The sequence below is a fragment of the Giraffa tippelskirchi genome, chromosome 1 (genome assembly GCF_054371585.1).
Source record: "Giraffa tippelskirchi isolate mGirTip1 chromosome 1, T2T-mGirTip1v1.2.pri, whole genome shotgun sequence".
Taxonomy (NCBI): domain Eukaryota; kingdom Metazoa; phylum Chordata; class Mammalia; order Artiodactyla; family Giraffidae; genus Giraffa; species Giraffa tippelskirchi.
In genome coordinates this window covers 191,977,649-192,217,576 of record NC_137275.1, presented here as the reverse complement: position 1 = coordinate 192,217,576, position 239,928 = coordinate 191,977,649, and the positions used below count along the sequence as shown (strand labels likewise).

The window sequence follows — 239,928 nt, the reverse complement described above, 5'->3', positions numbered from 1 at the left end:
GACTAGGCAAACCTTTTTTGGTAAAGGAATGTCTCTGCTTTTTATTTTTTATTTATTTATTTATTTTTTTGTCTCTGCTTTTTAATATGCTGTCTAGGTTGGCCATAACTTTTCTTCCAAGGAGCAAGCATCTTTCAATTTCATGGCTGCAGTCACCATCTGCAGTGCTTTTGGAGCCCAAGAAAATAAAGCCTGTCACTGTTTCCATTGTTTCCCCATCTATATGCCATGAAGTGATGGGACTGGATGCCATGATCTTAGTTTTTTGAATGTTGAATTTTAAGCCAGCTTTTTCACTCTCCTCTTTCACTTTCACCAGGAGGCTCTTTAGTTCTTCCTTGCTTTCTGCCATAAGGGTGGTGTCATCTGCATATCTGAGGTTATTGATATTTCTCCTGGCAATCTTGATTCCAGTTTATGCTTCATCCAGCCTGGCATTTTGCATGCTGTACTCTGAATATAAGTTAAATAAGCAGCTATAGACAGTACATAAATGGATAAGCATGGCTGAGCTCCATCAGAACTTAATGAACACTGAAATTTGAATTTAAGTTTTGTGTGTTGTGAAATATTTCTAATCCATTAAAAAATGTAAGAACAATTCTTAGCTTGTAAATTGTAGAAAGCAGGAGGTGGGCTGGACTTGGCACACAAGCTATAGTTTGCTGACCCTTGTTCTGAAATCCAGGCCTTCTTGGATTCCTCTAGAACTCATGCCTTTACCACTGACTAGAGCTATATAGGTAGTGGTGTAACCAAAGTTCTTCCTGATGATAATAGTGCCTTACAATTTTTATGGTCCAATTATTTTGGGGACTTTCATAGGCAGTATCTTATATGAACCCGACAATGCCTTATAAAGTTAGCAGAATTTAGCTGCTTTATACAGATGAAAGAATAAGTTTAGAAAGGACAAGTTATCAATTAGTAGGGTTAGGAAGGAACTGGACTTTTAGAGAAATGAGACACAACAGTGTTACCACGGAGTTGTTTTTTTTTTTCCAAATAAATCATTTTATTTATTTATTTACGGCTGTGCTGGGTCTTCATTGCTGTACATCAACTTTTCTCTAGTTGCAGTGAGTGGAGACTACTCTCTAGTTGTGGTGTGTGGGCTTCTCATTGCAGTGGCTTCTCTTGTGGAGCACAGTCTACAGCTTGTGGGGTTCGGTAGCTGCTGTTACCAGGCTCTAGAACAAGGCTCAGTAGTTGGCACATGGGCTTAGTTACTTCGTGACATGTGGGATATTCCTGGACCAGGGATAGAACCCCTATCTCCTGCACTGGCAGGTGGAAACTTTACCACTGAGCCTCCAAGGAACCCCCACCAAGGAGTCTTTTTGGCTATTCCACACAGGTCTCACACAGACTCATTCACACATTAACTGTTTGTTTACTATTTTCAAAGGTCAGTGTGCCCACAGCTGGCTCTGGGCATAAAAATACTTCAGAAACTGATGGTATACTCTAAATTGTCATTGTCACTGTACTAATTTTCAGCCAAAAAAACAACATATGGTCCTCCAGTTAATAACACATTCACACCTCTGGAGGAAAAATCACGAGAAGCCAAATTTTAATTCAAGCTTGTTGGTGATTTGGGAATTTCGGGGTATCTTTATGAATAGTAAGGCACGGAGCACTCATCTCTATCTGCCAAATGCAGATCTGCCAAAGGGACCAGAATGTCCCACATATGGGTCCAGTCACCGTCTTCCCTGCATGATGTATATTTTTGCTTAAGATTCTTCTTAAGATTCTATACAGACCATTCTTTCTGAGTTATCACATTCTTCATGCAGGGTATAATGCATTTGATTATGATCATTTATTTTACTGTAAGTGAATAATTAGATTTGAAGTGTGATTAGATTTTAGCTTTATCTAGATTGTGAAAATCCTTTATGAGCCTATATTTTACCATAAATGAGTAGATTAGATTTGAAAAGTGATTAATTTTATCTAGATTATGAAAATCCTTTGAAATTTATACACATTGATTTGACCTTCCTAAATGTGAGCTACCTGTTACTGATTTTTTTCTGAGATGGGCCTCATTTCAGAATGACTAATTTCACTCAACTACCTTACCTTAGGTACAGACTTAAAAACCCAGGCTTCTGAGAATTTCTCCAGTGTATTTTCTATCACATTAAAATGCTCTCACTTCAGACCAGCCAAGAGCACTTGAACAAAAGCTAGTGAAAGGGATGGTGATGTGAAATTAGTTTCAATTTCTCAGTCAGGCTGGGTAGAAAAAGGTGGTGGTGATATCCCTCAGGAGAGATTATTTTCAGAGGATAGTTCTATTTTATCCAGGTGGTAGGAACTAGAATCAGAGCAGATTTAGGACTTTGATGCCCTTATTTTCCCCCTTTATTCTAAGTTTTATGTAGGACTTCTTCCTTGATAAATGATAATTTAGCAAAAGCACCCAGTGCAGTATGCCTGGAATAGAAAAACAGGCGTTTTAAAATAATAGCAAGAGAAAATTGAGGCTTGGAGAGGTAACATAGCTTGTACAAGCTAACACATGGCCTCTGGTTTCTCTTTTCTTAAAAGTTAATCTTCAATTAAAACCAGTACTTTCTCCATGTAGAAAATGAAAACATTACAGATTAGATTATAGTCTCTTTTGACTAGCACTCTCAATCACAAACCTCTTCCCACTTCTCAGAGACAGCTGTTATCAGGTTTGTCCACATCCTTTTGGAAGAGCTTTCTTGGGCTCTTTCCATTGTCTTTGCCTCTCCAGGGTGGTTTTTGTCTTTGACTCTCCCACACATTTCTATACAGCAGAAATACAAAAAGGAGGAAGACTGAATTGCCCAGACACAACCCTAGCTCATTGTCAAAAGAGAGATAAGACACATCTACACATGAATGGTCATGATAATAAGTTCTGTTTGTTAAAGGCACAGCCTGAGCATTCTTTGATCAATTCAGATGAATAACAAAGGCTTCCCTGGAACTGAATGGGACAAGGTTTCAAGTGTTTTTCAAGTAATTTAATCTACAACTAAGAAAGGCAATGTCAAAAAATGCTAACTACCATACAATTGCACTCATCTCATACGCTAGCAAAGTCATGTTCAAAATTCTCCAAGCCAGGCTTCAACAGTAAGTGAACAGTGAACTTCCAGATGTTCAAGCTGGATTTAAAAAAGGCAAAGGAATCAGATATCAAATTGCCAACATCTGCTGGATCATCGAAAAAGCAAGAGTTCCAGAAAAACATCTGCTTTATTGTCCATGCCAAAGTCTTTGACTGTGTGGATCACAACAAACTGCGGAAAATTTTTCAAGAGATCGGAATACAGACCACCTTACCTGCCTCCTGAGAAATCTGTATGCACGTCAAGAAGCAACAGTTAGAACTGGACAGGGAACAACAGACTGGTTCCAAATCGGGAAAGGAGTACGTCAAAGCTGTATATTGTCACCCTGCTTATTTAACTTATATACAGAGTATATCATGAGAAATGCTGGACTGGATGTAGCATAAGCTGGAATCAAGAATGCCAGGAGAAATATCAATAACCTCAGATATGCAGATGATACCACCCTTATGGCAGAAAGCAAGGAAGAACTAAAGAGCCTCTTGATGAAAGTGAAAGAGGAGAGTGAAAAAGCTTGCTTAAAACTCAACATTCAAAAAACTAAAATCATGGTCCCATCACTTCATGGCAAATAGATGGGGAAACAATGAAAACAATGACAGATTTTATTTTCTTGGGCTCCAAAAGCACTGCAGATGGTGACTGCAGCCATGAAATTAAAAGACACTTGCTCCTTGGGAAAAAAGTTATAACCAACCTAGAGAGCATATTAAAAAGCAGAGGTATTACTTTGTCAACAAAGGTTGGTCTAGTCAAAGCTATGGTTTTTCCAGTAGTCATGTATGGATGTGAGAGTTGGACTGTAAAGAAAGCTGAGCGCCAAAGAATTGATGCTTTTGAACTGTGGTTTGGTGTTGGAGAAGACTCCAGAGCCCCTTGGACTGCAAGGAGATCCAACCAGTCCATCCTGAAGGAAATCAATCCTGAATATTCATTGGAAGGATTGATGCTGAAGCTCAAACTCCAATACTTTGGCCACCTGATGCAAAGAACTGACTCACTGGAAAATACCCTGATGCTGGGCAAGATTGAAGGCGGGAGAAGCAGAGAACAGAGGATGAGATGGTTGGATGGCATCACCAACTCAAGGGACATCAGTTTGAGTAAGCTCTGGGAGTTGGTGATGGACAGGGAAGCCTGGCATGCTGCAGTCCATGGGGTTGCAAAGAGTCGAACACGAATAAGCAACTGAACTGAACTGAGTCTATTAGTAACTAGCAAGTTAGTAGTCAGCATAGTATCCTATGCAAATATCACTTTATGCTTAACTCCCTTTTCACCCTTATTAAACCTGTTGTGTCCAAAGGGTATATACAAGGTGTGAAGATGATTACTGATATTTATTGAGGGATTTCGTGCAGGCTAAATCGCTTCAGGCCTGTCCGACTCTTACTATTCTGTGCCGAAGGGGTGCTTCACGTAATCTCATTTAATTTTACAAGCAGGTGAAATGTCACAAAGTAATGCTCGAGTTGAGGTGAGGCCTGCTGGGCTCCAAACTCCGTGTGTCTAAACAGTTTCGGATATGCCTGTGAGGATCCAATAGGCCAGTAAAAGAGAAAAGACTAAAAAACACTGTGCCATAATTATGACCCACCATCTGAAAAGACCCTGATGCTGGGAAAGCTTGAGGGCAGGAGGAGAAGGGGACAGAGGATGAGATGGTTGGATGGCATCATCGACTCGATGTACATGGGTTTGGGTGGACTCCGGGAGTTGGCCTCCGGACAGGGAGGCCTGGCATGCTGCGGTTCATGGGGTCGCAAAGAGTCGGACACGACTGAGCAACTGAACTGATACTGATCTTCTTTACGCTTAATTCTTGGAGTTAAAACAGGTGAGGTCATTTTGAGAGGCGGGTTATCCATTGTGTAGAGATAGAAAACTTGGGTTTGGGTCAGTTCATCTGGGAAACTTAATTCTTTCTCTACGCTTAAAACCGGGACAATTTCTGCCAGGGTTGATTCTATGACTTAATAAAGGAATGACGACTGACAAGGAGTAGGCTTTTCAACAAATGCTAGTCTTTTCAGGCAGAAGACGCTTGAGAATGCAGAATTCAAGCCCGCATTTAACAGGACAGAAGCTCTGAGGTCCGCCCACCCCGTAGAGGTGCTTCCTAAACCCCGCCGGGCGCAGCGGCTACCTTTGAGAGCCGTTGGCGTTTTCCCGCGCAGGGGGCGGGGCGGAGCGCGAGCCCGGGAACGTGGTCGCAGAACCCAACGCCTCGCCGGAACTACATCTCCCAGGAGGAGGGACGCTCAGCCACCTGGCAGGCGGGGCCCACTGTTATTAATCTCAGGTGGTAGGCCTGTCCGCTTTCCGCCTCGGCCTTCCCTCGGGCCGAAGTCACAGGCGCACCATCTAACGAACCCAGGAGGGAAAAGATGTGGTGGTGGGTGCCTTTGCTGTACAGCAGTTTGGGAGTCGTAGTCCCCTCGCACAAGGTTTGGGAGGCTGGGTTTGTCTCGAGTGGTCGGACCACATCACGTGATGACGGAAAGGCGACCGTAGGCAGGGGAGCGACCTGTGGTGCCTTGTGAGGTCATCACACAGCGACGACGAGCTGTTCTTGGACGCGGTGGGTAGTACGTTTCTGAGAACTCTGAGTTTGAGAAACTCCATAAAATCTCCCTTGTTGACTCCATCTGCGTGCCTTCCCCTGACCCGCAGCTGTTGGCCTCTCGGGGCGGTAGTGGGGGGTGGCTACAGGAAACAACGCGCTCTGTGGGCGGTCTGATGAGCCGCGCGGCGAGCTACGTGTGTTGGCTCCTCCTTCACCCGTGACGCGGATCACGTGACGGGCCGGGCCGCCTCTGCCGCCGCCGCCGCTTTGTAAGAGGCACATTGGCAGGTAACGAGCGGCGGCGGCGGCGGCGGGTCCCGAGTCCAGCGAGAGCAGCAGCGGTAATTGGCACCTTCTCTCTCTTCTTCCCGGTTCCAGCTCCTTGAGCGCTACAGCTTGCGCTTAGTAGACCTGGGTTCGGCTCTTCTTTCCTCCAGAGCCCTTCCTACTGCCCCGGCGTCCACCCTGAGGTCGGGCCGAGCTTCCCTCGCCGGCTTCGTGCGTTCTGTTTGCCCAGGCCTGGGTGATGTCCTTCCTTTCCACCGCTGGTTGTCCTGCGCTCCTTTCTGCCTACCCCTTCCTCGTCAGCCCAGCCGCACCCAGCCCCAGGGGGCGCCTACCCCTCCCCCCTTCGGGTTTCTGTCCTGGAGGGTGTGGTTTTCTCTCCCACCGTTGTCCCTGCCTGCCTGTCCGCTCGAGCTCCCGCGCCACTTTGCCGCTGACCACCTTTCCGCGTTCACGCCTGTCGCTAGTCCTGGAACTGGACATCTCAGAGCCCAACTTCTGCACTTTCTAGGCTTTCTCGGCAACCCGGAGGCATAGTTCAGTTCTACTTCTCATTCTGGAAAGCTTTGGTGCCAGACTCTTGGAATTCAGTTTTCCTCCTCGGTCCTAGTTCCTGTAGGCTGGCTGTGTCACGGTTGTTCTTTAGTGTAGGTTTGAGAGGGGTTTTGTAAACTAAAGCGCTCTCCTTTATTTTATTCCGAATGTTTTTCTTTTCATTGGTGCATTGCATCTCAGTTTTCTTTGCCGCTGAATCACTTTTCCCACTCGGCATTCCCACCTTTTCCCCTGGGTTTTCAATCTAATTAGTTGTCCGGGTATCTCAGGTACCATCACTGTTCTCACCACTCTTGTCTCTTCCTTGTTATCTCTAGGAGTTAGTTGATTCCATCATCATTCCTGTTACTTCCTGTTTGACCTAATCCTGTAGTTTGCTTCCACCTGTGTTGGATATTGTTTCTGCGTGTGTTCAAGGTGTCTCCGCCAGTATTTAGGCTTACTGTGTTCTGCCCTTGTGTGCCGTAACAATTGAGAACTTTTAAAGGTCTCCACAGGGTACCTAAAGATCATCTTTTATTTGAAGGGCATATAATTCACTTTTTGAGTGAACCCAGTTGCTTTATATTTTCTCTTTGATTATGATAGTACTTTTAAAATCAAAGGTGTGTCAGTAGTTAGTGTGTTCCTCACTTTTCCGCTATTCATAATTTTTAGTTGTAGTTTAGTTTGTCTAATAAAAGTGGAAGGAAGATGAATGTAATCCTAAGGATTGCGTGACTCTTGGGATGGGATCTGTCTGTCTCAGGAAAGGGAGATTCACTCGCTGGAGATGAAGGGTCTTCCCGTACCCCAGCATCTCTTACTTGCAGATCCCTTGGTTAGGACTGCCCTCTCATTGCGGTGGCGCCGTCACTTATCGAGGCAAAAGTGATTAGTTTCTCCTACACTACTTTTCTGCTTGCTTCCAGTGTGTTCCTCCTGAGTTTGTCTCCTTAAGGCTAGTTCACATGTGTGGTGAGATTTTTTCCTCCACTCCTGTCCTCGTTTCCCACAGCTGTGATTTCCTCCGTCTGCTTCCTTGTTTCTGACCTTCAGTAATTAAGAAAACGATTGAAAGAAGGGAGGTTTTTGTTATGATTGAAATATGACTGGAAGTGGTGGCATGGGAATGAGGCCATGGGAAAGGCTTGTGGTAATTGCTCCTCCTGCCTGTTTCCTGCTGCTCTGGTTTCCTCTGGCCTCTCTCTCTATATGTGGGCTGGACCAGCAGTAGTCAGAGAGAGCTGCCTTTAAAACTGGGCTAAAACAACGGTAACACCTCTACTTCCCTTTCCTGGTAACTGGTCAGCCTGTGCAGTGCTCACCAGTGGTGTCTTTTGGTAATAGCCTGAGTGACTTTTATTGTTTGGTGAGAAATGATAGGAGAACCAGGAGAAGAATGGGTTTATTTCAGTATTTGTGTTTCGACAGAAACTGATTGCTATCTCGGCTCCCTTGAGTATAAACTGCATATAGAGAGTATAAACCAGTCTTGAAGGTTTGAACTGGTCTGAAGTGAAGCCTTTACTTTTGAAGTGTTAATTCCCCAGTCCTCTTTAAAAATGAAAACTTACTGTTAAGATTTTGTTGTTGTCATAAGACATTTCGGGGTGTGTGTTGTAAGTGCATTATAAAGGATTAATGCCTGCTGAGAAGAAGTGGTCTGCATGAATTCACAGGTTGTGAAGTTCCTTTGCTTTTATTACTTTTAAAAATTTATTTTGTTTATTTGGTTTTGATGGGTCTTTGTTGCTGTGTGAGAGCTTTCTCTAGTTGGGGTGAGTGGTGGCTTCTCTTGTTGTGGAGCACAGGCTCTAGGGTGCACAGGCTTTGATAGTACTGGGACCCAGGCTTAGTTGCCTTGTGGCATGCAGGATCAAACCTGATCTAGGGATCACACTTGTGTCCCCTACAATGACAGTCAGATTCTTAACCACTGACCAATAGGGAGTTCCTCCTTTGATTTTAAACAAACCTATCTTTTATTTTATTTCTTCTTGTGAGGCAGCTATAAGTCAGCAATGTATCAGTTAGCTCTTAGTTGTTAACTTGAGTATATGGAGTGTCCTTTAAAGGCTAAGTAGTATGGCACTGGTGGTGTTGCCTAGTGAGACGGTGGATCTCTGATAGAGCTTGGAAACCATTGTTTGCTCTTTTTTCTTTTCCCCAAAAGGAGAGTGGGAATATAACTTGAAGTAAGGTGAAGAGAAGGAATATCACCTTATAAGCCTGTGGTAGGTTTTGAAATATTTTTGACCCAATTATTGAGAGTCTCTTGGGCTGCAGGGAGATCCAGCCCGTCAATTTTAAAGGAAATCAGCCCTGAATATTCATTGGAAGGACTGATGCTGCAGCTCAAGCTCCAATACTTCGGCCGCCTGATGCGAAGAACTGACTCACTGGAAAAGACCCTGATGCTGGGAAAGATTGAAGGCGGGAGGAGAAAGGGACGACAGAGGATGAAATGGTTGGATGGCATCACTGACTCAATGGACATGAGTCTGAGCAAGCTCTGGGAGTTGGTGATGGACAGGAAAGCCTGGTGTGCTGAAGTCTGTGGGGTTGCAAAGAGTTGGACATGACTGGGGGACTAAACTGAACTGACCAAGTAGAATCCTTTTTTTTCTTTAAGTCCAAGAATCATATTAGTTGGTTTTGTTTTGACAATTATAATGTCAACTATGTATGCTGAAATTTCCTACCTTAAAAAAATTTTTATTTTTTTGGCCATGTTGAGTGGCGTGTGAAATCTTAAGTTTCTCTACCAGGGATTGAACCCATGCCCGCTGCAGTGGAAGTGCCGAGTCTTAATCATTGGACTGTCAGGGAAGCCCCATCCTACTCTCTGTTTGTTTTCTTGACACTGTTTCTCTCAAAGATGCTTGTTCTGTACTTTTTAAAGAAAGTAAGTTATTTTAGTTTTGAAATTTCTTGGCCTAGGTTTTGAAGAACAGGCTTGTGAAATTCTAGCTGACATAGCATGTGTATTATAGTATGTTTCAGTTTTCAGAAAACTCATTTTCATATTGGAGTTGAGCTCATAGCTCAATTAAATTGAAACCTAGTTCACTGTTTGGAATTAATTTATGAAAGAAGGCTTGGACCAAGGAGTAGGTGTTTCATTTAAGACTAGGCAATGCTCTACTTTTAAAGGGTGTTAGCAATGCGTTGCTTGTTTTTCTTCATTTGGAACTCTAAAAATAATAGAACGTGTATTTGATTAGATTAAACTTTGATTATTTCAAGGATTTGTAGAGGAGAGAGTTTTATTTGGATTTAGACTTGTTGCTATACCTTCATTTCTTTTGTTATTAACTTTTTACCTAAGTTGTCATATAGGAGCTTACTCATTTAAAGTTATGCTATACATACATAATCCACTAAGACTTTATTTATTTGTCCACGTCATGATATCTGGGGTGTTAGTTCCCTGACCACGGACCAAACCCATGCCTTCTGCAGTGGAATTGTGGAGTCCTAACCGCTCGACTGCCAGGGAGTTCCCCCAATACTTTAATGCTTTGCTCTTTACTCAAAAATTTTTACATGTCGCAAAAGAAAGAAAGAGAAGTTGCCCAGTTGCGTCCGACTCTGCGAACCCATGGACTGTAGCTGACCAGGCTCCTCTGTTCATGGGATTTTCCAGGCAAGAATATTGGAGTGGGTTGCCATGTCTCAATCTTCTCATCAAATCAGTTCTAGGTATACCCATGGAGTCTTTTAGAAGCTCAGTGTTCCTTCTTGCTATTAATGTCTTTCTCCCTCTTTGCCTTCTTGAATTCTTTCCACTCCTGTCCTTCTGTTTTCCTCTTCTTTCTCTCTTTCTCTTGTTTTCTTTCTCTTTCTTTTTTGCCTTCTGTTCCTTCAGCCACATACAAAAATACTCAACATGCAAGTCTCAACTGAGGAGGTTGTATTCCTTCTGACTTTTGCCACCATAACATTGCTGCTTCCTAAGCAAGCAGGTGAAAACCTGAAATATCTTTGCAGTCTCATGGGCTTTGGGAGGGTATATAGTGCTGTCTGTATTGTACGTGTCTACTCAGCTGGAATGTGTGCTCTTTGGAAGGTGGGATTTTTCATTTGATAATAATGTTTGTTGTCAGACTATAAACAAGAGAATAAGTGGGCTTAAAAAATACAAATTTAACTGAAATAGGTCTAGGGAAAAAGTAACTGTCTTTAGGATTTATTGACAAGCCTAACTTGTTTCCTAGACCAAACCAGTTCTTCCCCCTCTCTTTTTTCAAGTTAATTTACAAATTTCCATTTTAAGGTTGGTTTTTGGGTCAGGCTGGCTGGGACTGTTTTATGTAAGAAAATGCATTTTAGAAAATTTGAAAGAAATAAAAGTGACGTATCATGGTTTAACATTTTAGTATAAATCTTTTTTTTTCCCTAGATAAAGTGTACACTTTAAAAAGAATGAGATCATACCTTGCATACTTTTTTTTAATTGAAAAATACAAACTACATGCCAAAGGAAGTATATGAAGTAGAAAAAAACGTGGAGTTTTCAAAACCAAAAATAAAATGACCAACCAAGAAATGGAACATTAATGCCACCTTAAACTCCCTTGTGTATTCCATCTCCTAAGTTACTTTTCCCCTGGGGGGTTACCATTGCCCTATGTTTTGGTCTTACTATTTTTTAGAATAATTTTTACTTGATATGTGTCCATAAATAATACATAGTTTATTATTGCCCATTTTCAATCATGATCTAAATGGGATTGTGTGATTCTCCGGATACTTGACATGTTTTATATTGATCCATATAGATTCTTCTCCATCATTTTCAGTAGTATGTTACTCCATTGTAAGGATATGGTGCATCTTATTTTATTGTGATGAATGTTTGTCTCATTTCCAATTTTTTTTTTTTTTCCTGATTACAGATTACTCATTCTCCTTGTGAACATTTGCACCCCACCTCAAAACAAGTAAACTAGTTTGCTGAGATTGTATGACTGAGAGTGGAATTTTGGGGTTGTGTGTAGGGTATGTGTAACTTTACCAGGTAATCCCAAATTATTAGTGTTGCTTTGGTTGCTAAGTTGTGTCTGACCCTTTTCGACCCCATGGACTGTGGCCCCACAGGCTCCTCTGTCCTTGGGATTTCCCAGGCAGGAATACTGGAGTGAGTTGCCATTTCCTTCCTTATCCATGAGTCTTTCCAACCCAGGGATCGAATCTCCTACATTGCAGGTGGATTTTTTTTTTTAAGGGGAAATTAAAAAATTTTTTTTTATTTATTCATTTTTGACTGTGCTTGGTCTTTGTTGCTATGCATGAGCTTTCTCTAGTTGTGGTGCGTGGGCTTTTCATTGCAGTGGCTTCTCTTGTGGAACATGGGCTCTAGGGCTTTCGGGTTTTAGTAGTTGTGGCACTTGGGCTAAGTAGTTGCAGTTACTGGGCTCTAGAACACAGGCTCAGTAGTTGTGGCACTTGGGCCTAGTTGCTCCACAGCATGTGGGGTCTTCCTGGATCAGGGATCGAACCTGTGTCTCCTGCATCTCTTTACCACTGAGCCATCTGGGAAGCCTGTAGTGTTATACAGTCATTCTTAAATAGGCTCCTCATTTGAACCACTGTGTGCTGTGCTCAGTCACTCAGTCCAGCTCTTTGTGACTCCATGGACTGTAGCCCACCAGACACCTCTGTCCAGGGGATTCTCCAGACAGGAATACTGGAGTGGGTTGCCATACCCTCCTCCAGGGGATCTTCCCAACCCAGGGATCAAACCCAGGTCTCCTCCTGCATTGCAGGCAGATTCTTTACCATCTGAGCCACCATTTGAACCACAGAACATAGAAAGTGACTTATTTTCTCAGTTCTCTTGAGAATGTTACATAGCTAGTCTCATTCCAGATACCTATAGGAAAATTTAATTCGTACATGCAAGGGATATGTTTGACATTGGAACTTAATTCTTACAGACTGAATTGGTGAGAGCTCCACATTCTTGGCTAACATTTGGTATTGCTTTAATTTTTTGTTTTAGTCAATTCTGGTGGGATGTTTTAGATAGATCTTTTATGAACAACACACAGCTGGATTTTGCTTTGTTATTACAACCTGCCAACTTCTTTTTTAAAAACTGGAGCGTGGAGACCATTCATGTTTATGGTAATTATGGATGTTTCAGGTATGTTTCTGCCATATGGTCCTATACTTGTCTTTATTGTTCTTCTGTCCTTTTTGCAGTTTTAATTCTTTTTTTTTTTTTCCTGTTTGGCTTCCTCTAATTTAAAGGCATTTTTCAAATCTATAAAAGCTGAAAGAGTATAATGTATACCTTTGAACTAGAGTTTACTACTTAATATTCACATTGACTTTTTTTCCTGTATATACTCCATGCATTATCTTTTGAGTCTAAATGATTTAAAAGTAAAATGCAAATATCTTGACATTTATGCCTTAATATTTCCTTAGCAAGTGTTTCTTCACAATAAAAACTTCTCATAAATAGCCACAATAACAGCTTTACACCTAGGAAAGGGAATGCTTATTTAAAATATAATGTATAATGTCAATAAAATTTGACATCCATATTCAGATTTCCCCAGCTGTTCACAAAATATCTTTTATAATCTCTCTATTCAATCAGGGTTTCTGTTTCTTTTTACCCTATTTAGTTATTGTCACTGAAGTACCCTACTGAATAATAATCCATTTCTTAAATGATTATTTTCTCAGTTATTTATCAGATGTAACTGCCAGTCAGAAAATCATCTGATAAGCAAAAGTTAACTATTGCTGTTACTTGTTCAGTTGCTAAGTCCTTTCTGACTCTTTGTGACCCTATGGACTGCAGCACACCAGGATTCTCTGTACTTCACTATGTCCTTGAGTTTGCTCAATCTCGTGTCCATTGAATCAGTGATACCTTAATCCAACCATCTTATCCTCTGGTGCCCCCTTCTCCTTTTGCTGTCAGTTTTTCCCAGCATCAGGGTCTTTTCCAGTGAGTCAGCTCTTTGAATCAGGTGGCTAAAGTATTGGGGCTTCAGCATCAGTCCTTCCAAGAATATTCATTCAGGGTTGATTTCCTTTAGGACTGACTGGTTTGATCTTGCAGCGCAAGGGACTCTCAAGTCTTCTCTAGCACCACATTTCGAAAGCATTGATTCTTCAGTGCTCAGCCTGCTTTATGGTTCAACTCTCACATCCATACATGACTACTGGAAAAACCATAGCTTTGACGCTGTTACTTAGTTAAGATAATTCTTGTAAATGTTAAGTAAGTTTTACTTTATTGTAGGGTAAGTGTAACTTTCTTGGACTCTTGGAAGGCTCAAAGTGTATCCTGTTAGTCCTTTGCCCACCCCAAGTTTTGAAACACTGATTAAAGTTCCCTTTTTAATGTGTGAGAATGAAGCCAAACTATTACATTTATAAAAACTTTTATATAGTATATTCTCAGGACAGTTCTCTGGAATGCTCAGAATGTAGATCCAGATTAGGCCTGAGTAACAGTTTTTTGCTGTTACTGGTATATGCTACTATACGGGTGTTCACTTAAACAAACGTTTACTGCTGCTACTTGTTGGCAGTTGTTAGATGCTAGGATATAGGTGAATAATGCACTGTCCTGCTCTCTTGGTGCTTAATTCCAGTGGGAAGACAGACAGTGCAGTTAGCAATCAGGATGCTGTTGGGAGTGACAGAGGAACACTCTGTCAGTTGATTCCAGATATTGGCCAAGGCTTCCTTGAAGTATTAGGAGGCTGAGCCTTACTTCTCCTGGGTTCTTCCCAAATTCCTAAAGTTACAATTGTTTCTTTTGTTAAAACATTTTGAATTTCATCATAATGAAGTTTTATTGGAATTTGGTATTATTTGGGTTACCATATTATATCTTTTGTTTGGCCTTGACTTGGTAGTTTATTTGTAGTCACTAATAAAAGAGAAACAAAGTTATTCTTAATGTAAGTTAGTAGCTTTCAACATTTTTTGAGGTAAGTGTTTTATTGGAACTTACTGGATGTTTCAACATTTCTTCTCCAATCAAGATCTCATTTTATTTTGATGAGAAATTTCCTGTAATATCAGTTACTTGGTGAAATGCTTCTTTGAATTGTTGAAGATCAGATGACCTCTTAAAAAAATTCTTAGCTTAGGTACTTCACCTTATGTAGTACCTTTTTAATTCCTTATGATTGGGAGTGCTAAGGTAATGGTGGAAAAAATACCCTTGTACAGAACATTCCAGGTAGTGGTAACAGGAATAAAATTCTTGTTAGCTAAAGTAGGCCATTTACTATTTTAACCGAAGAACTTTCAACTTTCATTTTTTTAAAGGCAGTTTGAGCTGTTTAATTGTTCTAATGCTTATCGCACTTTACCGAAAGATCCCAGCTGTAATGGGATGTAGCTGGCATACCCTGAACCAGTTTATATACTCTGGTCTAGACATCTGTGGGACAAAGAAATGACCAGGGTCACAAAGGGTTTTGTTGCAGTGACATTTGGCCTGTAGTGATAGTTGTACAGCTTCATAAATACTAAAAATCACTGAATTGTACACTTAAGAAGGGTGGACTATACAATACTCATTATACTTCAGTAAAGTTATTTAAATTGTTTGAATAAATCCACAATATTTTGAAACAGAATTAACAAAAATGTGGTCAGTGTACTTTAGTCCTATAGTTGCTACCAGTTATGATCTAGTTTTAACCATTTGAGGTACATTATCTTCTGTGGTGTTCCTTACAGACTTGAGAAAGAGTAAAATGCTCAAGGTTACTTAATCTAGTAATTTGTGTGACTTCCAAGCCTGTACTTCTAATCATAATACTATACTACTTTATCTATCTGAAATACTTCTGTCAGGAATACAGCCAAGTGCTAGCTGATAAGTCAAACAATGTCCACATTTGTGGTTCGTAAGGCTGGGGTTTTGTAATGGACGGGGAATGAGGAATGGATATATACAGGTGGGGCCCTTGAAATCCTGTGGCTAGTTCCTCTAGACCCATTTCACTTTATCTGCTTTATGTGTTAGGATTTAGTCACTCGTTTGGTTGGACTTGGTTTCTGTGGTTTAAAGACAAAGCACCACACTTGCCTTTGCTTTAGTTTTTCATTCTGATTTTACTGGCTGTTCTCATCAGCGTGATGAGCTGGTCTGTAAGCTCTGCCAGTCTAGGTGCATCCTTCGAGGAAGGTGAGGCACACAGCACTGAGAAGCGGCAGTTGATAGCACACTAGCACATCCTAAGAAGAATGACAGGAAGGCTATAAAAATTACACTTAAGAACTCAAGCTGCTATTAAGTAGGGCTGTTTAGTATACTGTTAAGTAACACTAAAATAATCATAGTTATTATGGAAATCTAGTAAAGACTAATCGCTGTTTACATTGAACGACAGAAAATGAGAAAATGGAGATATGTTCAGTATGCTGTTGAGAAAATATGTCTTATGAAGGGTTGATGCAAAAAGCAAAATAGGAACTTACGTGGTGGTCTAGTGGCTAAGACTTTATGCTCCCAATTCAGGGGGCCTGGGTTCAATCCTGGTCAGGGAACTAGATCCCACATGCTGCAACTAAGATCCGGTGCAGCCAAAACAAAACCAGGTGCAGTTTGGAAGAATGACAAGGCCGATTTGATCAAAGTGTAGGGATCAGAATGGAATAAAGAATGGAATGAAGGGAAGTCGCTCAGTCGTGTCCGACTCTTTGCGACCCTGTGGACTGTAGCCTACCAGGCTCCTCCGTCCATGGGATTCTCCAGGCAAGAATACTGGAGTGGTTTGCCATTTCCTTCTCCAGGGGATCTTCCCGACCCAGGGATCGAACCCAGGTCTTCCGCATTGGAGGCAGACGCTTTAACCTCTGAGCCACCAGGGAAGTCCAAAAGAATGGAATAAAGACCTTGTATTTGTGATGATTGATGGTCTGTGAACAGAAGTTAATGAAGTTTGTTGTTGTCGTTTAGTTGCTCAGTTGTGTCCTGCTCTTTGTGACCCCATGGACTGTAGCTGGCCATGCTCCTCTGTCCATGGGATTTCCCTGGCAAGAATAGTGGAGTGCTTTGCCATTTCCTTCTCTAGGGGTTCTTCCTATGGGCAGGTGGATTCTTTACTGCTGAGCCACCAGGGAAACCCAAGTGATATTGTTGTTTGATAGAGTTTAGCGGTATTCTGAAAGATGAAACATTTTGATCCACTTTGGCATTAGTTTCATAATTAAGATAGTTCAGACAGGTAAATAGGGGCATGTCATTTCAGTGAAGTAGAGAAGAGGCAATTACTGATATTCTAGTTGGTAAAGATGCCTTAGAACTGCTTAGAACCTTAGAGACTTTAAATATAAACAATAACCCTTAATCAGGTGCCTGTTGTAAGTTGATGGCAGAGAATGTAAAGGAAGGCATGGATTTAAGGGCTTAAATCCTTAAATAGGTACAGGAAGGAATGGTTCATTAAAATAATGGCTTAAAGGTTTTGAGCTCTGGAACACTTGGAAAATGCTGTTGGCTACTTGGAAAATTTCGGAAAACTTCAAGGTCGTTTTAGATGAACACCGTTATAGGTGTAACATTCTAATAGGCAGTTACTTACAGGCTGAATCTCTGGAGAGACATAGTCTTTAGCTTTTGCTTTGAAGTTGAAGGTAATAATTGATGCCAGTAGGGCATAACATTTCTGTGGGAAGGGAGAACGTGCTTAAGAATTGAACAATATTCTTTCAGAGGTGGGAGAAAGATGTGATGCTGCTGAAGATTTGAGAACAAGAGAGAACTAAGATGGTGTAGTATCTGAGAAACCAGGAGAAAAAGTTACACAGTGTGTCACATGACAGAGATAGGTGAAAGAATGATGAGAACAAGAGAGGTTTGACAATCACTAGGAGTCAGTGATGACTTGGGGGAATAGTATCTTTCCTTTTGTTGGAGTGTTAAAGGTGGTGGAAACCAGACTGAAAGTTAAAGAGATGTTTGGTGAGGAAATGGAGGCAGTGAGTGTATTCTTTTTGAGAAAAACAGCTTATGTAGCCACTGCTTGCAAGATAGAACATGCAGTTTCTAAGAGGACTGAGAAGGTAATTTTTTAAGCCATTGTTTTTGAAAATCTGGATGTAGAGAATAGTTGAACAGGTTTTTGTGCACATTCTTGTGAGAACTAAAAGAATGGAATATTTTCTCAGTGTAGCTGTTGGAGATTTCCTCACTAAGGGATTTTCTATTGGATTTGAATGAAAACTGAGCCTGGTACGTAAGTGACAGGTGTGTTAACATTTACATGGATTGCGTGACTCTGTTTTGGTAGGTACATTCTTCAGGTAACTGACATTTTTTAAAAAGTTGCTTTTGGCATGAGCGAAACAGTAATAAAGATGCCGTTAGAATAAAACAAATATGCTTTAAAGAAAGGAAAAAAAGTCAAGCAATTCAGGGTTGTGTATCCTGAGGTATATGAGGAAAGCTGAAAAACTGTAAGGAAAAGTTGTGGGTATGAAGTACTTAAAAAGTTAGTGTTTATATTTTTGGCTTATGATAGAGCTGTTTTCGAATAGCTTAGCAATGAATATACTGAACCTTTTAAATCAATTGTGAAATGTTTATGTATTTGTAAACAATTGAGTGCCAAATGTTTAAATGATTTGTGAAAAATGAGAGTAACTTGAAATATTTTGTTATCTGTTTTCAGGAAGAATTGAAGATTTGTAATGTAATATAGATTTGTAATGTAATATTGTAAATCAACTAAAATTCAATTAAAAAATAAAAAGAACTGAAGATTTGTAAAGTTTTGTCTGTTGAGGAAGTATAGTTGGGATTTAATCACTTTCAGCAGTAATACACAATTTACTGTAAGAGTGGTTAGCAGAGATGCCTCTGCCCAAAAACCAAAAGAATAAATTAATGTGAGATGATGGGTTAAAACTTTTTAAGTGATTATGGGTTAAACTGGGTAATATTTTGAGTGCTGTTGAATAGGGATATTTCCTGAAGTTCTTTTCACATCTTGAGGAGTTTGGAGATTTTCCTGTTGGGTATTGTTATGGCTTTTCTGTTCTTGAAAATAAGAGGTAAGAATTAAACTGGCGATACAGTTTAAGGTAATGTTTTGGCTTAGTGTTACCTTTGTAACTGGTTCTGGTCAATATGACTTGACTAAAACAAAGATTTGGCGTATCGAACTTGTATCCCCAAGAATGGTGAGATAGGTTAGTCTACCCTTTCTCAGTGGGTCTCAGGAAGAGAAAATAACCCAAAGGAAGAAGGTGACTTTTCCTTGCTTATCCTCTTCACTATAAAGGCCTTGGGAATGAGCAACTAGTGAGAATTTCATCTTTCTCCAGTGGAGGGTGGTGGCAAAATGGGAGTGAGGGTGTGAAGGCAAAAAATTTACAAAAATATGTCTCAGTCTTCATCACAGACTAAGACTACTGTTGGCATTATGTCTGTTGTGTTCCAATGGCTCTGAGACTTCACTAGATTCTCTTGAGAGGGTAAGTGGGGATAAATGCAGCTGAATGTGGTTGGGGAAGAGCCAAGTCAAACTAGGATGTGGATAGGAGAATTTGAGATGGGAACATCCAGCTGGCAATTTATTACGACTTTTTAATACCCAGGAAATAGGTCTTATTTTTTCTTTTTCTGTGGGGTTTTTTTTTTTTTTTTGGTGCCTGATGTAATGTACATTGACATCAGTGGCTCAGTGGATGCTTACAGGTAGGTAAAGTTGTCTCTTAATCTTTCAGGCTACCATAGAACAACCTGCAGAAAGTGAGGAAACATTTGAAGGCTTCTCACAAGAATGTTTAAGGTGGAAAGTGGTGGTCTCGCCTCCTCTCCCCCTCAAGACAGTGAAACAATCCAGATAATTTTAAAACAAACAAGGAAACAGCCTGAAAGATCCTGTTGTTCTTGGATTCAGAAATATTTTTGGAACGTGGCCATACTGTGCTGCCCAGAAGTCACGCAGATGTGTAAATGCTGCCACTTTGAGAAAGAGGCCAAGACAGGAAAGATAATGATAATGATGAATTTATTTAGGAAAGCAAGTTCCTGGGCATGCCCCGGATTTAGAATAGATTCAAACTAATTCCTCACATTTACCCATCACATGGTTAAAATAACTGATGTAGAATCAGAAAAAGTTAAATCATGTTTATTGTACTGTATTTGCCAAGGAAGAGAAATACTGCATTTTAGAAAGCAATTATATCAAAAAGGCTTGGAGCCAAAAACATTTTGGCACCTAAAGAATTTTCTTTCATATTCTTGTAATATACCCAATTTCTCAACTGACTAGGGTAATCGAGGTGCTGTAATTATATTGCCACCTTGCTTTTACATAATAGTTTATACGTTAATGTTCTGTGATAAAAGCATGATATAGTCATTTCTCATGGATTAGAATGATGTAAAACAAATGAAAACAGTGGAAGGCTATTCACTAAACTGTTAACAGTAGTTATTTTGGGGTGGTAGAAGTGTAGGTAGTGTTTTTATTTTTTTCCACTCTTCAGTGTTTTTTTTTTTTTTGGAACGTTGTATGACTGAATGACTATTATGGGTAAAATGATAAAGTGAAATTATGTTTTTTGTAGTTTCTCACCTTTCAATTGGAACCAACAGGATCAACGTTTTCATCTAAGGTTCTTTGAGGGCAGCAATTCTCAAATTTTATTGTGCATCAAGTCTTGTTTAAACATTTCTGATTCACCAGATCTGGGGTGACCTTTGGAATGTGCATTTGTGATAAGTTCTTAGGTAGTGCTGATGCTGCCGGTCTGGATACCACACTTTGGAGAACCACTGCTCCAAAGTAAGTTGGTGTGACGTCCTGGCTGCACGTTAGAAATCAGCAGAGCTTGTTTTTTTAAAAAGTTGATATATGATTTATGTATCAAAATTCATCATTTTAAGGTATGCAGTTCAGTATTTTTAGTATATTCATGAGGTTGTGTGAGTATCAGTATTTCTAGAACATTTTCATCACCCCAAAAAGGCCCCCCCCCCCATTCTCATGAGCAGTTTGCCCGTTCTTTCCTGATCCCATCTGCTAATGTACTTTCTGTGTATGGATTTGCCTTTTCTGGACATTACATGTAAATGGAGTAATATAGTGTACATATCCGGTCTTTTGTGACTGGCTTCTTTCACTTAACGGTTTCAGTGTTCATCCATGTAGTTTTTATCAGAAATTTGTTCCTTTTAATACTTGACTAATCATTGTATGGTTATATCACATTTTGTTTATCCATTCATCATTGGATTGTTTCCACTTTTTGGCTATTATGGCTGATGCTCTTTGTGGACATTCTACGTGTGAATTTCTGAGTAAATACGTGTTTTCAGTTCTCCTGAGTATGTACCTAGGATTGGAATTGCTTGATCATATGGTAACTCTTTGTTTTAATTTTTTAAGAACTGCTTGGAGAACTTTTAAAAAACAGTATTGCTGTCTGGGTCTTAACTATTTTGAGCCTGATGTAATAGGACCTGGTTTCATTTTTTAGAAATTGCTCAAGTGATTATACTACGCAACTAGGGGTGGTGATGGATGGTGATCCACTCACTATTCCAGAGTCTTAAACTTTGTTTATTTGATGATGGGAAATTCCTGATGCTTCTGAAGGTATCACCACTTGAGTGGACATTTAGACATGGTTGGAAAGCCACATTTAGGTCATGAGTAAGCTGACAAACCTGGGTTGACTTTCTAGCATTTTTGCAGAGTAGAGTTTTTCTGGGCTCCTGCTTTACTTGTTTCACCATTCTGTTGGTTCCATAGGCCCATTGTGCAACCGCAGGATCAGAACACAGAAGGAGATAATGGCATAGTTATCTAGTAATTGTTTTTAAATTTTGAAGTATAGTAGCTTTACAATGTTGTGTTAATTTTAGCATAGTGATTCAGTATCTTTTCAGATTATATTTCATTATAGGTCATTAGAAGATAATGGGTATATAGTAATTCCTTGTAGCTACAGCCTGTGAGGTAGTTAGAAGGTTTAGAATGGAGGTTGAAAGCAGACTCTAGATGTGTCACTGTTTATGTGGGTGGGTACTAATTCTGGGAGAGCAAGACCAGAGTATATAACAGGAAGATGAACAGAATCTGCTATAAGTAGAGCAAGAAAAAAAATGTGAGTGTCTGTGTAGCAAGAATTATTATGGATTTATGAGAAAGCTGTGAATATTATATTCTGATAAGTGGATGATTTATAGAAATTCTATTTTAATCTAGTTCCAGTGTAAGTTTTTTGTTTTTTTTTTTAATTAAAAAAACTGAACTCTTCACTAGTCTTTGTCTATGGTGTAGTAACCCTCTACTGAAGGTAACATCCTGGTATTATTTGGGGAGTGCTTGTTTGAATGCAATGTAAATAAAAAGTACAGTACTATAACTTGTAGATCTTTTGAAATGCTGTATAGTATAGAGGCCCCTTCCAACATCCCCTCTTTTTTAAAAAGATTTTTAAGAATTTTTTTTTTCCATGCTGTGAGGTGTGTGGGATTTTAGTTCCCCAACCAGGGATGGAAATGCAGAGTCTCAACCAGTGGATCATCAGCAAAAGTCTGAAACCCTCTCCCCTCCCTTTTTTTTTTTTTTTTAAGAGAAAATACCTGAAAGGGTTAAGACTGCTCATGAATACCGAGGGGCTTTTCAAGGGATAGGACGGCAAAGCATCATGAAGTGGCTGCTGAACTAAGATCTTAGTTAAAAGCCAGGGTGTAGAGCCAAGAAGTTAGCTGTGGAAGAGTGGGACAGATGTGTGGAAGCAGCTTTTAGGCAATTAAATACTTTTTCTTGATCGACCTTAAGTAACTGCAAAGAGAAATATGACTATGCCAAATACTTTTTGATGTCCCATAATGTTCAGGGGTTCACCAGCACTCATCTTTTCTGTGGGCAGATTATGTGTACAGAATAGCAGATAACATTGTGTGCTGCGCCTGGGTGTAGGGCAGTTAACCTTGTCCACCAACTGCTCGAGGCCTGACCCTGCCCTCAGCAGCTGCGGAGAATAAAAAAGTACCAGCTTGGTCAGCTCCTGGCACGCATGGCGCAAGCAGTTTAGCTGTGTGGAATTGGGTCTCACCCTGGAGTTCCTTGGCACTGTGGCTGCCTTACTCTCCCCTGAGCTGGGGTTGTAGACTTCCCCTTGCTGGCTGCTTTGGGCCTTCCAAATTTGTTGAGGTCCTTAATATAAATCAGTGTTGTTCTCTGCAGGAATGAAAAGATGAATTTCCTCTGCAGAAAAAAGTTGAGAATAATGGGTATTTTCTCAACAGAAACGGAGAAGGCAATGGCACCCCACTCCAGTACTCTTGCCTGGAAAATCCCATGGACGGAGGAGCCTGGTAGGGTGCAGTCCATGGGGTCGCAAAGAGTCGGACACGGCTGAGCGACTTCACTTTCACTTTTCCCTTTCATCCACTGGAGAAGGAAATGGCAACCCACTCCAGTATTCTTGCCTGGAGAATCCCAGGGACGGCGGAGCCTGGTGGGCTGCCGTCTATGGAGTCGCACAGAGTCGGACACGACTGAAGTGACTTAGCATGTAGCATCTCAACAGAAAAAGCAACAACACATATTGGAAGTTAAGTAAAAGTAATAAAACAGATCTGATTAGCAAAATATTACAATAGAGAGCTAAGGGAGCCCCTCTGGGTATCTGAAAGGCTGGAAAGTTAGGTGAGATTCAGACCCAGAACCAGATCTTTTGCATCAGAGGTGAGTTGTTAAGGTGACACTAACAGTAGTAATGCTGTCTTCTAGATGAGGAAGCTGACTTGGAATGTGTTGTTTATCTATAATTGATACATATGCTTGCAGCATAGTATAGTGGGGAAGAGCACAGACTGTGGAGCCAGACGGCCTGGGTTTGAATCTTGGCTTTACCACTTGAATCTTTGTCTTTGTTTCTTTCTGTCTGTAAAATGGGAGTAGTGTTAGTATATATTTCAGAGTGTTGTTGGGAAGGGAATGACAGTTTTGTATGTATAAAGTACTTCAGCGGTGTCTGGCACGTGATAAACAGTTTGCATTTGCTGCTGTTATTATTGTCATAGCTTAATGGTTTCAGGATATTGGGAATGAGTGAATGAGTCTGATAACAGATGAAGGACCCCTGACTGACCCAGCCTTGCCAGTCTAAGATAGCTCTGACACTGCTGGCCTCAGGACTGAGGGAACAGCATCTCGGTGAGCATTCATTCTTTTTTTTTTTTGGCCTTAACGCATGGCCTGTGGGATCTTAGTTCCCTGACCAGGGATCAAACCTGCACTCCGTGCTGGCCACCCGCCCCCCTCCCCCCCGCCGCAGTGGAAGCACAGTCTTAACCACTGGACTGCCAGGGAAGTTCCTCTGTGAGCATTCTTAATGAAGGCTTGCTTCTGTTCTTAGTAGTTGAGCCCTTAGCTGATTACATAATTCATGTTGTGTGGGTGTATTATCCTCTGTTTGGGGAAAAAAAAAAGACATTCATTTTGCTGTTTCTGGAATATAATTTTTTCTTGATGCAGTCAGTAGATGAAATACTCTGTGAACCTCCTAGTTTCAGAGGTATCTTCCAGTGCTGACACTTTGTGATACTGTCTTCAAGCCCTTAGTGCTTTCACCAACATCTTCACAGTTCTCAGCATGTTATCAGCAAGTGTTCTGTAACTCCTCAGGATGACCAAATGTACCCTTGTTTTTCTTTTAGGGTTTATATGGTTTTTAGATAAATTTTTACCCAACTTTTTTTTTATGTCTTTTTTTATGTCTAACTTCAGTTATGGTGAATTTGTGATATTGCCATGTAAACTTTAATAGAAGTACAGGTGGCTGTTAACCATTTTGAGTTCATTCTTAAATTCTGGAACACTTGAAAATGCAGCTGAGATATCTTATCTACAAAAGGTCCTTGAAAAAAATAACAGTTAATAAACCACTTTCTTAAAATATCCCATTACAGAGAAAATCTTTGTACTTTAATCAAGTTGGTTTATTCTGCTGTTTTACTTTCATTATATTGCAAGTAATTTTATTCTGTTTATTTTTTTGCAGGTAATTTTAGACCATTCTTGAACTTTAGATAATCTAGGAGCTTTATGTGATGCTTTGCTGATTTTGTTTTTAAAGATTTTGTTTTATGTGGTATTTGCTGATTTTGTTTTTGTTTTACAGATGTAGCATTTCTTATCCCTGTTAAAATCTATCACATCTTTAATTTACTTTGAATGAGGTAAAGTAAATATGGTTTTTAAAATTTGGTTGTATGGATTGAAATAACTTGGTGCTTCCTGCCACTCGAGAACCTGAGATATGTGTGTTTGAGTTTCTGCTGCATTATTTTTAGAATCTCTAGCTCTTGTCTGCTTCTATTCTAAGATTTCTCTTGGAACCTGTTCCACGGTAGTAGTTCTTAGGGGTGGAGAGTGATAGAGGGGATGGAACACAAGTGTAAACTGAATTCCTGTGGTCTGGCAACTGGGTGCTTATTGGAGAAATACTGTCATTTACTACACAGAGCTCTTTTTCCAGAAAAGGAAACAGAATTTCCCCATGTGAGAGCATGCTGAAGGTGTTTATTTTTGCATCTAAGTTCCATGCCTTGCTCATTGTCACAATTCATTGGTGGTAATTTTTAAGGATGTTGGTAGTGTGATTTTGGTACTTAGGCTTTTTTACCTTGCTTTAAGAATTTACTGTCTCCAGAACCTTTTTGTAAAATATAAGAACATTTGTCTGTTGAATCATACATCCTGTTAACTCTTCATTTTCTGAGCTCTGTTTTGTTTTCCCAGAGGATTCCATTATATTTAAATATTGTTGTTTGGAAATAATCATTTTTCTCTTTTAATTAAGATTTACTGCTCCAGGTTATTCATAAACTATTGCTACGAAAGACCTTTGGGATAAATACTGCAAATGGTTATTTCCAAACAACAATATTTAAACATAAAGGAAGCGGTGTACTTTTCGTGTTTTACAAAGCAGTTATTTTGGTTTAGCTATGGAGCAGAAGCCTAATAACCTATTCATTGTTGAATGTGGATTAAGCATTGATGATTGGAATGGAGATAGAAGGTGGCGCTAGTGGTGAAGAACTCTTCTGCCTATGAAGAAGATATGAGAGACCGAGGATTCGATTCCTGGGTAGGAAAGATCCCCTGGAGGAGGGCATGGCAACCCACTCCAGTATTCTTACCTGGAGAATCCCCTGGACAGAGGAGCCAGCGAGCTACAGTCCATAAGGTCACAAAGAGTTGGACACGACTGAAGCAACTTAGCACACATACATGGGGATAGAAAGTCTTAATGTTTATATATTGAGACAGTGAATTAGTAAATATTTTATAGTTTGAAACATAAGGAGCTTATGGTTAATCTGATTGACAACTGAGAATTTGGATATATTACATCAAAATGGTTGTAACAGCAAGGCTGTTAAGACTAAAAGTCTTTTGTAAATCAAAAAAACTCAGTCTTAGCATCCATTCAGTTTAGCCTATTTCTATACCTGCAGATTTTCATCACCAGATGGCACTGCTGTAAGAAGAAAGTCTCATTTTGTTATTTTTAATGTACCTAGTTAATTTTCATAAATAGAGGCACTGAGGGATAAATAGTTAAAGATAAGTGAGAAAAGGATCACATTCAATTAAAAAAATAACTGTTCTGAAATCTGGATAAACAAAAGATTTTTTAAAAAGTTTTTACCCTCAGAGTACTCAGCCAGGCAGATTTTGGTTGGATGCTTAACTTGAGATATTTAGCATAGAATTATAGAGTGAAGAATTGCAGAGTATTAATGCTCAAAGTGATTTTAGAAATAAGTAATCTCTTTACTTCAGAAATACTAGTATGTTTCACATTTGTATGATGCCTCACAGTTAAAGTATTTGTATGTATGTTTTCATATCTGAGAACACTAAACTCAAAGCTCTTAAGATAGTAATAACATAACCTTGTTTATATAATACAACCAAAAGAATAAACCCAAACCAACAAAATCTTCAAATTGTTTAACTCAAAAAAGGATGCGAAGTGTGTTATTCGTACTGACAGTGAGAGATTCAAATAGAGGAAAGTTTTAAATCATAATAGACACACGAGATGTTCTCATTAATTGGTTATTTGCTATTATAGTGTATGCAAAAGAGTGCAGTAACATGCCTGTAGCCTTAAGCATTCCAGTTGACAGAGGACCTATTAAGAAAATCAATCAATAAATGGTGTTAGGACACCTAGTTCAGTACAAAGCTTGTGAAACCTTTTTTAGCTAAAATCGTTTTCAGGGACATAATTTTCCTTGTGATGCCTGAAATGGTATCCTGAGTTTATGATGTCTCCTCTCTTTAAATTTAAGATACACAGGTCCAAAAGATAACTAGAAATGCTTGTTTAATGTCATTTCATTAACCTGAGATGTGTAAGATTTGTAAATAGGGGTACATTGTTTCGCATCATGGGAGTGCATGCTTTGCGGTCTCCATAACTGATTGTTTTAGAAAACAATTCAATTTATGTATTGTTCTTTTTTGGAATCATTGACTCTGTTATGATTTGGTCTTTCTTAGGTTATTCTTAATTTTTACAGTCAATATATATGTGTACATATAGCTGACTCCCTTTGTTGTACAGCATAAATGAATACAACATTGTAAAGCAATTATACACCAATAAAAAAAGATACCAGCTTCTATCACATGTCATTTTGACACATTTGTCAAATGTTTCTTCTGTTGACACCTACAGAGTAGTAAAGGGAGCAAAACAAAATGAGTTTCTGGTCTTGTTTATGATTTAAATCTGGGAAGGCAAGTTAAATATAGAAGAAATAGAGAATCTATAAGCTGAAATATGAATTGCATGTATATGCTTTAGAATTCAGAGGAAACTCAGTAGATACAAGGCATTAGGAAATAAAATCCTAGAGATCTGTAGGCTGATTTGGAATATTTTAAATGGACTTTGATAGAAACTTAAGGGCGGTTTAGGTTATCTGCTGTAAACTTCTGGTCAACTCTTGCTGGTTTTCCTATTGGATAGTTTTCTATTGCTTCTTGTTTCGTAGTATTTATTTCTTTTTTCTTGACTGTACTGAGTGGTTTGTGGGATCTTAGTTCCCCTACCAGAGATTGAACCTAGGCCCTCAGCAGTGAAAGCTCAGAGTCATAACCATGGGACTGCTAGGGCATTTCTTATCGTATTTCTTCCTTCCCTCCTTTCTTTTTAATTGAAATATAGTTGATTTACAATGTTAGTTTCTGGTGTGCAGTAAAGTGATTCATTTTACTTATAAATATTTATTCTTAATGTTTTTTCCATTATGGTTTATTACAGGATATTGAATATAGTTCCCTGTGCTGTACAGTAGGACCTTGTTTATCCATCTTAGTATTTAATAAAATCCAAATACTACTTCTTGTCAGATGTATGTTGATAAAAAAACTTCCCAGTTTATGGCTTGTATTTTCATAGGGCCAGCTGTCTTTTTATGAACAGAAGTTTTTAATTTTAGTTATTAATATTTGGGATTTCCCTAGTGGTTCAGTGGTTAGGACTGCACGTTTCCACTGCACAGGGCATGGGTTTGATCCCTGGCTGGGGAACTAAGATCCTGTATGCCACATGGTGAGGCCAAAAAAAAAAAGTTATTAATTTTTTGCAAGTTTAGCACCTTTTGACTCTTAAGAAAATAATTACTGTCATGAGATAAAAATTCCTTTATATGGGGTTTAAAAAATTAGCCTTATTTTCTTCTGAAATCAGTAATTTTGCTTTTTGTGTATTCTGAGAGTACCTGTAAAGTAACTTTTATGTATGGTTTAGGAAAAGACATTTTTAAAACTATACTCAACCAGTTCTTTCAGCCTTTTTGAAAGTCCATCTTTTCCTGACCACATACATCTTGTTGGAAATCATATTCCAATCCATTGCATGGATTGTCTCTCCCTGTACCAATTGTGTACTGTAGTTAATACTGTAGCTTATAATCCTTGATACCTAGATGGTCAGTCTTGTGCCTTGTTGTTTTAAGAAGCATCTTAGCTGTTGACTGTTTGTTCCCCGTGTCATTTTAGAATCACCTTGTCAGATTTGAGAACAAAACCCTTGTTAGACTTTTGTTGGGAATTCAGTTGAATCTAGTTGAGGAAGAATGATCACTTTTACTGAGCAAACCTTTTAAAATAGAAGTTAAAGCAATTTTTTTCAAGGACCAGATGGTAAATATTTTCTGCTTTGCCTGTGTTATAACTTAACTATTCAGTACTGCCATTGTAGTGCAAAAGCAGCCATAGACAACTTATTTAGAATTTTTTTTTGTTAGCTGGTATTTAGGTGTAATTAATTTTTGTACGTTTATTTTTATTTTGTATCTAAAATTTTGCTGAACTTATTATAATAATGTATCTGAAGATTCTCTATATTTTTTATTAAAGTATAGTTGGTTTACAGTGTTTCAGGTGTTTACACTTTTCTTTGGGAACTGTGGGGTTTTTTTATTGTTTAAATTTATTTTTGGCTGTGCTGGGTCATCATTGCTGCACATGGGTTTTCTCTAGTTGTGGCAAGTGGGGCTACTTTCTAGTTGCTATGTACTGGTTTCCCTCTTGTTGTGGAACAAGGGCTCTAGGGTGAGTGTACTCAATAGTTGGGGCTCACAGGCTCCAGAGTGCCAGACTCAGTAGTTGTGGCACACAGGCTAGTTGCTGCATGGCACATGGGATGTAACTGGTTGAGTGAGTGAACTCATGTTCACTGTTGAATCTCCGGGGAAGTTCTTGACCAAAAGAATACTAAGGAAATTGTTTGCAACTGGATATTCTTGTTTTACTGTCACCTTTTTGTAGAAATGCTTTGTCACTAAAATGGACTTTTAAAAACTTTTAACATGTTCCCTAAACATGAAATAATATGACCATTCTACATTATTTTGCCATATGTATTGCTGCTCTCCATTTTCAGCTTTTTATTTAATTTGATAAAGCTTTTTATGTATAGTTATTGGAATTGGATTTGTTTTGCTGTTTTCTCTCTTTTTAATATTTATTTACTTATTTGGCTGGGTTGGGTCTTGTGGTACTTGGGATCTTTCGTTGTGGTGCACAGACTCTAATTGCAGTGCAAGGGCTTAGTTGCCCTGCAGCAAATGGAATCTTCCTGGACCAGCGATCGAACCTTGGCAGCAGAGCGAGAACTCTGGCTATTTAAAAAGAGGACCTTGAGAAGGCTGATAATGAGTTTCTAGGCTTCTCTGAGCGGACACATATGATTCAGTCTAAACGAGATAGGTTGGATCAGGAGATTGGTTGGATCAGTTAGGGCATTGTAATATTCTTTTGTTTGGACATCTCATTCATTGAATCATCTTTTAAATGGCAGACATTGTTAAATCTCAGTTTAAATTTTCAATCTAGTAGGCTCAACATTAAAAATTTAATATCAAGTACATTATTATTATTTTGTACTTCTCCAGGGAGTATTTTATTTTTATTTTTTAAAATTGAAGACTAGTTGATTTAAAATACTGTGTTTGTTTCAGGTGTACAGCAAAGTGATTCAGTTACATATAAATTTTTCCTGATGGTATTCCATTACAGGTTATTATAAGATATTGAATATAGTTCCCTGTGCTATACAGTAAATCCTTGTTGCTTAGCTGTTTTAATTACAGTGATGTGTATCTGTTAATTCCAGATTCCTAGCTTATCTTAACCCCAGCTTCCCATTTGGTAACTCTTTTAAGTTTCTGTGTCTATGTGTCTGTTTCTGTTTTGTAAAGTTCATTTTTTTTCCTTTTTTTTTTTTTTTTAAATTCTACATATAGGTGATGTTGTCTTTGTCTTTGGCTTACTTCACTCAGTATGATCTCCATGTTACTACAAGTGGCAATATTTCATTCTTTTTCATGGCTGAGTAATGTTCCACTGAAGTACATAATTTTCTGTGTGCTGCATTTAGGCCAGTTGATTCAAGTAGATATTTGTAGGCCATAGATGATTAGTCTGTTTCCAGTTCATGCTCCTTAAGTGTGGTTCAGAGGGGAAGATGCATGCGTTTTTCAGTTAATTATATTCACCTGAAACAGCAGACTTTTTTTTTTTAATTTTAATACAGAATCTTTATTTATTTTTGGCTGTGCTGGGTCTTCGTTGCTATGCTCGGGCTTTCTCTAGTTGTGGCAAGCAGGGTCTACTCTCCAGTTGCAGAGCATGGGCTTCTCGTTGCAGTGGCTTCTCTTGTAGATCATGAACTCCAGGAGTTCGAGCTTCAGTAGTTGAGGCTTGGCAGGCGCAATTGGTTGTGGCGCTTAGTTGCCTTAAAGCATGTGGGATCCTCCCAGACCAGAGATCCAACCAACCAGGACCATCAGGGAAAGTCCTACAGCAGACTATTTTAACACTACAATTAGTTGATTGGGTTTATACCATCTCAGCAGATCTTGAAAACAATAAGTTTCTTCAGAAAGAACATAGGCAGTATGTTGATTAAATACCGTGTGTAAGTTTATTGAGGGTCAGCATTTTCTCCTAATAGTTTCTTTGGGAACAAGCAGGTACTTTTTGTTCTTTTTTTTGTTGTTGTTGTTGTTTTTACTTTTTTTTTACTTTTTGTTCTTAAGGACGCATAGAGCCTGTTAAAACAGTGTGTGAATTATAGGATTTTGTTAAATGACCAAATTAGCAGGTATAGTCTTCATTTTGCCTGGAAAGGAATACCCTTAAGCTTTAAATACATTTTAGAGCTCTACTAAATTCTTAGAGCAGGGTTCCATCAGCATTGAGTAGGTGGAGTGGGTTGTTCCTGGATGGGTTTTGATGGGAGAGGGAGGGGAGATGAGATGTAATTCTCTTGAAATTTCAGGCAGAAATTTCTGTGGATGTGCCTTTTTCTGAGGGAAGGGGCTATAGTTTTTATCAGTTTGTCTTAAGTGCTTAATGGCCCAAAAGATTGAGTCACCATATTATATTAGAGTGAAACACATGTTTAATGACAGACGTGAAAGTGTTACTTTTACTTTTAATGAGGTGGTGAATCTGGCATCTGAGATTGTAATGAACTGGAGAGAGAACATTCCTTGCTGCTGCTGCTGCTGGTAAGTTGCTTCAGTCGTGTCCAACTCTGTGCAACCCCATGGACGGCAGCCCACCAGGCTCTGCCGTCCCTGGGATTCTCCAGGCAAGAACACCGGAGTGGGTTGCCATTTCCTTCTCCAATGCGTGAAAGTGAAAAGTGAAAGTGAAGTCGCTCAGTCCTGTCCGACTCTTCGCGACCCCATGGACTGCAGCCTACTAGGCTCCTCCGTCCATGGGATTTTCCAGGCAAGAGTACTGGAGTGGGGTGCCATTGCCTTCTCCGAACATTCCTTAGGAAGGGATATTTTCAAATATGTATTGAAGCTTAAAGTATATGAGAAAGGCACCAGAGTTAGCAGCCCTTCACCTAGTGACATCGCGTATGACTTAAGTGGACTCGTTCTTGTTTGAAATTCAAGTTCTTTTTATTTTGTGGGATGTTTCAGCAAAGGATCTATTCATCTTAACTCACTTCTACTTTAATTACTGAGTTGAATTGTGATCCTGAATTTTTGATGTTCTAGTTACTTTCATGGTAACATGTGGATTAGTACCATTGAACGTTTAAGATTTCTGCTTTCAGTAGAGATCATCAGTATCATTTTTTATTTCTTTTTTATTACTTCTTTCTGCTTCCTCTTGTATTCGACTTACTAGCGGTTAAAACCTTTGCCATTTTCTTATGTTCCTCCACCCCCCACTCATCTGGTATGCATTCTTTGCAAGTGTTTTATCTCTTTTACTAAAAAGGTAACGATTGATAAAACCGACTCTGTTGACTGTCTCTCCTAATCTTCGAAAAATTTAGCTGCTGTTGCACTCGCCCTTTTATTCATTCTCTTGGCCTGAGGAGAGGGCACTCTCTTCTTGTCCAAGGGAGTCTTTTTCCTTTATTGCTATTTCAGTTTAGTGCCTCTCAGTTTTCTCCTCTTTGGCTTATAGGTAGGCCTCTTTTATTCAGTAAATATGTATTTAAATAATTAAGCACACATCCCATGTTAAGCCCTGGAAGAACAAAAGTGACAGGATGGATGTAATCACTGTCCTCATGGTGCTTACAGTGTATTAGAATTGCTCAGTGTACCTCATCCTCACAAAATTCTACTTCGTTCTGTATCTCCTCTGGTTACTACTTCCTGCAAGTATGATTAGTTAGTTTACTGTCCCTCTCCCTCATTCATCTTGGCTTTTTCCACTCCAGGGTTTCTAAGCTCTATTGGCAGTGGTCACCAGTGACCTCCTAGTTGCAGAGTTCAAGTGGACCTTTGAGTCATGCAGTGATTTTTAAAATTCTTGAAAATATTAAAGGGTTTACTTAGTTATTTTATTTTATTTTTTTAAATATTTTTTTAAATTTATTTATTTTAGAAGTGAAGTGAAGTCACTCAGTTGTGTCCAACTCTTTGCGACCCCGTGGACTGTAGCCTACCAGGCTCCTCCATCCATGGGATTCTCCAGGCAAGAATACTGGAGTGGGTTGCCATTTCCTTCTCCATACTTAGTTATTTTAAATGTTCATGTTGTTTGCTATTTTTTAGCAAATAACTTTGATATTTTTCTGAGTGTATGTGACTGTCAGGAAAAGTTAGGGAGATGGTGCTAAGGTGGGCTGCAAATTTATGGTGTCTCTAGCCACAGGTCTTGTGTGTTGGAGACAGCAGTGTCTACAGGTGGGTGTTATGTAGCTTGTTTACATAAATAAGAGTTCTGTCTCCTCCATCCTTGATGTTGGGCTGTTGTTTTGCTATCCTATTGTATAGGATATGAAGGCAACAGTTACTCACTGGTTTGATTTGTAGTCTCTGTACCCTAGGAAATAAGCAATTGGGGCTCACTGTGTTGCATCTCATTGGTCTGTAGAACCTTTTCAAGTTTTATTTCTGATTCTTAAAATGGGGATTATGCCAAATTCTATAGTGTTGAGGATTACTGTGAGTAATTTAAATAAAACATTTAGCTTGTTGTTCAGCATGTAATAAATTTAAATAAAAAGTTGCTGTCACTGTATAAACATTACAGTTGAGCCATATTACCCTTTATGGGGAACAGTAATTGGTTTTTTCCCCCTCACTGTTGTTTATGTTTCTGTGTACCCACCACTGATTATACTTTATCATATATACAAATTAACTTTTTAAGATGGTCAAAAACATTTTTTTGGAGACATCTCTTTGGTATCCCTCTATTTTCCTGCTCTGATTAGATTTGATTGCTCTGTAGGACTCCTATAGTCAAGATGTCATCTTGATAATTTTTCACTGTCATCTGAGGGAGCCACCTCTCCTGTCTCCTGTGTTAGACCTCCTTATTATCCCCCAGTTCTTGGCCATCACTGATCTACTTTCTTTCTCTAATTTTGTCATTTCTAAAATGTCATAAAAATGGAATCATACAGTATGCAGCTTTTTAAATCTGGCTGCTTTCATTTAGTATAATGTATTTGAGATTCATTCATATTCAACAGTTGATTCCTTTTTACTGCTAGTTAATAGCTGTATGGATATGCTACATGTACTCACTCTTTGAAGCATATTTGGCATATTTCCAGTTTGGGGGGACTTTGAATTAAGGTGCTGTGACTTTTCAGATTATTATTATTATTTTTTTTTATAATTAGTTTATTTTCTATTTTTTAACTTTACAATATTGTTTTTGTTTTGCCATACATTGACATGAATCCACCATGGGTGTACATGTTTTCCCCTTCCAGAACCCCCCTTCCACCTCCCTCCCCATCCCATCCCTCCAGGTCATCCCGGTGCACCAGCCCTGAGCACCCTGTATCATGCATTGAACCTGGACTGGCGATTCGTTTCACATATGATTTACATGCTTCCATGCCATTCTCCCATATCATCCCACCCTTGCCCTCTCTCATAGAGTCCATAATACTGTTCTATTTATCTGTGTCTCTTTTGATGTCTCGCATACAGGATTATCTTTACTGATTGACTAAATACCATATATATGTGTTAGTATACTGTATTGGTGTTTTTCTTTCTGGCTTACTTCACTCTGTATAATAGGCTCCAGTTTCATCCACCTCATTAGAACTGATTCGAATGTATTCTTTTTAATGGCTGAGTAATATTCCATTGTGTATATGTACCACAGCTTCCTTATCCATTCATCTGCTGATGGGCTTTGCAGATTATTTTTGAGAAAACTGGCCTGTGGCCATCCCGAGCTACAAGGGAGGCTGAGAAATTGAATATTTAGCTTTTCACCCTCTTTGCAAGGGAACTGCAAGAGAAAAGATATGTTGTAAAGGGATTTGGTAGGTAATTCATAGTGTCAGTTGCAGATGGCCTTTTCTTGGTATGCTGTTTCAGAGGTTTTGTTTGTTCCAGGAGCTTCCTGAGTATGAGGTCCACAACCTGGTTCTGTCTTCATGTTGATTGGAATCTTTGCTGAATATATGATACTAGATTGGAAATTATGCTCTTAAGGCGTTGTTGCACTGTTTTTTAAATTGAGATAAAGTATACAGAATTTACCATTTTAACTGTTTTTCAAGTGTACTTTTTGTACACTTTATGTTACATTCACATGGTATTGTGGCCATCCATCTTCAGAACTTTTTACGGTTCTTCCTCAACGAAAATTCCATACCTATTAAACAATAACTCCCCATTTCCCCAAGCTCCCAACCTCTGGTAACTATTATTCAACTTTGCCTATAAATTGGGCTACTCTAAGAAACTCATGTAAGTAGAGTCATAGGATGTTTGTCCTTTTGTGGCTGGCCTATTTTGCTTAGCATAATATCCTCAAGGTTCATTCATGTTTATTGCATGTGTCAGAAATTCTTCCCTTTTTAAGGCTGAATAATAGTCCATTGTATATTTATACTCCTTATGTGCTTAACCTTTTATCTATAGATAGAAACCTGGGTTGCTTCCACTTCTGAGCTGTTGTTAGCTGTTTTTAGCTATGAACGTGGGTGTGCAAATATCTCTTTGAGACCCTGCTTTTAATTTCTTTGGTTTACACCCAGAAGTGGAATTATTGAACGGGATGGTAGTTTTACTTTATAGGAACATGATACTGTTTTCCATAGCGGCTGCACCATTTTATATTCTTGCCAGTGGTATTCAGGATTCCAGTTTCTCTGCATCTTCTCTAAAACTTACATTCTATTTAAATTTTTTTTTTGCCATAGTAGCCATGTTATTCAGTGTGAAGTGGTGTTTTGTTGTTGTAGTTGTGTTTTGATGGCATATTGAATTCTGTGCCTGGCACTTAGTTGCTATTGAGTAAATGTTGAGTAAATAAGGGAAAATTACAGTTGTTTTTGTCTTATTGGAAGATTTGTTATTTATAAGTGGTTTTTGCCTTAAGGTGTAGCTTGCTCCTAGACATCACATTTTGAATTAGATTATTGGCAGTAAAGTCTCCACTGGACATAATGTTGCCTTTGAGTTCATATACCAACTGCAAATGGAAAGAGGCAGCTAAAACTACATATATTAATAGTAGTAACTATATACACTTGTCCCTTGGCATCTTGCACAGGATTGGTTCTAGGACCTCCCTCAGATACCATAATTTTGTGGATGCTTATCTTCCTTATAAAAATGGCATAACTGGGGACTTCTCTGGTAGTCTAGTGGTTGACTCTGTGCTTTCACTGCAGAGGACATGGGTTTGATCCCTGGTCAGGGAACTAAGACCCCCTTCCCCCCCCCAAAAAAAAAAAATAATTCTTGAATATAACCTACACACATCCTGCTGTATACTTTAAGTCATCTCTGGATTACTTACAATACCTACTGCTAAGTCACCTCAGTCGTGTCCGACTCCGTGCGACCCCATTGATGGCAGCCCACCAGGCTTCGCCGTCCCTGGGATTCTCCAGGCAAGAACACTGGAGTGGGTTGCCGTTTCCTTCTCCAATGCGTGAAAGTGAAGTCGCTCAGTCGTGTCCGACTCTTTGCGACCCCATGGACTGCAGCCTACCAGGCTCCTCCATCCATGGGATTTCCCAGGCAAGAGGACTGGAGTCGGGTGCCATTGCCTTCTCTACTTATAATACCTTGCTTGCTAAGTCGCTTCAGTCGTGTCTGACTCTGTGCGACCCCGTGGACGGCATCTCACCAGGCTCCGCCGTCCCTAGGATTCTCCAGGCAAGAATACTGGAGTGGGTTGCCATTTCCTTCTCCAGTGCATGAAAGGGAAAAGTGAAAGTGAAGTTGCTCAGTCGTGTCCGAATCTTAGCGACCCCATGGACTGTAGCCTACCAGGCTCCTCCATCCATGGTATTTTCCAGGCAAGAGTACTGGAGTGGGGTGCCATTGCCTACCTAGTACAATGTAAATGCTATGTAAATAGTTGCCATAGTGTGGCAAACTTGAAGATTTTCTTTTTGGAACTTCCTGGAAAAAATGTTTTTCTAATATTTTCTATTTGTGGTTGGTTGAATATGTGGATGCAGAGGGCCAACTGTATAGTGGTAAACTAATGGCTGGTTAAAATTGAGATATTTTATATTTTTGTTTAGAATTGCTATAATCACCATTGAGAGTAGTGTTTGCTGTGGGTTTGTTGTATATGGCCTTTACTATGTTGAGGTATGTTTCTTCTGGGTCTACTTTCTAGGGAGTTTTTATCTTAAGTGTTGAATTTTGTAAAAAAGCTTTCTCTGAATCTATTGAGATGATCGTATAGCTTTTATCTTTCAATTTGTTAATATGGTGTATCACATTGATTTGTTATGTTGAAGAATCCTTGCATCCCTGGGATAAAGCCCACTTGATCATGATGTATGACCTTTTTAATGTGTTGTATTCTGTTTGCTAGAATTTTGTTGAGGATTTTTGCATCTGTGTTCATCAGTGATATTGGCCTGTAATTTTCTTTTTTGTGGCATCTTTGTCTGGGTTTTAGTATCAGTGATGGTGGCTTCATAGAATGAGTTTGGGAGTTTTCCTCCTCCTGCAATTTTCTGGAAGAATTTGAGCAGGATAGATTCTTTTCATAGAATTTGCCTGTGAAGCCATTGGCCCTGGGCTTTTGTTTGTTGGAAGATTTTTGATTACAGTTTTGATTTCCGTGCTTGTGATTGGTTTATTCATATTTTCTATTTCTTCCTGGTTCAGTTTTGAAAGATTATACTTTTCTAAGAATTTGTCTAATGGGATGAACCTGGAGCCTATTACATAGAGTGAAGTAAGTCAGAAAGAAAAGCATATATGTATATTAATGCATATATATGAAATCTAGAAAGGTGATACTGGTGATCCTATCTGCAGGGCAGCATGGAGATACAGACATAGAGAACAGACTTACGGATATGGGGGTGGGGGAGGGGAGGAGAGAAAGGAGAAGGTGGGATGAATGGAGAGAGTAGCATGGAGACATACACACTATCATATGTAAAATAGATAGCCAGTAGGAATTTGCTCTATGACTCAGGGAGCTCAAACCAGTGTTTTATAGCAACCTAGAGGGGTGAGATTGGATAGGAGGTGAGAGGGAGTTTCAAGAGGGAGGGCACATATGTATACCGATGGCTGATTCATGTTGATGTATGGCAGAAACCAACACAATACTGTAAATCAATTATCCCCAATTAAAAATAAATTGATTTTAAAAATTGCTGTAATTGTAAACCGTAGACATTTAGACTGCCATAGTGAAATTGGCTTAAAAGCTACCAGGGGAATCTAAAATCCTTAGTGGGTAGTTTCTTGAGAATTTCCTTTCTAGAGAATGTTTGTTTTATCTCATATTTCTTCCATATCCCTGAATTTTATCCTTGCTGTTTTTTTGTAATCTGGAAGTTTTGCTTACCATGTCTGATTTCTTGCAGATTTTCTATTTTGTGCATACGTTATTTTGTATATACTGTATATGATGACTTCGGTGAGCAGTGACCGGTCCAGAGGTGCTCGGGAAAAACCACAGATTTCAGCGACACAGGCAACACAACTACAGAAACAAGTGGTACAGGTAAGTTTTTGTGGAACTCTTGTTTTCTTTGTTAAAAATTATAGAAATTAAGGGGCATATATGCTTTAATGTTCTCCGTTGTAGGAAACCCAGGATTTTGTTTTTAAAAAGGTAGTTGAGGGATTTCCCTGGTGGTCCAGTGGTTAAGAATCCACTGCCAAAGCAGGGAATACAGGTTCAATCCCTGGTCTGGGAAGGTTCCATGTGCCATGGAGCAACTAACCCTGTAGGCCACAAATACTGAAGCCCGCCCACCTTAGAGGCTCCACAATAAGAGAAGTCACCACAATGAAAAGCCTGCCCACCACAACTAGACAGTAGCCTCCACTTGCCACAACTAGAGAAAACCTTCACACAACTACCAAGACTGAGCGCAGCCAAAATAATTTTTTTTTTTTTTTTTTTTAAGAAAAAGATAGCATTGAATTTTTTAAACAAGTAAATAGTCTATAATAGGAAAGAGGAAGGACTGATTCAGGTAAAGTTGTTCCTTAACTATTTAATCCTGAAGTTTTTCCTGCTACTTATTAGCACCTAGGCCATCTCCTTTTTGTTATTAATCTAGGTGTGTCCCTGGAATGTAATATGAAAATCTCAAGTATATGGAAAACAATACTCTGAAGTAGAGAGAAATCTGAATTACAAGAGATTTTTAAAATGCTGTCTTTTCTGGGACTTCCCGGATGGGTTAGGAGTTGGGACTCCATGCTTCCACTGCACAGGCATGAATATGATACCTGGTTGGGGAGCTGAGATCCGGCAAGACGTGCAGTGTGGCCAAAAAAAAAAAAAGTGAGTTGTTGGAAAAGGAAACTGTCTCCATCTCCCACCCAAATAAAATTTTTGGAAAGCCGCCCATTGAGCTTTGAGAAGGATTTCTAGACCCTTAGATTTCTGATTTCCAGAGAATCAAAGTCTACAGAATGGAGGAAGGAGGGCCGCCAAGTATTGTGTCTACTAGTTTTTCCATTGGTCCTTTAGGGGTGGCTCATTTTATAGAAGAAAAAAGCTGCCCACTGAACTTTGAAAAGGATTCCTAGACACTTAGATTTCTGACTTTCCTTGTAAAAAAAAGTTTGGTGAAAATTTCTCAAAACAGTATTAGTAAAATCATTAACCCTATTCCAGAAAGTGTTTCTTAAGGAAGCAACCTGAAATGGAGGGTGGAATGTGTGTCCCACATTCCAGAAGATACTTCCTGCCCAATCTAAATGTCTAATGGTAGAGGTGTACTGAGACACCCTATCGAGGCAGCAGGGTGTAAGAAGACCATGAGCTCTTTTGAATCTGAGTAAACCTGGGTTTGGGACCTAAGTTTGCCACTTTACCAATGAGATGTTATTATATACCTCAGTTTAAAAGAAAAATTGCTTGGAGAGTTAGAGAAACATTTTGAGAGTAGTACATATAATTTCTGAATTTCCTTCTTCTAGATTCCCCCCAGATTTTAACATTTTTGCCATGTTTGCTAATTTATCCTGTTCTCTCTCCTTCTACAAAGGAGAAGCGACACACAACTTTTCCCTCAAACCTTTTTTTTTTTTTTTTTAATAGTTTTTTCCCTCAAACCTTTTGAGAATAAATTGCAGATATGGTGCATCTCTATCCCTAAATATTGCAGTATGCATTTCTTTTTTTTTTTTTTTAAACATTTATTTGTTTATGGCTGCCCGGGGTCTTTGATGCTGTGTGCAGGCTTCCTTCAGTTCTAGGGCGCACCGGCTCAGTAGTTGTGGTGCACAGGCTGAGTTGCTCTGTGGCATGTGGAATCTTCCTGGACCAGGGATTGAATCTGTGTTCCTTGCATTAGCAGGCGGATTCTTAACCACTAGACCATCAGGGAAGTCCAGTATGCATTTCTTAAAAAAACAAGGATCTTATTTTATGTAGTCACAAAGCAATTATCAAAAATCAGAAAATCAGTTCATCTGATGTAACCTGTACATTGTATTCATATTTCCCCGATTGTCCCAATAATGTCCTTTTTAGCTAATTAAGTCCTTGATCATACATTGTATTCAGGCATCAGTTTTCTTTAGTCTTTCTTTTTTGAAATATCATTTATTTATTTGACTGCTGTGGGTCTTAGTTGTGGCACGTGGGATCTAGTTTCCTGACCAGGGCATAGACCCAGCCACCTACATTGGGAGCATGGAGTTTTAGCCACTGGACCACCAGGGAAGTCCCTCTTCAGTCTCTTTTAATGTAGGACTTCCTCTGTTTCATGACACTGATGTATTTGAAGAATATATGGCATTTATTTTATAGAATGTTTCCCAGTTTTAGTTTGTCTGATATTTCTTCATGATTAGAGGGAGTTTATGCATTTTTGGTAGAAGTACCACAGAAATGATGATCTGTACTTAATGCATCATATATGAGGTATAGAACATAAGTTTGTCTTGTAAACTGGTAATTTTGTCACTTGATTATCTAGTATCATGTGAGGAAATAGAAAAACACTCTAGTTTTAAAAAATGTAAAATGGAGTGTGATAATGTTAAACTTAAAAAGTTACGTTATGAGGAAAAATGGGCTTATTTGGGAATAGTAGAGAATTGCAATACAGAATAAGCAAGCCATCACAGAAACCATAGGCAAGTCTCAGAAACAGAGGAACCTTATTTTACAGAGAAAGATGAGGAAGTTGGGAGGGGTTGTTTTGAACAAAAGTCCATTAGAGAAAAGTGAGGTATAGGGTAATAAGGGTTTCTCATTAACTGAGTTGCTGAAATAGTTGATTTCTTGTAGGGATGCAATGTACATCTTTTCCCATTGGGGCCTACCTGCAATGTTAGTTTTTCCTGTAATTGACCTCTAGTAGTACTGCCTTAGAGTTTCCCCTTCTGGTCTCCTGATTCCATTTTAGTGAACCCTTTATTAATTTCACAATATTTACTTTACAGAATGCTTGAAAGGAATTAGAAATTATTTAAGTTCTATTCAGGAAGTGGTAGCTTTTACTCTTATTGTATATTTTGCATATGTTATGAAATGATTATAATAATATTTGAAATTTTAATGAAAAAGGCCTGGTTACTGAAAGGACCCAGTATTTTGCTTATAACCTAACTGTTAAAACATTTAAGCAAAAAGAATAGTTCTTAATTGTTGTTCAGTTGCTAAGTCATGCCCGACTCTTTACGACCCCATGGACTGCAGCACCCCCGGCCTCCTTGTCCCTCACTATCTCCCAGAGTTTGCTCAAGTTCATGTCCATTGAATCGGTGATGCCATCCAACCTTCTCATCCTCTGTTGCCCTCTTCTCCTTTTGCCTTCCGTCTTTCCCAGTATCAGGGTCTTTTCCAATGAATCAGCTGTTTGCATTAAGTGGCCAAAGTATTGGAGCTTCAGCATCTATCCTTCCAATGAATATTCAGGGTTGATTTCCTTTAGGATTGACTGGTTTGATCTTGCTGTCCAAGGGATTCTCAAGAGTCTTCACCAGCACCACAGTTTGAAAGCGTTAATTTGGTGCTCAGCCTTTATGGTCCAACTCTCACATCTGTACGTGACTGCTGGAAAGACCATAGCTTTGAATATACAGACCTTTGTTGGCAAAGTGATATCTTTGCTTTACACTGTCTAGGTTAGTCGTAGCTTTCCTTCCAAGAAGCAAACATCTTCTAAGTAATTAATTATAACTAACAATACTTATCTTTAGATGGTGAGCATAAGGGTGATTTGTAAAACAAAATCTGACTTCATTGTATTTTCCAAATCTACTAGGTGCCAGATCCAGCCCAAAACATTTGGCTCCACTAGAAAAGCTATGAACACATTGTTCATTGTGAAAGTAGCTTTAGCTCATTATAAGCCAAGTGAATGGAAGAGAGATCCAGAGGAAGAGAGGTAGTAATGCTGTTTTTCTTGGCAAGACTTTTCATTGTTCCACTCAACAGTTGTATGTCACTAATGTTTGTGATTGGGGGGGAGCGTGTGTAACCTTGTTAACTTACCCCTTGATTCTGCTTTTTTCCTCTGATTTCAGAAGCTGAACAGATCTCTTGACACATTCTAGAGCTCAGCCTGGCAACATTCCTATCATACTCTTAATTTGGTGCTTTGGTTATTGAATATTTAAAGTAATTTTCTCTTGACTAGGGTAGTCAGCAAAGGAAAAGAATATTTAAGGTTCTGATTTAAAATGCTTTATATTTCATCAATATGCTATGCTAGTGTTGCAATACTGTACTCCTATTAAGTGCATCAGCTGTGTTGTGTCTAGATGGTCTATAATCTCTTAGGAATAAAATGATGATATCACTGAAAAGAAATGCAAAGAGTATTTCATTCATAGTATTTAAGCGGAAAAAGCTGTCTGAATAAATTAGTGATTAGTATTTATCTTACATATGGTATTGAAGAATGATTTTATGGTTAGAAATGTGTGGGTGCAAAAGTATCCAAATGAAAATAAGGAAATGTATAGAAGCCCTAGACTGTTGCCTACAGCAAAATGCTGTTGGCAGTAACTTTTCTGCTTATAGTCTTTAGTGAAAGTTCGTCAACTTGAGTATTTTTCTTACTAATATTTTATAAGATATTTAATAGAGTTAGAGGAGTGTTCTTTGTTTCTGTAACTTGTGTATATTTAGGAAGCACAGACAATTCTCTAGCAATTTTTAAGTTTAAAAGTTGCTGCCTTTAGAGGTATTATTGTAGCTATTTCCCTCCCTGCCGTATTATTTTTAATTGATCCCACATCCCTTTTCAGAAAGATATTATAGCCAGAGTCCCTGTCTTTGGTGTATCATATACCCTGTAAAATTGTTGTATGCTGTATTTTCTCTGCGAGATGTCTTGAACTAGGCATATTCCGCTAATAAACATCATACAGTGAGTGAATTTATTCCGCTAATAAACATCATACAGTGAGTGAATTTCTCCAACTGGTCTGTGGTTCAGTTTCCTGGATATTTTCCCCCATTTATTGTGTGTGTGTGTGTGTGTGTGTGTGTGTGTATTTTTTTAATTGAAGTATAGTTGATTTACAACATTGTTAGTTTCAAGTGTACAGTGGAGTGACTCCATTATATGTATGTATTTCAGATTATTTACCATTATAGTTATTAAAAGATACTGAATACAGATCCCTGTGTTATGCAGTAATTCCTTGTGCCTTAACTATATTTTGTATAGTAGTTTGTATCCATTAATCCCATACTCCTCATCTGTCCCACCTCCACGTCCTTTCCCCTTTTTAACTGTCAGTTTTGTTTTCTATGTCTGTGAGTCTTGTTTCTGTTTTGTATATAGATTCATTAGTATTATTTATTAGATTTCATATATAAGTGACATCGAATAGTACTTGTCTTTCTCTGTCTGATTTCATTTATATTTTTTATTATAGCTCCTGTTCAACATCTGTTTTTCCCCCTTCTTTTCCTTGGTCCTTTATTTTTAACCTTCTTCCAGGCCTTCTTTTCTTGTCTGCTGAAATTCTCCCCCCCAATATTTTATTGTGAAAATGTTCAAATATAAAGAGAAGGTGAAAGACTTGTACAGCGAACACCCACAAGTTCACAATTACCTTTAAAAAATTGTTTATGTGTTTGTCTACCCTGGGTCTTCGTTGGTGTTCATAGGCTTTCTCTAGTTAGAGAGAGCTGGGAGCTACTCTCTAGTTGTGGTGTGCAGGCTTCTCATTGTGGTGGCTTCTCGTAGCAGAGCACAGGCTCTAGGGCACGCAGGCTCCATAGTTGTGGTGCATGGGTTTAGTTGCCTTGCGACACGTGGAATGTTCCCGGACCAGGAATCAAACCGGTGTTCCCTGCATTGGCAGGTGGATCCCTAACCACACACCACCAGGACAGCCCCCTCACAATTACTTCTTTGCTCTATTTGTTTTTATCACATGAGACTAGGTATCCATCATGCTATCTTATTTTTTTATGCATTTCAAATACATCAATATGATTTACCCTTGGACACTCTTGCTTATATGTCATTAATTAGAGCTTAATATTTGTCTAGGTTTCTCTTTTTTTTTTAGGTGAAATTAACATACAGGTGCATTTAAGTGTATCAGATCACTTAAATATATTTTTAAATATGTTTTTTGTATACATTTTGTGTAACCCAGTCTCCTATCAAGATAACAGAACATCACCTTCACCCCAGAAAGTTGTGCTCATTTTAATTTCTTGGTATAGACACCTGCTTTAGGGTTCTGGTGATCTTATGTACTATTGACTGCTTTCCACTTGCCCCCCATTCTCGTTTCCCTCATTCTGTGTGCCTCTTTTCATTGGATTCTCACAGGTTTCCTATGACGAAAGTAGGCAGAGTTCTCCCAGATCTTGCACTTGTGGTCACTTTTCTCAGTCTGCAAGTATAAAGTGATAGAAGAAACATCTCCTTTTACATCCCTTCCGTCTCGTGGCCACACTAGCCTGGACTCTCATGACTGCTTTCTTAGACTGTTCAAATAGCTTCTTCCCTAGTCGGGAGGCAGCATGGCTGTTAACACTGGATACGCCACACCTTTGGTAGTTAGGAGGCCTGTGCCAGTAACACCCAGCATAAAGCATGAGTAAATTACATAGGGGTGCAGTATGGAGTTGAACTGGATTACTACCTCTGAAATCTTCCTAGCCATAAAACAGAAGCTGTACTTTGTGATTTAATAATTTTTATAATAGGAACTTTTTGATCTTATAGAAAGATAATTCTTCATTGATGAACAGTTACATGATGGTTATTTACCAAATTACTGTTGGCCTTATCCTGTATAATACTTGTACTATGTTTTTCTCAAGTTTGGGCATTTTCCTGAGAGAGAGAGAGAGAGTGAGTATGTATGTGTGTGTTGGCATTTTAGCCATAAGAATTTAGTTCATGCATATATTCTACTTTCCTCACTTAATTGCTGAAAGACTTTGTCTGTTTAGACCCTCCAGTACAAATGGCTGGAAAAAACATCCTTATTTTGTTCTTGATGTTAGGAGGAAAGCTTTCAGTTGTCTTTTACCAGTAAGTAGATTGTTAAAGTTGTTGGTTTACGTTGAAGTTGTTATTAAGTTGAGGAGGTTCCCTTCTATTTCTGATTTGTTGGGAGTTTGTTTATCCTAAAGGGGTTCAGTTCAGTTCAGTCACTCAGTCGTGTCCGACTCTTTGCGACCCCATGAACCGCAGCACACCAGGCCTCCCTGTCCATCACCAACTCCCAGAGCCTACTCAAACTCATGTCCATTGAGTCGGTGATGCCATCCAACCATCTCATCCCCTCGTCCCCTTCTCCTCCTGCCCTCAGTCTTTCCTAGCATCAGGGTCTTTTCAGATGAGTCAGTTCTTCGCATCAGGTGGCCAAAGTATTGAAGTTTCAGCTTCAACATCAGTCCTTCCAATGAACACCCAGGACTGATCTCCTTTAGGATGGACTGGTTGGATCTCCTTGCAGTCCAAGGACTCTCAAGAGTCTTCTCCAACACCACAGTTCAAAAGCATCAATTTTTCTGCCCTTAGCTTTCTTTATAGTCCAACTCTCACATCCATACATGACTACTGGAAAAACCATAGCCTGGACTAGATGGACCTTTGTTGGCAAAGTAATGTCTCTGCTTTTTAATATGCTGTCTAGGTTGGTCATAACTTTCCTTCCAAGGAGTATAAACATCTTTTAATGTCATGGCTGCTGGTCAGTTTCAGTAGTTTATGATGGTACTACTCCAGCCTATTTCAACTTTTCTGCAATCCTGTCACTTAGTTTGCTATTGGAGTTGTCAAAACCCTATAGTACCAGGTACTGTTCACAAATTGGCCAACCTTACTTTCGCATAAATGCCACTTGGCTACATGGGGTTTCCTGTTCTTCGACTAGTCAGGCACCCCGGTGCTGGCCTCTGCCACAGTTAATTCCATGCAGATGTTGTAACTGTTGTTTTTTTTCTTGTCATGTTTGTATTTTGAGGTTTGTAAGAGATACCTTGCCACCTAGTGTTATGTTGTTGTTGTCCCTGGGATTTTATATTTATTTATTTATTTATTTATTTATTTATTTATTTGGCTGTACTGGGGTTTAGTTGAGACACAAGGGATCTTTTAGTTGTGGCATACAAATTATTAGTTGTAGCATTTGAGACCTAGTTCCCTGACCAGGGATCAAGCCTGGGCCCCCTGCATTGAGAGCACAGTGTCTTAGCCACTGGACCACCAGAGAAGTCCTGCCTCTGGGATTTTAGTTTTGCCGTAAAGTTAGAACAAAGATATTTCTTTGTGCAGACACAGTTCCACCATCAAATTTCATAAAATTTATCATTGCTGCATCTGCAGTGTTCTCTACAGGTAATATTCCAGTTTTGTCAATGTGGAACTTTCATTTATTCCAGTAAAGTCATTTACTCTAATAATGTCTTTTATATCATGTTTCTTTCCAGTACAAAATCATCATATCCTATTTGCTTGGCAGGCTGTTTTAGTCTTCATTAATTTGGAACCGTTCTCAGCCTTTCTTGGTCTTCTGAAATAATAGCAATTTTGAAGAAGGCCAGTTACTGTAAAAAATGTTCAGTTTGAATTTGTTTGATGTTTCCTTATGATTAGATTCAGGTTATAGATGTCTGTTTGGAATGCTGTTTAACTGACATGGAGTATTTCTGAGTCCCACGTGTAGCGTCACATGATGTCTCTGCCCTCACTGAGGATGTTAATTTTGATCACTCAGTCAAGGTTTTGCCCATTTCCCTTATTGTTATGATGTCTTGGCCAACAACTAAAAAATAATCTTTGTGGAGACACTTTGAGACCCTGTGTAAATAATCTCTTCCTCACCAAACTTTCCCCTTTAGAATGAGCATTCATTGATGATGCATATTTGAATTAATTTTTCTGTGGTGGTTGCAAAATGAAGATGTTTCAGCTCTCCTACACTCTGTTTCATAGTCTTTTTTTATCATCAGCATATTAGTAAGTTTATTTTTAAAAAGATTACTCTTACTAATGATCTACGAAGTAAAATCAAACCAAATAGAGATCTTTATTTTCAATTGGTTAAATTTGCATTTTTTAAAAACTGAATTTTGATAAAGCAGACCCTTTTACACTGTTGATTGTAAATTTTTTCAGCCTTTGTGAGGAGCATTTTTGAGCAGATGTATGAAACTTCTTTTAACTTTTTTCTAGGCACTTCTTTGACCCATCTTTGTATGTGTTCTAAGAACGCTATCCTGGATATATATAGAAGACTAAGTGTAATAATGACTCCTGTAGTGTTTAGATTGTAATGAAAGTTTATAGAGTAAGTAAAATGCAAGACCTATCTAGTAGATTTTTATGCAGCCAATAAACATAATACAGGTGTTTATAATCGATAATGTGACCCTACAAAGTACCAATGGTTAGTATTTTGCTTTTGATATCAGAAAAATATGTGAGTGCCAAGTAAGTAGTTTTTGGTATTAGGTAGTTACTTTAAGAGTCACTGTGATTTTCTTGTAGGCTGTGTGTAAGTTCTGTTATTTAAGGAAATTTAGGTTAAGAAGCGATGAGCATTCATATGCTTGGATTGGAGCAAGCCTGAGTGAATATGCTGCTGCTGCTGCTGCTAAGTCGCTTCAGTCATGTCCGACTCTGTGCGACCCCATAGACGGCAGCCCAACAGGCTCCTCCATCCCTGGGATTCTCCAGGCAAGAACACTGGAGTGGGTTGCCATTTCCTCCTCCAATGCATAAAAGTGAAAAGTGAAAGTGAAGTAGCTCAGTCGTGTCTGACTCTTAGCTACCCCATGGACTGTAGCCTACCGGCTCCTCCATCCATGGGATTTTCCAGGCAAGAGTACTGGAGTGAATATGAGTGAGGCACAATTTTTAGACTCGAAGTTCAGAGACTAGGAGGGATTGGTATTAGGGAAAATGGACAGAAATTAATCACGTAGGATTTTAGCACTAAGAGCCCCAATGGTTTATTTCATTTTTTAAAAATTTATTTTGAATTTTATTATTTATTTTTATAGAAGTATAGTTGATTTACAATGTGTTAATTACTGCTGTACAGCAAAATGATTCATATATATATATAGTATATATATTCTTGTTTTTATCCCAGTGGGTTTTTAAAAATTGTTTATTTTTATTTTTGACTGTGCTGGGTCTTTGTTGCTGTGCTCAGGCTTTTCTCTAGTTGTAGCAAGCTGGGGCTACTCTCTGGTTGTGGTGTGTGGGCTTCTTGTTGCAGAAGCTTCTCTTGTTGAGCATGGGCTCTAGCTACTCGTCACGTGGGCTCAGTAGTTGTGGCTTGACGGCTCTAGAATGGAGGCTCAGTTGTGGTGCATGGGCTTAGTTGCTCCGTGGCATGTGAAATCTTCCCATACCAAGGATTGAACCTGTGTCCCCTGCATTGTGAGGCAGATTCTTAACCATTGGACCACCAGGGAAGCCCTGTCCCAGTGGTTTACTTTGATTCATAAGTGGTTGCCACTACCCAAAACTCAGATATATAATGTGGAAGTGCCATCTTTCCAGAACTCATTTTCCCCTTTGGTTTTCTCTTTTACCTCATTCAGTTATTTCATACCTTGGTTCTTTAGACTGCAGCACTGGGACTTCTCATTTGAGGGTATATGTAAAGAAGGCCCTTATGTATACTGATGAGGATTGAGGTAAAATTTGCCATATATGTAGACAGTGTTTCTGTAATGTAAACTGCTTTCTGTAATGAAAGAGCACTTCAGCTGAGATCACAGCAGGCATAGGTTGGGATCAAAGGATTGGCCATCTGGTTGGAGGGAACTGGCCAAAGCTATCTGGGGCTTGAATAATCAGCCACACACATGAACTGGAAAGGCCTTAAGAAAAGTGTTTTTACATTGTAAAAAAATGTAACCACCCCCTCACCCCCGCCATCAAGATTATTATGAATCTATATTAAAAGCAGTGATGAAAAGCTATTTATTATTAGCATTTAGTGAATCCCCCACTCCAAGCTCATTCAGTAATTTAAATGATTTAACTTTAAAAATGTTTATGTTAGGAGTTAGTATAGATTTTAGCTAGCAGTAGTAACTTTACTTAAATAAAGTTACTCCAAAATAATTTATTATTTATTTTGTCTGTGCTGGGTCTTAGTTGCTGCATGGGCTTTTTCCTAGCTGTGGGGGCTACTCTCTAGTTAGGATAATGGGCTCTAGGGTCTGTGGACTCAGTAGTTGTGGCTCCCAGGCTCTAGAGCACAGGCTCAGTGGTTCTGGTTGCCCTGCTGCATGTGGAGTCTTCCTGGACCAGGGATCAAACCTGTGTTGTGTCTCCTGCACTGGCAGGCAGAGTCTTCACAACTGAGCCACCAAGGAAGCCCTGGAGTAATTTTAGATTTATTAGAATGTTGCCAAGAGACCAGAGATTTCCTGTATATCCCTCATCTGGTTTTGTTGTCACTATTATGGTACCTTTGTCAGAGCCAAGGAACCAAATTGGTATGTTGCTGTTAACTCACTGCACAAGTTACCTTTTCAGATTTTCTTTCAAGTTTTTAAAAAAATCTTTTTATTTATTTTTGTTGTATCATGCAGCTTGTGGGATCTTAGTTTCTTGACCAGGGATTGAACCCATGCCCTCGGTAGTGAAAGTGCAGAGTTTTAACTATTGGACCTCCAGGGAATTCCCAAGAATTACTTTTTTTTTTTTAATACCTTTCTAAATTTTTAATTGACAGAAATATTACAAATGTAAACCTCAAAAATTCAGTAACTTGGTCTTTTTTTTTAGAAAAATGGTTTTGAGAGAAAAAAGCAGCTGGAAAAGAATTTTCTCTGTAGCTGACTAATTTTAGTGTTTGAAAGTTGATTCTTTTCAAATTCTGTTAAATGAAAATTGTTAAAAAAAAAACTGGCTAAAAATAAAAATGTAACTTAAAAGTTTTCATTTAGGTAAGTACAGCCTTCTCTTCAGAACTGGTCTTTTTTGAGTTGATAGCAAAGCTCTTTTGTTTTTTGACAGCAAGGCTGGGTCTAGGCCTGTATTCTGGAAGTTTGCACTGCTTCCTGTTCTTCCACTTGCTGTTATGCTGTAACTTCATCTCCTCAAGGGAAAGAAAATTCAAAAAAGAAAATTTAAATGAGTCACATGGCTAATGAAAATGAACAGGACTTAATTTAGGTCATTTGGCCAAAGGAATGGGACCTTTACGCTATTTAATTTGGTACTTATTTACTTTATGGGAATACATTATATACACTTAAGAGGTCTAAATTCAGAGTCCCTTTGTTTTTTTAGTTAATCAGTATTTCTGTAACCATAGTGATTGAGAACTTTTATCTGTTTGCACCAGGTTTTGGCATTGAATCTTTAACAATTGTATTTGATTTTCCAGGCAACAGCTGAACAGATGCGTCTTGCTCAAGTGATCTTTGATAAAAATGATTCAGAGTTTGAAGCTAAAGTTAAACAGGTATGTTTCTGGCAAAGGATGCTGTTATTTTTGTAATCTATTTTACTGTGCTTTAAAAGGTAATTTCACTAGAGATTCTTATTTTAAATTATGTTTTTTGCTTAGTTGCAAATAATTGGATTTTGAACTGGTGATTAAATACCTGTATTGGTGGCTAGAATGAAGCGATTTTAGCAGTAGAACTTTTCTGAGTTATTAGTGTTACATGTGAACAGTGAGCATTTGTGAAAGCAGGCTGACATTGTATATACTTGTGCATAGAGAGTATATTTAGTATTTGACAAATTCTCAGAAAATTTTGTTTGATGTTAAGGAAGAGCTGAATTGCATTTTCACATATTGTGATGATTCCAAACATAGATTGGAAAAGTTATTAAATTTTAGGGTGATGTCTTCATTTAGAACTTGAGTGAGATAACATTACTTTCATGCTATTCTTTCTTGATAAGAGTTTCTTTCCATTCAAGATTCTAGAAACCAAGCTCTAACCCTTACCTTGGTAGACATCTACCAATAATTCCCTGTAATGAAAGTCCCTTGGTGAACCTTTTAGCGCTTTACTGTGGTAAACTCTGTTCTTACCTAAGTTGCTGTCATCAGACTTACAGTGATATTTTTGGAAAGCCGTCTGTAGAAAGGATTTCTTAAAGAGTCATAGACCTCATTCACTGGAGTGAGGTTTGTGAATTATTTGAGACATACTTCTACATATTTATCTGAAGAGCATGGCAGACACACAAACAAGAACACTGGTACAGGAGTTCAGAGCTTTAAGTTTTAACGATGGTTCTCTTACTAATCCAGCCACTGAGGGAATTTCGACAGTAGCTGTGCATCTTAATAACTGCATGTGATGGGTGTTGGGTCACTACAGATTCTTGATAAAAATCTAACCTCGTTAGTAGACATCCAAAGACTGAAGCACTGGAAAGCTATAGAGTGTATACAGCCTTGTTGGATAACACAGGAAGGAAATCAGATGGAATGGGGTGGTGTAAAGAGCTGTATTTACGAGATCAGGAGACCTGCCTTTTTGATAGACTAATTGTTTTATGACCACAGAGAAATCATTTCAGATGTTGGGGTCAAAGTATTTTGAAATGCAGCTGATATTGGTGCATTTTGAAATAGTTAAATGTAGTTAAACACAACAGATATTTAGATCATACATTTGCTCACTAATAATTGAGAAACCTATATTGTGCCTAATCTGTGGTTGTTCTTGTGTTGAACATATTAAATAGCTTAATATCTCTTGTTAAAGGGAGTCCACCAAGGAGATTTCTTTAATTTCAAACAATAGTACCCTGTTGAGGCTACTTGAGAAAATAGTATGTCTAAGAGTGAGTTTTGTGATAGCTGCCAAATTCTAATTGTGAGACCTTAGAGTGTTATAGGGCTTCTCTGGTGGCTCAGACAGTAAAGAATCCACCTGCAATGCAGGAGACCTGGGTTTGATCCCTGGGTTGGGAAGATCCTCTGGAGAAGGGCATGGCAACACACTCTAGTATTCTTGCCTGGAGAATTCCATGGACAGAGGAGCCTGGCAGCCTCCAGTCCAGGGGGAGTTGCAAAGAGTCGGACATGACTGAGTGACTTTCACTAAAGTGTTGTAGATTATTTTGTACGTGGAATGTTCTAAACCAAGCAGGGATAGCCCACATAGGGAACATTGTCAGAGACTGCTAGACTATTGTACAATGCAAGGAGTTGGACTGGATGTTTGGCATTTGTGGCCATATACTCATACTTGGTCTTTGGGAGGGCTTCTCTGGTGGCTTAGACTGTAAAGATTCTGCCTGCAGTACGGGAAACCCAGGTTCGATCCCTGGGTCAGGAAGATCCCCTGGAGAAGGAAACAGCAACCCACTCCGGTATTTTTTGAAATATATATAGTCCCACTTAACACTTGAGTAGTTTAGACACTTGGGAACCCCAGGCCTATGAACTAGTTTGAGCAGTCATAAAGCTGATCCTGAATGTTCTGAGAATGTTGGTATGTATGTATGTATGTATATACTGCTGATTGAGAATCTGGTGCTTGGTCAGCTTGGAGGAAGGTTGATTTGTAGCTTGACTTGGCCAGTTTTGGTGGAAAGACATGGAGTCACCACAAAAAGCAAGTAAACCTGTTCTTAGATTGTACACTTGGAGTCTGGAAGAGGCCATCTTCTTGTGGAAGGATTGCATAATCTTTGTCTTTATATAGTAGAATCTTAAAATTAATATCAAGTGCCAATTTTGCGTTCCCCTAATCTTTTTCTTATAATTTCAACAGCTTATGGAGGTGACAGGAAAAAATCAGGATGAATGCATAGTGGCTCTACATGACTGTAATGGAGATGTCAACAAAGCTATTAACATATTGCTGGAGGGGAATTCAGACACTGTAAGTTTAAGTTTAAAATAGTTATTGCTTAGTTTGAAATTGAATCACTTCAAATCCCTCGTGAGTAAGTTATGGAAAAGTAAATAGAAACGAATGGGTCAGTTTTGGGATCTCCCAACAACATCCTGATGGATATCCTAATACTCATATCTATAAGAACATAGTGTTTCATTCTTTTCTCCACGATTTCCCTGTGTATGATTTGATTTGTGGGAGAAAGGAGGTTATATAAATCATTTAACCTCTCATGAGAACACGTCTTTGGGGGCTGAAATTTTCCGTACTTAAAAACTAACCTCAAATTTGTCAACGACTAAATTCTTTAAGATGGTTACCTTAGACAACTGAATAGGGAAAATTGTATTCCTGAGATTTTAGGGTAAAATCTTTGAACTAGGTCTGTATATTAGTAGGTGTTTGGCCTACTACTGAGGTAGGTGGGGATGGTATAGAGTGGGAGCTTGGGGAAATAACATTTGCTTTATTCTTATCAGTATAGAAAAAGGCTCTGTCATGGGACAACATAAGTATGTTGTCAGTTAAGCTAGTGCTGTAATCTGTTGTGCTCTCCATAGCAATAGGAACCTAGCAAGAGATTTGCTGTCTTTATCATCAGAAAGTACAGTACATTTATGGAGAAGAATTAGAATGGTAGGCATGCAAGGTGTAAGGCATGGGTAATTAGGTTCAAAAGATAAATGCACACACACTTGATGATTGTACACACTTTAAGTGACATCTCTGAATAAATCCTCTTATTTTCGGTAGACTTCATGGGAGACTGTAGGAGGGAAGAAGAAGAATTTTGGAAAAGAAAGTTCAGAAAACAAAGAGAATAGAGAGAAGAGAAGTGAGAGAGAAGTGAGCCGTGGACGTGGAAACAACAACCGGAAAGTAAGAGGTGGCAATCGTGGGAGAGAGTGTAAGTAGACTTTTAGCCTCAGCTTTGCTTTATGAAAATTTTCATGTATACTAAAGAGCTGTCAAAATGATTCAATGAATGGCCATAAATCCACTTCCTTAATGCAATATTTGCTAATGTAGGTAACACTTAGCTACAACCGAGCAGTTTGTTAGAAACCCAGCTGATACAGTTTCATATTAGCACTGACCTGGGCTGTAGATAGTTCGGTTGTGTCTTAAGACTGCCTTCTCTAATCTAGTGCATCTTCTAATTTTAAAGAAGGGTTTTTTTGTTGGCTGATAGGTAAAGCTGTTTATTCTTCCCTACTTATGGATATTCATGGTATTTGCAGGGTTTAGATTAAGAGGAAAGTTGTTGAATAGGGAAGATTTTTCTCAGTACTTTCCATTCAACTCAGGTTTTGGCATCATTCACCCAGAACAACACTACCTTCTGTGCAGGCATACCAAAGTAGCTAAATTATGGATGAATAAAATATAAATATTTAACATGTCCCCTTACAAACTTTTGCTAGTTTATTCCACAGATGTTTATCGAGTATCTACAATGTAGAAGATATTCTTAAAGGCATACAGCAATGAAGAATACAGAAATCTCTGCCCTTCTAAGACTTTTTAAAAACATATATACTTTTATTTATGTATTTATTTGGCTGGGCTGGGTCTTAGTTGGCATGCCAGATCTTTAGTTGCAGGCATGTGGGATCTAGTTCCCTGACCAGGTATTGAACCTGGGGCCCCTGCATTGGGAGCATAGAATCTTAGCCACTGGACCACAGGAAAGCCCCTGCCCTTCTAAGACTTTTAAGGGAGGTAGTGTGAGATGTAATAATAAAAAAGAAAAGTAACATTTCATATTAATATTATAATATTTTAATGGTATTATGTAGAAATTATGTTCTAGGGAAAAACAAAGGCAGAGAGATGGGAATTATAAATAGGGATTTGACAAATTTAAAGAGAGTAGCCATGGAAGGCCTCACTGACAACTCGCAGAATTAAGTCCTGAAAGAGGGGAACAAGCTGTGCCAGTATTGTTCATAAAGATTCTATATTATATAGAGTCACTAATGCCAATATAGGAATGAGGAGAAGAAAAGACTGTGTTAACAGTTAACTTCCCCACAAGAACTCAATATTTCCTTGGTATTGCAGTTGGCTAGTCTGCCTTTCCAGGCTTTGAAGTTAACCGATGAGCAAATTTTGTTGCTTATCATTGCATAACAAAGATATTTTTTTGGAAGTAAACTTAACTTTATGGGAGGGCAAGTCCAAACAAAAAAAAAAGTATGTCATTTTGATTTCTTTTTGAATTTTCACCTACAAATTCAGCAAGTTCTGCTGTCAGTTTTTTGAGCCACTCTGGCTTGGTTTTGTTTATCGTATTTTCCAAACCCTTTGGTTAAATTTTAACCTTTTTTAAAACACCTTGTTGTTGTTGTTGAGGGGCAGAAGGAGTCTTTTTGTCCTTGTCTTTAGTAGCTGTTTGCTCTTTTTCACTTTAGTTAGAGGTGAAGAGAACGGAATTGATTGCAATCAAGGGGACAAGCCTTCAGATCGAGGCAAGCGAGCTCGTGGTAGAGGTAAGAGAATGAGGAGGAAGGAGATACTTGTGATGGGGAGAAGGAGGCAGGCTGTTCATATACTCAGTTAACTAAAGACAGTGTACTCTGAAAGAACGGTTGATCTGAAATCTTTTGATTCATTTACTGATGCCTATAAGTGAAATGTTTGAATTATATAATTTTGAGGAACCCTATTGGTTGTTTTCAGAGGAGCTGAGAAAGGCCCTTTGTGTGAATAATTTAAAATTTGAAGCACTGACCAAAAAGTTATTAAGTTCTCCTGTGTTGGACTTTAACAGATGTGCTTTACCCGTATGATAATAGTTTTAAAATTATTTGCCCATTGATTATTCCCATCCAGTGTTTTCTGTTAGTGATCATTTCTTTGCATTTATTAATTCGGGATGTCATTAAGCCACATATTTAGTTGTAGTTCCACATATTTAGAGTTGTAACTGAATTTTCTTAGGGCACTAAAAATCAAGATACGTAATGTAATAGGAAGATCTTGTTTTGGTTTAGTAAAGCTACCTGAATTGGCCGACATTTTTTTTGATCCATTGTTCCACTCAGTTGTGACTGTTCTCCAAATGAGCATTTTACAGTGGCAGAATTTCTTTTAATCAGAAATATTAGGGATCGAAATTAATGTAGGTATACTGCATATGCTATCAATTCCCTTGGCTATTCATCTAATTATAATTTACTAAATTTCTACTATTGGGCCAAAGGTAAATAATTTTCAGAGATCAGAAAAGGGCAGAATTATGTACTAATTTGTTGGGCACAGTGAAAACAAGGTTGTGTTTTAAAAACAGATTTCAATTGTAATTCCCTTTTCTAGATTTTCTCTTATTAATTTCAAGCACAGAGAAAAATGGAGAGAATAAATGAACCTCGGGTCCCTTCATGTTTAATCAGTAATGTTTGAGGATTTTAGCCATATATGCTGTATATATCTCTACCTTTCTTGTCTGCAGAAATATTTAAAGTAGATTTTTGTGGATATTTTATCACGTATTACTGTGGTAAGCACCTCTAAAAAATGTATGTGATTTTATATGTAACCGTAATGCTGTTTTCACACTTAAAAATATCATCTAATATCTATACATAAATTTTCCTGATCATTTAAAAAATGTCTTTGTAGTTGATTTTTCTTAAAATTTTTTTTTTATTTGGCAGTATCAGGTCTTATTTGAGAGCAAGGGGAATCTTTCTTTGCAGTGTGTGGGCTTCTCTCTCTAGTAGTGATGCACTGACTCCAGAGTGCACAGGCCCAGTAGTTAACATGATGCGGGTTTAGCTGCCTGACCACATGTTGCACAACCAGTGCTTCAACAGTTGAACAAATTGGGCTATGAAGTTATGCCTCATGCTCCGTACTCACCTGACCTCTTGCCAATCGACTACCATTTCTTCAAGCACCTCAACAACTTTTTGCAGGGAAAATGCTTCCACAATCAACACAAGGCAGAAAATGATTCCCAAGAGTTCATCAAATTCTGAAACATGGATTTTTACGCTACAGTAATAAACTTATTTCTCATGGCAGAAACATGTTGACTGTAATAGTTCCTATTTTGATTAATAAAGATGTGTTTGAGCCTAGTTACCGTGATTTAAAATTCATGGTCTGAAACCACAATTACTTTTCCACCATCCTAGTATTTACTGGAATAGACAATATACACAGAAGTGCTCAGGGTATGGTTTTAACATTTTATTTTAAAATAAAAAAGCAGCAGAATTTTGTAGAGTGTTTACCCAGAGTCTCCAACCTTTTTAATATTTTGCTATATTTGCATTGTCGTTTTCTCTCTATATGTACATTTTTTTTTTCCTGAAACCATTGTGTGTGCATTTCAAAGGTAACGCCATTTTATCCCTAAATATTTCAGTGTGTAAACTCCTATGAAAAAAGATATTGCTTACAGAACTACCTTAAAATTATAAAACCAGGAAATTACTATTGTTACAATCTGTTGGCCTTATTCAAAAATTTCCAGTTATCCTGCTAATGTCCTTAGTAGAAAGCAAATATTCTGGTCCAGTATCCAGTCCAAGATCACACACAATTTTTATTTCCCATGTCTGTTTAGTGTTCAATCTCGAGCAGTTTATCCATCTGGAACAGTCTTTGTCTTTCATGGCCTTGATGACACTTTGGAACGTCTCTTTTGTAGAAGGACCTTCATTAACAATCTGAGAAGTTTCCTCATGATTAGATTCATCTTACTGGTTTTTGGTAGGAATGTCACAGAATGATATAGCTGTCTTTCTCAGTACATCATATTAGAGGGTACACGATACAGATTTATCCTATTACTAGTGATGTTAGCTTTGATTACTTAAGGAAAGTGGTTTCTGCCAAGTTTCTCCTTTGTAAAGTTACTCCTTCCTTCTTTGTAATTAATACATACTTTTTTCAGAGAAGTGCTCTGAGACTGTAAATGACCCTTTTCCCATCAGACTTTTCTTCACTGGTATTAGAATCCATTAATTCTTTGCTGAAATAATTATTGTGTTACATTTATAATCGGACTCTTTTTGCTAAAGAAAAGCTAATATATGAGACCTGAAGATAGACTCTAAATAAGCTTCCTTCCTCTTTGAATTCCTGGGGCATTTGCTGTTGTTGTTTGACTCATTTATGCTACTTTACAGTTGGGGAAGATGTATTCCTATCTTTCTGTAGATGAAGCCTGAACCAGGGACAGCTTGCCTGAGTCCTAAGTCTCTGAGTGAAACAATCTCCAGAGATGCCCTATTGGGCTGAACTGGTCTCTGGGCAGGTGGGCAGCTCATCGTCAACACAGCAGCTATCTTTATCATTGAACCAGCTCTGAAAATTTGGGAACTTTTTCTAGTACAAAAAACTTTAGAACTAACTTTAACTAAACTTTAAAATCTTTAGGACCTTAAAGATCATGACCTGGATTGTGCAGTGATAAATTCAAGTGCACACAGTTTCTGGCAAATTTGGCTGTTATCAAAGCCCTGCTTACAGTCTCCTGGGGATGAGAGAGGGATTGCTTTCTACTTATTTTTCTTTAGGTTGCACATGTTTGGCCCTGGGGGAGTATCTGTTATTTGGATTTGCCTCTTCTAATAAAGATGATTAGGTGTTCCCTGTGTTTTGGCTTTTTTCATGGGAAGTGAGCAACTTTTCTACTCTGGTTCTCAGTGTAATACATAATATTAAACAATTAAAGACTTGAGCAGTTATTCAGCATAGATGTAGCGCAGAGTCCATAGAGACCTCTATGAGTAAAGGTTTAGCATTTATCATAACATTGGTTTATTCTTTATGATTATTTACTTTAATCTTGTTTTTCTCTATTTTATGAACCCAGGTCTTTCTTCTGAGCTGTTAGATGAAAACAGGTATTTGTACCAGGTCACAATAAAGGGAAATGTATACACACCAAAAATCATATTGCTGGTAGCATTACTAGCCAGGTGAAAAGGAAAGAACAGTTTTTGTTAGCTTGTTAAAATGTATGTGAATATGGATTTGATTTTTATTTTTTAAATATATTTCTATTTAATTTGGCTGTGCTAGGTCTTTGTGGCATGTGGGAGCTTCCATCTTCATTGTGGCATGCAGGTTCTTTTAGTTGCAGCATGCAACTCTTTAGCTGCAGCATGTGGGCTCTAGTTCCCTGACCAGGGATGGAATGCAGGCCCCCTGAATTGGGAGTGTGGAGTCTTAGCCTCTGAATCACTGGAGAAGTCCTGGATTTGATTTTTGAAAATCTGCTGAAGATATTTGAGTTGTTTCTGTTTCGTAGTTGGGTGCAGCTGCTGCTGTCTGGAGACATGGAGATACGTAGTTGGTACTGACTTTTTCCAGGGAACTCGCAGGATTTCTGACTTTTGGTCCTTAGATTATGTTTTTCTTTTATAAATTTCTTTCTTTTCTTGTACATACTGCTTTCTGGCTCAAGGATTAGATATTATTTAATGATGTCTTAGCAGAATCATTTTTTAAAAATTTACCACTATTCGTATTTAACCACTTGTTGGTGCCTTTTGTCACACAGTATACCATTGAATGGGTGCACTTATCAAGAGCAGTTGTATTATTTCTTTAGATTTATTCACTGGTAACAGTGTTTATTGTAGCCTAACTTTTTTTTACATACTATACAATTCACCCTTTAAATTACATAATTCAGTGGGTTTTAGTATATTTATAGAATTATGCTAGAGGCAGATTTTATTTTCTTGGGCTCCAAAATCACTGTGGACAGTGACTGCAGCCGTGAAATAAAAAGACGCTCGGTCCTTGGAAGAAAAGCTATACAAATCTAGACAGTGTATTAAAAAGCGGAGACATCACTTTGCTGACAAAGCTGTGGTTTTTCCAGTAGTCCTGTATGAATGTGAGAGTTGGAGCAAAAGAAGGCTGAGCACCAAGGAACTGATGGTTTCAAATTGTGCTGGAGAACACTCTTGAGAGTCCCTTGGACAGCAAGGAAACCAAATCAGTCAATCCTAAAGGAAATCAACCCCGATTATTCACTGGAATGACTGATGCTGAAGCTGTAATACTTTGGCCACCTGATGCAAAGAGGCTACTCATAGGAAAAGACCCTGATGTTGGGAAAGATTGAGGTGGGGAGGAGAAGGGGTGACAGAGAATGAGATGACTGGATCACATCAGCAACTCAACGGACATGAGTTTGTGCAAACTCCGGGAGATTGTGAAGGACAGGAAGGAAGCCTGGCATGCTGCAGTTCATGGGGTCACAAAGAGTTGGACAGGACTTAGTGACTGAACAACAACAATAATACAATTATGCAGCCATCACCATAATCAAAACTATTGATTCCCAATTCCTTCCTCTTCCTTACCACCCCAATCCTACCAATAAACAACTGGTAATCTGCTTTCTGTGTTTATAGATTTTTCTGTTCTGGACATGAAATGTAAATGGAATCTAATAATATGTGGCCTTTCTGACTGGCTTCTTTGACCTAGTGTAATGTTTTACATTAGGATTTGGCATTATAAGGTTTTACATTATAAGGTTCATTGATGTTCTACTTCATATCAGCACAATTTTGTAGCATGTTTAAGTGATTCATTTCTTTTTATAGCCAAATAATATTCCATTTTATTATATACTAAGGTTTGCTTTTTTTTTTTTTTTTTTAAAGCTTGTATGGTGACTTTCCTCCTCCCATCTTATCGTCCTTAACTTTAAGGATAAATTATCTTATTCCTAAATTTTGGGTTGTAATCTTGCCCATACTTGTACATTGAAAGCTTTCTTTTTTTTTTTTTTAACTCTAGTTTCTGACCTTCTTTTAGACTGTGGTAAGCTGTGTAAAGTCTTACCTTTGCCTTTTGATGATGATAAAATAGACATTTCTAATAATAGGCATTATTAGAATTCTACTTTTTAGGACATTTCCTTCTGTTCCCCAGTCTCTTGTAGATTTTTGTCAAGATCATATTTTTTAATAGTTTACTTTGGACTACTGGATAAGTTAACTGTACATGATTAAGTATACATTTAATTGTATTAGTATGGTGAATATATCCCTTGACAACAACTTTTCTCTGAATTTGAGTACTCTTAAATACTAAATGGAATCATGAAATATTTGTCTTTTTGTGACTGGCCTGTTTTCACATAGCAAAATATCCACAAGTTTCATTCACATTGTAGCATTTGTCAAGATTTCCTTCCTTTTTTGAAAAAGAATTATTTATTTTTGGCTAGGCTAGGTCTTTGTTGCTGAGAGGGCTTTCTCTAGTTGTGGCAAGCCGGGGGTACTCTGTAGTTGTGGTGCATGGGCTTCTGGGTTCTAAGTTGTAGGCTTCAGTAGTTGCAGCTCCCGGGCTCTAGAGCATAGGTTTAATAGTTGCGGTGCATGAACTTAGTTGCTCTGCAGTTTGTGGGATCCCCCTGAACCAGGGATGGAACCTGTGTCTCCTGCACTGGCAGGCAGATTCTTGACTTCTGAGCCACCAGGGTAGCCCTCCTTCCTTTTTAAATTTGAATGATATTACACTGTGTGTATATATCACATTTTGCTTATCTATTCATTCTTTGATGGACACCTGGGTTGATCCTACCTTTTGACTATTGTAAGGCTGCTGTGAATGTGAACATGGGTGTACAAATCTCTCTTCAAATCTCTCTTCAACACTCTGCTTTCAAATTCTCTTGGATACACACACACACACACACACACACACACACACACACACACACACACACACACACACACACACACACACACACACACACACACACACACACACACACACACACACACAGAAGCAGAATTACGGGATCATATAATTTTTTTTTCCCTTAAAAAAATTTTTTTTATTCTACATCGGACCATAGTTGATTTGGGCTTTCCTGGTGGCTCAGTGGTAAAGAACATGCCTGCAAATGCAGGAGACACAGGTTCCATCTCTGGGTCAGGATGATCCCCTGGAGAAGAAAATGGTAACTCACTCCAGTCTTCTTGCCTGGGAAATCCCGTGGACAGAGGAGCCTGGTGGTCTGTAGTCCATGGGGTCACAAAGAGTCTGATACCACTTAACAACTAAACAACAGCAACAGTTGATTTACAGTGCTGTGTTAGTTTCAGGCATACAGCAAAGTGATTCAGTTATACATATATCTACCCTTTTTCAAATTTTCTTCCCATTTAGGTTATTACAGAATATTGAGGAGAGTTCCCTGTGCTGTAAGGATCATATAATTCTATTTTTAATTTTGAGGGGAGTTGCCAAACATACTGTTTTCCACAGTGGCTACACTATTGTGCATTCCCATCAAACAGTGTACAGAGGCTTCAATTTCTCTTGTGTTCTTGCCAACACTTGTTATTTTCTGTCTCCTCCACACCCCTACACCCCCGCCTTAGCCATTGTAATTGGTGCCGGGTTTACATAATGATTAGTGATGGTGATAGTGACAATATTTTCATGTGCTTATTGGCCATTTTTACATCATCTCTGGAAAAATATCTATTCAAGTCCATTCCCTGCCCACCATGCCTTTTTTTTTTGTTTTTAAGAATTTTGTTTTAATTTTGATTGTTCTGGATCTTTGTTGCTGAGAGTGCTTTTCTCTAGCTGCGGCAAATGAGGGCTATTCCTCTGGTTGCCATGCATGGTCTTCTCATTGTGATGGCTTCTCTTGTTGCAGAGCACAGGCTCTAGGATGTGTAAGCTTGAGTAGTTGTGGCACTTGGGCTCAGTAGTTGCAGCACACAGGCTTAGTTGCTCCGTGACATGCGGGATCCTCCCAGATCGGGTATCAAATGTTTGTCTCCTGCATTGGCAGGCAGAATCTTTACCACTGAACCAACAGGGAAGAGCTCCCTTGTGCATTTTTTAAATCTAGTTATTTGTTAGTAGTAGAATTTTGTTATGTATTTGTGATGTTACTCCCTTATCAAATGTATAATGTGCAGATATTCTTTGGGTTGCCTGTTTACTCCATTCATGTTTTGATTCACCAGTTTAAAATCTAATTTTTTCCTCTCTTGCCTTTCATTCTGGGGGTCATATCTAAGAAATTATTAACAAAATTCACTGTCATGAAGCTTTTGCTGTATATTTTCTTCTAAGGGTTGTACAGTGTTAACTCTTGGGTTTAGGTCATTAATACACAATTTAAGATTCAATTAAGAAAAACCAAAGAGTCACTGAATAAAACTATTTCTTCTTGCTTGCTTGCTGTCTTATTTGCTGCCCTCTTGGTCATTTATCAAAAATCTTAGTATTAAAAATGGTATGTAATAGTACTTTCAGCTTCCTTAGTAGTTTCCTCTTTTTGTTTCTCATTTCATTTTATAGTAGAGGCTTATGATGTCATGGTGTTTACACTAGATGTGTTTAAAAAGATCCAGAATTTTTTAAAGTATAACCTGCCTATGTAAGCTACAGTATATGACAAATGTTGTACAAGCAGAATTAAATTCTTTTCTCTCCTTTGAGATCAATGGGTATTTGTGTCATCAGGGACCTACAGATTGGGTGTACTGGTTGGGAATGTTGGTGGTGTTAGGAGCAATGTCAGTAATGTTTGGGCAGGTGTGTAAGGGATAAAGTTAGTAGAGTTATAGTTGTGTGGAACATAAGTATTATTTTTATACTTTTTTTTTTTTTAAAGGATTTGGGCGTGGCAGAGGGAGAGGGGCAGGAAGATTCTCAACCCAAGGCATGGGGTAAGTCTTAGCTATCCTGTTTTTTAATTTGCTACCTTCTCTTTTTGTTATTGCTAAGGCTTGCCTTCCTCTATCCTGTACCTGATTAACCATCCTGGTGAGTCAGATGTTTTCTGTGTTTAAAAAGAGAAAATACTAAAAAAATGAAATAGAACAAATGACATTGTGTTGTAGTAAGACTTAGAGCGGTGTTTTAGTCCTGGCTTAATTGACATTTTGGATTGGATAATAGTTTATTGAGGTGGTGGGGTTACCTTTACATTGTAGGATGTTTAGCAACATCCCTGGCCTCTCCCTACTAGATCCCAGTAGCACCCCTCCTCAAGTTGTGACAGTCAAAAATGTCTCCAGACATCGCCAAATGTTCCCTGGGAGGGAGGTGCACAACCACCCCAGTTGAAAACCATTGCTTAAGAATTATGTTGGTAAATCCAGCAGTTGTCTTTGAATGGTAAGTAAATGCAATGTTGTTTTTTTTTAATGTTTTTTTATTTTTTATGAAGAACAATCATTTTTATCTTGAATTGTAATACTGAAGGATGAATATATTGTTTTTAAATAGATGGTATAGTCAGTTATTTATTCATTATTTCTGGTTGTTCTTTCACTTTTTGCTGATACCTAAAGCATTAGCCGCCACTCCCCATTATAAAAAGTATTTAAGCATCTTACAGAGGCCATAGGTAGATGATAGTCAAGAAAGGAAAAGTCCTTTGTTTCTCCATAGCTTCCCGGCAGCACTGTTTTGGGTCACTGCCTTCAGATGGTGACTCTTGCCATCTCTTTTCTGCCTGAGCTCCCTATGGACAAAAGAAGGATGAAAACACAGGAAGCAAATTGGCCAGAACATTTGGACATATATGCCCAGCCTTGTAACTTTGAAGGATTTTGTAGATTTTGTCCTCCACTTCAAAAAAAAATGCTGTTGTGATTCTTTTTGTCAGTGACACCCTAATAATGCTAAGATACTTTTTTATAAGTTGTGAAAATTTTAGCGATGTTATTTAATTTGATTCTAGTTAGGCATCTGATGCAGGAGACTGTGGTTCAGTTCCTGACTTGGAAAGATCCCTTAGAGAAGGGATAGGCTACCCACTCCAGTTTTCTTGGGCTTCCTTGGTGGCTCAGATGGTAACGAATCTGTCTGCAGTGTGGGAGACCTGGGTTCGATCCCTGGGTTGGGAAGATTCCCTAGAGGAGTGCATGGCAACCCACTCCAGTATTCTTGCCTGGAGAATCCCCATAGACAGAAGAGCTTGGCAGGCTACAGTCCACAGGGTTGCATAGAGTTGGACGTGAGCGACTAGGCACAGCACAGGCATCTGAATCATGGGTATTTAGGGTATGTAATTTAAAAAGAAGCACTGAGCAAAATGTTTTCTTTTTATTTATGTCAATCTAAACAAAATGGATCATTTATTGTAAAAGGTGCAAAGCCAACTTGGATTCTGACTTGGGAAGAAAAGACCTCTTGCCTATTTAGGTCTAGGCTTAGTTGGCAAGGGGTGGGTGGGTTTTTCGTTAGAGCAGAGCCTTTATCCTGCCTAGAACTATTATAGGTCTCCATGCCTGCTTTAGGATGCAGAGGACAACAATTTAGGCAAGTAGAACCATCATACAAGAGTGTATGGAAGTCCCTAGTCAGCCTCTGCTTTTTAAAAGCTCTAGATTCCGATGGCCAGAAGAATTGGCTTATGGTTAAATAGGAGAAGGAGGATGAAGTCTCTTACAGTGGTTCTTGAGAGGGACAGGGCTTATTTCAGGGAAGATGATATGCAGTTAATTTTGTGATTATTTCATTTGCCTTTATTTTTTATTTCAAACCCAAGGACATTTAATCCTGCGGACTATTCAGATTCTCCATCTATAGATGGGTGTGGGACAAAACCAGTAGTTTGGGAAGCTGCTCAGAGTGGTGCAGATGAGGGAACTGGTAAGTGTCCTCACCAGAGATGTATTTTAATTGTTTGAGCTCTTAACAATCAAAGATGACATCAAAGTGTGCTGGTGGAGAAAAATGAAAAACAGGCAGCTGTTCTTCCTCTGAGGCTACTCTTAGCTGGTCCTTAGCTCCAAAATGTCTCATTTACAAAGCTTATTGACGATAAGGTACGTGTTTTTTTTTTCCTCTTTTGCACTCTGAAGAAGATGCTGTAACAAACCTGTGTAAGGCAGTACAAACCCACACTCAACTCTTGGTGTCAGAGATACAGAGAATAATTTCTTAGTGGCAGACTTGAAGCAAAGTATTCACCGTTTATAGTGGTGAACACAAATATCACCAGGTTAAGAGGTTGATGGTGATAGGTGAGTTTAGGGCAATAGTTGCTTTTGCAGGTTTTTCTGTATCCTATAACTTTAGGGTTATTTGTTTACTGAAGTTTATAGATAAATACTTGTTAATTGGCTTATTTATTTAATAGAACTCTTTTGAATATTTGTTCTTGATAATATATGTTGATAATATATATTAATTGCTGTGATTATATTTATAAAAACATACTTTGATACTTCATGAATTATAATCCCAAATATAAAATCATAGCTTAGTCATTATCTAAAAAAGACAGTGGCATCATCACAGAAGCACAGAAAACTAGGAATCAAATATACCATGGAGAGGACCAACAAAAGTTATAAAAATAGAAGTGAAAGGTTGTTGTTGAGCTGTGAAAGAGGCCGGGATTCTTGGCCTCCGGAGGAGAGGAATTAAATCTGCGGCCAATGACGAGGCTTGATTGCTCAGAGCTTTTGTGTAATAAAGTTTTATTAAAGTATAAAAGAGATAGAGAAAGCTTCTGACATAGACATCAGAAGGGGGCAGAAAGAGTACCCCCCTAGTCTAGTCTTTAGCTGGATGTTTTATGTCTGTTAGAAAGTTACTAATCAGATAAGAGAGACACCTCAAGGCTGATGAAGTTTCATCAAGCCCCTCTCCCACAGCATGCATTTTTGAGATAGGATGGCACGAGGTGTGTCATCCCCCAGCCATAAAACAATTGATATGAATACTGGTTTGATGAGCTATTATCAGCCAAAAGTTAGTCTTAGGTGGAACCATTTTGAAGAAAGGCAAATTCAAGAGCAAATGCATAGTTTCATTAACAGAGCTTAAGAAAAACATTTCCATAAAAAAATGCATTGGTCACCTCAAGTTTTGAGAAAAGGTAAGTTCAGGTGGAACCAGGTGTCGTCATGGCAACACAGAATTTTAAGAGGAAAAAAAAATCTGACACTTGTTTCCTCCTGCCACTTAAGGGCGAGAGGAAAAACGTCTGACACTTGCAGCCTATTTCTTCGGTTTGGAGACCCCTGGCCTTCCTGCCTGTAACCCTCTCAGTTTGAAAACACTAGTAAAATTGATAAGTTTATTATGAGACTGATCAAGGGAAGCAGAAGAAACAAAATTGGTTGTAGGAATGAGAAAAGGAATAGTGATATTATTATAATCTATTATAATCAATATCATAGCTATTAAAAATTGCCAGAAGATATTTTATTGATAAATTTCATTCCAGCATTTGAAATTATAGATTAATCTCATTCTTCAGCACAAATGTAAAAATTTTAAATCACAATATTGGAGAACAATTCAGTAAACTAGAAAAAGTATATATCATGGCCATGTTAAGTTTAAACTTGATATTCAAGTTTAACATTTAAAAAAATCAAACTACTAGATATATACCAGAGAGAATGAAAGATACAGGTTCACATAAAAGCCAAATGTTCTTTAATGGACGAGTGAGAAAGAAAAATTATCCAGGTTAGTCAGATAGAAGCAGAGGTAGATTGGTGGTTACTGATGGCTGGGAATGTTGGGAGAAATGGGGAGTGGCTATGAATGGGTTCTAGAGTTTTTTTGGAGTGATGAAAGTATTCTGGAATAGGTAGTTGTGATTGTTGTACACCTTGTGAGTAGACTGAAAACTAATCAGTCCTGTGCATTAAAAGGGTGGATTCAAAAGTCACAGCAAAATTCACAATAATTAGTGATGTGTAGAATATCCTTTTGTAACAAGATCAAGGGCCTTACCTTTTTAAAAAATATTTATTTTTAATTGAAGGATAATTGCTTTACAGTATTGTTGGTTTCTGCCAAACATCAACATGAATCAGCCATCGGTATACATATATCCTCTCCCTTCAACCTCTCTCCCCATCCCAGCCCTTTAGATTGTTAGAGTCCCAATTTGAGTTCCCTGAGTCATACAGCAAATTCAAGGGGCTTACTTTTTTTTTCTTTTGAATAAAGGCAAAAGATTTAGTCAAAACTGAAGAGAAACAGGAGGATTGCCCTCATTATTTCTGTTCACCATTGTACCAGAGGTCTGAACCATTGAAATAAAGAATGAAAAAGAAGGATTGGAAAGGGAGTGAAAAACCTGTCATCTCTGACAATAATATAAAATAATCTATAGATAAATTAATGAAATTAATTAGAAAGCTTTAAATGATGTAGCTAGTTCACTTAACAGGTAATATTTCTATAATCAACAGAGAAAATGGGGGAAAAAAAGTAGCTTCAAAAAATGTCAAATGCCTGTGAAGTCTAATAATATGCAAAATAAGACTTCTATCTATGAAAATACAAAATATAAAATCTTACAGTAAAATGTAAAATTGAGTGAAGAAACATTAATGAGCAGAACTACCATTTATATATAGTACTACAAAAACATGAAACCAGTAGGTATAAATCTGACAAAATATGTGTAAGATTAGTATGTCAAAAATTATGCAACATGAAGATAAATATCAAATATGACCCATAAAGGAAGCGAAGATACTCAGAGGTATTTATGAATTGGAAGATTCATAAATGTTATTGATATGTTACTAATATATCATTGATATTGTTATTGATATGGCATTTCTCCCCAAATTGATATATAGGTTTGAACATACAAGTTTGTTCAAAATCCTAGCAGGATTTTTTGTGTCAGTTGATTCTAAACTTGATTCTGAAATTTTTATAGAAAAGTATAGGTGTGAACATGGTCCAAACAGTTTTGAAAACTATCAGCATTCAAAGACTCACATTCCATGATTTCAAGAAATTACCCTAAAGTTACAGTAATCAAGACTGGAATTGGCAAAAGCATAGAGATCAATTACATAATAGCAAATCTAGAAATAAACCCACAGATACAATTGGTTTTGGACAAAGGCTCCAAGACAATTCAGTACAGCATATATTATACTGTATATTAAAAAAATAACCAAAAGTGGATAATAGCTATACATGTGAAAGCTGAAACCACAACTTCAAAAGAAAATACTGGGGCAAATCTTAGCCACCTTGGATTAAGGAAAAATTTCTTATATAGGACATAATAAGCATGAGTCTAAAAGAAAAACATGGTTCTTCAGAAGAAAACGGATAGAATGGAAGACCAAGGCATAGTTTAAGAGGAAATATTTATTTGAAACCTCTACTTGAAAAGGGACTTGTATACAGAATGTATAAAGAATTCTCAGAAGTCGTTAAGAAGAAAATAAGTAACCCAATTAAAATAGCATTTAAAACAACAGAAAATGCTATGGAAATGGATGGTAATGATGGCTGTACCACATTGTGATTACTCAATGGCAGTGAATTGTACACTTGAAAAAGGTTTGTTGTTCAGTCGCTCAGTTGTGTTTGACTCTTTGTGACCCCATGGACTGCAGCACACCAGGCTTCCCTGTCCTTCATGGTTAGCATGGTAACCCTAAAAAAGATTAGCATGGTAAATACTATTTACCACATGCACACTATTTTACCACAGTAAAAAACTGACATAGAATGGTATACATATTTTGTATCTATGGCAGTTGTTTTGCTATTAAATTTTACTGGAATTATATGAGGTGTAATCATCGAGGAGACTGAGGCAAGGATAACTTCTTGTGAATCTGTAATTATTTCAAAATAAGTTAATAAAAAATGAGCAAAAGATTTGAACAGATGCTTCACAAAGGAAGACACATGGATGGCAATAAGCAAACAAAAATGTGCTCATCATCATTGGTCATTGGGGAAATATAAATTTACAGTGAGTGCGTGCATGCTTAATAGGCTACCTCCATTCATCCACTAAAATAGCTTTAAAACTGACAGTTCCAAGTGTCAGTGAAGGTGACGGTGTAATTTGAACTTATTCCTTGTGTGAAAGCATACATAGAGATGCTATACAGTCTTAAAATCTCAACCCTTGGTTTTTACTGAAAAGAAATGAAAACATGTCCATACTAAGACCTGCATGTGATGTTTATAGTAGCTTTACTTAGAACCTCCACTGAGTTTTAAATTGGATGTTTGAAACAATATTGAATTAACCCATTAACTGCTATTTTTCTGTTTTCTTATTCCTCCTTTTCTTTCTTTCTTCTCCTTTTGTCTTTATTTCTTCCCTCTCATCCCTCTAGTTTTCATTTAGAGTAGCAGATTCCTTCCTGCAAAAAATTTAGATAAGCAAAATATGTTTGATGCAAAATACAATTAAAGATGTTGTCATCTGATGGGATTCTGGCTGTTTCTCTAGAAACCTCACAGACTGGTATTGTCTTGTTGATAACAAAGTGTTCTGAGTCTAGCCCACAGCTTCATAGGCTCAGAAGCCTGACAGGATGATAATCAAATCCATTCCTTAGAGTCAGACTCGAGATTAACCAAAACAGAAAGACTGAAGGATAGTCAAAATGCAAATTTATAAATATACTAAAAACATATCATTTAAACAGATTGTAATGTTTTCTTTGAAAAGTGGGAAGGGAACTTGGTGAACATGGGAATGAGAACAAGCATAATTGATGCAAATTGAATGTTTGAGATCTATCTGGCTGGTAGGATTCACAGTAGTCTGTCATAGCATGGAATGCAAAAGTTTCTTTTTCCTTGGACACACAGCATATACTTAGCTGTGAGGCTGTCCCTTCATTGTTTAATTTACTTACGAATTTCTCTTCTGATGAATTCCTTCTGTCTTCTGGTGATAGTTAAAAACCTTACATTTTACATTGATCCACAGAACTGGCATCAGATGCTCAAAATGTAGCTCAGAATCTGCCAAACAAAAATTCTTTTGGAATCAAAGGTATGGATTTTTAAAAAAATTCCTTAGTCAAGATTCTTATACAATTCTTTGAAATAACTTCCATTTTTATCAAGGCTAGCTAATAATTCATCAGGTGAATGTTTGTAAACTGTTTCTACAATTTCTTGATAAAATAATTATCAGCTTTTGATAATGAAAGTGTTTTTCACACTGGCCTTTTAGGGCAGTGCGGAGTTTTGGATCATTGTTGCTCCTTTTCCTGTAAGTCTGCCTTAGATGCGTTTTTGATAGAGAACTAACATCAAGTTAAACTGAACACAAGGCATACATTTCAGATTATTGTTTTAAGCTGAAAATAAATGAATGTCACTGAATTTTTCTCATAGTTTGAGGTGAAGCTCTGTAGGTCTACAGTGGGGAATAAGGTCTTCCTGTAAAAGTTTAATATTCCATAGTAAGATTAGGGCCTGACTCTAATCTTCTCTATCTAATGTCATGTAGTTTTTACAGTCCGTGTATCTAGGGTGACTCACTGCAACGGCTTGGCCCTGGCTGCTGATACGGGCCTTCCTCTCTGTTGCTGGACATAACACCTTACCATGTTGGATGTCTGCCTACAATTTCATTCATTGTCTTCTGCCTGTTTTTGAATATACTCAGCTTCTCATCCTCTTCTGCATGGCTTAGTTTGTGTTTTAATTATTTTCATAATACTTCTAAAATGGTAGGCCAGTCTCTTTACATATCATATATAAGAATATGTGTTTTAAATTATTAATACTGAATTGTACACATAAAACATCTTGCCACAACTTATATTGTTTTTTGGGGGGGAAAAAGGCATATTTTGAACTTAAGGTTAATTTTAATATATTTTAGTTCTTTGTAATTTCTCATCATTGTTTCTCCTGTAATATCCTTTCATTATATATCTGTTCAGCCTTCAGGATCTTTGCTGTGATTCATCTCCCCCATAAACTTTCTGTTAGCATTCTAGCTTTCCTTAACTTTTGTGTCCTACAAATTTCAGTGTATTAATCAGATTCATGTAATTTATCATTCACATCACTCACTAAATTTTTAGTGGTCTTTTCAGTGAGATACTTGATATCTAGCATCAATGCTTTATGTGTAGGCTTTTAACCTGGTATTATTTGGTTGATGACTGATGATGAAGGAGATCCTAAGAACAATTCCATCATACATTGTTTCCTATTATAATCTTGGTTGCTTTGAAAGTGAAAGTTTTAGGAATGAGTGTTGAGGCAGAGTGTTGCTAAATCTGCTTAGATTGAGCCTCAGTTTTTTGTAGAGTTTGCAGTCTTTGGAGTGTTGTCTCCCATGATGAATGTGACAGCATGAATTTGGGGTAGGTGGGGTGGAGGTGGCACCGAGAACACTATGTACTGACCTGCTTCAAAACTAGCCCACTTTGTGAACTTTTAAAATACACATGTACTGAGACAAAAGTCTGGCAGGAAATACATTAGAAGATTGGAGATTTATGTGTTAGTACTTAAGAAAGGCACTAGTTAGTACTTAAGAAACCATGATGATAGTGAAGTGTAGGTGAATGGCTTGCCTTGGATCCCTTTAACTTCATGTAAAGCATGCTCTAGAGATCTAAGTTCTGGTACTGATTTCCACTTGGGACTAATTGTACCGTGTGTTTTTTCACTTAAGCTATTTCATCTTTCTGCTTTTGTTTATGAAAGTATTCTAATTCAAAGAGATATTTTGGGGACACAGAAGTTGATACTTGCTTTGTGACATTTCTGGAGAAACTGTGGAAACCATTTAAAGATAAGATACATTAGCCAAAGCAGTGGATCAGATTATCATTTCAAATATTAAAACATTCCTCTATCAAGTTTTACTATTATTACAAGGGTGCATGCAATCGAGAGGGACGGAAGAGTAAGGGAGTGCTTTCCTGTAATGCGTGTGCCCCATGATCCACAGTACTGGCGTGATGTGTGTGGGTTTCTCTCACACCAGGGCATGTGTTCAGGTTTGAAACATCTCCCTTTTTATAGCCACAAAATAGCATTCTTTGGGTAATGTTTTATAAGAAGTCATGTTCCATATATCCATAGATTGTACTTTTGTTTGCCATAATCTGTCTTGAATTAGGGACATCCTATTGAAAGCCTTCCACAGAGAAGTCCTCTTTCTTAGGTTAACAGCATCAGTTTAGTTATTAGGTTACTGACATGATTCCAAGGTAGTTAGATCTGTTCATTTGCCTTTTTTTTCCAGGGGTGTGCCCTTCCTCTTCCCACACACAAACCTCATTGCAGGTCAGATGCTCAATTATTTCTTCCTATTGAAGGAACTGAAAACATTCACACTCCCACTTCCTGATGGTGGTTATAGTCAGTATCTTCGTGTGTTTCCTTTTAAAACTGTTTAATCTGTGTATGTGTTTGTACATATGTTTTAAAATAATGGGAATGGACACAGGATCACTAAGCACTAATATCAGCATATTTGAATTCATATACTTTTCTTCACAGTACTTAATTGTTTTCTATATAGATGATTGTAAGAACTGTGTGAACACATTTTCTGTACCTACTCATAAGGAGTATAGCAACAGACTTTATGTGAATAGAACTAATGCTCAGCTTTGCTGGAGACCTGTTAGGAAACGATACAATGGAGCTAATATAAAAAACACTTTTCTAAATCTGATAATCTGCCTAAAATGAGGGCCCAAAGCAGAGCTGCATTATATTGAATTGTGTTCTTTTTTAAATAATGTTGTATCATAAGGATCTCCTTGTTAAATATATTTATTTTGCTGTGCCATACTTTCTTAAGGCAGTGGATATTATCCAGAAGCAATTTGAGACATGGCTTGTGTGTGTGTGTTTAATACTTAGCCAAGCTGCATTTGATAACATGACTGATTTTCTTGAGATAGCTTAAGAGCCTCATATTTCTTGGATTGTAAACTATATTGCTAATGAGATACGTGATATATCTTGTGCCATACACAATGGAGAATCATTTGGAATCAGACCTTATTTGACTTTGTGGTGTAAACTGTGATTGTCAACAGGGGCCTGGAAGAATTCTGTGGAAGAGTGGACAGCGGAAGACTGGACTGAAGATGTAAGTATTTAGCATAAGATGTGACCATCTTTCTTTTGGATTCTGGCAGGAACACATGTACTTTGGAGGAAAGCTTGTATCTTATGACTATTCTAAGCTTCCTTTCAGACTTGTATGGTTAATTTTTTTTTTTAAGCAGATGCTTCTCAGAAAGATGTTGGTGTTTCCAGATTTTTGAGAAACTTGGTTTTAAAGCATCTATTTAAAGATGAACAGGCGTTAAATAGGAGTGACGTCATTTTTTCACTATCTTTGTTTTATTTGGACCAGTAACCAGCTGATGCTATTACCCTGGCCTGTGAATGATTATTTACTCTTTATAATCTTTTTATTGAAGGAGAGAGACTATGTTTTAGGTTTACAGTTGAAATTAACCTCAATAAATCATTCTGGTTCTAGGGCCAAGCAGTTCCCCTTTCAACTAGACTGGCTCTTTTTGTATTGATTTATTCCACAGACATTTTTGAGTATACTGTACTAGCTTCTTGGTATTAGTAGTATTGATCTTTAAGTGCTGTGTTCAAAATAAGATACTCTTTAACTGTTTTTCTGTTTCACTCTTAAGGTCCAGAACAGAAGTATATACATGTTAGAGCATTACAGCTGACACTGGGTGGGAGAGAATAAAGGGTTTACAAGTACTGACCTTCAAAATTGCATAACATGACCCAGAGTTTGAGATTTTATTTTTCTTCTTAAGATTATCCTTCCTCCCCCCATTTGTACTTACATTTTTTTAAAAAAAAGAAACAAAACTGCACTTGAGCTTTCTTTTATCACTATTTTATCTGACTTATTAGGGAGTAAGCTGGATAGGGTGTGAGAACGGAGAAGGATATACTCCTTTGATTGGAACTTCAGAGACTTAGGGTTTTTTATTTACTTATCCCACATACTAACTGTAAGACCTTGGGGTATGATGTCACCAGGCTTTCTGTTACCTGTAATCTGAGGAGAGAGGACAAGATGGGTGGCTAATAGAGTCAGTGGAGGGATGGTACCAGTGATAAGAGGAAGTCAGAGTGAGTTGCTTGTGGGCACCATACCTTATTTCAAATCTGTCCTAGTTTTAAATGTTTTGTGTTACTAGAATTTTTGCTAAGAGTTTGTTGGGAGAAAAAACGGTTTCTAGAGCTAAAAGCTTTGTCTGGGGCCGCAGTCAAGATAGAAAGCCAGCCAGCTATCAGAGGGCAGATGACTTGTATTCATATTCTAGCGGGGTTGACCTGTTGACCTTAGATAAGGCATCTTACCTTTCTGAGCCTCCTATTTTTCATCCCTAAAATGATTATCATAATAACCATTCTGCCTAACTGATGGGGTTTTTCTGTGCTTCAGGTGAGGTCTTGTCTTCTAACAAGCAGTTGAAATGCACACACATATAGGTAGTAATACTCTGCTGTGTAGGCTGTATTGTATCACAGTAGAATTACTGAAAAGAATTACAGTAGGAAATTTAGACATCTTTTTAAAAAATTTTCCCCCAAACTTTAAACTTTTTATGTTCTATTGGGGTATAGCCAATTAACAGTATTGTGGTGGTTTCAGGTGAACAGTGAAGAGACGCAGCCATACATATACATATATCCGTTCTCTCCCAAATCCCCTTCCCATCCAGGCTAGCACGTATCATTGAGCAGAGTTCCATGTGCTATACAATAGTGGACATCTTCTTTTCCAGGAAATACCAAAATTACTTAAAAGTTTCTGACATTTACAAAGTAATGGTGATTGAATGGTGAGTAATCTAAAATGCGAATCCCGAGTTCCTTCTAAAGTTTAGGAGGAGAAAACAATGCAAGTTTTCTGTTCTCTAGCGGATTAGATAGGATTTCAATGATAAATGTATAATAGTTCTTATTTACCTTGAACTTAATATTTTATATTTTAAGGCTTTAGATCTTCTGTTAACTGCTTTTAATAGAATTACTCCTTGATTGCTTCTCTCTGTCTTAATTTAATTCGTAAGATTCTTTAAGGCAAAAATGGATTCCTTGGAATTCTTAAGATACTGTTTTGAAATAGAGTGCAGTGCATAGTACAAGCCTTTCTTGTTGAAACAGTATAATGAATTTAGCACTTTTTGTTTTTATGGAAAGTGAGCACCTAACTGCCTGCTCTGCCCCTGCCTTAATATTAATGTCTGAGGAAGTCTGATTTTAAGTCTGAGACATTTACCATTGTTAAGAATAGCATTTTCATTAGTTTTCAACATTGTCATTAGATCAACAGTATTAGCCTTTACAAGACCGTGCCCCATTTTGAAAACATAAGTCTGCCGTTCAGCAGTGTCAGTTGAGGTTTCAAGAAATTGTATCCTGTGTGCCTTAAAACAATATGCATGAATCTCAAAATGATTATGTTCAGTGAAAAAAAGTCACACGAAAAAGATTGTATGTTTAAAAATTCCACTTAAAATTCTGGAAAATACAGCTTAAGCTATAATGACAGAAGACATATCCATGGTTGCCTGGGGACAAAAGTGAGTACTCAAGGAACTGATTACACAGGGACAGGAGTAAACTTTTGGGGTAATAGATATTGTCTTGATTTTGTGATGGAGTATATATATGACACACCTTATTCAGTTATTCAGTTTATTGTTTTTGTTATACCTCAGTAATATTTTGATAAAAGCAGTAAGGAAATCTATGACTAGTAAATCTATTACTAATAAAATACTAAAGCCACCTGTCTTTGGGAAAAGAGAATGTCAGTAATTTACCTTTTCAAACTTTTCCTACTCCTTTTTGGTGTTTATAGTAACATTGGTGGTTTTTATAGGAGTTCTCATTTAGTATAATGTGAAGTAGAATAGTGAGACTGGGACTTGAAGTATAATCTGACTTTACTTCACTTTCTTGTTTCCCTGACGTGGAATCCTTATTGTGGGATTATCGATCTAAAATAACTTCACCTTAAGAAAATTAACATGCCATGATCACTAGTTTATTTCTTTTCCTTTAGACTGCCTTTTGGGTGAACTAGAAGAAGAGTACTGATGACTAAAAATTATCAGGAATTTGTTACATTTTTTGGTTCTATATTATATAAAATAAGATTAAAATATTTTTAATCCTTTTGTTACAGCTTTCTGAAACAAAGGTCTTCACTTCCTCATCTGTTCCAGCAGAGAATCATGTTACACCTGGACAAAGGTAAACGCTTTTCCCCATCTTTTTAAATTCAGAGCAGAATTAAAATTTCTTGCTACAGGAGAGTGGTTTTCTTCCTCAGATCTCTTTATTTTTTACCCTTTTCTTGAATCTCTATTTTTCTCTTTTCTGTCTAAGACTTTTGTTTTATCCCTTATCTGGTGAGCTGCCAGAGCCTCCATCATTTCCTAATTTGTTGTGTCTGCTGATGAATTAAAATAACAGTTATGGGCTTCCCAGGTGGCTCAGGCGATAAAGAATTGCCTGCCCCATTGCAGGAGATGTGAGTTCAACCCCTGGGTTGGGAAGATCCCCTGGATTAGGAGGTGGCAACCCACTCCAGTATTCTTGCCCGGAAGATTCCATGGACAGAGGAGCCTGGCGGGCCGCAGTCCAGGGTGGGTTGCAGAGAGTCAACATGACTCAGCACATGGTCACACACATGGCAGCGATAATGTTAAATCTAACAATTTGTTTTTTACTTTCATAAACATTTTTTTGACAGATAAACGTAACAAATCTCTTTTGGTTTCTTCATATAATGCCATTTATTTAGATCTTAGGATAGTACAAAGTTCTCATTTTATATAGGTTCTAGTAGTTTTAATCTACTAATTTCATAGAGTACAGACAAGGAGGAGCTTTTGGGATAATAGAAACATTGTTAGAATGTGTGCAGAATTGAATTATTGAAAAGTATTTATTTACATTCTTGGGTTTACAGTAACTCTAAAAACCTTTGATTATGGTTTCAAAATGTAGTGATCTAGAAGGATGAGAACCTTGATATATATGATACCTGAGCATTGAAGGCAATTTTGAACCTAACATGCTCAATCTCTTGCTAAATGAGGTGGTGATAAGACTTGATTACAGGGAAATAAAATTCAAAGGTTATGTCTTGCAATATATTATTTTGTGACTTGCTCAGAGTTTTTCCTTAAATGGATGTATCTTCTTCATAGTATTTGATGAATTGCATAGCATCATTTTCATTTAAAAAATAAGTGGACCTTTTAAGGATTATTTTTCAGACAGTGCTGGAGTGTTCTTCATATATATATTTCATCAATTGTTTGGAATAGAACTTCTGGTTTGTGTAGTTATGGAACTTTTGAGATGAGTCACATGTAATATAACTACCATGGATTTGTATCCCTGGAATTAGGTTATCATACACTAGAACATTCCTTGGGGTCCATAATACTAGATCCAATAACTGTTTCTCAGTTACAGGGACATGAGAGTGGGTAGTGTGTAAAGAGAGGAACTCAAGCCTAGGAACTTGGCTGTATATCATGAGTGAGTTTTGAATTATTTGACCTTCCACAATCTGCCTCATTGGCATGGTGAGTTTCCGTTAGGAGAACTGCTTGGGAACTGCGCTTTAAAAGAATTTAATGGAGCAGATTACCATGTTAGGTCATTCTCTGGAGAAATTAGTAGCTCATTCTTATGTCAAGAAATATATTATCTGAAAGATCATTTCTTCCTCATGCTTTCAGGTTTTAAGGCCGTGATTCTGAACTTGGAATCTCAGTCTTCCTAGGGACATTATAAGTCCAGTTAACAGAATATTTGTTAATATGTTGTGCAGTTTTTCCCTAAATATTTAATAGAGAAATTATGAGATTTATATAAACCTAAATATATCATGGGATAGAACACAAAACTTACAGGAATATTTATGGTAAATATCAAAATTGCTTGAATGGTCTAGCATGGCTAGACCATATTCCTCAAAAATATGGATTTACTTTCCCTTTGGAAAGTTTAAGAGAGACTGGTTTTAAGTAATGAAGAGGGCCAAATATTCTAAAGGAAACAAGCCAAGAAAACTGTTGAAGTGTACTCAGTTGCTCCAGGTTTTCTAATCAGTTGTCATTGTGCCATTTCTTTGGAAACATCTCAATGCACCTTTCTTTTCTCTTCTCTGCAAAGCCCTCTTTGGGACTCGGTGGCTTGGTGTGCTTTCTTGGTAGGGTAGGCATGTGGGGGGATGATTGATACTCTCCTTTTGCTGCTCTTAAATGCCAGTTTCCAAAGATTTTCCTCCCTGGGATTATTTTTAGCATGAACATATTTATAGTGATTCATTACTCAAGTTCATTTTTTGGTAAGATTTGCTTCTGACTCATTCTTTCATTTGCTTTTTGTCTGCTTAGTGTTGATCTGGTAGCCTTGCTCCAGAAGCCTGTTCCTCCCAGTCAAGCCCCAGAAGTCAACTCCTTTGAAACTTCCCAACAGCAGAGCTTTGGCCAAGCCCTTGTCTTCACGAACTCTCAGCACAACAATCAGATGGCACCAGGGACTGGCAGCTCTGCTGCTGTCAACTCCTATCCACCTCAGAGTTTGGTAACTCACTTTTCTCTCAGTATGGGATTTTTAGGAATGGTCCCGTGAACAAATGTATTCTTGAATGGCACTTGGCTTATCACTATTTTTTTGCATATAAAAATCTCTACACTAGATCTCAGTCCAGAAAACAATGATGTCATAATTTCCAAGCACATATCTGACAATTCTGTGTGGAATTCAACCACTGAGTTTTCTGGATGAAGATAAAAAGTACTTCTTTATGATTAGTTGAATTATGAATTAGTTCTGTCGTAATCAATTTAGAGATCCTTCTAGTAAGGAGGATGATTTTTTTCCCTTGGGTTTGTTTCAGAGTCTGTCTCTATACTTAAGATGTTAAATTTTCATTTGTTTTCCAGTTTACTTATATGCTAATGTTTGTCAGTATCGGTTTGCTAATCTGCAAAAGCAGTTATTTCTAAATCTGTCTAGGTTCTTAAATTTTTAGCATTTTGGTTTTGTTATTCCAAACAGTTGTATAGTAGAGGCCCTTAAAAATTGAATATGTTTTTATTGAAACAGTGTCATCTGCTGCTGCATATATGACTTTGGCTTCTGTAACAGTTCAGCTCCCGGGTCTTCACTAGTGATCTAGTGGTTAAGGCTCTGTGCTTCCACTGCAGGGGTGAGGGTTCGGGGAACTAAGATACCTCATGCTTTGCAGCATAGACAAAAAAAGAGAACTAACTTCCGTCAGAGAAAAGCTCAGGAACTGTTAGTGAAGTAAATGAAGATAGGTGATGGGAGTAAAAAGCTTAGAGCATAGAATGTGAAAGAATGTAGCTGCAGAATGGTAAACTCAGGTCTCCATCCAAGTGTGGGCTGTTCTGAGTTGCAAGACTAGAGATTGAAAGGACTATAGACACAAATCCACAGCTTTCACTAGTGATAATATTTTGGTTCATTTTTTTGTTGTGTTTAATCTGAAATCTACAGTTGAAAAATGGAATTTCTTATGAATATAATCTATGATAATCACCCCCTCCCCACCCCACCCCCGCCTTGATTCAAAATTCTTTGCTGTTCCCTAAAAATTGGAGACTTGAATATGAGAACTCCTCATTGTCATCTCCTCTGCATAGTCATGTCATGGCAAGTGTAACTAGCTTGGGAACTTGGCATTTTTAGCATCATTGTTGATAGCGTTTAAAAGGGTGTCACTGCTTGAAGACAGACCCAAGGCAGACCGTTTTGAGAGGGCCCATTAATACCCCTGAGTTTGATTGAACCATCCAGTTCCTTTCCTCCATCTGTCAGTGGTACACTGATGTGATGTCCTTGCTGACTTGCTGGAATCATAGTCAGGCCACTTGAGAATGTAGACAGGATATTAGGGTTTTTATTTTAACAGCATCCTTCAGGCATGTTGCTTTTTGTTGTGAACAACATCTTGAGAAACCAGAGTACAAATTGTTTGTTTAGCATATGAGAGCAGTGGTTCTCAGCCCTACTATACTTTTATTATCATTGGGAAACTTCAGTTATAATAACTAAATATGCCAGATAATAATAGTAGTAAAATTAAGCTAGATTCTACAGAAGACCGGTCAGGATCTTTGGCATTGGGAGTTGAGCATTTGTATGTATTTTTGTGAATGCATGTGCACAAGTGTACCCGTAGGCACATTTGTAAACTGTCCCCATTGACTGAAATGTGATGGTGGAATTGAAGCCCTGTGCTAATAGGTACGGAGAAGGCAATGGCACCCCACTCCAGTACTCTTGGCTGGGAAACCCCATGGACGGAGGAGCCTGGTAGGCTGCAGCCCATGAGGTCGCGAAGAGTCAGATACGACTGAGCGACTTCACTTTCACTGTTCGCTTTCACGCACTGGAGGAGGAAATGGCAACCCACTCCAGTAGTCTTGCCTGGAGAATCCCAGGGACGGGAGAGCCTGATGGGCTGCTGTCTATGGGGTTGCACAGAGTCGGACACGACTGACGTGACTTAGCAGCAGCAGCAGCTAATAGGTATTACCTAAAGCAAGGTGTTAGTCATTGATGCAGTGATGTCATCGTGTTGTGAAACACACAGAAAGTGTGTTACAACTAAACTAGCTGATGCAGGATAGAGACTGGATAAGAAAAGAAGAAGATGTCTTTTTTTGAGCTGGGGTTTGATGCATTTATAAGCGACATAAGAGTGGTGTAGTGGGTGGCGTGAGCACAGAGTCAGGGGTAGTGGTAAGTAATGTTATCACAGCTGTTTTAATAGAAGCAGGTTCTGTGTTTGAAGTGCAGTAATTGCCCACAGCCTGAAGTTTTTTGCTCACATAGGAGAATTTGGATATTTTTAAAACAACTGGAACAGATAGTCCATGGCTTTGGAAATTAATACCAGAAATAATTGATTCAATTTTCTAGATTAGGCCTCTTGATGGAATGTAGATCATTTCTATTTTTAACCTTTAAGGTGGTTATGGCGTTATGTTTTGACTTAACTTTTCAGTAATTGAATGATATTGATAAGTAAAAATGCACTTGGTCTGCCACCCTTATGTTAGCTAGTCATTTGCTCTGGAAGTGTATTTGGTGTACTTAGTCATCAAAACACCTTGAAATAAACACAGCTGTGTCCAGAGCATCTGCTCAGTACACACATAACTCCTTGTAATTCAGCGTCTGATTCTGGAATACAAACTGTTAAGTACTGTGATGTGCCTTTAACCTTGCAGGATGATCTGATGGCTGATCTCTCTGTGACTAAACCTAGTAAAAACTTCACAAAGTTAAAGATGATTACCATTCCACACATTAAGAAAATATTGTATTTTGTTTTTCAACCTTGTCTTTCTCATTTGATTAATGATATTTCTACTTTAAAAAAAGTAATGTGTTTGTAAGCTTAAATGATACCACTTTTTGAATAAAAGTCAATTTTTTAAAATCTAGGGAAACTATTCCTCTTCCCTCGAAGCTCTTGTATCAGAAGCAGGAAGGATTGTTAGGTTTATTTAGTCAGATCTTGTTGCCTGGTAATATTTTTGTGTAGTATTTATTCAGATGAGTCTTACTAATTCAGAATGTTCTAGGCTGTAATTTTTAAAATCCTTGTGAAAATACAATGACATGTAGAAATTCTGTATTGTTGAGGAATTTTGTTTATCTCTCCCTTTAAAGTCATCCGTCCTTGGTTCAGGATTTGGAGAGCTTGCCCCTTCAAAAATGGCGAACATCACCAGCTCCCAGATTTTGGACCAGTTGAAAGCTCCAAGTTTGGGCCAGTTTACCACCACCTCAAGTTCACAGCAAAATAGTACAAGTTCTCCCACAACCACTTCTTCTTGGGACCTCAAGCCTCCAGCCTCCCAGTCCTCAGTCCTTAGTCATTTTGGTAAGTGTGCATTTTCTACGGTGGTTTGCCCCTAGTGAGGACATGCCAAACACTGGCAGAGTAGGTTGACTTTTGGACACTAATGTGGGTTTGACCAGGCATATTTCTTTCTTTCTTTTTCTAATTTATTTTTTTATTGAAGGATAATTGCTTTACAGAATTTTGTTGTTTTCTGTCAAACCTCAACATGAATCAGCCATAGGTATACAAATATCCCCTCCCTCTTGAACCTCCCTCCCATCCCACCCCTCTAGATTGATACAGAGCCCCTGTTTTAGTTTCCTGAGCCATAATTCCCATTGGCTACCTATTTTACATATGGTAATGTAAATGTCCATGTTACTCTTTCCACACATCTTCCCCTCTCTTCCCCTCTCCCCATGTCCATAAGTCTCTTCTCTGTCTGTTTCTCCATTGCTGCCCTGAAAATAAATACTTCAGTACCATTTTTCTAGATTCTGTATATATGTGTTAGAATATGATATTTATCTTTCTCTTTCTGACTCACTTCACTCTGTATAATAGATTCTAGGTTCATCCACCTCATTAGAACCAACTCATATGTGTTCCTTTTTATGGCTGAGTAATATTCCATTGTGTATATGTACCACAACTTCTTTATCCATTCATCTGTCGATGGACATCAAGGTTGCTTCCGTGTTTTAGCTATTGTAAATAGTGCTGCAATGAACAATGGGATACATGTGTCTTTTTCAATTTTGGTTTCCTCAGGGTATATGCCTAGGAGTGGGATTGCTGGGTCATATGGTAGTTTTTTAAGGAATCTCCATAAGTCTTCCATTGTGGCTGTATCCATTTACGTTCCCACCAACAGTGCAAGAGCGTTCCCTTTTCTCCATATCCTTTTCAGCATTTATTGTTTCTAGACATTTTGATGATGGCCATTCTGACTGGTGTGAGGTGGTATCTCATTGTGGTTTTGATTTGCATTTCTCTAATAATGAGTGATGTTGAGCATCTTTTCATGTGTTTGTTAGCCATCTGTATGTCTTCTTTGGAGAAATGTCTATTTAAGTCTTTTTACCCCTTTTTGATTGGGTTATTTGTTTCTCTGGCATTGAGTTATATGACCTGGTTGTATATTTTAGAAATTAATTGTTTGTCAGTTTCATTTGCTATTATTTTCTCCCATCCTGAGGGTTGTCTTTTCACCTTGCTTATAGTTTCCTTTTCTGTGCAAAAGCTCTTAAGTTTAATCAGGTCCCACTTGTTTACTTTTGTTTTTATTTCTGTTACTCTAGAAGATGGGTCATAGAGGATCTTGCTTTGATTTATGTCACTGAGTGTTCTGTGTATGTTTTCCTCTAAGAGTTTTATAGTTTCTGGTCTTACATTTAGGTCTTTAATCCATTTTGAGTTTATCTTTGTATATGGTGTTAGGAAGTGTTCTAATTTCATTCTTTTACATGTAGATGTCCAATTTTCCCAGCACCATTTATTGAAGAGGCTCTCTTTGCCCCATTGTGTATTCTCGCCTCCTTTGTCAAAAATACGGTACCCATAGGTGCATGGGTTTATTGCTGGGCTTTCTATCTTGTTTCATTGGTCTACATTTCTGTTTTTGTGCCAGTACCATACTGTCTTGATGACTGCAGCTTTGTAGTATAACCTGAAGTCAGGAAGGTTGATTCCTCCAGCTCCATTCTTCTTTGTCAAGACTGCGTTGGCTATTCGGGGGCTCTTGTATTTCCATATGAATTGTGAAATTTTTTGTTCTAGTTCTGTGAAAAATGCCATTGGTAATTAGATAGAGGTTGCATTGAATCGGTAAATTACATTTGGTAGTATAGTCATTTTCACAATATTGATTCTTTCTACCCAGGAACATGGAATATCTATCCATCTGTTTATATCATCTTTGATTTCTTTCATTAGTGTCTTATGGTTTTCTGTGTACAGTTCTTTTGTCTCCTTAGGTAAGTTTATTCCTAGATATTTATTTATTTTTGTTGCAATGGTGAATGAGATTGACTCTTTAATTTCTGTTTCTGATTTTTCACTGTTAGTATATAGAAATGCAAGTGATGTCTGTGTATTGATTTTGTGTCCTGCAACTTTGCTAAATTCACTGATAAGCTCTAGTAATTTTCTGATACTATCTTTAGGGTTTTCTATGTATGGTATCATGTCATCTGCAAACAGTGAGTGTTCTGCCTGTGTTTTCCTCTAAGAGTTTTATAGTTTCTGGTCTTACATTTAGGTCTTTAATCCATTTTACTTCTTTTCCGATCTGGATTCCTTTTATTTCTTTTCTCTGATTGCTGTAGCTAGGACTTCCAGAACTATGTTTAATAATAGTGGTGAAAGTGAACACCCTAGTCTTGTTCTGATCTTAGCGGGAATGCTTTCAGTTTTTCATCATTGAGAATAATGTTTGCTGTAGGTTTATCATATATGGCCTTTACTGTGTTCAGGTAGGTTCCTTCTATGCCCATTTTTTTAAGAGTTTTAGTCATAAATGGGGTGCTGGGTTTTGTTAAAGGCCTTTTCTGCATCTGTAGAGATTAGCATATGGTTTTTATCTTTCAGTTTGTTGATACAGTGTATCACATTGATTGATTTGCATATATTGAAGAATCCTTGCATTCCTGGAATAAACCCAACTTGATCATGTATTAGCTTTTTGATATGATGTGATGTGATGAAAAGAAACTATATCCTCAATACTTTTCATTCTTTTTACTTTATTCTGTGCTTCAGAAGTTATTTCCACCATTTTATCTTCCACCTCACTGATTCATTCTTCTGCTTCAGATATTCTGCAATTGATTCCTTCTAGAGTATTTTTAATTTCAGTAATTGTGTTGTTTGTCTCTGTATGTTCATTCTTTAATTCTTCTAGATCTTTGTTAATTGATTCTTGCATTTTTCTCCATTTTGTTTTCAAGGTTTTTGATCATCTTTACTATTATTATTCTGAATTCTTTTTCAGGTAGTTTGCCTATTTGCTCTTCATTTATTTGGACTTCTGTGTTTCTAGTTTGTTCCTTCATTTGTGTACTATTTCTCTGCCTTTTAATTATCTTTTTTTAACTTACTGTATTTGAGGTCTCATTGTCCCAGGCTTCAATGTTGAATTCTTTCTTCCTTTTGGTTTCTTCCCTCCTAAGGGTGGTCCAGTGGTTTGTGTAAGCTTTGTATAGGGTGAGATTTGTGCTGAGTTTTTGTTTGTTTTTCCTCTGTTGTGCAAGGCTGAGTGAGGTGGTAATCCTGTCTGCTGATGGTTGGGTTTGTATTTTTGTTTTGTTTGTTGTTTAGATGGGGCATCCTGCACAGGGTGCTTCTGGTGGTTGAGTGATGCCAGGTCTTGTATTCAGGTGGTTTCCTTTGTGTGAGTTCTCACTATTTGATACTCCCTAGGGTTAGTTCTCTGGTTGTCTAGGCTCTTGGAGTCAGTGTTCCCACTCCAAAGGCTCAGGGCTTGATCTCTCTCCAAAGACCAGGCTAGGTCCAATCTACCAAGAGGAATTTCACCCGAAATGAAAGGGCCTTTACTTGAGTTCCAAAAGCCAGTGCACAAGAACACAATGGAGATCTCTGACTCAGCAGAAACTGAGAAGCAGTTACTACCACCACCAATTGCCAAGATAAAGCCCCTCCACCTTTGGGCCACCTTGATAAGTCAGCTAGAGACTACCCCTCTGGTCCTGACCACCCCCCCCACCAAACCACAGCCACCCAACACTCTTAGCCACTACACCCTGCCAGCCAATTCAGAAGCAGGAGACTTTGAGGTGAATGTCAGTGGTTAGTGTTTACGGGTTCTGTCTTGACCAGGCATATTTCTTTTTAGTAGAACTTCTGTAGTTTCTGAATTAAATCATTAAGCTTGGCATTGTATAAACACCTATATTTGTTTGTTAATATTAATAGTAGTAGCAGTCCATATGGAGAAGGCAATGGCAACCCACTCTAGTCCTCTTGCCTGGAAAATCCAGTGGATGGAGGAGCCTGGTGGGCTGCAGTCCATAGGGTTGCTAACAGTTGGACATGACTGAGCGACTTCACTTTCACATTGCACTTTCATGCATTGGAGAAGAAAATGGCAACCCACTCCAGTGTTCTTGCCTGGAGAATCCCAGGGACGGGGGAGCCTGGTGGGCTGCCGTCTATGGGGTTGCACAGAGTCTGACATGATTGAAGTGACTTAGCAGCAGCAGCAGCAGTCCATACCTTGAACAGATGTGCAAAGCATGATAGTAGTCAAGCAGATATAAGGAAACAACACTTCGAATAAATACCTAGACAGATTTTTTCTTTTTGAGCTTTATTAGAATAAGAAGGTGGAATGTGGACAATACTTTAAATCACATTCTCTGTTGTGTTCTGATTCTAACACATGCATGTATCTGCCATGATTTTGTCTAGCCTTAATGTCTGTGGTTTGTATTATAAATGTTTTCTAAGTTAGATGTTTTCTAAGCTGTACACCCATAGATTTTGTGATATTAACCCTCCATTTCCCACCAATACACATGCCACAATAGCAGATGGTTACTTTAACCATAGGGTTGGCTGTCTGGTTTATGTTTAGGGCATAGTGAGAGACATGGAAACACATTTCTCTACTGAATGAAATGGCTTACTGTTACAGAAGTACCTGAGACTACTCTTAAGGTTTGAAGTCTTCTCTACCAAAGCATTCATTAAAGACTCAATGTCCAAGGTTTTTATTGGGGGACTGGTTACATGGGCACTCTCTACCTAGTATAAACCAAAATTGTAGAATCCCAGAAGGAGAGAGAACATTCAGCATAAACCAAATTGTATAAATAATCGAGGTAAAGAGAGTCCTTTTTATCAGTTAGAGCATCGGCATCCTTTGGAACATACCAAAAATTCCATGTTCCCTGACAGAAGCTGTGATATTTCTGATGTAGGCCTCCTGTATATGTTAACTTTTTTCTGCACATTTAACTATTGAGTGGTATGAGTTTTTAGATCTGAGCATGCTATTCCCATATTCTTTGAAAGTCTGTCTTCTTTGTACTTTTCTCTAATATCAACATGAAAATAGATTCAACTATGATGGAAATAGACTAAGTCATGGGATGGCAAACCTTTGACTGGATTTGCCACCTATTTGTGGAAATACAGTTTTATTGGAACACAGCCATTTATTTATGTTTTATCTGTAACTACTTTCAGTCTGCAAAGGCAGAGTTGAATAGTTGCTAAGAGATGACCTTCAGGGCCTAAGATATTTACTGTCTGGTTATTTGCAGAAGAAGGTTCTCTGTATGATAGAGGTAGCACTGCAAATCCAGGGTGGAAAGGATTTATTTCTCTTGGGTATCTAGTTGGAAAATGAAGTTGGATCCCTAACTCCTACTCTTCAGCAAAGTGCCAAATGGGTGAAATACCTAAACATAGATAATGAATAACAATAACAGAAAAACATAGGAAGATTTTTATATACTCTGTGTGAGGTAGACCTACCTGTCTGGATGTGATAGGAGATACCATAATGAAATGAAGAAGGAGACAAACTATGAAAAAAAAAAATCATATTACTGGCAAAGGGTGAACTTCCTTAATGTAAGAAGTATCAAGTCACTCTTTGAACCAGCAACTCTGTTCTAGCAGTTGATCCTGTAGCAGTACTTACACTTGACCAAAATGTCTTACATAAAAATGTATTTACTGCAGCATTGCTTTTTGTAGCAAGAAATTGGAAAACCTCAAAGTTTATTAATATAATACTGGTTTTAAAAATCAGAACTTGTGTACAATATCTGACTTTGTAATCATGAAAATGAAGTAGTTCTTCATTCATTAATGTGGCACAGTCTCTAAAAACTAAATATTTTTAATATTTTTATTCAAGAAACTGGGTACAATGTCTGCTGGGAACAGGGTGGAAGGGTGATTTTTATTAATCATATATATTTTTGTATGTTTTGGATTTTGTAGTATCACATATGTTACTGAAATAATAAAATAATTTTCAAAAGTTAATATAAAATATGAATACCCATTCTCCACCCCATATGCTTTAGCATAAACTGAATCTCCTCTCTGCATAAGACATTAGCTACAAACTCATTCAGGTGTCCTCTTCCACTTGTCTCAGGCCAGTTGTTAAAATATTACAGACACACGCACACACCATCTTTGGGATTGAGGTAGAAGATGGTTGGGAGAAAGCAGTGGTGACAGCAGCCCTCCACCGTCAGGGACGGCGGAAGAGGGAGCTGTGAGCTCATGTGCCTAAATGATTGATTGTTGCCTCCCCCCACCCCCACCCCGCTTCTTAGACTTCAAATCTCAGCCTGAACCATCCCCTGTTCTTAGCCAATTGAGCCAACGACAGCAGCACCAGACTCAGGCCGTCACTGTTCCTCCTCCTGGGTTGGAGTCCTTTCCTTCCCAGGTGAAGCTCCGAGAGGCAGCACCCAGAGACAGCAGTACCTCCACTGTGAACAAACTTTTGCAGCTTCCTAGCATGACTGTTGAAAACATCGCTGTGTCTGCTCACCAACCACAGCCCAAACACATCAAACTCCCTAAGTCTCGGCGAATACCTCCAGCTTCTAAGGTGGGTCTTTTATCAGGAAGTCATAGTGCCAAAGGTGGATGCATTTTAACACTTAGTTCATGGGATATTTTCAAGTACATAGTCTCTTGATTTATGAGGAATCGGTCATTTCTGAGGGACTGTAATGGGTTTGTGCTGAGAGATAGGACTGTCCATTCAAATTACAGATCTCCCTCCGGAAACCTGATGATCTTGTGCATTTAGCTAGGAGAATCTGATGTTCTTCTGTACTTACTTAGCTCTGTTCTGTAGAGGTAGGAGGAGTGGTTCCTTGACCAGGTGATGCTTTCATTAGAGGTCCCTCTTCTTCACTCATCCATCACCACAATCCCGTGTCACACCCTCCCCCCCCCCCACTTCCTGCCCCCCATGCTAAGAAGCATTTGGTGGAACTGACCATTCCGTTAACTTTTTAATTTTTCTTGGCTCTGTTCCTTTCTCTTTAAAAAAAAAAAAAAATCCTTTTTCTTTTTCCTGCCTTTCACTCCTTGTTCTTCAGGCCTCCCCACAGGGCCCTAGGAACCCAGTGCTTGTTAGCTCTGCAGGCCTTTGGGACTGGGAATCTCTCACCTCCGTTGCTAACATCATGGTTTTGCTTTTACAGATCCCAGCTTCTGCAGTGGAAATGCCTGGATCAGCAGATGTCACAGGATTAAACGTCCAGTTTGGCACTTTGGAATTTGGATCAGAATCTTCTCTTTCTGAATTTGGATCAGCTGCAAGCAGTGAAAATAGCCAGATTCCCATTAGCTTGTATTCAAAATCTTTAAGGTATACAGTTCCCCACTTCTCTTTCTGGTTTTGATTAAGTCCTTTGTAAAGTAAAACACAGGAGAGCCTAAGAAATCACCTGGTGGAGAAGGTAAACCCTATAGTGATGGGTTTGTGTCACTATCACCAGTAGCTAACTCTAGAATGTCTTCCATCCTCCTAAAAAGAAATCCTGTGCCTGTTAGCAGTTATGCCCAGCTTTCCCCCTCACTCCATCCCTTGAAAACCAGTAATCTGTCTCCTGATTTGCCTATTGTGGGATTGCATATAACTAGGAAAATGCAATAAGTGGTCTTTTGTTTCTGACTTCTTTCATTTAGCATAGTGTTTTCAAGGTTCATCCATTTTATAGTGTGTGTACATTTTGTTTTCCAAATAGTATTTCATTGTGCAGGTACATCACATTTTGTTTATCCACTCATTAGATATATGTGTTACATCCACTTTTTGGCTGTTATGAATCATGCTGATGTGAAAATTCAGTTAAGTTTTATATGCTTTCATTTGCTTTGGATCTGTACCTGGGAGTTGCTGGATCCTTTGGTAACTCTTGTATTTAACCATTTGAGAATCTGTCAGACTTATGCCCTAGTGGCTGAAATACTTACATTCCTACCAGTAATCTGTGAGGGATGCAGTGTCTATACATCTTTGCTAACACTTATTTTCTTTCAATGGAATACTTTATAAATATTTATAAATAGAGGAATCTCAGATTTTAGATTTTATTTTACTACATTTTTTACCTTCTAGAGCCAAAATCTGATATTTGCTTGAGTTCCCTTTCTAAGGACAGACTCAGGACATTTAGATGCCTTAAAGTTTCTTAAGAATTCTTAATAGTGTCACCCTGCCTATTAGTTGTTCAGTCGCTAAGTCGTGTCCGACTCTGCCACCCATAGACTGCAGCATGCCAGGCTTCCCTTACCTTCACTGTCTCCCAGAGTTTGCTCACATTCATGTCCGTTGAGTCAGTGATGCTATCTAACCATCTCATCCTCTGCTGCTTCCTTCTTTTGCCTTCAGTCTTTCCCAGCATCACGGTCTTTTCCAATGAGTCAGCTTTTTGCATTGGGTGGCCAAAGTATTGGAGCTTCAGCATCAGTCCATCCAATAGAATATTCAAAGTTGATTTCCTTTAGGATTGAATGAATGGTTTGATCTTGCTGTCCAAGGGACTCTCAATAGTCTTCTCCAACACCACAGTTCAAAAGCATCAATTCTTTGGTGCTCAGTCTTCTTTATGGTCCAACTCTCACATCCATACATGACTACTGGAAAAACCATAGCTTTGACTATGTGGACCTTTGTTGGCAGTGATAGCTCTGCTTTTAATATGCTGTCTAGGTTTTTCATAGCTTTTCTTCCAAGAAGTTCGCATCTTTTAATTTCGTGGCTGAAGTCAGTGTCCGCAGTGATTTTAGAACCCAGGAAAAGAAAATCTGCCACTGTTTCTACTTTTCCCCCTTCTATTTGCCATGAAGTGATGGGACCGGATGCTGTATCTTTTTGAACATTCAAAGTTTTTTGAATGTTGAGTTTTATGCCAGGTTTTTCACTCTCCTTTTTCACTCATCAAGAGGCTCTTTAGTTCCTCTTCATGTTCTGCCCTTAGGGTGATATTATCTGCATATCTGAGGTTGTTGATATCTCTCAAAGCAATCTTGATTCCAGCTTGAGCTTTGTCCAGCCTGTCGTTTTGCATGATGTACTCTGTATATAAGTTAAATTAGCAGGGTGACAGTATAGTCTTTTGACATAGTCTTTTCCCAGTTTTGAACTGTCAATTAAATTAGGTTGCTCTAATTTGGGAGGAGGGATTAATGGTTCTTTTAATCTTCATTTGCATCATATAAATGATGCAGCAGTATTAATTTTATAGTTACAGATATGTTTATTTAATTTAAAATATGACAGATGAAATTGTTCTACCTCATGAAAACCATGAAGTGACACAGATTTATGTCTCATGTCTTTTATTCTCTATAGTGATTCTTTGAATACCTCCCTTCCACTGACCAGTGCAGTACAGAACTCCACCTACACAACTTCCGTCATTACCTCCTCCAGTCTGACCAGCTCCTCGTTGAACTCCACTAGTCCAGTAACAACGTCTTCCTCCTACGACCAGAGTTCTGTGCATAACAGGATCGCATACCAAAGCTCTGTGAGTCCGTCGGAGTCAGCTCCAGGAACCGTCACGGCAAGTGGTCTTTCAGGTTTATTCTCACAGGAAATTTCAGTTGGAGCTCAATATGTAGTTTGGGAAATTTCCTTTTAGAAAATTCTGTTTTAAAAATCTGCTAACTTTTTGAGAAGAAGCTATATAGTTTGTAGCCATCTTGTTTGAAACCCGTGTTTCACGCACCCATACACAGGGATTGTGTGAATGGACCCAGACACCTGGTATATGGATAGTGTTAGGATACACCCTGAGTTGTGCAGAATGGTTTCAGTGGGGTAAGTGGGGACTATAGTCTGTAATGTTTCACTTTCCTGTAAGGCAGACATTCAAGCATTACTAGTGAGAGCTACTTTAGAGTGGTGAGAACATGAAAATAATAGAAACAGTTGAATTGGCATAGCAGACATTTGAATACATTTTCTTTTCTTAAGTTTCCTTCTAAGATTATGAGGAAATGTTTGCATGTATTGACTTAAGAGTTTTTTCCTCCCTTCCGTTTCCATCTTTCACGTTGGATGTTTTCCTCAAATGTCTGGTGAATCCAGTGTGCCCACTTAACACTGAAACTGTCTATAGGGGTAGGTTGTTGGACATGGGCTTCAGTGAGGGACAGTGTGGTTGGCCATTTCTGTAGGGGTGAGAGCTCCTTCATCAGCCCTGTGGGCCTTTCCTGTTGGGTTTATTTGGATTCTTTAGGGACTCTTCTTCCAGTCTCTTCCCTATAGGACCTATACCTATCTGTCAGTGTGAACAGAAGGCTGCCCTTTGAATATTCATTGTTGAAGTTTAGAGCCTGTGGGAGAAGATGGAAGGGGGTGTTCACCCTGCTGTGCAGAGTTTAAAAAATTCTCTTACATTTAGCCCTGCCTCGACACCCAGTTCCAAAGTTATGTGATATATATTAGTACTGAGTTGCTTGGTATGGTTCTTGGATGTAAGTTGAGTGGTTTTCTGGTTTTCTTAACTACTTGGTTAGGATTTGGCTTTACTGGGTCAGCTAAGTCAGTTACTATCTGACATGTGCTTTCTACTGTATAAAATCTTGTTGCTCTCATTTTCCACCTGTATTTCTCTTTCTGGGTTGACACCTTTTTAAAAAGCCATGTATTTTCAATATATATTCTGTAAAAAGTTTATTTTTGTGACTTCCAACATGGTAACCACTAGCCACATGTGGTAGTTTAAATTAAATACACAATTAAAAGTTCAGCTTCTCTGACACACCATGATTTAAATGTTGTCTGTCTAGATATGGTTGGTCAGTCACTATAGTACACGACCAAGTACAAACAGACAGTATTTCCACTATTGCAGAATATTCTGTTCCCTTGGAAAGTGCTGGTCTTTAGTGGTTAAGATATAAATCAGACCATTTCTTTAAATCTCTGTCATCTGTACCAACATCTCAGTTCCAGCTCTAACTTGACCTCTTGTTCTTCTTGTCTGTATCACTGTTCAACTCATTTCTTGCTCAGCTAATTGAACCAGATTTCTGATCTCTCTTGATCATTTGATAATATTATTTTTGTTCCCAGCATGCTTCTGCCTAGAATTTCCTTCATCCCAAATAATATGGCTTCTTTATTGTGTCAGTTTGTCCATTGCTTGTGAAATTTTTGTTTCTGTTTTTAATAGTTTTTAAATCAATTTAATTAATTTAGTTAAATTAATTGTAGTTCATTTATAATGTTGTGTTTCACATGTACAGCAAAGTGATTCAGTTATATGTATATATTCTTTTTCAGATTCCTTTCCATTGTAGGTTATAAGATATGGAACATAGTTCACTGTGATATACAGTAGGACCTTACTGTTCCAATGTTTGTATTTTTTTAAAGGTTTATTTATTTTTAATTCGAGTATAATTGCTTTATAATTTTGTGTTGGTTTCTGCCATACATCAACATGAATCAGCCTGGGGCTTCCCTGTTGGCTCAGATGGAAAAAATCTGCCTGCAATGCAGGAGACCCACATTCAGTCTCTGGGTCGGGAAGATCCTCTGGAGAAGGGAATGGCAACCCACTCTAGTATTCTTGCCAGGAGAATTCCATGGACAGAGGAGCCTGGAGGGCTACAGTCCATGGGGTTGCAAAGAGTTGTACACGACTGAACGACTAACACTTTCACTTTTACATACACATATATCTCCTCCTCCTTGAACCTCCCTCCCACCTCCCACCCCATTCCACCCATCTAGGTTGTCACAGAGCAGCAGTTTGAGCTTCCTGCATCATACAGCAAATTCCCAATGGCTGTCTATTTTTAAATATGGTCTAGTGTTTGTATTTTAAAAATGATTTTCTAGGTGAAATGAAGTGTTCCTAAGGTGATGGCAGCTGTTTCATTCCTCTTTTTGTCTAGTGAGTTATTTTATATTTTATTTTTTTGGCTCTCTGGGTCTTCCTTGCTGCAAGGACTTTCTCTAGTTGTGGTGTACTGATTTCTCATCATGGTGGCTTGCCTTGCCTTGTTGCAGGGCATAGGCTCTAAGGCATGGGGACTTCAGTAGTTGTGGCTCTCAGGCTGTAGAGCTCAGGCTTAGTAGTTGTGGTGTATGGGATTAGTTGCTCCAAGGCATGTGGGATCTTCCTGGATCAGGGATTGAACCCATGTTTCCTGCCTTGATAGGTGGATTCTTTACCACTGAGCCACTAGGGAAGCCCTAGTATAGTTTTGAGAAAACTTTGTATGTTGGTTTTGTGCTGTCTTGGAGGCATATGCTTGATGTCATGTGTGTATATTTACCGAACAGTGAACCATCGTTGAGAGGGAGGCAGAAGAACAGAACTTTGATTGCTCTCCATGTACCCTTTCTACTGACTTTCCCTTCTCTGAGTCTTTTAGCTCTTTTTTTGCTTTGTTTTTCCCAACAGTTCTGTTTTATTGTCTACATTTCTTGTAAATCTCAAATTGTTTTAAGAATAAAATGTGTTGTATGTAGGATTTTATGAAAAGAAAGTGTACTGAATTTCTGTTCTGAGAAGATCATATCCTCAGCTTCCTTGTCCCATCCAGAGCCTGTCTGAGCCCTGTAGGCTCCACTGTCAGTCATTGTTTTTTTTCTTTCAATAATAAGTTTATTTTTTTATTTATTGGCTCTGCTGGGTCTTCACTGCTGCAGAGGCTTTTCTCTAGTTGTGGTGAGCAGGGGCTACTCTCTAGTTGAGATGCGCGGGCTTCTCATTGCCGTGGCTTCTCTTGTTTCTGAGCACAGGGTTCTGGGCACACGAGCTTTAGTAGTTGCCTCCCAGGCTCTAGAGCACTGGCTCAGTAGATGTGGCGCATGGAGTTAGTTAGCGTTAGTTGCTGTACTGCATGTGGGATCTTCCTGGATTGACTCAAACCTGCACCTCGTGCCTTGGCAGGAGTGGCTCTTTACCACCGAGCCACTAGCGAAGCCCTCAATCTCTGCCAGGTCTCCACACCCCATCTGTGGAAGTAAAGTTTTCTTTGTCAGGATGCCGCCTTCTGTTTGAAGGTTCTAGGGAAGTGCTTCGTGGTTAACTCAGACCAATTGAATGATATAAAATACGATAATTCCTTGCATGAACGTTATCTTCATTATAATTTGGAAACACTTGCTTTCTAGTATGTGGGGTACTCAGGAGACAGAATGTCCATGAGACAGAAAGGCTTGTTGTCATTTCAATATAGTGAGAGTTCCCAAGTCCTGCCTATGGCTTATTAATTTTTAGGACTGTTTCATTGCTTCCTGTGCTTTTGGTCTTATTTTTTATTCTTATTACTTCCTTAAATAACCAGTTTGGTGTAAATAAGGTCAGCTTGCTGGGATTTATTAAGAGTTTGTTGTATTGCCTCTCCTTTTCTTAAATAACAAAATAAAACAGGTCATAGTTCTTTGCTTAATTCATAATCTTCATATGTTTGTGGCTAAATCCCAACCTAGGTTGTCATTTGATGGAGGGTTTACTTACTTTATTTTCTCTTTCTTATAGAATGGACATGGTGGTAGTCGAAGTCAGCAGACAGTAGACAGTAAGTATATGAGCTAACTATTCTTGTTGTGACTGGTGGAAACCACAGACAGAAAAAGAGCATAGTGGATGTGGTGGGGAAAACGATTGGCCAATGGCTAATTCTGCAAAAATAGTCCTTTTCCATCTTTTCTGATAGCTATCTCTGACTCATCATTGGCAGCATTTTTTTCAGTTTGGAGTTGAGCTAGAGAGGCCCTGTGACCAGACTGTAGGTGATGGTATTACTAGAAATATATCTACAGCAAGAAGGGGGTCTTGCATCATTCTGCTGTCTTAAGATGCATCCCAAGTGTGGAGTATAGGTTGGATTTAAAATATGCTTTTCTCAGAGGCCCAGATTCCAAGAAGTTTTAAGAGGGCTTTCACTTGAGTAATGCGAAAGATGTTTAAAGCAGAAATTGGCATGCTGGTTCAGGAGAGAGAGAAAAATGTTGCTCACTATAAATACTTGGGAGAAATGGAGGGAGAGCCCACCTAATCTAGTACAGCTCAGTGATCACTGGAGTTACAATCTGTGGTGGAAAGTTTCTTTGGCCCAGGTGTGTGGTCAAGAGCACACAGAGGTTTACTAAGAGATTTTATTTGGAGATTTCAAGTGAGATAATGAGATGTGAGATGTCCATGAAACAGTGTGGATTTTAGATAGGTTTTCATCTCCCTTGCGCTCTTCTCCAACCATCTCTCTCTCTCTCTCTCTCTCTCACTCACACACACACACACACACACACAAATGCACACTCTGTCACACTCAACATTCACCACACACTTTCTGTGAACCTGCCATTGATGTGATCCAACACCCAAGGAGGTGAGTTTTGGGCCGGGGACATCTATGGTGTCTTTATCTGATTTCTGCAAGAACAGGTGCCATTTGGGAAGGCCTGTCAGTGAAAAGCCTCAGGGCTGTGAGGACCACTCTAAGAACTGACCATGCTCTGTATTGCCCTGTCACTGCCTGTGCAGCCTGTTGAGCTGTCCTCCCTTTCGGAGACTAGCTCATGTCCCCTGGACTCTCAGGGCCTCCCGAAGCAAGGTGCTGCCCCTTCATAACTGCAGAAAACAATGATGCTTTTATTTCCAAGCACATATCTGAGTTGTATATGTGGATGGCACTAAAACTGAGTCTTTTCTGCAGCTGGGATTGATTGCATTCTTATTCTTCTGAAAGCCTAATGCATGTGTTTATGTGCTCTGAGGTCTGTTCTGTTGAAGTGTGTGTGAAGAAAATGCTCACTTTTGGAAGTAGCTGTGGAGGGCAGGGGTGTCTTCCTCAGGTTTTAGGTGTGTGTTGTTCTCCATGGTGTATGTACCCTGGAGAGGGCTCTCAGCCCCTTCCTCCCCTCTGTTGGCAATGAACTTTCCCGAGGTCAGCCGGCTGTGATACTCATTTGATAGAAGCAGACCTAACCCCTGGGTGGTTCCCCCACCACGTGGTCACTGTCCTTTATTGTGTTCATGTTGTGACCGTGTTTGTCAGTCTCTGAGCCTCTTTCCGTGTCTGGGTGCAGCTCAGGGTCAGGTTCCTTTAGTCGGGAGGATTTGACCCCTTCATCGGGGCTCTGTGTGATGATAAAGATGTATCTCCTCGCCTGGGGCCTGTGTTCCGACCATGCTTCCCACCATCACAGCAGACAGGGCAGGGCCGCCTGCAGCCTGCTCATGCATTGTCCCCTGGGGTGTCACTTTGTGTGTGTCTCACCCAGCCAACCTGTCACAAAACATTGAGCACTTCTCCAATACTCACGGTTGGTTCTGGAGCTAAACTGATCTGTTTCTTACAGCTACTTCATCCGTTCCAGCTCCAAAGACAACAGACCCTCCTTCTGCCCTCCCGTCTGTGGCCTCCTTGCCCAGCACCACCTCCTGCGCTCCGCTTCTGCCCCCTGCATCCCAGCACACTGCCACTCTGCCCTCCCTGTCCCAGCCCGGGGACCTGTCCAGCAGTCCCCTCTCTCAGCTCAGCAGGTACGGGGACAACAGAGACCCAGAGTCCGAGGCACCGAGGCCAAGTCCTGAAGCTTCTGGATGGCTGTGTCCATGGACAGAGCCTACACTTGCCCCTGCCTGTCATCCTGGCCTTTCGCAGTAATGCTGTGTGGCGGGGGTGGGGTCTCAGGTGCCGGGTGTGAAAGCCTTGCTGCCTGTAATGCCTCTGCTGTCACCCAGCCCTGGGCCCTTGGGAATGGGGTGGGGCCAAAGGGTCGCTTCTGTTCCTCTTTAGCCTTCAGGAGGGGGCCCCGTGCCTCGCCCCTGTCCCACATTCTGGGCCCCATCACTGTGATGTGGAGTGAGAGTGCTGGGGGATTTCTGAGCAGGTCTCTTGTGTGGCACTTGCTGTGGGTTCAGAGATGAGTGATCAGCACAGGCGTGGGAGGACCAGACTGGTGGGTCCTCACCTGCCTTCTGAGCAGAGTTCTCTTGCCTCCTGCAGCCTGGAGCAGAAGCCAGGCTTCTTGAGTTCTGCATTTGATTGGCATTCAAGCTCTGGCGTGTGGGCTGACATAGGAACTTTCTTCCCAGTCACACAGATTTAAGGGGGTCTCCAAGGCTGGCAGTGTTATTAGTACAATCCTGTTCTTAACATTTACTGTCTCAGAGCAGGTGGTTAGAGCTGCCTGAAGTGGGCTCTGTAGGATGTCAGGGCAGGATGTCCTGGATCCTCATGGCAAGTGAGCAAGCCTTTAGGTCATTTCTAACCACAGAACACCTGTCCGAGGTGATGCGGAATAAAGGGTGTCCAGCCAGGCCTTCCTGTGGGGGGACAAGATGAGCTAATGGGTAGCCTGCCTGGCCGAGTGGCCCCTGGTATGGAGGGCCGTGGTGGACACGTGGTGCCATCTTGTCTTCCAGCTCCCTCTCCAGCCACCAGAGCAGCCTCGCCTCCACACACACGCCGCTCTCCGCCAGCACATCCCACACAGTAAGTGTTCCTGCTCCCCTGCCCACTCCCTCCTTAGCCGGCTTGGAGCCTAGTCATGGGCAGGGTGGGAGGTGGCTGTAGTTTGTGAATCTGAATATCCAGATACGCAAATCACTTGACTGTGATGTCTCATCTAGGTTCATGGTTTGAACGGATGATTTCCTAGGCACCACGGAGGACATGTGGTTCATGCCTCTGTGGTGAAATCGGTTCTCCAGACCTGATACGATGGGCAGGGCTGTCAGGTGGTGAATTTGTTCCCCAGAATTCACTGTTCATTCTAGGAGACCTTTCTGCCTGGCAGGATTGGTTTTATTTTCTTATAAAATAAGAAAATATGTTGGGGTCTTTGCAAGCTTTTTAGAGGAAAGTCGACTCGTTGCTAACTTCTGCTTGGCATCTGTTGCGTGTGTTCTCAGTCATGTCCAACTCTTTGCAACCCTACAGACTGGGTTCTGCTAAAAGTCCAGTTTTATCAAGAGCAGTGCTTCTGGAGAACACTCTGGTACTTTGTGAAGTCCATTGTAGGGAGAGTGTGTGAAGGGAAACGAAGAGTCTGTGTGTCTCTAAGATGGACAGATGGTCCAGCCAGTGTTACTGCATCCAGTGTGTGTGGTCATGGGGGCTTCACTCCCGCCAGCTCAGGCCATCTTCTCCAGCTCAGGGGCGGAGGCTTTGGGAAGGTCCTGTTGCAGAAGCGTGTGTGGAGTGTGGAGAGGAAAGAATGGAAGTGCAGGTGGGGTGCCAGCTGGGGAGGTCCTGATGTGTTGAAGAGTCACCCTAGATCGTGGTTACTGAACTCTCGGCATCTAAGCTGTGGAGCTGGGAGCATGGTCTCAGGGCTCAGTCTAGACTGTGGGATGAGGCAGCGTAGGAGGTGGAGACAGTTCCAAAAGCTGGGAGAGACTGGAACATGGAAGGAAAGGTGCCAGGAAAGAACAAAGTACCCCCCTCCCAGGAGACAGCAGGCTTCCACAAGGTGGGAGTAGGTGGTCTTCAAGCAGGGAGGGAAGTTTTGGGCCTAGGTAAATGGGGGAGTCGGGAAATTGGCAAATTAGTTTCTTCTGAAGATGTCAAATCTTCTGCTGTAGAATGAAGTGGTGGAAAAGGTTCGTCCTGTCTTTTATCAGTATCTGGCCAACATTGGGGCATTCCTATTCTAGCTTAAGTGAAATCGGTTTATACATAATTCTTTGCTTGAAACACACAGATCACTGTCTACCTAGCAGAGACTGCTGTGACTGTCTCTGTCCTTGGAGTAAGCTACCTACCCACGACCTATGCCTTGTGTTTGGCCACTGGGAGCCCTGAGATGTCCCCTTTGTCAGCCCTGGAGAGCTGACCTCCCATCCTGAGCACTGTTGCTCTCATGGCTTGCTGCACTCTGTGTCTTAGCAGGAGACTGTGTCATACAGTCCCAGGGCCACAACCAGATTGCCTTGTACAGTTGCTAAGGTGGTCACTGCAAGACTCAATAATGAAAGACATAAAAAGACACACAGTGAAAAGTTTTTGTCTCTTTTCTACTTGGTTTTGCCCCTTTTCCTATTATTTTCTTGATATTCTAGAGTTTGTTTTCTTAACCTATCAAATGCATACACAGTCATTTTCCTTTCTGCTCTTTTCCTTGTCCTGTAACGTAAATGGGAACGTTCTGTACAGTTTCCTATATCTTTTCCCCTCACTCAACAGTGTATCTTTAGTAGGTTTCTGTGTTGGATCAGAGTTCTTTGTTCTTTTTTCACAGCTCTGCTGCATTGCATTATTTAGTAGTCCTCCTCTGATGGAACTTAGGGGCCATTTTCAGTTTTGATATCCCAGAAATACTGCGAGTTTGGTTCTAGACCACTGCTATAGAGTGAATAATGTAGGAGAGTCGGTCACAGAAATCTTTTGATTTTTTTTTTGTGCGTAGAAGTTTTGTTCACATTCTAGTCTATTACGTGTGCAATAACATTATGTCTAAAAAATACAACATATTTATCCTTTTTCTTTTTGCCTCGCTTTATGGCATGCAGGATCTTTAATTCCCCAACCAGGGATCCAACCCATGGCCCCTGCAGTGGAAGCATGGGGTTTTCACCAGCAGACTGCCAGGGAAGTCCCCCAACATACATATCTTAGTTAATATATACATTAGCTAAAAATGCTGGCTATCACCTGAGCCTTCAAGCAGGTTGTAATCTTTTTGCATTTGTAACATCAGAGGTCACTGATCATCGTAACAAATATTATGAAAAGTTCTGAAATATTGTGAGAATTACCAAAATGCGACACAGAGATGAAAAGTAAGCCAGTGCTGATGGAAAATTGGCACCAATAGACTTGCTTAACCCCCCAGTTGCCTTGGACCTTCACTTTGTAGGAAACGCAATATCTGCAAAGCACAAGAACGTGAGATGTGCCTGTGCAAACAGTGGTGTACAGCCTTCTGCACATACTGTGTCTGCAGGATAGACTCCTAGGTGGAATTGCTGGGCATTTGTCATATTACACACATGGCTCTCTGTAGTGATTTCAACCCACTTACCTCTCACTGGCAAACAGTGAAGTGTCCTCTTTCCCCACTGCCTCCTGAAACGATGTTATCAAATATTTGTATTTTTCTAATGTGTTAATGGAGAAGGCAATGGCACCCCACTCCAGTACTCTTGCCTGGAAAATCCCATGGGTGGAAGAGCCTGGTAGGCTGCAGACCCGTGGGGTCGCTGGGAGTCAGACATGACTGAGCGACTTCACTTTCACTTTTCCCTTTCATGCACTGGAGAAGGAAATGGCAACCCACTCCAGTATTCTTGCCTGGAGAATCCCAGGGACGGGGGAGCCTGGCGGGCTGCCGTCTCTGGGGTCGCACAGAGTCGGACACGACTGAAGCGACTTAGCAGTTAGCAATGTGTTAATAGAAAAATGACCTGTCAGTATAGTGTTTAACTGAAAGAGCTTGAACATCTATTTTATACATTAGTAAACCATTAAATTTCCTTTTGGCTGAGATGTTTACATATTTCTGTCCGGTCTGTGGTTATTTATTTTTATAGTTGGGAGACTAGTAAGTAGCCCTTTGTGATGGGAAGTGCAAATATTTTTCCTAGGTTTGTTGTTTTAGAAATAGTTTTGATTTTTAAATAGGTATAATCTGTCAGAGCCAGGTCTCTCTCACTTTGTAAAGGATCTCGTCTTTTCTCCTGCCCCTCGCGGTCTGTGGAAGGTGTGGTCAGCTGTGCTCTCCTGGGCCCATCTGGAGAGCTGAGTGACGGCCCCATCACATGGACTGAGCGGGCCAGCAGCTTGTCTTCTTCACAGATTCGAGAGGTGGGAGGGCAGATTCAGGGACCTTTCAGGGCCCACTCAAGGCACGAGAGGCTCTCTGGATGACTCCTGAGTGCCTATGGATTCCCCCCACTCCCCACACTGCTAGTTTTTTTTTTTTTAATCCTGTGGTTGAAAGGTTGGGTGGCCAGTAACATCACAGTGCAGTGGTCAGGGCTGTTTCTGACTCTGGCTGGTGTCCTTGGGAGAAGTTGGGCTCTGTGCAGGGGATTGTGAAGTGTGGGTAGTGGGCAGCCTCGGCCCCACTCTGGGCCCTTCTCTTGCTGGTCTGTCTCTCCATCTTGGTAGAAGGGGCAGGAGTCCTGGGGAGCCCCGGGAGACCAGAATTTTCGGAGTCTGCACTTGCTGAACCGGATCTGGTTGCTAGTGCCTGGGTGGGCAGGGCAGCCTGTGGGGCTGGGACCTGCACAGTCGTTTGGGCCATGGAAGACAGTGCACGGTGTCCCTTCTCCTTGTCGTTCCCGTTCTTCAGCTTCTCTTGAGAGTTTCCCGGCTTCTTTGTGGAGCACACGTTCAGTCTTACAGAGCCTTTTCTTCTCTCTTCGGCCCTCACTTTGTCCAACCAGGTATATCTCATCTAGCCTCCCCTCAACCCTCGAAACCCTTCCTGCTGCCTTGGTACTGGCAGTTGGGTGGGGCTCTTGGCGCTCAGGCTCTTCAAAGCTTTCTGCTGGGCTTTGCCCTTCTTTCCTTGGTGGCTCTTCTCGGGCAGGCCTGGAGCCGGGCCTTGCCCTTCCTGGTGTAGACCCTGAGCACCTACAGAGTATCCTCACATGCTGGAGCAAAGGCCACCTGCGGCTTCAGGTCAGCGGTGCCCAGGAGGCCTTGCCCTGGGCTGGGCTGCCGTGGCCCCAGGCTCCACTCTCCTGCTATTTTATGAGGTGGGTTTTCACCTCCTGTTGAGATTCTCTGTGTTCATCTATGAACTAAGGTTTACTTGAGGTTTCTGTGCCTGTTTCAACTACCAGAGCATGAGCAACTTGAGCAATTTTTAGGAGGATTTTTGGTCATAAATCTCAGTTGTGGTGGTCTTGATACTCAGCTGACCAGTTGTGTCCCCATGGCTGCAGTGAGGGGCCAGGGCGAGCACACAGGTCAGCCTGAGGCCATGGGCCCACAGCCCAGGCCAGTTCTCGTGCATTCTCTGCTCTGCCCCTAGATCCATGTGCCCTGGCTTTTCTGTTTTGCCAGCATGCCAGTGTGGACAGCGCCCCTTCCCTACAGCCCTCGGCCACCTTCTCAACGGCAGCAACTTCCGCCTCGAGCGCCGTGTCCTCAGGGCTCAGCCTGCCGAGTGGCATGAACACGGTCAACAGCCTGTGCCTGGGCAGTGCCCCCGGGAGTGCCCCCAGCAGCAGCACCAGAGCTGCGCCTTTGATGACCTCAGGTGTGTCCCCCTGGCCTACCTAGCCCCCCTTCCCCCACCAAGAGTGTAGCCTGGCTTCCTGGGAGGAGGCCCCGGTGGGCAGGCATGGGGGATCTTGGGCATTGAAAGCGCACAGCTCCATCCGGCTCGGCTCCTGCGGGCTTGTCCTCTGTCCCACTGACCTCTTGAGGCCTGGTTCTTCCAGAGCTGGGGTTGGGGGTGGAGGCCAGATCCTGGCTGATGGTGAAATCAGTTTTAGGGGGAGGATGCTCCCTAGGCAGGATTCCCGGCAGCCTTTCTGCTTGGAGCGCTCCATTCTTTCCTGTCCTCACTCATCCCTGCAGCTGAGGTGACGGGGCAGCTCTCATGGGCTGCTCCTGGTCTCTTTGTGTGACTGCCCATCAGCCAGACCTGGGCAGGCCATGTGGGCCCAGCTGACTGTGGTTTGCTAGCAGCTCACCCCCTGCATCCCAGTCTGTCCCTGTCCTGGGGCTAGCTGGTCTTCTGCGTTCTGCTGTGCCCCAGTAGCTGAGGAATTGTACTCGTGTGGGAGCCATGTCACCCATTTGATTTTTGCCTCTCCAGGCAAAGCGCCCCCCAACCTTCCCCAGGGGGTGCCTCCCCTGCTGCACAACCAGTACCTCGTGGGCCCCGGAGGACTGCTTCCTGCCTACCCGGTGAGCACACCTGGGGTTCCTGGCCACCCAGCTCCCCCTGAGGCCAGCTCTGCCCTCAGACCTTGGGCCTTTCTACAGCTGGACTCAGTCAAGGCGGGCCATCTGCCCACAGCAGCTCATCCCCGTCTCCTTCCTGCACCTGTCCTCCGCCCCTAACCTTGTTTTTGGCCCCATGTGGGCCTGGGCTCCTCAGGGGTGGCGTGTGGTCTCTTACAGCTTTTGTGTCCTCACGTAGATTTACGGCTATGACGAGCTCCAGATGCTGCAGTCACGGCTGCCAATGGTGAGTGGGGTTTGGGGGAGGCTGGGGGGCTTCAGGCTCTTAGTCTCATGCATCCCACCCGCTGCCTGGCCTTCAGGACATCCCCCCTGAGGACTCCCTCAGCACCGCTGCTGGGAAAGCTGCTGTGATGGTGCTGCCTGGTGCAGCTATAGTGGGGACCTTGGAGTTGTTTGGGACCTGGGGCCCCAGTAGGCAGTGCCTCTAGCAAATGTGGGTCCCTCTCTTCCCTTAAGCCTCCCCCATTAAAAAACAAAACAACTGACCAGGACGTGGGGTTACTTTCTTGCCCCTGGGCTTTTTATAAAGTCCTGTCCTTCAAAGTGCCTTCTAGTGTCTAGCTTCTGAAGTGGCCATCAGTGATGGCAGCGTTGTTCTTTGGAGTGAGTGGCTGGAGCAGACAGTCTTGAAGGGCCGTTCTGGGTTTAGCCTGCCATCTGTTTGTAAGATTGCTGGCCCTGGGATCTCTCTGATTGCTGCAGCCTCACTCTGAGGTCAGTGTTGCCTGTCTGTTTCGGCCCTTGCTCCCAGGATGTGGCACTGGGCCTTCTCTGGGATGGCCGCGTGAACAGGATGCACTGCAGGCGCAGGACATAAAGGAGACATGCATCCTGCCTGGACAGGCTGCAGGCTCCTGTCCTGCCGTTCCCTTCTTGGTCTGCTGTTTAGTAGACTCCTGATCATTTTCAGCAGTCTGGGGCATCTGTCACATTGTCAGGGAGTAATTAATAGCTATTTGGACACTGATATCAGCTCTATTGGGGACGGAATTTCATTTTCCCCAGTGAAGGTGAGGTGTCCTTCGTCAGACTGAAGACTGGAGTGGAGCCCCCCGACACTCCATGCAGGGCAGCGTGGTGGCCTCCACCATTGGTGTTGCCCGCTCTGGGCTGACCACAGAGAGCTCAGGGAGCTGTGGGCACCGGGCCCACTGGCTGAAGCTTGTGTCTCTTGGGAGACTCTTTCATCTGCTGGAGTATTTCCAGAGGCTGGTAGCTGGGCTGCTCTTCCCCAGTGTGCAAACCAGCAGCCACTGCAAACCCACACTACTGCCTGAGGGCCTGTGGGGCTTTCTGCCCACATCCCCGGAGGGTCCAGAAAGGTATTGAGGATGTACTGTCAGATTTCCATGGTGTAAAACAGAACTCAGGGTTTCTGGGGATGCCTTAAGCCCTAGGGCTTTGCAGGGAAACCAGGAAACGTGGCCCTGGTCCTCCTGACACTCAGGAAGCCTCGCAGCCCCAGGGCTCAGAGATGGAATGTGGGAACTGGTTTTAAAAGATGAGTCTGCGTGTGGTGCCTGGTCAGGCCCCTCACAGTGACTTGGTGGGATTCCAGGCCCTGGGGTCGTCCTGCTTCATACTCCTTTCATCTTTTTGTGCCTTAGAAGAAATCACTTGTGAGCCTGTGTTTCGAGATAAGAGATTTCTTTGATTTTCCCCTTTGGTCGTTTCTTACGCTCTGGTACGTTTGTGCTCGTTTCCACCTTTGGGTTTTCTTCTGTGAAAGAGCACCCCCTCCTGGGTTTCCTGCAGGCCTGTCCCCACTTGAATCCTACTAGCTGTGCTTTCCTAGCAACCCCCTCCTCTCATGCGTTTTATGTCACAGGTGGATGCTGGTGTCGGTCACGGGCCAAATTCCAGTGTCTTCTCCAGTGAGAGGGACTCTAAGGGGCAGCTAGGAAAGTTACCCGGACAAGTAGAATCCTGAGGAGGAGGAGGAGCCTCGAGGGTTTAACGGGTCAGGGCAGCAATTATAGGCAGGCACACGCCAGTCCTGAGCTAGGAGAGACCAACCAGCCCTCTACCCTGACAACCCTGATACTGCACAAGAGCTGGGAGAAGTGTGTGTGCGGAGGTGAGACACAGTGGAGCCCTGTGGAGAAGGGGAGGTCTGCCCTGACCCTTACCACCCAGGGCTTTGCCAGTCCTAGACATACTGCACCCGGGGCCTCTGAGCCAAGGGAAAGCCCTCCTGCTTTCCTCGTGGGCAGCAGTGTCCCAAAAAAGCACCCACACCCTCCTCTGAATCCACTTTGGCTTCATTGCCAGGAAATCTCCCAAGAAATCCATAGCATCTTCAGCCCAGGATCATGTGTGTGATTGGGAGCCAGTGGCTCTGCCGGGGTAGGGTGAGGGATTGGTCTGTGTGTCTACATGCTGTGTGGCTGCCACAACTCTGAAGGGCACCATTTGTTTTGAATTTTCCGAGTGCTGCCCTCTGGTGGTGGGCCTGTGAGTCCCACAGTCCAGCCAGGAACGTGCCTTCCCTGGAGCACCCAGCTGCCTGCAGGGCCCTCTATCCTAGGAGTGGGTGAGGCCATTCTGCTGACCTAGTCTCTGGTCTCTCTTAGGATTACTATGGGATCCCTTTCGCTACACCCCCAGCCCTCGCCAGTCGAGATGGGAGCCTCACCAATAACCCGTATTCAGGTTAGTCTTCTTCAGGGGGTTAGGAGTGGGGGCTGCTCAAAGGACTGGCCTGTGGCACATCCCAGGAGCCTGGAAACAAACAGAAGGGCTGCAGAGACCTGACAGCTTCCTGTTGCTGAGCCAGCAGCCAGCCCTGTTCCTATTTGCAGGGGCCTGACTTTTTCCTCCTGTTGGGATGAGGGGCGGGGACTGCATTAGTGCCGCTGTTCCCCTAGGTGATGTCACCAAGTTTGGCCGAGGTGACTCTGCGTCCCCTGCACCCCCCACCACCCTCGCTCAGCCACAGCAGAGCCAGTCCCAGGCCCACCACACAGCTCAGCAGCCCTTTCTGAATCCCGCCCTGCCGCCTGGCTACAGCTACACTGGCCTCCCCTACTACACAGGCGTGCCCAGTGCCTTCCAGTATGGGCCCACCATGTTTGTGAGTATTGGTGGGGGTGTTCCTCCAGTTCCAGGGAGCAGAAGCAGGGAGGGGGATAGGTGCCCACTCGGGCTCACCTGACCTTGAAGAATGGGTCAAGGCTGGGGGTGAAGTTCTTGTTTCATCTGCTTGGAGACCTAGTGGGTGTGCCACTTGCTGCATGAGGCTGAGCTGGGGTGACCTGCTCCCCTTGCTCTGTTCTCCACTAATGCCTCTCCTGCTTGTTCCCTCCCCCTGTCCCCCCGCTCCAGGTCCCTCCGGCCTCAGCCAAGCAGCATGGTGTGAGCCTCAGCACCCCCACCACCCCTTTCCAGCAGGCTAGCGGTTACGGCCAGCACAGCTACAGCACAGGTGAGGGGTGCTCCCAGCCCAGAGAGGCATGGGCAGGATAGGCTCACCAAGCTCACACACGCCTCCTGTCCCCTCCACCCTAGGTTATGATGACCTGACCGCGGGCACCGCAGCGGGAGACTACAGCAAGGGTGGCTATGGTGGATCATCACAGACACAGAACAAGTCTGCAGGCTCTGGGCCTGGCAAAGGTAGCATCACCCCCCTTCTATCCAGGTCTGAGGCCCAGAGCAGTTGTCTCCCACCCTGACTCCTTCTCAGGCGAGGCCACCCCAGAGGGCCCCTGGAGGTGGGGGAGACCTGAGCTGGGCCCAGCTGCTGTGGGAACCACCCACTGCTTTTCCTTCCAGGAGTGTCAGCGACTTCGAGCACCTCTGGCCTCCCTGATATGACTGGGTCTGTCTACAACAAGACTCAGGTAAGGGAGGCCTGGTGCTGGGGGGCCAAGCCAGGGCCGGTGCACCCCAGCCGGCCCTCACTGTTGTCTCTCTGCCCTGCAGACGTTTGACAAGCAGGGATTTCATGCAGGGACTCCACCCCCGTTCAGCCTGCCCTCGGCCTTGGGCTCCACTGGGCCCCTGGCCCCTGGAGCGGCGCCCGGGTACGCACCCCCACCGTTCCTGCACATCCTGCCCGCCCACCAGCAGCCTCCCTCGCAGCTGCTGCACCACCACCTTCCGCAGGACGCTCAGGTGAGCTCTGAGGGCGGCCGCCTGGCCCTGCGCACCCAGGTGGGGGGCGATGGTGGTCCGGCCCAGCCTTGACCACGTCTCTCCTCCTCCTCAGAGTGGCTCCGGTCAGCGCAGCCAACCCAGCTCACTGCAGCCCAAGTCGCAAGCCTCCAAACCTGCCTATGGCAACTCTCCATACTGGACAAACTGAACCCTGAAGTGGGGTGGGGTGGGGTGGGGTGGGGTGGGGTGGGGTGGGGTGGGGTGGGGTGGGGTGGGCTGGGCGGGCTTCCCCTGGGCAGGAGGAAACACATGGAGCCCATTTCTCTAGGAGCCCGGCGCCCTTTCCTAGAATTCCTGAGACGTTTAACTGTGTCAGCCGAGCCTCTGTGGGGGGAGCCTGCCTCCCAGACTCGCTATTGTATGTAATGTATTTATGTATGTATTTGTAAATGTGATACAAATCTTGGGGGAGTGGGGAGCAGCTGCTACTCTCCCCACTGAAGCCCCTTCTCTCTGTAGCAAAAGCAGCCCCCCTCCACTCTGCCTTCAGGCCTTCTCCATAGCCCCCCACACGGGCAGTGTCTGAAGGGGCTGGCTTAGGGCAGTTCGGGTACTAGGGTCAGGTACCAATGAAGAATCACGATTTATCTCACTCCCTTGTAAACCAGTATTTGAGTTTTCGTCCCTGTGTAATTACTTTCTCCCTCACTTTTTGAAAAACTGGTCCTTTTGTCATTTGTCATGTTCCCCTCCCTCCAAATCTTGATCTGGGAATAGCAGAGATATATCCCCCACTCAACATGAAAGTGGCACCTGTTTGTCTCCATAGAGAGCAGGGGCGTCTGGTCTTGTCCCCAGACTTGCCTTCCTCTGGCTGACCCTTCTTAATTCTGAGTTTGCACTCAGATATTCAGCCAGTCAGCTCCCCCCTTAAAAAAAAAATCAGATATGCTTTCATTTTGATGAGAGCACGTCTTCAGCAAAGGCTCCTCTATTCCAGTTGTCCTAAACCAGGAGGGCGACTATTTCGGAGGTTTTCTCTTTTGCCCAAACTCCACCTAATAAACTTCTGAGAGCATGCTTGGTTTCTTGTATGGTGTGACTGAAGGAAGGCTCAGGGCAGAGACATCTTCATTACAGTGCCAGGTACCCTGGACTTCACGGGGTTGAAGAAGAACTCATGTCTTCTGGTAATAGGTCATCAGGGCTTCAGTGGGTATTTGGGTATTCTTTGCTTTGCTGGGCCCTTCTCTTGCCCCCAGTCAGCATCCAGGGAGATAGGAAAGGTAAAGGATACAGCTGACAAGGTAGCTAACCCCCCATGGCATCACACAGACGTTGCTCGTTACCTTTGCTTTTCTTGCAGCTCCGTAACAGATCTAGGGGACAAGCAGGGTAATTTCTTTTCCAACCAATCAAAGGTAAGAGCTGAGAACACAGTTCTAGGCCTGTGAGAGAGTTTAAGTTTGAATAGTTAAACTCTCTGTCCTTTGCTTTTCATCAGCCAAATGCCATCTTGACTGATGGCACCTTGTGCCATGAAGTAGGTAAGTGGGTCCTGGGCTAAACTGCTCTAGAAGGTCCCACGGAACTATTCACCTGAGGCCAGGATTCTGACTTCCCTTAAGCTCCTCCCTCTTGATTCCAGGCCACCAGTGCAGAAGGAACTGGGGCCATAAAACTATCCACGTGTCTTGCCAGGAAGCAAATCTCCATGCTTGTAGAGGCACAGATGTAGTCCAACCTGGCAGCTAGTTCAGGGCCGTGAGGTGTTGCCCAGGGCATTACGTTATAGCCTCTCATTTCAGGTCAGCATGCTGGACGGAACCAGCCCAGGGGCACAGTCCTCATTTTCGCTGCTTGTGACCTCTAAAATCAACGGTCATTCGTCAGATATGTTGAGCACTGCTGGCTGGCTTAAAAAAAGGTTAAAAGTGTCCACAACTCAAACTTAACTATCATGGCACCTGTTGCCTCCTAATCACTGATTTTAACAGCAGAAAGTTAAGATGACTAGCAACAAGAAAAAAAACTTGCCTAAGGAGGGCAGTGGAGCACCTGTCCATCAGTCCACCGACCTACTTGTATCAGCAGATTGTGCCCTATTTCAGAATTAACGTTAACAAATGGCTTTGTCTTTAGTAACCTTTCTTAAAGCAGTAAGGATTTGTTTTTTTAATTTTTCAGCCGAGTCCTGTGTATAATCTGGGAACACAGAAAGTATTAAGACCACCTTTTAACACACAAACAAGAAAAGGGTCATTCCATGGGGAAGTAGCAATACAGGTATATTTTATTTCACATTTTATTAGTAGACAGATGGGCAGAAAAAGACAAAAATAAACCACTAAAGGGGAAGTTGAACACAAAATGCATCAGATAATCTTTTCTCATAAGTTAAACTGAAGAAAAACATCTACAATTTCAGCTAAGAAAACTATTAAAGTCAGGTGTGTCCTGCTGGTTTCAGAAGAGTTGAAAATTGCATCTGAATCTTTGTAAATGTAAACCTTTTTTTTAAAATCAGGGTGGGGTGGGGTGGAGGATTAATTTTCAGTGGAGAACTACACATTTTCCCCTTCAATCACTTACTATGTATTTTCCAAACATAAGGAAACCAGCAAATAAAGAAGCAAGTAATTACCAGGAAAGAAGGGACTACAAAAAAGTTTGGCTAACAGAAAAGAACTCTGGAATGATGTGAAATAAAGTGGGGAAGACTGTGAGAAGCAACAACAAAATCACGATGATATACTTTGTCCACCCAGCCTCAAAGTACACAGACCTGAAGAGCATCCAGAGGCCTCCGCTAGAATCTGAAGGAATCTCAAATTGCAGGGTGGTTTCCGAATTCGTGTTACACCAAACAGCACAACTGTACTCACAAGGTTGTGGCCTGAGCCTAAGATCTCCACTCTCAAAAGCAATCACGTGCTCAAGGTCTCTGTTTTGTGTTCTCAGGACAGAGTTCTGGAACCAGCACCTGGGTTTTTACAAGTCAGAGCTATCTGAATGTCCACCTTCTAGCAGTTCTAGCAAATCAACACACACCCCAGTCTTTTCTGGAATTGACTATACTCTCAGAGGCAAACCTAGCCCTCAACAGTAAAACCCCAAAGGGCTGAGAGGTACAGCCTCCACCTGGCTCTCTGGCTCCCTGAGTCAATGTGCAACAGAGGCCACAGGGTCTAATGGGACAGCACCTCCCACAATGCCAGAGTGTCTGGCCTGCCCTGGGAGAGAAATGCTTCAGCAGGAAGGGGAAAGGCTTAGTTTTAGGGTTCCAAGAGTAAGACCAAGCTACTGGCTGTAAACGTGGTGTGTGTGTGTGTGTGTGTAGTAGTGGAGGGTGAGAGTACATGCGGGGCGTAAAAAGCTAGTTTCAACATCACTGTTCCATTACAGGAGAGCTGCTTTGTTTTCTGAATCTGACCCCACAGTTCTTGATTCAGAGGTGCAGGTAGCCCCATGGAGTTTGGACAGATTCTAGGACCAGGCTCAACATTGTCCCATATGAACCTTTAGCACGTTTAACATTCCCGATTTAATACTAGACCCAACCTAAGGTTCCAAAGAGGGCTGCTGGGAATTAGTCAGCAATGTTTGGCGAGTCTGAAGAGCGAATGAAAACCCTGAGATCAGAAAGGAAGGAGGAACTAAGGACCTAAGCATCACTTACTCTGTCCTAGGATCCATCCTACCCCTGTCCCTCATCAACCCTTTCGTTCTTTCTGAGCTATACGATCTGAAGAAAAGGTGTTGATGCTAGCGCACAGGGATCTGAAGTAAGTTTATAGCGGTATTTTTCCCACTGAAAGAACACTGCCCTCTTATGCACTGGCCCGCCCCCACAAGAAACAAAAGTCATCACCACATACAGAAGTCCCTGGTTGGTGAAGGCTGATGGAACTTGATATTGATTGAAGTAACACACGATCGGCACAGGGGAAATCAAAGCTGCAGCAACTGTGTGGCAGGAAGATCTAGCGTTGCCTGGACACTGCCTGCAGCCAACTCCCCTGGCCCTGCCAGAAGAGACAAAGCAGCTCAGGGGAAAGCTCCATGCACAACTTCTGCTTGCACTCCGCAGCCCGAATACATCAAAAGGAAAGAAAAGTCGGGGTCACATCCAGTGAGGAAAGTGGGAACCAGTCACTCAGGTCTCACATATATCCACAGTTACCACTATCGGTATAAGCAGCTCAATGAAAACCAAAATCTTAAACACATGCACCTAGTATTAATACTGAGTAATTAAAACCTCGCTACTTAAAAAAAAATGTTCGCGAGAGTGTATCTTTCAGGGAAAGGCCATGTTACATATATGAAACAGATGTTTTCTCTCCCAACAGCGGTCACCAGCAGTTTGACTTTCCCCCAACAGCGTCAACCAAAACTGGCATAGTGATTTTAAATCTTTGTTCCCATCACTAAGTCTCCACACACTCACGCTAATCCCCCCGCTCTGTCCCCACTCCCTGGGGGGCAAAAATAACTCTGCCTTCAAAATAAATAGCAATCAGTTCTATGTAAAGTATGAATATTTATTTCAGGCTTTAGATCCCAATCAGTTTCAAAAAACAAAATCTGATTCCTCTCTTCTGTGTGAGGAGGATTTCCTGGAGGCTGAATGGTTCTGTGCCCTTAGGAACATGTCTCACCAGGTTCAGAACAAAGTCCCTGACGCCCACTGTACCCCAGCCTTAAGAAACAAAACTCACCACCATGGGGCTGAACAAATGTGCGCACACACGTAAATGAGCAGCTAAACCTTGGCAAATCTGTTTTTTAAAAAAAAAAGTTTGTTTTCTGGGGGTTTTGTGGTGATTTTCTTTTGCTACCCAGCATATGCAGCACTTGTGAACTCCCAATGGGTTCCCAGCTGTAAACACATTAAACGTCTTGGTGAAACACTAACTCTTCAAGAATCTAAAAACAGACCAAAGGTGTTTTGCTGTGAACGCTTTGTAGAGACGAAGTGAGGCAGGAGTTTGGATTTAAAGAAAGGAAGAAAAAAAAAATCAATACAGTGATGGAAGGGCAAAGAATGCAAGAATGCAGACATTCTGTGGAGGATTACTTTCTCTCCATTAAGAGGTCCATAAAAAGGAGCAAACTGAGATCCATAAGGGGAGTCAGCAGGAGCCGTGTTTGTTTTCCCCACCCCCGTGATAGCTTTTTGCGGAGGGGCCACTGCTAGGTCCCCACTTGCTCCCCTCCCTTTGGCCTGAGACGGCAGGGCAGTACAGGGGCCTTGAAGGAGCACGTCACGACTCCTCATTTCCAGAATCATCATCATCATAACAGTCGGCATCTTCCTCCTCCTCATCTTCATCATCAATGTCGTCGTCGTACAAGTCGTCATAAAGCAAATCTGAGCTGTTGTCATTGGAAGGCACTTTAGTTTTGATGCAGTATTCCGCCAGGGTCGTAGGGACCTTCACTCCATCCTTTTCTGCTTCGGCTTTAGTGGCTGACACCTGTTTCCTGAAGAGAGGATAGTTTATGTAAGTCTCTGGAAGATGGATTTATAATTGGCCAAAATAATCCAAAAGTCTTTGTGACTTGGGTTTTTGAACTTTAGAACCTATCTACTTAAAAGCATCTTCGACAAATACCCTCTACTACACCAAAAGTTCTAGCCCATCAGGTACCTGTCTGAAGGACACTTAATAATGACCCTTCTGAAGGGTGTTTGAAGCCATGGATCTCAAATACTGGTTAGCTGGAAATCACCTCACTTTTTTTTTTCCAGTTGGTCTCTCACTAAACCTAGAATGCAGGCCCCAACAACTCAATAATCCTTCTACTTAGAGTAAAATCCAAATATCTCATGTTGAATTCAAAATCTTGCATGATACACCTGCCTACCACTTCACTGCTTTCTCCAATTCCAAAATATTCAGGCTACTCGGGTATTTTTTAGTACCTTCAAACACACCTAGTTTTTCTGTGTGGATCAGTTGTTCTGCCCTACACATATGAGCTTACGAACATATGTCACCTGAGAGGGGGCTTATTCTGACATAAAAGGAGCCATCTTGTCTTTCCTTCATATTATCCTACTTCCTCACTTGTTCACTTTTCTGTCATTCTCACCCCTGAATGTGAGCAAAGACCTTGTCTATCTTAGTTAATTCTGTTCCCCCACTGCTTAGAACACAGTCTGTCATACACAGCTGTGCAACAAATACTGTATGAATGCATGAAGGTTGTTTCCTTCAACAAGTATGAAAATTTGATCCCTCGAGGGGTTAGAGAAACTGAACTTAAAACATCAAGCCACTATTCTCCCCATCTTCCTTTTAATGAGACTTCTCTTGGTTGGTCTTGCTGCCTTGCATGCTGGTGTTGAGGCTTTCAGTCTTGAATCTCTCTTCTCACACAATCTTCTCCTGGGACCACCTTATCCATTCCCATGGCTCTAACCCTTCATACTGACAGCACTCAAATCATCAGGGTCCGGCCTAGACTTCTCTTCTGAGCCCCACACCCTTCTCTGTCCTGATGGAATCCTAATGCAGCAAGTCTTCATCTGTCTGGTCCGCACTGCCCACCTCCGCGGCCAGTTTCTCCCACCTTTCTTCTCTCAGCTCCTTCAAAGTCCTAAACATTTTCAAATCTATTTTCTCATTCTTGTTTGTCACTCCGTCAGTTTCATCTTCATCTCAGCCTCCTCAGATCTCAGCTGGTCTCCTGGTCAATCACTTTCCTTTGGAACTCAAATAGGATTAGCCTTTCACACAAAATCTTTAAGTGACACTCTTGTCACCTCCTTCTGACTTCACTCTCTTTTAAGACCTGATGCTTTTCTTAATTTCCCACCAATTCTCAAGTTAGAATTTACGATTCTCTTGACATGTCATGCTGTGATACACCTGTGTTTTAGTAAACATGTTTTTCTCTGAAAAATTCTTGGTTATGACGCATTCTCTCCTAGGAACATGTTATATATTCCTTCCACTGTTATCTTGTTTATGGTTCTGTAGTTGCACTTATCATATCACACAGTCATTTGTTTGTTTACAAACCTAAGTATGAATTCCCTTAAGGAAAAAGATTGTGCCTGACATCCAAACTTTCCATTAACATCAGACTTCAATTTGATAATTTTATGGAGAATTCCTATTTCCCAATCCTCAGTCTACTTCCACACTAAACTTCTTACTACTTATACTAGATATCTTCAATCTTTGGTATAAACCAGTCACCTAGGTGGCTAGTGAAAACAAAATACAGATGCCCAGATTCTATCCTTGCAATTTCATTACATGACTGTGGATTAGAGAGAGGGTCTGAAGGCGATTTACAAACTTACTCAGCTGTCAGATGACATGCATTTAAAAAAAGTTATCAAATGGTATTGTGCCAACTAGATTTATAGAGAGGGACTTTTTAAATAAATTGCTAGTGCTTACTAAAATTCCTGTACACAGAATGGGCTGGAATTGTCCCTGGGGCTCTACCAATCGTTAAGTACTGTTAGGAAAACCTTTTATTCTATGCAGGATATAACTAGAAATGAATGGCTGAAACTAATACCATCTACCTTTTTTTTTTCCTTCTATAGATGGGAAAATTAAAGACCCTCAAAAGTTAACTTACAGGGGCTTCGCTGGTGGTCTAGCAGCTAAGACTTCACACTTTCAGTGCAGGGGACTTGGGTTCGATCCCTGGTTTGGGAACTAAGATCCCACAGGCTGCAACTAAAGATTCTGCATGCCATAACTAAGACCTGGTACAGTTAAATACATACATACATACATACATACATACATATATATATATATATAAAGTTAACTGATAAAAGGTCATGTGAGGCATGGCAGAGCTAGGAGTATACTCCAAGTCTCCTGATTCTTACTCCGTTCTGTTAAATCATGTACTACAGTTGCTGATAATGATTGTAGGGTAAGGGAGTTAAGAGAAGGCGAGGATGATTCTTGGAAGAAGTTGCTGTGGTTAAAAACGTCAATAATTTATAAGATTTCATTAATAAAAATTTGAAAACAAAAATATCTTGAATAGACATCTGGAATACCTTGGGTGTTTGCTACACTTAAAGGACATGTTGAAAGCCTAGAAGAGTGTCCCTAAACTGATCAAGGAGGAAGAGTTTGCAAACTCGACTAGTCAGAACATGGAAGTTCTGGAAATCAGATCTGCTACTCTCTCAAAGCCAGTATCATTAGGCTCAGGCACAAATCTCTTCCCAAACGATAAATCTAACTGACAGACACAGAGTTGACATTTAAGTTCAACTTAAGCCCTTGGTTCCAGGATATACTTTGATTCTGTATGAAGACCTGAAGCAAACAGAAGACAACACTTTGATTCTGTATGAAGACCTGAAGCAAACAGAAGACAAAACAAAACATCTTACCTAATGATTTCAGCATATTCTTTGTCTTTTCCTTTACTGTCCCTCCATTTCCTGAACATAACCGAAGCATCCACATTGGCTGGGGAGAAGGTGTTGGGCTCATTAAGCAATGAGATTACACTTAACAGGATAGTCCTAGAAACAGGAAAAAAGGGTCAGCTATGAAAATTCACATTCACAGTATTCAAAAGTTTTTGTTTTAATAGGACTATAGTATCTGAGGCTTTAGGGGAGTATCAAAATTTTGTTTCCAGTACTGGTTAGACTAGGAATAAGCTGCTATCTGGGAGACAACGCAGAGGGAATCCGAGTTTAGCATGAAGGTTGGTTTGCAGGCCAAAATATGAATTCTGTAGAAGGTACTGTCTTAACTGGCAACATGTTCCAATCTACAAAAATGGGATGTTTGGAAGCTTTTCAAATAACATTTTAAAAATGAAGAGTTTTTTTTTTAAGGTTTTAATTTTTTTTTATTGCACTGTCTTATTTTTTAAATGCCATACAGTTTTTATATGGGTATGTATGTATGTATGTATATATTTTAATTTTTACAACGTTGTGTTGGTTTCTGCCATACAACAACACAAATCAGCCATAATTATACATAACATTCCCTCCCTCCCTAGCTCCCTCTCCTCCTCCCATCTCCCCATTCTAGGTCATCACAGAGGGCCACACTGGGCTTCCTGCGCTACACAGCAACTTCTCACCAGCTGTCCATCTTACGCCTGATAGTGTATATGTGTTGATGCTAATTTCTCCTTTAGTCTCACTCTCTCCCTCCCCTACTGTGTCTACAAGTCCACTCTCTACATCTGCGTCTCCATTCCTTCCCTGCAAATAGGTTCATCATCATTTTTCTAGAGTCCATATATGTGTTAATGCTGTATTTGTTTTTTTTCTTTCTGACTTACTTCATTCTGTACAACAGGCTCTAGGTTATACCTCCCTAGAACTGACTCAAATTCATTCTGTTATGGCTGAGTAATATTCCTTTGTATATCTGTACCACAGCTTCATTATCCATTCATCTGTCAATGGACATCTGTTGCTGCCGTGTTCTGGCTACTGTAAACAGGGCTGCTATGAACACTTGGGTACATGTGTTTTTTTCAATTATGTTTTTCTTGGGGCGGGGGGCGAGGGGGCCGGTATATCCAGCAGGGGGGTTGCTGGGTCATATGGTAGATCTATTCTTAGTTTTTTAAAGAATCTCCAAACTGTTCTCCATAACGGCTATATCATTTTACATTCCCACCAACAGTATAGGAGGTTCCCTTTTCTCTACATTCTCTCCAGCATTTATTGTTTGTAAATTTTTGGATGATGGCCATTCTGACTGGTATGAGGTGAGACCTCATTTAGTTTTGATTTGCATTTCTCTAAAATTAGTGATGTTGAACATCTTTTCATTTGTTTATTGGCCATCTGTATATCTTCTTTGGAGAAATGTTTAGGTCTGTCCATTTTTTGATTGGGCTGTTTGTTTTCCTAATGTTGAGCTGTATGAGCTGCTTATATATTCTGGAGATTAATCCTTTGTCAGTTATTTCATTTGCAATATTTTCTCCCATTCTGAAAGTTGCCTTTTAATCTTGTTTACTGTTTCCTTTGCTGTGCAAAAGCTTTTAAGTTTAATCAGGCCCTATTTGTTTATTTTTGTTTTTATTTCCATTACTCTAGTTAAGTGCAAAAGGAAAAAAGCACAAGCAAAACATACTTAGCTTGAAGGCAATCTTTTCATGGCAAAGGGTAAAAATGATGCTAGACTCCATGTATCTAATTTGTATCATGGATGCTTAGAAGATCTGAAAACAAGTATTACATACAAATGTATTTCTTTTCCATACTTCTAAGGGAAGCAAGTAAAAGTTAAGCAGGAGAATGGAGAAAAAGCAACAGACTTAACATGGAAGAACTAATTTCTTAATAATAGAAATATTATTCAAAAATACTTACTAAGCACTTACTATTGTACCAGAGGCACTAAGTGAAATGCTGAATGTACAACTGTGAGAGAGTTAGATGCCATTCCTGATCTCGTAGGGCTCAGAAATTCTGTGAAAAATTTTCATCCACAGATAAAACTAGATACCTTAATTACAGGGAATGAAGTTTCTGTTAGATAAAATAAACTCAGTAAGATCCAAAAATGTCTGAAATAGTTCTCATGCTTTTTTCTCCCCTAAAAGCTATGTGCATGAAGTTAAGAAGAAACATGGGACGAAAAATTAAATTTCTCTACCTTTTCTCATTGGTGCAAGGTTACAGATTGTGTTGTTGCAAAATAGCCTTTTGCTCCTGACTCCAAGCAAAAAATAAAGGGAGGGAACCAGGCAATTAGATGTTTGATTTGATGAAACCTTTTCCTTAAAAGGGTAAAGAGTTTCTGTTACGTGATTATACAAGATCACCACAAAGGCACTTTCAAAGAAAACTTTCCCATCTAGTTAAAATCCACTTATCACATATATTAATATGCCCTCCCACCTTTCTATTAGGTTAACTCCTTGTTGTAACTCCCACCCTCATCCTTCTAGATTTCTTCAGTAGTTACAGTAAGAAGATTCAAAGAAACTCATCACTGCCAAAAATGGGAAATGGACTGACAATATCCTAGAAGCAAAAGAAAAATCTGGGTAGAAAATTCTGTAAGAACTGTTTCAGAAGAAAACATACAAAATCTGTTTGAAAAATAAGCAGAATAAGGACAAACTTTGGTATAGATTAATGGTCCTGATCAGTACTGTATCTTCACAACTTTCTGTGATGATGGAAACATATAATCTGTGTTATCCAATATAACAGTGGCTGCTGGACAACACAGGTCCAGATGAATTATATTAACAGAATTAGGAGACTTTTCCCAGGAGTGTTTACAGTGTTCACCAAGTAGATTTTTTATACGTTGCAATGTAAACACCATATTGAAACACCAAATTGAAAAGTACAATTTTAAAAAATGGTAAATCATCCATTTCTATAAAAAGAAATCACATCCAGTACCATATACTCCCTAAATTGAAATCCATGATGCTTTCAGAAGCATCAGGCACTAACTACAGTAGACTATGATAATATTTGTTAATAACAGTTACTAACCCAGCATGTTTTCACTTCCTCCCTTTGTCTGGAGAGCAGAAATCATTTTTTTTTTTTGGTACGTGGAATCCATGCCACTGGTTCAGATGGGGTTAATCTTCTTCATCTAGTACACCTTCAAACAACAACAACGCCACACCTTCATAAAACAACCCACCCACCCACAGCAGTAGACATACAACCAAGTGCTGGCAAAGGACTCAACACTAACAAAGAATTCTGATGCAATTCCATTTGCAATATCCTATTCAAAATTTCCCAACCAGTATGTTGTGACTGGGTTACAGAAAAGTTGTGATTCCCCTCAGGCAGATAGGTAGGGAGGACCTGGGACAACCTGAGCTTCTGGAATGATAACTTCTGGCCAAAGGAGCATCTTCAGTTTGCTACACTCTGATCTACAAATATCATTTCATTTTTCCTATGTACCGTGACTCAAAAAGGTTGGCAAGTATATTATACACACAGTTTAAGCTGTGTGGATCTCTTCTTCCAGAAAGTATGCCAGCTTCCTCTAAGAGGAGGAGACTACTGAGCTCTTAGTGGAAACTAGTTGGCTGATGCTCTGGATTCCTACAACTGTAGCACAGCACATTTTCCTTGCTTTCCCCTTTAGCCAACTCTCACTACTCAATAGGTCTTGTTATATAAATCAACTTAGGCTTGCAAAGGTACCTGGAATTCTTTCCTCTTCCTCAGGTTACAAAAGCCTGCACAACTTCATTTTCTGAGTATGTTCACTGAGGTGCTAAATCAAAGACTAGTGCATGTGGTCATGGAGAAGTCCAAACACATGTGAGCATGGAACCACTTTCAGATAATAGAGCCATTCAGCAGTCAAGCCCCTACACAACAGGCTGAAATGAACCTTTTGCCGCCTCCACTGCTGTCTTGCTACAGCATAAACTCAATATGGAGCTTAGAATCCTGAGGCAGACAAGTGCTGACTCTGGATAATTTAGCAGCAAACAGATATCAACAATAACCTTTTCACCTCATATCTTGCCTCTTGATATTTCAGTGCCATAAATAACCTATGAGAAATATATACGATTTACTACCTTAAGGAACTCCTTTGTCTCAAAACAAATAACACACTGGCAAATGTGACGTGTTTCACATTAGGTAGTGCTTTTCTGACTTTTCAGAGTTCTGGGCATCACCAGGAGTTCCAGATGAGGTTCCACAAGTCATACAAAACACCATGCCCTCTCTAGAAATACACAAACACCAAAACTCTCCCATTACTTGCCCATTCCAAGATCAGTACACTGAATAATCATCTAATAATTACATGGAATGAAGAAACAAAAAGGTCCGAGAAGTTCACTAATGACTTCCAATGCAAATACCTTTTGGAGCAGTGGGTAACAATCAAGGGGACAATCTGAAGATAACTAAGTTCTGGCTGTGAAGCCTCTAAATAAGAAAGCATAAAGGCAAGGAAAGCAATCTCTGATGTGACGTCCAGGTGCTTCTAAACTGGGGCTCAGGTTACCTCAGGGTCCAGAGAGAAAAAATACTGATGCTGGTACCCAAAGTAGTTAAGGTAGTTTTAGAGTGCAGAGTAATACGAAAGGAGTTCCCTGCCCCCAAAGGACTGGATTAAATGAGAAACAGGCCTTTCTCTTCTTTCTTTTGGCCACGCTGTGTGGTTTGTAGGATCTTAGTTCCCTGACCAGGGATTGAACCCTGCTAAGGCAGTGAGGCGCTGAGTCCTAACCAGTGGACCACTAGGGAACTTCCCAAACAGGCCTTTATTTTGGGGGGAAAAAAAAAAAAAGTTTATTAATATTTTAAGCTGAGACAAGGCAAATACAGTCTTTGTATATTTGGACAGTAGTAAAGGCAAAAATTTTGAATTGCTATGGGCAATGGTAATAGGTTTTCCATCTAGGCAGCACATGAATACGATGAGAAAAATCTTGTTTTGGGCTTTGCATCTAAAGAATCGGAAGGCTTCAGATTCTATGCTGTAGTTTTAATCCCCAGTACCTCAAACTATATTTGGAGCAGAGTTTCTAGAGAGGTAATCAAGTTAAAATAAGGTCCTCAGAACAGGTCTTAATCCAATATGACTAATGTCCTTATAAGAAGGGGCAATTAGGACACAGATATGAACAGAGGGAAGACCATGTGGAGATAAACAGAGGACAGAAGCCTCAGAAGAAACCAACCTTACCAACACCTTACAGTGTCCAGAATTGTGAAAAAATAAATTTCTACTGTTTAAGCCACCAAAAAAAAAGAGAAGGCTTGCTTTCTCAAAAGGTGGGTGGGGTGGTATGGGAAGCATCCGATTCAACATTCAACCTCCAAAAGCAAGAGTCACTAACACCTCAGAACTCCTTCTTCTCGTCTAGGGTTAACGCTAGCCCTGAAAAACAAGCACCAAAATCACTTAAAAAACAACTCTGCAGTTTTGGTCCAATTTTTCAACAAATCTTCTGAAATATTTCGATTCTTTTCTCTATATTGTCAGTTTAATTATACTGATAAAACATGATGTGTTTCTTTCAAAAGCTTGTCAGCCTCTTAAACAATTCTATAGTGTGAAAGAGATGACAAACAGGGTAGCCAAACTTTTCCACAGCAACCAGAGAGTAATGTCAATAATATCCTCAAGGAAAGAAAGCATGATCCTAAAATCTTACATCTAGTCAAAATCTGTCATTTGAAATATAATGGCAAACACACTAGTATACTCCAATACACACATAAACACAAGCACACAATATTTTGCATGTGTGAGAATTCAGGGAATGAAATATGGCTCCTAGGAGCAATCCCTTGAGAAATTACTAATGAACAAATTTCAGCCAATTAATAGACCAAAGGAAGTAAAATAATGAGCAGCAAATAGTGAACTGATCTAACAACAGGAATAAGAATTTTAAAAACTGGGATTATGTCACGTTACAGTACAGACTGTAAGTTTTATAACCCTGACAATACAGAAAAAATAATACTTAAAAGCTACAAGAGGGAAGGAGGAAGAAGATATCCTTTTCTTTTACATCCAAGTGTCAGTGTTATTATTTGATGCTGAAAATTCAAGTAATAAAGTATGTATGAGCTAAAGGTAAAAATACTCAGCTAACAGAGGTATAATGCTTAGATACGAGGGGATGAGGCAGAAATATACTAATTTTCCTAATGATCATAAAAGATCCTGTGTAAAGCAATGGTCTTGACACTAATATACATGCGACCCTGGAGATAATATAAAATATCACGCCAGTTCTTTCCAGCTTCCCTTTTCAGGATTGCCCTTTACAAGAAATGCATATTTCCCACACATCCCAAGTATTTCTATGGTGCTTTGCCTAGTGGGGATGAAACATCAGAAGTGCAAAACAAAGAGAAATTTACAAATAGAGTTGTTTTCCCTTCCTCATAAATAATTTTGTTAAAAGCATAGAGTGATTTTTTTTAAGAGTATTTTGCTATTGGTGGAGTATAATAAACTCAGATATGTATAGATTGGGGCTGCTGGAATTACATCTTCACTAAAACAAACTCAGTAATTCCATCTCTGATTACTGTTGAGAAATGCTTCAACCCCAAGGGAGAATCCCATTAAAGCAAAGCAGAAAGTATAGGAAATGTGTAATGATTCTTTATTTCACAGACATTATAAATTTATGGCAAGTCTTAATGCCTGATCTGAGAATTATTCATAGGCATGATGCTTGTCAAGGTGAGGTGTAGCAACACATTTATTTGAATTAAAAAGGGAAGTCATTTTTTTTCTGATTAAGAAAATATACTTGCAACATGTGGTGAAGTCCAAAATATACCCATTTTTCCCAATCCTGTATACTGGATAGAACAAAGTACCTAAAAAGAAGTGAGTAACTAGCATAATCAAAAGCATCTCATGTCTTGAATAGTCTTTTAGGTATACTCATCACAGAGAGTGGGGAGCAAATACATAACTTGAAGAAACAGGTAAGAGAGCCTTGCATACATCAGGAAGCTTTCAATTCTTTGCTTTTGACAAAAATGGAGATTCTAATTGAATTATTAGCTTCTGATCATTAAAAAAGATTAACAAATGAAAGAATGAATAAATGTGGGAGAGGAGATTAATTTCCTATACAGAAGAACCTGAAATAACTTACACAGATATCCCAGCCTCCTGGGGATATAATTCCCCACTCCTTAGTGTGGGCTGCACCTATAACTTCCTTTATACAGAACAGAAAGTAGGAAGTGAGGAACTTTACAGTGGAGAAATCCTAAAAACAAGTCTCAGCCAGGTGGTGAATGTTACCATCAACAGTGATAAGTCACGCTGACAGTATGTACCCTTGATATGACATGATGAAAATGTACTTTACCTTAAGTTCTCCCAACACTCATAACTCCAGTATAATAAGCAGAAAAAAACATCAAACAAAATCCCAGTTGGGGGACATTCTATAAACACCCTTCAAAATTGTCAAGGCCATCAAAACCAAGGAAAAGTTGAAGAAACTGTTGCAGTTGTCTAACAAGAAACATTTATTAAATATAATGTGCTATCTATAATGTGTGGGATCTTAGAGCAGAAAAAATGACATTGGGTAAAAATTAAGGAAACGTGAAAAAATATGGACTTTGGTCAATCAAAATGTACTAATGCAAGTTCACTAATTGTAATAAATGAACCATACTAATGTTAGATGTTAGTAACAAAGAAAACTGGCAGGTGTGGGGAACATGGGTACTATCTGTACTTCATAATTTTTCTGATAATCTAAAATCATTATACAGTTTTTTAAAGTTATTTTAAAAGAAACACACTGATGATAAAACTAAAATAAGAATACCAAATCAACCTTCTGGGATAGTTATAATAAGAAACATGGAAAATAACAAGTGCTAACAAAGATCCAGAGAAATTTGAATTCTCACACACTGCTGGTGGGAATGCACTAAAAACTTAGCACAGGCATGTTGGAAAACATGGCAGTTCCTTGAAAAGTTAAACACTGAGTTATGACCCCACAATTCCATTTCCAGGAATAAGTCCAAGGAAATGAAAACATATGTGCACATAAAAACTTGCATACAATGGTCACAGCAGCATTATTCATAATAGCCAATGAGTGGAAACAACTGAAATGTCCATCAACTGATGAATGGATTGAAAAAAAAAAAGTGTAAAGACCAAGACTTTTCAGCAAAAAGTAGTAAGAATCCTAGAATACAGAAGCAACCAATTCAAACATGGAAGTCATGAAATCTAAGCAGCAGGGTGGAACTCAGATAATGAAAGAGGAATAACTAAGAGTGGAATAATTCTTCCAAAGTGAACACAGAGATGAGCAACATATGCATTATTAGTCCATAAATACAACTATTCAAAATGATCCATGCATGCTACAAAAGCTCTAGCATAAAACAAAACAATCATATAGAGAAAGGATTCTTTTGTACTTGTTAAAAGATTATATCCAATGTTAAGAGCCACCTAGAAACCAGATTATTCCTTATGTAATTCCTTACCTGACATTTTGAGTAGGATTCCACCTTTCAGAGGGCAGTTCTCCACTCTGTGGGTCATCTACAGGCGGATGAAGAATTGAAATGCATACATCTCCATTCTACAAGACACAAATAACACATTCAGTAAATATTCGAAAGTATGATATAAAAAAATCAATTGCTGAAATTTCTTTTATTCCTAGAAAACTTGTTTTCTTACCGTTGGGGAGTAAATTGCTTTCTCTTCATGTTTAGATCCAATGATAAAGAAGAATTAAGCATTTTTATATTATAAATATTCATTTTGACCAATCTCCAAAATACTTTTCTTACTTTTGCCTAAAATCTGCCTAGAGACAGCATATATGACAAACCTACAGCAAACATCATTCTCACTGGTGAAAAACTAAAAGCATTTCCTCTAAGATCAGGAACAAGACAAGAATGTTCACTTTTGCCACTATTATTCAACATAGTTTTGGAAGCCCTAGCCACAGCAATTAGAAAAGAAAAATAAATAAATAAAAGGAATCTAAATTGGAAAAGAAGACATAAAACTGTCACTGTTTGCAAATGATATGACATTCTACATAGAAAATCCTAAAGATACCACCAGAAAACTACTAGAGCTAATCAATGAATCTGGTAAAGTTGCAGGATACAAAATCAATGCACAGAAATCTCTTGCATTCCTATACACTAACAATGAAAGATCAGAAAGAGAAATTAAGAAAAAAATTCCATTTAACATCACAACAAAAAAGAATAAAATAACTAGAAATAAACCTACCTAAGGACGCAAAGGACCTGTACTCAGAAAACTAGAAGACACTGATGAAAGAAATCAAAGACAACACAAACAGATGGAAAGATATACCATGTTCTTGGATTGGAAGAATCAATACTGTGAAAATGACTATACTATCCTAAGCAATTTACAAATTCAATGTAATCCCTATCAGATTACCAATGGCATTTTTCACAGAATTAGAACAAAAACTTTACGATTTGTATGGAAACAAAATAGATCTTGCGAAAGAAAAACGAAGTTGGAGGAATCAGGCTCCCTGATTTCAGACTATACTACAAGGTTACAGTAATCAAGACAGTATAGTACTGGCACAAAAATAGACCTATAGATCAATGAACAGGAGAGAAAGCCCAGAGATAAACCCATGTACCTACGGTCATGTAATCTATGACAAAGGAGATAAGAATATACAATAGAGAAAAGACAGTCTTTTCAGTAAATGCCACTGGAAAAATTGGATAGCTACATGTAAAAGAATGTAATTAGGACACTAACACCATTCCCAAAAATAAACTCAAAATGGATTATAGACCTAAATGTAAGATGGTACACTATAAAACTCTGAAAGGAAAATATAGGAAGAACACTCTTGATACAAATCACAGGAAAATTTTTTTGTATCCACTTCCTAGAATAATGAAAAAAAAAAAAAATTAACAAATGATATCTAATTAAACTTAAAAGCTTTCACACAGCAAAGGAAACCATAAACAAGATGAAAAGACAACCTTCAGAATGGGAGAAAATATTTGCAAACAAAGCAAATGACAAAGGATTACTCCAGAATATACAAACAGCTCATGTAGCTCAATATCATAAGAAAAACAAACACTAAACAACCCAATCAAAAAATGGGCATAAGACCTAAACAGACATTTCTCCCAAAAAGACATATAAATGGCCAAGAGTCACATGAAAAGATGCTCAACATCACTAATTATTAGAGAAATACAGATCAAAACTGCAACGAGGTATCACTTCACACCAGTCAGAATGGCCATCATCAGAAAATCTACAAACAATAAATGCTAAAGAAGGTGTGGAGGAAAAGGGAACACTTTTGCACTATTGGTGGGAATGTAAATTGATACAGCCACTACAGAGAACAGTATGGAGGTTCCTTAAAAAAACTGAAAATAGAACTACCATATGACCCAGCAACCCCACTACTGGGCAAATACCCTGAGAAAACCATAATTCAAAAAGACACAGGCACCCCAATGTTCACTGTAGCACGCTATTTACAATAGTCACAACATGCAAGCAAATTAGATGTCCATCAACAGATGATTGGATAAAAAAGATGTTGTATATATATATATAAGTGGCTCAGTGGTAAAGAATCCACCTGTCAATGTAGGAAACACAGGTTTGATCCCTGCGTTGGGGAAGGGAAATGGCAACCCACTCCAGTATTCTTGCCTGAAAAACCCCATGAACAGAGGAGTCTGGTGGATCCATGAGGTCACAAGAGTCAGACACGACTTAGTGACTAAACACCACCACCACATATATATACAATGGAATATTATTTGGTCATAAAAAAAAGAATGAAATTGGGTCATTTGTAGAGATGTGGATGGATCTAGAGACTGTCACACAGAATGAAGTCAGAGAAAAATAAATACCGTATATTAACACATATATGTGGAATGTAGAAAAATTGTACATATTTGCAGGGCAGAAACAGAGACAGATGTAGAGAATGGATGTGTGAACATGGGTGGGGGAAGGGAGGAATGAATTGAGAGATTGGAACTGACATAGATACCCTACCATATGTAAAATAGATAACTAGTGGGAACCTGCTGTATAGTGCAGGAAGCTTAGCTGGGTGCTCTATGGTGACCTGGATGGGTGGGATGGGGGTAGGGGGTGTGGTAAAAAGGAGGGAGGTCCAAAAGGGAGGGAATGCATGTTTATATATAGCTGATTCACTTCATTGTACAGCAGAAATTAACACAATGTTGTAAAGCAAATATACCCCAATTAAAAAAAAAGAAAATCTGCCTATAATCTGTCTACAGAGAAGCTATAATCACCTTTAACATCAATGACTGGCTTCAATAAGTATGGTTTATATAAACTGATACATGCCTCCTAACAATTATATATAACTCCCTTGGTATATGGATAGAAGAACTCACTACTATGATTATAATATTCTGGTTCATAAATTTAAATTATAGGATCTAATTCACAAGTGCCAAGTTTAAGTTAAAACACACATGGACTATCTCTCATATGCAATAGAGACTGTTAACAGAAAAGACTGAGAAAGATGTAGTAGCCTATCAGTTTAGAGTAAAAGATTAAAATGTTTAAAAAGAGAGGTATAATCATATAAAGTGGAATAAATCTTATATATAAACCCAAATTTACATGCATGTACACACACACCAAGATAACAGAACATTTTAAAAAGGAGAATAAAATTTTAATAACGTCAATGTCAAATACTATATTCCAAAACTTTGTATTAATGTTAGATAACATGAAGAAGTTAAAAAAAAAAAAAAGCACTATAGAAACGAGGAGAGAGAAACTAGATATATTTGGAGAGGACACCTAGGAGGTGCTTTGGAAGAAAAATGAAAGGCTTAAGGGTTGAAGAAGCTTTCAATAATGATTTCAATTTTAATAACCTAAAGGAAATTTAGACATGAGATTGCCTGAAAAAATAAACCAACATCAGAAATATGTTTGGGTAGTTATATTTATTTTGTACTATTACACCAATTACCACATACTTGGCTGAAAACAACACAAATTTATTATTTTACAGTCTTGTACGTCTAAGCTTGACACTGCTCTCCACAGGGTTAAAGTCAACTGTGTGGGTAGCAACACATTCCTTACTGGAGACTCCAGGAAAGAATCCCTTTCCTTGCCCCTTTTGGCTTCTAAAGGCCACCCACATTCTTTTGTTCTTGGCCCTCTTCCTCTAATTCTCAAAGGAAACAATGCTGCATTTTTGGAGCCTTTCTTCTAAAGTCACATCTCCTTACTCTGATTTTTTTCCTACCCTACCTCTTCCACTTTAAAGCAGTGGTCCCCACTTTTTTGGCACCTGGGACTGGTTTGGCGGAAAACAATTTTCCATGATCAGGGGTGGGGGTGAGGGGTGATTTTGGAATGATTCAAGCACAGTAGGATTTGCACTCCTATGAGAATCTAATGCTTGGGCAATAATGTGAGCAATGGGGAGCAGCTGTAAATACAGATGAAGCTTGGCTTGCTCGCCCACCACATGGGGGCTTGCTTGCCCACCTCCTGCTCTGTGGCCTGGTTCCTAAAAGGCCCAAGGATTGGGGACCCCTACTTTAATGGACCCTGTAATTACACTGGGACCACCTAGATTATTCAGAATAATCTCAGTTCAAGGTCACCTGATAAGCAAGCCTAATTCTTCTTAACATGTGAAGGTACATATCACAGATTCCAGGGATTACAATGCAGACATCTCTGTGGGAGCATTATTCTACCTACCACAGGAGTGAAGAACACAGTTTGAATGAAAAATAGAGCAAACAGAGGAGTATGTTACTTTGTTCACAGTTTAGTGTGTGTGTTGAGTAAAATTTCTGAGCAGTGAAATAACATAAACAGATACGTACATAGAAATGACATATCAAAAGATGGGCATCTCTGGAGGAGGGCATGGCAACCCACTCCAGTATTCTTGCCTGAAAAATCTCATGGACAGAGGAGCCTGGTGGGCTACAGTCCATGGGGTCACAAGAGTCAGACACAACTCAGTGACTAAACAACAGCAGCAATTTTACAACATCCCTAAAAGAGCAACAGCAGGATGGACAGTTCCAGCAAAAGTCTCATCATCAGTGAATTCAATTAAGACATCAGCAGTTATATCTGTCTTTTGAGCCCAGATCACTGGAAGAGAGCAATCAGTTCCACCTGCTGGATCTAACTTGGAATAAAAACATGGTTAAGAATAAAGAAAATGCCCTTGTTTCATTAAAAAAAACAACAACAACAAGATGGGCATCTCAACTGATTCAGGTAAAGCACTTGACAAGACCCAACACTTACTCATAATAAAAACACTCAGCAAACCATACTTTCCAGCTATCTTAAAAGTATAAAAGGGAGTTGTATTAAAAAGATAAAATAAATTTAAAAAACCAAAAACCAACCCACAGCTAACATACTCAATGGTGAAAACTTTCCTAAGATCAGAAATAAGACAAAGGGCACCCACTTTTACCACTGCTATTTACAATGTACTGGAAGTAGTAGCCAGAGCAATTAAGAAAAATTCTGAAAGTGTACAAATTGAAAAGGAAGAAATAAATCCATTTCTATTGTAAATGTCAAAGAAAGTCCCAAACAACTCACAAGAAAACTACTAGAGATAATCAATTCAACAAAGTCATAGGATACAAGATCAATACTCAAATCAGTCCATTTTGGGATTCCCTGAAATTCCAGTGGAGGTATCTCTGGAGGAGGGCATGGCAACACACTCCAGTATTCTTGCCTGAAAAATCCCATGGACAAAGGTTAGGACTCGGCACTTTCACTGCCCAGGACCTGGGTTCAATCCCTGGAAAGGGAATTAAGTTCTCACAAGCCATGTGGCATGGCAAAAATAAATAAAACAAAAATTTTAAAATCAGTTTCATTTTTATACACTAGTGATGAACAATCTAAAAAACAAGTTAAGCAAACAATTCCATTTACAATGGCCTCTAAAAGAATTAAATATCTAGGAATAAATCTAACCAGGGAGGTGAAAGTCCTGTACAAAGAAAATTACAAAACACTGCTCAAAGAAATTAAAGACGACCTAAGAAAAAAGAAAAACAGCCTATATTCATGGGTAGGAAGACTTGATGTTGGCAATATTCCCCAGTAGGATCTACAGATTCAATCCAATCCCAATCAAAACCCTAGCTTCCCTTTTTGTAGAAACTGACAAACTGCCCCTAAAATTTACAAGGAAATTTAAGGGACCCACAAAAGCCAAAACAATCTTGGAAAATAATAATAATGTTGAAGGATTCGTACTTCCTGATTTCAAAACTTACTATAGAGCTACAGACAATAAGACAAGTTTAGGACTGGCATGATAGATTATAGATCAAGGCAACAGAACTGAGAGTCTATACAGATTCATACAACGTGGTCAATTGATTTCTGATAAGATAGTAAGTTCATCCATTGGGGAAAGAACAGTCTCTTTAGCAAATGATGCTGGGATTGGATTTCCAAAAGAATGAAGTTGAACTCCTACCTCATACCATATACAAAATCAACTCAAAATGGAACAAAGATCCAAGAGCCTAAATCATAAAGTCTTTTTAAAAAAGTGTGTCTGTGTCCGTCTATGTATGTGTTTAAAATCTTCATGACCTTGCATTTAGCAATGGACTTTTAGTTATGACACCAAAAGCATGCATAAACAAGATAAACCAGACCTCTTCATCAAAATTAAGCACTTTTGTGCAAAGGACATTATCAAAGAAAGTGGGAAAAAACAGTCGATACATACGAGAGGAAATATTTGCAGGTTATAAGGAGGTGACAAAGGTTCGATCCCCAGGCCGGGAAAATTCCACATGCTGCGAAGCAACTAAGCCCACGTGCCACAACTACTGAGCCAGTGCACTAGAACCTGCAAGCCACAACTTCTGAAGCTCGTGCTCCACAAGAGAAGCCACCCCAATGAGGAGCCCGCGCATCACAACGAAAAGTAGCCTCTGCCTGTTGCAACTCGAGAAAGCCCACGTGCAACAACAAAGACCCACCACAGCCAAAAATAAATAAATCTTAAAAAAAAAAAAAAAAAAAAAGGAGGGGGGAGGGAGAAGTCCTAAGCTTTGAGAAAGGCAGTTCTGAGATGTAAAATGAATAATAAATACAAAGAGCAGTGAGATTTTGAGTTGCCGTAACTGTGAAGTACATACTGAAGCGCTTGTGTACAAAAACTTCACTTGAATACATGATTTGTGAAGCAAATGGGCTTCACTGGTTATCTACTTCTGAACACACACAACACATGTAACCAGACAAACTGTTACTGAGATCACTCAACATACTATATAAAGCAAAAAGGAGTCAACTGTGCAGCATGGTCACTGACGACAAGTTCATATTAAATTTCTTTTGTACTCCAAGATTCCCCTTGGTATTTATAAATTTCACAAACGTGGCAATGATACAAGAAATGTTGAAATTGATAACACAGCAGTTTATTTGTAACTTTGGGGGCTACAGTAATATTTGTGAATGTATTTAACAAAATTGTACCAAAGCTCTAGTTTTTAAAACTTGATAAACTGTTTTCTACCAAAAATAGTCCTTACGATATTTTTAATGCTCATGAAGTTAATACACAAAAAACTCATCAATTCATATATTTTAGCATTTGAGTAGGCTTTTGCTTTAGTATTTTTGTTTTGTTGCTGTTGATATTGTTGTCACTGTTCCCCCATTTCAACCCCAGTTCTATTATAAATAATTCTGTAGTAAACAATTTGGTGACTAGAACAATTTGACACTGAGGTCTGTTGTCTTTCTAGGTGACAACATAGATGGATGAGTAGAGAGCAGCCTCCAAGAATATGCCATCCCTTTGGCTAAGAACCATGAACCCTAATATCTAAAATCACAAATACTTACTTGGGCCCCCAAGTTCAATTCTGATACCATTTCCAGAATGTAGCAAAGTAAATTAACAAATGTGAGGAAAGTCTCTTGTGACTCATTTGATTACATCAAATTTAATTCTTAACTATGACTTAACACTTGTTTACAAACAACTTATACAGCATGGTAAACAACTGCATATTTGTAAGATATGCATACATTATTTTACTGCTAAAATTTTTATGAATATGAAAAATATTTCTAAAAATAACAATCCAATGCTAAATCTTAAGAGACAGAACTAGATTGCCTACCTAAGTGGTGAAAAAGCAATGGAAAGGGGACTGTATCTACCTACATTTTTCTGAAAAAGCTTTGGTTCCTTTATCATGCTTTTTTTTCTTTTTTGACAAAAGTCTGAGAATTAGATAAATGAGATGGAAACAGCCAAGTGTGTGGCTCTAATGTGAATTCATTCTCAGTGGCAAGACAAGGTATATGTTTGCTATATAGAACAGTATAACACATTCAATGTTGTTTTCATTTCTCTTTCATTATCTAAAACCTATATATACCACCTAGTTTTGGAAACGAGGACCGTAACCTGTAGACCAACCAGAGCGGCGCCCTACCACCTAGTTTTGAAGGCAAGAATTTCTGATTATTAAATGAAGACAGACACAAAAATATTTCGGTATTAACTGAACTCAATTTTAACTTATGAAACAGTGAAATATTTCTATAGTCTCTCTCCTACAACAGGATAACTTTGTTATACAGAACGGTATAACACATTCAATGTTGTTTATATTATGATTATGTCAAATACTAAAGATACTAAAGAAAACAATATTCTGGGAGCTTATTTCTGGAAATGTTATAATGTATCACCTTTTGAGCACTCTTTGTCCTGTTTTAAGAAAAGAAAAATGAAGATAATGACTTACAGAAAAAGCAGATTGTGAAAAACAATAAAGCTGTTCCAAGGTGTTCTTTATATAGACTGAGATCCAAAATTCAGCACTATAGAATAAGTAAAGGCCCTGTAGCTCTATATCTGGAGCACAGGAGCTTGCTAATATACATGTGACCAAAAAAAACCACACCAAAAACTATACTACTAAAGTTGCAAATTTTAAAAAGCAAATTTAATGCTTGGGCCTCAGCTACAACTTCAGAGCCCTACTGTACAGAATGGTAAAGGAGTAGACTCAAAGGATTTATCAGTGGGCCTTGACATATACCCCAAGAAACATAAGGAATCGTTTCAGGATCCTTAAAACTTAGCACAAAGCTAAGTACATTTCATCAGAGAAGCTAGAAGTTGTTTTCCCAGCCATGTGCACTTGTCCAACAGAAGACCCTAACCTTGAATTTATTTCAGAAGAGGCTCTCTCAACTGGTATGCGGCAACTCCTTAAAGGAGACCAGTACAAATGATTCCCACTCCCTTTGCCCAAAAGTTCAATCTCTGATCAAAGTGACAAATTGTGAAGCTAGACTCTGTGAAGCTAGGGAACAGGTACACAAATAAATTTGTGTAACTTTACTAAATTTTAAAAATGTAAATGCTGGGACTCCCCTGGTGGTTCAGTGGTTAAGACTTTGCCTTCCAATGCAGGGAGTGCCTGGTTCAATCCCTGGTCGGGGAGCTAAGATCCCACATGCTTTGTGGCCAAAAAGCCAAAAACATAAAACAGAAACAATGTCATAACAAATTCAATAAAGATTTAAAAAGAATATATCTCCATGATTTAAAAAATAAATAAAAATAAAAATGTAAATGCTAACACCTATGAATTATAATCTTAAGCAACAAGCAGCAAAGGTTTAAAGTCTCAACATTAAATTAACTGTAACATGGAACAGTGTGTGCTCAGTCATGTCCAGCTCTTTGTGACCGCGTGGACAGTAGCCCAGCAGGTTCCTCTGGTCCATGAAATTCTCCAGGCAAGAATACTGGAGTGGATTGCCATTTCCTACTGCAGGGGAACTTCCCAACCCAGAGATCGAACTCAGGGCTCCTGAGTCCCCTGTACTGGCAGGAGGGTTCTTTATCACACTGAGCCACCTGGAAAGCCCCAACCATAATATACACTGGTATAATAAAAGCCACGAATAGTTCTTTGTCGCCACAGCATAGTGAGCTATGGAGGTTATTTTAAAGGACAGTATCAAAAAATCAAATCTTCAAAGAAATTCATGATAGATATCTCTTACCTCATAAATGTTGGGGTGCCACATTTTGGTCAAGAATCTGAAGGTAGGTGGTGAATATGGGTAGTCAATAGGAAATTTAATATGCGCCTAAAAAGAAAAAAAATGAAATGCTAATAAGTAAGACTACAGGCTACTTATCTGCCTAACAATTCACCCTAATATACTCCAGTGAAACGGAACATCTTTCTACATCATAAACTCTGGAGATTAAAATAGTTCATATATATTTTGTTAGCCCCAATGCTAGGGTTATTAGCATGTTTTTACAACTATCTCTTTGAATATTTATAAAAATTTATGCTAAATTGCCAACGCTCAACAGTTATATAATTTTTAATTGAATAAACATGAGTGAAAAAGTTTAATGATTGTCACATTAATGGCTGCATTTTATATTAATAACAAAAAACAATTAATATGACCTTATGGTATAATACAGAACAAAGATAATTTGTTTTACTTAACACCATTTAACTACCACCAAGGAGTAACAAATGCTATCATTTTGATATGGCTCTTCCAATTTTTCATGTTCAAGTATGCTTATCTCTTTACAAAGCTTATTTTCAAAGGTTTCAATATATTGTATTTATACTGTTTCTTTCCATCTGTATTATATCATAAACATTTTCCTTTGTAGGTATGATTGTTAGTATTTGCAAGATGTTTCCATCATATGGATATATAGATGAATCATTTTAAAAAACCTATTTCTTTATTGTGGAACATATTGGTGGTTTTGCATTTCTTTGTTATTGTAAATACAGTTACAGTGAATGTCCTCAGCAGAATCCCACATTTCAAATATGAATAAATCCAAACAAAGTCTCATCTAACCGAACCAGTAAAAGGGAATGAGGGCAGGAATGAAAAGACAAGCTGAGAGTAAAACTGAGGATAGCAGTGAAAATGGCAGTCAGGATCCTTAAAAATTCTGTCTTCAATAAAAGCAATGAGAAAAATAGCAAAAATTGTTAAGAATCAACTTTTTCAAAATCTAGAAAATCACATGAGGCTTGTAGCAATTCAGGGAGGATCTATTCAAGGAAAATAGCCGAACTGGTTTTTATATTAAACTTTGTGGTATTTTAACTTGCTCTAGTTAAAAGATCTCCAGATCTTCCCAACCCAGGGATCGAACCCAGGTCTCCTGCATTGCAGGTAGATTCTTTACTATCTGAGCCACCAGGGAATCAGCAGGTCAAATAGCCTGAACAACTATTTTAATAGGCAAGGGTGGGATATGAAATGTCTGTATGGCTTTGAAAATCTCTGACCAATTTCTAACTAGAAGATCAGGCCAATGTATAGGGCCATGAATATGCCTCAGCTATGTACATGCTCAGAAAAGTCACGAGAGGTCATTAGATGGCCTTCAACTAGCACCTCTGGTGAACCTGAGACCTGCACAAGCAGGAAGTAAGAGCTAGGCCAAATTTGCAACTACCTAGCTGAGTGTTAAAGGCATGCCCCCAAATGCACACAGAGCTCCTCTAACATGCCCAGGAGGTTTGTTGGTTCCAGGAAAATAATTGCATTTAATTTAATAAGGGAAACTTCTGCCCAATCACTGGGTTACCACTAAGCTAACCAAGTGAAGACTTTACTGGCCACACACAACCAAGAACACAGACATTTCAGAATTAGGTCAGAAAAGTCATTAAGTAAGGAAGCAACTACAACAAACAAGAACAACCAAAATCCTGTTGCCACAATATATTTAAGCATACAGTTTTCAACAAAATATTACAAAACATGAAAAGAAACAAAGTATGGCACATACAAAGGGTAAAAATAGCAACCAACAGAAACTGGAAGGTCAGATATTTAATTTATTAGAAAAAGACTTTAGATCAGCTGTATTAAATATATTCCAAAGATTAAAAGAAACCATGGCTAAAGAAATAAGGAAATGTATATGGAAAATCTTTCAGTATATCAACAAGAAGAAACTGTAAAAAACAAACAAAAGCTGTGGAGGAAAAGAACCAAATATAAACCATGAAGCTGCAAAATACAGCAACTGAAATATTAAATATCTGCTAGATAGGCTGAACAGCAGATTTGATGAAACAGAGAAAAGAATCAGTTAAACTGAAGAAAGCTCTGTTTATATTAGCCAGTCTGAGTTAAGAGAAATAAAAAGCAACTAACAGAGACCTATGGGACACCAGGTTATCAATATAAACATACTAAGAGTCTCAGAAGAGGAAACAAAAGGGGCAAAAAGAGCATTTGACGAAATAATGGCCAAAAATTTGCCAAATTTGATTAAAACAATGACTCGAATAACAACCAAAAGCTCATCAACCTCTCAAGAGAAAAACTCAAAGAGACACACATCTATCTATCTATATATCATAATCAAACTGTTCACAGCAAAAGAATGAATCTTGAAAGCAGCAAGAAAGAAACAATCCATCAAGTAGAATCCCTTGACAAACAGATGCTGTCTCACCAGAAACTAGGAAGCCAGAAGGCAGTGGCTACAAAGAACAAAATCTGTCAATTGAGAATTCTATATCCAGCAAAACTATTCCTCAAAACTCAAACAGGCAAATTAAAACATTCCTAGGTAAACAAAAACTAGCAGATGATGACTAGCAGACCTCACCTGAAGAAATACTAAAGGGAGTCCTTTAAGCTGAAAGGAAAGGACACTAGCTACTATGTGAAACAAGATGAAGAAAGAGCACAAATAAATATCTAGTACAAGTACAGGATAGATACAAAAGATATAATAAACTTTCTCTTCGTAACTTTTTCCTCCCAATTTAAAAAACAGGGCTTCCCTGGTGGCTCAGTGGTAAAGAATCTGCCTGCCAATGCAGGAGACATGAGTTTGATCCCTGATCTGAGAAGATCCCACATGGCATGAAGAAATTAAGTCCATGTGCCACAACTATTGAGCCTGTGCTCTAGAGCCTGGGAGTCCCAACTACTTAGCCCACTGGCCATAACTATGGAAGGCAACATGCCCTAGAGCCTGTGCTCCACAACACGAGAAGACACTGAAATGAAGAGCCTGCACATAGCAACTAGAAAGTAGCCCCCACTCCCCACTAAAGAAAATCCCAATGTGATTTGGATGTGAAGAGCCATCACAGCCAAAAATAAATTAAATTTTAAAAATACATAGCATAATAATTATAAATCCACTAAAGAGCACAAAGCACACAAAGAAGTAATTTGTATACCAATAAATAATTGAACTGTATAGTTATATGATGTTGATTATAGAAGATAATTCAATTCCAAATTCCAAAAATTCAACCCTTCATGACTGAAAATACCCAACAAACTAGACATACAAGGGAAATTCCTTGATTTGACAAAGGACATCTAGTAAACAAAACTGTAACTAATATTATACTTAACGGTTAAGTAATTTCAGAAATTAGACAGGGATGTCCACTCTCATCACATGTATTCAACACTGTATTGGAGATGCTAGCCAGGGCAACTGGCATCTTGGTTAGAAACTAAGAAGCAAAGCTATTTCTATTTGTAAATTACATAATCCTGTGTATAGAAAATTCAAAAGAATCCACTAAATATATTAGAATAGCAAATCAGTAAAGTTGCAAGATAAAACTTATATTATCAGCATCAATTATATTTCTATACAGCAGCCCTGAACAAACTGAAAATGAAATTAAGAAAATTCTATTTATAATAGCAACAAAAATAATAAATACTTAGGAATGAATTTAATAACAAGAAGTGCAAAACTTGGGACTTCCTTGACAGTCCAGTGGTTAAGACTTCACCCTCCAATGCAGGGGGTGTGGGTTCAATCCCTGGTGGAGGAGGTAAGATCCCATGTGCCTCATGGCCAAAAAAACCAAAATATTTAAAAACCCAGAAGTAATAACATAACAAATTGAATAAAGACTTTAAAAATGGTTCACATAAAAAAGAAAAAAATCTTTAACAAAAAAAGTAGTGCAAAACTCACACTCTAAAAAGTACAAAACATTTTTAAAAGTAATTAAAGACTTAAGTAAATATTAAATATCCATGATATTACAAGTTCATGTAGTTTCCCAGATGGCACAGTGATAATGAATCTGCCTGCCAATGCAGGCGACCCAGGAGACATGGATTTGATGCCTGGGTCAGAAAGTTCCCTTAGAGAAGAAAATGGCAACCCACTCCAGTATTCTTGCCTGGAAAATTCCATGGACAGAGGAACCTGGCAGACTACAGTCCATGGGGTCACAAAGGGTTGGAGATGCCTGAGCAAATACACACACATACACGTGTTCATGGATTGCAAGATTTAATATTCTTAAGACGGTAATTCTCCCCAAGTTGATCTATACATTCAACATCACTGTATGGAAATCTCTGCTGCCTTCTTTTCAGTTCAGTTGCTCAGTCATGTCCGACTATTTGCAACCCCACAGACTGCAGCACACCAGGCTTCCTGTCCATCACCAACTCCTGGAACTTGATCAAACTCATGTCCATCAAGTCAGTGATGCCATCCAACATCTCATCCTCTGTCATCCCTTCTTATCCTGTCTTCAATCCTTCCCAGCATCAGAGTCTTTTCCAGTGAGTCAGTTCTTCACATCAGGCAGCCAAAGTATTGGAGTTTCAGCTTCAGCATCAGTCTTCCCAATGAATATTCAGGGTTGATTTCCTTTAGGGATTGACTGGTTTCATCTCCTTGCAGTCCAAGGGACTCTCAAGAGTCTTCTCCAACACCACAGCTCAAAAGCATCAGTTCTTCGGCACTCAGCTTTCTTTGTAGTCCAACTTTCACATCCATACATGACTACTGGAAAAACCATAGCTTTGACTAGACGGACCTTTGTCAGCAAAGTAATGTCTCTGCTTTTTATATGCTAACTATAGGTTGGTCATAGCTTCTCTTCCAAGGAGCAAGCACATCTTTTAATTTCATGGCTGCAGTTACCACCTGCAGTGATGGTGGAGCCCAAGAAAATTAAGTCTGTCACTGTTTCCATTGTTTCCCCATCTATTATCTATTTGCCACGAAATCATGGGACCGGATGGCATGATCTTAGTTTTTTCAATGTTGAGTTTTAAGCCAATTTTTTCACTGCCTCCTTTACAGAAATGGCAAAATTGGTACTTGGGGGACCCAGAATAGCTAACAAAGTGAGACAACTCGCACTTCCCAATTCCAATATACTACAAATCTATAGTGATCAAGACAGTTTGGTATTAACATAAGGACAATTCAATGGGGAAAAGGCCTTTTCAACAAATTGTGCTGAGACAACTAGATACCCACATGCAAAGGAGTGAAGTTAAATCCTTTTCAATACACCAGAGGATTCTGCTTTTAACCAGGCCTGCCTTCAGGAGAAACTACTTAGAACCTAACTTGGAAGGATTATTGTCAAAGCATAACTAACCTACGGGAAGAGAAACACAGAACTCCAACCCTAATATCCCACTTCATGGGCGAAGAAAAATTGAGAAACTCTTTTGAAAAGTTCACAGTCCAGAGGCAAAGCCTCACTAAAAGGGTGAAACCTAATCACAGAAGTATACAACTCTTTCCCTTCCCCTCACACCCCACAACTGTATTACTAAGAAACTTATAACATATTCCTTTAACAGAGTATATCACAGCTAACTAACAAGAAAAAATTACAAGGCATAACAAAAGGATATATCACACATGAAGAAACAGAGCAAATTATCACAACCAGATATGACAGGGATGTAGGCATTATCAGAATTTAAAACAACTATGATTAATATTCTAAGAATTCCAATGGATAAAGTAGACAGTATGCAAAAACAGATAGGCAGAGAGATGGAAATCCTAAGAAGGAACCAAAGTCAAATGCTAGAGATAAAAACACTGAAGAATACCTTGATGGGCTGCTTTCTAACACTGGACATGGTTGAGGGAACAAAACCTCTGAACTAGCGGATATTACGCATAGAATCCCTGAAAACAGAAAAGCAAAGAGAAGAAAGACTTGGGGTGGGATGGACCAGAACAGAGTATCCAAGGACTGTGGGAAATGCAAAAAGTATAAGATACATGTAATAGGAATACCAGAAGGACTAAAAGCCATCATAAGGAAAATGAAAAGGCAACCAACCTACAGAATGGAGGAAAATACTTGCAAATCTCATAAGGGACACATACCCAGAAAACATAAAGAATGCTTATAACTCAGTAATAAATAGAAATAACTCAATTTAAAAATGGGCACAGTATCTGAACAGACATTTCTCCAAAGAATATAAACAAATGGCTAATATGCATATGAAGAGATGCTCAACATCATTAGCCATCAGGGAAGTGGATTCTAAAAGTAGAATAAGATATCATTTGACATACACCTACTGGCTATAGTTAAAGAGAGACGATAATAAAAAAAAATGTTGGCCAGGATGTCATGAAATTAGAACGCTTTATACATTGCTAAAGGGGATACTAAATGGTAGCCACTTTGAAAAAGTCTAGCAGTTCCTTGAAAGAATAAACTTGTGCCAGAGCAAGTCCACTACCAGGTATATGACCAAGAGAAATGAAAACATTACACCCACATAAGAAGTTGTACAGCAATGTTCATAGCAGCATAACAGACAAAATGTAGAACAACCCCAAATATCCATTACCCGAGAAATGAATGTACAAAAGGCATTATACATCCATACACTATAATATTATATGACAGTTAAAAGGAATGAAGTACAGTATTTCCCTGGTGGTCCAGATGTTAGGACTCAGCTTCCCTGCAGGGGAAAAGAGGAATGAAGTACTGACACATGCTACAATGTAGATGAACCACAAAAACATTAGCTATGTGAAGTAAGACAGTCATAAAAGACCATATATTTATGAAAACGAGAGATTAGCGGTTGCCTAGGGTAAATTGGGAGGAAATAGATGCATGAACTTTTCGGATGAGGAGAATGCTCTAAAATTGTTTATGGTTATGGTTGCAAAATTTATGAATATACTAGAAACAGCTGAATTGTGTACTTTAAATGGGTGAACAGTATATGTACATTAAAATCACACAAAAAAAAGCTGCTTATTTTTAAAAGGGGGGCAGGTGTTGGGGGGTTTCCTGGTGGTCCAGTGGTTTAAGAATCTGCCATTATTTGTAACACAGGGGACACCAGTTTAATCCCCGGTTCAGGTAGATCCCACATGCTGCAGGGCAAGTAAGCCTGTGCTGTACTGAGCTGTGCTCAGTTGTGTCCGACTCTTTGTGACCTCAAGGAATGCAGTCCCCCAGGCTCCTCTGTCCATGGGATTCTCCTGGCAAGAATACTGAAGTGGGTTGCCATTTCCTTCTCCAGGCCATCTTCCTGACCCAGGGATTGAACCCATGACTCCTGCACTGGCAGGCAGATTCTTTACCATAAGCGCCACCTGGGAATCCCCAAATAAGACCATGCCCCAAACTACTAGAGCCTATGCTCTGCAACGAGAGAAGCCACTGTTACAAGAAGTCCGTGCACCGCAATTAGAGAATAGTCCCTGCTCGCCACAAGTTAAGAAAGCCCAGCACAGCCAAAAATAAATAAACCTGGAGTCCAAATGCAGTCACATCCTAATAGCAACAAGAATACTCAGTTCCTCAGATCTTAGTTTCAAAATACCATTTTCTAATAAAAATAATCAAAGCTATTTGGAGGAATACTTGATACTGGATCTGGGGGAGTGAAATACAGCATGAGCATGGAGCATCTTACAGTGCCTGAAAGTAAGGAAATGTTAACAATGGAGGCATGCCAAAAACAAAAAGCAAAAACAAACACCATAGAAGCCAACCTGAAAGAGCCCCTACTGGCCAATTGTAAAGCAATTTATAGTACTGGGTGATAACCCAAGGTAAAAAATAAATATAAGTGAGTGCATATTGGTATATATTATTGAGTGAAAAAATATTAGGGAAGGGACAAATCTTTCTTACAGCAGCACTCCAGATAATATATATAGATATATCCCATTAAGGAGGTGGAGTTTAGTTCCCCTCCCCCTGGAGTGTGGGCTGGGCTGAATGACTCACTTCCTAGGAATAGAGTAGGGCAAGGAAGAAATACTAACTTAACAGTAGAGAAACCTGGCAGACAACACCTTAATCTAGTGAATAAGATTAACATCATTGGTGTCAAGTCATTGAAATCATGACCTCCTGATAAGATGTGATGAGAAATGCAGCCCATCTTGGTGATGTTCTTACCCCAAATCCCATAACCCTTCCAGTCATGAGAAAAACATTAAGCAAACCCAAATGGAGGGACATCCTACAAAATATCTGACCAGTTCTTTTCAAAACTGTCATGAAAAACAAAGAATGATGGAGAAATCATCAAATACTGGAGGAAACTAAGAAGACATGACAACTAAATGCAATACAGTATTCTGAAGTGTATCCAGGAATAATACAAGGCAATTACAGGTGGTAGGGTAGAATTGAACATGACTGCTCATGGATGTGAGATTTCTTTTGGAATAGATGAAATAAACTGGAGTTAGATGGTGATGATGGCTGTGTGAATTTTAAAAAAACCCAATAAATTGTATACTTTGAAAGCCTACAATGTATTGGTACTATGGCTAGGTGTTGTCTTGAGTAATTCCCTGAGTGGATTAAAGCAGAGGAAACAGCAAGAAGGCACCAGGTGCAAAGAATGAAGAGTCGTCAGGTATGGCTAGTGGGATGCTTGGTGGTAATTAACTACAGGAGACTGGATGAAGGCAGGCTGAGGCCATGTTTAGGTGTTATAGTGGAAAGCTGTATGTGCATGCTCAGTAACTCAGTCATATCCAACTCTATGCGACCCTATGGGCATAGTCTGCCAGGCTCCTCTGTCCATGGAATCTTCCAGGCAAGAATACTGCAGTTGGCTGCCATACATACAGACAGAAAAGGCCAGATGTGTATTCTAGAAAAATGACTCTAGGACGGCACTGTAAAAGATGAATTGAATGGGGAAAAAAAAACAGACATAAGTTAGAAGTGGTTTCTTTTCTTTTTCATTTAATCTGTTTCATCTCCTGGATCTGTATATACTTTAGAAAGCTTTAGTATTTATTATATAGTTATATGGGCTTCCCTGGTGACTCAGACAGTAAAGAATCTGGCTGCAATGTGGGAGATCTGGGTTCAATCCCCGGGCTGGGAAGATCCCCTGGAGGAAGGCCTGGCAACCCACTCTAGTATTCCTGCCTGGAGAATCCCCAAGGACAGAAGAGCCTGGCAGGCTGCAGTCCATGGGGTCACAAGGAGTCAGACATGACTGAGGGACTAAGCACACACAGCACACACACAGTTATATAATGCATGTTTGAATAAAACAGGATTATAAAAATTTCCATAAAAGATTGAAATTCTGGTGCTTGAAAATGTAGCCTCCTTATCACATTTCTATGAGAAATCAGATTATCCTTTCTAAAAGTTATAAAATTTAGCACTGTTAGTCAAAGTCTTGAGGTCCCTCAAAATGTTTTCCTAGACTACTACTATATTAAAAGAAATTCTTCCAGAGTAACTAAGTATGGCAGCATGAAAATTTATAATGAATGTATGAAATGCACCAATACAACATGAAAGAATAGTAAAGAACATCCGCTCAAGAAGCTAGACTGCCTGGGTTTGAATCCTGGCTCTCCCACTTATTACGTGTTTTTCAAAGTAAGTTATCTGTGTCTCCAATTTCCTCATCAGTAAAATAAAGTTTATAGTACTTATCAAATGGCTTGGTATGAGGAGTGAGTAAACGCTTGTAAAATGCATTAGAACAGTGCTTAACATGTAATAGGGCTTCCGCTTGTGGCTCAGCTGGTAAAGAATCCACCTGCAATGTGGGAGACCTGGGTTCGAACCCTGGGTTGGGAAGATCCCCTGGAGAAGGCAAAGGCTACCCACTCTAGTATTCTGGCCTGGAAAATTCCATGGACTATATAGTCCTTGCCGTCACAATGAGTCTGACACGACTAAGTGACTTTCACTTTCACTAACATATAATAAGAGATATGTAAGGGTTTTGTTTGCAAATTAAACTGTCAAGAGTTATGTCATGAAATCTTTTTTTTTTATAAGAAGTGTCTTTAACAGACTACTCATTTTCACTTTATCTCTTTCACTTACCTGCCTTTTGATTCTAACACTACCAGCTTTAGAAAAGTCAACTAGAGAGATGCTTCAATCTGAATTTTATGGAACCAGTTTCTTAGAGCTTCACCAATCCTAATTACTTTTTACTTAAATATAATTAACATCAATTACTTAATCTTTTAATTGGGCTTCTCTATTTCCTCTACGCATCTACTAATATTTTGAATTATTTCTTTTGAGCTTTCATCTATAAACAATCTCTACCTTGAACACTAGTTTTCTCTGCAAAAAAAAAAAAGTAACATCTCCAGGCTAAAGTCAAGTTTAAACTACTGTTGATTGATTTTTAAAAGTATCATGCTGGAGAATTCACTGGCAGTTCAGTGGTTAGGACTTTGTGTTTTCACTGCTGTGGCCTGGGTTCAATCCCTGGTCAGGGAGTTAAGATCATGGAAGCCGAGTGGTGCAACCAAAAGAAGTATTATGCCTAAATTATGCTTACATTACAACTGAAAAAGGTTAACATTGGGTGGTGTACCCCCATATGGCTATCTAAAGTTCTTATAAGAATTCTTTCAATGAAATTTACAATCCTAAAGATTTTAACTGAAGTTAAAAATCAAGGGGAATAGTCTGCTATAGTGCTTCCCTGAGATTATACACATTTTTATATTTTTTTCCATTATGGTTTGTCACAGGATACTGAATATAGTTCCTTGTGCTTTATGCAGTAGGACTCTGTTTTTATCCATTCTATGTATAATTAGAATTGGTTTTAAATTGCTAAGTAATACCTGACAGTTCTACAGGCATGGAATAAGAACCAACTTTAAGCCCTTTTAAACAACTTTCATCAGTGAGTATGTTTTTGCAATCCAACCTATCAGTAACAGTCCCTTGCTTCTGAAAGCCAGCCAACTGGGAACACACACCTGTCAACAAACACACTTCTGAATACCAACCAATCAGTAATGCTCTCAGCCAAGTACCCATGCTTCCACAGCTAATGCCAACTGCACAACTGTGAAAAATCCACTAATCTCTAAACTTCACACTTTTCAAATGCCCTATAATAAGATTAGCTGTCTGTTCTACATGGAGAGATTATGACTGACCAGCAAAGCTCTCTTTACTTAAATAAGCAATAAACTGAGCTTTGTGGTTTTTGGTTTAAATACTATGGTCTGTTATACCTTTAACAAATTTATTCATGAAGTACAGTTTTAAATTTCATATATAACTATATTAAGAGATACAGGAAATAAATGTGAAAAATCACACCTACAATTGTTTTACAAGTAATTTAGACTCTCTTTGTAGGCAACTCCTCACATTTTTCTTGGCTAACTTGCAAACTCATAAAGTCAAGTATCTCCAAAATATTTTCTGTACGATTACAATATATGCCTTCTCTAAAACGCTCAAGCTACTCCTAACTCTACTCTTAATGAAATCACTGAACTCACTAATCTATGATTAGTTATTCACACATTGAGCATTTATGTTAATATTTTCATTTAGTCAATCATTCAGTACATCACTGCTGAAAATCAATCATGCTGCCAGATGCCAATATGGAAGGTAAGAAACAAAGATATTTATAATAATAACTTATTTAGGTGCTTCCCTGGTGGTCCAAGGGTTAAGACTCCTGCAGGGGGCATGAGCTCCACCCCTGACTGGGGACCCAAGATCCTGCATGCCATGGGGCCACACATGCCACACCAACACAGCCAATAATAATAACAACAAACAACAACTTGTTTATATCCCTACCCCAGAATGGCTGTGAACTAACTGAAAACACAGACATGCAAACAAATGATCACAAATTAAGTGCCTTAAGAGACTTATCTATTAGGTGCTAAAAGAGCACTGTGAACAATGTCTGACTCTGCCTGAGACAGTAAAGAAAGACTTCCTAAAGGGTGAAACGTGAGCTAAATTGAGGTCAAAGCTAAAAGGAACTTTAAAGGCAGAGGGAAAAGAATGCAGAAAGGTTTATGCATGAAAGGAAAGGCAGAGACAGTAGGAGTGAAAATAACAAGACTAATTTTTTTTTTTTTTGGCTGTGGTTCCCCAACCAGGGATCAAACTCACACTCCTGCATTAGAAGCAGAGTTTTACCCTGGGGACCACCAGGGAAGCTCTATTTTTAAAAAAATATTTATTTATTTTTGGTTGCACTGGGTCTTCATTGCTGGATGCTAGCTTTCTCTAGTTGCTGTAAGCAGGGGCTACTCCCTAACTGTGATGCGTGGGCTTCTCATTGTGGTGGATTCTCTTGCTGCAGCACACAGGCTCAGTAGTTGTGGTGCACAGGCTTAATTGCTCTGCAGTACGTGGCATCTTCCCAGACCAGGGATCAAACCCAAGTCCCCTGCATTGGCCAGCAGATTTTAAACCACTGGACCACAAGGGAAGTCCTCAAGGACTTTCAAGGCATCTAGAAATATAATCAATGAGATCTAGTAATTGATTTGATTCTGGGATTAAAAGAAAGGGAAAAACAGGATGAGGATGACTCTTGATGTCTTCTGGATTGAGGAAATGGGTGAACAATGATAGCTGGAACTGCTAATAAATAATAATTACAAAGTATGTACTAAATGGCAGTCATTGAACTAAATGTTTCATATGTATCATTTCATTTCATTACTGGGTTGTAAAATTAAAAGGTGAGATGCACATACACCCACAAATGCAGATGACTTATTAACTGAGTAATAGATTATTTCCAGTCCACATTTCTGACTACCAAGAAGCATCTCTCCATGTTCATCATTTTGTTTCACCATCTATTTCCTGTTGTTGTTATTCAGCCACTAAGTTGTGTCCAACTCTCTGTGACCCCATGGACTGTGACATGCCAGGCTTCCCTGTCCTTCACTACCTCCCAGAGTTTGCTCAAACTCAGGTTCACTGAGTCAGTGATGCCATCCAACCATCTTATCCTGTTGCCCTGTTCTCCTGCCCTCAATCTTCCCCAGCATTAGGGACTTATCCAATGAGTAGGCTCTTCACATCTATTTCCTGGGCTTCACCAATTCCATTGTCTCCTCGTGCTCTCTCTTTTCTGCCCATTCTTTATCACATTCCTTAGCCCCTCTTGTCTCCTTTTTAATTTGATGTGCTGTCATTATAACTTTTCCCAGGTTCTTTATTCACCCCAAATGTGACATATTATAAAAACCAAAAACTTCTGGGCAAAGAAAAAGAAGCCCTACAATGCACAACAACAAAAAACAATTTAGATAGCATTACTATATGAAGTATACATCTGCTTGGGACAAAATTTTGCTAACCCCAATGTGCAACATTAATTTTGTTACTCCCTATTTCTATATAGAGGGAATTTCAGCTGTAACATAACAAAAAACAAATATGAAGAATGAAATATATTCTAATTATTCCTGTTACCTTGTTATTAACATACTATTAAGTAAGTCAGGAAAAAGTTTCCAGTTCTAAACATAACTATATTTGGTAGTAAGTCAGTTGACTGCAAATGCCGAGTTGCTGCTGCTTTTGGATTACTGCCTGAAGATAGTGTGAAATGAGGACACTCCCACTGCTGAGTTTTTCTGCTATGTCATCAGCTCACATCTGCTATAGGATGTTTCCAACATGACAGCAAAAGCAATCAAAACATATTTTCTTATTAACTTGCTGAAAGTTTCAAAAATCTGCCAATTACCAGTACAAAGTTAAATTGTCCATTAATAGCATGTGAAAAACATATACCCAGTGATGCTATTAATATATGCCACAGACTTTAAAATCAAGAAATTATGTCTTTATTTGTTATTGTTTAGTTGCTAAGTCATGTCCAATTCTTTATGACCCCATGGACTGCAGCCCACCAGGCTTCTTGTCCACTGGATTTTCCAGGCAAGAAAACTAGAGTGGGTTGTCATTCCCTTTCCAGGGGATATTCTCAACTCAGGGATTGAACTAAACCCACACCTCCTGCATTGGCAGGCAGATTCTTTACCGTTGAGCCACAATGGAAGCCCCTTTACTGATTATAAATCTCAATATAAAAAGTGAATTTACAATTACGGTAATACTTAACGTAATTATCCTAAAGTTAAGATGAAATAATAAATAGCAGTAAACCCATGATGCTCTTACTGGACTCTTTTTTTGGGGTTGCACTGTGTGGCATGTGGGATCCTAGTTCCTGGACCAGGGTTCAAACCTGTGCCCTGCAGTGGAAGCATAGAGTCCTAACTTCTGGACTGCCAGGAAGTTTCCTGGACTCTTAAAGGTAAACCTCTGACAGTTAAGGAGAAGTAACTCTCAGTATTAATGGTGATAAGTCTTATTTTTTTTAACAGAGTAATATAAAAATGTTCCTCTCTGCTTAGAAAGTAAAGCCTTATTATTCCCCAAATACACTAATAGATTATAAGACTGGGACTTCCCTAGCAACCCAGTGGTTAAGACTCTGCACTTCCAATGCAGAGGACTCATGTTTGATCCCTGGTCAGAGAACCAAGATCCCATGCCTTGTGGCAAGGCCAAAAAACTTAAATAAAAAAAAAAAAGGCAACAAATTCAAAGAGGAAAGTTAAGAAAATAATTCTATTTACAACCATATCAGCAAGAATAGAATATTAAGGCATATGAAATTCTCTGGTGGTCCAGTCGTTAGGACTTGACACTTCCACTGCAGGAGGCCTTATGTGACTCCTGGTCAGGGAACTAAGATCTCACCTGCCACATGGTGCAGCCAAAACAAAAAGAAAGGAAGAAATAAATACTTTAAAAAATTTACTGCTGAGCCACCATGGAAGCCCCGTTATTGATAGAGGGTGCTCTATCCTTACATGTATTTCTATAATAAAGTATTTACATATATTATACATATATATATACACCCACATATATAAAAAGAATAAAATACTTAGGCATAAACTTAACCAAAGGTGAAAGATTTTCATACTGACAACTACAAAACATGACTGAAAGAAATTAAAGATGACACAAACAAATGGCCCAACAACCCATGTTCACGGGTTGGAAGACTTAATGTTGTTAATATGTTCAATACTACCCAAAGTGATCTACAGATTCAATGCAATCCTTAGCAAAATCCCAATTATAACGTTTGGGGAAATAGAAAAATTCATTCTAAAGGTCAAATGGATCTCAATGGACCCCGAATAGCCAAAATCATCTTTGCCAAGAACAAAGTTTAGAGGTCTGATACTTTCTGATATCAAAACTTAATAAAATGCTACAGTAATCAAACAACGTGACAAAGGCATAAAGCAAAGACACTAATGGAATATAATTCTAGAAAGCCCAGAAATAAACCCTCACATATGTGATCAAATAATTTTTGACAAGGCTGCCAAGATAGTCAATGGGGAAGGTAGTCTTTTCAGACAATGATAGAAAAACTGGACACACACATGGAAAAGAATGAAACTGACCCTTACCTTACACCATATACAAATATTAACTCAAAATGGATTGAAGACCTAAATATAACACCTAAATTTATAAAAGAAGAAAACAGGAAAAGCTTCATGACACTGGCTTTGGTAATGATTTCTACATGGTGACATGTAGGTGACAAAAGAAGTATAGTAACAGAAGGAAAAAAATATAAACTGGGCTACATCAAAGTTTAAAATATTTATCCATCAAATGACACTATCAACAGAGTGAAAAGGCAATCCACAGAATAGGAGAAATTATCTTCAAATCATATATCTGATAAGGAATTAATATCCAGAATACATAGTGAACTACATAAAACTCAATAATAGGATTAAAAACCAGACAAAAGACAAGTAGATATTTCTCCAAAGAATATTTACAAGTGGCCAATAATTACATGAACAGATGCTCAACAGCAACACTCATTAAGGAAACGTAATGACTAAACCACAAAACCACAATGAGATACCACTTTATACCCAATTAGGATGGCCAAATCAAGACAAAACAACAAAATAAATGTTGGTGAGGATGTGGAGAACCTGAAAACACTTCCCATACAATGCTGGTAGGAATGTAAAATGGTGCAACCACTATGGAAAACAGTATGCTGGTACCTCAAAATATTAAAAATATAATTACCATTTGAGTCAGCAATTTCACTTCTAGGTATATACCCAAAAGAATCAAAAAAGAGAGTCTCAAGCAGATATTTGCATGCCTACGTTCACAGCAGCTTATTCATAATAGCCAAATGCTAAAAGCAACCCAAGTATTCATCAATGAACAAATGGATAAACAAAATGTGGTATATACATAGAATGAAATATTTATTTAGTTTCTAAAAGGAAGAAAATTCTGACACACGCTATGAACATGGAGAACCCTTAAAGATATTATGCTCAGTTAAAGTGAAGTCGCTCAATCGTATCTAACTCTTTGCAACCCCATGGACTATATAGCCCGCCATGGACTATATAGCTCCTTCATCCATGGGATTTTCCAGGCAAGAATACTGGAATGGGTTGCCATTTCCTTCTCCAGGGGATCTTCCCAACCCAGGGATCAAACCCGGGTCTCTAGCATCGCAGGCAGACTCTTTACTATCTGAGCCAGCAGGGAATCCCAAGTTAGGCCAGTCACAGAAGGACGTATACTATATGACTCTACTTACGTTAAGTTCCCTAGAATAGTTAATAATTCAGGGACAGAAAGCAGAATGGTGGTTGCCAGGAGCTAGAAAGAGGGGTGGGGTGGAGAGTTCTTTTTTTATTTCATGGTTCAGTTTAAGATGGTCACGTTCTGGAGACAGATGTTGGTGATGGTTACTCAACAACATGAATGCACTTACAATGCCACTTAACTGTAAATTTAAATATATGTTATCACACACACACAGAATAGCTTCATGACACTGGAGAAGATAAAAGTTCTCAAATAAGACACAAAAGCACTAACCACAAAAGAAAATACTCTTAAATCTGACTCCATTAAAACTAAGAATTTTTGGTTCATCAAAAGACATCAAGATAGAGAACAAGCAGAAGAAAATTCACAATAGATATATCCAACCAATGATTTCTATCCAAATTATATCAATAACTCCTGCAAATTCATAAGGAAAAGGAAAAAGAATAAAAATGGGCAAAAGACTTAAACAGGCACACCATAAAAGAGAATATTTAAATGCCAAGAGTAAAATAAAAAAAGATATTCAACCCCACTAGTCATTAGAGAAATGCAAGCTTAAAACATAATACCTCAAACGAAAGAGACTGGCAAGGCAATGATGGAGAAGTACAGTAACTCTCACACAGCGCTTGTGTGAATATATACCAATTTAGAAAACTGCTGGTAAATAAACAGCAATAAAAGCATTTAGAAATATGGGGGCAAATACCAGAAGACAAGGTTGAGAAGTTTCAAAGTAGCTTTCTTTGGGGAGAAGTGTTCAGGGGTAGGAAATGGACAGTGCAGCTCCTGTAGGATTATCAGACTCTTCACACTATTTACATGTATTAATTTGGCAACAACTTTAAAAAAAAATAGATTTAACTGTTCTTAACAATCATGTAGCATTCTGGCTTCTCACAGAGTTCCTACTATATAACTATGTGTTACAGGTTATCCATGAATGATTTGTTATGGCTAACCTAAAAATGATGGAACCCTTGGAAGCCAGGGTAAGACATCCTGGGTTCCTGATCTGAACACATGAACTCAAAGCTAAAAATAAAACAAAACAAAACCAAAAAAATGCTTTCAGTCACAAGAAAAGGCATTCTACTGCTTAGGGATTTTTTCCTCTCAGTGCTCTCTGCCTTTATTAACAAGGTATCTTTTAGCACCTCATATGTTTACATATGTGAACAATGGCAGATAAAATTACTAACCAGTTTTGATGCTGAACTAGGAGAGCATACCTAAGACAAGTAAAAAATGATTATACATAAACGATCCTAAAATGGTAAGATAAAAAATAAAGATCAGTTATAGGGAATTCCCTCGCGGTCCAGTGGTTGGGATTCAGCATTCTCACTGGCAAGGCCAGGGTTCAATCCTTGGTTGGAGGAATGAAGATTCCAAGCTACATGGCCAAAAAGATTGATTATATTCTTTCTAAATTTTTCATGAAAAACTTTAATTCCACCATGAAACCAAAAGTTAAAAACCCTGATGAATTTTATAACATGAAAATTAATTCCACATAACATAGCAAATATACCATAAATATGATTAAAAGCAAAACCACAAACTGGGGGAATGTATATAACTCTTCGGACAAAAATATATAAAGACTTATGCATAAAGCATAAGATAAAACTGTCTACAGTAAAACAGGTAAAGGACATGAACAAGCCAAAACAGAGAAATACATTCTTAGCAGCCTTTTCATGAACTCTCCAAGACTGAGAAATTGAGATAGAAAGCCACTCCTATATGCAAAATGAGTCAGCAACTTTTACAAATATAGGATATTTTTTTATGTATACCAGTGGGAAATGAGAGTACACAATACAACATATAATTCAGCCAAGGAGAGAAATACATGCCAAGAATCAACTTCATCAAATCAAGAAAAGGAATCTAACAATATTCTGCCTATATACTACTTTCTGCATTCCTACCTAAGTAAACACAAGTTTCTTGAGTAGGAGGCTAACAGAAGGAGCGAGGAGGTATTTGATAAGGGTATGCATGACAGCTGAAGGGGGTTAGATTAACTCACCAGAAAGGAGGGGGGGGAAAATCTAAATTTTAATAGTGGCAATGACAAAAGAGAAAAAGGAACAAATTGCTAATTTTTGGCTCTGTTTCTCTTATCAAACGACAAGCATAACATTCTATTACCAAAGATAAAAGCAGATCAACAAAGGATACCTCCTTTGAAACAACAGAATGAAAAGATTTAAAACCCTTTCTTCATTAATCCATATTTTACTGTCAATAATAATAAAGTTTAATATAACTATTTGTCATCTTTTTTCAAAATCAGTAATTTCTCAGGTACAGAAAATAGATCTTCTGGGAGGGGGGTTCTGGATGGGGAACATATGTGCACCCGTGGCTGATTCATGTCGATGTCTGGCAAAAACCACTACAATATTGTAAAGTAATTAGCCTCCAATTAAAATAAATAATTTAACTTAAAAAAAAGAAAGAAAGTAGATCCTCATTAAAACTGCAGAGGAGGAAACCCAGATCTTATCTTGAATTATTTAATTACTGAAAAATATTTTGTAATACTGAACTCATATTCTTTACTAGACCACCCCAAGAAAGAAAAAAAGTAGGTGTCAGATGTGACAAACAAGTAAAAAATAGGTATCTGATGTTATACAATCATGGATCTGTGAAACTCTGATTTTAAACACACATGATTCCTCAGCAGTGAACAAATGACAAAGGAGGAACTCATTTATTAGAAAAGATATCGGCAGCAAAGATTTTACTTTGACAAAAAGTGACTGGAACAGTGCTATGGAATATTATGCCATGCCAACATAACAAGGTGTTGCATCTTCTCTTTCTCAAAATAGTACTTATTGTTTGCAAACTAATCAATCATAGAAATAGGTTAGAGCGAAGCCACAAAGACTGATGCTGAAGCTCCAATATTTTGTCACCTGATGTGAAGAGCCGACTCACTGTAAAAGACCCTGATGCTGGGAAAGATTGAGGGCAAAAAGAGAAGGGGGCAACAGAGGATGAGATGGTTGGATGTCATCACTGACTCAATGGACATGAGTTTGAGCAAACTCCAGGTGACAGTGAAGGACAGGGAAGCCTGGAGTGCTGCAGTCCATGGGGTCGCAAAAAGTTGGACATGACTGAGCAACTGAACAACTAAGAATCAGAAGGCAATAAAATAGAAACTTATACCAAAGGCTAAGATGTCAGGAGAAAAAGAGACTTATGTATCAACATTCGACATGTCAGGAAGTGTTATGCCCAATTAAGAGAATTTCCTTTCACAAAATTACTTGGAAAATGTGTGTTCCTAAAATGCAATATTAAAATAAAATAGCTTGAACTCCTACCACAAGGATTATATGCTAAACACTAAATTTATTTCTAAATAATCCAAGTGTGTTTTCTTGACTACAAAAATCATCTTGTGAAACAAAACAAAAAAACAAGGTCTCCCATGTCACACACAAGCACAGGGGGAAAAAATTCTAGTTCTAAGAAAAACAGTATCTACAAATCCATCCCAGTCTTATGATTTTATGAGTCTGTTTTAATAATTTACACAAGTCATTCTGAGGGCACTTTGAAAATATGATGACCTTCTATGTTAAAACAAGGATAATCCCAAGGGTGTAAAACTATCAGGTAGGGCAGGAATTCTAAACTAAACTTGGGCAATGAGCCTAAACAAATTTAAACATAAATTGTCCTTCCTGGTTCTGCTGTTTTCATGAGGATCCATCCAAGTGTGTCAGCTTAGGGCAGATATTAATCTACCAAGAGATAAAATACACAACAATACATTACAGTAGCAATTACATATACTGATGAGATAATGAACATTTTCAAAGTAAGACTTTACAAAGGCTACATGGTTTCCAAAGTATTTGCATTTCTGCTCCCAAATACAGCAACCATAACTTACAGTGTATTTTTAAAAGACAATAAAATGAATTCTTCCATAAACTGAAATGTAAAGAAAACAGACTATTACATGGCACAGTCCTAGAGTGGAATGCAATCGTTTAGTAATGATTATAATTAGAAATTTAACATTTATACTGTATTATTATAGATCATCAATTTCCAAAAACCTAAGCTTAACAATATATAATTATTGCCTTCACCTGTTTCCCTGGTAACAGAACAGTAAGAAGGCATTTTATAGAATAAAGACCACTAGCTCATGATAATGCTAAGCCATCTTTCTAAATCTAATTTAGCCTCCCTGAGAGGATTCTGAAACTTCAGGCTAAATCAAAACTATTATTTGTATCACTCAATAATGTACTATAGGTAGGTATGTGAAAGTGTTTATTTTACGTGCAAGAAAAATGCAAGAAAAGTTCAAGAAAAAATAGGTTAGCTTTTATTACAAGCAATTATTCCATGAGTTCAAAAAAAAATTCAAATGAGCATAATTAGTGCCTAAAAAAGTGTCTTAGCCTTATAGTAGTAGAAAACAGAATACAACCCAAGACTTCTTAACTTACATGTAAAAAATGAAAATAGCTACTCCCAACAAATCCTTAAGTCACTGTATATTACAAGCAAAATAGCTTGCATGCCTTTCAACAATTAGCCAATCTTTTGCATAAAGCATTAAAAGGCTACCAATCTTGTCAGTCTTATCAGCTAGCTGAGTTGTTTCTCAAAGCTAAATATTATTACCTTATAAATTAAAAAAATACCTAATATGACTTTCAAGTATATTATCAAGTATATTTCAAGTATATATATTGTTATATTAATAACACTTTCTAACCTAAAATAATTTAAGTCAATACTAATTGTGGTTTGAACACAGAAGAAAGAACTTAATATTCTAAAACCCTAACAAAAAGACCGTAAGAAGAATAAAAATACATATAACCTCAAAAGGATAAAGAAAATGGAAGAGGACAGTAGACCAGATATTGAGAGAATTTTGCAATATGAAAAAGATGAAGTTAACAGACTGGCAGAAGGCTGAAACCTAACTGGGGGTGCAGAATGAGGGGCTGAAGCAAACTCTTGTGTACAGATAAACCTGTAAAGGCTTAGGATCCAAAGAGTTTCAAAGTCAAGGTGTGAGATGGGGCAGGAAAAAACGATGAAAGGTTTAAAAAAAAACAGTTAAATCTCTTCTTCTAGCTCTTCAGTCAGGTGACTATCCTTATAAGGCAGAAGGTTTGTACTATGGGAAGGTTAAACAAGAGAACCTCTAGCTGACAAAAGAATTAAGATTTATTGAAAAACAAGGAGATTAAATAAAATTCTGTAACTGAACACTAAAACCACACGCTTGTCTCATTCATCTACCCAATCCACACACTAGTCGTCTCTCTCAGGTGGAAGATTAGACGATTCTTCTCCAGAGAAACTACTAAGAGAAGAGGTCTACAGATACTGATGCTTGTGGGTTCCCCATAAAAAGGTTGATGCTCTAATCTAAATTTGTTGAGCCCCACAAATCAATAAGGTACATTCAGTTTCCCACTTGCAGCTTCTTAGTGACTCACTTGTAAATATAAACCAAGAGCAAAAGAAAACTAGAAATTTGAGGAAAACCTTCAGAATGAGAGGCAAAATTAGAAGAAAAAGTAAAAAGCAACTAAGAAGATAGATAAATGAAAAGAAAAACAACACTGTAATATCTTCAGATAATTTTTGTTTCCCAAAACAGTAACATGAATGGGAAATCTTGGAAAAACAAAGTCCCCCAGTTAATCAGACAATCATCGAGAAGCATATTCAGTTATTTATGGGTAACATGGCATGATATCTAAATCTGCTCTCAGAAACTACAGAGAAATGAAATATTGCTAAAAAGTTAATCACTAAACTGAATGATAGGTGCATCAGTTTTAAGATTCTATCTCCACTTTTTTGTTTACAGTTTCAGTAATAAAGTTTTTTAAATGATAAAATTTTAAAAAACAATTCATAAAACTGTGAAGATTAAAGCTGAGAAAATCATTGAGCAAACAAAAATGTAGAAAATAAGAGTATAAAAATTAAAGAATCAATCTAACTCATCAGGCAAGTAACACAGGAGTTTCAGAAAGAGAGCAAAGAAAATGTCAGAAAGAGAATTAAAGAAGTTAATAAAATTTCCCAGAACTGAAGGACTAGAGTTTCCAGACGGAAAGAAGTCTCTAAGGTAAACACCTTAGAGGTGTGCATTCGTGCATGCTAACTCACTTCAGTCCTATCCGACTCTGTGCAACCCTATGGACTGCCACCTGCCAGGCTCCTCTGTCCATGGGATTCTCCAGGCAAGAATACCGGAGTGGGTTGCAGTGCCTTTCTCCAAGGGATCTTCCCCGAGATAAGTATAATACATGATAAAAGATTTAAAATGAAACCAAGAATAATTTATTTGACAATGTAGAAAATAGTATTCAAGGGGGTTTTACAATTCTACAATATTAGAGAATTTGGAATCATAAATGAAGAGTGCCAAAGGAAACCAAGTAAAATGGAAAAGCAAGACAACTATTAAGTCCAGGAAAAATAATAGAATTTCTAAGAAAGGAATGTAATCATACTACACACTGGGGACACAGTCAACATAACACCTATATGTAGAGCTGTCCCTCGGTATCCATGGCGGGGGACTGGTTTCAGGACCCCCATGAATTCCAAAATCTGAGAATGCTCAAGTCCCTTATATAAAATAACATAGTATTTGCATTAACCCACACACATCCTCCCATATACTTTAAATCATCTCTGCTGCTGCTGCTGCTGCTGCTAAGTCGCTTCAGTTGTGTCCAACTCTGTGCGACCCCATAGACGGCAGCCCATCAGGCTTCGCCGTCCCTGGGATTCTCCAGGCAAGAACACTGGAGTGGGTTGCCATTTCCTTCTCCAGTGCATGAAAGGGAAAAGTGAAAGTGAAGTCGCTCAGTCGTGTCTGACTCTTAGCGACCCCATGGACTGTAGCCTACCAGGCTCCTCCATCCATGGGATTTTCCAGGCAAGAGTACTGGAGTGGGGTGCCGTTGCCTTCTCTGTAAATCGTCTCTAGATTACTTAAAATGCCTAATACAATATAAACCATTGCCAGCACATGGCAAACTCAAGTTTTGCTTTTTAGAGTTTTCTGGAATTGTTTTTTTCCTGAATATTTTCAATCTTTGGTTGGATCAATCTGCTAATTTGGAGCCCATGGATGCAGAGGGTCAGCTGTATTAAAAATAAGGAAAACGTACACATCAAATGAAAAGTAAACTAGATATTGCTATAACCATATTATGAAAGACAAAGGGGAAATGGTGGTAAGGGGCAGTGGTATAAGATGACTAAACTGTTAGGTTCCATAACAGCAATTCAAAAGAAAATATTGAAATTTAACAATCATTTATAGTATTAGCACACCATTTAGAAATCTGGAGGAAAAAACTATATAAGAAAACAAGACTGAAGAAAGAAAATGTGGGAGAGATAGGTAAAACAGTGTACTGCTATTTAACAGTATCATATTTAACTGCTATCATAAATCTAGGGACTTTTTTTTTAACTATGTACATAATTATTCACAACAGACAAAATATCCCAATAACTCAAATATCCATCAACAGACTAATGGACAAAAGAAAATGTGGTATATACATACAACAGAATATTATTCATCCTTAAAAAAGAAGGAAATCCCACCATTTGTGACAACGTGGACGGCACTGCAAAAGTGAAGTCAAAGTCAGTCACAGAAGGACAAATACTGTATGATTCTACTATATGCTGCTGCTGCTAAGTCGCTTCAGTCGTGTCCGACTCCGTGCGACCCCATAGATGGCAGCCCACCAGGCTCTGCTGTCGCTGGGATTCTCCAGGCAAGAACACTGGAGTGGGTTGCCATTTCCTTCTCCAATGCATGAAAGTGAAAAATGAAAGTGAAGTCGCTCAGTCATGTCCGACTCTTCGCGACCCCATGGACTGCAGCCTACCAGGCTCCTCCGTCCATGGGATTTTCCAGGCAAGAGTACTGGAGTGGGCTGCCGTTGTCTTCTCCGTCTACTATATGAGTTATCTAAAATAGTCAAATTCCCAGAAGCAGAGAATAGAATAGTGGTTGCCAGGGAATGGGGGGGCGAGGGGAAATAGGGAAGTTGATGTTCAGTGTGTATAAAGTTACACACAAAAAAAACAACTCACAACTATATATACACATCACTTTGATAAGGGTGGGAAAAAAAATTTTTTTTAGAAAATAGTGCTTTGCTAACTGCTACCTGGGAGAAAAAGACTGCCTAATGGAAGCAGTGATGAAAGAACAGGATGGTCAGAGGTTTTACATTTTCATTCTTAGTTCTCCCCTATTTATGCTTTGGGATAATGACCACCTGTCCCTTTCTCCAAATAAATCTACAGTTTAATCTCACTTTGCAAGTGTCTTCAGTATAAAGTCAGGACAGTGCAAAAGCCTTGCTACTGTAAGGCACTGACAAAAATGCATACAAGGTGATTACCTTACCCTCAGCATTCATTCTTCCAAGCCTTTCTCCCTTTCCTCCTCCAGATCCCCTGGAAAATTATAATCTAAGGCCTCCTTCCACTTTTTCCTGTGAGTCTTAAAGTAAAACCCTGCCCAATGTTGTTGTATAACAGCAAACAGGAATGACTAACACTGATTTTATGGTGCCTAGGGCTCATTCTTTCTCTAGAAATGTACACAGACTTGGGCCTGGACTTTCATTATTTCCATTCCCCCGAATAGTTTTAATAGCTGAGAACTAACAAACCCAGTAGCTAAAAACCTCAGAAAAAAGCTGCTCATGAAACAAAACAATCACCTGAAAAATACATACAACTATAATAAGAGACAGATAGAACCAGACAACAATACTATTTCAATCCTTTATTTCCTTAAAAATATTATGCTCCACACAGTTTCCATCCCAGATGCCCTGAGGGAGGGGAGGGGCTTAGGGAGCCCTACCTTCTTCAGTACCATCAATAAAGTACTCTATACTCCACCCAAAATTATCATGCTTTATTTTAAATTCTTGATCTATTTCAAAATCCAGCGATTTGTTATCTATAAGATTAAAAAATATTGAAAAAAACAAAAGGATAGAATAATGTACTAAGAAAAAACATGCTAAAAGTTGAGAAGCAATCTGATAAAATGCAATTTAAGACCAAAAAATGCCTTTAAGAGACTAAAAGTATATACATTTATAGACTGGCCAAAATAAGAAAGCTGCATATTGTTAAGTGTTGGCAAAGATAAAAGAAACATCATGTACTGCTACTTAAGAGTGCAGATTCATTTCTTCCCTATTCTATTTGCTAGAGAAAAACCCTACACTGTTCAGTAAAGTTAAGTTGGCATCCCTTAAAATCCAGCAATTCTGCTCCTTGTTCTATATTCCAAAGAAATACTCAAAAAGATGTGTAACAAGACCCATGTTTGGATGTTTGCCATAGCAGTGATGATCACAAAATAAAAAGTCAATCTGGATGATTATCACTGAAAACGAACAGCTAAATTATGATGGACTCATACTATAACGGGGACTTCTCTGATGGTCCAGTGGCTAAGACTCCACGCTCCCGATGCAGGGAACCCGTGTTCGATCTCTGGTCAGAGAACTAGATCCCACATGCTGCAACTAAGAGTCCCACATGCCACAGCTAAGACCTGGCCCAGCCAGATAAATAAATGTATATTTGGGCTTCTCAGATGGCTCATTGGTAAAGAATCTGCCTGCCAACGTAAGAGACACAAGTTCAGTCCCTGGATAGGGAAGATCCCCTGAAGGAAGAAATGGCAACCCACTCCAGTATTCTTGCCTGGAAAAAGTTCATGGACAGAGGAGCCTGGTGGGCTGCAGTCCAGGGGGAACCAAAGAGTCTGACACAACTGAGGAGCATGAAGCAGCAGCATAGTACAATATTAACTGAAGCAATTAGGTGTACAGATAGCATGCAGCATGGATGGATCGTTAAAACAAACTACTTAGGAGGAAAAAAATTAACATAAAGGAGTACATAAAGTACATATACATGAACAAAACACATTTTATAGGAACAAGAACTTTAAGTAAAGTAGAATAGCTGCCAAATGAAAGTGGAGTTTGGGGATAAAAGGAAAGATATGGCAAGAGAAGTACAATTTGCACAAACCAGTGACAACAATGGTCATAAACTGAGGATTGTGATTCATCCTCCATTAATCTGCATCAAAGATACAAAAAGAAAATTGTTTGTGGTGAATAATCAACAGAAATTTGAAAATAATTCAAGAGTAGCAATAATACGTAATAGAATTAAAATAGAAAAGTTGAAGACACCATGACTTGCTTTGGAAGAGAGAATTCTTTTACTTAGCCAGAACAAATCCTGAGAGTAGGCCTTAAATAAATACTACTTGAAAGAATTTTTTGCAGACCTGGAAAAGTTTCTACATAAATTACCTACTCACTTGCCTCATTTCATACATGTCAACTTATCAGAAAGTACAGATATTAAAAGAGAAAATTAAAACCACTGATACTACAGTAAATATATTCACCTACCATTCACCTCTGCCCTAAAAGAGACAACAGTGAGGCCTGAAGAGAAAACCAGGCCATCTGTCTCAAAAAGCAAGGAGGCAGAAAACAGTCTTCTCATTCTCAGTATTCACCTGCCCCAATCTCCTAAGATTTTGTCAAAGAACCTGGCAACAGCTATCCACACGTAAAACTGGGGCCGACATCAGAAGTCCTAGCCAGCCAAACTGTCTCTGTTTATATTTATCCTGAAGAGGACAAATGCCACCAGGTGGCACCAAACTGCAGTCATGATCTGATCAGATCTGCATCAAACAGCTGGGATTTTTGTAACTCCAGGTCAGCTAGAGGCGTCTCTTGTGGCTCAGCTAGTAAAGAATCCACCCGCAATGCGGGAGACATGGGTTTGATCCCTGGGTTGGGAAGATCCCCTGGAGAAGGGAAAGGCTACCACTCCAGCATTCTGGCCTGGACAATTTCATGGACTGTATAGTCCATGGGGTTGCAAAGAGTTGGACACGACTGAGTGACTTTCACAGGCCAGCTAGAAATAACACTAGGCTCATATTTTCTGTGATAAAATTTTTGGAACTCCACCTATCTAACTATGGTGGAGTTCTACTCACTACAAACCAGATAATCGTTCTGAATATTCTAGAATTTGACCTTCTGGATTCACAACCCATTTTAATACTTAATATGCTGCTATATATTAAAATAAAATTAAACAGTATCATTTACACCATTGTTAATATGCATGCATATAAATGCATATTTTATCTGAATGTATACCATCATTACCCACTGAATAAAACACAAAACGATGAATCCATACAGACATAAATATTAATAAATTCAAAGTTGAGTAGGAATTGAGACTGGTTCAAAATTGGGAAAGGAATACATCAAGGCTGATATATTGTCACCCCGTTTATTATTTAACTTACATGAAAAGTACATCATGTGAAATGCCAGGCTGGATGAATCACAAGCTAGAATCAAGATTGGCGGGAAAAACATCAACAACATCAGATATGCAGATGATACCACTCTAATGGCAGAAAGCGAAGAGGAACTAAAGAGCCTCTTGATGAAGGTGAAGGAGGAGAGTGAAAAAGCTGGCTTAAAACTCAACATTCTAAAAACTAAGATCATGACATCTGGGGTCCCATCACTTCATGGCAAATATAGGGGAAAGTGGAAACAGTGGCAGATTTTATTTTCTTGGGTCCAAACTCACTGTAGACAGTGACTGCAGCTATGAAATTAAAATATGCTTGCTCCTTGGAAGAAAAGCTATGACCAACCTAGACAGCATATTAAAAAGCAGAGACACTCCTTTGTCAACAAAGGCCTGTATGTCAAAGCTATGGTTTTTCCAGTAGTCATGTATGAATGTGCGAGTTGGACCATAAGAAGGGCTGAGTGCCAAAGAACTGATGCTTTTGAATTGTAGTGCTGGATAAGACTCTTGAGAGTTCCTTGGACAGCAAGGAGATCAAACCCATCAATCCCAAAGGAAATCAACCCTGACTATTCATTCAAAGGACTGATGATGAAACTCCAATACTTTGGCCACCTGCTGTGAAGAGCTGTCTCTTTGGAAAAGACCCTGATGGGAAAGACTGAGGGCAGCAGCAGAATGGGGTCACAGATGAGGGGGTTGATGGCATCACTGACTCAATGACCATGAGTCTGAGCAAACCCCGGGAGATACAAGGAAGCCTGGTGTGTTCTAGGGTTGCAAAGAGTTGGACACTGTTGTGGTCCTTTAATGGACCAGAACTTGGGGGTATAGAGTCGACCGATTAGAAAAGAAGGAAGAAAATAGGCTGATATTCCCTGGTTTACACAGTATGCCAATATAACTCTAGGACAAAGAGCTAGTACCGTCTATGTAGGCTCAGGGCGCCCTCTCGAAGAGGTCTTGAAAGCCCGGGCAAATAAGTAGACACGGTGGACACCTGTGCTCCGTGGAAACAGCCTGAAACGGAGAGAGGGAGAGAGCGAGAGGGAGAGAGTGAGAGAGAGAGAGAGAGAGAATGAGGAAAATGAGGAAAAGACATGGTGACCATTGCTCTGGTGGAACAAAGGCATTTATTCAACATATTGTGGGCATATATATACTCTTACCAGATAGCCCTTTTTAGCAGATAGGGATCAAAAGTCTAACAAGTCATCTAGAAAGCCGGAGGTTAGAATTATTCTCTAGAGAGGGGGTTGTAACAGTTACTTTACATATCAGAAAGGAGAAGACTTGTAAATGGCTGCTGTTCACCATATGGAATTTCCATACGAATGAGATACATGAATTTCTATTATCCCCGAAAGCCGCTTGCCAGCTCTCTGGCACCTCCTGTATTCAGGTGCTGTTAAGGAACATAGAATTCATGCAAGACTGAAAACAGCACACAGGAAGCCTCCTATTCAATGTATCCTGACAGGACACGACTTAGCAACTGAATAACAACAGGAAGTGAGAATTTATGCAGTTTCATAATAGCTTCCAACAAAATACTTATTAATTAAAAGGGGAAGGGTAAAACTTTATAGAAACCCTAAGTTATCAGATGTCTCTTAAGTGAGCAAAGTGGACACCATCAGTAATGAGACAAATCAAAACCATGTGCCACCTTAAATAAACATGAGGAAATTTTCCTAACTCAAACTGAAGGATATTCTACAAACAGAATATCATCAATAGATATTTAAAATAGAATAGTGTCAAACCTATAAAGGGCATGCAAGTCCAGAAAAGACTAAGAAGGAATGATTACAGTCTGTAAGAGCTTATAAGAGGTGGGCAACTACTAAAAGCAACACATGATTATGAACTGGATCCTTCCACTACAAAGAACAACATCAAGATAATTCACAAAATAGAATGGAGCTTGAGGATTAGATGCCAGTAATGTCTCAATCTTAATTTTCTTACTGTTGACAATTATGATTATGTAGAAGGATCCAGTTTGTAGGAAATGAATTATAAAATATTCAGAGGAATGGTGGGACATCAGAGATTGGCAACTTCCTCTCAAATGGTTCAGAAAGAAAGCTGTAAGTCTGTAACTATTGAAAAAAATTTTTTAAATCATTAAAAAAAGTACCTACCAAAGGATATTCATAAAGTTGCTAGAATGGTTGCCCAAGGGATAATGAGAGGGAGAAAAATGGGAATGAGAATAAAAAGAAATGGGTACATATGTACATATCAACCAACCATTAAAAGAAAAGGTCTAGTATAGGCAAAATAATGATAAAGAGCTTTGAATTGAGAAGTATGGTTATTACTTTAACCCTAGGAACAGTAACAAAAAAATGGTTTAAATAAATATGTAATTCAGTCTGGGAGTAGGGCTCATCTAATGTGTGGCTTTATGCTAGAAATAGCACAGGAAGTAACCTAAGACTCACTTTCTCTCTATTTCTAAAACAGCTACAAGACATTGCTTTTGAGTAGCGAGGGACTAGTAGTAAGGGACTCATGTTCCTTTATAAATTTTATAGCATGTTTGACTTTCAAAACTACATATGTGAGTTATTTTTATAAATGAGAAATTAAAAAAAAGGAGCAAGCGTCAAATCAGTAATGAGAAGGCAGTAAAGAATCTAAATTAGGATTTGAAGGATTAAGAGTAACCCAGAAGTCAGGAATCCAGATAGGCAGGTCAGTTAAGTTGCCAGCCATCAGGACACAGGTTAAACTTGTTATTGCAAAGGGCATCTAAACCATGAGTTCAGCAGCTCACGAATCCAGTTGATATCAGGGCACAGCCAATCTGATATCATGAGAAGAAAAGTAAATACTGGTAACTTAGAAATGAAGTAACTAATGATGGCCTTGTTTCCAGTTTCTGCTTTAATCGTACCTATAGTTGGCTACTGCCACTTTCAACACCCAGAGAATCAGGGCATCCTTAACTCCCAGGGACAACTCTGACTTGATTACTATTTAAAGCCTTCAATCCTCAGACTCAGTTGAATCCTGAATGGTCTAATTACTGGACTCCAACCTATTTCATCCAGCCCAAATGCCAAAGTATGCCAACTCTAATGCTGAAGTTCTTGTTCTAAAAGTATATTCAGTTTCTGTTTACCATGGTCAATATCTTACTGAAGGATATATCTGTCCAAACTCCAGTAGCAGGGATCTATCTGGTCCTCTAACCAAACAACTTCCTGGAAAACCTCTCTTTCTGAATATCCAAGTATCCTGCTTTGGGAGCCAGGGCAAAATTAAGGCAGACAGACTTAATAAGCTAAAGAACAAGGAATCTGTGTAACCCTAGCCTCAAACTCCCTGCAAGCCTTAGTTTACACACACACACACACACACACACACACACACACACACAGAGGCATATAACAGAATTCAACATTCATTCTTGACTATTTTTTTAAAAAGTCAGATACTTCAATAGCATAGTAAAAAAAAAAAAGTATATATATATATATACACACACGCACACACAAGGAATCAAGATTGCCAGGAGAAATATCAAAAACCTCCGATATGCAGATGACACCACCCTTATGGCAGAAAGCAAAGAACTAAAGAGCCTCTTGATGAAAGTGAAAGAGGAGAGTGAAAAAGTTGGCTTAAAACTCAGCATTCAGAAAACTAAGATCATGGCATCCAGTCCCATCACTTCATGGCAAATAGATGGGGAAACAATGGAAACAGTGACAGACTTTATTTTCTTGGGCTCCAGAATCACTGCAGATGGTGACTACATCCATGAAATTAAAATACACTTGCTCCTTGGAAGAAAAGCTACAATAAACCTAGACAGCATATTAAAAAGCAGAGACATTACTTTGCCGACAAAGGTCCATCTAGTCAAAGCTATGGTTTTTCCAGTAGTCATGTATGGATGTGAAAGATGGGACTATAAAGAAAGCTGAGTGCCGAAGAATTGATGCTTTTAAACTGTGGTGCTGGAGAAGACTCTTGAGAGTCCCTTGGACTGCAAGGAGATCCAAACAGTCAATCCTAAAGGAAGTCAGTCCTGAATATTCATTCAAAGGATGGATGCTATAGCTGAAACTCCAATACTCTGGCCACCTGATGAGAAGAACTGACTTATTTGAAAAGATTCTGATGCTGGGAAAGATTGAAGGCAGGAGAAGAGGATGACAGAGGATGAGACAGTTGGATGGCATCACCAACTCGATGGACATGAGTTTGAGCAAGCTCCGGGAGTTGGTGATGGACAGGGAAGCCTGGTGTGCTGCAGTCCATGGGGTCGCAAAGAAACGACTAAGTGACTGAACTGATACATACATACATACATACATATATATATATACACACACATATATATATAAAATGAGAGAGAGAGAAACTGGCTCAATAAAACTTACCTCATTGGGGTGCTGTAAGGAATAAAGACAGGAGCAGCAGCTCTCACTGACTGCTTACTATGTGCCAGGCACTGTTCTACATTTTCTGCATCTATTAACTCATTTAATTTTATTTATTTATTGGCCACACTGTGCAACTTTGCAGTGCACAGTGCCCAGCTAGGAATTCAACCTGGGTCCTCAAGACAGTGAAAGCATGGAGTCCTAATCATTGGACTGCCAGGGAATCCCCTTAACTCTTTTAATTATTAAAACCACCTACGAGGTAGGTATTATTATCAAACCTCTATTACAAAGCAGAAGATAAAAAGAATTTTAGAAATTTCCATCAGGTCACCTATCTAGTAACTACTGGAGTGGAGATACTAATATATATTAATATATATGTACTGTATATAATTTTTACTTGCACTTAGCACAGAGCAGGGCACATGTCAATCACTCAATCAACAGTGCCTAGTATTAACTTTGTAATTCTTTGTTAAGATATTATATATCATCTCAGATTAGATTCACCTTGGCCTGAAAATTGCCCAGTCCATCAGATTGGACCGTTTTTCTACATGTGTGAGGATGGTTCAATTCCAGGCAGTCTTAGTTCAAACAAGTGGGCAAGTCTAGACCCTTCTCCACCTTCCTTATCTGGTTCTAAATAATAACCATACACCACCAGGTTTGTTTATCAAATCATTTAATAATTAATAGAACTGGAAGTAAAAAAATCAGATGATCATCCTCAAAGATCCTGAAAAAGCATGCAACAGAATTCAACATTCATTCTTGACTATTTTTTTTTAAAAAACCAGATACTTCAATAACATAGTAAAGCATATATGTCTAACCCAAAACCCAACATAATCTTTGATAAGTGCTCCCAAGCATTCTCAGTAAAGTCAGAAAAAAAGATATTCTTTACTATTAAAGTTTTTTACATTACTCTGCATGTGCCAGTCAATATAAAATAGGAGAAAATAAAAGTACAGAAATCAGAAAACTATCAGGATTTTCAGTGATATGATTTACTTGGAAATCTAAAGAATCAACTGGAAGATTATTTCAATGTTAACAGAATCCAGTTAGGTGCTGGTACAAATTAACAGCAATAAATTAAACAGTACTCCCACATACAAACATCTATTTAGAAAATAAAAGCAAGTACACCTGTGTTTGAAATAACAATAAAAATTAATTACTTAGCAATAAAACTGAAACGTGCAAAAATTAATAACTAAAGAAAAAGAACGAGGATACTCTTTAACAATACGGAAAATATGCATTAAGTGAAAAAAAGGGTGCTGCAAATTAACTGTGCAGAAAAAGGAATCTAGACACAGGCCTTAACCCTTCACGAAAATTAACTCAAAATGTATCACAGTAAAACATAAAACCACGAAACTCCTAGAATGTAACATAGCAAAAATTTCAAATGACCTTGGATTTGCTGATAACTTTTCAGACATAATGCCAAAAGCACAAAAGAATTGATCAGGTGGATTTTGTTAAAATTAAATGCATCCTCTATGGAAGACACGGCCAAGAAAATGAAAAGACAAGCCACAGAGTAGAGAAAATATTTGTGTAAGATACATCTGATAAAAGACTTATCAAAAATATACAAAGACCTCCTAAAGCTCAACAGTAAGAAAATAACCTTAATTTAAAAATGGGCAAAATATCTGAACAGACATCTCACTAAGGAACAGATATCTCACTAAGGAATATGTAAGATGGCAAATAAGCATACGAAAATATTTTCAACATTACACATGACAGAAATTTCAAATTAAAACAATGAGATTCCACTACATATCTATTAGATAAAAAACAAGGACAAACACCAAATACTGATGAGGATATAGAGCAAAGAGAACTCTTACTTATTGCTGCAGGTAATGCAAAATGATACAGCCACTCTGAAAGACAGTCGGTCTCTTAGAAAATTAAACATACTCTTCCCATATAATCCAGCAATTGTGTTCCTTGGTATTTAAAACCCAAATCAGTTCAAAACTTATGTTCACATAAAAACCCATACATAAATATTTATATAACAACCTTATTCATAACTGCCAAAACTTGGAAGCAACCAAGATGTCTTTCAATAGGTGATGGATGAGTAAATTTTGATACATCCAAGCAATGGAGTATTATTAAGTGATAAATAGACACAAGCTATCAAGACACTAAAAGACATGAACATTGGTTATTCATTTTAAATATAGCAGTGTGTACATGACATTCCCAAAGTCCCTAACTATCAGCAAGGAGCTCAAACTAGTCAATCCTAAAGGAAATCAACCCTCAATATTCATTGCAAGGACTTATGCTGAAGCCCAAGCTCCAACACCCTGGCCATCTGATGTGAAGAGTCGATTCACTGGAAAAGACTCTGATGCTGGGAAAGATCCAGGGCAAGAGGAGAAGGGGGTGAAAGAGGATTAGGTGATTGGATAGCATCACCGACTCAACAGATGTAAGTTTGAGCAAACTCCGGGAGATGGTGAAGGACAGGGAAGCCTGGTATGCTGCAGTCCATGGGGTCACAAAGAATAGGACACAAATTAGCAACCGAACAATAAGCAGTAACAGTATTGATGGCTGACTGGTCAAAAGAAAACAAGGAAGAGTGTGTGTGTGTTTAAGTAAACACAGTGGAATATAACTCAGCCATGTAAGAAAAGGGGCAGGGGGGAATCCTGCCACTTGGGACAGTATGGATGAACCCTAAGACCATAATGCTAAGTGAAATAAGTTAGACAGAGAAACACACATACTGTATGATCTCACTTTCATATGGAATCTAAAACAGCCAAAGTCAGAAACTAGAGCGTAGACTGGTGGTTGCCAGGGACTGGCAGTGAATGGAGGTAGGATGGGAGAAATGAAGAGATGTGGTCAAAGGGTACGAACTTCCAGTTATAAGAGGAATACGAATGGGGACCTAATGTACAACACAGTGATTACAGTTAACAACAATTTATTGTAATACTCAAAAGTTACTAAGAAAGTAAATTTTAAATGTTACCACCACAATATGGTAATTATGTGAGATGAAGGATGAGTTAACTAGCCTTATTATGATAGTCAGTTTGCCATACACATATCAAAATTATCATATCGTATACCTTAAACTTACACGAGGTTACATGTCCATTATAACACAATAAACCTAGAAAAAAGAAATTAAGGATGTCAGAAAACAGTGGAATGACAACTTGGAGGTGCAGAAAAGAAAGACACAATGAAAAAAAAAGTCAATTTAGAAATCTACACCTAGCCAAAAAAACTTTCAAAATAGATGCTTTCAGGCAAACAAAATCTGAAAGAATGTGTTGCACAGAATTTATTAAAGGTTCTATAGACTGAAGAAAAATATCTTAGACAAAAGTGCCACTGCAGGAAGGAAAGAAAAATGAAAAACTGGAAAGTGAAATACATAAATACGAAAGAAAATTTGTGACACGTGAAAAAATATATAAAATTCAGGAACTTCCCTGGTGGTCCAGGGGTTAAAAATCTGCCCTACAATGCAGTGGACAAGGGTTTGATCCCTGCCTGGGGAACTAAGATCCCACAGGCTGCCAAGCAACCAAGACCTGAAACTAAGACCTGACACAGCCAAATAAATAAGTAAATAATATATAGATATATATAAAATTCAAATTTCAGTATCCATAAGATAAAATTTTACTGGAACACAGTCATGCTCATTTATGACTTGTGTGTGGCTGCTTTAACGCTGTAATGGTAAAATGAGTATTGCAACAGAGACTATGTCCAGTGCCCTTACTGCTTCACACTGCTGCATCATGGTACACTAGAAATTACAGTGATACAGATATAGCCAACAGCATTTTGATTGTCACAAATGCTGCTGCACCATGACAATTTTATTTACCCAGCATGTCAAAACAAGAAAAGTGCACTTCAAATGCCACACATTAAAGGCAACAGTGGAGTGTGTTTTGTCATCAAATTAAACGGCATAGCCTTGTCTTTATTATGCAATAACACTACACTATGCTAAAGAATACCATATACGTAGACATTACCAGACTGCACTCACCACAACTCCCAAACTCACAGGAAAGCTACAGTCAGAAAAATTAGAAAATTTATACTGTAGTGGAACTTTTTCATAAAACAAAAAATGCAACTGCAAATAAAGTAGGTGAGTGAGTGGCTCATTGGACAGCCTAGCAAGAAAACCCATTTACTATTCATAAGTTAATTAAATTGTGCTTGATTACACAGAAAGTAGTCAAAGTGTTGGATTACACGGTAGTCAAAGAAACGCATCCAGAGAAAATAAACTTGTTTAAGATTATTAGCTTTGGGACTTCCTGGTGGTCCACTGGCTATGACTCGGTGCTCCCAGTGTAGGGGGCCGAGATTCAATCCCTGGTCAGGGAACTAGATCCTGCATGCCACAACTAAGACCTGGTGTAGCCAAATAAATGAATACTAAAAAAAAAAAAAAGACTGAACTTTTTGGTGAGAATGGTTGTTTAACCAAGTTGAGATTATCGGAAACAACATCAACAGTCAACAAAGGGAATGTCTCTGGTGGTCCAGTGGTTAAGACTCCCCACTTCCAATGCAAGGGGTGCAGATTTGATCCCTGGTACAGGTAAGATCCCACATGCTGCTTGGTACAGCCAAAAAAAATTTTTTAATTAAAAAAAAATTCAATTAAAAAAACAAGACAAATGGTTTTTACTGGGTTTCCCTGACTCTAGAGGAGTCAAAGATGTTACTGATTACTGCCCAGTTGTTTGAGCAGTCAATACAGAGTTTGAAGTGACTACAGAATTAGCCTCTAAGAAGGTCTATGTGAAACCACAACAGGAAACAGTATTTTCAAACTTGAGAAAATACCAAGTCAGTATAACCTGAAGTAGAATCTGCTGAAGAATGTTACAAGTGACGGTGGCAAAAAATATGTGTAGAACAGAAAAGGGCTTATTGGACAAATTAACAAAACCTGTGAAAATGTAAAATATGTACAGTCTTACAAGCTTATAGTTATTCATCAGCAGGTACTTTGTGGAAAATATTTGAATTAATCATGTCTTATTGACCAATAGCGCCAAAAGATACGTATTTCATTTGCTTTGATGGATTTAGCCATCTTCTGTTCCAAAATAGAAGCCAAATACCCTGACTTGCCACTACACGCAGATCATGTTGATAATGTTTTATTTTGATCTTCTCAGCTCAAGTATGAGCACAAATTTTTTCTAAAGGAAAAGAGCTAGCCTCAATTATTATTACAAAACACTAAAATGGCTTTGGAACTTTTGCTATAAACATGATAATGTATCTTAATAAAATTATAAGGTAAAATACCGCTTATATGCAAAACTTACACAGTAGTAAAGCTTAAAATATTTTGATGACAACTAAAGCCTGTTGGAAACACCTGTAATGCTGAACATTTTTAATGTTAAGTGAATAATGTTTTATTCACTTCCTAAACAGTCAAAGTTTAAAACAAGTGAGGTCACCGTCCCCATAAAAATTTGCAACAGATACATTTTCTGAGCTCAAAGGATAGTTTCAGCAGGGTTTCTAAACTCTGAGCAAAGTATAAGAGAAATTTACATATTCTTCATTTAACTGTGCAATCTGAAGTGATTGGACCTTCAATTGAAGGTGAACTTCGATTGAAAGTGATTAATCTGCATTGTAACAACATGCTAAAAGACAAATATCAAGAGGAGAAATCTAACAGAATTTTACAAATGACTTCCTAGCAATCAATATCCCAATTAAAATCATATTCTGGTGGACTGATACCTGTTTTTGGTAGCACCAATCTCTGTGAAAAGACATTTCAAAGAGGAAACCTCATTAGAGATCAACACAAATGAACATTTACAATCAAGTTCCTCATTAGAGATCAACACAGGTGAACATTTACAATCAAGTTTAATGATAATGAGTAACAACTGAACCCAAATTAAGTGAAGCATTATCTAACCCTCCCAAATTAATTCCATTCTTCTCATCAGCAAACCTGTATTAAAAAAAACTATATTCAATTACTTATATTTTAAAACTTTTCAATAAAGATTTACAGAAAGTTCTCATTATATAACTAAACAGTATCTTTGAGTTTGCATTTTGGCCCACGAAGCCCAAAATATCTGCTCTAACTTTTTACAGAAAAAGTATGTCAATCTGAACTAGCTAGTTCCCCCTAAACTATATATTAATTACTTGCTAAAAATAAATGAAGATTAAAAAGAGTGCAGTAGTGCCCCCTTATCCACAGACTTACTTTCCACAGTTTCACTTTCCTGAGGGCAAGGAGTCCAAACACGTTACAAGGAAAATTCTAGAAATAAGCAATTCAATTGCTGCTCTGAGTAGCATGATGACATCTCACACCATCCTCTCCATCTTGCTTTAGATATGAATCATCTCTTTGTCCAGTGTATCCATGCTATACATGCTACCCACCTGTCAGTCACTTAGTAGTTGCCTGGGTTATGAGGATCAACCGTCACAGTACCACAGTGTTTGTATTCAAGTAATCCTTACTTTACTAAACAAGGGCCCCAAAGCACAAGAGTAGTGATGCTGGCAATTCAGATGTTCTCTTACTGTGCCTAATTTATAAATTAAACTTTATTTTATGTATATGATGAGGCGACTCACTGGAAAAGACCCTGATGCTGGCAAAGACTGAGAGCAGGAGAAGGGGACAAAAGAGGTTGAGATGGTTGGATGGCATCACCAATTCAATGGACAAGAGTTTGAGCAAACTCTGGCAGATGGTGAAAGACAGGGAAGCCTGGCGTGCTGCAGTTCATGGGGTCACAAAGAGTTAGACATGACAGAACGACTGAACAACCACCATACATAGGGTTCAGTACTATCCACATTTTCAGGCATCCACTAAAGGTCTTAGAATATATCCCTCACGGAAAAGGGGTGACTACTATATAGTGGTGGTGGTGGTTTAGTCGCTAAGTCGTGTCCAACTGTTGTGACCCCATGGATTGTAGCCTGCCAGGCTCCTCTGTCCACAGATTCTCCAGGCAAGAACACTGGAGTGGGTAGCCTTTCCCTTCTCCAGGGGATCTTCCCAACCCAGCAATCAAACCCAGGTCTCCTCCATTGTAGGCAGATTCTTTACCGACTGAGCTACAGGGGAAGCCCACTATATACTATGTAATGGCAATATAATCTGATAATACAGATATAGTACGGATACAAAGTGAGAAGGAAATGAGGATAACATATGCAAAATATTTTTTGTAACTGCTCTCAGTGATCATATTGGAAATGGTAACATTAGTATTGCTATTCTGAGACTATTGTATAATGTGGAATAAAACAAGTGAGTAATTAATAATGATTATAAGTCTAATTCATTATCCCCTATATCCTTGAGAACCATAATTTTTGGTATGGGAAAAAAAAAAAGCTATAGATGTAGCACAGAAGAGAGTAAATTTTTAAAATCTCTTATGAGTGGAGGTATGTATATACAGATATACAGATGTACCTGTATCACCCTTAACTCTGTCCAAGACACAGTAACTCACAGCAATGAGCACACTAAATGCCCAGATTACATCCTCAAACACCATTTCTCACTAAAACCAGGACTTCCTGGAGAAACTAGCTGGTTACAACTTTGGAGCTGTAAACATAAAAGATAAGCCTAGAACACCTGGTCATAACAGATAACAAGGATGCTACAAAGACTACCTGGAGTGGATCAAGTTATTTAGAAACCAACTTGAGGCTCCAACTGACCAAAGATAGGACAATTTTAGCATAAATAATAATAACTGACACTGATTAAAAACCATCAAATATGTCTGAATCCCTGAATTCACATTGATATTTTAAAAAATAGCTGTTTCTCAAGAATTCCCTAGGGGTCCAGTGGTTAAGGACTCCACACTTTCACTGCCAAGGGCCCGGATTCAATCCTTGGTCGAGAACTAAGATTCCACAAGCTGCGGCACAGCAAAAACAAAACAAAACACAACTTTCTCTTAGAGAAGAACTAATAAGGAACTAACTTGCTATCCTGAAAAGTGATAAAACCAAAGAATCAAACATATATCCTAACTTTCCTATATAACCTCTACTTCAGAGTAACTAAATACAGTTGAACAACATATCGGTTACGGTGCTGACTCTACATGCGGCTGAAAATTTGCACACAACTTTACAGTTAGCTCTCCACATGTCATTCCGCATCCATGGATTCAAACAACAGTGGATTGGGTAGTACTCTAGTACATATTTATTGGAAAAAACCCACAAATAAGTGACCCACACAGTTCAAATCCATGTTGTATAAAGATCAACTGTAGTAGATAAGTAGTCAGTAAAATTCAAATTTTGGCAAGGGTTCTTCAACAGAAAAACTGTAAGGAAAAGAAAGGGACAGAGAGGTAAATTGTACACTAAAAGATATTTATAAGAAATCTAATTTTAAAAACTGAGTAACATTACAGTGTCTAGGAATGCACACTTGTGATAAAACTTAAAAAAAAAAAGGAAATGAATTACTGTAAGAGTTAGAACAGTAACTATGGGAGCAGGGACAGAGAGGGTTATAACTGAAATGGGTTAACTTTTTTATTTTGTATTAGAGTATAGCTGATTACAAATAGCTGAGAAAAGAAGAGAAGTGAAAGGCAAAGGAGAAAACAAAAGATATACCCATTTGAATGCAGAGTTCCAAAGAATAGCAAGGAGAGATAAGAAAGCCTTCCTCAGTGATCAATGCAAAGAAATAGAGGAAAACAACAGAATGGGAAAGACTAGAGATCTCTTCAAGAAAATTAGAGACACCAAGGGAACATTTCACGCAAAGATGGGCACAATAAAGGACAGTAATGCTATGGACCTAGCAGAAGCAGAAGATATTAAGAAGAGGTGGCAAGAATACACAGAAGAACTATACAAAAAACATCTTCATGACCCATATAACCACAATGATGTGATCACCCACCTAGAGCCAGACACCCTGGAATGGGAAGTCAAGTGGACCTTCGGAAGCATCACTACAAGTGAAGGAATTCCAGTCGAGCTATTTCAAATCCTCAAAGATGATGCTGTGAAAGTGCTGCACTCAATATGCTAGCAAATTTGGAAAACAGCAGTGGCCACAGGAGTGGAAAAGGTCAGTTTTCATTCCAATCCCAAAGAAGGGCAATGCCAAAGAATGCTCAAACTGCCGCACAATTGCACTCATCTCACATGCTGGCAAAGTAATACTCAAAATTCTCCAAGCCAGGTTTCAACAGTGTGTGAACTGTGAGCTTCCAGATATTCAGGCTGAATTTGGAAAAGGTAGAAGAACCAGAGATCAAATTGTCAACATCCGCTGGATCATCGAAAAAGCAAAAGAGTTCCAGAAAAATATCTACTTCCGCTTTATTGACTAGGCCAAAGCCTTTGACTGTGTGGATCACGACAAACTGTGGAAATTCTTCAAGAGATAGGAATGCCAGACCACTTTACCTGCCTCTTGAGAAATCTGTATGCAGGTCAGGAAGCAACAGTTAGAACTGGACAAGGCCAAATTGGGAAAGGAGTACATCAATGCTGTATATTGTCACCTTGCATACATAATTTAACTTCTATGCAGAGTACATCAGGCGAAATGCCAGGCTAGATGAAGCCTAAGCTGGAATTAAGATTGCCAGGAGAAGTATCAATAACCTCAGATACACAGATGACACCACCCCCATGGTAGAAAGCAAAGAAGAACTAAGGAGCCTCTTGATGAAAGTGAAAGAGGAGAGTGAAAAAGTTGGCTTAAAACTCAACATTCAGAAAACTAAGATCATGGCATCTGGTCCCATCACTTCATGGTAAATAGATGGGGAAACAATGGAAACAGTGACACACTTTATTTTGGGGGGCTCCAAAATTACTGCAGATGGTGACTGCAGCCATGAAATTAAAAGACATTTGCTCCTTGGAAGAAAAGCTATGACAAACCTAGACAGCATATTAAAAAGGAGAGACATGATTGTCAACAAAGGTCCGACTAGTCAAAGCCATGGTTTTCCCAGTAGTCATGTATGGATGTGAGAGTTGGACTATAAAGAAAGCTCAGCGCCAAAGCATTGATGCTTTTGAACTCTGGTGTTGGAGAAGACTCTTGAGAGTCCCTTGGACTGCAAGAAGATCCAATCAGTCAATCCTAAAGGAAAGCAATTCTGAATATTCATTGAAAAGACTGATGCTAAAGCTGAAACTCCACTACTTTGGCCACCCGATGCAAAGAACTGACTCATTGGAAAAGACCCTGATGCTGGAAAAGACTGAAAGGAGAAGGAGAAGGGGATGGCATAGGATGAGATGGTTGGATGGCATCACCGACTCGGTGGACATGAGTCTGAGCAAGCTCCAAGAGTTGGTGAAGGACAGGGAAGCCTGGCATGCTGCAGTCCATGAGATCGCAAAGAGTCAGACATGACTGTGCAACTGAACTGAACTGACAGCTGATTAACAATGTTATGATAGCTTCAGGTGGACAGCAAAAGGATTCAGCCATAACATACATGTATTCATTCTTCCCCAAACTCCCCTACCATCCAGGCTGTCACATAACATTGAGTAGTGTTCTCTGTGCTATACAAGAGGTCCTTGTCGGTTATCCATTTTAAATACAGCAGTGTATATATATATCATTCCCAAACTCCCTAACTATCCCTTCCTCCCATCCTTCCCTCCTGGCAACTGTAAGTTCTTTCTCTAAGTTTGTGAGTCTATTTCTGTTTTGAAAATAAATTCATTTATATCATTTCTATTTTGTTAATTATTTTTGCCTGTGCTGGGTCTTTGTTGCTGCATGAGGGCTTTTTCTAGTCACAAGGGAGTGAGGGCTACTCTAGTTCAGGTGCACAGGCTTCTCACCAAGGTGGCTTCTTTTGTTGCAGAGTACAGGCTCTAAGCACACGGCTCAGTAATTGTAGCACAGGAGCTTAACTGCCCTGCAGCATATGGAAATTGTTCCAGGTCAAAGATCGAACCTGTGTCCCCCTGCATTAGCAGGCAGATTCTTAACGACTGGACCACTAGAGAAGTCCTGTATCATTTCTTTTTAGATTCCACGTATAAAGGATGTCACATGATTCTCCTTAACTGTCTGACTTACTTCATTCAGTATGACAATTTCTATTTCCATCTACAAAAAGTTCTACTTCTTGACCTAGGTGGTATGGTTACAAGGATGTTTGCCTTATTTATATTAAAATAAGTTTGTGTGTGAGTGAGATTTTCTGATTACTTTACAATACAAAGGTTAAAATTATAAACTATGTAAAACAACAACACTATTGCCTTAGAGGTTTGTAAAACATGTGAAACTAAAATATACAGCAGCATCAACAGCACAAAGGGCAAGAGGTGGGGGTGGGACGGAGTTAAATTGTTACATGATTTCTTGCATTCTTTGAAAAGCATTAACTTAAATTGTAATAAATTAACAATGCAGACTGAAATATCTAGGAGCATGGTTCTTAACCAGAGGGTATTTTTGCCCCCAGGAGGACATTTGGTACTATCTGAAGACATTTTTGGTCATCAAAACTGGGAAATTGGGGGATGCTACTATCACTATGAACAAAGCTAGTGGAGGTGATGGAATTCCAGTTGAGCTATTTCAAATCCTGAAAGATGATGCTGTGAAAGTGCTTCACTCGATATGCCAGCAAATCTGGAAAACTCAGCAGCAGCCACAGGAGTGGAAAAGGTAAGTTTTCATTCCAATCCCAAAGAAAGGCAATGCCAAAGAATGCTCAAACTACTACACAATTGCACTCATCTCACACGCTAGTAAAGTAATGCTCAAAATTCTCCAAGCCAGGCTTCACCAGTACGTGAACCATGAACTTCCAGATGTTCAAGCTGGTTTTAGAAAAGGCAGAGGAACCAGAGATCAAATTGCCAACATCCGCTGGATCATCGAAAAAGCAAGAGAGCTCCAGAAAAACATCTATTTCTGCTTTATTGACTATGCCAAAGCCTTTGATTGTGTGGATCACAATAAACTGTGGAAAATTCTGAAAGAGATGGGAATATCAGACCACCTGACCTGCTTCTTGAGAAACCTGTACGCAGGTCAGGAAGCAACAGTTAGAACTGGACATGGAACAACAGACTGGTTTCAAATAGGAAAAGGAGTACACCAAGGCTGTATATTGTCACCTTGCTTATTTAACTTACATGCAGAGTACATCATGAGAAATGCTGGGCTGGAAGAAACACAAGCTGGAATCAAGATTGCCGGGAGAAATATCAATAACCTCAGATATGCGGATGACACCACCCTTATGGCAGCAAGTGAAGAAGAACTAAAGAGCCTCTTGATAAACGTGAAAGAGGAGAGTGAAAAAGTTGGCTTGAAGCTCAACGTTCAGAAAACCAAGACCACGGCACCTGGTCCCATCACTTCATGGGAAGTAGATGGGGAAACAGTGGAAACAGTGTCAGACTTTATTTTGGGGGGCTCCAAAATCACTGCTGATGGTGATTGCAGCCATGAAATTAAAAGATGCTTACTCCTTGGAAGGAAGGTTATGACCAACCTAGACAGCATATTGAAAAGCAGAGACATTACTTTGCCAACAAAGGTCCATCTAGTCAAGGTTATGGTTTTTCCAGTGGTCATGTATGGATGTGAGAGTTGGACACTCAAGAAAGCTGAGCGCCAAAGAATTGATGCTTTTGAACTCTGGTGTTGGAGAAGACTCTTGAGAGTCCCTTGGACTGCAAGAAGATCCAACCAGTCCATCCTAAAGGAGATCAGTCCTGGTTGTTCATTGGAAGGACTGATGTTGAAGCTGAAACTCCAATACTTTGGCCACCTCATGCAAAGAGTTGACTCATTGGAAAAGACCCTGATGCTGGGAAGGACTGGGGGCAGGAGGAGAAAGGGATGACAGAGGATGAGATGTTTGGATGGCATCACCGACTCGATGGACATGGGTTTGGGTAAATTCCGGGAGTAGGTGATGGACAGGGAGGCCTGGTGTGCTGCGATTCACGGGGTCGCCAAGAATCAGACACGACTGAGTGACTGAACTGAACTGAACTAATATCTAGTGGATTGTGACCAGGTATGCTGCTAAACATCCTATAATATACAGCACAGCCCTCTCCAACCCAAAACAAAAAATCATCTGGCCCCAAATGTCAATAGTGCTAAGACTGAAAAATTCTGATCCAAGGTAACCACTGAAAACGAAAGTTGAAAGTCACTCAGCCGTGTCCAACTCTTTGCGACCCCATGGACTATAGCCTGCCAGGCTCCTCTGTCCATGGAATTCTCCAGGACAGAATACTGCAGTGGGTAGCCCTTCCCTTCGGAAAAGGCAATGGCACCCCACTCCAGTACTCTTGCCTGGAAAATCCCATGGACGGAGGAGCCTGATAAGCTACAGTCCATGGGGTCGCTAAGAGTCGGAATACTGAGCGACTTCACTTTCACTTTTCCCTTTCATGCACTGGAGAAGGAAACGGCAACCCACTCCAGTATTCTTGCCTGGAGAATCCCAGGGACGGTGGAGCCTAGTGGGCTGCCGTCTATAGGGTCGCACAGAGTCGGACACGACTGAAGCGACTTAGCAGCAGCAGCAGCCTTTCCCTTCTCCAGGGGATCTTCCCAACCCAGGGATCGAACCCAGGTCTCCCGCACTGCAGGCAGATTCTTTACCAGCTGCACAATTAAACAAACAAGTAAAGAAGAATTAAAAAAAAAAAGAACAATTTCACTTACATGAGGTTGAAACACAGGCAAGACTAAATCATGGTGATGGAAATCATCAGAACAATTACTGGCTATAGGAGAATGAAGGTACTAAGTTGAAAGTGGTACAACAATGCCTTCTGGGAAACTACAAATGTTCTCTCTATTGTTCTAGGCAGTGAATATATGAGAGAGTATACAGTGAAAGTTCATTAAGCTGTACACTTTATATATATATATATATATATATATATATATATATACCCTTTACTGTACATATGTTATGTCTTAATTAAAAACTACTAAGCCGATAGCCAGAGATTACAAGACATTTGGGCAAAGTATTTAACACAAAATATACCTATCAAAAACAAGTAAGAACTTGGAAGAAAACAGCCTACAAGAGAAAGCAAACTTTTAAAATATACATATTATATATTACATTGTGTGCATGCTCAGTCATGTTGAGCCTTTGCAATCCCATGGACTATAGCCTTCAAGGCTCCTCTGTCCATGGAATATTCCAGGCAAGAATACTGGACCGAGTTGCCATTTTCTACTCCAGGAGATCTTCCCAATTCAGGGATTGAATCCACATTTCCTGTGTCTCCTACACTGGCAGGCAGATTTTTTTTAACACTGAGCTACCTGGGAAGCCCATACACTACATTTTATACACACACACACACACACACACACACACACACACACACACACACACACACACACACACACACACACACACACACACACACACACACACACACACACACACACACACACACACACACACACACACACACACACACACACACACACACACACACACACACACACACACACACACACACACACACACAGTGTCCTCAGAGAGTTAGAGGAGACACTGCAACCATGACTCAACTCAAAACCAGAATGTTTTTATTTTACAATGTTATTTTTAAAAATCAGATATCAAGACAGCTCTTAGAAATTAAAACATACACAACAAATTCTACTCCTAGGTATTTACCCAAAAGAAATAAATAAATGCTCACTAAAAGACCTTAACATGAATGTTCATAATAACTGCTCTATTCAGAACAGCCAAGAATTGGAAGCAACTCAAGTATCTAGAAGAGAAATGGATAAACAAATTGATATACTAAAATGGTGGAATACCACTCATCAAAAGGAACATACATGTACATATTTGAGTCTCAAAAACACCATGTTGAGCAAAAGGAGCTAAACCCAAGAAATGATTTCATTTCTACAAAGCTCTGGAACAGGAAAAATTAAGAGCGATGGTGACAGAAAAGAACAGTAGCTGTCTAGGATGGCTTGGGAGAAATGACTGGAAAAGGAGGGAACTTTCTGGAATAATGGGAATGTTCTATAATTGTACTATGGTGATGGCTAAACGGGGTATATACATTTCTGAAAACTAATCAAATCACACATTTGAAATTGGCACATTTTACTGCATGTAAATTATACTCAGAAAAATATCAGACAAAACACAAAGTTCCATAGAAGAGATGAAAGATGATGGTGAGATAAAAAGTAGTAAAAACAAAAAGAAAGTGAAAATCAGAGAAAAAGACTTTTTAAATTAGAGAATTAAGCCAGGCAATCCAATATCCAGATAATCGGTGCTTCCAAAAGAGAACAGCAAAAATGAATAGTAGAAAATATCATTTAAATAATTCAAGAAACATTTCCAACTCTGAAGAACATGAGTTTCCAGACTTAATGTACCTATAGTAATGTGATATTTCAGAACACTGGAAACACAAAGAAAACAGTTCACATATAACAGACAGGACTTAGAATGGCTTTGAATTTCAAATAGCACTTCTAGAACCAAGGAAAAAATGGCTTCAAAATTTTAAAGCTATGTGATTCTCAACCTAGAATTCTTTACCCTGTCAAGCAGTATAAGTATAAAGTTAGAAGAGTTCAAAAAAACTTAACTGCTATGCATATTTCCTCAAAAATCTACTCAAGGATGTGATAAACCAAAACACGAGAATCAACCAAAGAAGACAGAGACGATAAAGGAAACCACTCCAACACAGGTAGACGGAGCCTCCATAAACTACCTAGAGCACTTGTGAAGGAGGTGATCTCAGGTAACAGCTGTGAACTAGGTACAGAAAAAGCAACCGTGCAGAATGAAGTTCAGAGTACTCCAGGAGACTCAAGGGAAGGTAAAATGATGCAGTCACTTTGAAAGACAGTCTGGCAATGCTCCAAAAGGTAAAACATAGTTACCATATGATCTAGCAATCTGACTCCTAGGTATACATCCAAGAGAAATGAATGTGTGTCCACACAAAACTTGTACATAGTCACACAAGCATTATTCATAACAGCCAAAAGGTGGAAACAATCCAAATGTTCATCAACATATGAATGGATAAACAAAATGCGGCATCTCTATACAATGCAGTATTATTCAGCAATAAAAAGGAATGAAATACTGATACAACATGGATAAACCTTGAAAACTTTATGCTAAGTGAAAGAAGTCAGTCTCTAAAGATCACATATTATATACTGCATAATTTCATTTACATGAAATGTTCAGAATAGACATATCCATACAGACAGAAAGAAGACTGGTGACTTTAAGTTTGAAGAGGGTGAGGGGAAATGGGATGTGACTGCTAATGGATAAGCGATTTTCTTGGATAATCATTTTTAGAATATAGATAAAAATATGTATTTTTAAAGTGACTATAATAATGTAAACCCATGGCTGATTCATGTCAACGTATGGCAAAAACTATTACAATATTGTAAAGTAATTAGCCCCCAACTAAAATAAATAAATTTATTAAAAATAAAAAAATAAAAAATAAATAAATAAATAAATAAAATGACTATAATAATGGCTACATAAGTCTAAATATATTAAAACCACTAAATTATACAAATTGGTGAATTATATGACAATATGAATTATATTGCAATGAAGCTGTTATTAAAAGTTCTTAGTAGTTAAGTGATAGAAAACTAAGGGGAAAAAAATTAACTACATGGAAAACAAAACATTACATGAAAAATGAAAAATACATAATTACACCTTAAGATTGTAAGCACTGAAAATCATATAATTATGATATAACTTTACTGGGAGACTGGAGAAATCTATGTGCATGTATGTGTGAAAGTATGTATATATATGCTGGAGGGAGAAAGGACGACGTGGAGGGAAAATAATGAAATTCTTATCTTCCATGGGGAGCTATCATATATGATGAATAAAATTTAAAAAGCAAAAAATAGTGGGAATTCCCTGGTGGTCCAACAGTTAAGACTCTACATGTTCACTGCCAAGGGCTCAAGTTGATCCCTGGTCGATGAATTAAGAGCCTACAAATTATGTGATGCAGCCAAAAAATAGTATTTATAAATAAAACACAAAAATCAATGGTATTAAGCAATGAACTACACACTTTTATTAAATGGTCAAAACTGAAAGATTTCATGTTATGTATACTTTACCACAACTTTTTAAATAAATTAAAAAAAAGAAAAACCTCTAGAAGATTATGTTTTTATCTTGCACACATATTAACTTATAAAGTGAAAAGTAACATTCAAAACAGGGTAACTAATGCTAGTAGCAACTAATACTGGGTGCTTTTTATATAGCAGGCACATTCTATGTACTTCTACATGTACTAACATACAGTATTTAATTCTCACAGTATCCTTAACAGAGTAGATGCCATACTTTCCTCCACTTTACAGATGAAACAAAGACAAACAGGATAAATAATCTGCCCAATATCATAGTCATAGACCCTCAACTGGAACCTAGCTCTCCAACTCCAGAGCTCACATTTTTAACCTCTATCCTATACTGCCTCTCTGTTCTTTAAGAATGAGATTTAGGACTTCCCCGGTGGTACAGTGGATAAGAATCCATCTGCCAGGGGAACAGGTTCAATCCCTGGTCTGGGAAGATCCCATATGACACGTACCAACTAAGCCTGTAGACCACAACTGTTGAAGCCCATATGCCTAGAGCCTGTGCTCCGCAACAAGGGGAGCCACTGTGATGAGAAGCCGATGCACCACAACAAAGAGTAGCCCCTGCCTGCTGCAACTAGAGAAAGCCTTCCCACTGCAACAAAGACCCAGGGAAACCAAACTACATAAATAAAAGAATGAGATTTAGCACAAAACTCAAAGGATCACTAAAATACATAATGCCTACTCTCTTAACTCCACTGAGAAATAATATTAGTTTTTTTCCAGCAGCAACCTTGAAGCTATAATCTCTAAAGTTGCTTGCAGACTCTAAAATCATAACCCATTAAAAAAAATAAATAAATTAGCTACAATAAACAGCACTTTAAAAAATCTTACCACAAACCTTTGCAAGAGAAAAAAAAATTCAACTTTTACTCACTGCCTTCTACTTGATTAACCCCAGGAGGGCATACACTAAAGAACAACACTCTAGCTCTCCAGTAAGATGCTCTCCCATGGATCCTCATGGTTAGCCCCATCCCCTTCCTTATGATTTTACTCCAAGTCACCTTCACCTTTCTTCAGAGATATCTAAAATGTGACACACAAAGATTTTTTGTAACCTCTTCCCAACTTCAGACTCTACCTCGCCACTTCACCCTTTTTTCATTAGAGAACTTACCACTTCTAAGATGCCACATATTTTTTTTGTTCATTGCCCATCTCTCCCACTGAATGCTCTATGAAGTAGAAAATTTTCGATTTTGATTCACTGTATCCTCAGCATCAACAAAAGTGCGTGACACAGAGTAAGTGCTCAATAAATCTTTGATGATGGAACTACCAATAAAAACAACAAACTTTAAAATAAATGTTCTCCATATTTCTAATACTAACAGTTTTAATTATATATGAGAAAGAACATATTGATGGTTTACTTAGGCCCCAGATTCTTCCATAAGTGGTAAAGAATTACCTAAGAAGCTAAAATATTCAGTTTAGCAATACTTTCTACCCATGTTCTCATTTACTAAGGAGATGTATTACTGACTCAAAAATATATTAGATATGCTATGAAACAACTTCTGTATCTGAACAAAAATCAGAACTGTCAACTACTCATTAAAAACATATGCAACATTGTAAATTAACTATACTTCAATTTTTTAAAGTCATACACAAAAATCATTGGAATAAAATTATGCAAGCTATTAACAAAAATTCCAAAGCTTAAGAAAACTGTTCACAATTTCACAGGTGCGTCGTTCACAGTAGGAGGGGAAGATAGTATTTGGCAATTAGAGAGAAGCTACATAATAATGAATTTTAAAGTATATTCTTTTTTTTTGGCTAATAAAGAGTTTATAGATACAGTACCTTCAGAACATAAATGCATTCTACCCACAAAATAAAGCAAAACATAGAATCATACTGAATCTCAGGAACAGGACAGGAACCTTGCTTTACATTAGAATCACCTGGAGATGCTCACCTGTGTCCCTGGTCCCCCCTCAAAAGATTCTGATTCTAGGGACTTTCCTGAAGGTCCAATGGTTAATATCCCATGGTTCCACTGCAGGGGATGGGCTCAATTCTGATCGATTCTGCATGCCAGAAGACATAGCCAAATAAAAAAGATTCTGATTCTACCAAATAGTGAAAGGATAGAGACAGGCATCTTTATTTCTAAAAGTTTCTAACATGATTCTAAAGCAGCTTAATCATTCATCCAGAAGATTAACATCCTCTTAGAACACTGTCCTTCAGAGTCATGCAACATGCATTTGTCTACCCCCAGAGACAAAAAATTCACCGCCTCCTCAAATATTGAATTCTAATGGAAAGCACTAAATTTTGGGAATCTTATGGTGAAATATAATCTGCCTCCCTTTACTTTTTTTCCTCCTCCAGTTTCTACATAACTGGTTATTAAACTGAAAGTTGTTAGTATTCACTACCAATACTATTCAGGCATTGGCTATCACTCAGGGAAGAAAATTAAAATCTAAATACACTTCAGCAACTTGCTTCAAACTAATATTTGTGAATATTAAATTTGTAACAGATATCTTTAGATGTGAACATATTTGATCCATAAAATCTATTCTTAGGAATTTATCCTAGATACAACTAAACTGTATTTACAGTATTTTGTGCCAAAGCTGAATGTTGGTTGCAATGGACTGAATTTATGTTGCCCCAAAACCCATGCTGAAATCCAAACCCCAAATGTGATGATATTAGGACGCAAGGTCTTTGAGGGTAGAATACTCGTAAATGGGATCAGCACCCTTAAAATAAGTAAACCCAGAAAGCTCTCTAGACCTTTTCTTGCCATACTTATTGTACCATATACAGTAAATCTACAACCTGGAAGAGAGACCTCACCAGAACCTGACCATGAGAGCAACCTGATCTCAGAGTTCAAGCCTTCAGAAGTTAAAGAAATATATTTCTGCTGTTTATAAGCTACTCAGACTACGGTACTCTTGTTTGTAACAAAGTAATTTTTGCATCCTTTTTAAACAAATTTTTACTGCATCTTATTTTTCCAGTCTTATGAGGTATAAGATTATGATTATGAGGTAAAATTATGATTATTAAATTTATAATTTTTTTTACGTTTTAAATTACATCTAGCAGTATTCACTTTCTCAGCATACACTACTGTAAGTTTTAGCATGTACACAGATTCTTGTAAAAACCACCATAAACAGAATACAAAACACTTCCAATATTCACAAAGAATTCCCTCTCTCTTTGTAGTTAAACCTCTTACCTCCATCCCTAAACCCTGGTAACCAATGATCTGTTCTCTATGCCTATAGCTTTGGTTTTTTTTAAGAATATCATGTAAACAGGCCCATTTAGAATATAATTTTATGTAACTGCTATTATGCCATTGATACTTATCTGTATTACTGGTATGTCAACAGTTGATTTCTTTTAATTGCTAAATAGCATTCTATAATATAGATATACCAATTTGTTTATCCATTATCCATTTACCCACTGAAGGACACTTAGGTTGTTTCCAGTTTGGGGTAATTAGGAATAGTGTTGCTACAAACATACACACACATATTTTAGTGTAAACATTAAGTTTATATTGCCCTAAGACATATCCCTAGAAATGGGCTTGCTGAAACTCATGTTAATTGTATACTTTGTAACAAACTGACAGATTTACCCAGAGTTTGCATTCTCACCAGAGTTTCAGTTAATCCTCATCCTCAGCAATACTCAGTATTGTCAGTATAATATTTTCTATTATTTTAGCCATTCTAAAAGGTATGTATGATTCCCAGAGATCAAATCGCCAACATGTGTTGGATCATTGAAAAAGCAAGAGTTTCAAAAAAACATTTACTTCTGCTTTACTGACTAGGCCAAAGCCTTTGACTATGTGGATCACAACAAACTGTGGAAAATTTCTTCAACAGATGGAAATATCAGACCACCTGACCTGCCTGAGAAATCTGTATGCAGGTCAAGAAGCAAGTTAGAACTGAACATGGAACCACAGACTGGTTCCAAACTGGGAAAGGAGTATATCAAGACTGTATATTGTCACCTTGCTTATTTAACTTCTATGCAGAGTACATCATGCAAAATGCCAGGCTGGATGAAGCACAAGCTGGAATCAAGGTTGCTGGGAGAAGTATCAATAACCTCAGATACGCAGATGACACCACTCCTATGGCAGAAAGCAAAGAAGAACTAAAGAGCCTCTTGATGAAAATGAAAGAGGAGAGTGAAAAAGCTGACTTAAAACTCAGCATTCAGAAAACTAAGATCATGGCATCTGGTCCCATCACTTCACGGTAAATAGACGAGGAAACAATGGAAACAGTGACACACTTTATTTTGGGGGGCTCCAAAATTACTGCAGATGGTGACTGCAGCCATGAAATTAAAAGACACTTGCTCCTTGGAAGAAAAGCTATGACAAACCTAGACAGTATATTAAAAAGCAGAGACATGACTGCCGACGAAGGTCCGACTAGTCAAAGCTATGGTTTTTCCAGTAGTCATGTATGGATGTGAGAGTTGGACTATAAAGAAAGCTGAGTGCTGAAGAATTGATGCTTTTAACTGTGGTGTTGAAGAAGACTCTTGAGAGTCCCTTGGACTGCAAGGAGATCCAACCAGTCAATCCTAAAGGAAAGCAACCCTGAATATTCATTGGAAGGACTGACGCTAAAGCTGAAGCTCCAATACTTTGGCCACCAGATGCAAAGAACTGACTCATTGGAAAAGACCCTGATGCTGGGAAAGACTGAAGGCAAGAGGAGAAGAGGATGACAGAGGATCATCACCAACTTGATGGACATGAGTTTGAGCAAGCTCCAGCAGTTGGTGAAGGATAGGGAAGCCTGGCGTGCTGCAGTCCATGAGGTCTCAAAGAGTCAGACACGACTGAGTAACTAACTGAACTAATGGCTCCCCTGGTGGCTCAGTTGTAAAGAATCCATCTGCCAATGTGGGAGACACGGGTTTAATCCCTGATCTGGGAAGATCCTATATGCTTCGGGCAACTAACCCCATGCACCACAATGACAGAGCCTGCAAACCACAACTACAGAAGCCCATGCTCCACAATAAGAGTGGCCGCCACAATGAGAAGCCTGCACGCTGCAACTGAAGAGGAGTCTCCACTTGCCGCAACTAGAGGAAAGCCTGCACAGCAGCAGAGACCCAGTGCAGTCAATTAAAAAATATATAAATAAAAGATGTAAATGGTACCTCACTGTGGCATAATGACTAAAGATGAGCATCTTTATGTGCTTATAAGCCATCCAAACATCTCTAAACTATCTGTTCAAATCTTTCACCCATTTTTAAAATTGGGATGCTGGTTTTTTAGGGGTTCTTCCCCACTATGTTGAGTTTTGAAAGCTCGTCATAAATTACGGTTGAGTCCTTTCTCAGATATGTGGTTTGTAAATATATTCTCCCAGTTCATAGTGTTCTTCATAGGAAAGTTTTAAATTTTGATGAAGTTCACTTCATCAATTTTTTCTTTCATGGATCATGCTTTTGGTACCGTATCTAAGAGCTCCTTGCCAACCCAAGGTCAAGAAGACTTTTCAATGCTCTCTTCTAAGAGTTTTACTACTTTATGTTTTACATTTAGGTTCATGATCCACCTTGAGTTAATTTTTGTATAAGATATGTTGGATAGGTGGAGGCTCACTATACATATGGATACCCAGTTTTCCAACATCGTATATTTGAAAAGACTATCCTTTCTCCATGGAAGTATGTTTGCATCTCCGTCAAAAAATCACTTGACTATATCCAAGTAAGTCTATTTCTGGGCTCTCTATTCTGTGCCTTTGGTCAATACACCACACTGTCTTGATAAGTGTAGCTTTACAGAACATCTTAAAATTGGACTGAGTCTTCCAATCTCATTCTTTTTTCAAAACTGTTTTGGCTATACTAGTTCTTTTTCAAAATTGTTTTAGCTATTCTAGTTCCTTTAACTTTTCTATACATAATTGTTTAAAACTAAACACATAATAGCCACCTCTTAAAAGGTTTCTTTGCCCCCTAGAAAATTGGCAATTTTTACTGTTGCCTTTTATCTTGTCCAAACTAGTTAAAATATGTTCTCTAAATATAACATGTAGGCACCCAGAACTTTCGACCCAATATATCCAGTACTAGGAAACTTATGTGGAAAACACAAATATAGATATAAAAATGTGTTCAACATAGTCTTGTTTAGAAACCAAATCTCCAGGTCCAACAAAAAGTTTTTTAAATAAAAACTAGCTGAGGAAATGGTCAAAACATGTTGCTTTTAAAAAATGGATACACAGTATCCAACTTTTTAGATGAAATATAGTATATTTCAGAAGAAATATATTTTAAAGTATTTCTGGATAGCATCATTATAAGTGACTTTTTTCTTCACAGTTTCAAGAACTTTAAAAACTTTCTACCATGAGCACATGTTGACTTATAACTGGAGATAATACTGAGTTTAAAAAAATGGTTATTGCCACTTACACAGAAAAACCCAGGCACCTCTGTATCACCCTGTACATTATTAGTATCGAGCTTGTTCATAAGATATGAATAGTTAAGAGAGCATGACAAGTTAAAAGAGCTTAACTCTAAACTATAAATTCTCTGCTGTCATAACAGTTACAACACAATTTTCTCTATGCTTGACTCCATGTTTAACTTTGGACAGAATTCTAAACACGTTATTTTAATTACATTATTAATAAATGACACAAAGATATTTGCAACATGCAATACATCTGACCAATGACTAACTTCCTTTATACAAACAGCTTTTATCTATTTTAAAAAAAAGAAAAATGGGCAAAGGACAAGTATAGATAACTTGCATAAGTATTACAAATGGCCAGTGATGTGAAAGTAAATTAGATTTCATTCACAATCAAAAGAAACAACCATCATAAAGGCCAATTTACCAGGACTGCAAACTTCATATTTGACAATCTCTATGTTACACTACAGAATATAAATTAATATTTTTGAAGGGTAATTTGACTATCTAGTAAAATTTGAATACACAAACCCTTTAACCCAGCAAATGCACTCACAAAAGTAGACGTATGAAAAAATGTCCCTTTCAGCTTCACTTATCAGAGTAAAAAGCTGAAAATAATTGATTTTTCATCAATAGGGGAATAAAAAAAGTACTTCCTTAACAACTGGAATATTGTACAGCAGTTACAAATTATAAGATAATTCATAAATATTAATAATGGAAAGATCTCCAAGATAAAGTTTTTTTAAAAAGATGCAGAAAAATACTTGTAGTCTAACTACATTCATAGTTTTAAAATGCTTAGATGTGTCTGTAGATAAATGGAATATTTCTGGAGGATTACATTCAGTTAAGTGATTTTCAGGGGCAAGACTTTCTTACTGCTTGAATTGTTTTTCTAGACTGATTTTAAGAAAAATTATTAAATCAACACCCTTAATAAATATCCCTCATTAGATCTTTTGGGCTTCCCTGGTAGTTCAGCTGGTAAAGAATCCGCCTGCAATGTAGGAGACCCTGGTTCGATTCCTGGGTCGGGAAGATCCCCTGGAGAGGGCAATGGCAACCCAGTTCAGTATCCTCACCTGGAAAATTCCATGGACAGAGGAACTTGGTGGGCTACAGTCCACGAGGTCGCAAAGAGTTTGACACAACTGAACGACTAACTCGAGCACAGTATATCTTTTAATGTTAGGAAATATATATTCCTATATAACACCTACATGATAGATTAATCCATCAAGAACTTAGTATTTTTCCCCAGCAAACCTACTATACTAAATTTAAGTGGCTCCATGTTGAAGCTGAGATATGACAAGGTCCTACATGAAGTGGTTTATGAATTAAAGTGGGTTAAGAAATAATGTGGAAAACTTAAGTAGCTTAACTAGATGTGGTGCTGGAGAAGACTCTTCAAACTCCCTTGGACAGCAAGGAGAACAAATCATTCAATCCTAAAGGAAATCAATCCTGAATATCTATTGGAAGGATTGATGCTCAAGCTGAAGCTCCAAAACTTTGGCCACCTGATGCGAAGAGCTGATTCACTGGAAAAGACCCTGATGGTAAGAAAGACTGAGGGCAGGAGAAGGGGTGACAGAGGATGAGTTGGTCGGATGGCATCATGAATCTACAGACATGAGTTTGAGCAAACTCCTGGCCTGCTGCAGTCCATGTGGTCACAAAGAGTCCAAAAGGACTTAGCAACTAAACAACAACTAGATTTGGGGCCAGAGCTTACCATAATTACTTTGTAACAAATGTATGGTGACCTCCAGAGTTAGAAACATAACTTTCCTTTACTTTTAGTACTATAAAAGTATCTTTAGTTTGGAATAAAATATAATTATCATCAGTCCAGTTTCAAAATCTTAAAACTGAAGACAGGAGTTCAGCAGTTAAATATATTCAATTGCCAACAAATAATTTTTGGAGAGAGAATAAGTGTTTGTGAAGATACAGAGAAACTAGAACCCTCTTTCTACTATTGGGAATGTATTTTGGAAAACAGTCTAGTAGTTCCTCAAATAGTTACACACAAGAGTTATCAGATGACCTAGTAATTCTATTCCTAGGTAAATACTCAAGAGAAATGAAAACATATGTCCACAGTGAAACTTGTCCACAAATGTTCATATCAGCATTATTTATAATTGCCAAATAGTGGAAAACAACCCAAATGCTCATCAACTGATGAATGGATAAATAAAAGGTCCATACAATGGAAGATTATTTAATAATGAAAAGGAATGAAGTATTGATACATGTCACAACATATATGAACTTTGAAAACAACATGCTAAGTGAAAGGCCACATATTAAATGATTACATTTATATGAAGTACAAATTTACACATTTACAGAAGAGGCAAATTTATATTCCCAGAAAGTAGACAAGTTGCCTAGAGTGTGGGAGAAATGGGAAGTGAATGCTGATGCATATGGGGTTTCATTTTGGAGTGAAAATGTTCTAAAATTGTGGTAACAGCTGTACAATGACTAAAAGTCATTGAATTGTACATTTAAATGGGTGAATTGTATTGTATGTAAGTTGTATCTCAATAAAGTTGTTTTTTTTTTTAAAGGAAGAAGAGAAATCAATTACCAAAAGCACATCACCAAAAGCAACTGGGGATCTTGATTCAAATGAACTTAAAAGTATATATGACACAACTGGGAGAATATGAACACTGGATATCAGGTATTAAGGAATTATTACTTATTCAGTAAGTATAACAACAATATGATTTTTTTTTTAAAGGTTCCTTATTTTTTAGGGACTCCAGTATTTAGGGGTGAAAGGACATGTCAGGAATTTACTTTAAAATAATCTAATTGGAAAAAGTGGGAATTAACAGGAGAGAACCCAAGAGGTCATTCACAGCGAATTGGGTCTTAAAGATATAAATTAGAGTTCAAGGACTAAAGAGGGCATGAGAAGAAATGAAAAAGACAGGTAACAGCTTAAGAAATGGCACTGTAAAAGACCACCTATGGGGCAAGAACAAAAAACACAGTTAGAAAAGTAAGGAACAACCAGATCATGAAGAGTCTTATATGCCATACAAGGAATTTTTAACTTTATGGAAGACGGACAGCTAACTTTTTTTTTTTCCTTGGTGGGGACAGGTCAGGTTAGAGCTTTAGACAGGTTATTCTGGTGGCATTATAGATTGAAGAGGCACAAAACAGAGTAAAGAGGCTACTGTCACAGTCCAGGGGCATGACAACTGAATGGGAACTCATATGGTGGGAGCAGAAGTAAAGATTAGAGGCTAAAAACCTGAGACACGAGATACTAAAAATAATTGAATATGCGGAAAGAGGGAGCAGAGACCATCTGAACTGATTTCTAGCATGTAGGCTTGTGCCACTGGGTAGACAATGTCCAATATACAGGAAAGTGAACACAGAAGAGGATTAGTGAGAAAGGTAGAGTTCAGCTTAGTGTTTAGTGTAAAAGGATATACTGGTGGAAATGTGTTAATAGCCAGGCAAAAACTCAAGAGAGGGCTAATTAGAAAATATAGACATAAAAATCTTTAGGACATACTTGGTAGCTGGAACAATAACCAAGGAAAGTTTGTTTGTTACAATTGACACAACACAGAAATTTAACCTGAATGTGGGCAAACTCCAGGAGATTGTGAGGGACAGGAGGCCTGGCGTGCTGCAGCTCACGAGGTTGCAAAGAGTTGGACACAACTTGGTAACTGAACAACAAAAGCTCCCTCCCTACTCCACTTTGTTAAAAATTAATTATTTTAAAGTGTTCATGTAAACAGAATGATCAAGATGTGTTAATTTTACATGTAGACTACAGATTGAAGGCAGGAGGAGAAGAGGACGATAGAGGATGAGATGGTTGTATGGCATCACTGACTTGATGGACATGAGTTTGAGCAAGCTCCAGGAGTTGGTGATGGACAGGGAAGCTTGGCATGCTGCAGTACATGGGGTCACAAAGAGTCAGATACGACTGAGCAACTGAACTGAGGTATATAGATATAGATACAGGAAAAAGAAGGACATATACATATTTGGCTAAAAGTCATCAAAATTATTCTTTAACAAATTGCACACATGCAGCATATTTTCAAAGCACAGCTATGAAAATGTACTTTTCTAATTATTCTGACTCCTTTAATGTATCAAGAACCATTAAAATATTCATAACATTTACAATCAATATTTTAAAATCCTCTACTGTATAAGAAATTCTGCACTTCTAAAATGCACTTCTAGTCTGCTTTTAAAAGATCTTCCCTGGTGGCGCAGTGGAGAATCTATCTGCCTGCCAATACAGGGGACACGGGTTCTATCCGTGGTCTGGGAAAATTCCACATGCCACGGGGCAACTAAGCCCATGCACCACAGCTACTGAGCCTGAGTGCCTAGAGCCTGTGCTCCACAAGAGAAGCCACCGCAATGAGAAGCCCGAGCACCACAATGAAGAGTAGTCCCCAATCACTGCAATTACAGAAAGCCCATGCAAAGCAACAAAGACCCAGCACAGCCAAATATAAAAAATACTAAGTAAATAATACATAAAATTTTTAAATGATCCAAAAAAATAATAAAAGATCTTATGTCTTCAGATATTCTTTAAAAAGGCTAAAAAATAAAAAATAAAAATAAAAAGGCTAAAACAACTGGATTTAATTATTTTGCTTTATTCAGTAGATTTCCAAATGAAGTTAAGCAATCTTTATCTTCACGGGACTACAAAAGTCAAAGTTGCTATTTCTAGCCAGTTTTCCCAATGCCTCTCATGATCACTGCTCCAAAATTCTTAACCTCTCTTAAATAAGTTTTCTAATACTTAAATTATAAAAGGAGCCCTTTACAAAGATCCTAATTTCCTATATTACTATAAGATTTCAATCTTAATTTTTAGCTAACCTTCAGTCACTAAGAAGATTAGATTTAACTGAGGCAACCTAGCAACTACAGCAAAATGTCACTGATAGCAAAACCCAAACTAAATCAAAGTTCTCCAAAAAGGGAAAGCACAACTAGAGGAACTAAGCAGTCCAAATACTGAGCCACTAGTCTTACCACTATATTCAAGACAAGGCACTAATCACCTAAAATCTATGAAGAAACTCAGGTATCACTTATTTCTTGAAACTTCTTGGAGAACTGGGTGGGGGGACAACTGTCATTCTCAAAAGATGTGACCTCTGCCAAAAGATTAAGTATTACTCTTTCAAGTCCTATGCCAAATGCTAAGGATTTCAAAGACTGAAGTAAGATCCAGTTATTTCTTAAGAAGCCCATAACCTAAGAATTTATTTAGACGCACACACTACTAGGTTTGGTCACAACAGAAAAAAAAATTTTTAAGCTAAAAATATCTTATTTTCTTAGTATAATACATGACCTCAACTTTTTCAGTTTTACCACTTACACTTTCAGTTTTACACCACTTTTATTTAAGGAAACTCTCTGTAGATTACTTATTCAACAATTTTTTTTCTTTTTTTTTTATTTTTTTTAATTTTTTTTTTTTTTTATTCAACAATTTAACAATAAAAAAAAAAAACTTAAAAAAAATGGTTACATAAAAAAAGTGGTGACTCATCAAATCCAAACTCAGGAAGTGCACTCCCCTTAAAACCCTTTTAACATAAGATTCCTTAGATACAATCTAAATTCTACAAAATTTCCATATCTTCAGTTTAAGACCTCTCTTTTTTTGTCTAGCTATTTTTCCTTCATTCTTAAGAGTAAATGTTGAAATATAATTAACAAAGCTAAAGAACTTAGGGTAAAAACCCTGAGGACAGTTACTATATATTTTTTCCCTTAAAGTTTTATTGAAGTACAGTTGATTTACAATGTTGTGTTAATTTTTGCTGCACAGCAAAGTGACTCAGTTACATGCATATATATTCTTTTTCATATTCTTTTCCATTATGGCTTATTACAGTACATTCACTAGTTCCCTATATTATCCAGTAGGACCTTGTTGGTGTTTTTTTCCTTCTTTTTTTTAATTTTAGGGCTGAGGTTTTCCACAAGGGTTAGCTTATATTGTTCTTTTCCCTATTTAGCCAATGGGAGAAAGAGCAGTTATGTGACAAGACCAAGATGAGGCTTAAGTAATAAGGTTTTTTGTTTGTTTTAAACTCAACTACCACAGAACTCAAATGAGCTTTGTCCCCTTCAAAGCAAACACCTCAGAAGGTTGGCTATATATCCACTCCAACAGTGCTAGACTGCCACTGTTCAAAACTCTTTTTTGAGAACTGCCCTCAGAATCTATTGTACAACTTATTGTCCTTATTGGTGGCAAATCATGAGAAGGCAATGGTAACCCACTCCAGTACTCTTGCCTGGAAACTCCCATGGACGGCGGAGCCTGGTAGGCTGCAGTCCATGGGGTCGCTAAGAGTCGGACACTACTGAGAGACTTCACTTTCACTTTCATGCATTGGAGAAGGAAATGGCAACCCACTCCAGTGTTCTTGCCTGGAGAATCCCAGGGACGGCGGACCCTGGTGGGCTGCTGTCTATGGGGTCGCACAGAGTCTGACACGACTGAAGTGACTTAGCAGCAGCAGCAGCGGCAAATCTTTGCTTCTTGTGGACCTTGCTTTTCTTTAACATCCAAAGGTGATTCAGATTACACTTGGTAAAGGAGGAAAATAATCTGAGTAATACTATATTTTAGTCAAAAACAAATGTGAAGCTTCCCTCATGGCTCAGTGGTAAAAAATCTGCTTGCCAATGCAGGACATGGGCTCGATCACCAATCTGGGAAGATCCTGCATGCCACAGGGCAACTAAATCTGTGTACCACAACTGTTCAGCGTTATGCTCTAGGGCCTGGGATCCACAACTACTGGGCCTGTGTGCCACAAATCCTGAAGACTGAGCGCCCTAGAGCATGTGCTCAACAAGAGACACCACCACAGTAAGAAGTTTGTGCACCACAACTAGAGAAAAGCCCACACAGCTATGAAGAGCCAGCACAGTCAAAAATAAATAAATTTTTTAAAAACATTTTTAAAAAAATCAAATATGAACACGAAGTATTATTACAGAAATTTTACCTGTGCCTCTACCAACAATTTCAAAAGTTTCAAATCATATGAAGGATATTTTTTTGAATAATGAAACTTTTTTGTTTTGCCATATATATATGAAGTATGATTTCCAGTAAACTTAAAAATCTGTATTTTAAGCTTTAAATCACTCTTCTATAAAGAATCACTACATATTGTCCAACTTTTTGTGACTTTGCCAATATTATCTTATAAATGGTTATTTTCAATGAGATAATAAACATTCAATGTTACGATCTGAATTACTATGTGTGCTACTAAGTGAGTCACATAATCCAAATTATTTCAAGGGATTTATCCCCCAAATTAAGCATCAGGTGTCCGTGCAGCAAATATAGCAAAGCAGATAACTAAATAACTGTGAAATCTGACTTCCCTGGTGGCTTAGATGGTAAAGCATTTGCCTACAATGCAGGAGACCCAGGTTCGATCCCTGGGTCGGGAAGATCCTCTGGAGAAGGAAATGGAAACCTACTCCAGTATTCTGGCCTGGAGAATCCCCTGGACAGAGAAGACTGGTTGGCTACAGTCCATGGGGTCTCAAAGAGTCAGACACGAGCAAGGGACTTCATCTTCACTTTCTTTGTGAAATCTGAAAAATCCAAATACACATAGACTGAAACTATGGCAATGATCTAAAGATGCTATAAAATGCATGAATATATGGCTTCCTCTGATGATTAATTTTTTAACATCTTATTTTGGAATAGTTACAGATTCACAACATATATTTGCAAAAATAGTACACAGAAATCTATTTTTCACTAAATTTCCCCCAGTGGTTGCATCTTATATAATTATAGTCCCATATTAGAACTAGGAATTTGACACTGGTACAATATATGAGTGCAGTTCTGCATCATTTATGGTCTGTGTAGATCTGTGTAACTACCAACACAATTAAGATATAGAACTATTCCATCCACAAAGATCTCATACTCCTCCTTCATAGTCACATCCACCTCCTTTCCATAACCCAAACATCTCTAACCCCTCCTCCCTCCCCCTCCACCCCTCCACACTCAATGGTTTGTTTTAATCTTTATACTTCTGACATTTTAAGAATGTTAAACAAGTGGGACCATGAAACCTTTGAGATTAACTTTTTCACTCAGTGTAATCTTCATTCAAATTATTACATATATCAATAATTAAAAAAAAAATAAAGATGCTGTAATAGAGATAAGGAATACCAGTTAAAACTCAACTGAAAAAAACAATAAAGTCTCAACTTTACCCTGCTCAAGTTTCCTATGACGTTTAAATATAGTTGGAAAAGTATTGGCATTATTTTAAAAGCATAAAGCAACACTGTATTAAGAAATTTAACTTCCTCTATGATCCAGTATGACTTCAAAGATGTTTACCATCATCTCTAATCCCAAAAGTAGCTTTTTTAGATTTATATTTCTGAACTCTAGCACCATCCCACCCTTCCCATAATGAAAAAGTTGCTATCAAAGGAGTCAATTTGCTAAAAAAAAAAAAAAATCCTTCTGTAATATGACTTGTCACTCTCTAATCCAAGTAGTCCAAGAACAACATCAAAATCCAATTCTTTTAGTCAATTTAAGATTTATAAGCAGAAGTCGTAATAATCTCCCCGAAATTTGAAGGAGCAAATCACCCTTGTGACCTTTCAACTTGTATAATTTAAAATAAAAAGTTTCTTTTCAAATGCTCCAAAAATTTCATTTATTTATTTACTTTTTTGACTACACCATACAGCATGTGGGATCTTAGATCCCCAACCTGGGATCGAATCTGCAACCTCCTACAGAGAAAGTAGAGTCTTAACCACTGGACCACCAGGGAAGTCTCGTCCATAAATTTTATTTTCTTAAAGCTCCATTTCTGTATCTTCAAACATCATCCAAAATGATAAAAGATCTCACCAAGAGAATAACACAGGCTTTAGAATCAAGCAGTCTGATAATCCATCTTGATATTACAACTTCCTAGCTGAGGACCCCAAGCAAGTTAAATAAGCTCTGTGATTGTTTCTCTATAGCAGCACACCTCACAGGAGAATTGTATGAAATATTCTATATGAAGAACATGGCACATAGTAAGTACTCAATAAACGTTAGCTACTAACATCTACATTACTGTAATAAGGATAGTAGCATGTATCTGCAATTAGACATGACATTCAGAGCTTTGCATGTTTTAAATTACCCTACCAACAAGTTTACAACAGTAATTTACTGTGTTGTAACAAAAACATATTTATATTTGTTATTAAAACAAATCAACTAAAGGTGCTTAAAGTGGATATTCACTTCTATGTTAAATACATATCCCCAATTCTGAATATGCCAATTCTTTTTTTTTCCTGAATATTCCAATTCTTATATGGAGGAAAATTTATGTAAAATCAAACCTTAGCAATCCAAACTAAAATTTTCTCTTGAGTTAAGTATTTATCATCCCATAATTTCAGAATCAATTCATTTAAACATACATAAACATAAACTCAATAATAATTTCTCACTGAACGAAGCTGAAATGAATTAATTCTGTGCTGACAAAACACCTTCAGAGAGGTTCAGCTTAGTCTTATTCAGATATATATGTAGCTGTATATGAGGAAATGTCCAAAAGAATTTCAGGAACATGAAAGAATTTAAAAGTTTAAATATGACTTTTCAGCAAGATGGGAGTTCTGTTGTCTTAAATCCTGAATTTATAACTCTTCTGTTATTTTCCCAAACTATATTAGCAGAGGTGGGCCAATTTCTTAGATAACCTTTTATTTCACCTGTCTCCAACAGACAGATTCTTCTGGAACCTTACTTAGCCTAGGACCACTAACACTAAGTTTTAAAATTGGAGAATATTTAATCATGACAGACTGTGGTTATGTTGACCAGTGCACTAATTGGCCTTAAAACTTTTATTTTAATTACCATTACATTCTGTCAGTAACACCTACCCTTCACATTTCTGCACAAAGACTTCTATGAAGATTATTCATAAAAGTTCTAAGGTTATCAATGTCCAAATACTTTTCCTTACTATCTGAAAGGTAGTGACACTTCCTATAGTGCTTTGCCTTTGGTGTGTGTTCAATAATTATTGTTTACTAACACAAATCTCTGAAAAAGAGGAATCAACATGCAGCAAAAAAGTACTAAGGAAACAAATCCTTCATTCAAAAAGAAATAATTCTTATTGATCAAATTTAAGACACTGATGCTGGCATTTAAAAAAATTTTATCAGATGATTTCTATGGAAGGGTCTCTCACAGCTAGGTCACAAGTGCCACCTAGCTGATGGCAATTCTAAGACTTCCTGGACTCATTCCAAATTTGAGATGTGAAACTAGAAAAATATGCATCTTGGAATCAACTTAATATGGTAAAAGTATAATCTACGAAATACTGGAATGCTGCATTTGCCAGGGATGCAGGCTGGGGACTAAAATTGCACTCAGTGTCCCAAACCAATGGACATTAACCATGTTTCCACTTACTATGTTCCCTTAGTTCACCCAGCACTCAAGACAAGTTCAGCTTCCAGAAAAGGGTACAACTAGAAGTCCTAAGAGGTGTTCTTAAAGTGACTGAGAAAAAATTTTAAACTAAGAAAATTTTAACTGACTGAAAGACTTATCATAATTTTTTTTAAAGTATTTTTTTTTACAACATCAAAGGAGTTTAATTTTGGTTTTTTTTTTTTTTTTTTAGTTCTACCAGTTTATTGCTACCAACCCATTTCCCTCCACCCTCATGCATGCATGCTCAGTCATGTAACCCCATGGACTGCAGCCCACCAGGCTCCTCTGTCCATGGACTTTTCCAGGCAAGAATACTGGAGTGGGTTGCCATTTCCTTCTCCATAATTTTGTTTTTAAAGCTGATGATCTAAATCCCTTAAAACAGGGATTCAGTTAACCCTCCTACATACAAACTAGTTTGGGTGTTCTCATTGTCTTTGAAGAAAATGTATAAAGTTCTCAAAAGGATTCCTACGCCAAAAAGACAAAGCTACTTAGAAAAATTGTTTCAACTATATATTAAAAATTTCAGTCATAAAATAGTTTTTATGGGGCGGGGAGGGGTGGCACGTGAAGAACAGATTCCAGAACAAACGAAAATAATGTATGTCCTTTATCTTAAACAATTACTATTGAAGAGTTTCTTTAATATAAAATGAAGTGTTACATTTGATATAGAATATCCTATTAAGGAAAACTCTGAAAATAATAACAAATATTTCCTAAATTTTATCTGTTGGGAGTTATCCAAAAATGGAACACACCTGTCTTTCATTCCCATACATTACTGAATAAAATCAAAACTACAAACTACAAGACCTGCAACACTTTAAGCATTCTGTATCACTTAAACTTAAATGTTATGCATATCATGAAAGAGTCACTCTTTCTGATCTCCAGACTCACTGCTATCTTGTATTAATATAAATAATGAAGGAGTTACAAGAAGGTCCTATACAAAAGCAGCCACACTAAGTTATGATCATTATCAGGAGTTATTTGAAAAGATAGTTGTTTCTAAAAGAATAGGGGTGAACTTGTTAAAAGTCATTACTACTGTTCACATGATCAACAAGTTCCTCTTCCAGTAACATAACAGAATTCCAACTCACTCCACATTAGCAAAATTAAGATCAGAAGTGTTCTGGGTATTCTAAGTCATCTCCTACTTTCTGTTCTACAATGATTGATTCCAGAGGAAAAATTTGAAGCAGCAAAGAAATTCACTCTGTGAATCAATGAGATCAAGAAACTGGACAAAGGACTCCTCTGGAGGTCCAGCAGATAAAGCTCCTGGCTTCCAAAGCAGGGTTACCAGGGTTTGATCGCTGGTGGGAGAACTAAGATCCTACATGCCATGTAGGGCGGCCAAAAAATAATAATAATAAAAATAAAAATTTTTTTAATTAAAAAAACTGGACAAAAAGATAATGAGGCCAAAGAAGAGTTTATAATATGCAGAAAATCAGACACAAGAAACCACTTTTGCCCATCTTACATCTATATTCCTCTCGATCCCCAACCCAAGCTAAGAATCATACAGATTCAAGGTATTTGAAAAATAAGTTGAAAAAACAAATCTGTGAAATACAGGTCTCACAAGTCTCTACAACAACAGATGCCACAGTTAAAACAGATTAGGGTCAACTATTTCATGATGAATAAGATCAGTTAGAAGTCCATTAATATGTAAAAGGTAAATGAGTTAAATTATGAAAAATTTCAAATGACTAGCAGCCCACTGCCTTTGGAAACTATAAGACACCATAAAGAAAATAGTTTCACTTGAAAATAAATTTTATTAAATGTTCAAGAACCACCATTTGATCAGGGAGAATAGTAGTAGAGAAAGATCTGTGCCAACTTTTAACTGCAGCTGTAGTGGACACACTAAAAGCCTTGTTTCACAAAAGCAGTGAAATAAAAAACAATGGTTTTAAACCTGTCACCAGTGTTAACTGCTCATGACCATAAATTTGCCTTTTCCAATGAAGGATTTTGGAATAAAAAGCCATGTGATAAAGAAAAAAAGCAGTAGAGAACAAACTTGAACAAAAATCTCACATAAGACTAAAACACTAAATCTGTTTAAGAATTTGCATACATTTTTTACATGTCACAAAAGTAAAAAAAAATATATCTAAAACATACAACAAAACGAGATCTTTTTTAAATAAGACTGAATTTAAAAAGCAGTTAATTTAAATCAGTGTGCGCTTCCAGGAATCCTCCTTCCATATTACCTATGCCAAACTGAGAGGGTTCACCACACTCCGTTCTCAATTACCTAAGCAAAACTATTACCCTTTTAAACCCATTATGTCCTTTGTTTGTTGTTGTTTGTTTTTAATGCACTGTGTAGGAGTAAGATAATTCTCGCTAATAACCATTTATCCTGACAAGCGACTGTCCCAAATAATGATACTTTTTGGAAATCAAACTTCATTTCACTAAAATTAGCCAGTAGGTTTTGCAAGTATTTTCCTCTGAAGAGTACAGTGTATGGTTGGTATATACAGTATTCTAAATACTAAATTCATGCTTTTAACCAGGTATTAAGTGACTATCACAGACATGAATAGTAAACATTCCCCAAACAATTTTTCACATTTTCTACAAAATAGACCCAATTTCAAGCCTGAAACTGAGGCTTCTACCTTTAGAAGAGTATAAACTAAAGTAATTGGGCAGTCCTTAAAAATACACGTAACTACATGACTAAGATACTCATTTAAAACTTATGCCAAGATAGTCCCTCCCTTCAAAACAAACTAAGACTGACTCACAGACCTATTTCACTTAATTTTGGAAATAAACAAAAAAACTTAAAAGAATTCCTAAGCACTCATTTCCTTTCAGTCCCCCATTTAAAACTTCGAAAATCTGTGATTTTCCCCTTAAAAAATGGTTAAATAAAAACAAAAACAAAAGACCCTCAATATCTCCAACTACCTATTTGGGAATTGAAAAAAACTACTGGATTCAAGAATGATAAAAACCACTGTTCTAACATCCTGGAAAACAATAGAATATCTACGGTCGCTAAGGAGCGGTCCTACTTGGTGAAACCATCCCACCGCAGATGACACTTTTCACCTGTGAGACCACCGCTCCCCACCCGCGTTTGCTCGAGTGAGCCATCTGAGCAAAAGGTTTCAATTTTGTCTCCCTAAAGTGGGAAAGTATCAATCTCCCTACGTAACATGTTCTTCCCTCAGTGGGTATTCCTACACAGGAGGCCGGGGAAGGAGGGGGTGAGTGCAGTAAAGTTGGTGGCAGGGTGAGGACAAAGGGCATTTTGAAACAGCACTGAAGTAAATAGAAAATGAGGACAGAAAGAGGGCTAAATTCGAGTTCCCTCAAGTGGCTGATGGCAAGAAAACGCAGGCGCCCTTGTTTACCACCCCTAGGGTCCTATTCTCCATTACCACCCACTGGAATGCGAAGTTGGAACCACCACTATATACAAGAAGCCCTCAAATCTCCAAAATGTCAGGTCAGTAGGCAGCCTCTGGAATGACAGGCCGATACCCCTCCCCCACCCTCCTACCCCACCCCCCACACCCCCAAAAAAGGTCCAATCCCATAAGTGCAGGTCACTCTGCCCTCTGGGGTAGTTCCAGCCGGCGCAGAGATGGTTCTGATGGGAGGACGTGGGGGACAGACCACCTTTCTTTCCGTACACCCTCGGCGGGGGAAACAAAACAAAGACCTTCCCCCTCCTCCTCCGGTAGCCACTACCCCAGCCACAGAGGCTTCCCTATTTCCCGGTGCAGGCTGGCCTCCCGCCCCCGCCCCCATGACAAAGAAAAGGCACCGGGTGAGCAAGCGAGGCCTTCCTGCCTCCACGGATGGGGGGAGGGGGCTGCCGAGGTGAGGAGCCCCTCCGCTCCCCCGCGCTCCCACTCTCGGCCGGGAAAACAGCCGAAAACCGCGGCCTCCGCCAGGGGAAGCCTGGTCTGAGAGGGGGTGAGGGTACCTTGAAGTAGCCGCCTTCGTAGAGCGTGTTAGGGGGTCCGAAGATGGCAACCTCCCAGTTGTAGAGGTCGGATTCATCCACCAGGGTGATCCGGAAGCCCTCCACCGGTTCCTCCTGCAGGGATTTCAGCTCGAGCATCAAGGCCTTCTGCGAACTGGTCATCTGCTGCTGGGCCATCGCGGCGGCGGCGGCGCCGGGCCGGGGCCCCAGTCCTCACGCACCAGCCGGGCCGGACCAGGCCCCTCCCCTCCGCTCGCCCTCTGCCGGGCCGCTCCGGGCCCCTGTCTTCACACACCCGGCGGCCCGGACCAGGCCCCACACGGCCCGTGGGCCGGCCCGGTTCCTCCTCACACACGACGCGGGCCGGGCCGGGCCCTTCTCCTCACACTCGGGCCGGGGTGGGGGGAGGGGTGGAGAGAGTTAAAGAAATTCGCTCCGGGTCTCGGGCCTCCCCCCCCCGGAGGGGGCCTCAACTTGGTTGGGGGGGGGGAGAAGAGGTGAAAGCGGAGGAAGACGGCGAAGGGCCGGCGACGGTGAGGAGACCGGGCCGAGTCGGCCCGGGAGCGCCGCGCTCGCTCGCTCTCTTGTTCTCCTCGGGGGCCGCCGGGGCCGAAGGGCGCGCGGGGCCGAAGGGCGGGGGAAGCGCGACACGCGGGGGTCTCGCGGTTGCGGCGGCGGCGGCGGCTGCGCGGGGGGAGGGGCGACGGCGGAGGAGGAGGAGGAGAAGAGCCAGAGCGCCTCGCGCCGCGGGAGCGACGAAGCCGAGAAGAAGAAGGGAGGAGGGGCGCGCGTCGGGAGGGAGGGCGGCTCTAGGCGGCGAGCGACCCAACGCGACGCGCCTGCGCGCGCCCCTCCCTCTCCCCCCGCCCTCCTCTCCCTCTCCCCCCGCCCTCCTCTCCCTCTCCCCCCGCCCTCCTCTCCCTCTCCCCCCGCCCTCCTCTCCCTCTCCCCCCGCCCTCCTCTCCCTCTCCCCCCGCCCTCCTCTCCCTCTCCCCCCGCCCTCCTCCTCCTCCTCCCATTTCCCCGCCTCCTCTCCGCCGCCCCGCCAGGTGGCGGCGCTTTGTGACGCCGGCGCGCGTCCCCCGCCCTTAAAGGGCCAAAGGGCAGTGGGGCCGGGGTTTGAGGGTGGCCCCTGGGGATGCCCTTGGCCCCAAAATGACGGTTGTGCGGCTTGAAGCTACGTTTCCAAAGGCGCGCTCGGGAAGGGACCTCTGTCCTAGAGCTGTCATCGCCCTCTTCCCTCTACTTGTATCCTCAGGCCTCCCGCAGTTGTCCTCCTAAGAGCCCTGATCCTCTGCAGGCCTATCGTCCCCTCCCCACCCCGCCATGACACACGGTCTGTCGTCCCAGCACTCAGTAGGTACTTGACAAGGATGCTTGACAGTGCGGGTTTTGTCGGTGGGAACAAACGTCCTGACATTTCTGAAGGTCCAGTCCTCATGCCATTGTGTCCCTGGAGAGCAGCGTGTTACCAACTTAGGGGGTTGAAGTGCAGTTTCCCATCCGAGAAATGGGGAAAGCAGATAGGTCAGTTTCTACTTCCCTTCTTAACTACAAAGAGGAAGTTGTGGGAAATAAAAAGAGAAATAATCATACAGACTGAACCTGGGTTCCTGGCCCTTTTCTGTGTGATTTGGGACAAATGCTGTGGCTATCCTCCATTTACCCATTTGTAAAATGAGGTACTTGGTTGAACTTTGATCCCCCCACAGATCTTAGAACTGGGGTTTTTTAAAAATAATAATGACTGAAGTGAGATGTGGAAATGGTCTGCAATCCCCATAATTTAGGCCCTGTTTCTCTTTGGAAGGCCTGTCCTATGAAAACTGAACATTTCCTAGAAAAGCCAGGATACTGTGAGTTCCACACACTTTGAATTCTGGGATCAGAAACATCCCTGGTTCCAATCCTGGCTCCACCATTTATATTATATTACCTCTTCCTTTTTCATCAGCTTCTGTAAAAGAGGTTAATTATGCCTAATATATAAACAATTATAAAAATTAAATGAAATCATCCATGTACAGAGTTTAGCACAATGACCAGCATATGGTAAATTCTCCATAAATAGGAACTTTAAAATAAGAAAAAGAAAAATTTTTTTAAGCATAGTTATATTCCCCCTCCATTTTTTAATAGACTTAAAAAAAAAAAAACAGAAAATAGTACGGATAATTTCCATATACCTGGCATCCAATTTCCCCTTATTAACATCCTACATTAGTGTAGTACATTTATTACAATTAATGAACCAATGTTGATATTGTTAACTAAAATCTTAGTTACTCACATTTTCTTAGATTTTACCTAATGTCCCTATTCTGTTCCAGGATCCCATCCTAGAAACTATATTTAGTTTTCATATTTTATTAAGGCTCCTCTTGACTAGGAAAGGTTCTCAGACTTTCCTTATTTTTGATGACTTTGAAAGTTTTGAACATACTGGTCAAGTATACTTTAGAATATCCCTCAGCTAGAATTTGTGGTGTTTTTCTCATGATTAAACTGGAGTTTGGGGAGAGATCCTGGGGCTTCCCAGGTGGCTCAGTGGTAAAGAATCCTAATCTGCCTGCCAATGCAGGAGATGCTGGTTCAATCCCTGGGTCAGGAAGATCCCCTGGAGGAGGAAATAGCAACCTACCCCAGTATTCTTGCCTGGAAAATCCCATAGATCCTGGCTGGCTACAGTCCATGGGGTCGCAAAGAGTCAGACATGACTGAGCAACTGAGCATTCCCACAGGGGAAGAGATCCCAGGAGAAAAATATTTTCATCACATCATATCAAGAGCACATAATATCAACATGACTGTGTTGATATGCTGATATTGACCTCAATCACCTGGCTGACCTAGTGTGTCAGGTTTCTCCACTGTAAAGTTACTCTTTTTACTTCGTTTCTGTCCTCTTATGAAGGAAGTCGCTATGCACTATCCATAAGGAAAGAGCCCCTTCATTTTGTTGTTGGTGTTATTTTTTTCTCAGACACAAAGCCTCAATATTTTAAATAATCATTCCTTAGCTCCCAACTCTATTCTCTTGGTCTTGAGACCAAACTTCACTGGCATTAGAGCGCATCTTAGTCAGTGTAGCCCCTCCTTCCCAAAGGATGGAGTATCACTGATTCTGACTTCTCCTCCTCCCCCCACTCAATTTAAGGACAAGAAGATTGCTGACCTGGAAATGTCAGTGATGATGTTGACACTTTTAATAGCAAGGCTATGAGTAGACAAATAGGCAGAAAGTTCATCTTCAAAGCATTTCACCCACATAAACTCGTCACAGCCCCACCCTGACCCAGAAGATGGCAGATCCCTAGTCTTAAGTCACTGGAACATACACCTGGCACCCAGACCAAATGCTGCTCCCTGGACTCAAATCAACTCACAAACTCATACTAAGTATTCACAATGCCATGACCCTAAGATGGGTGACTAATAAACATATACCTATCAAGGAAGTTCACAGCCTAGTGTCTTAAAGAGCTGTCTAAAGACTCCATCCTCAGGTCAGAGGAAGTCAAATTCCACAGGACTTGTATCATGCCTTTTTATCTTAGCAGGTGAGACATAGTTTATTAGCAGGTTGCAACTGTGTCTTATTCATCCCTGGATCCTCAGCAACTAGGACACTCTCTAACACAAAATAGATACTAAGTAGTTATTCTCAAGGGCCCACAGCCAATGGCAGGAAGATAATCAGTAACAACAACAACAACAATTAATCACAAATTAAGCCTCACCCTCCACCTCTCTAGTCTAATAGGGTCTCTCAGACACATAGTAGGTGCCATGTTCTGTAAGGACAACAGGTCTTGCTCATATCCATATCAGTTCAGTCCCTCAGTCATGTCTGACTCTTTGCGACCCCATGAACTGCAGCATGCCAGGTTTCCCTGTCTCTTACCAACTCCTAGAGCTTGTTCAAATTCATGTTCATCGAGTCAGTAATGCCATCCAACCATCTCATCCTCTGTCATCCCTTCTCTTCCCACCCTCAATCCTTCCCAGAATCAGGGTCTTTTCCAACGAATGAGTTCTTCTCATCAGGTGGCCAAAGTATTGGAGTTTCAGCTTCAGCATCAGTCCTTCCCAAATTAAAGTACTGATTTCTTTTAGGATTGACTGCTTTGATCTCCTTGCAGTCCAAGGGACTCTCAAGAGTCTTCTCCAACACCACAGTTCAAAAATATCAATTCTTTGGTGCTCAGCCTTCTTTATGGTCAAACTCTCACATCCATACATGACTACTGGAAAAACCATGGCTTTGACTAGACGGACCTTTGTTGGCAAAGTAACGTCTCTGCTTTTTAATATGCTGTTTAGGTTTGCCATCGTTTTTCTTCCAAGGAGCAAGCATCTTTTAATTTCATGGGTGCAGTCACCATCTGCAGTGATTTTGGAGCCCAAGAAAATAAAATGTGTCACTGTTTCCATTGTTTCCCCATCTATTTGCCATGAAGTGATGGGACCAGATGCCATGATCTTAGTTTTCTGAATGTTGAGTTTTAAGCCAGCTTTTTCACTCTCCTCTTTCACTTTCATCAAGAGGTTCTTTTCTTTCTGCCATAAGAGTAGTGTCATCTGCTTATCTGAGGTTATTGATATTTCTCCCGGCAATCTTGATTCCAGCTTGTGCTTCATCCAGCCCAGCATTTCACATGATGTACTCTGCATAGAAGTTAAATAAGCAGGGTGACAATATACAGCCTTGATGTACTCCTTTCCTGATTTGGAACCAGTCTGTTGTGCCTTGTCTGGTTCTAACTGTTTCTTCTTGACCTGCATACAGATTTCTCAGGAGGGAGGTAAGGTGGTCTGATATTCCCATCTCTTGAAGAATTTTCCACAGTTTGTTGTGATCCACACAGTCAAAAGCTTTGGCCTAGTCAATAAAGCAGAACTAGATGTTTCTCTTGTTTTTTCGATGATCCAACGGATGTTGGCAATTTGATCTCTGGTTCCTCTGCCTTTTCCAAATCCAGCTGAACATCTGGAAGTTCACGGTTCACATACTGTTGAAGCCTAGCTTGGAGAATTTTGAGCATTATTTTGCTAGCATGTGAAATGAGTGCAATTGTGCAGTAGTTTGAATATTCTTTGTCATTGCCTCTCTTTGGTATTGGAATGAAAACTGATTTTCCGGTCCTGTGACCACTGCTGAGTTCTCCAAATTTGCTAGCATATTGAGTGCAGCACTTTAACAGCATCATCTTTTAGGATTTGAAATAGCTCAATTGGAATTCCATCACCTCCACTAGCTTTGTTCATAGTGATGCTTCCTAAGGCCCACTTGACTTTACACTCCAGGATGTCTGGCTCTAGATGAGTGGTCACACCATCATGGTTATCTAGGTCATGAAGATCTTCTTTTGTATAGTTCTTCTGCGTATTATTGCCACCTCTTCTTAATATCTTCTGCTTCTGTTAGGTCCATAGCATTTCTGTCCTTTATTGTGCCCATCTTTGCATGAAATATTCCCTTAGTATCTCTAATTTTCTTGAAGAGATCTCTAGTCTTTCCCATTCTATTGTTTTCCTCTATTTCTTTGCATTGATCACTGAGGAAGGCTTTCTTATCTCTCCTTGCTATTCTTTGGAACTCTGCATTCAAATGGGTATATCTTTTGTTTTCTCCTTTGCCTTTCACTTCTCTTCTTTTGTCAGCTATGCTGCTGCTGCTGCTAAGTCGCTTCAGTCGTGTCCGACTCTGTGCGACCCCATAGACGGCAGCCCACCAGGCTCTGCCATCCCTGGGATTCTCCAGGCAAGAACACTGGAGTGGGTTGCCATTTCCTTCTCCAGTGCATGAAAGGGAAAAGCGAAAGTGAAGTAGCTCAGTCGTGTCCGACTCTTAGCGACCCTATGGACTGAAGCCTTCCAGGCTCCTCCATCCATGGGATTTTCCAGGCAAAAGAGTACTGGAGTGGGGTGCCATTGCCTTCTCCGTTGTCAGCTATACATAACCATATTCAAGCTGCTATAATGTTTGGCTACTTTACAGCACAAAGAATGAATGGCAGAAACAGCTTCCTAGAGCTTTCTTAGTTTCATGACAGGTAGAGATTGACTTGACTGACTGGTGCCCTCTGGTGGCAAAGAAAACAGGACATTTACCTCTAGTATCTATGGTATCACCTAGTACTCTCTAGCCAGGGCTCCTCTAAAGAATCTATTACCTTTCTTAGAAAGAGAAAAGATGTGGAAATAAATGAGAGGGAGGGTTTTTGCTTTAAAAAAAAAAAGTTAATTCTGACTTTACAGAATAACTTTTTTTTTTTTTGGCCGCACTGCATGGCACTGCAGCCATGAAATTAAAAGATGCTTGCTCCTTGAAAGAAAAGCTATGACCAACCTAGGTAGCATATTTAAAATCAGAGACATTACTTTGCCAACAAAGGTCCGTCTAGTCATGACTACATGACTACTGGCTTTTCCAGTAGTCATGTATGGATGTGAGAGTTGGACTATAAAGAAGCTGAGTGCCGAAGAATTGATGCTTTTGAACTGTGGTGTTGGAGAGGACTCTTGAGAGTCCCTTGGACTGCAAGCAGATCAAAGCAGTCAATCCTAAATGAAATCAGTCCTGAATATTCATTAGAAGGATTGACGCTGAAGCTGAAACTCCAATACTTTGGCCACCTGATGTGAAGAACTGGAAAAGACTGTGATGCTGGGAAAGATTGAAGGTGGGAGGAGAAGGGGACGACAGAGGATGAGATGGTTGGATGGCATCACTGACTCAATGGACATGAGTTTGAGTAAGCTCCGGGAGTTGGTGATGGGCAGGGAAGCCTGGCATGCTGCAGTCCATGGGGATGCAAAGAGTCAGACACGACTGAACTGAACTGCACGGCTTTTGGGAAATTGTTTCCCTGGTCAGAGATTGAACCTGGACCATTCAGTGAAAGCCCAGAATCTTAATCACTAGGCCACCAAGGAACTCCCTAGAATGACTTTTTTAAGGAGGCCACCATTTTGTTTCATTTTGCATATATTAATACATGTAAGTCTTAAATGGTGCTTCTAAGGAAGCACAATCTTCCTTTAAAAACAACAGCTAATGGGAGAATAGCATTGAAACATGTATATTATCATATGTGAAACAGAACACCATTCCATGTTCGATGCATGAGACAAGGGCTCAGGGCCGGGGCAATGGGATGACCCAGAAGGATGGGATGGGGAGGGAGGTGGGTGGGGGGTCCAGGAGGGGGAACACATGTAAACCCATGGCTGATTCATGTCAATGTATGGCAAAAACTATTGCAATGTTGTGAAGTGATTGGCCCCCAACTAAAATAAATAAATTTATAAAAAAAAAAAAAAAAAAAACAACAGCTAAGATTTGCTATGCATCAGTATGTGACAGGCTCTCCACATGTGCTAAATCTCACTTAATTCTGACAAAAATCTGTGACATGATCATTACTAGAAATATCTTGGGCTTCCCTGGTGGCTCAGACAGTAAAGAATCTTCCTGCAATGTGGGAGACCTGGGTTCGATTCCTGGGTTGGGAAGATCCTCTGGAGAAGGGAATGGAAACCCACTCCAGTATTCTTGCCTGGAAAATCCCGTGGACAGAGGAGCCTGGCGGGCTACCATCCATGGGGTCACAGTGAATCAGATCTGACTAAGTGAGCAACTAACGCACAGAGAAATATCCAAGGCTTAGGGATGTTAAGAAAATTACTCAAGGTGAAACAGGAGAGAGGGGGGGCAAGGCACAAACTTTAAAAGAATGATGTAGCCCAAGGACATGAAATAAACTGACTAGAACCAAATGGGTCCAACATAGTGGATGAGTCAAGTTCCACTCGGAGAAGGCAATGGCACCCCACTCCAGTACTCTTGCCTGGAAAATCCCATGGATGGAGGAGCCTGGTAGGCTACAGTCCATAGGGTCGCTAAGAGTCGGACATGACGAGCGACTTCACTTTCACTTTTCACTTTCATGCACTGGAGAAGGAAATGGCAACCCACTCCAGTGTTCTTGCCTGGAGAATCCCAGAGACGGGGGAGCCTGGTGGGCTGCCGTCTATGGGGTCGCACAGAGTCGGACACGACTGAAGCGACTTAGCAGCAGCAGCAGCAAGTTCCACTAAGCATTGAGCCTCAGTATACATTCATTGTAACATATCTGCAAGCTAAATGACACTCCCATAGGTGCCATGAAACTTTAAGTCTGACCATTAAAGACCAAAAAGTGGGTGGTGGACCAATTCCTGGAAATCTTTGCCCCTTCCCTAAAACAGTTGGGATAATCCACCTGCTCATTAGCCTATGAAATTACCCAGACTGTAAAAGCTAACCACATCATATTTTGAGGCCAGTCTCACATTTTGAAATGGTCTACCCTCTGTCTGTAGAGTGTGTTTCTCTCTCTAAATAAATCCACTTCTTACCTATCACTTTTTCGCTCATAATTCTTTATGCGATTAGCTTCATTAAGTCCTGAAATCAGGTATGTGATATTGGTAGGAAGACTGTGGGGTCTGGCCATGTTTGAGCCCTGGTAAATGGGTTCAAGTCCTAATGTGAGGTGAACAGTTTTAAAGGTTACCCAGTGAGTGACTGGTAGAACCTGAAGTTGAACCTTGGCCATCCCACTTTGGTGTGACTGCTTGTAATCACCATGCTGTTCCTAGTCTAATGTGCCCACAGCCATCTGTATATATATGCTCTACTGAAACTATTTGTTTACATCTTTCTCTCAGCCTCTAAGGTGCTCCTAAGAAAGAGACATTCATGGAGGAGGAAATGGCAATCCACTCCAGTATTCTTGCTTGGGAAATCCCATGGACAGAGGAGCCTGGTGGGATACAGGCCATGAGGGTGCAAAAGAGTCAGATATGACTTAGCAACTAAATAAGACCATGCTAACAATATTTTCAAGAGTATAGGATATTTTCTTACCTCTGTCATTTCTTTAAAAATAGCATTAAAAAAAGATAAAATTATTTTGCCCATTGTTAATAAAAGAAAAAGTAGCTAAAAATTATTATATATCCAGGGCTTCTCTGAAAGACAAACATTATACATTGGCTTCTAATTTAAAATTGCTCATTTTATAAACACAACTTTTGTTGATCTTTGACATAAAACAAATTTGATTTTCCTCAATTCTGTGATTTAGATATTTCCCACACTGAGCAAATAATAAAATTTTTATTTATATTTTTAGAAAGTCATTCACTCATTCAACAAATATTTATTGAGTACCTGCTATATGGCAGGCCCTGTGCTTAATGCCAAGGATACAACAGTGAATGAGACAGAAATGACTGGGTTCTGCCCTCAAGGAGTTTATATTCTATTGGTTGAGACAGAAACAGACAAAAGCAAGTAATTAGTAGACAACAAATAAGATTATTGCAAGTTTTGGTGAGTATAAAGAAGGTGATAAAAGTGGGCAGCCAAGACTGAAACCACCCGGGTGGATGCAATTTTAAATGGAGACAAGGTCAGAAGAAACCTCTCTGAGGTTATGTTTAAATGAATACAGGGATCATCAGCCTGTGAAATGTAAAGGCAAGAGCATTATTCCAGATTTCTGGCTTGTGATCATTATGTCTTATTTATCTTTATCCTTGACATAGCACAGGCCTTGACGTTGTGGAATGAAAAGTTGACTAATCTCTGGCCCTTTTGGTCTTTCTCAGACTTCCAGGATGGCATATCCTCCCTTGATCAGTTCAAACTCAAATCATGCTTCTGGACTCAGCACCAGTCCTATCTCCTCCAGGAAACCTTACTTAACAATCAAAATACTCTTCAACTATAAAGAAGGAAATTTTGCCATTTGGGATAATGTGGAGGAACACTGAGGGAATTATGCTAAGTGAAATAAATCAGAGAAAGAAAAATACTCTAGTGTCTGGGAGTCCCTGAGGGCTTAGTGGTTAGGAACCAAACTTTCACTGCCATGGCCTGGGCTCAATCTCTGATCACGGAACTGAGATCCTGTAAGCTGTGTGGCCTGGTCAAAAAGAAATAAACACTGTAGTATCTCACTGACATGCAGAATCCGGAAAAGTCAGACTCAGAAACAGAAAGTATATTGGTGTTTGCCAGGCCCTGGGGGCTAGGGGAAATGAGATATTGGTTAAAGGGTACCAACTTCCAGTTATAGAGGAATAAGTTCTAGGGATCTAGTGTACAGCATGATGACTATAGTTTAAAATATTGTATTGTAGACAGCATATTAAAAAGAAGAGACATTACTTTGCCAACAAAGGTCCATCTAGTCAAAGCTGTGGTTTTTCCAGTGGTCATGTATGGATGTGAGAGTTGGACTATAAAGAAAGCTGAGCGCCGAAGCATTGATGCTTTTGAACTGTGGTGTTGGAGAAGACTCTTGAGAGTCCCTTGGACAGCAAGGAGATCCAACCAGTCCATCCTAAAGGAAATCAGTCCTGAATATTCATTGGAAGGACTGACGCTGAAGCTGAAACTCCAATACTTTGGCCACCTGATGCGAAGAACTGACTCATTTGAAAAGACCCTGATGCTGGGAAAGATTGAGGGATGGGAGGAGAAGGGGACAACAGAGGATGAGACAGTTGGATGGCATCACTGACTCAATGGACATGAGTTTGAGTAAACTTGGGGAGTTTATGATGGACAGGGAGGCCTGACATGCTGCAGTTGTGGGGTTGCAAAGAGTCGGACATGACTGAGCAACTGAACTGAACTGAATACTTGAAAATAGCTATAAGAGTAGATCTTAAATGTTCTCATCAAAAAAACGAATGATAATTAGGTGAGGTGAAGGATATGTTAAATGTGTTAACTAATCTTACTGAGGTAATCATTTTGCAATATGTGTGCAACAAGTCATCACATTGTACAGCTTAAACAGTTATATGTCAATTTTATCTCAATAAGGCTGTAAAAAAAAAATCAAAACATTGGTAGCAAAGAAGGTAGTAAGCTCAAAAGCCCAGGACAGGAAAGCAAGACAGAGTAGGGAAACTCCCAAGTAGTTCAGTATGGCTGGGCCTTAATATTTGAAGGAGACAATGATGACAGACAAGGTTAGAAAGTTGACAGTGGTCACATCATTCAGTCAGTAAACACCGAGGATGTTCAGTGTACTGGGTATTGGACATGTACACCTGATCCTGTTTTCACAGACTCAGTCAAGGATGGAGAGATAGACAGTTGGTAAACAACCAAAAATCATTTTTAAAAGTGCTAAAAAAAGGAATCAATGGGGTGAAGAGATAAGGGAAAACATATTTCAGGTTGGATGATCAGTGAAGGCCTAACTATAGACATGTTATTTACACTGAAAGCTGGGGGATGAAAGGGAAAAAAAATTCCGAGAAGCATTCCAGGCAGAGCAAACAGCTTGGCTCAAGTCTCTGAGATAAGAAAGAACTTGATACAACCAAGGAACTGAAAGAAGATGGATATTACTGGAGCTCAGTGATGAAGGGGTAGAGTATTGAGAAAAAAGATGGGCTAGCAAATGAGGGAATATATTGATCATGGCCTTGTAGAAGTCTGTATTTCATTCTAAATGCAATTGGTAGCTAGCCACTGATGAATTTTCAAAAGGAGTGTGACATGATAGGGTTTCAGTTGCAAAATACTCATTCTGGCAAGCACGTGAAAATATATTGAAGAAGGACAAGACCATTTTTGTGAAAATTCCTTTAAAAGCGTTGCATAAGCTAACCTATGTTATTAGAAGTCAGGACAGGGGTTATTTTTCCAGGGAGGTGACTAAAAGGCAGCACGAGGGGAGATTGGAAAGGTGCAGAAAATGTTCTTTTCTTTTACATTAAAATTTATTTTTGTGTTTATTTTTGGCCTCACTGGGTCTTCATTACTGCTCCTGGGCTTTCTCTTGTTGCAGTGAGCAGGGTCTATTCTTCATTGTGGTGCATGGACTTCTCATTTTGGTGGCTTCTCTGGTTGTGGAGTACTGGCTCTAGGACATGTGGGCTTCAGTAGTTGTGGCTCGCAAGTTCTAGAGTTCGAGCTCAGTAGTTAGGGTGCACATGCTTAGTGGCTCTGTGGTGTGTGGGATCTTCCTGGACCAGGAATTGAACCTGTGTCCCCTGAATTGGCAGGCAGATTCTTAACCACTGGACCACGAGGGAAGTCCCTGCTTTTTTTTTTTCTGTGAGTTGAGTACATATGTATGTTTAGTTTGTGACTATCCAAGGTGTATCCTTGAGATATGTGAATTTTTCCATATATGTGTTGTGCATGGGTGCTCAGTGGTGTCTGACTCTGTGACCACATGGATTGTAGCCCACCAGGCGCCTCTGTCCATGGAATTTTCCAAGCAAGAATACTGAAGGGGGTTGCCATTTCCTACTCCAGGGGATCTTCCTGACACAGGGATTGAACCCAGATCTCTTATGTCTTTTGCCTTGGCAGGCAGAGTCTTTACCACTGCATACTTCAATAAAAAAGATTTAAAGAAAAAGCTATCGAATGAAACTATGCTATATTCTTCAAAACTGTTTTGGGGGAAAAAATGGACTTCCCTGGCAGTCCAGCAGTTAAGATTCAGCACTTCCAATGCACGGGGCAAGGGTACCATCCCTGATCAGAGAACTAAGATCCCACAGGCTGCACAGTGTGGCAAAAACAAAAACCAACACATACACACACAACAAAAAACAAAAAAGGGAGAGAATATGTTCCAGATTAATTCAGACTCAGAGGGAAAAGAAAGATGATGCCTAAATAGATGCCTGATCTTGAGCCAGGAAATAAAACGCTACTATGTAAAGGGTATTATTGAGAAAATTGGTAAAATTTGAATATGGACTTTATATGATAGTATTGAATGAAGGTTACATTTCTTGAATTTTTATAATTGAATTATGACTACATAAAGGACAGGGAAGCCTGGTGTGCTGAAATCCATGGGGTCGCAGAGTTGGACACAACTGAGCGACTGAACTGAACTGAACTGAAGAGATAGTCCTGGGGCTTCCCAGGTGGTGCTAGTGGTTAAGAATCAGGCTGCCAACGGGCAGGAGACCTAAGAGAGGCGGGTTTGATCCCTGAGTCAGGAAGATCCCCTGGAGGTGGACATGGCAACCCACTCCAGTATTCTTGCCCAGAGAATCCCAGTGACACAGGAGTCTGGCAGGCTACAGTCAGCACTTTCGCAAAGAATGGGACAAGACTGAAGTGACTTAACACACACACACACACACAAAATGAATAAACTCAAGACATAGTTTGGAAGTAGAACTGACGAGATTGGTTAATTGATAGAGCAAGAAGAGGAATCACTTACGTAAACAAACCCTCCCTAGAAGGCCCAAACTAGCCCCGCCCTTTCCCTGGTGTTCCAAGAGGAGGAAGTGAGGAAAAGGAAGCAACCGCCAAGTTACCGGCAAGCTTCCGGTCTGGCGTCGCAAAGAGGCCGTAAATCGGAGAACTCTATTTGGCTCCCTCCCCCATGATGGGCGGTTCTGGGGAGTGACAGAAACCAATGGCGAGCGACTCGTCGGGCACTCACCCAATGGCTCTGGAACTGGGCGGGGTTCTTTGCCATGAGGCTTGCTTACGCAGGTACCCGCATTTCTGCCGCGGTTCGGGCATTTCTGCCAACGTGGGGGAATCTCTACAGAGCAAGTGGACTTTAAAGCCAAAGTGCGAGAGCAATACGTGAGGGATGGGCCCCGCACCTGCGAGAGCGGAGCATCGCGGAACTGCTGGGGAGCCGCAGGTGGGCGAGCGGCCTGGGAGGAAGGGATGCGCAGCGTGCCAGAGACAGCGGAACCTAACAGCTTGCTAGCGAGGGGCACAAGAGTGGCCCCTTAGGGAAGAGCCTCATTTCCTCCGATGCTTCCAGCTTAGGATACCGAGACAGGGCTTGCTAAGGGAGATAGAACTTGGCTTTACCTGCATAGAAGTAGTAAAGCCTATTGACTGTCTCTGTTCGTTAGCTCTACACCTTGAAATTGAAGAGACTCGCTCCATTCCCTTCCGCGGCTTGGGTCTTTTCCCTACGTCCTTCTGGACCTTGGGCAGGATTTTCTCCCCTCCTGTGTCTAGTTTTGTGCTCCCCACGTGGTGGCAGTCCTGGTGCGCTACAGTAAGGCTCTTCCGGGTGTGGAACCATGAAGGGGGGCGGAGCCCAGGGCTGCAGGGGAGAAGGTTTGGGATCCCGCAGACCAGAGTTTGAAGCCTGCTCACAGTTTAAGCATACCAACTGGAACCACAAGCTCAACGGAGCTTCGTTCAGGTGTTTGTTTTCTGTTAGGATTATTATGAGGATTGAATGATTTATTGAGTATATCCTTCAGAGCCAGTAGGCTCCATCATTGATCACTTAATGTATACTGATATAGCCTATAGTCAGGGCTTGTTGGGGCAGGGGGTGCGTGTGTAACCTGGCAGGATTTGGATAGAGCAAGAATGGAGGTTGGCATTTGCGACGTTCCAGAACTAACTCAGCAGAAGAGAAGGTCTTGTTACTTGGAAGTACAAGGAGCTCAGGCATTGCTTCCAGGGCCGATTCAGCTACTACCCCTACTGACTCCAAGCAGAGCTACGTGCTTGTGCTGTCAGATAGATGGGAACCCTCAACTCAAGGAGTTTTCAGTCTAGAGCTCAGTAAGTTCTTTTAACTAAAAATTATTCTGAGTTTTACACAATCTGATTCCTGTTCAAGAGAGACCAGGAGCAGGTGAAGCCTTACCTGCATCTGGTCCTGGTGGCACAGTGGATGCTGGATGTCTGTGATGTCACCCTGGCTTCTCCCTCTCATTGGCCACAGGTGATGGAGTCAGCTCTGGAAGGCACAGGCAAAGAGGGGAAGAAGGAATCTGTAAAGAAACGTAAGATAGCTGGGTCTCCAGGGGAGGGCCTCCTGCAGCCTGTGAAGCTCAGCCGGGCAGAACTGTACAAGGAACCTACCAATGAGGAGCTCAGTCGCCTTCGGGAGACTGAGAGTCTGTTCCATTCCAGCTTGCTTCGTTTACAGGTACTGCTGGGTGGTTGGGACTTGGGTTAGAGGGATGGGTTGAGACCCTGAGGCTGAAGTACTACTCTCTCCTGCACCATCTTACAGGTAGAGGAGTTACTAAAGGAAGTGAGGCTGTCAGAGAAGAAGAAAGAGCGGATTGACGCTTTCCTACGGGAGGTCAACCAGCGGATCATGAGGGTGCCCTCAACCCCTGAGACAGAGGTAAGTCAAGTAGTGGAGGGAACTGGAAAGCCCAGAAAAGGTCCTCAGGGACCTTGCTGTTCTTTGAAGGGGATGGGGTGCTAGGGAGCTCATTCTCACCGCCAGGAGGCTCAGCTGGGGGTGCAGTCACTCATTTGTTCATTCAGCAAACACTTAAGGGCCTTGCAGTAGTTGTGTTCTTAGGATGTGTTGTGCTTAGTCACTCAATCGTGTCCGATTCTTTGCGACCCCATGGACTGTAGCCTGCCAGGCTCCTCTGTCCATGGGGATTCTCCAGGCAAGAATACTGGAGTGGGTTGCCATGCCCTCCTCCAGGGGTTCTTAGGATACATCAGTGAACAAAGCAGCCTGTGTTCTAGTGTTGGAATATGGACAATAATATAATGAACATGACAAGTAAACTGTATGGCAGTGTTAGAAAGTGGTGGTAAGCACTATGGAAAAAGGAAGAAGGACACATTAAGGGGATCATGGGAATATCAGAGGATGAGAGTGGTTGGCAACTTTAAATAGGGTGGTTGAGGTAGGCCTTACTAAAGTGACATTTGTATAAAGAAAGTGAGTCAGCCATGTAGATATTTAAGGGAAGAAGAACATTCCAGGAAGGGGAAACATCCAACACAGAGGCTCAAAGGCAAGAATAGGTCTGGTACTTCCTTGGAATGAGTGAAGGGAAGATAGAAGGAGGTGAGTTTAGAAAAATAATGGAGGAAGTGAGTATATCATGCAGGGCCTTGTGCACCAGAACAAGGACTTTGAGCTGTTGCTTTGGGGCTTCCCTGGTGGCTCAAATGGTAAAAAATCTGCCTGCAATGCAGGAGACCTGAGTTTGATCCCTGGGTCAGGAAGATCGCCTGGAGAAGGGAATGGCAACCCACTCCAGTATTCTTGCCTGGAGGATTCCATGGACAAAGGGGCCTGGCAGGGCTACAGTCCACGGGGTTGTGAAGAGTCGGATACAACTGAGTGATTAACACTTTGGGTGAGGTGTGGGGATAACTACAGGGTTTTGTTTTGTTTTGTTGTTGTTGTTTTGTAAAGTGATTCTGTGATCTAACGTCAGTTTTAAGAAGTTCACCCAGACTATTAAAAGTAGAATGGAGGGGAACAAAGATGAAATCAGGGAGACTGGTTAGGAACTTGTTGTGCAGTGATCCACTGAAAAATGACTCAGACTAGGATAGAGTAGAGAAGTGATCAGTGTCTGGATACCTTTTGAAAGTGAAATGGGTGTCTTTTTCCTCTTAACCTTTATTTATTTATTTGGCTGCACTGGGTCTTAGTTGTGGCATGTTCACTCTTAGTTGTAGCATGTGAGATCTAGTTCCCTGACCAGGGATTGAACCCACACCTCCTGCATTGGGAGTTTGGTGTCTTAGCCACTGGACCATCAGGGAAGTCCCAAAATGGGAGTTCTTAACAGAGATGAGTCAAGGTGATTTAAACATTTTTAGCTTGAGCAGCTAGTATGGAGTTGCCTTAATGGGGAAGACATATTTATAGGAAGATCAGGAGTTTGGTTTCAAACGTTTTGACATGTTGAATTTGAGATGTCTACTGTACGTTAAGGGGACATGTTAGGAAGGTAATCAAATATGCGTCACTGTCTCTGTCCCCACAGCTGACCAACCAGGCATGGCTCCCAGATGGGGTTCAAGCCCCTATCCACCAAGTGCCCTATACTGTGAAGGGCCGTTTCCATTTCCTGCCCCCAGCCCAGGTCACTGTTGTGGGAAGTTACCTTCTGGGCACCTGCATCCGGCCGGACATCAATGTGGATGTAGCACTGATCATACCCAGGGTAAGATCCAGAGTTTGGGATGGAGAGGTCTGGCATTTTACCACCTACAAATCCCTGGATCCCTTTCTTTTTCCCACCTCCCACTTGCCAGAGGATTGAAATCTGAATTTTGAATCCAAAGAACAGACCACTGCAGTTGTCCTGAAGGAGCAGCACTTTGCCTTCCTCATCCAAGATATGGTGTTGCTGGCCTTGACTTTGGCATCCTCGCCAGCAGATGGGGTTGCCAAGCTTTACTCTCACCTTGGCTTCATCTTGACCCCCAAGTCCTCCATCAACAAACAGTTAAGCGACTTGGCCATCTCTCTCTCTTCTCCTGACCCCTCCAGGAGATCCTGCAGGACAAGGATGGACTAAACCAGCGCTACTTCCGCAAGCGTGCCCTCTACCTGGCTCACTTGGCTCACCACCTAGCCAAGGACCCACTTTTCGGCAGTGTTCGCTTTTCCTACACCAATGGCTGCCATCTGAAACCCTCGCTGCTGCTGCGGCCTCACGGTGGGAGGCACACACTGGGTGGAAGGCACAGTATGGGGTGATAGACAGATCTGGTAGGGGAAACAAGGGTTTCCGCTACACATGGGCCTTAAGTCCATGGTGAGAGAAGACTTGGGCCTCAAGTCTTAGGGGAAAGGTATCGGGACCTCAAATTCTGAGGTGGGCAGGCATGGGCCCCTTATGTGGCGGGATAGTGCAGGGAGTTCTTTGACTCCAGGGTGGCTGCAGGATCTCAGCATCACCCATCTCCCCCCAGGGAAGGATGAGCGTTTGGTCACCGTCCGTCTGCATCCCTGCCCTCCGCCCGACTTCTTCCGCCCGTGCCGCCTGCTGCCGTCCAAGAGCAACGTGCGCTCTGCCTGGTACCGAGGGCAGAGTCCTTCAGGGGATGGTGAGTAGACAGTGGTGTCAAGGCTGGGTTGGAGGAAAGGCTATTGTGGGGTCCTCTCCTCTCACGGCTCCCCCTTTCCTCCCACAGGTAGCCCAGAACCCCCCACCCCCCGCTACAACACATGGCTCCTGCAGGACACAGCCCTTGAATCTCATGTGCAGCTGCTGTCAGCCATACTGGGCTCAGCCTCAGGACTGAAGGACGGGGTGGCACTTCTGAAGGTCTGGCTGCGGCAGCGAGAACTGGACAAGGTGAGCCGGAAGTTTTCCTGGGCCTCGCTGAGTGGTGGGCTGGCTCCGAGCTTCGGCCTCTCCATCTGTTTCTCCCTCAGGGCCTGGGAGGATTCAGCGGGTTCCTTGTCTCCATGGTGGTGGCCTTCCTCGTGTCCACACGCAAGATCCACACCACCATGAGCAGCTACCAAGTGCTGAGAAGCACCCTGCAGTTTCTGGGTGAGACGGCTGGACTTGGAAAGGCCAAGGGTCCTGATCATCCCCATCAGGGACCATTTGTTTTATTGTCCTCAAGACAGAGGAGCAAAACAAACCTCAGAGGCAGACAGTTGCAGTCACCTGTCTGGAGGGTGGGTGTCACGGGGACGGGGTCCTTAGAAAGGGGGATACCTTCTGACACAACCACCTTCTCTGGTTCATTTCAGCCAGTACAGATCTGACCGTCAACGGGATCAGTTTATGCTTCAGCTCAGATCCCTCCCTGGTGAGTAGGGCGGTGCTGAGTCTGGTCTTCCCAGGTGGCGCTAGTGGTAAAGAACCCACCTGCCAGTGCAGGAGACATAAGAGACAAGGGTTCAATCCCTGGGTCGAGAAGATCCCCTGGAGGAGGCCATGGCAGCCCACTCCAGTATTCTTGCCTGGAGAATCCCATGGAGAGAGGAGTCTGGTGGGCTAGTCCACAGGATCACAAAGAGTCGGACACGACTGAAGCGACTTGGCACACACACACAAGTCTGGGCCCGGAGCCCTGAAGTTAAGACCCAGCACTGACTGGCTTCTCTCTCCCTCTCCCAGCCGGCCCTGGCTGATTTCCACCAGGCCTTCCCTGTTGTCTTCCTGGACTCCTCGGGCCGTCTCAACCTCTGTGCTGATATCACTGCCTCCACTTACCACCAGGTATCAGTTGTCTCCCACTGTCCTGAGCTCCCCCAGTGTCCCAGCCCAGACCCTATCCCTTCTGCCAGCACCAGGACACCATCAACCCCTCTCTAGAGCATGTCTCTGCGTCTGGGCCCTGGGTTCAGTAAGGGGAGAGAGCAGTGCTGGTGGTCTCACATGGCGGGTTCCTTGCTTGCTCCGTGACCTCAGGTGCAGCACGAGGCTCGGTTGTCTATGGCGCTGCTGGACAGCAAAGCTGACGATGGGTTCCAGCTGCTCTTGATGACTCCCAAACCCATGATCCGGGCTTTCGACCACATCCTGCAGTGAGTTTCGGGCTGATACATCAGTGAGTCCTGTTGCCTCGGGGCTAGTGAGGGGGCCGAGATCTTCAGACTGGCGCTCTGCTCGATCTCCCTAGTGATGGCGGGGGCCAGCAGTACTTGATGCCCCCTCTTTGTCCCTCTGTGCCCCCACCCCCCCCAGCCTCCGTCCACTGAGTCGCCTGCAGGCAGCGTGTCACCGGCTGAAGCTGTGGCCAGAGCTACAAGATCTTGGTGGGGACTATGTCTCAGCGGCTTTGAGCCCACTCACCACCCTCCTGGAGCAGGGCCTGGGGTCCCGGCTGCAGCTGCTGGCCCACTCTCGGCCCCCAGTCTCAGAGGTGAGGTGGGGTGGGTTGGGGAGTTTGTGGGACTGAGAGAGGAGGACCCTGGGGCCTAGGGGATACACAAGACACTCCATCCCTCTAACTAGAAAGGGGGTTTCCTGACCCAGCTGGGGGGCACTTGGACTGAGCTCGGCCTCTCTACACCCTGCAGTGGGACATCAGCCAGGAGCCACCGAAGCACAGAGATCCAGGCTTCCTGACCCTGGGATTGCTCCTCCGGCCTGAGGGACTGACCAGTGTTCTTGAGCTGGGTCCTGAGGCTGACCAGCCTGAGGTGAGGAGCCGGGGGTCTCAGGGGTGATTTTGCCCTGTCTTGGGAAGCCCAGCGTATGCACTGGCAGGAGTGGGTGGACTATCCTCTTGCCACCTGGCTCGAGGCCTGTCAGGAGATTTCTGACAGAACCCCTTCTTGTTGATCTCTCCCACTGTTGTCTTCTCCCTAGGCTGCTGACTTTCGCCAGTTCTGGGGCTCTCGCTCCGAGCTTCGGCGTTTCCAGGATGGAGCCATCCGGGAAGCTGTGGTCTGGGAGGCTGCCTCTATGGCCCAGAAGCGTCTCATTCCCCACCAAGTGGTCACTCATCTCTTGGCACTGTGAGTGTTAGCATCTGAATGCCAGAAGGCAGGCATGGGCTGCGGGGCCCAAGCTTTTGGGGTGAGCTGCTCACATCCAGCAGTTCTCTCCCTGACCCCCAGTGGCCACACTCTTTGTGCCCCTTTTCCAGCCACGCTGACATTCCAGATACCTGTGTCCACTATACGGGGGGCCTCCTGGATGCACTGATCCAAGGCCTGAAAGAGGTGAGGGCCCTCGTTCAGGGCTGGGGTCATGGCTAGGGATGGTTGGGCGAGTAACCTGTGTGGCTGGATTTCCGGGGCTGGGAATGGGGCTGGAGAGTCCCCACCACCTTAGCCAGGCTGCACTTCCCTGAGTGTCCAGCAGGGGGCCCTCTGGCTCTGCAGCAGCAGCCTGAGCCAGGGCTGTATCCCAGTTGGTCTGGTTCTTCTATAAGGTCCTGCCCTTCTGTAAGGTCCTGCCCTCCTGATTGTCTTTTCTCCCCTCAGACCTCCAGCACTGGTGAGGAGGCCTTGGCAGCTGCAGTGCGTTGCTACGATGACCTCAGCCACCTGCTGTGGGGCCTAGATGGTCTGCCGCTGACCGTGTCTGCTGTACAGGGAGCTCACCCTGTGCTGCGCTATACTGAGGTCAGGAGAGCAGGGAGCCCTTTCCGCTGGATGACACCCCCTTCTGCCTCACTCACCCAGTACTCTCCCTTCCAGCTCCCTGACTATGGGCACCCCTCTCCCCATCTTCTTCCTCAGCCTCCCTTCTCTCACAGGTGTTCCCACCAACCCCAGTCCGTCCAGCCCACTCCTTCTATGAGCAGCTGCGAGAGCGGGCCTCACTGTTGCCCCGGCCTGACAAGCCCTGCCCAGCCTACGTGGAGCCCATGACTGGTGAGGGAGCTCTTGCAAGGGGCTGAAAGGGAGTGCTCTTAACCCATGGCCGTAGACTGAGGCCTGTCCCTCTTCTCCACAGTGGTGTGTCACCTGGAGGGCAGTGGGCAGTGGCCACAGGATGCCGAGGCCATTCGCAGGGTCCGTGCCGCCTTCCAGCTGCGCCTGGCGGAGCTGCTTACTCAGCAGCATGGGCTGCCATGCCGCGCCACAGCCACACACACCGACGTCCTCAAGGTTAGGCGGGCACTGGGCAGGGATACGGGGGAGGAAGGGACAGGGGCATCAGGGTACCCCATCTCCCATCCCCTCCCCTCTTCCAACAGGATGGGTTTGTGTTCCGGATCCGTGTGGCCTACCAGCGGGAGCCGCAGATCCTGAAAGAGATGCGGAGCCCTGAGGGGATGATCTCGCTGAGGGACACCCCCACCTCCCTCCGCCTCGAGAGGGACACGAGGCAGTTGCCCCTGCTCACCAGCGCCTTGCATGGGTAGGGCCACCCGCACAGGCTCTCATAGACCCTCTCCCAGTCCTGTCCTGCTCGCCTGGCCATCCGTCTGGAGAGTTAGGCCAGTTAGGGATATGAGTGCTGGGCTGGAGTCAGGCAAGTGCTAGAAGTACTAGGATTCTGGCCCTGCCACTTAACTGGCTTTGTCTCTTGAGCCCAAATCCCTGCCATGTGCACACACACACACACCCCCACACACCTGATTTTTCTCATCTATAAAATGATAATCATGCTAGGAACAACCTCTTGCAATATTAGTTAGGAAGACATGAGATCATACATGTATGATCATATAGCACATTAGCACAGAGGCCAGTGTTGAGTGAAAGTTGAGTGAACAGTTGCAGTCGGGCTGAAAATCTCCTTGGGCCCAAGTGCCTGTGCCTCAGTGCCTCTACCCTCTTCTTCCCACAGGCTCCAGCAGCAGCACCCAGCCTTCTCCGGTGTGGCTCGGCTGGCCAAGCGGTGGGTGCGTGCCCAGCTCCTGGGTGGGGAGCTCACTGATGAGAGCCTAGACCTGGTGGCTGCTGCCCTCTTCCTGCACCCTGAGCCCTTCACCCCTCCCAGGTGATGCCCTCCACCTTTCCCCTAGCCAGGAAGTTCCCCTGGGGTCAGCTGTCATCTTTCCTGCTTCAGTCCACATGGGAGAGGTGGCCGAACCTAGGGCCAGAAGGGATTCTGAGACACCCCCATCCCCTGCAATCCAGACTAAGGGCTCTAGGCTACCCAGACTGTGGGAGGCTGGGCACATGTGGCTGGGCCCCTGACACTTTGCTCATTCCTTCCTCTCAGCTCCCCCCAGGTGGGCTTCCTTCGATTCCTTTTCCTGATATCAACCTTCGATTGGAAGAACAACCCCCTAATTGTCAACCTCAACAATGAGCTCACTGGTAAGTGGTACGATAAGAGTCAGGCTACCGGAAGAACTACCCTTTGTGGATTGCAGAGGAGGGCAGGCAAGGGTTTTCCCTGTCAGTCTGTTACGTTTTCTCTCTGCTTACCCCACCCTGGATGTCTACTTCTGATTCTGGCTGCCTGGGGGTGGGGAAATGTTAAGGAGGAAGAGGACCAGATCCAGCCTTCAGGGAGCTCTGAGACTGTAGAGATGTGGTTTGCCCACGTGATGATCAGAAACAGAATGCACTGGGGGCAGTGAGCAGGCCACCTAGGGGACTGTGGAGGGAAGAGAAGAGAAGAAGAGGGACTCTGCAAACCAGGTGGGAAGTCTTAAGGTGGGAGTGCAGGGAACTGTGCAGGTGGGAGTAGGTGCCCAGACCTCAGGGTGTGAGTGATGACTTCTGTTTGTAACGTGAGGAGCTCCTGGTCCCAGCAGAGAGGAGGGTGTCAGCTTTCTAATTCCCCAGGTGTGTGGGAGCCCAGGGGAGGAGGGGGCCGGGGCAGGCCTCAGCTTGTGCAGGCCCGGAAACCAGACTAGGATGCCAGGCAGTGGAAAATTCTCCTTCTGGGCCCAGGCTAGGAGTTTACCACCACCCCCCCCCATTTGAGGCAGATGTGGTGTCCCTTTCATCACTTACGCCATGTAGGGGATGTTGGAGACTCCCTGTGGTGGGCACAGTGGGAGGACTTGGAGCAGTAGAGGGTGTCTGGGGAGAGAGGTCAGCTGACCCAGAACCCCCTCTCATTCACAGCGGAAGAGCAGGTGGAGATCCGCAGTGTCTTCCTGGCAACCCGGGCAAAGCTCCCCATCATGGTCATCTTTACCCCCCAAGACCGCAAAAGCTCCATGTGGACACAAGATGGACCCTCGCCCCAGGTTTCTTTGCATTCCTGCTCCCAAATGTGTAGTTTTCAGGAAAAAGCAGGCCCAGCCTGAGCTAAGAGAGACCCGTGGTCAGGTCTGACCTGCATGACCTGTGTGTGCCTCCCCAGATCCTCCACCAGCTCGTGGTCCTGGCAGCCGAGGCCTTGCCTGTCCTAGAGAAGCAGCTTATGGATCCCCGGGGTCCTGGAGATATCAGGGTAAGCCCCTGACCCAGACTGACTCCGGGGGCTCAGGGGCTCTGCCTTTGAGCCATGGAAGCCCAGAGTTCTCGGGCCCTTGTTCAGTGAGACTGAATTCAGAGAAGGCACCATAGCTGCCCACGGTGCCTGGCTGTGGAGGCTGGAGGGGAACCGTGGCCCCAGCTTCGCTCTTGTAGCCCACTATCCTCCTGCAGAACCCAAGCTGCCATCACCTCGGTCCTGGTGTTCCCACCTTGAAATGAGCATTTGGGCCCCTAATGGGGGGTCAGACAGAAAGGAAGGAAGGAAGCAGAGTGGGCCTGTGGGGTGGTTTGTGGTCCAGTTTCCAGCTCCCCAGTGGACACTGCTGAGCCCTCCCTGCCCTTCTTCAGACCGTGTTCCGGCCACCATTGGACATATACGACGTGCTGATCCGCCTGGCCCCCCGCCACATCCCCCGGCACCGTCAGGCTGTGGACTCGCCGGCTGCCTCCTTCTGCCGGGGCCTGCTCAGTGAGCCGGGGCCCTCCTCTCTTATGCCCGTGCTGGGCTATGATCCACCTCAGCTCTACCTGGCACAGCTCAGGGTAGGTCCTTGAGGGTTGGCTGGCCCTGGGGAGGAGGCTTCCAGGTGAGATGGGGCCGTGGCGTTGGCTCTCAGGTTCCCACCTGTAGTCTTTTTCCGGTCCTGCCTTTTCCTAGGAGTCCTTTGGACACCTGGCTCTTTTCTTCTATGACCAGCATGGCGGAGAGGTGATTGGTGTCCTTTGGAAGCCCACCAGCTTCCAGCCCCAGCCCTTCAAGGTGAGCTGGCTGGTGACAGTTGTCTGTTCCTGAGTGTGCACATGTGTTCCGTGTGGGCATGTGTGTCTGTGGCTTCACGGGTGACCCTGTGTCAGGTGTGAAGCGTGTGTGTCTTTGTGTCTCTGCATATGCCTTTCATGATACTTCAATCCATATGTCTCTGACTCCCCCAGGCCTCCAACACAAAGGGACGCATGGTGGTGTCTCAAGGTGGGGAGCCGGTGATGGTGCCTAATGTCGAAGCCATCCTGGAGGACTTTGCCATCCTGGGCGAAGGCCTGGTCCAGGCTGTGGAGGCCCGAAGTGAGAGGTGGACCGTGTGACCTCCAGCCCAAGAGCAAGCTAGATGGACAGACCTCTGGAGCAAGATGTCAGTGGCGTGACCACCCTCACTGTGAATAGACCCTCCAAAGAGGGCTTGCTGGCTGAGCACGCTGACTTGTCCCCAACAAATTCCCGTCCTGATTTCCTGTCTGACACCCCAGCACTGGGACAGGGGCCATGGCGTCCCATGCAGTCCCCTGGACCTGACCAGAAGAGAACTGGGAGTCAGCTCAGAGGGGACACCAAATGAACCCAGGAGATCCAGCTACTTGTCAGCCTGGCCTGGGCCTTTTTTTCCTTCCCAGGTTGCTCCTAGAAGTCCAGAGAAGAGACTGTGTGCCCAGGGCTGAGGCTCTGTCCCCACCCCTCTGCCAGGATGTGGGCCTTGACCTCAGTATGCTATGCTCTTGCTGCAGTGTCAGGGCTTTTAAAAGGGGCCCAGAGAAGGTGTGGCACTGCCTGAGGGTCACAGAGCAGCAGCACTGGGCAGTGGAGAGGGGCTTCATGGGATGAAGAGACTGCACTGAAGGGGCACAGTGCCCTCTTGTGTTGGTTCAGCTGCTTCCCAAGGTGGAGACATGGAAAAGCACAGAAAACAGGAAGGGGCCAGGTGGACGAAGTGGTGAGAGGGACTGGTAGTCCCCCATCCAGAAGAGATGCAAAAAGCACTGAATGCTGCCCTGGCCTCTGGTGTTGGAGGCTCTGTGCTCCCACCTTGGGGGTGCAGAGGTGAGTGGGACCAAGACCTGCTCTCCAGGAGCTCCAGTGCCCTGAGGGAGGGGGTGCTACTTCCTTTCAGCCTGGTCCACACCCCCCTCCCAGCAGCCTCTCCCTAATCCTGGCTGTTTTTCCAGATTCAGCTCAAACAGTGACTCCTCCTTAAACCCTTCCCTCGCCCTCAGCTTAAGGTGCTCTTTCTTCCTCTGAAACATCAGATCAATTACTGTCCATTCACTTCTTTTCACATTCACATACAGTGGCGTGAACTCTTCTCTTGTCTTAAATTCTGATTTTAAATTAAATCGTTTTAAGTTCCCCACGGGCTCGGCTTTTCTGCCTTTTCCATGTGGTTTCAACCTTATCTCCTGCAGGTCAGCTCTTTGGGGGCAGAAAACACATTTGAACAGATTTCATGACACCTAGTACAGTGCTCTGCCCAAGCAGGATGCAGGTGTGGGTGGAAGGGGCCCCTGGCTCAGGCAGATGGAGGGCAGGGCAGGCCTCCAGAAGACTTCAAGGAAAAGAGAACCCTGATTTGTGATCTCTGCCTAGAATGGGTAAGATTTTGATGGCAAAAGGCCTGCGAAGTAATAAAAAGTTGATGTTGGGAATTCCCTGATGGTCCAGTGCTTAGGAGTCCACAGTGGTTAGGTCTCACAGCCAAGGGCCTAGGTTCAATCCCTGGTCAGGCAGGGAACTAAAATCTCATGAGTTGCGCAGCATGGCCAAGAAAAAAAAGTTGATGTTTATTGAGTGTCTACCTAATAAGGACTGGGTGTGCTTTGTTATTTTCCATATCTTACATAAGGAAATTGATCATACAATCATACCAGCCCTATGAAGTACTGCTTTTCCTCATTATCTTCATATTCTGAGTGAGGGAACAGGTTCAGCAACAGGCGGGGGCCTGTTTGTAGAGGAACTTTGATGCTTGGCTAGCTGGCTTTGTCCTCAAGACGCTTAACCATATACAGGAACTCTTATTTCCAATTTTGTCCCAATTCTATTAGTCTTTGTGAATCTTTGTCAATCCCTGCCTGTCACTGTTGTGGGACAGCTTGGCCTGGGGTTGAAACTAGCATAGGGAACACACTGATGGGCTGTGTAAACTGAGGTCTGTGTCCATCTCCCTCCCTGTGCCATTCATGAACTCCAGACATCAGTGCACCAGGCTGGATTTTTAGGGAGATGCCAGAGATGCAGTCTCAGCCCTCACAGAGCCCCACAGTCTGTGGTTATCCCTGGCTTCTTAGCTTCCCTTTTCTTTGGTCTCTCACGCACTTTCTCCATAGTCTCTCCATGGGCTCTGGGGAGGGGCAGCGGGTGCCAACTGTTTCAAACCATCCTGCATCATTCCAGGGGCAGCTTCAGGCATATAGCTTCTTTCACAAACCCAGTGTGGGAGGGGCTGGAATCTGCTCCCAGGTAAGCCTGTGGCTCCAGGAAGTGCAGACACCAGTCCCCCATCAGGGGAATGAGCTTGGCCCTGCTACCTTGCCACGTGGTCCTGGGCAAGTCACCCTTGCTGGGCTCAGCCTCCTCATCCTTAAATTGGGCACAATAGGGACTTCCCTGGCAGTCCAGTGGTTAGGATTCCACCCTTTGATGGGACACAGGTTTGATTCCCAGTTAGGGAACTAAAAAAGAAAAAAGCCACGATGATGGTTTTGTCAAGTGCCCAGTGTGACAAGAGAAGAGGGTAGGTCACTCAGAAAGCCAAGGAGGTACGTACACCATGCTTTCTGCACTCCCTGCTCCAGCTTGGTGTGGGGGGTTGGGGGAGCTCAAGCCCCAGTCTCCAATTTCAAGGCCTGCTCCAACCTGTTTCCTCGGGATTTTCTCTCCCTGAAGTAGGTAAGGAGGCTGATGTGGACTAATGTGACCTTGGGGGAGGGGGGACACAAGAAGCTGGAACTGGAATGTCAGGGAAAGAGAAGGAGAAGCATCTAGGAGGAACTTGATAGTGAGGGATTGTGGGGTGAGGTGGGGGGAATGTGTGTTATGGTGCAGCCCATGGGTACGTCTGCCCCTGTGGGCCTCTGGGCTTGCAGGTGGACATGGATGGGGTGGGAGGCTGTGTCTCACGTATGGTGTGATGCTCTCTATGTGTTGGTTGGGGTGGTGGGGTGGGGCTTGTGCGCATCTCTATACACTAGTCTGTGTGAGCAGGTTTTTGCGTCTGGCTCCAAGGTGCTGTTAAAGGAAAAATCTGCTCTGTTTTTAAAGGGAGGAAAAGCTCCCAGGAGGCAGAAACTCTGGATCCTTTCCTGCAAATGTGTGTGTGTGTGTGTGCACGCGCTAAACTGCTTCAGTCATCTCCAAGTCTGTGTGACCCTATGGACTGTAGCTTACCAGGCTCCTCTGTCCATGGGATTCTCCAGGCAAGAATACTGGAGTGAGATGTCACGCCCTCCTCCAGGGGATCTTCCCGACCCAGGGATCAAACCCAAGTCTCCTGTGGCTTCTGCAGTGCAGATTCTTTACTCCTGAGACACTGGGGAAGCCCCTGTAAATGTTGCTACTACTGCTGCTAAGTTGCTTCAGTCGTGTCCAACTCTGTGCGACCCCATAGATGGCAGCCCACCAGGCTCCCCCGTCCCTGGGATTCTCCAGGCAAGAACACTGGAGAGGGTTGCCATTTCCTTCTCCAATGCATGAAAGTGAAAAGTGAAAGTGAAGTCGTTCAGTCATATCCGACTCTTAGCGACCCCGTGGACTTCAGCCTACCAGGCTTCTCTGTCCGTGGGATTTTCCAGGCAAGAGTACTGGAGTGGGTTGCCATTGCCTTCTCCGCTGTAAATGTTGAGTGGCTTTAAATAAAGCCTACCGCTTTTGGGGGCTTCAGTTTCCCTGGTTCTGTCAGATCTCCTAAGCCTCTCTCTGTCGTCACATTTAGTGAATTCTCAAAGGGTCATCCCTTCAGGTGGTGCTATCTGACAACCTCCTTTAAACCAAAACTCTTTTAGCTGAAGACCCTGTTTTCCTCTGCCCAGCTCTTAACTTTGGAGAAAAAGAGACAGACCTCAAAGCCTAGGGGTCCTTGCAGCAGGTTACATTTCAGTGAAATCCTGAGGCTGCTCACTCCCTGACCTAGTAAGTCAGATTGGGCTGGTCTGAGCCCTTCCACTTCCACCCCAATAAACGTGCACCTCATGTTGAGGGGGTTCCTCAACATCCGGTCCTTGCTTCATGAGTCACAAATTAAAATCTAGGTGAGCGATAAAGGGGAGGGGAAGCCTGGGGCATGTGAGTCACCCCCATCTTGCTCAGGGAAGGCCAGCCTGCCCATCCCTCTGCTGCAGACAGAAGGCGGCATCTTGGGCTGCCCCGGGGAACTAAAGGGGACCAGGGTGTTCCAAACCCAGAGGGAGATTCACTTCCCTCTCCCACTTCAGTTTCTGGAAGAGGGATGGAGAGGATCATTTTTCTCATTTGCAAGACGCCCAGAGAGGTGTAGGAACTTGACCAGTGTCACACAGGGAGCTACAGAGAATCTATGTATCCTAGCACCAGGCCTTGCTTCTGAGCTGGGCTTTCCTGGGGCTCAAGAGTCAGGTGATGAGGAATAAAACAGTAGCAAAGCCAGAGCTCTGGATGTCTCCAGTAAGGCAGAGAGGAGTGAAAAGCTGAGCCCCCTCCCCTGTCCTGGGCTGCCTGTCAGCCTTGCCCCTTCCGTTCTGCCCAAGGCAGCAGAATGAAGCTGTTATTAGACCCAGGGAAGCAAAGTCAAGGATAGGTGTAGCAGATGGGAGCATGTACACTCCAGTTTACCTTGGTCCAAGCCTACATCTCTGTTCCCTTGGCTAGGAGTCTCCTGTGTTCTCCCAGGCTAGAGACCTGCACAAGACAGAGCTGGGGTCTCCTAGAGACTGACAAGGCCAAGGTTGGACACTGACTGAGGGATCACTGAGGGGCACTGAGATGCAGCTCCTGTTCCACCTGATGACCAAATACAGCATCCTGGCCTTTCTCCAGTCTCCCTCTACCACACCCCCACCCCTGTCTCCCAACAAATGGGGTCTCCTTGGAGCCCAGCTCGCACTGCCCCAAGGTCTGGAGACCCTCTGGAAGTTCTTCCTGAAGTCTGACTGCAGAATCTCCTGCCACAGCTTGTCCCCTCATCTGGCTTCTTCTGTGACTCCGCCCTTATGGCCAGCACTGGTGACTGCCCTGTAATTAGCACTCAGACTGGGCTGGGATGAGGGGAAAGTATACTGGGGCTCATACACACCCATCGCCTTTCTGGATCACCGGATGCAGAGCCTTCCACCACCTGCCCCCCCCACCCCTACACCTTTCACACCACAGACCTCTCAGAGAGCAGTTGTCCTGGGCCCCACCCGGGTTCCCGTTCCTGTGTCCCTATTTCTGCCTGCCTTCAGCTTCTTGCCTACCGCCCTGCCCACTCTTCCTTCTAAATCCCAAATCCCACTCTCATCATGTTGTACCAGGTCACTTCATCTCCAGACTCCTCTACAGATCCCCACCTCCTATCCCTGACTTTTCTAAACACCGAACCCAGGCCCACAGCCAAGCCCAGATGGGGACACACAGAGATATACATGCAGGCTCCCAGGGTTGCCCACATGTACACACAGACCTCCACGGGTACACACATACACAGAGCCCAGAACACACATGGATGGACACAATATGCATACAGGAGGAAACCTGACTCTGGTTAAGGAGGGAGCTTTTGGAATCGAACCTTTCCTTCTAGATTGACTGTAATACAGTTTTCAAGGCCTGAAACATCCGTAATCTTGTCTGATTCTTACAGAGACCCTGAATGTGTGTGTGTGTGTGTGTGTGTGTGTCGGGGAACTCCACCTGAAACCTGCAGGTGACTGATGAGGAAACTGAAACTGAGGGGTGGGGGAAGGGAGCTGGCTCGCCGCCTGACAGATCAGTGGTCAAGTGAGGCTTGGGGCTGAGCTTCTGGGTCTGCAGGAGGGCTTGCCCCATCAGCCCTGCCCCTGGGACTCTGGGCCCTTCCTCAGAACAGGTTCTAGCCCCTATCCCATTCTTCCACCCCCTCTCTGTGACCGTCTGCTGTCCTCAAAGAGTGCTGAGGGCAGCCTAGGGACAACAGAAGGGAAATGCAGATTCCCCAAGATATGGGTCAAAATCTATCTTGAGATAGATTTTCTCAAGTTCGAGCTGGACACCTGACCAGAGGTACCCCGGGGGTAGGGGAGGGAGGTTTACGTTCACGGATTCTCCACCATCTCATCTGTCTGGAACTAAGGGGTGACTGTTGGCACAGGAGGAGGAACTGCCAGCCCAGCCCCCAGTCTGGGGATGCTCATAATCAGGTGATTCATCTCTGCTGTCCACTCCCCACTCCTGTCCAGAGCCAGTCCTCCACACTCAAGACTCAGAGGCAGGGAAAGCATCCAGCAGTGGCCTAAGAGAGGGGCACAGGGCTGAAGCATGGAGAGACCTGTGGCTCCCTGGCCTCCTCCCTGCCCACTTTCTGTCTCCTACACATCCCCGTGGGACTCGTATCCAGCTCAACACTTAACGGCTGAGTGAGGTCTTAGCAGGTGTGTGTGTGTGTGTGTGTGTGTGTGTGTGTGTGTGTTAGTTGCTCAGTCACGTCCGACTCTTTGTGACCCCAATGGACTATAGCCTGCCGGCTCCTCTCTCCGTGGGATTCTCTAGGCAAGAATACTGGAGTGGGTTTCCAGTCCCTTCTCCAGGGGATCTTCCCAACCCAGGAATCGAACCTGGGTCTCCCACACTGCAGGTGGATTCTTTACCATCTGAGTCACCAGGTGACTTCTCTCCAAATATCAGTTTTGTCATTTGTGGAAGGGGAGATTATATACCCACCTCTGAGGGGTTTTTTTTGCAAACTGGAGGAAGTACTTTCTATACTAGAAAAATGTCTGTATGTCTGTTTTGGTCTGCCCCTCCCTCACCGCACTCCAATGCAGGGGAAGATGTTAGGGGGTTCAGGGAGGCTGTGGGGGAAGGTAGAGGGGTTTATTTTCTATGTTTACACTCTTCTCCGCTTGCTGACAGCAAGGACCGTGTCTCCTCTGCTGGTTCAAGCAGCTCCCTTTCAGGCAAAAAGAGTCTGGGGGGCAGGAAATGAAGGGTGTGCCAGCCCTCCCCTTTACAGAGCCCGAGCCAGCCCCTCTGGTCCAACAGGCTGGGACTTGACTCTTCAGCCCTTCCCTTGCCTGGGAACCCACTCCCCCAGATCTGACCTCAAGGAGTCACGGCCTCCCACAGGGTGGATCGGAGGCCCCTTCCTGTGCTCAGCCCTCCCGCCCAGGTGAGACACAGACCTTGCTCAAGATGCCTTGGGAGGAGGTGGGGCCTCCTCATGTGCCTTGTCCCAGAGCTCCCGGGCAGGTGGGCTGGCTTGCAGCCCGTACTCAGCCCTGGCTTTCCTTCCAGAAGAGCAGGAGGGAGCCCAGAGGGCCTGGGTAAGCTGCATGACTCAGAGTCAGGGCCTGCTTCACCAAGCTCAGGCTCTTCCTGAAGAGCTCCAGGAGCCAAGCTCCAGGGGCTCTTTGGCTCCAGGGGGCGCCATTCATAGACTACAGTGAGAATGAACCCCCCACTACCCCCATCGCCTGCATCCAGTTGTGCAATGAGGTCTGCTTCTGCCCCCTCAAACTCAAGGCCAGCCAGTCCAGGCCTTCTGGACAAGTATCCTCAGGCCCTGACCCATCTTATCCCCAGATGACCTGAGGAGGGCTGATAGGAATTAGGGACCCTTGGAAGGCATTGCATCCTTCTCCCTCCCCCAGGCAGGGTCCTCTCAGGAAGAAGACCTCTTCCACTAAGAACCATGAAGCCCTGCCCATACCTTCTCAGCTCCAACTCTAACCCATCCCTGTGTGCATACTGCATATATTTGTGGACCCGTGTGTACAAACTAGTTATAGACAGCAACAAGTTTGGTGGGAGTATATGAGGTCATGATTCTGAAGGCTGGGCTTTTTAAAGACTTATTTATTGATTTATGGCTACTCTGGGTCATTGTTGCTGCCTATGGGCTTTCTCTAGTTGCGGTAAGCAGGGGCTACTTTTCGTTGCTGTGCACTGGCTTCTCACTGCAGTGGTTTCTCTTGTTGCCAAGCACAGTCTATAAAGCACAGGCTCAGTAGTTGTGGTGCACGAGCTCAGCTGCTGCAGGGCATGTAGGATCTTCTGGACCAGGAATCGAACCCTTGTCCCCTGCACTGGCAGTCGGATTCTTAACTACTAGACCACCAGAGACTCTGATTCAAGACCAGGGGGCACTGGGATCCAGGTCCTGTTCCACATGCCCAACCATGTGCCTCGGCATGGGGCTGAACCCACTAAGGGAGAGGGGGTCACAAACGTGTTCTATGGTGAGCTGCAGGCCCAGGGTTACAGGTGAGCATAAACACACATGTGTGAGTACACACAGGTGCACATGTGTAAACAGATACTACTTACAAGATACACAAATCTACAGCTATATGTGCAACCTGCTCCCTCAGGGTGGAGGACCGTGAACGCTTATCTGAACTGACAGCAAACACATGTGTGTATGGGGGGGCAGTGCTCTACCTGCAAACAAGTGTGTATGGGGTAAGGGCAGTACTCTACCTGCAAACACTTGTGTGTATGGGGGGAGAGTACTTTATCTGCAAGCACATGTTTGTGTATGAGGGGAAGGCAGCGCTCTACCTGCAAACACGTGTATATGGGGAGGGGAGGGTGCTCTATCCACTGAGAGCGGAGCTGCCCCCTGTTTTCCTCCCCTGCTTTGGTTTCTGGGCTGGGCTTGGCTGCTGGCAGGCCTGGGATCAGGCAGGGGTGAGGATAGGGTGCTGTGAGCTGGGGTTCCCAACTTTCTTTCAGTGTCGAGCAGCCCCTTTGCCAGTTCCTGCCCTGTGCAGCTCCACCTGGGGCAGTGAGGGGCTGAGAAACATACCAGGGAGTGGGGAGAAGAGAGGATGGCTCGGTGGGGGGATGTTCCCCTCTTTCCACACTCTGGGTTCTGGCACCAGGACTCTGGAGTTTTGTCTTGAGTCATGGATGGGCAGTGGGGCCGCGAGCAGGCACTGGGTGATGGCTCCCTGATTCACCATGGGGCCTCCCAGCCCTTGAGGTTCAGGGGGCAGGGTGCTTCTTTCTGGGCCACGGGCCCTAGGAGACCTCCC

At 40.6% G+C, this 239,928-nt stretch overlaps 3 protein-coding genes, 1 long non-coding RNA gene and 3 other non-coding genes across 45 annotated transcripts; 5 read left to right on the top strand and 2 right to left on the bottom strand.

The window, feature by feature from the left end:
• The first annotated feature begins 5,100 nt into the window (after positions 1-5,100).
• UBAP2 (ubiquitin associated protein 2) lies at positions 5,101-110,011 on the top strand. Of its 34 annotated transcripts, XM_081519198.1 has the most exons (31): positions 6,330-6,506; positions 8,681-8,741; positions 28,551-28,694; positions 31,500-31,567; positions 38,359-38,498; positions 50,804-50,881; positions 53,160-53,270; positions 54,039-54,192; positions 55,700-55,777; positions 63,910-63,964; positions 65,794-65,897; positions 74,069-74,121; positions 77,212-77,279; positions 79,442-79,631; positions 82,755-82,968; positions 89,247-89,527; positions 90,132-90,298; positions 92,288-92,501; positions 96,441-96,480; positions 98,264-98,447; positions 99,333-99,402; positions 103,924-104,119; positions 104,684-104,775; positions 105,011-105,058; positions 107,409-107,487; positions 107,703-107,908; positions 108,160-108,259; positions 108,343-108,450; positions 108,610-108,677; positions 108,760-108,951; positions 109,046-110,011. In XM_081519198.1, the coding sequence occupies exons 5-31, from the start codon at positions 38,400-38,402 to the stop codon at positions 109,139-109,141; spliced, it is 3,345 nt and encodes a 1,114-aa protein (XP_081375324.1). In that variant the 5' UTR covers positions 6,330-6,506; positions 8,681-8,741; positions 28,551-28,694; positions 31,500-31,567; positions 38,359-38,399; the 3' UTR covers positions 109,142-110,011. The 34 variants fall into 34 exon arrangements, with proteins under 34 accessions (XP_081375351.1, XP_081375200.1, XP_081375377.1 ...); XM_081519068.1 differs by lacking the exons at positions 6,330-6,506; positions 8,681-8,741; positions 28,551-28,694 and adding exons at positions 5,358-5,514; positions 70,978-71,043; XM_081519060.1 differs by lacking the exons at positions 6,330-6,506; positions 8,681-8,741; positions 28,551-28,694 and adding exons at positions 5,358-5,700; positions 70,978-71,043.
• LOC145517043 (uncharacterized) lies at positions 23,320-28,120 on the bottom strand. Its single transcript, XR_014061951.1, has 2 exons — positions 28,081-28,120; positions 23,320-27,567 (listed from the first exon to the last, which is right to left on the bottom strand). It is a non-coding gene; the product is annotated as an uncharacterized LOC145517043 (long non-coding RNA).
• Positions 79,753-79,833, top strand: LOC145521954 (small nucleolar RNA SNORD121A). Its single transcript, XR_014065784.1, has one exon. It is a non-coding gene; the product is annotated as a small nucleolar RNA SNORD121A (small nucleolar RNA).
• On the top strand, positions 97,533-97,617 carry LOC145521960 (small nucleolar RNA SNORD121A). Its single transcript, XR_014065796.1, has one exon. It is a non-coding gene; the product is annotated as a small nucleolar RNA SNORD121A (small nucleolar RNA).
• Positions 110,012-111,200: 1,189 nt separating the features above from the next.
• Positions 111,201-221,820, bottom strand: UBE2R2 (ubiquitin conjugating enzyme E2 R2). Of its 3 annotated transcripts, XM_081519324.1 has the most exons (6): positions 221,632-221,820; positions 221,044-221,136; positions 135,534-135,620; positions 125,912-126,009; positions 117,317-117,451; positions 111,201-114,420 (listed from the first exon to the last, which is right to left on the bottom strand). In XM_081519324.1, the coding sequence occupies exons 2-6, from the start codon at positions 221,110-221,112 to the stop codon at positions 114,201-114,203; spliced, it is 609 nt and encodes a 202-aa protein (XP_081375450.1). In that variant the 5' UTR covers positions 221,113-221,136; positions 221,632-221,820; the 3' UTR covers positions 111,201-114,200. The 3 variants fall into 3 exon arrangements, with proteins under 3 accessions (XP_081375450.1, XP_081375445.1, XP_081375435.1); XM_081519319.1 differs by lacking the exon at positions 221,632-221,820 and having other exon boundaries at positions 221,044-221,171; XM_081519309.1 differs by lacking the exons at positions 221,044-221,136; positions 221,632-221,820 and adding an exon at positions 206,369-206,973.
• On the top strand, positions 199,263-199,334 carry TRNAC-ACA (transfer RNA cysteine (anticodon ACA)). Its single transcript has one exon. It is a non-coding gene; the product is annotated as a tRNA-Cys (tRNA).
• On the top strand, positions 219,681-232,100 carry NOL6 (nucleolar protein 6). 4 transcript variants are annotated; one of them, XM_081518969.1, is made up of 26 exons: positions 219,681-219,911; positions 221,122-221,328; positions 221,416-221,532; positions 223,154-223,333; positions 223,663-223,831; positions 224,088-224,222; positions 224,310-224,473; positions 224,554-224,674; positions 224,881-224,939; positions 225,251-225,352; positions 225,545-225,660; positions 225,821-225,998; positions 226,156-226,278; positions 226,448-226,596; positions 226,728-226,803; positions 227,068-227,208; positions 227,343-227,460; positions 227,543-227,697; positions 227,787-227,950; positions 228,383-228,535; positions 228,761-228,858; positions 229,618-229,742; positions 229,859-229,948; positions 230,323-230,517; positions 230,633-230,734; positions 230,908-232,100. In XM_081518969.1, the coding sequence occupies exons 2-26, from the start codon at positions 221,125-221,127 to the stop codon at positions 231,055-231,057; spliced, it is 3,384 nt and encodes a 1,127-aa protein (XP_081375095.1). In that variant the 5' UTR covers positions 219,681-219,911; positions 221,122-221,124; the 3' UTR covers positions 231,058-232,100. The 4 variants fall into 4 exon arrangements, with proteins under 4 accessions (XP_081375095.1, XP_081375085.1, XP_081375113.1 ...); XM_081518959.1 differs by having other exon boundaries at positions 219,880-220,068; XM_081518978.1 differs by lacking the exon at positions 219,681-219,911 and adding an exon at positions 220,801-220,958.
• The last annotated feature ends 7,828 nt before the right edge of the window (positions 232,101-239,928 follow it).

Coding starts and splice junctions, on each gene's coding strand:
- NOL6 (XM_081518959.1), top strand. CDS start 220,015: ATGGGCCCCGCACCTGCGAGAGCGGAGCATCGCGGAACTGCTGGGGAG. Junction 227,209..227,342: donor CTGTGCTGCGCTATACTGAG/GTCAGGAGAGCA, acceptor CTTCTCTCACAG/GTGTTCCCACCAACCCCAGT. Junction 230,735..230,907: donor TCCAGCCCCAGCCCTTCAAG/GTGAGCTGGCTG, acceptor TGACTCCCCCAG/GCCTCCAACACAAAGGGACG.
- UBAP2 (XM_081519074.1), top strand. CDS start 38,400: ATGATGACTTCGGTGAGCAGTGACCGGTCCAGAGGTGCTCGGGAAAAA. Junction 107,488..107,702: donor CACCAATAACCCGTATTCAG/GTTAGTCTTCTT, acceptor CTGTTCCCCTAG/GTGATGTCACCAAGTTTGGC. Junction 108,451..108,609: donor AGGCTCTGGGCCTGGCAAAG/GTAGCATCACCC, acceptor TTTTCCTTCCAG/GAGTGTCAGCGACTTCGAGC.
- UBE2R2 (XM_081519309.1), bottom strand. CDS start 206,545: ATGGCCCAGCAGCAGATGACCAGTTCGCAGAAGGCCTTGATGCTCGAG. Junction 135,621..206,368: donor ACGAAGGCGGCTACTTCAAG/GTACCCTCACCC, acceptor TTTTCTTTTTAG/GCGCATATTAAATTTCCTAT. Junction 114,421..117,316: donor GAATATGCTGAAATCATTAG/GTAAGATGTTTT, acceptor TCCTCTCTTCAG/GAAACAGGTGTCAGCCACTA.